Below are 239750 nucleotides of genomic sequence, written 5' to 3'. Positions count from 1 at the left end.
TGTCATTTACAATACCAATAGCTCACACTTTCCTAATGCGAGACCTATTGCATTGCAAATGCTTGTTTCGATTGGAACCTTCAAAACATTTGTAGTCGGAATCTTAAACAAGCATGGGCGGCTTATCTCGTGGACAACAGATGGCACCAGAGGACGCTCTGTGGCTTGTATTTGCCTGAAATGAAAACATGTTTATGGGACAATCAGCAAATATTTGTTTTTGCACAAAATTGGCTGTATTCCAAATGCTGCTTTTTTAGTGCGATAAGTGCAGCTCATAGGACCACATTTGATAGGTAGGGAATGATAGAAAGACAGAGTAAAAGAGTGTCTGGGCACATGTATCCATGTCACTGCCTCAAACACTGTTGGAACATCGCAGTATTTACAAGTCAAAGGAACTGTGAAATTGAAAGAGAGAGATAACAAGCATTTACAATGCAATGGTTTCACCTTTGGAAAAGTTAGAGCTATTGGCATTGTAAATGACAAAATTTATATTTATGTGTTGGTTTTGAAAACAGATAAATAAATGGCATTTTCATTTACATTGCCATTAGCCTCTGCAGTCACTCTGCAGTCCCTAGCACTCCATAGCACTCCCTAGTCACTCTGCACTCCCTAGTCACGCTGCACTCCCTAGCACTCCCTAGCCCTCCCTAGTCACTCTGCACTCCCTATCCCTCTGCACTCCCTAGCCCTAGCACTCCCTAGTCACTCTGCACTCCCTAGCACTCCCTAGTCACTCTGCACTCCCTAGCAATCCCTAGTCACTCTGCACTCCCTAGTCACTCTGCACTCCCTCGCACTCCCTCGCACTCCCTAGCACACCCACGAAGGCGATATATGCCCAGCCCTGGTGTGTCACGCCTACGAGGACGATATATGCCCAGCCCTGGTGTGACACACCCACGAGGACGATGTTTGCCCAGCCCTGGTGTGTCACACTCACGAGGACGATATTTGCCCAGCCCTGGTGTGTCACACCCACGCGGACGATATTTGCCCAGCCCTAGTGTGTCACACACAGGAGGACGTTATATGCTAAGCCCTGGTGCGTCACGCCTACGAGGACGATATATGCCCAGCCCTGGTGTGTCACGCCTACGAGGACGATATATGTCCAGCCCTGGTGTGTCACACCCATGAGGACGATATATATCCAAGCCCTGGTGTGTCACGCCTACGAGGACGATATATGTCCAGCCCTGGTGTGTCACGCCCGCGAGGACGATATTTGCCCAGCCCTGGTGTGTCACACCCAAGCGGATGATATATGTCCAGCCCTAGTCTCTCCCACTAGGACGATATATGCCCAGCGCTGGTGTGTCACACCCACGAGGGCGATATATGCCCAGCCCTGGTGTGTCACACCCACGAGGGCGATATATGTCCAGCCCTGGCGCGTCACGCCCATTAGGACGATATTTGCCCAGCCCTAGTGCGTCACCCCCAGGAGCACGTTATGTCCACCCCTCACAGTGTTCACACCCTGGAGGGGACGGGTCGGCCCCTTTAGCAGATTTCCGATGGTGATGGATTGAAACTGAAACCGCCCCGAGGCAGGCGGGGGCGCCCCGTCTTTATTTGCATTATCTCCAGGGATGCGGCGGATGTGCAGACGGCCCGAGTCCTGCTTTCTGAAAAGAAATGGTTAGTAAACGAGTGCTCACTTCCATTTGCCTATTTTCGTTTGGAAGGATACTTTCCAAAAGCTCCAGCTACGGCAAATAATCTGCAACTCCAAAACATAACGATATTTGGAAATATATAGAAAAATGACATGAGTAATATGTTGTTGGTAAAATTAAATTCATGTGTTAAACCTGCAGGTGCCTGGGTCCCTATGACAGCCAAGTCATTCGAGCTGCTATTAGCAGAGCACGTTTTTACGCTAGCTGGCTATGTGGAGTTATTTATTGTACTGTAATTGCATCAGTAGAGCGCGTTCTACCCTAACGAGGCGCTAAATAGTTTAGCTGCTCCGGAACACACGGTTAGTGGGTAATCCAGTGGTTTTAGTTAGGTTAGTTTTGTGCTTTCAAGGAAACCATTGTAATATCCACGTGTTACAAACACGTAAGCGATTTATCCCATCTGACTTCGCAAACCGATTTCATTTGTTATTTCTAGTGTTTTGCGATTGCAATGCCTCCTCGGAGGTAGTACGCGCTATATCAGTGCTATATAAATGACTCCATGTTCTGATGCGGTGGCGGAGAGGGGGGTCAAGGAGCGGGGAGGCGCATCCCAAGCCTTTGAACACCACCTCCCGCCTGGAAGTGGTTCTGATGCAAATGTGTAGATAACTTCACCACCTAGTTTATTGAATTACCAATCAGCACCTCAGTCACAAGCACCCACCCCAGACAGTCAACAGTGTGTACTGTGTATGCACAGATGCATTTGTGGATTGATTCGGCATCGCCCCCTCCTTTTCTGAAGGGTGGACTTCCAGACCACAAGCGTCAACTAGACTCGCAGGCTTGTATTAGGGCGCCCTTTAACATGGCGGGGAACCCCTTTCACACAGTCGGGTGTGTCCCTCCGCTTGGAAATGCACGAGGACTACAAACCCCAGAACACACTCTGCTGCCAAGTAGAAGCACGTGCCCAGGCTTCCAACCAGAAGGCAGCGATGCGTGTGGGGCACTGAAGTGGCCCCTTCTGGGGGGAAAATGGAGCCCCTTTGGAGACAGTGAGAGTGATGCAAGGGGGAAGAAAGGAAGTGACTACACTTACATGGCTCCCAGTGCAAAACAAACTTCCTCTAGTTGCTAGACAGCAAACCCCAGTAAGGATTTTGACATACACAGTAAGGATGTTTTACCAGGTTAATGGCTTGGAAACTTCTGGAGTACGATAACAATCGGAGGATTCAACAAAATGCAGAATGACGTAACCGAGATGGGGGATTAAAGCGCCTAAGGATTAGGAGCAGGACGAAAGTAGGTATGTTGTTGGCGCTGTTTAAAGGGCGCTATTCGATTAGTGGAAAGGACGGCGCATGGACCTCAGGCTCTGTTTAACAAGAAGCACGGGCACACGGACAGCGGGAGGGGGCGGGTTAACGGGCACACGGACAGCGGGAGGGGGGGGCGATTTAACAGGCACACGGACAGCGGGAGGGGGGCGGGAACGGGCACACAGACAGCGGAGGGGGGCCCAAACTGGATTAAAAAAATATTAAAAAATGCCGCTTACCTGCAAGGAAAGAAATCGCGCAGCCCACCGCATCCTGGCAACTTCAATCTCGCAGCCCACTCCTGCTGTCAGAACCAGCTCTTCTTTCTTTTTGCCGGCCAATGACACAGGAGCAGAATGACGCAGGCTCCCAATTCCTCCTCAGAACTCCCCAGCCACGCACAATATATAAATGCGTAGCCAGTAGAGCCCCAACGGGGAAAGGGGAATTGGACAGAGAAGAGAATGCACACAAGTCTTCTTCTTTTCTTCTTCTTCTTGTAAATACTTATTTTTTCTTCTGTACTACTGTTTTAAATGTGCTGAAAAATAAAATACATGTATATCACTCTTTTACTCTTTTTCTTTCTAGTTGTACTATTCTTCTGTTACCTTCTAAACTTAAAAAGTAGTAGGGGTTACGCACTCCACTAGTGATTAAATTGTAAGATTGTGGCGTGCACTGGAGATATCACTCCCTGACAGGAGTGTAGAAATCAATGCAAGGTCCGTGATACCCAGTGTGGGTGTCAGCTCCCCAGGCACAACCTTAAGAAACGAGCAAAGGCTTCAGTTTTCTATTCTGTAAGTGATGTTCTGAAGGGAGAAAAGATAAAATTAGAATCAGTGAAAGAACACCCAATAATACCTATTCATTACATTATAGTGTATAAGATAAAGAGTAGAAGAATACTGAAGTATAAGAAGAGAAAGTAAAGGCACACAACTACTGAGTAAGTTTAGAAGGTGCAAGGTCCGTGATACCCAGTGTGGGTGTCAGCTCCCCAGGCACAACCTTAAGAAACTTAACAGTTTTGTAATGGGAATGATTTGGATCAATGAATTTAATTGACGCCATGAATGGATAAAACATGTGATGAACAACATGAAATAAATTTTTGTGATAATGAAAGATATCACTAAATGAACTAAACCTATTGGATTATTTTTCAAAACGCTTTGCTCGTTTCTTAAGGTTGTGCCTGGGGAGCTGACACCCACACTGGGTATCACGGACCTTGCACCTTCTAAACTTACTCAGTAGTTGTGTGCCTTTACTTTCTCTTCTTATACTTCAGTATTCTTCTACTCTTTATCTTATACACTATAATGTAATGAATAGGTATTATTGGGTGTTCTTTCACTGATTCTAATTTTATCTTTTCTCCCTTCAGAACATCACTTACAGAATAGAAAACTGAAGCCTTGGTAAGTATTTCTTATCTTCTTCACCTGAAAACCTTCTTATTAACTACAGTTACTTCACTGTCGTCTATATGCTATTCCAGGAGCAGAACGCTATTAACACTACAGTTGAACTCACTGCCGTGTATATTTTCTATGGGAGACTCTAACACCTCTTCAGCTAGAGAATACCTTGTACACTATACTCATGTATCTAAAGTCTCTACTATCGTGCTAGACCTTGGGTAACTATTCTTGATAACTCAACGTAACCTCTCAGAAAACTTTCAATACGAAGATATTCAGAATATTTTTGGGTTACTTGTTCTGTCTCTGTATTTTCTGGGCGGCCTTCTGTGACACTGCGCACTCGCTATAGAAATGGCTCGGAATCCGAGCATGCGCAGTTCTGAAATTCAAGGTAAACTTTTCATCAATTATAAAAGGAACATTCTTACTGGGTTGTCTAGGAATTCACGAACTCAGGTACTTTCTCCTCGATACTCGCGACGCGTTGCTTCTTGTCCCTAAACTAACGCGATGCCAAGATACACCTCTTGCTCCGCTCACAGCTCAGGTGAAGTGCGAAGTTTACCGCGCGCTTCGCCTGCATCACTCAAGGCTGCCGCTTTGACTAGAGCGCTGACCTGTTTGTTCTTACGGGGTTCCTTGCCGCCATGTTGGATGCAATCCTGTACCCCAGGCTGTTCACACAGCCTGGACAACGCAGCAATCACCATTGCTTTCTGATAAGGCTGGAGATTCTTTTTGATTAAAAACCTTTTAGTGGTGGACCTGACAGTACCCCCTCTCAAAGGTCTTCCTTCCTTCTGGATTTTGTTTGGAAATCTTTTGTGAAATTCTGCTATTAATCGAGGAGCATTTACTTCAGATTCTGGCTCCCAAGATCTCTCTTCTGGACTATAACCTTTCCAGTCTAACAGATAATATAGCTTTCCTTTCTGCAATTTAGAATCTAGAATCTGTTGAACCTCAAATTCTTCTCCTTTCTGAGTTTGAATTGGTTTTGGGGTCTTACTTAATCTGACTTCAGGCTCTACCTTTTTTATTAAAGAAACATGAAAGACTGGGTGTATTCGTAACTTCTTGGGTAATCCTAACTGGTAATTTAGTGTACTTAATTTCTTCTCAATTGGATAAGGTCCAATAAATCGTGGTTGGAATTTTCTAACCCCTTTTAGTCTGAGATTTCTTGTACTTAACCAAACCTTGTCTCCCTCTACAAATTCTGGCTCTTTTCTCCTTTTCCTATCTGCGAAGTGTCAATAGTTGGCCTTTGCTACCGTTAAATTTTGGATGGCTCTACTATGAACTTGTGTCAAGTGTTCTACTAAATCTGAAACTGCTGGAACTTCTACTTCTTGGAAATTTAAAGAATGTTGCGGGTGTCTGCCTGCATTCAAGAAGAACGGTGTGTAACCGGTTGAAACATTTATAGTATTATTGTGTGCAAACTCTGCTGCCCAAAGATAATCTGGCCAATCTCCTTCCTGCTCTAATAGACACATTCTTAAATACTGTTCTAGTTCTTGATTGGTGCGCTCTGTTTGACCATCAGACTCGGGATGGAAACTTGTTGAGTACCTGTTCTCGATGTTCAAACGCTTAGTGAACGCCTTCCAAAAATGAGACAGAAACTGAGAGCCCCTGTCTGACACTAGAACTTTAGGTATGCCATGTGCACGAACTACATGCTGACTGAAAGCTTCTGCTAACACTTTGGCAGTCGGCACTCCTTTTAAAGGTACAAAATGTGCCATCTTAGTAAAAGCGTCCACACAAACTACAATGGTATCATAACCATGACTAGAGGGCAAATCTTTCACTAGATCTAAGGTTACTGTGTGCCAAGGGAAAGGAGGGGTGGGTAATGGGTGTAATAAACCTTGCGGACGTTTCCTTTCTGATTTTCCTCTTGCACAAGTCTCACATGTTGCTACATACTGGTGTATGTCCCTGATCATGTTTGGCCACCAGAACCGTCTGCGCACCAATTCCTTAGTCTTGTTGATGCCTTTGTGCCCTGCCAAAATACTATCATGACATTCCTTTAAAGCTTTTAATTGCATCTCTGAAGTGGGCAAATATAATGCTCCATTGTGATAAGGTAGGCCTTCTCGAATTTCTCTCCTGGAATCTTCTTTTAACCAACTCATCATTTCTTCACAACTCAAGATATCCGATTTCTCTCGAGTCTCTACAGTTTCTCGTAATACAGCATTGATCACTTTCTCTGCTGGTATGATTGCCTGTTCTAGAATCTCTTCCTTAACTCCGTCTGTCTCTAATCTGGACAAGGCATCAGCTTTTCCATTCTGAGCTCCAGGTCGATAAGTGATGACAAAGTCATATTCTGAGAAATACAAGGACCAGCGTAGCTGTCGAGGGGTCAAAGTTCTGGCTGATTTTAAAAATTTCAAATTTCGATGATCTGTATATACTGTTACTATGTGCTGAGCTCCCATTAAATAGTGTCTCCATTCCTTAAAGGCATCTTTGATGGCTAGCAGCTCTTTTTCCGTGATGGTATAATTTACTTCTGGGGGTGTTAATTTGCGAGAGCGGAAGGCCACCGGATGGAGTTGACCCGTAGTCTTGTGTCTCTGTGATAACACCCCTCCCAAGGCCAGATTTGATGCATCTGTTTCTACAAAGAATGGTTCCGCAGGATCTGGATGCAGTAAAATGGGTGCAGTGGTGAAATCCTTTTTTAACTGTGCAAATGCTGCCTCAGCTTCCTCATTCCACTGAAAAGGAACTCCCTTCTTCAATAAACGTGTTATTGGAATTAACTTCTTCGAGAAATTCTGAATAAATCTTCTATAAAAGTTGGCAAATCCTATGAAACTTTGGATTTCTTTTACTGATGTAGGAGATTTCCACTCAACCACAGCCTTTATCTTGTTTTCATCCATGGTGATACCTCCTGGAGCAAGTACAAATCCCAAAAACTCGACTGTGGTTACATCAAAAGCGCATTTTTCCAGTTTGACAAACAAACCATTTTCGCGAAGCCTTTGTAGTACTCTTTTGACATGTCCCTCATGTGTTTCTACTTCAGTGGAGTAAATCAATATATCATCGATATATACAATGGCCATCTGATCAATGCAATCCTTCACTACATCGTTTATGAAATGTTGGAATGCTGCTGGTGCATTACATAATCCATACGGCATCACTTGATATTCAAATAAGCCTTGCTTGGTTCTAAAAGCCGTTTTCCACTCATCTCCCTCTCTGATTCGGACCAGATGGTACGCTCCTCGCAAATCTAGTTTTGTATAAATTTTAGCTTCCTTCACCTGGTCCAACAGAGTGGAAATTAGAGGTAATGGATAACGGTTCTTGATTGTTATCCGGTTTATTGCTCTGTAGTCAATGCACATGCGCAATTCACCACTCTTTTTTGGAATAAAAAACAAGGGGGAAGAGACTGGAGACTGTGAAGGCCGAATAAACCCATTCTCTAGATATTCTGCCAGATACTTCTTCAGATGTTTGTCTTCCTGTTCGGTCAAAGCCTAAATTCTGCTGCAGGGAAGATTCTCTCCTGGTTCCAAGTCGATTTTACAATCATATTCCCTATGTGGAGGTAATTTCTTTGCTTCAACTTCATTAAAGACATCCTGGTATTCTTGATACTTTTCAGGCAAAATCACTGTATTTATAACACAGACTGAATTTTCATTTTCACTCAAATGATATGCTGGTGATTTATCGACTCTGTTCTTCCTTTCTTGGAGACAATTTTCCTTACAGTATTTTGAGTTCAGGGTTATCGTTCTCGCTACCCAATCTATGGTGGGGTTATGCTCTGTGAGCCAGGGTAACCCTAAAATCAATTGAAATTGAGGGGCATCAATTAAATTGAATTGCAAGATTTCGCGATGCCCCTCTGTAGTTTCTAATTGCACTGGTTCCGTATGACTCACGATGGGGCCCGATGACAGGTTGGTACCATCAACGGCCCTAACTGGTTCACTCTTTTCTTTCCGAATGGCTTGCAATCCAATTCTCTCTGCAAACCGTAAATCGCAGAAATTTCCCGTAGCTCCAGAGTCTATCATTACTGCAATCTGTTCCCATCGACTCTCACGATAACTCAAAGTTACAGATATCACCAAATGAGGGGCGGCTGATTGTAAGGTATTGGCCAAAGCATGATTCTTGGGAGCTGAATTTGTTTCTGCACCCACCAGTCCAACTCCATCTACTGGCGGCGCTGGGCGTTTTCCGCCGGCTGTGTCTTGGGCTTTTTGGGGCAGTCCCGAACAAAATGCCCCCTTCCTCCACAATAAAGACACAATTTATTATTTCGTCTTTTTTCCTTTTCTTCTTTCGTAAGAGGACCACGGATAGTTCCAATTTGCATGGGCTCAACTCCGCGATTGGCATCTGATTCCTTATGTGATTCATATCTGACTCTATCAAAGCGCGGTACAATAGGTCGATAATCTCGCTTTTTCTCACCCCTTCTCTCACTCTGGCGGAAATCTATCTCCAACACTAGATCCACCAAAGCGGAGATTTCAGTTGGGCGATTTGGGACTTGTGCTAAAGCGTCTTTTAGTTCATCTTTTAGCCCCCGGTAAAACACTGCGGCTCGTTTGTTTTCAGGCCATTCCGTCTCTAACACCAACTTGTTAAATTGTGCCAAGTATGCCACTACCTCTCTATTACCTTGTCGGATCTCCAAAAGTTCGTTATCTGTAGCTTGAGACACCTTCCGACGATCAAAAATTTGCATTAATTCTTTCTTGAAGTCATCTAAATTAAATAGCACAGGGTCGTTTCTGGTGACCAAAGGCATTGACCAAGCTGCAGCATCCCCACTTAAGTAAGATAGGATAAATGCCACACGAGACTGCGCATCAGGAAATAATGCAGGTCTGCACATAAAGTGCAATGAACATTGTGTTAAAAAGATTTGAGCCTTCTGTGGGTCCCCACTAAAACGTTCTGGAGGTGCTAAGGGAATTACTGGGGATAAAGAATGTATCACTTGTGTGTTTACTTTAGACTGAGATGAAGCTGAATCCCCAAAAGAACCCAAAACTGGAGAAGACATCTTAAATCCTTCACCCGAAACTAGGGTCCCTATTTTTTGTGCTAATTCTGTGGTGTCCTTCTTAAGTTCTCTATTTTCTTCTCTAACTGTAATTAATTCTCTTTGTATTTCATCTAGAATGTTTCCCAACCTCTTAACATCCAAACCTTCCGCCATTCTGCTCAGGTGCCAATACTTCGTGGGCACTTCACTCTGTCAGAACCAGCTCTTCTTTCTTTTTGCTGGCCAATGACACAGGAGCAGAATGACGCAGGCTCCCAATTCCTCCTCAGAACTCCCCAGCCACGCACAATATATAAATGCGTAGCCAGTAGAGCCCCAACGGGGAAAGGGGAATTGGACAGAGAAGAGAATGCACACAAGTCTTCTTCTTTTCTTCTTCTTCTTGTAAATACTTATTTTTTCTTCTGTACTACTGTTTTAAATGTGCTGAAAAATAAAATACATGTATATCACTCTTTTACTCTTTTTCTTTCTAGTTGTACTATTCTTCTGTTACCTTCTAAACTTAAAAAGTAGTAGGGGTTACGCACTCCACTAGTGATTAAATTGTAAGATTGTGGCGTGCACTGGAGATATCACTCCCTGACAGGAGTGTAGAAATCAATGCAAGGTCCGTGATACCCAGTGTGGGTGTCAGCTCCCCAGGCACAACCTTAAGAAACGAGCAAAGCGTTTTGAAAAATAATCCAATAGGTTTAGTTCATTTAGTGATATCTTTCATTATCACAAAAATTTATTTCATGTTGTTCATCACATGTTTTATCCATTCATGGCGTCAATTAAATTCATTGATCCAAATCATTTCAATTACAAAACTGTTCAATCCATTTTTAGCATAACCCAATGCATTTCGGCTGCATTACATGTATATCACTCTTTTACTCTTTTTCTTTCTAGTTGTACTATTCTTCTGTTACCTTCTAAACTTACTCAGTAGTTGTGTGCCTTTACTTTCTCTTCTTATACTTCAGTATTCTTCTACTCTTTATCTTATACACTATAATGTAATGAATAGGTATTATTGGGTGTTCTTTCACTAATTCTAATTTTATCTTTTCTCCCTTCAGAACATCACTTACAGAATAGAAAACTGAAGCCTTGGTAAGTATTTCTTATCTTCTTCACCTGAAAACCTTCTTATTAACTACAGTTACTTCACTGTCGTCTATATGCTATTCCAGGAGCAGAACGCTATTAACACTACAGTTGAACTCACTGCCGTGTATATTTTCTATGGGAGACTCTAACACCTCTTCAGCTAGAGAATACCTTGTACACTATACTCATGTATCTAAAGTCTCTACTATCGTGCTAGACCTTGGGTAACTATTCTTGATAACTCAACGTAACCTCTCAGAAAACTTTCAATACGAAGATATTCAGAATATTTTTGGGTTACTTGTTCTGTCTCTGTATTTTCTGGGCGGCCTTCTGTGACACTGCGCACTCGCTATAGAAATGGCTCGGAATCAGAGCATGCGCAGTTCTGAAATTCAAGGTAAACTTTTCATCAATTATAAAAGGAACATTCTTACTGGGTTGTCTAGGAATTCACGAACTCAGGTACTTTCTCCTCGATACTCGCGACGCGTTGCTTCTTGTCCCTAAACTAACGCGACGCCAAGATACACCTCTTGCTCCGCTCACAGCTCAGGTGAAGTGCGCAGTTTACCGCGCGCTTCGCCTGCATCACTCAAGGCTGCCGCTTTGACTAGAGCGCTGACCTGTTTGTTCTTACGGGGTTCCTTGCCGCCATGTTGGATGCAATCCTGTACCCCAGGCTGTTTACACAGCCTGGACAACGCAGCAATCACCATTGCTTTCTGATAAGGCTGGAGATTCTTTTTGATTAAAAACCTTTTAGTGGTGGACCTGACACCTGCAAAGGACACTTTGAAACTGACCAAAACAGGACGAGAAAAAAAAAAGATCCGCCCACCGCAGCATGACGTGAGCAGAAAGCCTAAAATTCTCGGGAACGCCCCCGAATCTGCTCCGCAATTGACGGACAGATCTCTGTTCCAATGGCTAGCCTCCATTTATGGAGCTAGCCAATGGAACAGAGGGCGGATTCCCAAGCCACATACTGTAGACATAAGATTTCGGCTGCGCCGAAAAGCTGTGCAGTGCGCAGCTTTCGGCCAGTCAAAACCTAAAAAGGATGCAAACATAATGCACAGATTAATTCGTGTTTACAGAAAACAAGACTTACAGTGTGCATGTGTGTGTCTAGAGAGAGCTGAACATGCACCGTAGACAGGCAAACAGTGCATGACATTTGACCTAAGTCTTTGCACGCACAGCAAATGTGACGAGATAAGAACAAGATTTACCGGCCTGTTTACAGAGGAGTTCGAATGGAGTGAAAACTGGGTGGATCGTGTGAATTGCTTTTCAACAAAGAAAAAAGTAATTTGTAAAACCGTTACTAGAATGGTGACCAGTGGATTGATATAGTACTTGGTCCCTGCTCTTGGGGAGGGCTAAACACTGGAAGAGGCATGGCAAATGAGTGCCATGGATAAATGGTGAGAAAGAATAGGAGAGCGATGATGGAGCAAGCAAATGGGAAGCCTATGGGTGGGCTAAAGCCCACAAAATATATACAGCATGTCCTTAAAAGTCTAGTTCCCTTCATAAGAAGAAATTGCATTATCAATGCTTGTTCAAGCTTTCCAACAAATGTATACCTAAGTCTGCAAACATGGAGTGGCACACTAGTATAACTTTGTGGCATTCAACTATAGCAATATTTTTTCACATCCCTCACCCCCAGCTTTGGTATACTGCAGGGGTGGGGTGGGGCGGGCGAGAGAGAGAGATACTGAGTGTGCACCTCTATTCACAAGCAATATGGGTGCTTCCATTCACTTGATTAAAACAGTACAGAGAAGGGCATTTAGAACAAGGTTAAGTCCAGAAGGACAGAAAACGGGGCTGGTTTTCCGGACAAATACCAAGCAAATGAGCTCTATTTAGGTCCAATGAATACACATTTGTATTATGTGGCTATCCTGAAACTCTGGCCTGGATCTGGCCATTCTAACTTTATCTTGGACGCCCCTCTTTTAGAAGTTTATATTGATTATAGGTGACGCCACGGGTGTAGGGTATTAAGATATGCTAGAAGGCAGAAAAACTAGGAGGCAATAGTTAGAACAATCTTTATTACTACGTGCAGGAGGTGTGGATAAGAATGTCTGTAGCATAGGGGTGTCCAGAGGGCCAATGTATTGCAGATTTTCAGGATTTTCACTGGAGATTCTTTTTGATTAAAAACCTTTTAGTGGTGGACCTGACAGTACCCCCTCTCAAAGGTCTTCCTTCCTTCTGGATTTTGTTTGGAAATCTTTTGTGAAATTCTGCTATTAATCGAGGAGCATTTACTTCAGATTCTGGCTCCCAAGATCTCTCTTCTGGACTATAACCTTTCCAGTCTAACAGATAATATAGCTTTCCTTTCTGCAATTTAGAATCTAGAATCTGTTGAACCTCAAATTCTTCTCCTTTCTGAGTTTGAATTGGTTTTGGGGTCTTACTTAATCTGACTTCAGGCTCTACCTTTTTTATTAAAGAAACATGAAAGACTGGGTGTATTCGTAACTTCTTGGGTAATCCTAACTGGTAATTTAGTGTACTTAATTTCTTCTCAATTGGATAAGGTCCAATAAATCGTGGTTGGAATTTTCTAACCCCTTTTAGTCTGAGATTTCTTGTACTTAACCAAACCTTGTCTCCCTCTACAAATTCTGGCTCTTTTCTCCTTTTCCTATCTGCGAAGTGTTTATAGTTGGCCTTTGCTACCGTTAAATTTTGGATGGCTCTACTATGAACTTGTGTCAAGTGTTCTACTAAATCTGAAACTGCTGGAACTTCTACTTCTTGGAAATTTAAAGAATGTTGCGGGTGTCTGCCTGCATTCAAGAAGAACGGTGTGTAACCGGTTGAAACATTTATAGTATTATTGTGTGCAAACTCTGCTGCCCAAAGATAATCTGGCCAATCTCCTTCCTGCTCTAATAGACACATTCTTAAATACTGTTCTAGTTCTTGATTGGTGCGCTCTGTTTGACCATCAGACTCGGGATGGAAACTTGTTGAGTACCTGTTCTCGATGTTCAAACGCTTAGTGAACGCCTTCCAAAAATGAGACAGAAACTGAGAGCCCCTGTCTGACACTAGAACTTTAGGTATGCCATGTGCACGAACTACATGCTGACTGAAAGCTTCTGCTAACACTTTGGCAGTCGGCACTCCTTTTAAAGGTACAAAATGTGCCATCTTAGTAAAAGCGTCCACACAAACTACAATGGTATCATAACCATGACTAGAGGGCAAATCTTTCACTAGATCTAAGGTTACTGTGTGCCAAGGGAAAGGAGGGGTGGGTAATGGGTGTAATAAACCTTGCGGACGTTTCCTTTCTGATTTTCCTCTTGCACAAGTCTCACATGTTGCTACATACTGGTGTATGTCCCTGATCATGTTTGGCCACCAGAACCGTCTGCGCACCAATTCCTTAGTCTTGTTGATGCCTTTGTGCCCTGCCAAAATACTATCATGACATTCCTTTAAAGCTTTTAATTGCATCTCTGAAGTGGGCAAATATAATGCTCCGTTGTGATAAGGTAGGCCTTCTCGAATTTCTCTCCTGGAATCTTCTTTTAACCAACTCATCATTTCTTCACAACTCAAGATATCCGATTTCTCTCGAGTCTCTACAGTTTCTCGTAATACAGCATTGATCACTTTCTCTGCTGGTATGATTGCCTGTTCTAGAATCTCTTCCTTAACTCCGTCTGTCTCTAATCTGGACAAGGCATCAGCTTTTCCATTCTGAGCTCCAGGTCGATAAGTGATGACAAAGTCATATTCTGAGAAATACAAGGACCAGCGTAGCTGTCGAGGGGTCAAAGTTCTGGCTGATTTTAAAAATTTCAAATTTCGATGATCTGTATATACTGTTACTATGTGCTGAGCTCCCATTAAATAGTGTCTCCATTCCTTAAAGGCATCTTTGATGGCTAGCAGCTCTTTTTCCGTGATGGTATAATTTACTTCTGGGGGTGTTAATTTGCGAGAGCGGAAGGCCACCGGATGGAGTTGACCCGTAGTCTTGTGTCTCTGTGATAACACCCCTCCCAAGGCCAGATTTGATGCATCTGTTTCTACAAAGAATGGTTCCGCAGGATCTGGATGCAGTAAAATGGGTGCAGTGGTGAAATCCTTTTTTAACTGTGCAAATGCTGCCTCAGCTTCCTCATTCCACTGAAAAGGAACTCCCTTCTTCAATAAACGTGTTATTGGAATTAACTTCTTCGAGAAATTCTGAATAAATCTTCTATAAAAGTTGGCAAATCCTATGAAACTTTGGATTTCTTTTACTGATGTAGGAGATTTCCACTCAACCACAGCCTTTATCTTGTTTTCATCCATGGTGATACCTCCTGGAGCAAGTACAAATCCCAAAAACTCGACTGTGGTTACATCAAAAGCGCATTTTTCCAGTTTGACAAACAAACCATTTTCGCGAAGCCTTTGTAGTACTCTTTTGACATGTCCCTCATGTGTTTCTACTTCAGTGGAGTAAATCAATATATCATCGATATATACAATGGCCATCTGATCAATGCAATCCTTCAGTACATCGTTTATGAAATGTTGGAATGCTGCTGGTGCATTACATAATCCATACGGCATCACTTGATATTCAAATAAACCTTGCTTGGTTCTAAAAGCCGTTTTCCACTCATCTCCCTCTCTGATTCGGACCAGATGGTACGCTCCTCGCAAATCTAGTTTTGTATAAATTTTAGCTTCCTTCACCTGGTCCAACAGAGTGGAAATTAGAGGTAATGGATAACGGTTCTTGATTGTTATCCGGTTTATTGCTCTGTAGTCAATGCACATGCGCAATTCACCACTCTTTTTTGGAATAAAAAACAAGGGGGAAGAGACTGGAGACTGTGAAGGCCGAATAAACCCATTCTCTAGATATTCTGCCAGATACTTCTTCAGATGTTTGTCTTCCTGTTCGGTCAAAGCCTAAATTCTGCTGCAGGGAAGATTCTCTCCTGGTTCCAAGTCGATTTTACAATCATATTCCCTATGTGGAGGTAATTTCTTTGCTTCAACTTCATTAAAGACATCCTGGTATTCTTGATACTTTTCAGGCAAAATCACTGTATTTATAACACAGACTGAATTTTCATTTTCACTCAAATGATATGCTGGTGATTTATCGACTCTGTTCTTCCTTTCTTGGAGACAATTTTCCTTACAGTATTTTGAGTTCAGGGTTATCGTTCTCGCTACCCAATCTATGGTGGGGTTATGCTCTGTGAGCCAGGGTAACCCTAAAATCAATTGAAATTGAGGGGCATCAATTAAATTGAATTGCAAGATTTCGCGATGCCCCTCTGTAGTTTCTAATTGCACTGGTTCCGTATGACTCACGATGGGGCCCGATGACAGGTTGGTACCATCAACGGCCCTAACTGGTTCACTCTTTTCTTTCCGAATGGCTTGCAATCCAATTCTCTCTGCAAACCGTAAATCGCAGAAATTTCCCGTAGCTCCAGAGTCTATCATTACTGCAATCTGTTCCCATCGACTCTCACGATAACTCAAAGTTACAGATATCACCAAATGAGGGGCGGCTGATTGTAAGGTATTGGCCAAAGCATGATTCTTGGGAGCTGAATTTGTTTCTGCACCCACCAGTCCAACTCCATCTACTGGCGGCGCTGGGCGTTTTCCGCCGGCTGTGTCTTGGGCTTTTTGGGGCAGTCCCGAACAAAATGCCCGCTTCCTCCACAATAAAGACACAATTTATTATTTCGTCTTTTTTCCTTTTCTTCTTTCGTAAGAGGACCACGGATAGTTCCAATTTGCATGGGCTCAACTCCGCGATTGGCATCTGATTCCTTATGTGATTCATATCTGACTCTATCAAAGCGCGGTACAATAGGTCGATAATCTCGCTTTTTCTCACCCCTTCTCTCACTCTGGCGGAAATCTATCTCCAACACTAGATCCACCAAAGCGGAGATTTCAGTTGGGCGATTTGGGACTTGTGCTAAAGCGTCTTTTAGTTCATCTTTTAGCCCCCGGTAAAACACTGCGGCTCGTTTGTTTTCAGGCCATTCCGTCTCTAACACCAACTTGTTAAATTGTGCCAAGTATGCCACTACCTCTCTATTACCTTGTCGGATCTCCAAAAGTTCGTTATCTGTAGCTTGAGACACCTTCCGACGATCAAAAATTTGCATTAATTCTTTCTTGAAGTCATCTAAATTAAATAGCACAGGGTCGTTTCTGGTGACCAAAGGCATTGACCAAGCTGCAGCATCCCCACTTAAGTAAGATAGGATAAATGCCACACGAGACTGCGCATCAGGAAATAATGCAGGTCTGCACATAAAGTGCAATGAACATTGTGTTAAAAAGATTTGAGCCTTCTGTGGGTCCCCACTAAAACGTTCTGGAGGTGCTAAGGGAATTACTGGGGATAAAGAATGTATCACTTGTGTGTTTACTTTAGACTGAGATGAAGCTGAATCCCCAAAAGAACCCAAAACTGGAGAAGACATCTTAAATCCTTCACCCGAAACTAGGGTCCCTATTTTTTGTGCTAATTCTGTGGTGTCCTTCTTAAGTTCTCTATTTTCTTCTCTAACTGTAATTAATTCTCTTTGTATTTCATCTAGAATGTTTCCCAACCTCTTAACATCCAAACCTTCCGCCATTCTGCTCAGGTGCCAATACTTCGTGGGCACTTCACTCTGTCAGAACCAGCTCTTCTTTCTTTTTGCTGGCCAATGACACAGGAGCAGAATGACGCAGGCTCCCAATTCCTCCTCAGAACTCCCCAGCCACGCACAATATATAAATGCGTAGCCAGTAGAGCCCCAACGGGGAAAGGGGAATTGGACAGAGAAGAGAATGCACACAAGTCTTCTTCTTTTCTTCTTCTTCTTGTAAATACTTATTTTTTCTTCTGTACTACTGTTTTAAATGTGCTGAAAAATAAAATACATGTATATCACTCTTTTACTCTTTTTCTTTCTAGTTGTACTATTCTTCTGTTACCTTCTAAACTTAAAAAGTAGTAGGGGTTACGCACTCCACTAGTGATTAAATTGTAAGATTGTGGCGTGCACTGGAGATATCACTCCCTGACAGGAGTGTAGAAATCAATGCAAGGTCCGTGATACCCAGTGTGGGTGTCAGCTCCCCAGGCACAACCTTAAGAAACGAGCAAAGCGTTTTGAAAAATAATCCAATAGGTTTAGTTCATTTAGTGATATCTTTCATTATCACAAAAATTTATTTCATGTTGTTCATCACATGTTTTATCCATTCATGGCGTCAATTAAATTCATTGATCCAAATCATTTCAATTACAAAACTGTTCAATCCATTTTTAGCATAACCCAATGCATTTCGGATGCATTACATGTATATCACTCTTTTACTCTTTTTCTTTCTAGTTGTACTATTCTTCTGTTACCTTCTAAACTTACTCAGTAGTTGTGTGCCTTTACTTTCTCTTCTTATACTTCAGTATTCTTCTACTCTTTATCTTATACACTATAATGTAATGAATAGGTATTATTGGGTGTTCTTTCACTAATTCTAATTTTATCTTTTCTCCCTTCAGAACATCACTTACAGAATAGAAAACTGAAGCCTTGGTAAGTATTTCTTATCTTCTTCACCTGAAAACCTTCTTATTAACTACAGTTACTTCACTGTCGTCTATATGCTATTCCAGGAGCAGAACGCTATTAACACTACAGTTGAACTCACTGCCGTGTATATTTTCTATGGGAGACTCTAACACCTCTTCAGCTAGAGAATACCTTGTACACTATACTCATGTATCTAAAGTCTCTACTATCGTGCTAGACCTTGGGTAACTATTCTTGATAACTCAACGTAACCTCTCAGAAAACTTTCAATACGAAGATATTCAGAATATTTTTGGGTTACTTGTTCTGTCTCTGTATTTTCTGGGCGGCCTTCTGTGACACTGCGCACTCGCTATAGAAATGGCTCGGAATCAGAGCATGCGCAGTTCTGAAATTCAAGGTAAACTTTTCATCAATTATAAAAGGAACATTCTTACTGGGTTGTCTAGGAATTCACGAACTCAGGTACTTTCTCCTCGATACTCGCGACGCGTTGCTTCTTGTCCCTAAACTAACGCGACGCCAAGATACACCTCTTGCTCCGCTCACAGCTCAGGTGAAGTGCGCAGTTTACCGCGCGCTTCGCCTGCATCACTCAAGGCTGCCGCTTTGACTAGAGCGCTGACCTGTTTGTTCTTACGGGGTTCCTTGCCGCCATGTTGGATGCAATCCTGTACCCCAGGCTGTTTACACAGCCTGGACAACGCAGCAATCACCATTGCTTTCTGATAAGGCTGGAGATTCTTTTTGATTAAAAACCTTTTAGTGGTGGACCTGACACCTGCAAAGGACACTTTGAAACTGACCAAAACAGGACGAGAAAAAAAAAAGATCCGCCCACCGCAGCATGACGTGAGCAGAAAGCCTAAAATTCTCGGGAACGCCCCCGAATCTGCTCCGCAATTGACGGACAGATCTCTGTTCCAATGGCCAGCCTCCATTTATGGAGCTAGCCAATGGAACAGAGGGCGGATTCCCAAGCCACATACTGTAGACATAAGATTTCGGCTGCGCCGAAAAGCTGTGCAGTGCGCAGCTTTCGGCCAGTCAAAACCTAAAAAGGATGCAAACATAATGCACAGATTAATTCGTGTTTACAGAAAACAAGACTTACAGTGTGCATGTGTGTGTCTAGAGAGAGCTGAACATGCACCGTAGACAGGCAAACAGTGCATGACATTTGACCTAAGTCTTTGCACGCACAGCAAATGTGACGAGATAAGAACAAGATTTACCGGCCTGTTTACAGAGGAGTTCGAATGGAGTGAAAACTGGGTGGATCGTGTGAATTGCTTTTCAACAAAGAAAAAAGTAATTTGTAAAACCGTTACTAGAATGGTGACCAGTGGATTGATATAGTACTTGGTCCCTGCTCTTGGGGAGGGCTAAACACTGGAAGAGGCATGGCAAATGAGTGCCATGGACAAATGGTGAGAAAGAATAGGAGAGCGATGATGGAGCAAGCAAATGGGAAGCCTATGGGTGGGCTAAAGCCCACAAAATATATACAGCATGTCCTTAAAAGTCTAGTTCCCTTCATAAGAAGAAATTGCATTATCAATGCTTGTTCAAGCTTTCCAACAAATGTATACCTAAGTCTGCAAACATGGAGTGGCACACTAGTATAACTTTGTGGCATTCAACTATAGCAATATTTTTTCACATCCCTCACCCCCAGCTTTGGTATACTGCAGGGGTGGGGTGGGGCGGGCGAGAGAGAGAGATACTGAGTGTGCACCTCTATTCACAAGCAATATGGGTGCTTCCATTCACTTGATTAAAACAGTACAGAGAAGGGCATTTAGAACAAGGTTAAGTCCAGAAGGACAGAAAACGGGGCTGGTTTTCCGGACAAATACCAAGCAAATGAGCTCTATTTAGGTCCAATGAATACACATTTGTATTATGTGGCTATCCTGAAACTCTGGCCTGGATCTGGCCATTCTAACTTTATCTTGGACGCCCCTCTTTTAGAAGTTTATATTGATTATAGGTGACGCCACGGGTGTAGGGTATTAAGATATGCTAGAAGGCAGAAAAACTAGGAGGCAATAGTTAGAACAATCTTTATTACTACGTGCAGGAGGTGTGGATAAGAATGTCTGTAGCATAGGGGTGTCCAGAGGGCCAATGTATTGCAGATTTTCAGGATTTTCATATCAGCTAAATGTACTCTTTTGCATAGGTATCGACGATCCTGAAAAGTTCACAAAGATCAAGCCAAAAAAACGACTCACACACTGGCCACTCACACCAGCCCTCTGTAGGCTAGTCCGACCCTGCTTCGGGAATGTAGCCTGTACCTCCACTGATCCGCTGTGTGCCTCTAGCTATCTTCCTTGTGTTTCCAACTATCTCTCTAGCTTCTGTGATCTTGTCTGCTTTCCTTGAACATTCAGTGGTCACATGAACTCTTCTGAACCACTTTCCCTGATTTATTTCAAAGGTTTTATATAGCGGTACTGGACCCAAGAGTATCAGAGCGCTGTACAAGGATGGTGAACATAATGAGATAAAATTAACAATTAAGCGAAAAAGAGTTACAGTATGATAATGCATTCAACAGTGCTAAGGGGGCAAAGAAACAGAGAGATAACATTAAGTGGAAAGTGAATATTAAAAGTTAGGAGAGAGAGGGGGGTGAAGAGAGGGGGAGTGAGAAAATGAAGGGATTGTGAGGGGGTGGAAAGAGGAGCGGACAAGGGAAGAGAGAGGAGTGGACATGTTCAGAGTCAGTAACATTAGATACCCCAGTATTTGTTGAGAAGAAGTACTTTGAGTTCCTTTTTGAAGAGAGGGTAAGAGGGGTTGCAGCGAAGATCCTTAGGGAGAGAGTTCCAAATTGTAGGAGCATTACCAGAGAACGCACAAGATTGGGTCTTTTGACATTTGAGTCTGGGTGGGATCAAGACAAGGGAGTTTGTGCTCCTCAGGGACTTGGAGCAACCTGCTTTGTGTAGTTTTGTTGTAAGGTAAGAAGGGGTGTTTTGGTGAAGAGCTTTGTGAGTGATGCAGGCAATCTTGTAGGTGGATCTTCCTTCTATTGGGAGCCAATTGAAATTTTTGAGGACAGGGGAGATGTGATCAAATTTTTTACAATCAGAGATGAGTCTTGCAGCTAGATTGAGGACAGATTTCATCGGTGCAAGATGGATTTTAGGGGTGCCAGCCAAAGTGGCGTTGCCATAGTCAATCCTGGAAAGGACAAGCGATTGGACAACAAGTTTGAAATCGTCTGCTGGAATAAATGGTTTAAGTTTCTTGAGGTGGAGAAGGGTGAAAAGCGCACTTTTGGATGCATTTTTAATGTGGGGGATGAGATTTAGATTCTGGTCGATACTGATGCCTAGAGATTTGACAGAATTAGAGGTGGAGAGTGGGCAGTTAAGAGCTTCGATGTCCTTTATCCAGAGTTGAATGGGAAGGGAGTTGTTTTTGGGGGAGAAAAGGATGATTTCAGTTTTATTTGGGTTCAGTTTGAGATGGTTCCGATGGAACCAGGTTTGAATTCTGGTCAAGGTCTCATTGAGGTGGAGAATGTCTTGGTGGGATTTGATCTTGTAATATAATTGGGTGTCATCAGCATAGAGGTGGTAATTGATATTAGCTTGTTTGAGGATGAGGGTGAATGGTTCCATGAACAGATTGAATAGGGTTGGGGAGAAGATGGATCCTTGAGGGACGCCGAGTGAGACAGGTTGAGGTTTAGAGAGAAAGTGGCTGAGCTTGATTTGCTGTGATCTGTTTTGAAGGAATGAGGAGAACCGTTTGAATGCATTGCCATCTAATCCGGACCGGTCTTTGAGAGTGTTGAGAAGGGTGGGGTGGTGGACGGTATCAAATGCAGCTGAGAGGTCGAGGAGGATTAGTAATGAGGATTCGCCTTTGTCTAAGGAGCGATGAATGTCGTCAGTGATATTTAGCACAGCAGTTTCTGTACTGCATCCCTTTCTAAAGCCGGATTGAAAAACATCAAGGAGGTTGAAGGAGGCGATATGTTTCTCTAATTACAATAGGACACATTTTTCGAGGGCTTTAGAGAGAAATGGAAGGTTAGAGATGGGGCGAAGGTTGTTAAGGTCATTGGGGTCAGCAGTGGTGTTTTTGAGAATGGGTGAGATTTTTTTTTTTTATATATTTTTATTAATTATAACACAAGAGAAGAAATGTACATATCGGGTGTCATTGGAGGAACATATTGTAGTGGCGGACGGGCAAATGATTTGAGGAAATACACAACAATTATAGGCATCTAAAAGTCAACAATACCAGCTTAGAGCTGGGGCAAAGCAATACGGTACAAAGAACCTTAAGCAAACATCATCGGAACCCGCCCACCCAGAAGACAGGATATGAAAATCTAACATTCGACACCCAGATATGAGGAATTAAGCGGCTCAGGATAGTATGCCACATCTCTTGTGAAGAAGGGAAAAGGGAAAAAGAAAGGCCATAGAACATAATAAAGGAAAAATAACCCCCCCCCCTCATCCCCCCACCCTGCACCCCTGCAGATGGCTACGACCTAACCCCACTAGCAGCGTGCCTGTCGCCCACTAAACTAAACCCCAAGGAAGGGAAAAGATGGAGGAGGAAATGTCATAAAATACAATACGAGCTCCCAGACTCCCCTCCCCCCGCCAAAAGCAGACAGCCCCTACCGTAGTACAAAGCGAATTAAAGTAGACTAATAAGCAAACAGATAGGGGAGTCACAAAAAAGGAGAAGACCTTTCCTCCCAACCCCCGGCACAACAGAGGCAGCCAACCCCTTATCAAACATAGCCATTGTACCAAACCCAGACAATCAGACTTCCGTCTGGCCCCTACGCCCAGAGACACCACCCAGCAGAGCCAAAAGATAGTCACTGTACCGAACTCAGACAGTCAAAGTCAGCCCTGGCCCTTACGATCCATCGCACAAACTCCATCCGGTAGGACCGACATAGTAGCAAAAGAGTCAAAACTTTATCAAAAAGGAAGACCGATACTGCCTGAAAGGGTCAAAAATGTGAAGCCTCGAAGCCTCCCAGATACTCGAAAGTCAGTCAAGAAAGTATGAAAGGAAGCCTCCAGAAGCGAAGGAAAAAATAAGTCCTGGTCGGGCGATGACTCTGCCGATCGTGCTGGTCAAGGGCTCCAGCAACGTACCGCTGCACTCGTGCATAGACAAATGGCACCAGGTCTCGATTATGTTCGGGGTTCTCCTCTCGAGGTAGATCAAGCTTCGCGGGGGTCACCGTCAGTGTTCCCTCTTGCGCGCGTGCGCGGCCGCCCACCTTAGTGACCCCCAGCGCGCAGTTTCCCTATTGAAGCGCGCACACATCACGGGAGGGGTGTTCGCGACGCCACTTTTAAAAGGCAAGTGGCGCGAAAAATGCAAATTTCCTGATTTCGGGGACAAGTTCCATAGCAAGTGGCTCTTGCTACAATTGTTCCTTAATGGGAAGCGGCTGCAGGCTGTTTATGGGCCTTTGTGGAAATATGTGTTAATTGCAGCACCACCGTCATGTGCTGCAATTAACATAAATATTTTCACACTGGCCACTCAGTCACAATCAGCCCCCAGCTGCGCTCTAACAAAAGACAGCACCAAGGTAAAAACTGTAATTGGCAGGGCTGGCTGGGGCTATAGGTGTCGCAAGCATTCAGTTGTCTCCCGACGAGGGCCCTGGCACTTTTTTTTGTGCAAAATAAGCACTGCTTGCTCAATTGAGCGCTCTTTTATAGTGGACTGGGGCATTTCTTACCTTGATCGGACGGAGTACGTACTGGTTTGACCATTCATGTTGGCATGCTTTTACTCTATTCAAAATGGATGGGCGAGTCACAATCAGCCCCCAGCCGTGCTCGAACAAAAGGCCGCACCAAGGTAAAAACGTTCATTTGCTCCGTGATAGACGTACGATATATATTCATAGATGTTATGAAAAGTAGTCTATTTGTAATAATCAGAGGCAGTTTCAGTCAAAACCTAACAAAAGAAGCAGACTCCTTTTTGTTTCTCACACAGTGAGGATCACCAGCCGGACTCGAGTTTTTCACCAGAACTGCTGCTCAAACAGCGTGAAGAGAGAAAAACATTAGGAACAGATGTGTTGTGTAAAGTTGTGTAAGTGTTTGAAGTTCGTAATAGCTACTTAGTAGATCAATCATCCACATACATTTTCAATCAGCAGCTCTCGCCACCATGACCCCACAATTTATTACCTGCACCGAAATTTAGAACATGTCTGCAGCTTCATGGCGCTACTGGCAATCCTCAATGGCATAAAAGTGTATCGAACAGGGTTTATGCTGAATGGGAAAATAATTCCTCCAGTACAAATTAAAGGTGTGTCCCCCACTTCCTGAAAACAAGTTGACGTGGTTACTAGCTAACAGCGAGAAGGCGGCCAACTTTTTTTGGGAGAGAACACATGGCATCATCGAACAAGAGATCAGAACGCCCAAGGACTCATAATTTCTATCGAAGATATTTTTGAATCATTTCCCTTTAAAAAAAAGCTCTACACCTCACCGTCAGTGGAAACCATGCCTTGTCACTATCAGACCCAAATTAAATCGTTGCAAGAAAGGGGGAAATGCTTTGAAACCCTGAAGCAAGAGGCACCAGGGAAGCTAGCAATGCTGGGAAATAAAACAATACACAGTGCAGTCCTGTTTACAGTGGCAAGATAAGGGCACGGACCGTGATTGAGTTCAACACACAGCAAGCCATTAGCCCACACGTGCCTCACTCTCTCTCTCGTAAAATATTCAAAATGATGTTGTTTTTTTTTAATTAACTAACCCAAAATAACTAAACTGCAGGATGATGCATACAATACACAGGTGGATCTCGTGAACAAAGTTTACTAAGACTTTGTTGCGCTGTCCATTTGAATGCAGTGATAAGGACAGACCCAGCATAATATCAGTCGGGTGGTACACTATGTGATGCACATATTTTTAGCCTAATTGCTTTTAAGCCACGCCCTTAATTGCATTGGTTACGCCCCTTTTAGAGACCCCGTCGTTTTTTCATCCGACTCAAAGCCCCAGTCTACACGCATGGTCAGGTTTTTGGCGCACATAGCCTTCGCTGCAGCGCCCAGAGACCTTACTCTGCCACCCAGAGAGGAAAATAATTAGAGGGAACATTGGTCACCGTATGTTGCAGGTCTGACACAGGGCTGGAGTCCGGTCTCAAACACACAGTCTCGATGCTTACGGCCAATTTGTAGAAGATAGCCTCCATTTGCAAGTGTAGAGCCCCGATGGCGGCCATGACGGTCCCCAGTGATGGTCCACACATCGTCCGATCCATCGCTGCTTGCACGATAACAGAGCAGGTCCTTAACCCCGGAGCCCGGCTACTCCGGGGAAACAAACAGGAACAGGATGGACGGAAGTGACGGGCGACTTGTAGGCTTGGCGCTCTTTACACTGTTGCCGCGAGCGGGGGCCCCACCCGCGGACCCCGATGGACGCAACAGGGTCCCCGGGACCTGGCCCCACCCACCGCAGCAAACACGTTCCGTCGCCGTCTGTCCAGTATTCGCCGGGACCAGAAACCACCACCAGGATCGAAGAATAAATTTCACTCCGATGAGACCGGACTCCGCCAGGCACCCGCGGCCGATGTTGTTCAACTGAAACCCGGCTGGGTCAGTACTCGAGGCCCCGGCTTACACACTGGAGTAGGCCCAAATATGAAAGACGGTGTAACTTCGTCAATCAGAGCGAGAAAAACTCCGGGATTTCCCCCCTGGGCTCAGCAACGATTCAGACACCCGGGAGTCGGGCGGAGGTCAGGATTAATTGCAGGATAGGTCCGCCATCGGCGGAGGTCGATGGAGCCAGGAGCTTATGCAGCCATCTTGGTTGCTGGCGTAGCTCCTCCCCCTCGAGAATGGGTGAGATTTGACCAAGCTGAAGGGAGGTGGGGACACAGCCAGTGGAAAGAGAGGAGTTGATGATTTTGGTCCATATAGGGGCAATGATAAAATGTAAGTTCTTGAACCAAAAGGGCGGGAAGAGGATCTTTGGAGTGGGAGGAGGGCTTTAGTTTGACAATGATATTAGTGATCGTAGATTCAGATACTGGACTAAAATCACTCCATGAGGCATTGTTTTTAGCAGGGGGGCTTATTTACAGAAAGGTATCTTGTTGGGGGAGAGCAGGGAGGGGATGAGAGGGATCGAGAGGTGTGGAAAAAGTGGACGGAGGAGAGTTAGGAGTGTTGGGGAGGGTGTATAGGATGGGGGTAGGTTGTAGTGAGAGTGGGAGGGAAGAGAAGGATAGTTCGATCTTGTTGATTTTGTTCGTGAAGAAACTGGAAACTTTTTCGCATCTGTCAATAGAGGCTAATATTTTAGGAGGGCCAGTGGAGGTTTGTTTTTTAGCAATGTTAAAGAGTTCTCTAGGGCGTTTTCTGGCTTGATCAATTTGTGATCGTAGAAAGGAGGCTTTCTCATTAAAGATATGTTTTTTGTACTGGGCTCTAGCAGTTCTAAGGTGAGCCATATTGTCAACGGTTGGATGATTCCTCCAAACCCGTTCAGAATGTCTAAGGGTCCGTCTTTCGTTATTAAGTTCAGAATTGAACCAAGACGTAGGAGCGTTGCTTTTTTGTTGTTTGAGTTTGATTGGAGCAATTTGGTTGAGGGCTTCAAGAAGTTCCCCTGTGATTCAGACACGTTTTAAGGCATGGGCAAAGTGAGCCCTGGCCCAGGGCCCCAGCCTTTCAGGGGGGACCCCTGATAGAGCCAGGTCTGTTCTACAAAGAGTCTTGCCCTGATTACCTTGAATAATTTTTAAACAGATTGTTGTAACTAGCATTTTTCTATCATTTATTTTGAATGTGTGAGAGTCTATTACAGACATTTTGCCGACAAAATGTGTTTATGTTTCAAGCAAAATCGATAAAACAAGTTTCTTTTAGATCAGTACAGGACCTCACATATGAGAAATGGAAGGGTGTGACAGAGATTATTTGCAATAATATTAGTGAACTGCTGCTGTGTTACAATATTTAAAATACACATCACTATCCCTGAATATCAGCAATATACACATTTAGAATTTGACCAAAGAGGGCATGAAAGAGCTGAAACTGGATCATAAAATCAAAGTGGCCCACAAAATACATCTGGCCCAGGGCCCCCAAAATCCTTAGAACGTCCCTGCTGTGATTTCTACTGTTTCCCTCTGGGCTCCCACGCCTTCCCTCCCTCTGCCTCTATCAATCAACCCTGTGCTTCGGGATGATCTCCTCCTTTTCCCCTGTACCTTCAAGGATGCCCCCCTCCCACGGTGGTCTCGTTTGGTTCTCCCTCGCGCCCCTGCGATCTCTCCTGGTCTCCCGCGCATCCAGCGATTTCGCCTGGATTTCCCGTCATCCTCTTGATTTCTCCCGTACCTTCAGTGAGCGCCATTGTTATTCCCCCGTGTCACCTATGACCTGTTAACAGTGTGCCTCCAGTGACCTCTCCTGTACTTACCCTGTGCTGTGCCCCAGATATCCCCTACTCCCCCGTATGCCTAGGGTTGTGGTTGCCGTTTGCCCTGTGTCTTTCTCTAGTGGTCGCGCCCACACTTCCCTCTTGCCCCTAGTGGTCGCGCCCACACTTCCCTTGTGCCTCCGGCTGTTTCCAATGCGCTCCTAGTCGTCCCCTCTCTCCTGTATCCATTCACTTCCTATGCGCCTGTATGATGATAACCCCTCTCTGCCCATTGCCTGCCTTGTGCGGCGGCTCAAGATGCCTCCATAAAAGCATCCTTTGTGCAGCTGTTCCGTCACCTGGATCCGCAGGGTGATTAGGGCCCGGCTGCGGCTCCCACTGAGCACGGCGCTGACAAGCGAGCACACAGCACTGTTATCTGTCCCCTCCTCTCCCTCCAGATAAGACCCCCCACCCTGGGCAGGCCTGCCTGCAAAAAAAAAAAAAAAACACTTTCCCAGCCCAAATGCTGTGAGCCCTTTCATGTCCACAGCCTCGGAGGGGGAGGGGCAGGTCATGTCAGGCTGGTCAGTTTGCAGGCAAATTGGCCAGGGGAGGAAGGAGCCATGGGGGAGGGGGCGAGCAAGGAAGGGAGGGGTAATCCATTTCTGCCTTGACAGGTAGCCTCTGGGCCCTGATTGGACGGGTCCTGGCCCCCACCCAGAGATACCCCAAACCCCTGGAATGTGAGATTATTCCCAGGACCGCCGTCACGTGCCTTTGACCGACAGGGAAAGAGGGGCAGGGCACAAGGCGTTGGACACCCAGGATATGAGGATGCCCCCAATGTCCATTGTCCATGGGGGTCTGCGTGCCAAGGCGTCTAGCAGGGGCTCCTGAGCTGAAGAGGGCAAAGAAGCCCCAAGGGGGGCAACATGGCCGAAGGTGACTGCTCATGGGACCAGCATGGGGGGGTTAGGGGCATCCATTAGGAGAGAAGGCAGCTTGACAGCAGGCTATTTTTTTTGTGGGGGGGGCATCCATTAGGAGAGAAGGCAGCATGACAGCAGGCTATTTTTTTGAGGGGGGTAAGATGGGGGAGACGGCATTCCCAATAGGTCTGGGTGCTTTCATGTATTGCAGTTGGTTGATGGGGGTACGCATGTACGTCATCTGCGAAAGGAGGTTTGGAGAGTATGTAAAGATCAGATGCATCGTGTGCATCCACCAGGGAGGGGGTCCTGCCTCGTTGGGGGCCTTCTCTATCTGAAAGGCACTGTTTGCAATCTTGATTATTTGGGGTGTCAACTACTTCTGGGTGTGGCGAGGCCCGAGGAGTGATTTTGGGATGTCCGGGGCTCTAGTGGCTGCTTTATGGGGGGGAAGGAGGGGGGGGGGGGTCTGCTTGGTCCAGGAAGGGGCGGGAGGAGGAAGCAGGGGCAGGGGCCTGTCATTGTATTGCTGAATTTGGGATCCTTTCAGAGTCGGGCCCTCCCCCCTCCATTGTGCCGGTGGAGATGTGATCAGGACTGGCCTGAGGTTTGCAGTGGTGCGGGGTGGGGCGCTGGGAGAGCCCGTAGGCTGTGGAGGGGGAGAGCTGGGAAAGGCCCGGGCTGCAGAGGGCCAGGATGGGCTCGGTCTCCAACCAGCGCACAGGTGAGGGGTCTCCGGCTTCTTCGGGGTACATGGGTGGGACACTCTATTTAGGGGTTGGGGGGCTGGTATTTATCCAGTGGGAGGGCATGTCGGTTATTGTAGTGAGGATTGAGCTTAAGTCCTAAATGTATGCCCATACGTCCTGGGAAAGGGTGCGAGCTTCCTGTCCCGGGCACTGCCTGAGCATTTCCTACAAGGACTGGGATGGGCACGGAGTGACTCGAACACGGTGAAGTCCAGCTGTCTCTTTGCGTGTTCCCGGTGGGTGGGGATATACACAGTACATGGGGAGTCCTAATCACAGGGTCTTCTCATAATTGCTTGGGGGGTGGGGGGGGGGGTAAAAACAGCTTGAAGTGAAAAGGGGTCAGTGTGGCCATGTGGACATCATGTGAATGTTCGTGAATGTTCCCAGGAGTGGGTGCCTGTCCAAGGGAATTAGTGTGTCCTGGGTCGGACCAACTCTTGATAAGAGGGGGGGGGGGCGCTCAGATACTGAAAAGTAAGGAAGCAGTCGTGGATTCGGGCGGGCCCGCACGAGTCCAGAGGCGCATCTCTATGGAACCTGGGCTCAAAGGGGGTGCACAGGCGAGATGTGGGGGGTCTGTAGAGTGCTGTATGATAAGATGCATGGATAGCTCCAGAGCGAATGCTGGTGGTAGTTCTGGGGTGTGTAGGCGCCATTCGTCTAAGATTATCCCAGGGCTAATTGGCCGTGTCTAGGCCGGCCACTGTGCTCCTGGGTGGGCCCGGTGTGTTGGCTACTGACTCGTGGGCATAGAACTCCGGGCTGCAGTTACCCACCCCTTCTTTAAAACTAGTGCCAGCACCGGTGGCTAGACGGGTTCTACCCCCTCCTGTTGGTGTCTTTGACGAGGCAGCACGTGTATACTTACCGGTGTAGTGAGACCTGCTTTTGCCCAGCACACGCGTGCATTCTGGGATTTATAGTCTCGGGTCTTTCTACCGCGGCGGCACACCTGACGGCAATGACGAGTGAAAAGGAAGCCCAGGCCTGGAACCGGTGGGACACCCGGAGGTCTGGGTTCTGTCTAAGGACAGTGTGGCTGCAGCAGAGTAGGGCACGGGGGTCCCAGGCCGGAGGGTCCTCACACATGGAGCTCGGACTCACTAATGCCCAAGGTATGCGTCCCTGGGGTGGGCTCAGGGGTTGTAGCTTGCTGCGCTCTGGCGCATGGGTTTCTCATCCTGTAGGAGAGGAGGGCGCAATAATTAGATGGGGTCTCTTTAAGAGAGTGAGTTAGGACAGATTAGCGTTGGGAAAAATCAGAATGAGCTATTGGATCAGTTTAAGCGTGGGAATTGGCGGGCACCTATTTTTTTGACTAGTGTTCTGACCGCTAGATAGAAGTGTATTTTTAACATGAGGCGGGGTGACCAGGAGTCCCGGATTTGCAGGGACATTCCCGGGTTTTCACCAGCTGCTCCGGCAGATTTAGTGATATTTGACTCGTGCCCGGTTTTTATGGGGGTCGACTGAAAACAGTGAGGTACTTTTTTTTCAAGGTGTTCTAAAGCTGTGCTAGTTAGCAGCTGTTATAAGTAAGCAATTTAATTAACAGGATGTTCGTTTCAAAAATTACATTTTTTTGTGCTTCTTCTGTGTCCTCTGTTCCTATGTTGATTAGACTGTCATTCTGCACCACCCCGATGTTGTGAAATTGTAGTCCTTTTTTTTCTATTTTCGCAAAATGTCCCGGTTTTGGGTTCTTAAGATCCGGTCAGCCTAACAAGAAGGGCATTTGCTGCCGTTTGCAGTAGATTACTGGAGTCCCACGACCATTTCCTTGAGTGATTGGGGGTACTGTTGGCTTTAACAAGAAGGGGGTACATATCCAGTTTTGACGTACCTCGCTCGAGTCTGGACTGGCAAGGGCCTAGAACCTTGTGGAGGGTAGGTAGCTGAGAACAATAGGTAGGTTAATGTAATGGCCTTCTAGACAACCGAACGATGGCTTGATGTAGCTTCTGGGGATTGTACTTTCACTTTTAACACTGTACAGGTGGGCTCAAAAACTCAGAAGTACAAATGCTGACGGCGTCACGTGACCCGAGGCAGCGATGGGCGTGCTAGGCTTGGAGTGCAGAGGCCATGCGATGCCAGCACACTCCGGTGGATGGCGAAGAGCTGCATAGCACAGTTTATACTTCTCACTTGTCACATTGCTGTACCTCTCTATTTATCGCACCCGATCGTTAATATCACCGCGCTAGGCAACAAGGGGCCTCTGATATTACTCCAGACGCCCAGCCTCCGTAACACAAGCGTTGAGAGAGAGATACAGCTCTCAACATTTTTTAATACATTTATTTTGTGGATAATCGGGCAAGGCGCAGGAGACCGAGTATTTGCCACGCGTCACACAGTGTGACGTGCAGGGAATCCAAGATCCGACCACAGTATTCCTAGTTTTGTTCAGCAGTTCAACAATACGACCAAGTGTCTCCCACACCAGGATTTCACCTCTCTCGGCGCCGGAGGGCTCTCTTAACCTCTGTAGATTGAGACGTCTCTGGCATGTAGATTGGGCTGTCTTCTGACAAACAGCTGGGGGGATTTTTCCATAGCCCATGGATAGCAGATCTGTTTCACTCAGATAGTGGGGGCCAGGCTCCATTCTTAACCTGTAGATTTGGGGTTTATTTTGAGTCATGTGATAAGCACCGCATCCCCTACATTTACCCCCTGTTGAGTGTTCACAGATCAGACCTGATAAACTGGCCACTAATTAACAGACCGTGTGGATTTTGATTAACTAAACACCTAAAACCTGCATGTAACTCCCCATTGTGACACCAGAAACAGTAACCTATAGACAAGTCTCTTTGCCATGTAGCTGATGGTCTCTGCTTAGCCTGCATATAGCCAGTCATATCGAGGGGTGCTCTCGTATTCTTAACCTGTAGACTCGCATCACCCTAAAAATGTGAACCCTTCAGCAAACCTATGGCTAGAGCTCTTCACTCACCCTGTAGATTTTCATTTATTTACTAGAGGGTTGTATTTTGCGGACCACATTAAGTCGAATGAAGAGAATCCATTACCAGTGTGTGAGTGTGTGTGTGTGTGTGTGTGTATATATGTGTGTGTATGTATGTATATGTGTGTGTGTGTGTGTGTGTGTATATATATTTTCTATCAAGCACGTTATTGGATACACGTTATATCACTTGTACCAATACTACATGTCATAGAGAAGCAGGTTGATACAGTAGAGCTGCAAGACAACTATAAACACACCTGCGATGCTCTAAGTGGATATTTATTCCTCATTTGTAAAACGGGATGTAATCCAGGGTACAGTTATGTAGGTTGTTCCTGGATTACAGTTGCGAGTCGGAGTAGTGGCGGGGAGCTAGGTATTGATTCAACGTTGCAGTAGACATTATGTTATTCTTCTCTTGACCATGATGAATAAAGGCACCTTTGAGAGCCGGGCAATGTTCTTCCAAATCTTCTGTACTGCCCCTGAAATGGGCTTTTGAAGAGTTTTTACTGCTTGTGTTGTGGAATTTAAAGCACCTGTCCTCCTTTGTTTCAGGAATTTGATTTTCCCTAGGACATGTAGTTGTTGAGCAAATAACTTGGCGTGCTATCAAGTACCATCTGGTATGTTACACATGCCCAGGGCCATTGGAATTATGCAACTGTGCGGCCACTTCGTTTTTGCATAATTTTAGTTTTGTCACATAAACTATCATCTACTGCATGATCTGCAGATATCAACAAAAAAATCTCTTCTCGCTCAAATGGTTCAAAAGTTACTAAAAACGCAGCAACACTTCTTGCAGCACAGTGGAAGGTCCTTTGTAAAGGTTGACTGGTCACCTTTCTGTTGCTTATTGCTTTATCAGGGTGTAAAACTGGTACTAAGTAGGTGCAAGCAATGCCCAGATATTGTTTATCACAAAATGTGCCATATAACCCCGCATAATTTGCTTTTTTTTACTACATAATTTACTGAAGCCGGACACGTAATATGGCCCTCCCCTACTGCATGATTCTAGTGGCCCTGCACATGTCATCCTAGCTGTGCAATGTGTTTATCAGTGGAGAGCTAGTTTAAAGATGTCAGGATTGGCAAGATGTGTTTAGTTTTCTTTGCGGTCAATTGTAGGAACTAGGGGATAGTGATTTTTCTCATGATTTTTTTCATGTAGAGAAACTGGAAGTAGAACTTGCTTCCTCTGATTCCACATGCAAAAAGAACAGTGGTTCTGTAGGGTAAAACAACAATATTTCCTTTTATCACAATTTTAATTTCTAAGACAAGTTATTTACTGCAAAAAGCATTCCAGGGGAACACACAACAAGGATTCAGAAACCACAATTGAATCAGGCTTGCATGTTTTATGCAAATTTCAAACATTTTGTTTCACATATACATGATAATTATGCAACTAAAGGCTGCCAACGGTGTGAATATCAAAGTGAATTCTGACCAAGTGACATTGCGTGAGCAGTGGCAAGGTGATTGCGTAATATATAAAAGGTGGTTAAAATGTGTACACGTTTGTGAGAGGCCAGGGTAAACAGCAATACAATGGCCCTGTCGCTCCAATTGCTTTCAATGTTTTGCAAGCTGGGCCTTGAACTGGACCAGGAGATCGTCGATGTTTCAACCATATATAAGCGATATTAAAGCATCATGCGGGTCTTCATCAGGACTATAGAGTTGGGGAGTGGCAGCCTAACAATAACCGGAGCAATGAAGGGTAAAGGTCAAGTCAGGGTAAGATGGCCCATCTGGTCACAATCGGGCCAGTTGTTATGCTGAGCCAAATACGGTAGAAGGTCTTCACGGATGCCTTATTCGAAAGTGGAATGAATCCGGGATACCTTTTTTTATTCCACTTTCGAATAAGGCATCCATTTTTTTTTTTTTTTTTTTAAATATATTTTTATTGCAGGAATCAGCAAACTGTTACATATATGACCATCACCAAAATTCCACTGAAATCAACTAACCGCATCCCGCTCACCCCCCGCAGCACATTTTCATACATAATCATTCAGCCCACAGTCCAAAGGCTGGGCGATAAAATCCAGCGGGAGCTCAGCAGGAGCGCAAGGCTGGTCCGGATGATCCACTGTCCGTCATCTGCTTTTCTAAACAAGCCCCAAAATCCAAAAGAAAGTCCCACCCATAAAACACTACAATACAAAAAAAAGGAAAAATTCCCTCCCCAACCCACCCCCGCCATCAGTGTATGGTAGCAGCCGCAAAGGGATTCGTGAGAGACCCAAGATGAGCGTATCAGAAACAGAAAACGCACTCGCCTATCGGGACTCAGGGCGCGCTGCAATCTCACCATCAGAGTCGCCAGGGGCGCAATAGTCTCTGAGGGCCTGTACTAGCGTCTCCCATTCTAGCGCTGCCTCCTGTGCTTTTTCGTTACGCTGTCTCCCAGCCAGTTGGTATCTCAACGTGCTTTCTCCCGCCGCCCACTTCAAGAGTTCGCTATGCCACCTGTTCCCAGTCGGACCAGCACGTGCCTTCCAGTTCCTGGTCACCTCTCGTTTGGCCAATAAAAGCCCTAAATCAATAAATTTACTGGAAATTTTGTTTTTGGGGGTATGTGGAAACCAATGCAAGAGACCCACCGCCGCATCGACCGACAGTGGTCTCCCCGTCACCTCCGTCAGGGTCCTCTCCACTTCCACCCAGTAGGAGGACAAACCCGGGCAGGCCCACAACATATGTAGGAGGTCCGCCTCCGGCGCCGGGCATCTGGGGCAGGTTGCTGAGCCCGTGGCGAAGTACTGTTGGATTTTCGCCGGGGTCAGATATGCCCGATGGAGTATGTAATAGTGGACCAACTGAAAACGGGCGTGGCGCGTCCCCTTCCAGGCCCGTCGTACGAGCTGAGACCAGGTCGCTTCCGGGATTTCCTTGCCTATGTCTGCCTCCCACCGGGCCTTCAGGGTCGTAAGGGGGGTCAGCCCTTCATTGATCAACCTACCGTAGAGGCAGGTGACCGCCTTCACCGTGCCCGCAGACATCATGACGTATTGGCACACCGGAGACGTAGGAGGTTCCTCCCGTCCGCCTTTCCAATGTGCCTGGATCGCACGGACCAGGGCCAAGTGCAACAGGAAGTCACCGTGGGGAATCCCGAAGCGGTCAATGAGCTCCTGAAAGGGCAAAAGTACCCCAGCCTCATAAAGATCCCCCACCAACTGCAACCCCGCGCCTTCCCAGTCCGCCAAACGCGACCAATCGCCGCCATGGGGCAAGGCCGTCAACATCCCCAACGGTATTTCAGGCGCATACGGTATCCGCAATTGTCCCCGGGCGTGAGCCCGGTTCCAACATAGGCGAAGGGTCTTTTCCTCCAACGTCAGATCCTGCAAGGCCAAGCGTTGGCGTAGAGCTATGAAGGATAGGACATGCCTGGCTATCCCTATACCCCTCCTGTCCTCCGGGCCACGGAATTCCCTGGCAATCTCCTGGGTGAGGGTCTGGAGCTGCGCCGCCAGATAGTATTTCTCAAGATCCGGCACCGCGAGTCCCCCCTCGGCTTTCGGCCTCATCAGGGTCTTAAGGGCCACTCTACGGCGGCCCGAGCCCCAGAGGAAGCCGACTATCATCGACCGGAGGAGCCTAAAGGTGGCTGGCGGGATCCAAACCGGTAGCGCCCGGAAATAGTACAGCAGCCGAGGAAGGGCCACCATTTTGAGGAGAGCGACCCGCCCCGCCAACGAGAGCGGTAGCGTAGCCCAGAAGTCCATATTCCCCCGTAAAGCTCGACTGCATCTGGTAATGTTTCCGTCTAGGAGGTCAGATGGATCATGATAGATGTACACTCCCAGGTACCTGAAGCAGTCAGGTTCCCTTCTAAGCTCTCTATTGAGGACCGGACTAGGGGTGCCTCTGCGAACCGGGAAAAGGCATGTCTTGGCCCAATTCACTCGTAGGCCCGAGACCACCCCAAACGCCGTGAGCGCCGTCTCAGCTCCATGTAAGGCCCCGACTGGGTCCTCAAGGAAGAGCAACAGGTCGTCGGCATATAACGAAACGTGGTGCGGGCCCGAAGGTGTCCAGAACCCACTGTAATGCGCCCCCGAACGGAGTAGCAATGCGAGGGGCTCCACCGCTAGCGCGAAGAGAAGTGGGGATAACGAACAGCCCTGTCTCGTACCCCTTTCTACTGGGTACTCCGAGGAGATTAACGGACCCGCCCGAACCCTGGCCGATGCGGAGGTATATAAAACCGCGGTCCACCTGATGAAGCCCTCGCCGAGACCGAATCGCCGCAACACAGCGTGTAGGTAGTCCCATTCCAGGCTATCAAACGCCTTCTCTAAGTCCACCGATAGGACCACCGGGCACGGGGCATCCACCAGCGGGTCCCCCAGCAAGCGGAACAACCTACGGATGTTCATTGTTGTGTTGCGCTTGGGGATGAACCCAGCCTGGTCCTCATGCACCAGGGAGGTCATATGGCCCAGCAGTCTCGAGGCCAAGATGCTGCTCAGAATCTTATAATCGACCGTCAGCATCGATAAAGGACGGTAGGACGCCGGATCGGTCGAGTCCCGCCCCGGCTTGAGGAGGGGAACCACCAGGGCCTCGCGCATCGAGCCAGGCAGTCGGCCAAGCCTCTTCGCCTCTCTATAAACAGTCACCAGTCTTGGAGCCAAAAGGTCGGCATAGGCCGCGTAAAATTCCACAGGAAGACCATCCAGGCCTGGGGTCTTATTCCGCGCCATCTTCTTAATGGCGCTGCGGACCTCCCCTAGTTCAATATCGGACCCCAGGGCTTTCGCCACGTCGGGCTCCACTACTGGGAGCTCCAGGGGCCTCAGATAGTCCTCGAGAAGGTCAGGGTCTTTGGCAGCACGACTGCGATACAACTGGTCATAGTAGTGCCGGTAGCAGCCTAAAATCTCCGGTTGAGTGTGCACCATGGTCCCATTCGCCATGCGCATGGACGTCGTCAGTGAGGTCTGGCGCGTAGGGCTAGCCAGCCATGCCAGCAATGCGCTCGACCTATCCCCTTCTGCAAGGGACCGAACCGCATAGGCCTTGTAGTCGAAGCAGCGCAGCCGCTCAACCTCCGCCGCCACCGCCTCCCTTGCCTCCGCCGTGCGTCCCTGGAGTTCAGGGTGCCCGGGGCGGCGGAGTTCCAACTCACGGAGCCTCCGATCAGCCACGTCCAAGTCCTCAAGGATAACCCGCCTCACCCCTACCTTCTTGGAGATGCAATAACCCCTTACCACCACCTTAAAAGCGTCCCATTCCAGTGCCCTCGAGCTCGCAGAGCCCCCATTGGACGCGAAATACTCCTCGATCTTATCACCTAAGTCCGCTCTGAATACAGTGTCCTCGAGGGTCTCGGGGCGTAACTTCCAGGTGGGCACCGCCGGCGCCCCTGGAAACCAGCGAAGGGCCAGCAGGAGGGGATTATGGTCCGAAACGGTCCTAGTCAAGTATTCGGAACGGACGGCCGCTGAAACCAGTTCAGTCGAGCCAAGAAACCCGTCCAGCCGAACGTGCAACTCGTGAAGACCCGAAAAATAGGAGTAATCTCTAGCCTCAGGGTGTTGCGCTCTCCAAATATCCGTCAGACCCCACCGTGCCTGCCAGTCCCTACGGCCCTTGGCCACACGGCGGACCGGAGAATCAGGAAGGGGCGGGTGTGAACGATCGGTCTCCACATCCACTACCGAATTGAAGTCCCCACCGAGCAGGAGGGGCCCCGTGAAAAAGTGGGCCAGCGAGCCCGATAACCTAGAAAGGAAGGCAATCTGGTCGATGTTAGGTGCGTAAACACAGCAAACGTTCAGGGCCCTCCCCCCCAGAGTACCCGAGATGGCCACGTAGCGCCCCTCTGGATCTACCACTGAGTTTGTGACCTGGAAGGGAACCCCAGCCCGAATCCAGATTAGCGCCCCCCTGGCATACGCTGAGTACGACGTATGAAAGACCTGCCCCCTCCATCTGCGCTGTAGCGCCGCCCCTTCCGCCTTGGTCAAATGGGTCTCCTGCAGCAGCGCCATTTGTATTCCCCTACGCACTAAATAAGCGTGGACTTTGTGCCGCCTAGACATGGTATGAAGCCCCCGCACGTTCCAAGTAATACACTTCACATTAGCAACGTCAGCCATTGTCCCATACTGTTCGAGCAAAGTCTCCCCATCTGGGTCTCAACAAAAAGCATACAACAATCCCCCCAGCACTGATGGCGGTCATTTCCCCCAACCAGAACTCAACAACTCTTACATTAACCAAACCCCTGCCCACCCTCCCCAGAACAGGACCCAAATAATTCCATCTAGTTCCCATCCAAACCAAGCCCTCAGAAAACCCTTCGTCCCAAACTAATCCTACGGTCGCCACCGTAGGAAGGCCTTAAGGGCCGGGTGCGGGCTGGGCGGTGGCAGTGGGCCCCCGACGCCCTGGCTACCAGGACTAATGCAAGCCCCAAACAGCAACGGAAACCCTCGGGGCAAAGGCAAGGCACCCCACCCCCCGCTTCTTCGAGGATCATGCTGAACCATCGGCTCCCGCCACCCCCGCTACGGGCCCTCACCCAAAAGGATGCAGCTCACCCCGTCAACCTTGTCCATCAAGAAGGTCCTCAGCCGATTTTGGCGTGACCTCCGGTGTGCCGGTGCTATCTGCCACCGAGTCCTCCGAGTCCGTCGATGCCCCCTCGCCACCAGGGTTCTCCTCTTCCGCGATGGTATCATCTCGTGAACCAGACAACGCAGACAGCACCTCCAGTACCCCCTTCCGCTCCGTCGATGTCTCCGCAGTAGAAGGGCCGCCCGACCGGCCCCGTCGACCCCGCACCCTCGTGGATCGCCGTCGCCGTCCTGGCTCCGCCGTTGGCTGAGATGCGGAGGCAAAGCCATCTTTCCCAGCTCTATAAAGTTCAAGCCAATTACAGGCATCTTCCGGGGTATCAAAAAATTGAGACTTGTCATCGACAATGACGCGGAGCCGTGCAGGAAATAAGAGCGAGTATTGGATGCCCTCGCTCCGAAGCTCGCGCTTGACCGCCAAGAATGAAAACCGCCTGCGTTGGGTTTCATAAGTGTAGTCCGGGAAGATGTTCACCTGGCTGTTCTCCACCTTGAAGGGGCCATTATGTCTAGCGGCATTGAGAATGAGGTCCCTGTCGCGAAAATGGAGGAGGCGCGCCACCACCGGACGCGGCGCACGGCCTTGTTGCGGTGGCCTCGCTGGGACTCTATGAGCTCGTTCAAGGGTGTAGAAAGAGGATAGGCCCTCCGGGGCCACCGTGTCTCGGAGCCAGGCCTCCAAGTAGGCCACCATGTCGCCATCCTCGATCTTCTCCGGCAGGCCCACCACACGGATGTTGTTGCGCCTGTTACGGCCTTCCGCATCCTCCGCTCGCTGCTCCAGGGCAGAAATCCGGGTCAGGGCATCTTTCATTGCCGCGGCCAAGGTGCGCTGCGCCGGCTCCAAGGTCTTCACCGAGCCCTCCACTTCTTTGACCCTGTCCGACAGCTTGCCATGATCCGCCCTGAGGAGGCCCAGGCTCGTCGCCACCTGGGCAATGTCCTGCTGGAGGGCCGAGCGTGTGGTCGCAATCGCCTCCAGGACGCGATCAAACTGTTGCTGCAGCGGCGCGCCACCAGATCTCCCCGGGTTTCCATGGCCTTCCTTGTCCGTGGTCTCCGAGTCAGAGGCCGCCGGGGTGGCCCCCTTGGCCCCTCTCGGCTTCCCCATGCCGCTGGAAGTGCACAGTGTGGACTCAGAGGAGGGCGCCACCCAGTGCGGGCGCCGACTATAACTCCCCCGAATGCAGGCCCTCGGGGTGAGGGCCGGTGTTCCTCCTCTCCAGGGCCAGGCGGGTCTCCTCAGTTTCGGCTCGCGCCACCCCCGTGTCGTCTGAGGGCGCCGAGGAGGAGGCGGAGACACTCGGCGCCAGGCCGGGTAGGCCCGTCCGGCTGACGAGGATCTGGAACGAGGGCCACCCACACCACCAGAGACTTTTTGACGCCAGGGGGTTGTGCTTCCCATGGGATCGGGTCAAACGGGGGATGCAGCCAAGCGCCGCGTCGGGGGTCGGCACCCCCGTCAGGCCCTCCAGGCGTCCGTGTGCCGGGGTCCACTATGGTAGGGGCCTCCGACCGCCCGGGCGCAGTTACCAATATCAGAGTCTCAGCAGTGCAAAGTCCAGCTCCTCACTCTCCAGGAAAACACAAGAGCGGAGGGCACGCCATGACCAACGACGTTCTCTCAGGCTAATGGTCCCGTCTAAGGGGACCAAGGGGTCCGGGCGCCATATTGGGTCGCTCTCCGCGGGACCACAAACTTCAAGTTTCGGGCGGATCACCACCCGTCCAGGCTGTGCCAGGCGTCCCAGCAGGGTCCAGTTGGGCTGAACAACGATTTGCGGGGGCTAGGGTGCCCCGCGGCCTCCGATTAACAGGATAATCCCGGGCTCAGTCCCGGAGCTGAGCTCTCAGGCGACCACCGCCATCGGCGCCCAAGCCACGCCCCCTTCGAATAAGGCATCCATGAAGACCTACTACCGTATTTGGCTCAACATGACAACTGCCCCGATTGTAACCAGATGGGCCGTCTTACCCTGACTTGAGCTTTACGCTTCATTGCTCCGGTTATTGTTAGGATGCCACTCCCCAACTCCAGTCCTGATGAAGACCCGACTGATGCTTTATTATCGCACATATAGGGTTGAAACGTCGACTATCTCCTGGGCCAATTCAAGGCCCTGCTTGCAAAACATTGAAAGCAATTAGAGCGACAGGGCCATTGTATTGGTGTTTACCCTGGCCTCTCACAAACATGTACATATTTTAACCACCTTGTATATATTACGCACTCACCTTGCCACTGCTCACACAATGTCACTTGATCACAATTTACTTTGATTTTCACACCGTTGGCAGCCTTTTATTGCATAATTATCTTGTATATATGTGAAACAAAGTTGAAATGCGCATAAAACATGCAAACCTGATTCAATTGTGGTTTCTGAATCCTTGTTGTGTGTTCCCTTTGAATGCTTTTTGCAGTAAATAACTTGTTTTTGAAACTAAAATTGTGATAAAAGGAAATATTGTGGTTATACCCGACAGAGCCACTGTACTTTTTGCATAACTATACCCAGGTTGTGAGGGACACCGGGTCACCCCATTGTCGATCAAATATCCTCTGATTCCACAGCCAACCAATTGCCAACTTGTGGCCTCATCTTACCCTATTTCACCACTGCACACTTCACCTCCAACTAAGCACCTGGTCATGTCTCCTTGGGACTTCTCCTATACCTTGTCTTCTAGGCACTTATCCAACTTCCCAATTAGACCACATCTCCATATTAACTGCTAGAAATACCACCTAACCCCAAAGCAACCATCAGACCACATATCCATACTTACCACAATCTTGGTAATAACTACTCCACACTCGTTCAACATAATCATTAGGCACAACGCCCAGTGTAATTTTATTGGACTGCATCTCCACAGTAACTAGTAAAGCACATTGCCAAGTTAACTACAATGTCCATATGAACTGCTAGACACATCACCTCCAAGTAACCACAAGACACATCAACTTAACTACTAAATGTGGCACCCCAAAGTTAATCACTCTACACTTCTCCATACTAACCGCCAGACACATCACTCAAAAGCAACTATTATCCTCAACATAGCCACCACAATACACCATCATCCTCCGCATCTCCAATGTAACATTTAGGCAAACGCTCAAACTGACCATCATGTCGCCTCTCATTCCACACCAGTAAAGAGATTGTTACTTGAAGTTGGTTGTGTAGCCTCATCCCTGCTGACCCCATCTTTCCTCAGCAGGAGGCTGCTTAAAGTCCCTCGATGAGCCAGAAGACGGACCAGAGCCCGAGGGTGAAGATGGGGAGCCCCTGTCGCGGGGCTCGGGCGTCTGCAAGTGGTTTAATGTCCGTATGGGATTTGGTTTCCTGGCAATGACCAGCAGCGATGGGGCCGGTCTTGACCCCCCAGTGGATGTCTTCGTGCACCAGGTAGGATTACTAGTCAATGGTTCTAAGGGAATCCGGCTTATGCATACTCAATGAGTTGATGGTGCAACTTTGTATCCAGTGTGCCAGGTTCTCTGCACTTCTCGACAAGGATATGTAGTCTTTGAATAAATCTTCTTTAGAGACGTTCATCTTAATACCAACTATACAGTTAGTTCAGTCTCAAAACCAAATACTTCCATTGTAACTTTGAATTGTATTTTTTCCCCACTTCATTGTTGTGGGATCACCTAAATCATGGAGTGACAAACATGATCTATTCAAGTCTTTATTACACAACACCCCATCCAAAGCATGAGTCCCCTTTGCAGTGCCCCCTGTTCCTTAAGCTCAAAGCATCACATTCTAGAACCTTGCATTTGGGATGGTTCCATGTTGGCGGGAAAGGAAGGGGGTCAAGGGAAGACACCACACATCAAGATACCACACCCCTTCCCATCCTACTGAAATAATGAAGACATTTATTAAAAGCAAGGGTACACATGAAAATATTTCGATAACAATAGTTGTCATAGAAGGTAAAAATTCGTCAAAAAGAAACTCAATCCCTCATCGGGGATAAACAACCAATGGGTCTGTTGGCTATTTGTTGACACAATCTTTTAGATAACTAGGTGGAGAAATTGTGCTAGTACTTGTTCTGTGTGTAACGCTTCCCAAGACATACTCGTCCTCCCAAACCTTTGTGTGTCTATCAACACTTCTGCACATGGTTTTGTCATTGTTAACCCTATTTTGTTTGCAGCGCAGGTAGTTCATTCATTATTATTCCTTCCCGTTTGTAGTATTAACTCTGTCTCCAGGATTGCACAGTGTCTATATCTACCCACCCTTTCTGCTACTTTATCCAAACTGGAACTAACTTTGAATTGGGTATTCTTCCTCTTAACAGTTCAGAGGGAGTCCTGTCTGTTGTTTGATTCAGAGTTAAAGGGTAGGCTAACAACCTATGGAACACTTCTTCTTTCCAGTTTAGGCTGTTGGTTCTAGCTAACTGTATCCCTTTTTCTAAAGTTTTATCAAACCTTTCCACAAACCAATTTGTTTTGGGGTGATATAGGGCCCCAAGGCAATGCCATGTACCGTTACTCTCCAGGTACTCTTGCATGTCTCCAGAACAGAATTGCACCCCATTATCTGAGAGAAGAGAGATTGGCAATCCTTCTCTTCTAAATACCTCTTCAAGGAACTCAATTTTGTTCTTGGAGTTATGTTCATGGTGTTTGTTACAATTGTTGTCCTTTGGACTTTCCGTCAGCGGCTCGAACAGCTTGTTGGGGTGTTGAAAGGTTAAATCCCATTCTCCTCGCCAGTGTGAGATAACGTAAATCATGGAGAAACAAATGTGATCCATTCCAGTTTTTATTACACAACATCTCATCCACAGCATGAGCCCACTTCACAACGCCTACTATTCCCTCAACTCAAAGCCTCACAGTCTAGAACCTTGCAATTGGAAGTGTTCCAAGTTGTGGAAAAGGAAGGGGTCAAGGGAAGATACCACAAATCAAGATATCGCAATTGTCTTTTATCTTTTGTCTATTTTTTAAAGAGAACCACTCAGATCAGGTTCAGAAAGCTGTCCAGAGCCCCTTTCTGTGATGTGGAAAGGTTGAGCAATTGGTAACACTAATTGCCATTTGTGCAAAGAAGGGTTCCTTCTATATTTTACTTGGCCTGAGGGTGCCGGCTGACTATTGCATTTTTCCTCAAGTCCACAGGATTTGTGAAAAGGGCTAGAAAATAGCACCGGGATAAAGGACTGCTTTCCTGTGGAGAACAGTAACCAGCCCCCTGTGCATCTCTAGGGTCCTTTTTACACCTCTCGGGTTTACTGTCAGTGCAGCAGCAGCCTTGCACATATTGATTGGTAATTTGATAGGTTCCCACGATAGTCTAACCACAGTGCACTAGCAGCAAAGAGAAATCATAATTAAACAGACAACAGGCTGCCTATGTCGCCCCTTGGTTAGTGTTCCAAAAAGGCGAGCTTGAGGAGGAGGCTCGGCCACTTTCTCAGTCTTTGTCCAGTGTGCGCAGCACATGGTAGCAGGAGAGCAGTAATCCTCATGTGGCTCGTGCACCGCTCACAGTTGGAGGGGCGAGATCCTCTGCGTTAGCTCCTCCGCTGTTGGCACAATAAATCGCATTCCCACTCTCTTTATTAGCAAAGAAGGCCACTTTATTAAGACCGGTATGAAGCATAACTTCATAAATACAAATAATGTAAATATCTCAAACTGACTAATACATAAACAGTCTAAACGTTCCCCCAACCCTTAACTTTCCCAATTTGCTCAACATTCGATCTGCTCTAGTGTTGGTCAAAGCCACATCATTTACTCTTCATCTCCCCATTAAAAAAAAAGGAAAACCAAAGAGTTTTCCTGCCCCAACAAACTGCTGCTATATCCTTGAACTTCATAATGTGTTGCTAGAACACCAGAGTTTCTCATTCCATAATTTTGAAAACAATTCCAGAGTTTCCAACAAATAGTAAGCTTGCCCCATTTGTGATAAATGAACCCCCGTCGGAATGAAACAGATGTCCATCGCTTTCAGTTAAATATCCATGAGCCAATACTATGATACCCATGTTGGAACGAAAAACTCTCATTGCCCTATTCAACTTTCTTCTTGCCTTGTCTATTGCCGCATGACTCCTCGCTCCACACCACTGCTTTTGTGATATAAATTTCGTCCATATTAAGCATATACCTCCTCAATTTGTTTTTTTTATAACCGATAAGGCAACCTTTCATTTGCTTTATCAATGTTAAACCAGATAATTGGACTAAATCATTGTCACCTAGAAGAATTATTAACATAGTTGGGCGTCCTCTTATCCAGCAGAGTTCAGCTAAAATATGCAGCCGACTCACCCAGCACATCTCACTTTTTCCATTCCATACCATCTCATGTTTGGTACTTGGGAGTCCAAGAGAGCGGCCATACATTTGCTGTTCTGCATACAATGCTGCCCATTTTATGAAGTAATATTCCACTATTCAGACAATGGACAATTAACATAACCAAAATTAAAAGAAAAAGGAATTAGCATAATTGAATGCAATAAATGAATATTTTCTTACGTATCTCTCGTAACATTTTGATTTCCATTTCCTAATCCTTATCTCTGGCCAAGACTAACCAAGTGTTGCAGCCTCCGTTGCCGTCCCAATACGAAAATGTGTTGCGTAATGCCTAGGATCTTTTCTTAATTGATTTAATGCTATTCTTAATATACCTAATTTGTTTGCATTAGTAAATCTTTTACCATCTGCATGCATGAAAATTTCATTTTGCCCACTTCCTAATCTGTTTTGAAAATGTTGCCATTCCTATAGTGGGCAGCAACCATCAATCCCACTCTTGCTTAAGCATATCCATTTACCTCTTCCCAATTGATCTGTTTTAGATGCTGTTAAACAAATCCATAATCTATTGTGTTTCAAAACTATCTACTCACTTTATATGCATACCTGCCCTCTCAAACCTATTAACTCGGACTCTAATGGCGCTCTAGAAAAACCACAACAGGCATAACCTAAATAATACATTTTAAAACTCATCATAACAACAAAGTTAACTGTAATAACTGCTGCAACAGGTCAAAAGTCACGGGTTCTCAATTGTTTGCTCTGTTATTCCTTAATCAACCCTTTTTAAACCTTTCCTATTAAGTTGTAAACATTTCAGCATAGAGGATCTTAATAAACGCAATATTCTCAAATCTCTCACTTTTTGCTTGTTTACCAAAACTACTACCGCCATATTGTCCACATTAAACAAAACTGGCCTATTTCTGAATTCTTCATGAAAGGCGTATAAAGCCAGAACTAAAGGGAATAATTCTAAAAAGGCTATACTGTGCCCATGTGTCAACCATGGGCACAGTATAACCTTTTTGTGCTCTTCGTGCACCAACGACCATACCATTATATACAAAAACCTCTGAAACCTGCAGCATCCGATTAAATCTGCCATATCACGCCTTCATCACAAAATACAACAAAACACCATTGAAATCATCAAGAAACTTGAACCAAATACCCAGACTCGCCCTAATAGCCATGGAAATGTCTTATCCTGTGGTGGGGTGCATAAGCTCCAGACATAGACCTGTACGTCTTCAAAATGCCCTTCCCGTTCTGACTACTCGGCATGAAAAATTGAGTCTACTAATTTGTCCCTTCCTGAGCTGTGCTTTTTTTTTCCCTTTTTTTTTTTTTTTCCCCCTCGATTACTGAAAACAAAAATTACCTTATTCCTTGAACATTTGCAACAGGAAGCCTAGCTATCATTTCTGTAGTATCTATTTCAATGCCTAGAAATGTCAACCTTGTACTTCTGTAATGGGTTCACCCACTTGCCTGTTTTCTTTTCACCAACAAACATAAACTCATCAAAATAATGGCAAACAAGTTTGTGACCACTAATGTCCATGAACACGCATTGTAAGACAGTGCAGAATGTCTCAAATAAAGCACACGAGATTGAACATCCCGTTGGAAGGACTTTGTCTACATAAAAGGCTTACCTAAACTGCATGCTAAGCAATTTAAAATCAGCAGGCTGTATCCATAAGAGCCGAAAGGCTGATTGTATGTCACTCTTAGCAAGTTCTGCTGCTCTTCCTGCTGTTCTTACCAATTTCGAAGCATCATCCACTGATAAGCAAGACACGCTAGAATCTGTTTGAAAAATGAAATCCTTCACAGATTGTCCCTCTGGGCATTGCGTTGTTTTTTTTTTTATTTTATTTTTTATACACTACACCTAAAGGGAAACTTACATTTTCAAATGGCCACTCTATAAAAGTACCTGCAATCTGCATGCCTTTAACTCCGAATGTAGCTTTTGTTGTACTATATTTTGGCAACTCCTTTTGCCGATTTGAGATTGTCTGCCCATCCTTTGCCGATTTGAGATTGTCTGCCCATCTTTTCTGCCTTGCCCCTTGGTAATCGATTCTATAGCCATGCTTTTGAAACCCCAAAATAATTTGAATGCTGCTTCACTATCTGGATAATCCCTTAGCCTGGTTGATAATACCTCAAGTCTAATTGTGGTATGAGCCTTTTGTGTGTGTTGAAATTCCTGTCCTCTGCCCCTCTGCATTATCTTTGTCTCCAAATTTTGGTGCTGCAAAACATTGAGTGACTGGATGTCTCCCCCCACCCCGCCAGTGTGTGAGCATTTGTGATTGTAGCAGCAAAATTGCCTGTTGCAGAATCCTTTATTAAAATTCCAACATGATGCTGCATAAGATATCTGCTTCTTTCTATACCACCCCACCCCAACTTGGGCAGAACAATACTGAAAGAACCAATACGTTACTGGTAAGCCACTTGTGGCTGGAGGCTGCGTGGATGACATCCATTGGAGCCATATTTCAGAGTTGACGTCTCCCCATGGCTCATCATTCTTTAGACTGACCCTGGCCCTGAACTCTTCATCGTAGCGCAACCAAACATATCCCCCAAAATGCTTTTGTGCTTTCAGTATAATGTACATATATTTTAAAATTGCTACTGCTCTATCCTGATGTCTCGCACAAAATATACTTGCATACATTAAAAATACTGATGTCCAATTTTCTATTGTGTATGGGACCTTTGACCTTTTAGCTAACTCCCACTCCTCTTCCTTGAATCATTTTATTGCTTGTATGCCCCTGTGTGACAATTGGAATATATCTATGAACTCATGCTTCCAAGTGCTACTATTTTTATTTTTTCTAAGTGAGAACTTTAAGGCATTGCAATACCCATATATAGCAACCTTTTATGTATATGCGTATAAGCTTCTTCTCCATCTTTCTTGTTATCATGCTTAGTTATTTTTCACTTTCTCACTTTGTATCTGTTTATTGCACATTATATTTTTGGGATCCTTCTCTTTTACTTTTCCTTGATGGTTATTAAGAACATTATCGTCCACTTGTGTGTCTGTACCACAATCCTTAACCAGCTTACCCACCCTCCACTCCACTTGATCTTTTTGTATCTGTAGTACCATTATCTGTGCTCCCCCAACACTGACCACCATGATGCCCTACATGTTGTCAGTTGTGATGACCAACTTTGAGTTTCTTCAGCTTCTCATGTCTGTTGATTCCAATTCCTTCCCTCTTGTATAATTGCTTGGTCCGCTCCAGACTTTTGCAATATACTAAAAACAATTTTCCCCCAATAATCCCCTTATTTGCAATCCTACCTTTCTTGCGTTCCTCACATTCCCATTCTCTCAACTCCCCCTCCTCCTTACTGTTGCTTCATAATCCAAATTCTCATCATAATCATTTTGATAGCCCAGGTACGAGTGGTTGTGGTTTTCACCATCCCCAACTCCTCCATCATACAACCTCGATTGCGATGCTGACTTCTGTTTCAACGGCTCCGTTGATGAAGGACAATCCACTAGTGACCTTCTCTTTTCTTCTGACCAACATGTTGGAGCAACTTCATACTCTGTTGGTGTCTATCCTGTTCTGCTGTCTGCTTCTGCTCGTCTTACTGTAGTCCTATTCTTTAGGCCAAATTAGCCTGAATGTGCTGCAGTGCCAAGCTCTCTACCTGCATTATCTTTATTATTCCTTGTAAATTTCATATCTGTATCCTCCACCCATACCCATTGTCCTGTCTTCCCTCTGTTGTCTTCCTCTACCACTTCAGAATATGTCTGTTTTCTCTACATATATCTCCTTAAACCCTCTGGAAGTAACTCCTCTTTCCTTGCTCATTTGCTCTGTTTTTCCCTCAACTTCTAAATTCCAGAAATTCGGCCCCAGATCAAAAACATTGTGTCTAATTTGTGTTTTTTTGACAATTTGTCTCTTGATGCCTGGACAGTATTTTTTATTTCCAAGCTCTTCAAAATTACATGATGTGTGCAGAACATTTTCCATAACTCCTGGAAACTGTCTGAGTCCAGCATGCTTACTTTATCCTCCAACATGCTATAGAGATTCCTCTCACAAGAAATCTCTCCTGCCAATTTGGGGGGTTGTCCACTTACCTTCTCAAATAATTCCTCCGCCCACCTCTCAAATTAGTTTCCACAGACTCTACAAACTGCCTACTTTTTACCTCTGGCTCCCAGCTGCAACTCGCACTATATAAGCGGGCATTTCTCCACACTCTCTGCTGCTGCCTGATATAGTCACATCAGCTGGCCCATGGGATAAAATACCCGCCTCCTCCAAAGTTAGTGCATTGGATTCATATAGCGCCACTCCCCCTGACCTCTTCCACATTCCTGGACGCCCATCATAACCAGCCCCTCGCTCTGGGCTCCTCCCTTACTCCATGACAATCCTCCCACGACCCGCCTCTTTCTCGTTAGTGGGTCAGCGCGATGTCACTGCTCCGTACTCCCCACCATGAAAACTTTGTTTTTCTCTGCAAGTTACCATAAAACCTCAGACTGCTACCCACTGCTTTATTTTTATTTTATTTTTTTACTTTTTACCTCTCACTCCGCTCTAACATTTTTTATTAACTTCCAACAAACATGCTGCCACTACACCACCAGTCACCCTCCTCTTAGGACATTCTACACCCACCCATGCCTCCCCTGGTACGTCTGGTTTTAATGGATCCTCCCTCACTGCTTCACATAACCTTTATTGCCTTACATATTTCTTCATTAATGTATTTCTTCATCAACCTCCATCACCTATATATATATAGAGGTGATTTATAAACGTAAAGTTCACGAAAACCTTACCTGACTGAAGCTATTCCTGTCACTCAAAGTCCCTAAGCACTCTTGGTACTGCTTCAACAAGTGCCTTTCCGCACAAAAACCTAACTATATAACCTACCGCTGCGCCCCGCCAACACTATCTTCACCACCTATCCTGTCCCGTGGCCCGTTCTATTGTGCGAATTCACCCTGGGGGAGACCGGCTAATGCTTTGGACCCCGCATTGCACTACCAATGTTGGGAGTGGGAGGGCCTTGATTTCTACTCTCTACTCATTAAGCGAGCGTACATATCTCCTGCAATCTGTAATGCTGCATATGTAACTAAGGTTTGTCAGCGTAGCAGGTAGAATGCATCTGCGTAGCAAGAGTATACCCATGTGACAGCCATTTTAAGCCTCTCATCTGTCCAGCCCCTACCATGGAAATTAGATGTAGTTATCAGCAACTTAATAGGTTCTTTTTAAATGCTTGCAGGTTAGGGGATAAAGACCGATAGAAAATGAAATCTACACCAAAAGTACCACCTGGGAGGGCTGTGCATCAATGTCATTTTGTGCTTGTGTTCTCTAATATTGCAGACATTAGCAAATCTCAAAATTGGTTATATCGAGAGCAGGTCTATTAAGGGGGAAGCACTGAATTTATTGATTGTGTGATGCAATAAGGCTGTATTACTCCACATAATCTGAACATAGCTCCCAAAATAAATAGAAGGCAACACACGCCAGAGCCTGTCATGACTCTTTCGTATTTGTTTCCCACTACTGTTTGTTTTGGGGTCGTGGTTTCCATCACACTGGCCTACTGTCAAAGCCAGTGACGTAATTCATGTAGTTTTGCTACTCTAGCTACACAGGAGCATATGCTGAGGCTTGCCAATTTTCTGATTATCACACAAAAAGGATTGGGGGCCGGGAGCAATTTAGAAAGAAAGGAGGTCCAGTACCCGTGCTCCCACAAGATAACGTGTATACACTGGGGGGTAACAGTTCCTCAGAACTCAAAGAAGTAATAACCAAATTATGGTTTGTAAGACTTATGACAGGTTGGGTCTCTGATCGTGATGGGGGGAATTCCTCTGATTGGATATCGTGCCTTCACACACCCTTGCGAGTGTCATGCTTCATCATTTGGCGTTGCTCCTCATGGGGGTGGCGCTGCCGTACCTGAAAGGCCTTTGCGAGAGTGCTCTTTAGCGGAGATCTTTTAAGGAGACGCCGCAGTTGTGCATGTGGGTGTGTGGGCCTAGGGAAGGTGAGTGGGTGTTTTAAAATTACCAAACGGTACCCAGAACCTGTGTTTATTCAGGGGTCCATATGGTAAATTAAAAGGGTGTGGATCCTGGAGCTCCTCTTAAAAACTGGGTGACTTTTAGCCGCCCTTCCCCTCCCCCCTCACCATCACCCCACCCCTGGTGCTTTACAGGCACGTAAGCAAATCAGTGGCATGACTTCAGTGGATGTTTTACTGTTCCACAGACAGAGGAGTCTGCCCACACGGTCCTACTAAATACTGTCCAAATCAGTGACCTCTTACGCCCAAGCTCCCACTCGCAGGGTCCTACTGAACCGTGCAAGTCCGTGAGATTAGCAGTGACGTCGTGCAAACATGTGGTGTAATAACTGAATACTTACATGAGTCTGGCGGTTTTTGCCCTCACTGTCTTATTGACATATTGTACAGATCAGTAACGTGTTATGGGCATGCTTAAGACTTATTTAAGCGTTCCTGCCTGAGACTGCCTTTTGGAACATGTCCCGCTCAGTGACGTCATCAATGTCCTGTGTGAAAAAAATGCTTTCCGATTATTGCTTCCTGTTCGAAAGAGGTACAAAATGCATCTCTTCATTCATACACATTTCGGCTACAAGGGATCAACCGAGTACACCACATGTACCTATGTTTTAAAATTAAACTACTTTTTTCCCGCCCAAAAATACTCTACTCCCGAAGTCATTTTAGTCCCTAGTAGTGGGTGCTCAGCAGACTTGAGATGTTTTGGACGAGTCTTTAAAATACGGGAATACTAGAGGGCGCAGGTGTGCATTGGTTGAGCGGTATATCTGAACTCTGGGATAACAGGGCTGGGCGTGGGGCAGAGTTGTGTGGGTTCTGGGCCTGGTATGGCGCACGCTGATCTGGATCTGGATTGAGCTTCAATGTAGGTAATAATAATAATAATAATAATCATCCACATCTCTAGGCGCTGGGGGCCGTCGGGAAGATTAAGCAAGCTATTGCCCAGAGTCACATGGTGCTAGGCTAACCTGCCGCCGGAGCCGGGGATCGAACCGTGATCCCCAGATTCCAGCGTCAATCGCCCTGGCCACGGCGCCACACCTCTCCCCAAGGTCTGTCGGTCAGATTGTTGGGGTGTGTCAAAAAGCCACTCTGCTTCAGCCTCCCTCGCGTCCTTCTGAGCATGTTTGGCTTGATTTGGTAGAGAGCAGCGCCCTGGACGTAGACACTGCGGGCCTAGGTAGAAGTGTATTGCGTGGGCTTTGCACGCCCACGTACTGTGCGTGGTCTGACGTCAAGACATCTCCGTGCGTGATGCAGGTCTTCAGAGGTGTAATGGCAGAGCTGTGGTCAATTGAGGACTTTGCGCGTCCACGTAATGTGCGTGGTCTGACGTCAAGACAACTCCGTGCGTGATGCAGGTCTCCAAAGAGGTGTCCTGGCAGAGCTGTGGTCACTTGAGGCCTTCGCCAACCCCTTATTCTTTCTTCTGCCCTTGCTCCCCACCCCCCATGCGGATGTCTGGGGTCAGATCAATGACGGCCCGTAACCTGCAGGAACTGGACACAGGCAGATTGATGGACACATCTGCCCGGGCGCCTTGGTGGGGGAGGATCACACGAGGCGGGGGCAGGTCCACGACAATGGCCCAAACCATCTGCTTCGGGGGCAGTCCCCTCTATTTACATATGTGACTGAGAGCTGCAGGAAGCGGTTACAGCCCAGGACACTGGCCCTTCAGCCCCTAATGTCTTTATGACAGGAACCTGGAGTGAATAAGGCCCGACGGGGGGGGTCAACCACCCCCACCGCAGCGCCTTTATCCGCTCACAGGGCATTAACATCTCCATGGCAGAGCCAGCCCCTGACAGCCTATGGCCCAGGCCGGCATCTGCGCCAGGAATGCTGGCCTCGGGGGCTGGGAAGCCCCTCCCGAGGAAGAGACTGTGACCCGAGGACGCAGCCATTGAGGAACGAGCACCAGGCACGTGGCGCATGAAAGGAGGGACGCCAAATCCAGCACGGGGCACCCCAAGCGGCACTATAGCCAGACTCATAAAATAGAGGAGAGGCGGCACATTTGAATACATTAATGATACGCTTCTGAAAATCGCCCAGCTGCTTCTAAGAGTACCCCGGCGCTATTAAATTTGGACACATGAAGTGAGAGTTACACCCCTGCACATGAGACCCTAAGAAATGGCGCCTTGGAAGTAGCGTGATCACCTTAGCTTGGAGACCAATTCTTGGTAATGAAGGTAAACATTCATGACAAAAAAAAATCAAAGGGGTCAGTCAATAAGAAAGAAGTACTACGTACATGGACAGCCAGCACAAGTTCAGGTCCAAATTAGTTTGTTCCTTGGTTTGCACAAGACCTAGCAGTTTTGATCAGCCATTGATATGTAATTAGGCTTATGTAAAGACTGAAAAAACGGTAACATGCACGCTAAGCAAAATTTGACAGCTTACGTAAGGACTAACATTTAAAGGATTCTGACCCTTGCGAGGAATGATGGCACCAGAAGCAGTGCTCAGCGGTTGAGCATGGACTTCAATAGCACTACTATTTTTATTAGTTTTACTTTAAAAATTGTATTTTTTTTATCATCCCTAGACTCCTGCATTACTTATGACCCGGGGGAGATGAATAGAAATCTGAGCATACATTCTTTAAATTATCCCGGATCTGGAGTTCTGGTTTTAGGAGTTCAACTTCACACCGATCACCTTGAAATATTTACCTCAACCATTCAATCCTGCACCTGGTCAAAGCCAAGGATAGCAGTGCTTCATTTGTAAAATATGAAATGCAGGTGCTCAAATGTTTGTTGGAGGCTACATCTACTTTTCTCCGGTTCCACCCATTCCCTCCACTGGCTCCACCCACTTACTCTATTAGCTCCACCCACATTCTCAACTGTCACTGTTAAAAGTCAGATGTAATACCCGATCTGACTAAAAAAGTACGAGTGATCCTACACAAATCACCATCGCTTCCCTGGCCTTGGGCTCATATTAGCCCTGAATACGAGTTGGCTGGTGTTTTCCGAGGGGTTGGGATTCCGAGATGGTTAATATTTCCAACACTGGTAATTACTGGGTGCAATATGCAAAGTTGAAATGGGGTGCTTTTTCCCTTACTTGGATTTTGGTGCAGACATCAAAAGGCGCATGATTTTCACCAAAACTCCGAATGGGTATAATTTATCGCAGGGGTGAATTCTAAACCTACAGTGTGGGATTTTATGGAGAGGGCTATATAGTACCTTCTCCTCCAACCAACTCAAAGTCATAGCTTTAAAAATTTATGTGCTGTTCAAAAACATAAATTAACCCATGACGCACCACCTGCTTTAAAAACAAACCCCACTGTTTACCATGATTATCGGAGTAATATGGACGTTGATGGGTACATCCATTAAAGAATGAACAATCTAACACAATAAAATATTTCAACTGACAGTTTTCATTCACTTTGCTCAAATACTAATGCCGCCTCAAATACTAATACCTCCACAAAACATGCACAACGACTTCTACGAAACTAAGGGAATAAAGACCGGAATTGCGAGGTCTCATAGAATATAACGCCAAGGATTCATATATTAAAAATAAATACTATTTAAGTTGATGGGGGAAAAAAAAACAATTACTAGGTTGTGTGAGTGAGCCTTAAAACATGAAAGTACTTCTCTTTGACTGGACCCATCAATATGGAAAAAAAATGTGCCACCATAATTCATTGCATAAAATGACCTGCAAAGCCGAAATTCATCTTTTTTTTTTTTTAAACCGAGGGCGTGCTACGTTATGACAAGTGTGCTCCCTTGTGGTATCGTCATTAAGCAATGAATGGTCCATAACATTTATAGCAGACGTGATGGCTGTGTGCCACACAGAACAATGGGTTCACGCGCCTGCAGCAGAAATCTGTGTGCGACGTTCATGACGCACTTTCTATTCCGTGCTCAGATATCCACCCATACTGGGATAATATGAGTACCAACCCTCTTAATTGTAGAAGCAGCTATTACTTAAGCACATGTTTATCCAGAATCTTCATATCCGAGAGGGGCAAATAAAAAGAGAATGAGTTTGATTGGTTTAAGGTTTATCGAGCTCTCCCAGTCACTGACAATCTTGGCATTTTTTTTTCTGTAATAGTGGAGAAATCCTTTTTGGGCTGAACTTTCTGTAGGTCATTTAAAAAGAACACTTCTAGTCAATGGCCGGTTTTTAGTGTGACTAAAGAACTTACCCTCACATTAGTGCAATAATTTGTGTTTGAATCTGGATGTTTTCAATGAAAGGAAATGGTCAAAACGAAAATACTTTTATATATTTTTTGTAAAGAAACATTATCATAGACACTGTTTTATTCAAAATACACTGCTTGACATTCTCTTTTTGCTTTCATTGGAAACCATTGTATTTTAATTCCTCACTAACATTCGAGGGCTACATAAATCATACTGTTCTAAGATGTAGGAATACATGTTGTGAATTACCAATCTTGTACATCCCAAAGTGCTCAAGAAACTGTAGGTACATTGTATATGCCCTATTTTTGCTTTTTTATCATGTTTGATTGAATAGTCATTTATGTGTAACTTGAAATGAATAACATTGATTTTCGATCAAACCTTTTCCATCAGTTTGTTTTTCGATCAATAGTCACCAAAATAATTAATATGCTGCTTTCATATGACCACAAACAATCGTTCTATCAAGTAGATAGAAGCGTGTTTAATATTGGTAAATATGCATCTTCTTTCATGTGCAGTTTCAGTTTATTAGAAAAACATAATCTTAACCCAATATTTTTTCTATGACCTTTGCCAAACAAAATAAAACTTTATCTGTAAGCTGGCGCTCACCATTGTACACACATAATGTGTAATGTAATGCTATTTTATTAATGGTTTTCAAGAATTAATGGGCAGTTGCATTTTAACATGTTTGAACCTTTTTATGTATTTATAAATATGCTAAATCAATGCATTAAGTGATCCACAACTCAAATGCGCATTTGCAATATTAATGACTGAATGGCAATGAAGAGCCCAGCCACAGTCGGCACGGGGACGTGGCTTGGGGCAGCCGATGATGAATTGCACACCACAATCTGCTCTCTTCAGTTACAAGAGAAGTTATTTCTTATGACCTTATTATTCAACATAACTGAGGACGCGTTGATTCCAGGCAGTCAGTCACATGAAGCAACTCAGAGAAATGAAACTGCACTGCAGGCATCTTGTCCAAACCCCTGTGTTTTTACAGGAGTTTGTTCATGGTCTGTGTTTTCTCTGAACAGTCTGATGGATTCCGAGGGTGGACTGTGGAGTCACGCACCCAAACAAAAATATGCGTTTGTTGGTTTGGCATGGGCCACCACGCCACAGCACTGTCACCCAAGGATGGCATATTCATTACCATGGTGATGGTGGCATGGCAACTGCGCTTACTCTGCTAGTAGTTACTTTAACTAATTTAACTTCTTCCGTACTGCTTAACTACTGTGTTACAGTAACTGTCAAGTAAAACGTAACTTACCGCTTCGGTCTGTTCGGCTGGCTCGGGACACACACTGACTGCATACTGCCATAGGCTGCTGTGCAGTTAACTGATTGGGCCTGCCAGGGACAGGCCTCCCCCACCTGGTGCTGTTACTGGTGGCCAGTACTAGTAGTACTCACTGGCTGTGGCGGGCGCCTACTCCTCAACCGCAACAGCATCGTCCGGCCGGGCCGGTCGCGCCTGCTTGCTGCCTGGCTCTGAGACTTTTACTTAGTGAAGTTTTTAAACCACTGAACGGCGGGCACTCGCTGATCCACGAACTGCACGATGACTCGGTGGTGGTGGGGTGCAGTCTCGCGGGTATGCTGGCGTGTGTCTGTGCGTGCCATGCTTCTGGTGTAGTAGTATCCTCGGTGCAGAAAGCATCGACCAGAAGCAGCTGATATATCTACTTCTCTGGTGTATTTTTACACCATCTTCCCTCTCAGCACCCTCTATGACCTCCTATGTATCCTGTCCCCATCTTTCTTTAGTCCATCCAGTGGTTGCTGGCTCTGCTGACTGTGGCAAATGTAATGCAGCGAATGCGCGCACAATGAATATGAACAAACTGTGCCTGCTGCCGTGCCCAGCCCCAACCCAGCAGATTTGATTGTAGAATGTCGTTACAGAACCAAAATCCAGCCCGGGTCGGTGGGCAACATCAAACTAAGGGCCGCAGCCACCACATGCCATCAACATATCAGTCAAATCAATTTATCATAATCACATACTGCCTTAGGCTGCTGCGCAGCTTTATTTTAAGTTAACTGATTGGGCCTCACAGGCCCTGCCTCACCTGGTGCTGTTACTGGCCACTAGTACTTACTGGCAGCGCCTACTCCTCAATGTCAAATTCGCCAATGCTGTCGTCGTCTGGCCGGGCCAGTAGGGCTTGCTGGCTCTCAAACTTTCACTTTGTGTGAACCGAACTGTTCTTGAACTGCGGAACTACCCACAATGACTCTGTGGTGGGGTACGGTCGTGTGCGGCTATGCTGGGGCGTGGCAATGCAGCGAATGCGCGTGCAATGAATCTGAAAAAATCTGCGCCTGCTGCCGCGCACAGCTCCAACCCCTGCAGAAGACCAAATCTAGCCCAATTTGGTGTCCCGCCCACTGGGCGGGCAAGGCGGCAACACTGAACTAAGCCCGGGCCACAGTGCCACTGCATCAACAGCATCTTTAGATTGAGAAGAAGAACTTGAAGAATCCGATTCAAACGGGTTCAACACAGTAACTGTAACACTCTGTGCCACTGCGAAGTCCCGTAATTTCGTACTGAGGTAAATTAAATTACGTGCAACAACGCGTGTAAACCCTGTAGTGTCCTGCTGGACATGTTCTAGTCTTTCAGGTTCTGTAACCTACACTATACACCCACCCGCCACCGGCGTCACGAGTCAGGTGACCCGGTCAATAAAGCGGGCCGAGCGCACATGCTCGAGGCCTATTAGCTAACCACGATCACTGTGTCCGTGTGTCATTTCAATCAGCATAATGAGGGCCTAGCGCCCGTCATTACATTGGCGACTAGGACGGAGCTGTTCCCAGCGTGCCACAGTTGTTGAATCCGTGGGGAAAAGTGGAGAGAAGTGCAGGGCAACGTCGCGCCCCCCCCCTCCATCCCCCACAGGATTGGCGCCAGACGCCGAGAGCCCGCGGGGCGTGTGACGAGCCCCGGGCCTGGACGAAGATGAGGGGGTGACCGGGAGCCCACCCCGCACCTCTCAAGCCAGAGTGCGGACCGACCAGAGCCCACCTGCGCCGACTGCAACTGAGCGCCATGTGGAGGCGTGACCGGAGGTGACTGGGAGCCTACCCCGCACCGTATGAGCCTACTGAGAAGTGCCCGGGAGAAAGCGGACCGACCGGAGCCCACCCGCGTCGGCCGCAATTGAGCCCTCACCGCGTGGAGACAGACGCGGTGCCCACCTGCGTGGCAGGAGAGGCCACCGGCTGAAGTTGACAAGGCCGAGTGCCCACCTCGACCCCGCGGTACCGACCGGTGAGTGAGTCCCAGCAACTGAGCGCCGCACGCACTGGGGGCGCACAAGAGGCCCAGCGGGTGCTCACCCTGCTTGCGTGGCCAACGACAAGGACACTGCTTAAGTGAGACAAGGCCAGCGGAGCCCACCCGCGGCCTGCCATCAGCGACTCCTGCCCCGCCGCGCAGCGCGTGACTGAGGCTCTTGCTGAGACGGGGTGAGTGAGCCCGCAGCATGTGGAGAGCTGCTGGGCGCTGTCTACAGAAAGAATGCAGAGCAGGTGCCCACCCCGCATCGGATGAGCCCGACCGAGCAACTGGGGAGCCATGGAGCTGCTGAACGCTGCTGGGAGCCAGTGCGAACCTCCCCCCTACCCGCGGCGTGTCACGAGTGAGTCGGTGAAGGTGGGGCGGAGGAGAGAGAAAGAACCCCGGTGGGGAAACTGCCCCAGCGCCAGGAAGGGTCACTCACCTGCTCGGTGAGGAAAGCGGCCATCTCTGCCCCTGAGAACAACGCCAACACTCCCCCCACCGCCGTGCAGAGGGTACGGTGAGGCCGCAGCGGTGGGGAGAAAGACAATGAAGGCGGCACCCGGCCGCCGCCACCGGAATTGAAAGAGGGGGAGGGCAGAAATCAGAACCGCCAACAGTGCACAGCCTCATGTGTAAGTGCACTAAGCGGAGCCTACCCGCATTAACAATAAACAGTGCCTGCCCCCTGCATCTAGTACACACGAGCAGTACCCGGCAGCTGACAGGCAGACCACAGCGGATACACGAAGGGAACTAACTTTGCCCCCCTCCTTACCGGGCAGCCGTGGGTGAGGCTCCTGCCCTGAGAGATCAAGCCCCAGGCAGAACCGGCAGAGAGTAGCAAAAGCAGGCCAGGAAAAGCAGCACTGCCACCTAGTGGTTCTGGTGCAGCAGTGTGGCTCAAGACAATGAGCAACGGAATGATATGCCTGCAGTAGTGAAATGCTGAGAGTGCTTAGAGACCGTTCTAGGCGGCCATTGCTCATGGGGAAAAGTCAGGAAAAGGAAGCTGACGTGAGGAATAGGAGGTGCAGTGTACAAGATACGCAAGTGCCAGAGCAGGGTACTCTGAGGCGCAAGACTGGCGCAGGGATGCCGTACAGCATCGTAGGACACCGCAGTGACGTCTGCCCAGATAGGGACTGCAGTAAGAGACGACACAGTGCAGCAACCTGCCTTTCGTCACGTCCAAGAAAAACAAGCCTACAACAAGCCAAGGAACTACCAGTTGCCACACAGCAACACAAGAAGCACAAAGAACATGCCAGGAAACGGCGCAAGACACGCGCCAGGAGTGCAGGAACTCCACCCAAAAACATTCAAGGGAACGCGCAGCAAGTGCGCCCAAAGAGAGCAATCTGAAAGCGCAGCCTTCAGCGGGCAAAAGGGAGCGACCAGGAAAAGGTCAACTGAGCGGTGACGCAACCCTCCTGAAGCACTACACAGACACCAAAGCCTGTACCCCCACACGGGAACGCCAGCGAAAGTCACAGGAGCGGTGGCGTAACCCTCCGGACCCAGTGAAGCATCAGAAGAGGCGGACAAAAGTGCGGCAATGCACAAGCATCGCGAGGAGAAGCCGGCCACCCAGCCTGGTCGCAAGGAGAAGAAAGCCGGCCACCCAGCCTGGTCGCAAGGAGAAGAAAGCCGACCACCCAGTCTGGTCGCAAGGAAGGCAAAGCCGACCACCCAGTCTGGTCGCAAAGGAGAGGAAGCCAACCACCCAGTCTGGTCGCAAGGAAGATAAAGCCAGATGATCGCCCAGGAAGAAAAGAAGGATCCGACCAGAACGAGGGTCGCTTACGATGAGAGACCTGGCAGGAGGTCTGATCAGAGGGAAGTAGAAGTCCGTGGAGCGGATGTCCGGAAGAGGACCCACAAGAGATCCACGAGGAGGACCAGAAGAAGACGGACGCGACACCCGTCAAGAACCAGAAGTAAAACAGTCAAAGGAAGGTCGCGGCGACCGGTCCAGTCACAAAGTGGAAAGAAGACAGTGTCAAGGACAAGACCAGAAGGAAACGGACGGAGTGCATGCCGCTCGGAGAAGCCTGGTCAGGAGGACAAGGGCAGCAAGATGACCGGACCACGTCGCGAGGAAGAAAAGAAAATAAGAAAGGAATCAAAGGGTATAGTGCCGCCAGAATCAACAACATCCAGGAAGATGGAAAACGAGTGGCACAAGGCCTCGAAGTAGAAAGGAGAAATGAGTCAAGTGGCATAACGCCATCGGCAACGACAACGTCCAGGAAGATGGAGAGGTGTGGCAGGTTAACCCACACACCAGAAGAAGAGGTGACACGCGCCACAACATCGAGCACAGTGACATACATGTCCAGGAGAATCTCGGTGGCACGAGGAGAAGAACAGGCATCTACTTACAAATCTTCTGACAACCGGCTGCAGGAATGAACAGGCTGGACCATTGACAACACCCACCTTTGGGAATGAGCAGAAGTGTGGATGGGGAGAGGGCCCAGATCTCCTGGCAGAAGGAGAACTGACCACTCCACACCAGCCCGTGGATATCCAAGGGGCAAAGGCCTCAGGGACACCGGTGGCAGAGGGTCCCGACAAGAGAGATGGATCCATCGCCGTCTACCATGCATGTCCCGGGAAGAAGAGGAACTTGTGTGCAAAGACAGGAGTCAAACAACCACCCTCCAGGTGGAGCTACGGACTTTGTGGTGACACTCTCATCGTCTCCTCCATTCACACTCAGACTGTGGAGTTGGAGCAACGCTGCGGAGAACACCCGACCCAGTGGAAACCTGATGAAGAGGGCCTCCGGAATATCTTGTGGCAGAAAAATACCCACGAGAGGGGCGTCCTAGTAAGAGGGATGTCTTTTAGCTACTCCCTCCTTTGCAAAGAGAAGCCACACTGCCTACACTAAAGAAACCAGGACTGAATGGTAGAAAACAACATCCATCAAATATACCATCTTGTCATCTGTTTGTCGCCACCACAAGAGCGAAGCTGAGAGTCCAGAAGGGCACATCCACGGAGCACCAGGACGTCGTGCCCATGTGAACTAGTAGTTCCAGCTGCAAATTTCTACCGTCGTCATCCGTCAAGCAGCTGAAGGGACATTTGTAAAATTGTGACAACAGTATATTGTGTGTTTATTTCCTCCCGCAGGTTCGGCTTTGTTCCTTTAATTTTTATTAAAGTTTGGGAGAAATTTAGTGTCCTGCTGGACACGTTCTAGTCTTTCAGGATTTGTAACCTACACTATACACCCACCCACCACCGGCGTCATGAGTCAGGTGACCCGGTCAATAAAGGGGGATGAGCGCATGTGCTCGAGGCCCATTAGCTAAACACTATCACTGTGTCCGTGTGTCATTTCAATCAGCATAATGAGGGCCTAGCGCCCGTCATTACAGACCTGGCCCGGATAATTAAGTGCCGGTGCTAAGCACCGGCACGAATTAAGCACTGAAGGATAGAAAGCCACGGTCAGAAAAGCTGGCTCTGTTTGCATCACACATTCCAGCTCTCTTGTGGTGCATCGGCTCCTGCAGGATTCTAAGCCTCTTCACAACACTCCTGCCTAAAAGGTTCAAGTAGGGCACACTAGGTGAAGTCTATTGATCAAAAGACTCAATCCAGGATATGAAATTATATGAATTGCGTGGCTACCTGGCGTTTAGCCTGCTTCTGAGCCTTTGTAGTTTTTGGCGGATAAAGGAGTTGAGAAACAGGTGGATGTGATTTGCCAAGGGTCACACAAAGTGTGGGAGAGTAGATTCAAGTACAGGTCTGACATTTCTATGATCAAATGACTGTTCTCATCCTCTTGTTACGTCAGACACAACACCCTAAATTCTACTGCAGTGAGAAAGAAAGTCAAGCAAACAGGCTTCAGGAAGGTAGGCGGGACAACACCTGTCACATCAACCATTTTTATGGAAATATTTTCCACAAAAAAAAGTAGAATTATTCCCCTCCCCCCCCCCCCCCCCCCCCCTGCTTTAAGCCGCCTATTCCTGGTTGCTCTTCTAGACAGACCGATCCTGCATCTGTTCACAATAGGAGAGTAGGTGAATAAAGGCTAGGCTAACACTGACTGAATTCAAATATGTGGGCTGATACTCTCAGTCAAACAGCATTTATAAACCGCAACACTGTCACCCTTCGGGGTATCTGGGCACATGGAATCTATTGAAGAGCCAGGACTTGAGTCTCTTACTGAAGTCTGGCAGGCGAGGGGGGCTGTAGAGACCTGGGGGGCAAGGTAGTTCCAGGTCTTGGCAGCATTGTAGGAGAAGGAGCGGCCACCGCTGCAGCGGATGCAGGGAGTGAGTGCAAGTTCGAGTGAAGCAGAGCGCAGGTGTCTAGCGGGTTGGTGTAAGTTCAGTCGATGGCTGAGGTAGGCATGTCCTGCGTCATGGAGGGCTCTGTAGGCATGCACGAGGATCTTGAACTGGCATCTTTTCTGGATGGGGAGCTAGTGGAGGTCTCTCAGGTGGTGGGGGGAGAAGGGGGGGTCTACAAGTTCATTTGGGGAGGTCCAGGATGAGTCTGGCTGCAGCGTTCTGTATGGTCTGGAGTCTTGTGAGGAGCTGGGTGGAGATGCTGACGTAGAGGGTGTTGCTGTAGTTGAGGCTGCTGGGTGATGAGGGCACATAATGCACTAAGGTATTCTACCATTATCAAGGATTGGGGAGGGTTGGAATCCGTGCACCATACAGCGTTGCCAACCCGACTTGCTTTTGTTTCTGATATGACCCAACTTGTCTCCCTGTTTATGAGCCCTGTAGTATTTTAGAACAGCAAGTACATCTCCTGATGCAACACAATGCACCTAGCAAGGGAAAAGAGAGTTCAGGTAAGAAATAGGTAAAGAAAGGGAAATCGAGGCAGAGACAAAAAGAGACGTGAAGGGAAAGGGACATAAAGAAAAGGACGCAAGAAAGCAGAGAACGAGAGTGAAAGTAACTCTAGAACTGTACGCATGATGGGTGCCAGTTTATGTGCACTTGAATAGGTTGGTGTTGGGTGAGGTGTAAAGTCAATGATAAAGAGTGTAGGCAGCGCCACTTGAATTATGCAATTTTTCAGCCACAGAGTTTTTTGCATGATTATGGATTTGCTTCTTTTGCCACATCATGCATCATCTGCTGCATAATCTGCAGATTTGAACTAAAACAGTTGTTTCTAGCTCAAAACAGAGCAAAAGTTATTTACAAAAAAAGCGACACCACGTATTCACATGCAGGTAAAGACCATTTGATATGTTTTGGTCACCTTTCTGTTGCTTAGTGCTTCATTTGGGTGTCAAACTGGAACTATTGAGCTGAAACCTTTGCCCAGATAGTGTTAACACGTGGAGGAAAAAAGAAGTAAAATAGTAAGGTAATACTATTACGAATTGGGCTGCATTATGCCACATAATTCAGTCAACCTTGCTACTCCACCCCTGTGGCACAATTCCAGTGACCCTGGGTACAGTCTTCATTGCGAAAAGTCATGCCAGATTGCATAGGTTTAATCTGTTTATCATGAAACGTTATCACAAAGCCAGTAGGCCTGACCTACTTATTGTGAAAAGCATGTGTTAAAGACAATAGGCTTTTAGTGATGGATTGTTATTACAAGTGCTAATCGTGTAGGCAGGTATTTTCACACATGGAAATTTCACAGATTTCCGTAGTAGGCAAGGGTGCTTAGAGTGTTGCAGAACCACCGGAACAAACTATGGGGATAGAAGAGATGCAGTGCACCGCTCCTTGTTAGGCTCTTACGAGAGCTAGTATATTGATTTAGCAGCTGTAATTTTGTATACGTTTGACATTTTATAGCTGTATGCCTGCGGGTTGACTTTAAGAAAGATTATTCTCAGTACAGTAGGTGTGAGTTGGTTATGGCAACAAGCCATTGAAGACAGCTGTAGGCTTGGTTGACGTGCAGGGGAATGTTCTGCCAGATGCAATAGGTCAGGTTCATCATGACCTGTTATTACAAAGGCAGTAGGTCAGATTTCCTTTATTTTGACAAGCATATGGTAAAGCCAATAGGCCCCTAACTGTAGATTGTTATCATATTATGTTACAGACTGAAGCAAAGTTTTGATTACATGTAATCCCACACATTAACATATTAGGCAAGGGTTTTGGTGTTGGTCACCCTTTCTGAAAACCCTGTATGTAGAATGTCACTGTGGTGACTCTTGTTAAGCCCTATTAAGTAGAGTTGTATATTCATTTGGCAACAGTAATTTTGTATCCATTTGTAATTTTATAAATGCATGTCTGATGGCTGCCAGCTTTTGCACATTTCGGTAGGCCTGTGTGGTGTGTGTGTGTGTGTGTGTGTATATGTGCATATATGTATATATGTGTGTGTGTGTGTGTATGTATGTGTATATATATATATATATATATATATATATATATATATATATATATATTCTAATTTATTTTATACGTTTTATATAGCGCAGTTTTATATAGCGCTAGCTAGACCCGGGGGTATCCGATATAGTACCAAGGCATTGGTAATTGTCAGAGGCCTTATCAGTTCACTAGGAAAATGTGTGTCATTTCTGGGGTGTGACCTGCTAATAATGAAAAGGTATGAGAAAGCAAGTTGGCCTTACTTATTGCGAAAAACACTTGTTAAATACAATAGGTCTTTAAGGGTAATGGTTATTATACGGTGCTAAAGTTTATAGGCTGGTATTTTGTTACATGCAATCTCACAGATTACCGAAGTATGCAATGGTTTTTGTGTTGGTACCCCACCTGAACAAACCTCGGGCATAGACAATCGGCACTATGGTAATCCTTATTAGGCTCTAATAGTTAGGATTGTGTATTATTTTAAAAACGTTATTTTGTACATATTTGTAATTTTAGCATTGTGTGCCTGATGGTAGCCTTGCGGGAAAGGCTAAGCTCAGTACAGGAGGCCTCAGCTGGTTATGAAGACAAGGCGATGATAACAGAGGACTGATAGGTTCACTAAGAAAATAATATTTCTGATGCCACAGGTCTGATCTGTTTAGTTATCATCAAAAGTTTTTATAAACAAATTAATCCTGACATATTGATTGTGAAAGGTATAGGTTTTAAAATCAACAAGCCTTTAAGGGGGATTGTTATTTTTTTTCTTTATTAAAGTGTACAGATGGGTATTGTAATGCATGAAATGTCACACATTACCTCTGTAGGGAAGCACTTTGGGATTGGTTGCTGCCTCTGACAAAAAGCAGGGGTAGAAAATGTGTGCTGTAATAATTCTTGCTAGAATCTCTTCTTAGGTTTATGCCAGATCTTGCACTCGAAAGATAAATTCATACTCCAATATATTTCCATAGGGAAACATAGAGGGCCTTTTGTTCAGCTCTTTTCTGCCACTGGTTGGTCTGTATGTCAGTTGCACTCTGCTTCCATCCATGACTGCTTGCTTACTTCCTGGAGTAATAGTTCGGCCCACATCTATCATTCGCTCTCTTCCCCTGTGAATGACCACATGTACATCCACCTGGAAATGAATGCACTTTAGAGTCTGGGCTAATTGGCCAGTCCATTAGTTTTCAATGCTCTCCTTTTATACTTCTACTTTGATTTCTTTGCTTCTCTTTTCCGTCTATGCCTGCAGAATGCTTGAGAAATCTCTTGTTAAAAAAAAAAACTTAAAAAGGACTTAAAGCCCATCCATCACTTACAATTGGTTGGCATTCAATTCACTCTGATTTCCTTGCTTCTTATTGGGCAGCGGAACAGGTTCCACTGTCTTCCTGTGTTTTTTGACTGAGCTGTAAAGCATTGACCAATTACTGCTTTTATCCCTGTCCTTCCACTGGGTGTGGTGCCTTTGGGAGAACTTTTTTTTTTAAATACTTGTCGCACTTTGTAAGAGTGCATGTGTTCAGTCTGTCACTCCTTCTCCAAGTATGTGCGTGTGCCTCCCCTTCACCAACTTCCTCCCTCTGTTATTTTACTTGCTCACTTCGGACTCTCACCACCCCGCACGTTACTTAACCCCTCCCACCGCTGTCTGTTGCTTTCCTGTGCCCAGAACCTTATTGGCCAGTTCCTCAGACGGGTAAATAGAAAATCTCTTTTTCAGTAAACCCTTCATAATAAAGCATGCAACCTGTGAGGCACAGCATATTATAATTGGAAGAAGCACAAGCAACCAAACATAATCTATATGGAGACCGTAGCTGTGCGCAATATAAATTCAATAAAATAAATATTGCTGCAGTATTGAATTACATTGGGGAGAGGATGTGCCTTTGCTGCCTTAGGAAACGGGAACCAGGTTTGAGTCCGTGTCGGTTGAACATCCTTTGATTCTGGGCAAATCACGAAATCTTCCAGAGCCTGCCAAACAAACATGAACTGCTACTCCAATACCTTCGGGTGGAGTGTGCAATATATAAAACTTCAACAAAAAAGGGGGTGGGGGATGAAGCAAAAAACATGCATAATCTGTTTAAGCTCGATTCTGTTCTCAGAATCCATGACCTGCGGTCAGCTTAAATAAACTGTACCCAAGCTGCTCTGCTCGACAGCCTGTGCTCCCTTCGCCATGCTCGGATGGCTTCACTATCAAGTGCGCATAATGCACTCATTCATAGCCCTTCATCGAAACCAATCCCGATGCTGCTTTCATACTGTTTGTATAAGTGAACAGTATGACAGCCGCCCCCGGATGGGTTGGAGCGGGCAGAGACAATGCTCACAAGACACATCGCTAGTTACAAGAGCTGAAGTGCGCATTTCGGTTGGTTGTGGTTTAAGAAACTGCCAAACTGACGTGCACACTTCATCTCAGTGACAGGCAGGTTGGCCGCTAATCATCATGGCTGGGGAGCAGCCCACTTTCCCACCCCGGGTAAAGTTATGTACAGACCAGACAGAGAACAACACTACTTGACCTGTATGTGACAGCTCACTCACACATAGCAGGTCAACAGCCCTGGCACTCTTTAGACAAGCTGCCCCTTATAAAATGTTTCCATCTCAGCAGCAGTTGCAGAGAATGTCGTCTTAAACACAATTTGTGTGTTCTTTAGCAGCTGTTGACGCAAAGGTTGTATTTGCCTGTCTCTTCTAATAGTTCTCATCTGTTGTGAACAATTAGAGTTGTCTTAAATTATATGCCGCAGGGTCAAGACTGATTTGCACGTGGCTGGGTCCAAACTGGAATGACATGGTGAGCAAAAAAAAAGATTGATTTAGGCCCAGATCTCTGTACTGGGGTGAATGTATGACATTGTTCTGCATTCTGTCCATCAATTGTTCTTTTTGCATTTGTCACCCACAGTGGGATGAGAATGCCCAGACGGGAATCCCGTGCTCTCCATGCCAATGGAGTCGAGCTATCCAGGCTGATAAGGGCTGAAAGCTCGAAACCGGTCCATCAATTGTTCTTTTTATACATTATATTCCTCCTTGATGGTGAGATCATGTGGCGTAACCGCCAGCGTCACCAATTTAGCAACTGGGGAACCAGGTGCAAGTCTCTGCATTGGCTGGACATCCTGTGATTCTGGGCTAATCAATTTATGCTCCTGTGCCTACCAAACCATTTGGGAATGCAAGTACAGATCGGTTGCAGGCAAGTTGTAGTCCGATTGAAGTTCCTTGAAGGGGATGAGGCAACGGAGGTCGAAGAGGTACCCCAATCGTTTACAGCCCCGTCACTCCATCGGGAGGCAGCGCCGTTATTCACCCCCAGTTAAAAAGCCGGGTTCATGAAAAGCAGCGTCATGGGAGATGGAAATGTGGTCAAGTTTTCCTTACGGGAGAACTTGTCCCAAGCACGCAGTGTGGGGCTTGTAACCGGGGAGGAGTACAGGCCCCAAGCCCGATCCGGTCTTGGCAGCCATGCGTCACGCCAAATGTGGTGACCAGATACCGACTGGTCCACGAAGACCCAATATTTCTCCGTCAAAAGACGGTACAACTCCACCCAAAAACGTAATTTCGAAGCCTAGAAATATTGTGAAAGATTAGGGAAGGCTAGGCCACCATATTTCTTAGGACGTTAAAGCTGAGTTTTCTGCAGACGCGGTGTGGTTAAGCCCCAGACAAATCCCTCAATTGCTAATGCATCTGCGCCAGTGCGTGTGAGGTGGGGTTCCAGTGGCAGCGTTTGGAACAAAAACAGTGCCTGTGCAAGCACGTTCATTTTAACCGCAGCCAGTCTCCCAAACCAAGTCAGAGGAAGACGGCGCCAACAAGTCATATCCTCACGAATCCGTTTCAAAAGGATCGAGTAATTCCACTCTGCCATCTGAGCCAAGCTTCCGTGGAGGACCAGCCCAAAGTAGGTAATGCCTTCCGTCACCCACTCAAATGTAAAGCGATTGCGGAGTGCCCTCCGCGTCTGCTGTGAGATTGAGTATTTGTGATTTCATCTTATTGATTTTAAAGCCGGAGAACTGACTAAACAGCTGGAGGTCGTCCACGATAGCCGGCAGAGACGTCAGCGGGTGTGCCACCGAAAACCTGAGGTAGTCTGCGTATAAGCTAATAAGGTGGTGGTCGAGGCTGAAGGGAATGCCTCGTGCAAGAGGGTGGTCGTGGAGTCATTGGGCCAATGGCTTCATTTAGAGGGCGAAAAGTAGGGGCGAGAGGTGACAGCCCTGTCTCGTAGCGCGCCCAACGCTAAACTGGTCAGAGCGGACTCCATTGACCCGTACTGCCGCCTGGGGCGCACTATAGATACTCAATACCCAGCTCCGGAACCGCGGACCCAGACCAAAAAGCTCTAATGTTGCGAAGAGGTATGGCCAATGCACACAATGAAATGCCTTCTCCACGTCAATTGCCAACAGAAGGGCTTCTTCTTTAGATCAGTGCACTTTATCAATCAGGTGACATATACACTTGGTGTTGTCCCCAAAGTGCCGCCCCAGGATGAAACCGTATTGATCTGGGTCCACAAGACCCAGCATATGCGGGTTAAGTCTGTGCACCAAGATGCTGGCATCGATGTTTAAGAGTGAGATTAGACGATAGGAACTACAAATTTCTGGATCTTTGCGCAGCTTGAGGATAACCGAGATAGATGCTTGCAACATGGATGAGGTGAGGGACCCGGTTTCTGCGAATGCGTTAAACGGGTAAGTAATGGGGCGAGTTTGACGTAATAAGTTTTATTAAAAAAAAAGGGCCCTGAAGCCGTCGGGCCCTGGGGCCTTCTGCAACTTCAGACGCGCAATTGCAGAAATTACTTCTTCTATGCGGATGGGCGAGTCCAAGGCAGCGGACTCTCCCGCCGGGTGAGGTGTCACCGCAGCACCACCGAGGTAGAGAGAAAGATCAGGGCATAAGGAAGGATCCGCGGTGTAGAGAGAGCTGTTAAAAGATCGAAATGTCGAGATGATATAGGCGGAACCAGAGATAGATCGGCCACTACTGTCGCGGAGCGTCTTCACAGCATGGGCTTCCTGCTGGCTACGAAGACAATGGGCTAGCATACGGCCACCTTTGTTGGAGCCCACAAAATATTTGTACTTTAAATGGATCACCGCGTGTTCTGCTCGGTCTAGGCGACGGAGCTGGAGTCTTTCTCTCTCTAATTGCCGCCAGACCCGGGGGGGGGGAGGATGGAGAGAAGGGGTCACTCCTGTGCGCTTGCATATGGCCTCGAGTTCCTGTACTGATACCTCTAGCAATGCACGTTTCGTTTGTCTAGTTTTATTCTCGAAGGCTGCCTTCGCTATAAGAGCCCCTCGCACCACCTGTTTAAGCGCCTCCCAAACCGCGGAAAGCAGCGTATCTTTTTGATCATTAATCACTATATAGTCCAGGATGGTTCATTTAATGGCTGCTACTACGTCGGGAGTTCGAAGCAATGCATCTCGCAAGTGCCAACTTGGCGTAGCGGATGTTTTATTTTAAAACCAATCCTGTTTTGTGAATTATTATTAGATAAACATTGCCTTTGACACCCCATTTAAAAAACCGTAACGGTTGTCTACAATCTTAACTTTACCATTCTGAACTGAAGTATTTTTCAATGTCTAACAAAATGCCACCTCTTCTGGCAATATTTAAAAAAAACGTGGAGACACACATTTACTAGATGCGGTGGTGTTTGATATAACACGTGGGTGACTCTCTCACTGAAAAAAAACAAAGGTTAAAGTAAGATAGTAAGCTGTGATAAAGTTTTTGTTTTATTTAAAAAAAAAAAACACAACCTAAAAAAAGACTTTATAAATTCACTGGGGAAAAAACCATAGGATGTTCTAGTTGGGTAAATTTGTCGGTGACTTTAACGTTGTGAACATAAAAAAAAAGAACACAAACTCACCAGTTATAATTAGCAGAGCTAACTATAACTTGCGCACCCCCATGCACTGCTTATGACCTTACATATTACGTCACTCATAACCTGTTCTGTGACATTACTGATGATATTTCAAATGACATCACTGAGGAGATAATTCAATGAGTGTGTTATTTGTATTACAGTTGACATAGGTACAAAAGTAATATGGTCGCTACCTGTCACTAATTTTGTACAGCCTGTGTCCAGCTGATGGGTGTGTTTACAAAACGCATGTGCTCCTAATGCATCATAGGTGTGTAGAGGTATTGAACTTGTTATAAATGTATGCATTGAAGAGTAACCCTGTGTGCAGGTGACAGTTGACCACTTGTGTCCAGCATGTTCCACACACGTTATTAGGCTCTGCAGAAAGTTTGCAACAGGGCAAAGATTCTACATAAAACATAAGTATTGTAAGCAGCCTTGAATCATTAGACCGAATCATCCCCCACCTGACAATTTCTATGTAGCATTGAAGACTGTGTGCACCACAAATTAAGCTATGTACATGTGCTTATTTTCTGTAAAGTGTTTGCCACAGTATGAAGATTGCAGGTACTATCATTTTGAGCACCTCCAGGCGTTGCTTACTTGAATCAAATAGTATATATAAGTGTTGCATAGAGTGTACACTGTTCTTAGTAGATACTTTTTCATACTCTAGTGTATTTCTCATGAGTTTTACTGTCTTCGCACAGTGTGATACAGGGTAAACTCTCTCCGTAGAGTGTATACTGTTTACAGTACCCACCTCTTTACTCATACCAACTTCATTTCTCAAAGTAGGTTTGGTGACTGTCAGGGGTTTGATACAGATTAAAGCTGTCTGTAGTAGGGCATTCATTTTGGAAAAGACATTCAGGTTTTTTTTCTGGAACTTGGCTTTTCCTAAACAATTGTATACAGATTGAACGCAGTATGCAAAGATTGCTTCCCATATATCTGTGGTTGATTGTTTCTGCATTGTTACCAAAGTATTGTATGAGCTCAAGGGGGAACATCAAACCTAATGTGATCCTATTAGTATGCTCAGAAGTTCTTGTTACACACATTAAACATTATATAGCAGATTTGAATCCGTGGTCTTAGCAAAGCTCAGGCTATTGGACTCCAGTGAGAATCCCCGATAAACATACTAATGAAATGCACAAATGATCAGCTAGAGGACGGGAGACAATAAAACAGTTATAACTAGTGCTTGTACATCAAGGCTGTTAAGATCCTGTAGAATTGTGTACATTTTATATATGTAATATGTAAGCAGGTGCTTATTTACAAAAAACTCAATAAACAGATGTTTAAATAAAAAATCTGTGGTTGATTGTTGGTGTGAACTACGCTACCCGTGAAATGTATGGTATAGGGTCGATGTGGCACATACCCAATGCTTTCTACGCCTAAGGGAGTTGTTTCTGTGATTACATTAATGATGCCTCATATTCTTCTGAGCTTTTTTTGTACTTGCTTTCAGAGCTCTGCTATACCAGTTTATAAAGCAATGTGTACCAAAAAAGCATGGATGATGCCATTAGTGATGTCATAAATGAGGTCATAGAACATATCATGAGTGGTGTAATATGTTAGGTCATAACCAGTGTATGGCGGGGCGCAAGTTATAGTTAGCTCTGCAAACGATAACTGGTGAATTTCAGTTCAGAACATTAATGCTGTTACTGACAAATTCACCTAACTATAATGTTACATTAAACTTTTGTGTTTTTTAAATGAATATTTATGCTTGCTAAGACCTGTTGGCTTTGCTAATGCTTGTGTGTGCATCTGCCCCAAACAGTATGTAGAAAATATTAAACATTTTTAACATACATTTGATCCGAACAATAGAGTCTGCCTCCTTAATTCTCTCCATATTAACCAGTGTTACTCGCCTGTGAGATTTATTTGCTGGTTGTGTCCTACTTTGAGAGGATCCAATTGATGTGACCTCTACAAACCCATACAATCCCAGCTAGAACCAATTCTTTAAATTTTTTGCTGCTTCGTGTCACTGATCATGTGTGGGTTTTTTTCTTCATAATTTTGCAATTCATCACTTGTTTATGATTTCATTATTACATTGTGCTGTGCATTATGATTTTTTCTGCGAATACTATACATTTCAATTAATACCTGGTTGAGGTAATGGAAAAATAGCAATGCTGCATAGGCACCGTACGCAAACAGAAATTTACAACATATTCCTCTGTATATAAGCATTTATTTTCACTATAGATATGTACCTATCTTTGTGTATTGCTTTGTATAAACATGTAGAATAATTATGATGTTGAAAATAAAAATCTACATGTACTACATGTACTTACTTCCATTGTGCATCTACGTGCCTTCCATGTAATTGGGTGTTACTTTTCTCCTGAAAAAGTATATCCAATGCACTACCCTATTTCTCATCCTGTACCTCTATCAATATCTTTCAGCTACAAATACTTACCTCCTTTATGCATCTGTATATTTTCAATGTACTTATGGATCTATAATATATCTTTTAGTCCAACCTTCTGACTCATCTCAAACTTCTTTCTACTACTCTTTCCAATGCACTACCCTATCTCTCACCATATACATCTATCAATATATCCACTACATCCACTCATTTATCCCAAACCCCATACCACTACTATGATCCTCAAAATAACCCTTTCTAGACTCTCTACTACTCTACCCCTCCTTGCATCATCTGACACCTTTTATTATACCGATCCCTCAAAACAAACCTTTCTAAACTCTTCCTTCTAACTCTTCCCCTCAAAAAACCCTTGCTTTGACCTAAAAAAAAATGATTTCACTCTTCTGTCCTTCCACTATCCTTTTCAATCATAATAACATACTAACATGTTCACTTCCCAAATTCCATATTCCACTATACTAATTCACCACTAATCCTTTATGGCTTCCAGAGTACCGTGCTACTCGCCAATAAAGCATTTCAACACCCCATCAGGGTAACCAGCGCTATATAAATGCAAACCTTTTTCCCCTTTCTACCCCTCCCCAACCCTTCTCAATCCAAATAACTGACTAACATATCCACCACTCAAATTACTTTCATGTTTTGCCATACTAATTCAACAGTAATCCTTATGGGATCCAGAGTAGCGTGCTACTCGCCAAAAAAGCACTTCAACACCCACCAGGGGTAACAGGTGCTACATGAATGCAAACCTTTCTTACCTTTTATCCCTTCGCTATCCTTCTCACTCCAAATAATTGACTAATATCCACCACTTAAATTACTTTCATATTTCACCATACTAATTCAGCACTAATCCTTTATGGGTTTCCGGAGTAGTGTGCTTCAACACCCTATCAGGGGTAAAAAGCGCTATATAAATACAAACTTTTTTCCCTCCTCTATCCTTCTGCTATCCTTCCGATTCCAAATAACTAACTAACCTATCCACCACTTAAAGTTTACTTGCATGTTTCACTATACTAGTTCCACACTAATCCTCTATGGGTCCTGGAGTAGCGTGTTAGTCGCCAAAAAGCGATTTACCGCCTTATCAGGGGTAATAAGCGCTGTATAAATGCAATTACAATATGAGCACAATTTTTATTTGTAAGTAGGAAGCTTACTATTTTTTATTTATATGGGCTCTCAGCAGGCCTATCCAAAACATCATTAACTGTCAAACCTTTTTAGTAAAAAGCAATCTTATCTATAACTTCTATGTGAAAATATCAAACTGCAATACCATATCCTAATCCTCGTTACACAATTGGAATGTTGAGAGCTCCATTGAAGTCAATGGAACTACAGAGATCCATAATCACTGGTAAAGGCCCTCTGCAGTAAAGCTGCAGATGGATTTCAATTGTGGAGTGGCTCGCACATGGTTCACACTCCTAACTCCAGGAACAGGCATGGTGACATTACCACTCAAAGCCCGACATTTCACACAACCGTAGATGGTGTTCGCTCAAGACTGGTGACTAAGAGTACCGCAACCATAAATCTGTATCACATGTCTCTGGCAGCCCATACAGACAAAAGATGTGAACTAAAAGATTGTCTAATTCTGCCACTGTATGTAACTTACTGAGTGATATTAAGTAACCTATCTTGTTGAAATAGTCCACTACTACCAGCACTGGGGTGCATCCGTGCACCTATCTTGGTGGAAGAGTCTGATCCTGCCAGCACTGGGGTGCCTCCATTTACTTATCTTGGTGAACAAGTTTACTAATACCAGCACTGGGGAGTCTCCCTTTACCTATATTGGTAAACAAGTCTACTATTACCAGCACTGGGGTGCATCCATGCATTATCTTGGTTGAAGAGTCTACTACTGCCAGCACTGGGGTGCATCCATACACCTATCTTGGTTGAGTCTCATACTACCAGCACCGGGGTGCCTCCATTTACCTATCTTGGTGAACAGGTCTACTACTACCAGCACTGGGGTGCATCCATGCACCTATCTTGGTGGAAGAGTCTACTACAACTTGCACTGGGATGCCTCCATTGGCCTATCTTGGTGGAAGAGTCTTCTAGTACCAGCACTGGGGTGATCCATGTACCTATCTTGGTGGAAGAGTCTACTACTACCAGTGCTGAGTCCATCTATGCCCCTATCTTTGTGAACGAGCCCACTACTACCAGCACTGGGGTGCATCCATTTCAGGATGGAAGTTCCACCAAGAAATCCATTGATTTCATGGTTCATTTAAGAGGAGTGGTTGTTAATGGCTCCTGCAGCCCTGTTACTGGGGAGTGTGAGGCTTTAGCATGTGCACAAGCATCATTGAACATATTCATTGACCGATTGTTCTGAATGAGGTCACCAAAGAGTCTAATGCGGATCTCTTGCATTTTCCTCTGTCGAGCCCAAGCACCCTTTCATACCCTGTTGTTGGATTGCTGCATTGGGAATGAACAGTGCTTCTTTCAGAAATAACTGGTTTGCATAGCCCTGTGCTCTGGATCTTTCTGAATCTATTGCTTGGTATCCATATATAGTCATGCCCGTTTAGCTGTTTTAATAATAAAAAAAAGTGGCCAGTTCATTGGAATCTTTTATGCTATCTGAAAGGATATTTGGAGGAGAAATTGAACTTTAATATATAGTGAGAGCATCTGCCTTGTAATGTATATTAGTTGAACCCAGAGAAAAATGTCGATCTAGATTACCTCGCAGTGGCACATTTCATGGAGGGAGGGGAATGCAGCTGGTTTTTATGACCCATATGTAGAAATATTCTGTGATGTGCCCCTCTTAGGTCCTCTTCAGTAGCCCGCAGGTTGCTGCCTTTCATCATCTAATTCTAGTGGATTGTTTTCTTCTGGGAATAAGGCAGCATAATGTAAGGCTTGAGATTGGACACCAGTTGAGACCACACTGATCCAATGGCAAATGAAGATGCATCGGTTTCCACGACAAACACTAACATTACATTACGCTGTCCCTAAATGGATGCTGTTGTAAATGTGGTCTTTCAATTTAGGAAAGTCTATGCCGGATCATTTTTCAGTGACATGGGGCCTTTTTTGATCAGTTTTATGACGAATTGACTTATTGTCAAAGTCTTGAATATATTGCCTGAATATGGCAAATCTAACAAACCTTGGTATCTCTTTTACGGGGCATGGGGAGGCAATTTTTAGGACTGCCATTACCTCATAAGCATCCATACGAATGCGTTCTCCAGACATCTCAAACCCTAACAAGCATTGGCAAGCATTGGCAAAGCCAATAGGTCTCGGCAAACCGAGAGCTATTGGCAACGTCAATGTCTTCTAGCCATGTGTTATGGAGTGGAGTGGATGTATGTAGTGTGTAGTTGAAATATGTGTAGTGTAAATATATTGCATGGCACGGAGTGGAATTATGTGGAGTGTAATTAAGTTGTATGGTGTGGATTTACCTAGAGTGCATTGTGTGGGTTGGCATGGAGTGGAGTGCAATTATGTGTCATGATGACTTGTATTGTGTGGATTCCAAGTATTTGATATGGAGTGGGATTTTGTGGGTTGGTGTGTAATTGTGTGGTGTGAATTGGAATTGTGTGGAGTTTAATTTTGTGCTGTGGTGTTAAGTGGAATTATGTTGGATGGAATTATATGGCATGGTGTTCAGTGTATTTATGTGGCGTTGAATTCTGTGGAGTGGTATTGTGCAGAGTGGAATTATGTTGAGTGGTGTGGAATTGTGTGGCGCTGAATTGTGCGGTGTTGTGTGGAATTAAGTGGTGTGAAGTTGAATTATGTGGCATGGTGTGCAGCTGAATTTTATGGAGTGTAATTATGTGGCATGAAGTAGAATGTTGTGGCGAATTGTGTAGAGTGGAACTGTGAGATAATGAAATGTGTTGTTTTTAGTGGAAATAGGAGTCCCTAAGCAGTGCCCTAAAATGACCAATGCATATGTTTAGCAGTACTTGGTTGTTGTGCTCAGGGATGGCTAAAGTCAGGAAGAGGCATGACGCATGCATGCCATGGTCCAATGAGGAGAAGGAATAACGGAGAGATGTGGGAGTCAGAAAATGGCTAACTATGGGTGGGCTGAAGCTCACAACAGTAGATACAGCATGTCTTGGTCCAAGACAGCGCATGCACGCAATCTACAGCCGATACCTAAAAATGATATGCTGGGTGCTTCAGAGACCTTTTCTGCCTTTGCATACAAACAAAGCATGTTTTCAAAGATGTAAGGGCACCTCTTGAATATGACTGTTCAAGTGTATTATGGAAATAAGCATATCGTGGAGCTACACCACCTTGTAGACATCTAGGAAATCAGGAAAACGTGCTGAGAACAGGATGGTGATAACCTGGAATTCAACAGCTGCGCCTGCATACTTTGGGAACTGGCATGCATGTGTTTATTATTTTTACCCAGTAAGCACTACACCGCCACAGCGCCAACTCTTAGTGGGGTCCAGCAGTACTTGGGGATGCTGTTTGACAAGGGGCGGCACGAGTGCTATCTGGTTTGTTCCATAAGATGGTAACCTTGCTCCATCCTAATAAGGTGATAGCCAGGGTAGTTTAATCATATATTTGATGGGTGTGTAAAAATATAGTCCCAACAAACTTTTACAAGGCCTGTGGGTGGATTTCCTACGGTAGAGGGTTTTTTCCAAGATTATTCATGTCCCCCTCCTGTAAAAACCTGATTCATCATTTGTTAATTTTTAGGTGCTGCCTAGTGACGCAGTGCATGCGCTGCTCGCTTGCGAGATCTATTGTCATCGGTTTTGCCTCCGAAGCGTGGTGGAAGCTCTACCCATGCTTTGCATTGGCACGCTTTTGATTGGAAGGGAGGCATGTTTGTTCCCTCCCTGTCTCCTGTTTGCCATGCCTGCCCGGACAGCAGATGTGCACGCGCAAGGCGTGTCTGTAGTACTATGTGTGAGGCACAATGCGTGCATTGCATGCTTTCACTTTCTTTCCTGTGGTATTGTCTCATACCCAGTCTCGCGCCCCTTGCTTTCCTCCATTTCCTTCTCGCTCATGTGGCACCTTAAGACACAGATTATTTGTGCTGCTGCTGAAGAAACACTTACATACAATCCCCTCTTTCAGATGCGGAGCCCGTTCGCCCCTCGCTCACTCCTTCCCTCCCCTTGTCAGGCCCCTCCTCCCTCTATTGTGTGCCGGTGCTGGTCAGAGCCCGGCGCGTGCTATAGATGGAGCGCAGTGAGCTGCACACGCAGGCAAGAGCCCCAGGCCGCTCCAGGGAGTCTGAGATGGAGATCTGCTGGTCCTGAGGCTGTGCTATAACTGCACCTATGGTAACGACGCCCTGCCTTGGCTTTCACGGACTCCCGCTGCTGCAGCGATACTTTTGTTGTTGGCCATTTTCACTAACAGTTTGAACGGCAAACTCCGGGAGGCTAGGCTCCTGTTTGTTTTAAAGGGATTCTAGAAAACAAGGCTGATGGAGAGGTTTAAGCATTGTTTTGCAATATTATTATTAGCCCTGGAAGCTGTAGGAAGCAGCGGCGAGGGGGGCAGGGTTTCTCATTTAGCCCCTATATTCCACTATATGCTGAAGGCGATTGTTAGAAATGGTTGTCTCTAGTTTGCAAGGGCTTGCACCTTTGTCCAAATAGGGACCCTTCTTTCTAGTCAGGAGAAGAGTTGCACTCCTAAAATAACCCCTGCTCACCCCCTTGGTAGCTTGGCACGAGCAGTCAGGCTTATCTTAGAGGCAGTGTGTTAAGCATTTGCGCATAAACTACAGTAATAGTGTCAGCACTACAAAAGGACACCACACCAGTTTAGAAAAATAGGCAATATTTTTATATACAAGACCAAAAACTATAAGAATCCACAATACAGTACTTACAAATTTACAGTTATCAAAATACGCTTTAAAACAGTTCCTTGATGTCAAAGGCTCCGTCCCTGGCTATCACGTGTGAACAAACCAATCCAAACATTTCAGGCTGGTCGCGGACCAGCTACAGTGTCGGGTAGACCCGCAAACAGTACCTGTTACAGATGCAGGGCGCCGAGGCCCTTGAAGGTCGAGCTCCTTTCTGTTGGGATCAGGAGCGCTGGCGTAGGCAGGCGTTGAGTGTTGCGGTGCAGCAGTGCAGCGTGCGGTGCCCTCAGGTCGCAGTGTGAGGAGCGACTCGGTGGCGGCATCAAATGGCGTAGTCGTTGAGACCAGGGTCGCGGTGTGAGGTGAAGGCGGTGCTAGTCACCGTGCTGGCAGGTCACGGTGCAAGCAGTGGCGTTACTGAAGCGCTGTCGTCGGCTGATGAACGGGAGTCGATGGTGCCGGGGTCAGTAGGCCAAGGCTGCGGTGCGGGATGAGGGCGGTGCACCGCGTAAATTTACGAGCTGTGCCCTCGAACCAAGGTGCAAGCAGCAGTGTCTATTTCGGCATGGAGCGGCAGGATCGGGGAGGCCAAGGCATCTCCATGAAGCGAGGCGGTGCGGAGTACGGTGCTCAAAGGTCGCTGTGCGAGCAACTGCTCTGTGGCGGCATCAGCAGGCGTCCTCTGTGAGACCAGGGTCGCTGTGCGGCGTTGCGGCGGAGCTGTCTGCGATGCCCAGGCTTCAGTGTGAAGCAAGGCGGTGCGGACTGCGGTGCCCACAGGTCGTGGTGCGAGCAGCGACTCAGTGGCGACATCAGCATGCGTCGTTGGTGAGACCAGGGTCGCGGTGCCCTCTGTGGTGCCTTCAGGACATGGAGTCAGCAGCGGCATCATAGACATCATCGAGTTGCTTTTCTTCTGTCGCAGCACAAAACACACTATTCCCAGTGCTGAGGACAGAAGAGCTTGAAGTCTTTGCTGTTCCTGAGACTTCTTGAACAGGGGGCAAGCTCTACCTCAAGCCCTTGGAGAAACTCACAAAAGTAGATTGCAGAAAGTTCAGTTCAGTCCAGTCCTTTCACTGCCCAAGACAGAAGCAGCCATTGCAGGTCAACACAGCAAAGTGGTAGTCCCTCCTCACAGCTTCTCCAGCTCTTTTTCTTGGCAGTCTTCTTGATCCAAAAGAGTTCTAAAGTTCAGGGGTCTGGGCCCCGGCATTTGTATAAAAAAATCCTTTGATCCTCTAGGCAGAGGGTGTCTGTGCCCAGCCAGAACCAGTTCTGCTATCTCTGGTGTGATTTCCTGGCGGGGGGTGGAGACTGCATTGTCAGAGGCAGACCAGGCCCTTTGAGGTGCAAGGAAATCTCCTCCCTCTTCCCCCCATCGCAGCCCAGGTCTATTCAGCCCTTTCCTGACCTACATAGACTATCGGGAGCCACCCTTGCTTACCAGCCATCTGGCGTCCAAAACCCAGACAGGCAATCCACATTCCAGCAGAGGTACACGGGATGACTGAGCAAGAAAATGCCTACTTCTTAAAAGTGGTATTCTCAAACACAGAATGTAAAAAACACCTTTACGAAAAGATGCATCGTTGGATTCTGAGTTCAGGCATACAAAATTTTATTTTCCCACCTAGTTCCCAGGGCCAGTAAGGTTTATAAGATGTTCTAAACAAACTTCCCATTCTGTCCTATGTGGAACAGGTAGCCTTGCAATAGTGAAGAACGAAATGGGCTGTAATTCACTATCATGACATGCCACACACACCAGGGCATGTCCTACCTTTCACATACACTTCACCCTGCCCACAGGGGTACTTTGGGCCTACCTTAGAGGTGCCTGACATGTAAGAAAAGGGAAGGTTAGGGACTGACCAGTGTGCGTGCAGGCCCACGCGTAGCACTTCATTCCCAGACCCACTCCGTGCACTTTACTCCCAGCCCACTCCGTGCACTTTACTAGGGGCTGACAAGAAAACCAAACAGCCAATCATGGAAACACCAATCCATAACATACTTTACCACAGGAGCACTTGCACTTTACCACTGATAAGCAGTGCAAAAAGTGTGCAGAAACACTACGCCAGCAAAGACAGAGTCAAAACCTGGAGGGCAGAAAGCAAAAACTCAGGGGAAACACGCCAAAAGATGCCATGCATAACAGCAATCGCATGAAAAGAATGACCAGGTTGCATGGCTTGGAGAATATCTGCTGACCTAGTCAGTTGGGTCCTGCAAGTTTGAAAATAATTGTGTGATTGATGCTAGCGCTTGCAAGTGTGCGCTTAAGACTGGGAATATGCACAGCATCCTGTTCGTACTGTCAGCCTCTCGCTCTTTTAATTGAGGCAGCTGCGCGTCTGGTGTCAGAGTCAATTTTGTAGATTATTTCTTTTTAGTGTATTTTTCATAATAGGTTTTTCAAGGGGACACCTTTATAATCAGTGTAAAACACTGCGGTGTTGTCGTTCGGATAGTGATGCACAGATAGGTGCCACGACGCAAGGACAGGAGCCCCCGGAACTGTGCACTATTCATATCTGGCGCATATGGTGGTGTGAAGTGGCAGATTTCCGACAAAACCCCAGATGTCCAGTGCATCCCCTCTATGTTGCATGACCCTAGGAAACCCAGGTCTTTGGCTGTGGTCTCACCGTACTGTGGTGCAGCTTTGGAAGCGCTAGTGACACTGTACGGGTTTCAAGCCGCTGTCGGAAGTGTCCCTGGTTGGCGGGAGGATGCTGACTAGGAAACCTGTCCAGGAGTGGCTTTCTGCAATTTCCTTGCTTCCATGTGAAATACATTCACTACACTCCAAACAAAACCATTAAGCAAGATTTAATTACAACCCCAATAACTCTAACTAATGCAAGACCTGTTGCATTGCAAATGCTTATTTACATTCTCGCTCTGTCAACGCGTTGACTGAACCAAACGAAAACCAAACTCAGATGCACTTGATAAATGTCATGTTCCTGAATGCCTTCACCTAATTATTTGGAGTACAGCTTTTTTCAGTGCCATGAGAATAAGGTCTATAACCCTACCCTCCCCACCCCCACCCCCACCCCCACTCCTACCCCTACCCCTACCCACCTCCAGGTTCATAAGTGTAAAGCCCAGGCAATCCCAGTTAATGAGGTCTTGATAGTACTAGAGTGTAAAGGGAGACCTATGAAACATTCATGACTCGGTTACTCGAGAGAGAGAGAGATCTAGTCATGATAGTCTACACATACCCTTATTCCAACATAGAATCTCCTAAAAGGAGCCATTTTCTCCTGCCCAGTTTGGCTGGAAGAAATGCATCCCTTGACACCAAGCTGTCTCTAGAAAGTCTACCCAGGATGGAAGCCCTTGAAAACGCTCTAAGCCCAGGTCACTCAAGACATTTGAGATTTAGCAAAGTTATATTTGCATTGAGCGCTGGAGCGTGGTTCTGTAAATCAAAATGGCGCTCCAACCACAGGACCCCTGTAATTAGCTCTTTGAAAATGAACTTTCCCGGAGAACTGATCATCGCTTTTCTGAGAGTGTGCCTGAGTGGTGCTGGTCTCCCCTCCCAGGTAGACCCAGCAAGACGAGGATATATCCGCGATGAGCGACACCGGCCTCCGACTACGACCAACTTGGCTGCGCTCTTGCTGGAAGTGAAACCTCTGCAGAGGACTGTCGAACTGCCCAGTTATTACAGCATGTTCAGGTGAGTAACATGAGGAGTGGCTGCCTGCCTTACATACCAAGGCACTAACAATTTCTCATCGCAGACCCCCCTGCCTGTGTATCCTCTTACTCCCCATACCTCCTGACATCAAAGGATGCTTCCATACGTAGGTCTTCTCTTCCCAAAGGTGGTGGGGCAGAGGGCGACTTGTGTGCGATGCTTGCTAGGGTTGTGATTTTGGGAACCGTGTGGGGAAGAGAGTTTTAGGGCACCCTTTAAAGAGTTATTATACTGTAAGCATATAGCAAAATGTATCTCTTTTTAGGTCGAGCTTAGAGCAGCGCATGCGCTGCTTGCTCGACTTTTAGTAAGGGGCTTTTCAAAGTGCTACCCACAAGCTTTTCCTGGCCTAAAGCTTGTGTGCATTTGTGTGTGAACACGCGCAGCCGCCATCTGCCTTTCTTATCTCATTAAGCCTTGTTCTAATGGCTCCTCTGCTCGCACTCCCCCCTCCCTTCTACCCCTCCCTCCTCGTCCGCTTTATTTAGGCTCCTCTGCTTGCACTATGCCCACCCTTCTCCCCCCGCCCTTCTCGTCACCTCTGCTTGTTTTTCTTTCAGCACGGGTCTGTATTTGCCCCTCAAAGCAAAGACTCGTCTACTGAGAGCAGCAGGCACCAACGACTACCGATTACAAATGATGGTCAGCCATTGCCCGAGCTGTGAACTCCCACTACCGGTCTTTTAAACGTCCCGTTTTTTCCTTAAAGCATACAAACTGTGCTGTAAATGCCCCCTCCCTTTCAAAAGGGCCTCTGTTCTAACTAGAGGATCTCCCCCGTCGGTTTCGTCTCCCCCCTACTCAGAGGGGAGCTTACAAATACAGCTATAAGCTAACTAGATGCTCTCCCCCGTCTGGAACACCGGCTCTTTCAGTCTCCATTTTCCCAGGTGCAAATGTCCCCTCCCTGCTCTTTCACGTATTTCCACAATGATCTCCCTCATCACTTTGGTGCGCTTTCATTCAGTCCTATGCTCAGTGTCTTGTCTGCTCAGTTTTAGTGTACGTACTTTCTCGCTAAGCCATTCCAGATGCTGCTCTGTATCATTACTAAGTGCTATTTCATGGTCCCCCATCTGCTCTTTATTTGAAGACGTTGTTCGCTTTTAATTAATGTCAGTCTTCTGCTTGCTCTCTTACTTTCACATGCAAAGTATTTCCTTCAGTGCCAGGGACTAGTTTGGTAATGTGTGCTATGTGAAATAATACTTTTGCTTTCAGCCAATGTTATTTTTAAATTGCGGACGACCTGCAAACCCCCCCCCCACCCCCCACGCCAGTCCATCCAAAAACATTCTATGAAAACCTTAATGGTTACAAAATGGGCACTAACAGTAAACAAGCATTGACATAGCCAATAGGTCTTTCTTTTGGAACCTTATAAGAATTTAGGTATGCAGCACAATATCCTTGGTGCAACAACATCAACTGTTGCATGGCTAAACACTTATAAGGTCCCCACGGCGAGACCTATTGGCTATCCCAATGCTTGTTAAAAGCAAGCCTCTGGTTCGGCATTGACAGTTAGTTGTGATTCTCTGCGTCACACCTTGCCCGGCTCTAACCATTCCACTGCTTCCCACGGAGCTGGCCCTTAGCTGGGCAACCACAGCTGCCACTGGACAGTCAAGGACACTGCACCGCCCTATCTCCCCACTGCAGACGTGGTTGTATGCACAGAATCCTGGACCAGTCCAAAGAACAGGATCTTAAAGAAGAAACCTGGTATCTGTGTATTTGACTTGTGTTACTGTTAGCTCAGCAGTGAACACCTGGCATTTATAGCTTGGTAGAATGACATGGGTCCCACATATGTGGCTCTGTTTAGGTTTTCTGTTGTCACTGGACACTGAAGTGGTTCGGTTTGTCGTGTTTGGGCTCAGTTTGTTGACTTCATATGCAGAGATGGGGTTCAGGGCGTTGTCTGTGGTCTCAGTTTGTGTCTTCTATTGTGTCCAATGACACAGAGGGGCTCAGTTTGGGACCTCGTGTCTTCTATGGTGACCTGATGTCCCAGGTTTTCCCGGATAGTGCCGGTCTTCTGAAGAGAGTCCTGGCGTCGAGACGCTTTTCTTAATTTTGAATAGATGTCCCAGTTTTTGCGGCAAATGTCATCTCATCCCAGAAAGGAGAAGTGAGAGGTATGCTCGCGGCCACAAATGTCTGAAATAACTTTTGTAATTGTATTTTTTGTTTCAAGCGCAGTAGGTCAGTTCCAGGCGGGGTGTTGAAGGTGGAGGTCCTGCCATATGTAATGTTAATAAATCCTTCTAAATCTGTAGAGATGCGCTCATTTAGAAGGCTATGATGTTGACATCTGACCTCCTCCATAGCTGCATGAAAGAACAAGATAACATTACCTAAGTTACTTGAGACTTTACATGCGCCGAGCATACCCTCAATTCTCTTTTTCAGCTTTGCAAGAGGAGTACGTATGTATGTATATATGTGTGTGTATAAATAATGGGTGTGTATGTGTGTGTATATATATATATATATATATATATATATATCTATGCCAAAACTGAGACAGACCAGATTTATAACTTGATAATTATCAGCGTTTAGTCCTACTTATGTGACTGCCTGTGTCGGTGTGTACTTATCAAAATCAGGTCACCCTGGCGTGGTTAGCAGCCGAGCAAGGCGGCCGCTTGAAGAGAGAGCTCCCTGAGGCATATCGGCCTTCTCCATAATCCGACGCATTTATCCGTCACACCGCCCGCCTGAAGCGGCGGAACCAGCACCGAGGCCCAAGCGGTGGCGCTGGGTCCGGCTCCGGAGTGCATCGGAGGTCGGATTCCGCAGTTACAGACGCCGGAGTCCCTGGGCCTATATCGGCGTGAAAGCACCGGCCTGGCGTGCTTGCTCCCCCCGCCTGGGGTGCGCTCTGACCGGCCTGACCTCACGCCCAGCGGCCGCTCCCCTGGAGGTCCGCATACATAAGTAGGGATTGCCTTCCCGGGGAACCCGATGTGACGGGACTACACAGGCGCAACCACCGGGGGCAATGAGACGGAGCTGCGACTTCCTGAAGGGGCTGCACTGATGCGATTGCATTAATACAAACTGCGCCGGAGTGGGATGCCATATTGAATGCGCACCAACATTACAGTGGGCGCCTGGAGACGGAGCCGGGGAGCCTGGGCAGACTAGGACCCCCCTCGCTGGGTCGGCGCACACTGAGGACAGTAGGTGAGCCTGTCAATAGCGAGCGACCTGCACGCATCAACAGCAGCGCGAGTGACACCATCAGAGGCTCATGCCTAGCCCGAGAGCGATATAGCGACTGGCGATCTGGTCGGGCCCTGGCTGCCTCCCATCACCCTCCTGGGACACAGTAGTGGCGCATCGCTGACACGGGGTACATACTCCGGTGCGGAGGGGTTGGTAAGGAGCCTGTCAACGCGGGACCCTCCATCTGGACAACTGTGCAACGATCAGACGGCATCCCCCCCCCGCATTCAACCGACCTGTGGGCCCAGCCGGCGCCAAAACATTCGCTGGCACAGATACCTGCTGCAAGACTACTGCTGCAAAACATCAGCCTCATACACGTGTACCCACTCGCAGACAAGGCGTCGACGTCCCCTAGACGGATTTGGGCATAGCCCCTTGACCCGGGCGTCGGATACCCAGTGGTGCGCCCTGAAGTGGGTTACGCCTCCACCCATGGCGGGCAAAGGAAACAGGAGCACCTCGACGCAAGCCAAACTGGATAAGTTTGCCTATAGCCAGCATGGGAACTCCCACAATACTGGAAGGAGCTCTGCAGGCTCTCCTCCTGACTCGGACGGCACCAAGAAGGTGACACTGGAGGACATTATGAAGACGCTATCAGAGGTAAAGATGACAGTGGGATCCATCTCGTCCGAGGTTACGCTGCTACGTGCGGACTTCCAGAAAATGACCGAAAGAGTTGCTCAAGTTGAAGTGGTGACAAAGTCTTTGATAGAAGACACTTCGGAACTGCAGGTGGCAATGGAACGGATGGAAAAAGTCACCAAGGTACTGCAGGACAAGTTGGACGACCAAGAAGGGCGTTCCCGAAGAAACAACATACGCATTCTTGGCCTGCCGGAGACGGAGGGGAAGAGAGCAATGGACCTGTACGTCGAGGACCTCATAAAGAACAAACTGCAACCTAAGGGCCTATCTCACTTCTTCTCGGTCGAAAGGGCTCACAGGGTTCCTGGGGGGACGCCCAAACCTGGGGCTGCGCCACGACCGGTGTTGGCAAGACTTTTTAATTTCAGGGACAGAGATGCGATCTTACAAGCAGCGAGGGTTTCACCCCCTGTCAAGCTACAAAACGCAACGTTGGCCTTCTTTCCGGACTTCACAGCAGACGTGGCTAGACGCCGGAAATCCTTTACTGACGTCAAAAAAGTGCTCCGAGACCAGGGCCTGCCGTACTCGATGTTATTCCCCGCTAAACTGAGGATTGTGGCAGACGGAAAGACCTGTTTTTTTGACAAGCCGGAAGTGGCACAAGACTGGATTGATGGCTGGAGACAGGTAGAGACACATCGACGCCCACACAGGGACCGGGCGGACCATCGTAACAACGGAAATGCGGACATGCCGACCTGCCCTCCTACGAACCAAGATGGCGCTACGGAGTTGGACTCTGATTTGGAACGGGACCCGCTTGGCTCTGGACAGCCGGCCCAGTTGGAGAGGCGGATTGTCTAGGAGTCTGAGCGGAACCGACGTGAAGGACCCTGGGGCTGGTGAAGCTGAGTAGGGTGGGCAATAGCCGGTGCCTGTAGGGGACTCACCAACCCCACGAGCAAGTAAGGTGGTTAGGAATGGGGTAAAGCACTCTGCCAAGTTGGGGACACGGGTAGGGTTATGGACCATGGGGCAGGGGAGCAGGGAGGGGGGATGGAGAGGGAGTTGTAATGTTTATGTTACTGTTCATAGTCATCACTTATGTTCTGAGAAGCGCACACACACCGTCTACCGGCCAATTCAGTTACACACCCTCACAATACCGTACCTGAGGGGGACTACGCAACAGGTCCCCTATGCACTGCTCACACGAACCGATGTCCCGACGACTGAACACCTCACCGGACGAGGTCCCCCCTAGCACAACCATGATACCCCCCCCCTGCGCATGCTTACTTGGAACGTCAGAGGCCTAGGGGATAAAATTAAGAGGGGGCTAGTACTACAAGCTATTAAACGACAGGGGCCGGACCTTGTGCTGCTCCAAGAAACACATCTGGCGGGGACGACGTGTAAAGCGCTAGATAGACGAGGATATGTAATGGCAGCACATGCAGCGTTCACGACGGGCTCCAGGGGCACTGGCATCCTTATGAAAAAAACATCGCCCTTTCTGTTGGGCAGCTGCAAGACAGATGATCAGGGTCGCTTTGCCGCAATACATGGCAAGTGGGAGGGGAGACCTCTTAATGTTGTCTCTGTGTACGTTCCCCCAGCACTCCACTCTACAGCACTGCCGGCACTTGGTAATTTCCTCCTGGACCTCCCGGAGGGTGACACAATCATAGGGGGTGACTTCAACGCGATAATTGATCCCGCGCTAGACACTTTTCCCGTAAGAGAGCGCCCCAAGGGGAGTTCCACGCTTCCGGCCTTTCTGGAAGCAATGGGAATTCTAGACATATGGCGGCAACTGCATCCGGAAGTGGCCCAGTACACATACTACTCCGCTACACATAATAGCCTTTCACGCATAGACTATTTCTTGTTTGTGGGGAGAGGCATGGGCTCAATAGATAAGATGGAAATCCTGCCTAGAGGCATATCTGACCATTCGCCAGTTTCCCTGTCACTCACTACCAGAGAGAAGAAGTGCGCTAGAATATATCCTGTCTACCCTAACTATCTGAAACTCCCCAAGATTAAGAAACAACTCAAATTAGTGACCACGCAATATTTTCAGGAAAACACTGGATCGGTCGCTTCGCCCTCAGTCCTGTGGGAAGCGTACAAAACGGTCCTCCGAGGTGCCGCGATAGCAACTATATCGGGGCACAAGAAGGAATCCCGTCAAGCGCTTACTGAGCTAGAACTGGCACTCCATGATGCTAACACTGAGCACATGTCTAACCCCACTCCAGGCACCTTACATTTGCTACAATTACGACAGCAACAATACCAGGCACACCTTAAGACAACAGAGCAGGGCTACATAGCGGGTACAGCACATAGGGTGTATGACGTGGGTGACAAGGCAGGGAAAATGCTGGCGTGGCTGGATAGGAGAGGAGGGAGCGCTAGAGGCATACAGAGGCTGTACACACAGGACGGGCAACTACAGACACATCCTGAACACATTGTACGCACCCTGGCACACCACTTCCAAAAGATATACACCCCGGAGCGTGTCATCACGGCACGAGCGGCAGCGACCTCACTAGACAATCTTACCATTCCCAAACTTCCGCAAGAAGCACAGCTAGAGCTAGATCTTGACCTGTCGGAAGATGAAATTCAATTGGCCATACAGGCATTGCAGTCTGGCAAGGCACTAGGTCCCAACGGATTACCTGTGGAATGGTACAAAGCAGTGGCCACGGAACTAAGTGGACCACTGCTTAACATGTACACGGACAGCCTGCACAGGGGGGTACTACCGCTCGACCAGCGCACGGCCACAATAGTGGCCATACCAAAACCAAACAAGCCACCAACCGACTGCACCTCATACCGCCCGATATCCTTGCTTAATGTGGAAGCCAAAATTCTGGCGAAACTACTGGCCAACCGTCTGACGCAGCATCTGCATACTCTAATACACCCTGATCAGTCGGGCTTTATGCCCCATAGGAGCACAGCATTGAATCTCAGGAGGGTCCATGGGGTGTTGGCGCGTGCACACCTTCTTTCTGAACAGGCTGTGATCCTCTCCCTTGATGCCAGAATGGCGTTCGATTTAGTGGAATGGGAATATCTGTTTGCAGTGCTTACACGCATGGGCTTCGGCCCGAAATATACAGCATGGGTGCGGCTACTGTACGCGTCACCGGTGGCGCAGGTAGCGGCCAATGGCCACATTTCACCAAAATTCCTATTGGGACGTGGAACGAGACAGGGGTGTCCATTGTCGCCTCTGCTCTTTGCCCTGGTACTAGAACCATTGGCAATCCTGATTAGGACTACGCCGCTGATTCGTGGCATCACATGGGAGACTGGCTGGGAGGATAGAGTCTCCCTATATGCGGATGATATGCTCATATACATGGTTGACCCGAGCAATGGGATCCCTGCCCTGTTACATCTCTGCAATACACATGGGGAACTGTCAGGTTATACCATAAACTGGTCCAAATCGGTGGTCTAAGTCCTCAGGGGCCCGGGACCGCAGTTGCAGGGGGACTGCCCCCTGACATTGGCTACTACCTCCTTTAAATACTTAGGTATTGTTATCACCAATAATGCCACTGACTTCTTTGAAAAAAACCTGCAGCCACCACTGGATCGCTTGCGGGCGGATGTCAGGCACTGGGCAACCCTGCCGCTGACCCTTCTTGGACGGGCTGCCTTATATAAAATGATGGCCCTCCCCAGATTCCTCTATGTGTTAGAAAATACCCCGTATATAGTGACTCCGCGATATTTCCAGCGTATAGCAGCTTTGGTTACCAGCCTACTGTGGAACAACGGCCCGGCGCGAATAGCGCATGATAAATTGGTTAAAAGTTGGTACGAGGGTGGAATTGCTCTGCCGAACGTTCAGCTCTATTACTGGGCGGCCCAACTTAAAATTATCAATCAATGGATCCACGCCCCACGGGAGGACCCGGCCTACAAGGCGGACTGGTCTCAGCTGGGTACAGACGGCATGCTTTCCGTCTTATACAACACGTCACAGGTTAAGAACCTGATAGGTCCGACACACCATACGGCTACCCTGTGGCACATGGCGCATGCGAAACTGGGTTGGAAAGGGAAACTCACCAAAATGACACCGCTGTGGGACACAAAATCATTAGGAACCCTCAGAACATGCAAGGGTTTCACTCAATGGGACCGCATAGGGATCTCCACGGTTGGGGACATGTGGGACAAGGGCACAGTGATCACATTCTCACAACTCCGACAACAATACAATCTCCACCCCAATGAGACATTCAGATACATGCAGATACGTCACGCCCTGCTGCGAGCAATACCGGCCGACGCTGAAGTACCTGAGTCCTCACCTTTAGAGGATAGACTACTGACGGACTTCATGTCACAAAGTGCCACTTCTCTCACATACAAAAAGCTGGTCAATAATCTAGAAGACCCCACACTGAAACTTAAGGAGAAATGGGTAGAAGAGATAGGGCAGATAGATGAGTCAGAATGGAATGAAGCGCTTGCGTCACCGAAAGAAGTAGGCATTTCGGCGAAATTCAGATTGGTACAACTCAAAATCCTGCACCGCATTTATTACACTAGGACGCTTCTCCACAGGATTCATAGAGCACCACACCCCTTCTGTCTTCGAGGCTGTGGGGAAGAGGGGACGTTCTTTCATACACTGTGGGACTGCCCAAAGGTACAGGAGTTCTGGCGGCACATAATGCGCACCGTCTCCCAGGCCCTTAAGATCTCTATTGTACCCGAACCCCGTAAATGCTTGTTGAACATCTGGGACCCTAACGACCTAGGCAGGTATGGCCTGCTCTGGGCTACACTGGCTATGACAGTGGCCAAACGAGACATTGCGCAGAAATGGGGTGCTATGGAAATGCCTACACTGACTAGATGGACCAAAAACATGGACATGCTTATGGTAACGGAGAGGGCGGTGTATGTGCTCAGGGCCTGCCCCCGTAAATGGAACAGGGTATGGATGCCGTGGAACATCTATAGAGGGGACATCTGTGAACCATTGCCAGAAGATGAGGACATAGATTCAGAGGGGGAGGACGATTGAAGCGGTGAGGGCTTGATGGCTGGATTGCCTGTACCGAAACATACGGTATTCCTAGGGTACGGTTGCAAACAACATAACTACTAGCAATGTGACAGAGAAATGGTTCGGGAAGTGTGCATAACGATGGGACTGTGATGACAAGAGTTGGGTTTTCTGTTCTCTTTTGTTTAATGTTTATTAAGATGAGTACCGCTTATGGCTTGAGGGCTATATAGGGAAGTCTGGTGGAGAGTGAGGCACTAGCGCTGGCCTCAGGACAATGTACACAGATCCATTGATGTCGATCATCCGTGTGTTTTCTGGGCCTGTGCGGAATGTATTTAACTGTGCAAACTAATGCTACTGCTCTACAAATACATGCCTGTCCGACCTACTTGAATACAGCTTATGCAAGATAATGTATGTATGACATATGCCTTCATGTTAATAAAGATATTAAAAAAAAAAAAAAAATCAGGTCACCCTGTATGGTGCCCATTGGCATATTTGTGGCTCAGTTCGTTGTGTCCACTGGCGCAGATGCGGCTCTGTTTGTTGTGTCCATGGGAACCCCTGGGACTCAGTTTGTCTCTTCTGGTGTTTTCGTGAGCACAGATGTGATTCAGTTAGTTATGTTTGTGGGCACAGATGCCACTCAGTTTGTTGTGTCCATGGGCACAGATGTGGCTCAGTTTGTTGTGTCCGTGGGTCACTGAGTCCATTGGCACATATGTGGTCACATTGAAGAGTTGGGTGTTGGCAGTGGCGAGGTTCCGCCGGTTGCCGCCCCGCGACGGCAGGTAAGCGCCCAAGGAGGACCCCCCTATCTGGTGGCATGATAAATCTAACTCTAGTGCCGCGCCAACCTTACCCCAGGCTACAACGCTATGATACATGTACCCCTGGATATGACTTTACCCCGATCTGAAGGTGGGCGAGGGGAGCAGGACGTCCACGGCCACACAGAAGGGCCGTGGGGCGCTGGGATTGTTTTGGGTGGCAAGTAGAGGAGGAAGTGTTTCAATTATGCGGTTGTAAATGTCCGACCTCCTCGGATTTCCAGTTGCAAGTCTGTGCCGCCCGCCCTTCCTCCCCCACCTTCGCTCTGGAATTGCAGGAATGTCGCAGTATCCTGGGAGTGTAAAGACTGACTGTTATTTTAGGGCTGCTGGAGGGGGCCGTCCCATCCGTAATTCCACCCGGGAAGCAAGCCCTGCCATACCTTTTCTGTACTAGAAGCGGCAAGGGCGGGCCAAATAATGAAGCAGGGGTTCCTAATGTATTATGCGGCAGGAACAGGCGAATAACGTGATTCCGTTTGAAGCAGTATTACTCCTCTTACCTTCTTTACGTTACCACTGTATGAGCAAAGGTTACGCCTCAAATTCAACACCTAAATGCAGCCATCAACAACTGAAGGTGGCCTGCCACCGTGCTGCATCACGCGCAGTAGCAATTTTGGTCACTTTTGATCTGTTTGAATCAGAAACAACATGTTTTGGTTAACATCTGCAAGTTATGCTGATTATATTGGATTATGTAGTAAGTGCGGCAAATCCATTGTGATGCAGAAAATAAAGTGAACTGCATGATTGCACTGCCCTGCATACAGTGTAATGTAAGCAGATGTGCTGTGCCTGATCTTGAGTGCCTCAAGTGTGTTGAACTTCATTTACATATTATAGACTCTGTTTATGCTGCTCGCACCACTAACTGGATGTTGTCTGTTCTTAAAAATAAAGTCAAGTGCAACAACAAGGTTATGGATGGAATGCTTAAATGAATCTCCGCCACTGCCAATCACTCGGGCCGCATCCCAGTTCATGTTTTTTCCCCATCGCACCACTTTGTTTTGGACCGTGCCATATGCAAATTTGTCTTGACCCTGCCCTACTAGAACCAGATTATCCCGAACTGCCAGGCCAGGTCCTCCCTTAACTGGAACACGAGAAACCTAGGACCTGTTTTACCCTGAGTAGGGGTTATTAGCCATGTATAGTGGAGAGGAGTGGTGCAGCTGCCAGGGCGGCTGACTTCGGAGCACAGGGCTCACGGTTCGATCTCCGGCTTTGGCGGCAGCTCAGCACCATGTAACTCTGGGTAATAGCTCACTTAATTTCCCCAACAGTCCCCAGCGCCTTGAGACCCGTAAGGGTGAGTAGTTTGCGCGCTTTGCAAATACGGATTTACATTTTTTTACAGCTTGGTTCCAACGGCACAATAAGCAATGCACCTACATCTGAGCAACTTAGGATCTTGAGTTGCTTGTATTTCGGTTCAGAGAGGACCTGCCCATTGGAGCAGGCTCAAGACTGATTTGCACATGGCTGAGTATAATCTGAGGTGGCCTGGTGGCCAAAAGAATGATGGGTTTGACTGCTACTCCGAGAAATTGTCAGTGGTTAGACTTATGTATAAGAAAACAAGGATAACCACATAAATTTAGAAAACCTGGGGACATTGAATAGGTTTATGTAAACAATGGTTCACAGGGAAATCCATCTCAGAGTTTTGTCCAGCCAGGAGACACAAAAATGCATACACAAACTTTGTATAAGCAATAAAATTACATAGGGTCAAATACAAATATTTTCATATCAAAACACTTTTATTGTAACATTTTTTTAAAGATGCTTGCAATATTAAAAGTGGCCACATGATGGCATCAGAACATGCATTATATCTGATAGTTGTTCACTGTGAGTTACGACTTCTTAAACTTGAGTTTCACAGACCTTGAAAGCATCCATTCATCCTGTGAGTTTAAGCCATTCTGGACTGAGTTAAATTTGAAAATCCATTTACACTCCAAATGATTAAGTAGCAGTTTGATATTGCCACCTCTTGTTTGTGGGAACATGACATTAATCACTTGCCATGTAAAGTCATTCTCGTTATGCCCTTTTTAGGTCTCGCCTAGGCAGCACACATGCGCTGACCTAGGAGATGACCTTTAGAAACTGGTCTGATCCTTTTCAAGCACATTCGTGCTTGTGCTGGCATCCACCTTGCGGGAACGAGCAGCGGCACGCGTGCTAATTGAAAAGATATGGCTTGTGCACCGCTGCTCGCTGTCGTGGATGCCAGCACAACCACAAGCATTAATATGCCAGTGACTTTATACCGATGCTTGCAATATTAAGTGGCCACATGGTGGCATCAGAACAAGCATTATATCTGATAGTTCACTGTAAGTTACAACCTTTTAAACTTGAGTTTCACAGACTGTGGCAGCATCTCTGGCACCATCTTCAGTTGTTCTAGTGATTGTTTTGTTACCGAAACAGCAAATCTGTAACAGCTGTGGGACCTTTTGGGGTGGGTAAGAGATCATACCCAACTCTTAATCCTCTCTGATTCTTAACATAGGGCCGTAAATCAGACTAAAAGTAATTTGCCATCAATGTTACCATGTGTTCCATGTCACCAGAGACCACAAAGTCCTGTCCCTGACTTACCTTTATCATGCTAATGAATTATGATATTGGTTCTTCTGAAAAACAACATTGAGTGAAAAAGCCATGGACTGGCATGTTTGTTGTCTTGACGTGGAGAGCAAGTGGTGTCCGCCCGTGTAAGACGTCTCCCACTCAGCTGCTAGTCACAACTGTTCAGTAACCAATATATGTTCACTACCCAGAGGAATACACAGCACAAATGCCCTTCCGTCTTTACATATGTCTACAGGTCGGACTCTCTTGTAGTACTGAAAGTCCCCTTTTATTCTGAGTGGCTGTAGCAGTATGGGGTTGTATCCAGTGTAATAATTTCAAGATGGCTCCTGGGCGAGCGGAGCTTTTCTTAATAATGCTCAGGGGTGCCACTCAATAGAATTTTGAAATCTTCCGGTTTATGCTATCAGCCCTCAGCAACGTTGGTCACGTGATATCAATCGCTTTACTCCAGTTTGCTATGTATTGAGTCCGTGGGAGACAGTGGAGAACTGTAAAATGCAAAGAACACTGACGAATAAGCCTGACCAGGCTAGCTCAGCTGGTTGAGCACTTGCCATGGAGGTGTCTAATCACTGCTTTAAATTCCACAGAGCTGACTTAGGCTACAAAAACTCGACAGTCCGCTCCATTTCCACTCATGCTAGAATGTACAAAAAGGAAAAAATAAGAGTAACTACGGTTTGTGTTTTTGCACACCCCTTAGTCCCATTATTACAAAACACAGTTCATTTATTTAAAAGCAGATAAGATGCAACATATAGAATCATAGATGGGCATATGGGAATGTTTTTCATCTGGGGGTTCTGAGTGGCATCACGTAGACCGAGAGAGCAACGCTTGAGTGGTCTCTGATGTCACCCATACCCACAAAGGTGCAAAAGACCCAGCTTCCCGTGAATTTATAGTGGGCTTAAAGTCCTCCCATTGATTACCATTGGTTGGCTTTCACTGTCATTTGCTGACTTCTTATTCAATGGCTAGTATTGTCCATTCCCTGGAGCTTTCCCTCTTTACTTGCTCCACTCTGCTCTAATCTACTCCACTTCACTCTACACCACGCCACTCTACTGTACTCTACCCGACTCTATGCCAGTCCACTCTATGCCTCTCTATGCCACTCCACTCAACTCTATGCTGCTCTACTCTACACCAGTCCCTGACACTCCATTCCATGCCACTCTATGCCATTCTAAACTCTATACATTGCATAAATAAATAAACTACAACACATTTTTTGTATTAATGTTGGTTTTAGTATAATACTTCAGTTGTATATAATGTTTTTCGGTTAGTTATAAGGTGACAGAAATAGTTATAACACTTTTATTATTATTTATTTATTTATTTTTATTGGTATTTACAGGTTACACGTTACATCTACTGACAGACATGTAATTGCACTTCTTGGTTATATTCTCGTCGTTGACTATAAACAGAAAGAACATGTAACAAACATATAACCGAAAGCATCTGGTGGTAGTGGTTGGTATAGACAGAAACTAGTAGGTCTGTTAGGTGGGTAAGCAGAGCTTTGACCTCGTTGTTATCCATTGTTTGGTACGGAGACCCTTGTGTCTATGGTGGTTTGAAGGTGTGCATGTGGTTGTCCAGTTTAGACCACATCGCTCTGCATTGATGTCTACCTGGCGTGTTTCTGAGGGTGGTCGTGTCTGCCCCTCTTAGGAAGATCACCCAGTTGAGCCAGCTTTTGAAGTTGGCCTTGGAGGTGTCCTTCCAGTTTGTCAGAATTGTTTTTGTTTCCTGTGATATCTGCGCTGTCACTATAGTGGCGAATAATTCCTTAAGGGTGCAGTTTAGTGTTTTGTTGATGAAATCTAGCACCTGTTTCCAGAATTTTTTGACTTTAGAGCAGCTGAAGATGAGGTGTTCTAGGTCTCCTTTCCCTGATCCGCAATTCCATTAGACCAACTGATGCCAGGCGTGCCGGCGTCCAGTAGGCTCGGTGTAGTATCCAGAATTTGGTTTGTGCGAGTACTGGAGATATCATGTTCTTGGATGGGGACTCCCAGAGGTTTTGTATTTCCTGTTCGGACAGTTTGGTCTCAGTTAGGCTTTCCCAGTAGGCCTTTTTCTTATCGTTGAGCTTAGACATGGCCTGGTTGGAGTATTTTGTACAGCAGTGAGACATGGTGGCCTGTCTTGTTTATGTTCTCCATGAGCTGGAAGATCGAGGGGGTTTGTCTGTGTAGCTTTGATTTAGTTAGGGCTGTTTTTATGGCTAGGAAGTTGTAGAGTTCCATGTCGGGTAGGTTGTGCTCTCTTTGCAGGTTGTTGAAAGTGTGTGGCGTTCCTTCGTGTTCTAGTTGTATTGGGAAATGTATCCCATTCGTCTTCCATGTGCCCATGTCTAAGGATTTGCCTCTGTATTTGATCTTGTTGTTCTCCCATAGCTTCTCCCACTTTGAGTTTTTGATGCTGACCTCTAGGTTGCGGTCTATCTTCAGTAGTGCTTGTTTCGTGAACTTTAGGATCGGGTTGTTGTTGAGTGATTTTTTTGTTAGCCGTGAGTAGTGTGAGTTGGGTGGTGTTGTTTAGCATTGCTTTCTCTATGGCTAGCCACGTTGGCGTGTACTTTTGTCCAGGTATTAACCAATGTATTCCTTGTCTGGCTATGAATGCTAGTTGGAAAGTTTTCGGGTCCGCTAGGTTGAGTCTGCCTAGTTTTTCCCCAGTCTCCGCTTGCGGGGTCCTATCCTCGCCTTCTTGCCCTGCCATATGAATTTGTTGATCATTAGGTCTAGTCTTTTGTGGACGTCTTCAGTCATGGGCAGGGAGAGCATGTTCGCTAGGTAATTGATTATGGGCGTTATCATCATTTTGATGGTGTCTATGCGGCCCCACCATGTGATGAACTTGGGTGACCATGAGTCTAGTAGGTCTTTTACCTTTTTTAGCATGCTTGACTCGTTCAGTTCTAGAGTGCCCCATAGGCTTCTTTTGAAGTGGATACCCAGGTATTTGATGGCCTTTGGCTGCCACTCTAGACCTATGTTCCCTATATCCTCTCTGGTTGTGTACACATTTAGTGGCATGCAGTCCGATTTGTCCTTGTTGGGTTTATAGCCTGAGTGGTTGGCGTATGTTTCTATTGTGTTCATGAGTGCTGGTAAGGATTCGGATGGATTGTTTGTCAGAATTAGGAGGTTGTCTGCGTAGGCTGCAATTTTGGCTGTTGTGTTATTTATTGTTATTCCTGTGATGTTTATTTGCCAGGGTGTCTGTGATCAGAGGTTCTAGTGCTAGCAAGAATAGTAGTGGCGATAGTGGGCACCCCTGTCTCGTGCCTCTTTCGAGTATGAATGGGGCAGATGAGCCCCCATTTATGGCGATTTTTGCGGTTGTTTTTTTATATAGTGCAATGACTTTCTTCGTGTATTCCCTCCCTACGTTGTATTCTTGCATGCATTTTTTGAGGAAGTGCCAGGAGACACTGTCAAACGCTTTTTCGGTGTCTAGCGTGATTGCGACGGCTGGGTTGATTGAGTTAGAGCAGTGTTCGATCACCTGGCGTAGTCTGGAGTCTGGTGTTGTCGTGTGACATGCGGGTTTTCATGTACCCTACTTGAGTTTCCGATCAGCTGGGGTAGTATTTTGTTAAGTCTGGTGGCAAGTACTTTTGCATAAAGCTTGCAGTCAAGGTTGATTAGCAAAATTGGGTGGTAAGTTTTGGGCCATTGTGGATCTTTGCCTTCTTTCGGGATGACTATATCGGCTTGTGACATTGTTTCTGTTACTGTGCCTTCTTTTGCGCAGTGATTGAACGCTTTAGTCAGGACTGGGCTTAGGAGTTCTTTGACATTTTTGTAGAAGGGTGCTGTGTAGCCATCTGGTCCCGGTGCTTTGTTGTCTTTTAGTGCATTGATGGCGTTTGCTATTTCGAATTCCTTGAAGTCTTGACCTAGTTGTCTCGCTTCCTCGTCTAGTAGGTTGAGTCTTTTTAGGTAGTCTGTAGTGCCTGTCTCATCTATTTTGTCGTCCTTTGTGTAGAGTTCCTCGTAGAAATCTCTGAAGGTTTGTAGTATTTCTGAGTGGCTTGTGTGTGTTTTGTTCTGCTTCGCTGTGACACTTGCTATGGAGTGCTGTCTTTGTTTGCGTTTGAGGTATGACGCCAGTATTTTCCCCGCCTTGTTGGCCTCGCACAGATTGATTTCTTTGTACTTCCTGATCCACATACCTGCTCTCTCGCTGAGGATTCTATTATACTCATATTTCTTGCTTGCGAGCGTTAGGTGGAGGTCTGAGTTTGTGGTGTCTTTTATGTGTTTTGCTTCTAGTACTTTGATGTCTCTTTCTAGTTTTTTCAGCTGTGAATTAGCTTCTTTGTCTCTTCTGGCTTTAATTTCGATCAGGTTCCCTCTTATGGTCGCTTTCAGGGCCTCCCACAGGCATTTCGGATTCATTTCCTCTGTCGTTTTCTGCTATGTAGTTTTTGATTGCGCTCTCTATTATATCTCTGTCCTCTTTCTTTGCTAGCGTTATGTTATTGAACCACCATTTGCGGGTAGTCTGGTCGTTATGTCTCTGACATGTGTAGGCTAATGCAGGAGTGGTCTGAGACCAGTCTAGCTGCTATGTCTGTGTGTTCCGTCAGGTGTGTGTGTGTGATTTAGAGATGGGGATGTAGTCGATTCTGCTGTAGGTGTTGTGCGGGGTGGAGTAAAAGGTATAGTCTCTAGTGTCTGGGTGCTGTAGTCCCCATGGGTCTTGTAACTGAAGTCTGTTGCAGATGTTTTTCAGGATATTGTGGGTGGCAGGTGGTCTTGTCTTGGAGTGTGTCTGTCTGTCTAGTGTGTGATCTAGGACTAGATTGAAGTCACCTGCGACGATGTTTAGGCTGTTTGTGTGGTATTTTTCTAGTTTCCTGGTTACCCCCTCCCAGAATACTGTGTCCTCTGTGTTCGGTGCATAAATATTTGTTACCGCTATTGTTTCTTCTCCTCTTTTAAATCTTGTGTGCAGAAGTCTGCCTTCGTCGTCGTGTTCTACTCTCTCGATTTGTTATTTTTGACATAGAGATCACTATCCAGCGCGCTTTGATCTTGTCCGCCTCTTCCGCTGATAGTTTGGTTTCTTGTAGGAGGATGATGTCTCCTTTTGTCTTTGCTAAGTAGTCTAAGATCTTCTTTCTGTTAACAGGATGATTCAGCCCTTTTACATTCAGTGATATGACCTTGAGTTCGGATTGTAGTGTCGCTTTACTGTTCATTGCGATGTTGTGATGGTCGCTGTACTAACAATTTCTGAGTGCATGGAAAGTATTTGCTGTGCTTGATCTTGTTGGATGGCAAGTGGTCATTGTCTGCTTTGTTTGGTCTTGATTTCTGTCTAAGGTTACGCATAGGGTGTAAATATGACTTACATAACTGACGGGACATTTCTAACTGACAATACAAAACGAATAAACATAACATAACTGACATTTTCCCCTCCCTTCCCTTGTCTTTCCCTCCCCCCTTCCTATTTCTTTGTCGTACTGGAAGCGTGCGACAGCAATGTCCTCTGCCCCCGCCTTCCCGGGACTTTGTTTAGTTTGGTTGTTGTTCTTGTTGAGAGAAAAAAGACTCTCGTGCTCTCTCCCTCCTTTCTTTTGTTAATAATAGGTGGCGGTACAGGCATTCCCCTTGAACTTATCAGTTATATACACTTTAAAGGATATGTTTGTCTTTCTTTACGCTTTTTTTTCGCTTCGCGTACTGTTCTGGATCCTGCTCGCCAATCACATCTTGTTCGGTTCGGTGTAGCGATCAGTTCTGTTTTGAGGGCACGTTGCTTCCGTTGAGGTAGATACGTACGTTGGTGTTCTCAGTGCTCAGTGTTCTAGATCCGTTTTTTTGAGTGAGGTAGATATGTTTGCTAGATCGTGATCATTGTAGATTCGACTTTCTTTAAGTGAGGTAGATAGATCGGTTGGTATGTCGGTTGCTCATTTTGTACTTCTGATCATTGTTGAGAGCTTTTGCATGAGCCTTTTATGAGGTAGGTATGTTGACTGGTGAGTTCGATGTTAGGTTTCCTATGCAGGCCCGTTTCTAGGTGCTGTGCCGCCCTAGGCGAGAATTGAAAAATGCCACCCCCCCTCCCTTTTTCTACCATCACTCTCTCCCCCGTCATCCAGGCTAGAAGAATAAATGCATTAGATATAAAATAACTTGTATTAACCTTCCCAGTGTGTTCTTGTGGTTTGAGAGTCTGCCATTTATTGCAGTATTATCCTTCTAACTGTGTTGGGTACTCGTTTGTAACATGCACACGTCACTTTTCTCTTCTAACACACTGTTTTCTACCTCTTACATTTTGTTTGTTTTCGATACTTGCACAAGTGCCACCATTGCCTATGTAACGTTTGGTGTTTGAGTGTCCTCCATATATTGCAGTATTATACCTCTATGTTTACTTTGTATGCTTTTGTAACCTGCACACATGTCACTTTTTCCTCCTGTAATGCACCGTTTGCTACCTATTGTATTTTGCTGGCTCACGATTGTCACTTTTGCCTCATTTAATGTAACGTTTGCTTTTGTAATTTGTTCACTTGTAATGTTCTCATGTATCAGTTCTGTTCCTATTGTGAAGCGCTCTGACACCTTCGGGTAAAGTCCGCCCTATATAAAAACGCATAAATAACAAGGTAAGGGGTCCCCTGCTCTTAAGTTCTGCACTGTGCACACAATTTTATGATGCATACATCTAGATCATGAAAGAAATATACAATATTATATGGTATTTCCTGGTAACATAGTATAGTCCCATACAATATCGTATAGTTGATGGCATGTCCCCCCCCCCTCAACTTCCCACAGCCTCTCTTCCCACCTTGGCACTGTTGCTGCCTAGGACGAGCAAAGATCGATGATGTGCCTGTCAGTACTAGTAAAGCAAGCCTCCCTCTCTCTCAGAAGTGCAGTATACCTGTCCATTGCCCGTAGACCAGATTCAGCAGGGCAGACTACAGTGACAGTGTTTTTGCGCCACTCTCCAGCTGACCGTGACTGAGGACGGGCTTGGTCCGGAGTCAGGCCGCAGCGCAGCAGAGATAACAGATAAATAATTATGAATGAATGATTCACACAGGCCTGGATTCACCTCACCGGCCGTCACCCGCCCGCCTCCGCCTCATTTACACAACATGCATTAGGCGGCAGGCCTGACTCAGTGTCAGTGATGATGAACATTATTACACCTTTCAATTACAATACATATGATGATTCATTTAAAAATATTCGATTTTGCAGCATGCAATGAAATGCATCCGAATTGGATGGATCGATCCGAAATATATTTTTATATTTATTTTCGCAGGCAGCCAGGCCCAGCGGCCTTCTGACTGACTGACTCACGGGCGGTGCGTGCACTGATTGACTGCTGCTAGTGTAGTAGTGCTCACTGTAGACAGTCACTCACGACCTGCTGCTTTCCTTGCTGCCTGCGTACCGTCGTACGACACGACCAGTCGACCACCACACGGCCAGCCAGGCCTGAGCAGATGAGATGGACCACGGGCGGCTATGCTGTTTTTGGCTCGTGCCTGCCTCGTGTGAGTCGTGGTGCTGGGGTGGGTCGGGTCGGGAGAGGGCGGGCGGCCGGCGGGAGACGGAGTCAGGACGGAGACCCAGGAAAAGACTCCCTGTGTGGTGGCACTGGCTGGCAGGTGGCAGCTGCAGACCAGTGCAGTTACTAATTAAATTATGGGCATTGCAAAGGGGCGCCAGGCCAGGCCCAGCCAGTGCCGACACGACACACACAGACCGTCCCCCGTGCTGCACGCGCCGAGAGAGATGGTGGCACTGGTGCGCCGTGCGTCACCGCCGTCACTGGCCTGCCCTCCCTGGCAGAAGCCCTGGTCGTGGATTGGCCAAGAATGTTCCCCAGGGCCGTCATTGGTAGCGCTATCCCAGCGCTACAAGATTGACGGCCCTGGGGACCCATTATTGGGTCCCACAGTCAGACCCGCACCCCGCTCTTCTTCTACACACACACACACACGTGACGTGACGCCATAATAATCTAGGGTGTGCTGTGTGCACGCACGCGCACCGTTCGGCAACACAACAAGCATCAGCAAATGCAATTCAATTGCAAACATCAGCAGGCCACAGGCCAGGTCAGGTGCTCGTCCGTGCGCATCCTTCAATCAATTGCACAGTGCACTGAGTCCAGACTAAAATGCCGCCCCCATCATTTTGCCGCCCTAGGCAGCCGCCTAGTCCTGCCTAATGGCAGAAACGGCCCTGGTCCTTTGTTTTCTGTTACATTGTACTGCGATGCTCTTCTTTTCGATTATGTGGTCGTTAGTTCCATTTCTTGCGGTTCGGCTACTCTCAGGTATCGTGACAGTTCTGTTGGGTCATCAAATATTAGTGTTTTGCCATTGTTTGTTATTCTGAATCTTGCTGGTCCAACGAAGGAGTAGGTGATGTTTTTCTTTCTTAGATTTTCCCTTTGTGCAAGGAAGCCTTTTCTGATGTCCACTGTGTTTTTGTAGTAGTCCTGCGTTAGGATGATCTTATTACCCCGCCAAACCAAGTTTGTGTTCTTTCTCGCTACTCCGAAGATGGCCTCTGTGTGGTGCGATCGCAGGGGCTTACATATTATCGGTCTTGGTGTTTGTCTGTTGCTCTGTCTTTGCGCAGGAATTCTGTATGCCGTGTCCAGCTCAAAGGGGTTGTCAAACTTTAGGTGATGAGGTCCTGCAGCATAGCCACGCAGGTGCCCACTTTGTCTTCTTCTCCTTCTGGTATTCCAAGGATCCTTATGTTCCCTTTCCTCTGCCGGTCTTCGAAGTCGGCCGCTTGTTTTTGTAGGTCTGTTGTTGCTTTGGCTATCTGTCCCATTGTCCTGCTCGCTAATTGGGACTTGTCTTCGATGTCACTCACTCTGTTCGACTGTGGATAGTCTGTTGTTAGCCGTGTGGATGTCTGCTCTACATGCCGCGTGCTCTAGCTGAATGGCATCAGTGGTCTTTTTGGTTGATTTTGCTAGGTCGTGGACTTCGGACAGATTTTTTAGGATACTTTCTAGTGTGGCGCTGATGTCCGCTTTCTGCTTGAAGGGTGATTCTGGGGTGGTCTCTGCTTTTGGCTTCTTTTGTTGTTGGGTCGCTTTTCCGTCACTCCCTGCCATGTTGCACAGCCCTCTTTTGGTCTGCACGATCACAAACCTTTTTTCGTTGCCGAGTGTGGTCTTAGGCGCTGGTCCCTTGTCTTGCTCACCTACTACCGTTGCTCTTGTTGTATTTGTACTCGTTGTGGGTGCTCGCTCTTTGGTTGATCTTGGGTCTTTATCCGTTTTGTCAGCAGTTTTAGTGCTCAACCTCCTGCACCGCGGTCTTTTGGCTGGCTTGCTGGCCCAATTTTACTCGCAGGTTTCCTTGGACCTGAACCTCCTATCGTGGTAGCAGGGATCGCCGGGTCTCGGTTTGCCTTCTCTTTCCTTGTTTGTGCTCCGTTGCTGCGTGTTATTTTCCACCAGTTGCTTCGCACTTAGGAGCTGGCTTTTGTGATCGTTCTTAAGATGGCCGCCCACTGCAGAGGCGTTTTTGCATTTATTTTTTTTTGTTGTTTTTTTTGGGACCTATCACGATGGACGACCCATAGCGCCCTCACAGACTTTTGCCTCCTTTGCTTTTGAGGTGGTCAACCTGCAGCGTACGTCTCGTTTTTCTTTTTTGTTATTTTGTCCGCTTTGTCTGCCGTTTGGGCGCTCGAGTCCTGTATGTTACCTCTTTTTTTCTATTTCGCTGGTGCTGGCTTGGTCGTGATCTCTTGGCACTTGCGGGAGGCTCCTGTTATGTTCGCTGGTTGCTTGTGCCTTCGTCTCTCCCCATATGGCCGCCTCGATGTTTGTTCCTCTGTCTCACTCAAGATGGCCGCCGTCTGGTTTGCAGGTTTTATGCACGCCCTCTTTGTGGGAGAGATCGGTCTGAACGAGGCTGCTGGTCTTCTGTCTGTGGCGCAGTGCCGGTCTGTTTGTCAGCGGGAGGCTCCCGTTATGTTCACTGGTTGCTTGTGCCTTCGTCTCTCCCCCTATGACTGCCTCAATGTTTGTACCTCTGCCCCACTCAAGTTGGCTGCCATCCTCTCTGTGGGAGGGTTCGGGCAAGGGATCGAGCGGAACGAGGTAGCTGGGCTGTCTAGGAGGTCCGGGGCAGTGCTGAAACGGGTATTGTTCTGTTTAATGTGTTGTTTCTCCCCACGTATCCCTTGTTTGTAGCGCGTTTTCTGTGTTGTCTCTGATTTCTAACATGGCCGCCCCCTGTGCACTTCACGTTCGCTTTCGTTACTTGTGCTCGTGAGTCTGCTGGCGATAGCTTTGACACTCTGATTAGGTCAAGTGGAGGACCAGCGGGGGCTGTTCTTGATTGCAGGGAAGTGCGCGGCACTAACCTTGTGTTTTGCTCGCTGTCCCACCGCAGGATTGGTCTTTAACGTCCCCTCACTGCCTCCGTTAGCACTTCACGACCGCCATCTTTCTTGTTTCAGTTCCCTTCGCTCCGTTATTTTCTTTTGGATATAGCTGCTTCCTGGGTGGTCCGTTCTGTGTGCACTCTTTACCGCGCTGTGCCTGGCGGGTTTCGGCAGCGGTTTCTCTGTTTTGGTGTCCTCAGTGGTTACGGCTTTGCACTGATTTTTCTGGCTTGGTTCCGGGGTGCTGAGGAGCTCCGGACTTACTCGCCTCCTCTCCTTGCCGTCCAAGCCACGCCCCCCACACTTTTTTTATTATAACTTATAAATTGTCAACATGCTGCACAACATTCACAATGCTCTACAACACATATTAAAAACGTTAGCAAAGTCAATAGCTAAACACTTATAACGCCCCAAAGGCAAGACCTACTGGCTACGCCAATGCTTGTTCTATGAAGTGTTCGACTAGTGGCGCAGTTGTGACTTTGCAGCAAATTCTGCTTTTGTGTTGAAAAATGCATGACTTAACCTTTTCGGTAGTTTGCCCAGTGTATATTAGATTGCATATACACCGAATACAATGCACAGCTTTGGCGGTATTGCAATTGAAGAAAAAAGTTAGGGGCTGGCGGACATTCTCATGGTCAAATGTTTTGATGTTTGCTGTTTGATTGCACACAAGACAGGTACTACATTTATGATGGCTCTAAATAGGGGGTCGGCCTATGAGTGGATGGATTGTATTGTCTTTTGGTGCGGCCTTATGGGCTCTTAACAAATGATCTTTGATATTATGTCTCCTCCTGAAAGCGAAAAGTAGTGCATCAGTGGGAAAACTAGTGGCGGATAGAATGTTTCAATGTTTTTTTTAAATACTTTTGGATACTTTGTTGGTGATTGGGCAGAAGGTCGTGACACATGATTCTGTTTAATGGATTTTTGTTCTTAGTTTCAAGAAGTAGCTCTGTGTGTGTGTGTTCCATGCACGTTTCAGAGAACGTTTGATACGCCTCCTATGGTAATCTCTTTCCATATGTTTGGTAGAAAAGATCTCTGCCTCTCTAAAGAAGTCTTCCTTCAATTTGCAGTTCCAGTGAATACGTAGGAACTGTCCGCAGGGGAGGCCATCTCTTCGAGTTCTTGGGTGTGGCAGCTGGAATACTGTAATCAAGTGTTCCTTACAGTAGGTTTTCTGAATAATTAAGTTTACAGTTGGTTGTCACTTGTTTTCACTGTGACATCAAGGTAGTCCATTTCCGTATTGCAGTCGTGTTGTGTTCATGTCAAATCTGGATGGCATTGATTAAGCCTTTCACAGAAAAGTATCATTTCAGTATCAGAGCCTGACCAGGTCATAAAGACCTAATCAATATATCTTTTCCAAATGCGTATCTTCTGCATGAAGGGGTTTGTCATATTAAGAATGTATTTGGTTTTAATGTTGTCCACAAACAGTATAGCAAAGTCGGAATCAAAAACTGCTCCCATGTCAAGCCTTTTTTTTTTTTTTGTTAGCGGTAACATCCCTTTCCAAACAAAAAGTAGTTTCAGGTTAAGGCAATTTCCAGTAGAGGGATTATAAGGTCTGTGGGGACTGCAGTGGGCATTGTTGTGGAATTTAGATGGTCTCTTACGACCTATATACCTCCGTCTTGGGGTATATCGGTTTACAATGACTGTATGTCTAGAGTAACCAAGAACTTAGTTTCAGGAATGAAGGTTTCCATCTTAATGATATTGATGAAGTGGATAGTATCTTTGACATAAATTGCTGCCGTAGGAACTATGCCTTCTATAAAAAAAAAAGGTAAATGTACCGTCAGTGGATCTAAAATTGAACCGCTACCTGGTTAGACATGTAGCAAGCATCCTTCCACCACCTTTTGTGAAAATGAAAGTTAGCCTTGCCCAACCCTAACTACCTTTAAGAATGAAAGGCTAGATGAAACCAATAGATTTTGCAGAGGCAAAACATTTTGGCTTTGCCAATGCTTGTTTCTGTTACAAGCGATTTTGCAAGTGCTTCACAGGCGAAACCTTAAAATGGGGGGTATTTTTGAGGCATTGAGAATAGTGACACTTGCACACCATGATGCAAAAAATGCATTCTAAATAGCGGTTCTAATTTTAGTTGGTGAACATTTTATGATTAAAAAATCTATCTTTTTCAAAACTTGGCATACGTCCGCTAACAGGGGCCTTTCATATTTGTTGGGAAAATGTCATTTCAGAAAGCTTTTTCTGAGGGTCACTGTGTTTACAAAAGATTGTACATAAGAAGTATCCCGGATTTCAGGTACACGTCTCTAATGATTGGCTCTGAGGTGCTACTGGTTTTGCACAAACATGAGAATCTGTTTTTTAAGTTGTTTATGCACTATTGCGCTGCATAATATTTGATGACGGGCATTTACACAAAGAGAACAGAGGCGGCAAATGCACAGCACATGTGAAGGCAGGATTGTAGCATTCATGGTGTTTTCATATGCACAAACAGTGGCGTCTCCTCAGCGAAGGAGCATCGCCCCACAAAACAACATGAAAAATAAAATAACTATTATCATTTGATTTTTCCTATTTGTCAGTGGCTTTCGGGGCGTGGCTGGCCAGAGCAGGTGGAGAAGTGATTTACACTCCCTAAGTGCGCATGACTGCTTGGCAGTCCCTTTTGGGCCTTCCAAACAGTCCTGCGCACTTTACACCTGTGCAGTCTGGTGAGGAACATGCAAAGCTTCCCATTCCCTGTCTGATCACCAAATCACGACACCGAGACCAATCGCAACGCTGCATTGCAGCATTGTGATTGGCTCTGGGGAGCTTGGGAGCCAGGTGCTTCCTGCTGCTGGCCGGGACTGCAGAAATAAGGAAGGTAAAAGAGGAGAGGCGGTGGCATGCCATTACAGGAGGGGGGTCTTTAAAAAAAAAAAAAATTGTCTGGCCCCCCCCCCCCCCTTCCCCCTCCGCCCCCACCCGCCTCGCCACCCAGTTCTGGTAGCAGCCGCTACTATGCACAATAGAGCACACAATAAAAGTGTTGAGATGTAAACATGCATGTTTACTACTGTCCAACTGAATAAAAAAATGCCAAATTGTGGGAACCACAAGGGATAAGATATTGTTTACATGAGAATTTCTACCTCTAAAGACCAAGCCAATGAGGAGCAGTGAACGTTCCCAGCCCAATACTGCAGGGATGTGCAAGACCTGTCCATGCCAAAGCACTGGACTCTTTGCACCCGCTGCTCACAGGCAACACAGGATGACAGGGAATCGAAGACACCGCGGGCTCCTCAGCAGTTTAACCCTCTGGTATCAGAACAACTTTACCCGCAGCTTGCTGATACACCCTACTCCCATCCAGTGGGGTCAACGTTGTTGGCAGTGGATAGTGTACACAGGCGTCACGCAAGGGTGGGTGGTGAAAGGAAACCCTCCATATAAGATAAAAGGTAGGTCAGTGGCTGGAATCCAAGCAGACAGCAGGAGGAGTGTGGGGTCAAAACAGACAGGGGTTTGTTAGAAAAAAAAGAAAGAGGAGTTTGCAATGGAAGGAGACTGGTCCCCAGAAGAAGTACTTGATCCAGGTTCCATCGCTGGACCAAGACTCAAAGCCCAGGAGGAACACTGAGGCATGAAGGAGGCTTTGACGAATATAACATGCTACAACGCTTGCTTTTACATCTTGTTCCATAACAATGTGGTTGTTACAACGACCACGTTGAGAACACAATACTTTTGCAGCGCAAGTAAGTAGATCGACTAGCACTAGATGGCACTGCAATATTATGAATAGCAAAATGTACTATTCCAACTCCACCCTGCGCAACAGTATGGAAGGTGTTGGACTAGTAAATCATACTATTCCTTAGGTTGGAGCGCCATCTGTAGCAAGTCGATCTAATGACTTGTGATGTAATGGCATCGCATTGTAATGCTAACGCGATGTAACTACCGCATTGTAAAGGTTGTTTCCCGGCTCTGAACAATAGTGAGCATGGAAACGAGCATGACGTGGGAACCATGTGGGAACTAGCCATAGGTATTGCGGATTCCCAATTAGGGGCCTGCATAAGAATACGTGCAGCACAATTTTGTACAGTGTGCGGTTTTTTGATAGTTGACCACGGAGATCCTAGATATAGGGCATTGGTGTAATCAACCCAAGAAAGAATCGATGCAAAACCAACAGTCTCCTGGCATTGAAAGGCATCAGGGGAAGGATTTTCCTGATCATCATCAAAATCCCATAACTACCTGCCACCTTCCGTGCCTGCTCCTTGAAGATTAGATTGTGGTCCAGCCATACACCAAGGCTCTTGATCTGTTCTTTAGAAGGGGGGCTTTGGACCGAGACAACTGTCCCAGAATGAGCGAACCTTCAGGGGGAGACTTTACCCAAGAACATCAGCTCTGTTTTAGCCCCATTAAGTTTCAGGTAAAAGCCTTCCATCCAGGCTGACACCCTTTCAAGACAGCCCGCTAGATCAGATTCAGCTTTGTCCAGTTGGTTGAAGGAGACAATCCGCTGAGTTTCATCAGCATAGGTGATAATCTGAATGCCAAAGGGTTGGACAACCTCAGCCAAGGGGCTCATGTAAACATTAAAAAGAGTGGGGCTCAAGGAGGAACCCTGAGGAACCCCACATCTAAGTGGCATACTCTCAGAGATAAACTGCATAGGGCGCTTCATACGTCACGTACAACTAGAAAAGAGAGATTTGGACCCTTCTGTCTTGGTTAGAAGGCATTCACTGTGCAACAAATGAATGCATGGGTACCCTGTGTTGTTCCCTCAAATGTAATTGATACTCTGGTGGGCAAAATTAAGTGTTGCTGGCAGATTTATAAACTTTTTGGGGAATTTTCTTCATATAAACTATTTGTGTCTCAGAGCTCCCTCTACTGTTCTGTTAGTCCTCGTGGTCATCTTTAAGAAATAAAGTGCTACTAAAATCAACCCACCATCGTGCAACTCAGATTATAAAGCCTCGGAATTCTGGACATCGATTCACAAAAATGTTAGGGGGAGCGGAAGTAACCTCACACACACACTTTGACCCTTGATGATATCACAGGAAAGTGACATTACATACGTGGGCCTGGAGGAAGAGCTGTAAGAGGTCACATGACCTTTGGCCCTTGATACCATCATAGGAAGTGAGATCACTGAAGATGAAAAACATTGCAAAATTGAACAATAGGTTGAAGATTAGTAAAATAACCAAAACAGTGTGAAAGCTGGTATCAGGGATCAGAGTTATCATGGACACCCATCTTTCACTGAATGCCAAGTCACTCTGATTCATCCTGGATAACAACCTCCCCCTCAAGGAACATATTGCCAAAAACAGACAGCCTGGTGCCAGCTCTTGCTTCTAAAGATACTGAAGCTGTTTCTTCCAGAAAGCTACTTCATAATTGCTGTTCAAGCCCTTGTTCTCTTGCATACGGATGTTGGGAACACCCACCTCCATGGTCTGCAGACTCCACCGTGGCACCCATTAAGGGCATCTTACATGCTGCAGCATGCTCGTCTTGGGCTTAAAGAAATATGATCATATGACCCACATCTTCATGGAACTCCTCTGGCTCCCATTGCCAGCCCACATCAGCTTATAAAGCTTCATCATTTACAAAGCCATCTCGACCAACATACCCACTTATCTTCAGTGGTGGCAAATCACATTGGGGGGGTGCAAAGAAAATGCACGTAAGTACACAAAATACTCAAATGCACAGAACACAAACAACATAACAAATACACAATAATATACACATAAAACATCACTTACCTTTCACTGCCACTTGATGATCTGCAGTATGTCCTTGTTGCTCTGCAATACATTCTCCGAGTGCGAAGCCCACAGCCAACTCTCTCATCCATTCAAGATGCTGTTGTAAAGCATCTTGATTGGCTGGAGCGTGCTGGCTCCATGCTCCAAAAGGCACTGTATGCCTGTGCCTGCTCTCCAAACCAATTGTCCAAGACAGCCAGGTTGGAGAGGTTTGAATTGTGCTTGTCACTTTGGCTGTGGCTAGGTAGCCGGCCAAACCAGCATGGGCAATGCAAACCTATGCGGTCACTCCTCACTGGTGCCTATCATTGACAGCAGTGATGCACTGACCCCGCCCTGTCCTCGCACTCTGTTTACTGGCAGAAAGTGTAAAAACTAAAATGGTCATAATCTCATTTTGTTAACATTTCATTTCTGACGCTTTCTGCCCACCACACACAGGAACCGCTGCTGCTTGTCTTGAAGACAAGTTTACCTTGTCTAGTGATTCTCGCCACTCTTGCATCAAGGACACTATCAGTCTGATGACTAAGAAGTGTGAGAAAATACAAAGTCTCCTCGGCATGGCAGGACACTTGAAACCGGTCCCAACCTGGGGACCGTTTGTGTTGATCGTGTGCGCGGAGTAGAAGCGTCTCAACCCAAAAAAGTGAGTCCTGAAGAACAGCCAGTATGTATTTCAATCAATAAATGACAGGTTGTCTTTTATTTTTACTTATTATTCATTTCAGCAATTGATGTTGATTGGCTGATGATGTAAGTTGGTCCCAATGAATTCCTAGACATGTGCTTCCTAGAGTCCATTAGGCAGAAACATGTTGGTGACTTTAATGGGTTGAATTAATACACATTTGTTTATTTACCCTCTACCTTCTGTAGAGGACTAAAGGTATAACGTTTTTCTTTTCTTTTTTTCCCTTTTCCATATATCTTCCCTCTTTCTCCCCACCTACTAATGGGTTCCTCTTACTATCAGTTATTTAAAACATGCCTGTATTGTAATCGTGTATGTGCTATGTTCTGTTCAAAGAATACGGTGGACTAGGATGCGTAGCTTTGCAAGGAACAATGCTGTTGCTGTGAAAGAAAGGTAGATTACACCAGAGTAATTTAAATTAAGTGTTAAATTTAAATGTGAGGGTGTAGTCTGCAATCCACAAATCCAATAGCAACCACCTGCTTATACTCATAGTAATAAATAGTGAATAATCAAACATACCATCACTGTTTGCCCTTCCATTAACGGTGGTGTGGCCAAGCTATGGAAACTAGCATGCAGAACCAACCTGCCTTGCAGGAGTGTCTGACTTCTACCCTTTGGAGGTGTAACTGTTCCATCACTCCTCATCTCTTGGTTGGTATTTGAGTGTCTAGGAAGGCTAGCCGTCAAAGTGCCTGCACAAATGGCTCCGAAAATTGAGTTTGTCACAAAAGGGGCCATACAAGAGTTTACATGAGGATGGAGAGAGAGCACTGGACATCAAACCCAGAAGGAAGGGGGAAGTCATCCAGCAGAGCTAGGTGTTGCAAAGTGCAAGCCAGGGGTGCCAGTTGTGCCCCAAGTTGACGGCCATGCATGGAATGGGGAACTGCCACGCGGGGTGGATTTACTTTATTTTTTCTTCTTGGCCATAAAACCATGCTTTACTGCATACATTTACTGCCTCCTCTAGGAAGTGGTAAATGGAAGTGAAAGAGGTGAGGTTTGTTTATTTATTTATTTGTTGTTGAAGTGGGTGGAGCCACTTTATGCTTCCCCTGGTAAGAAAAAAAGTCATTAGACTTGCAGCTGGAGTCTCATGCAATTTGTTTTTTTCAGCTGGAAAAATCTGGTCGGGTTCTTCCGAAACCTAGCCATTGATAATAAGCAAGCATGCGTTAATTTAATTCCGCCTGGCTTGTAATCAGTCCCATAATAGTTCAGGCCTAGTCATGCTGGGCAGTCCTTTTTACACGCAACAAAAAGGCCAGAAAGAGAAGTTTGTGTCTCTGTCCAAAATCATGCAGGCTGTGGAGACGGTGTATAGGATTTATTCACATTCACAACCATGTATATGTGTATAATTTGAAAAATATAACCAGAAACCCTTTTGACTTACAAGGTAGCAAGATAAATGGCTTATTCCTTTGGTGAAGTAGTAACTCTATCTTTGTATACAAGGTATTCACCTCGCATGAAGGAAATTCCTCACTCTTGTGGTTCTGAGGGTCTAGGTGCCAGTATCTTCCCTGTCGTACTTCCCACCCTGTTCGCCTGTCGTGAGAAATGGAGTGGTATATGGCTGGTGTCACAAAGACCTCCTGCAACCCTCCTTGGTGCAGCTGCTATGGTGCAGCTGCTTGGTTCCGCAGTTCTGGCTTGAAGTGGGAAAGACTTAGCTCAACTCCTCCCTGGGTGGACCTGGGGCAACACCAGATTGGGTAGAGGAAGGTCTGCTTTCCCTCTGCAATGGACTGGCCATCAATGTGTATTAATTACTCGCCTGGAAACAATAGGCCCTCTTATCCCATGATGTCTCCACAATGGACTATCTGAAGTATATATAGTAAGCATAAAGGGCACACTGTCCACTATCGATCTACTTTTGAAAACGTACTACTGATTCAACACTGTACCATATAGCCCTGAAGAAGCTGATGGCACATACTTTCAAGGATGAAACACGTTTTCTAGAGGATCCATGAAGAAATGTAGGAGAAAATAAAACCACGAAAGCACGGACACAAGACTCGGTGCTGTTTATTTCATTGTTTGAGTGCTCTGAGGCGTCCTTTACAATAGTACTCATTTGCTTTTGGATCTCTGTTCTTCATCTCACCCTTGGTCTGGTGAGTGGCACCACATCATGGTTATTTTTCCCTCTTTTGAAATAGAACAGTGGTTTGGATAAATTGGGGTCCTTTGTTCAATGTACCAATGTTTTAAATATATTGTTGCATCTTAGTAGTGTCGAAAGTTTGGTGGCACAGGTCATCATGGGTTCTGATCCTTTTGGGACCCATCTAGTAATGCTTCCCTATTATTGTTTCTGCCTTGTTTTCACACCATGTTTACCAATGTATCTGAATAACCTTGTGCCCCTGGCCAAGGAGGACGGCGAAACATATACATAGGACTCACTAGAGTTAAAAAACCGAACATGAAGGTAGTGCACTGGGTTATTGTGGGCAAATGCTCAACATCTTAGTCCTCATTTATGGTTGATGCCCAGAAATGAAAACATTTACTAAGTCAGTACTTCTGGACCCAACCATTAGATGGCGGAATAATGTACACTGTGAAACCGCTGTTACAGATAAGTAAATAGTTTCTTTTCTGTAGCACAATCTCAAACCTTTCTAGGTTTGACAGTGCAGTAGAAGGCTTTAAATAACAAACATCTAGTCCTATTTAGTTATGGAGCACTGTATTAACCACTTGGAAGCTCATCATATTCTGCTGCTGCGCTGGGATTTACAAAAACCCATTATTCATGACGAGCTGGGCTCGTCATGAGCGTGCTGGGAGGCTACTGCATGACGAGCCCAGCTCGTCATGAGCGTCGAAGGGGTTAAGCATTGCAATAGTAGGAAATTATTGAGGGATTAATCACTGTACGTACAGGTCATAGAAGAGATTTGAGACAGTCTCTAAATTGGTTTTGGAATTTTATTGTGTTGTGTTCTTAAAATAAAAATTCTTAGTACTGCTTGAACATAGCACACACTTCTCTGGAGATTGCCTGCTGCTTGAACCATAGCTGCTTGGGGCTGAGGCAAGATCCTCTCTGAACTGTATTTTGACCTGGCTGGGGTGATATATTATGTTGGTGGGGGCAACACCCTCACACATTATTAACTCTAGACACTGGTGGAGGGACAAGAAAAGTCCTGAAATGCATTTGACATTTTTTTTATATGAATCATTACAATTGTTTTGAAACACTTTTTAAACCAAAAAGCCTTAAGATATCAAATGTTACTGGATTGTAATATTTACTAATACTCATTTATTCGTCTCACCTAAGGCGTGCCACGTGTTTTTGGTTAAAATACGCCAACTTTTGACACAGTCTGCCTCTGCTGTGTGTAGCCTACACTGCTGCGGAGCATGTTCTACCCTTCATGTGTATGGCGGGTGGCTCGTTTGGCACCGACCTCCGTCTCCGGGGTAATTTTTATTTTATAGAGCGTTTTATTAAGCACAATCTTGACCAGTAGGCATCAGAGTTGGGGGTTTGGGGGGGGTGTAATTGAAAGTAGTGACAGAAACTAAACTGCTGTAAAGGAAGTACTGTTTACTTTCTACGCTTACCACTCTTTATCCCACCAGCCACCCAGTAGCAAATAGGAGGCTGGAGAAGTGGTGGTGGATGGGAGAAAAGGCCATCTCTCTGATGTGATTGGTAGACAAAAGTTGTCTACTGCTTTTTATGTTGTTGAATTGACATCCATGTTGCACTTCTGTCTGTGCTGTACCTATCTGCTGTGAGGAAAGCTTGCATGGCTACTTTCCCTGCTGTGCATATACAGCATGTGTAAATGATGCCTTGCTTACTGCTGCTCATGCCATGCTGCTCTTTTGTTGGTAAAGCTGACATCCACTCCATCTCTTTCAGAGTAAGTTGCACATGGATGGCTTCCGCAGCCTGAAGGAAGGCGAGCAGGTGGAGTTCACCTTCAAGAAATCTTCCAAAGGTTTGGAGTCTCTGCGTGTGACGGGACCAGGGGGAGCGACCTGCATCGGAAGCGAGAGAAGGCCTAAGGGCAAGAGCGTGCAGAAGAGAAGATCCAAGGGAGACAGGTGAGGACAAAAAGAAGGGTTTGCAAGGAGTAGACAGACCTCTGAGGTGCAGACACCTGCAAGGGGTGCTGTCAGGGCAAGACCGCTGCAGAGTCTGGGGAGCTCTCTACTTGCATCGGAAGCGAGAGAAGGTCTAGGGGCTTGAGCCATCAGAAGAGAAGAACCAAGGGAGACCGGTGAGGACAAGAAAGCCAAGGTTGCAGGGAGTAGAACTGTGAGGTGCAGACACCTGCAGGGGGTGCTGTCCGGGCAAGACCCCTGCAGAGTCTGGGGAGCTCTCTACTGGCATCGGAAGCGAGAGAGGCCTAAGGGATAAGAGCGTGCAGAAGAGAAGATCCAAGGGAGACAGGTGAGGACAAGGAAGCAAGAGTTGCAGGGAGTAGAACTGTGAGGTGCAGACACTTGCAAGGGGTGATGTCAGGACAAGACCCCTGCAGAGTCTGGGGAGCTCTCTACCTGCTTCGAGGGTAAGAGCCAGCAGAAGAGGAGATCCAAGGGAGACAGGAGAGAATAAAGATAAATGGTTTCAGGGAGTAGAACTCTGAGATGCAAACACGTGCAATGGGTGCAGTTAGGACAAGATTCCTACAGAGTTTGGGGAGCTCTCTGCCTGCATCGGAAGCTATCTGTTTTGACATGAAAAATGATTTTGGGGTTCTCATCTCTGTGTTGTGGTCTCTGACAACACTGGATTTGCTCTAGTGATGGGGACGTGGGAAGTGAATACCTCATCTGTGCGATGCCAGTTCTGCTGCCAGCAAACGAAGAATCCTCTCCATGTAGCTCCCCTGGTGCAAATAGGTACTGCAACTCGTCTGATTTTTACGGCTGGTATTTTTTTTTCCCCAACAGAAGTGCCAACTCTAGCTGAGCATTCTTGGAATCTTTTGAGAAAGAAACTGCTTGGTTTGTGGTTCAAAGTTGCAATAACATAAATATCTCCCAAAAATGTTGAAGCCAGAGAACTGCGTACTTTAGGTGGGTTTAGCTTTGTGACCTACATTTCTTCTGTATCCGCAAACTGTGCATTATTCTGCCATCTTGTGGCTGGGTTCAGAACTGCATCTTCTTTTGGACCACTCGATGTATCCAATCGCTGCCTACGCCCAGGATGTCAGACAGACGCCCAAGATGCATGGTGTCCACATTTCCGTTTTTTTCGTGTTGTTTTGCTGTTTGCTTTGGAAACAAGCAGTGGCGGCTCCTCTGCTGTGGCAGAGCAGCCAGGGGCAGATCCTCCACTAGTGCGAAGGAGCGTCGCCTCCCTGCCGTGCGAGAAGCAGAAAAATAAAATGGTAATAACTTTCCGTTATTACCATTTTATGTTTGGTTGCGGGCGGTTGAACGGGGCTGCCCCGAGAGGAGGGGAGGAGTAGTGTGCCTGCCCACTCCAGAGTGTGCAAAGACTGTTTGGTTTGGACGGCCCCAGGGGGCCGACAGGTCATGCGCACTCTGCCTTTTCTCCATGTAGGCTGCAGCAGTCTCCTACATGGAGGAACTGGGCTCCATTAGCCCCTGGCTGGTAGGACTCCCGACCAATCGCAACGCTGCTTGAGCAGCATTGCGATTGGCTTAGGAGGGGAATGGAGCCTGGCTGCCTGCTTCTACTTCCTGGTACTGGAGAGGAGGAGAACATAGAAGACCCGGGACTGTACATTTAATTATCTATTATCTTTTCTTTTAATTAAATTAACGCCCCCGCAAGTTGTGCCGGCCGTGACTGAGAGCAGCGTACCACCCCCTCCACCCTCGATAATAAACAGATTTATTGTCTTTTTATTTTGTTTCCTGGCCGAGTCTTGGGGCGGGGCCATGGGGGTGACAGGTACTTACAAGGAGTGGTATGCTCTGCTATCAGTGCGCATATCGGTTTCATTAAATAGCACAACACCTTATGACTTGCTATTTCAACGTGATGCTATTAATAGACTAAGTGCTGTATTTATTTTGATATGTTTTATTGTTGTATGTCCAGTTTTGTAATGCTTTTTATTAATCAAACAATAAAATATATAATTCTAAGTTTAGTGGTACATTTGAGAGACCAGACCCATCTAGAAACCAATGAACAGGGGCGGATTCCAACCGGCTCCACAACAAATATAGTCCCTTTCAGTCAGTACCACAGAGGGAGCAAGCAAAGCATGGCAGTCTCAACTATACCAGAAACAGCCCTTCTGAGAGAGAGGGTAAGGCCACCCCAACAAAGATGGCCACAGCCAAGAAGTGATTCTGGGAAAGAACGCCCTGTAACACCTGTAGGGGCAGATTAAGTGGGTTCTCCAGGATTAGAGAAAGATAACCTCTGATAAATGGAAAGCATAATACAATATGGATACTGTATTTAACTACAGATTATATTACTGAATGTAAAGCCACAGTGAGAGCTTAAAAAGAACAATAATTAAAAGTTCTACATCCGGAGATAAAAAGCTATTGAAAAAGGAAACCTTGGAGGAAGCTCAAAGAAAAGAACACAACCAAGGAATCTACTCTGGATGTGCACTGTACAACATTTTGAGTTTCATTTAATAGGTTATACTGCAGTTCAGTACATAGCTTTATTAATGTGTGGGTGAGAGTATCGGTGAAATCCTCATTAAAAGGTAGAGGGGTTTCAGTCTGTTGCTGTCTGGGCTAAAGGACCTCAATACGCACAGGTCAGGGCCTTCAGCAGCTAATCTAATTACTGTCACAAAGGACATGCTTTCTTCTGTTGCTGGACCAGGGTGGCATCAAACCAGTATCGGGTGTGGTATCCAATCCACAGGCATCCTGTAGGTCTATGTACCAGTTGTCATCATCATAGGGTGGGGTAAGCTCGTCCCCAACACCCCCACCATCATCTCCATAGGGTTGAGTCTGGTCAGAGTATGAACCAAAAAGTTGATGGAATGTCTGGGTGTAAATGTAGTGGTGGTGGTATGGTGTAGGATTTGGGTATTAAATATTGGCTGTACCATATCTGGATCTGGGTGCAGTCAAGATTAAGATACATTTGACTCAGTCAGACACACTGCTAGGTTGTGGATAGTCATCCTGCAGTGTCTGTGCTGGCATTAACGTTCAAGGGACTGGCGCAGAGCTCCGCTCCAGACCCAACGTCTGCATGTATGGGTAACCTGAAGGCTGTTTGAGGGCACAGACAGCACAGAGGATGGATCTGTTAGCAGTAACCCAACTGGAGGCCCCTGCAGATCCCTGGGCCCCAGATGCGCAAAAGAGGGAGTCAGAAGTGTGCTGAAGATGCTGGCTCTCAAAAGGTATCGACCTGTTGTGATGTCATTAATGGACCTATAAACTCTGGGTTCATTGAGATCAAAGATGGAATGAGCTCCTCGTTGAAACTGGAGCGAGACCTAAAAACACTGTGAATCCCTCGCTCCATCTTTGGATGAAGAGTGGCGGAAAGGGACCAGGTCCAACTTGGACTTCTTGTGTTTGTTTATGAACGTTCCTGAAGATTTCGCTGCAAAGAAGATCTGCTGCGAGAATTACTTCGGGAGCAGGACCTGCATGGAGTCTGGTGGTATTATGCAATATAGACATTCGGTTCACTTTCTCGGATAGATTTCGTATTTTTCTAGGTACTGTCATCACAGTCCTTGTAGTCAAAGCACCAAGCCCAAATACCAGAGGCGCACCTCGTGGGGGATCTGTCACAGACATCTGTTTGTGACAGTCCCAATAATGTTTAAACCCTGTAGTCTTAGGGGTGACCTGTTCCCTTAGACACCGATAGAATTTTAAAAGAGTAATTCTCTTCAAGAGAGGAAGGAAAAGCGGAATGGAGCCAGTGGCGGCCACTATTAACAAAGGCTGGTGGGGCGGGTGGGGGACTGCGTGGGAGGGGGGCGTTGAAGGGAATGCTGATTTAAAAAAAAAATTTAAAAACGCACCTGACGCCGATCATGGGGTCAGTGGGGTGTCTCCCACCCAGCTGCTGTCGCTCCTCCACGATTGCGGATGAGCTGGCAGTGAATGGAGCTCTAAACATGCATCTGAAGGTGGGGAAAAGAAATTACATCAGCACAGAGTTGCACAGCAAACCCTATCGGCACACAGGAACAGTGCTTTCTGAGTTTCTGGATCCAGTCTGGAGCCTGGGAATGTTCACAAGCTTAGAATCTGTGGTTAGAAGTATCCATCAGAAAAAAATGCTAGTTGGGATTCAGTCTTGATTTGTAATCACATACACCCCCAATCTTTTAGTTCTTACTATTTCTGAGAAAAAAATTAACACCAAATTTATCTCCAGAGAAGCCAGGATTAATAAAAATGGTGTCTTCTTGTTCCATAGTTTCAACTTGCGCGTTACGCAACAACTGGGAGGTAGGGGATTCCGATGGTGAGAGTCTGTGACTACTCTCACCAAAGATTTGCCACAGTATTGTGGCCCTGCCCAGATTTTTTATATAGAGTTCAGAGAGCATATTTTGGCAAAGTGGTAAGTCCAAGATTAAAAATTGTCTCCTAGTGCCATAGCTGAAACTTTCATACTGTACAATGGTTGATTGTATCTGCCAACCTTCAGTGAATTGTACGCCTTTTTGGGGGGATCTTTGTAATGATTTATTTTAATACTCAGTACCTTAACTGATCCTGTTTCTAAAAACACCTGAAAATTACAGGTGAAAGTTGGATTTTTTTTTATTGGGCTGAAGATTCTATTTCCTTCTAATTAATTAATCAACTGACTTCCTTTTTACAACTAACTCGCCAAAGATGGCAATATCAAGTAGACAAGTCTTACTCTAGGGCGAGAGATGCCAACTCAGATAACGGGTAACACAGTACTGACAAACCTTTTTAAACCTATATCCTTTCTAAATACTTGGGGCTTATTTTAGAGGGAGCAGTATGTACAACTCCAATGCACAGTCCACGCTATTTGGGAGGTTCATTCCCACTTAGTCCTTTACCACTTACACTCCTTTACCACTTACACTCCTTTTACCACCCACCCTCCCAACCCCTCTCCCTTTTGATACCCACTCCAGCATCAGTGCGATCCTCGATCACACCACAGACAATACTTCTATGCCCATGGTATAATCTTTGCGAGTACCCATGCTGTAAACTGTGCATGTATGTGGCCAAAGCGGAAGCTTTGCAGCAGGTAAACTAAACGACCATCATGATGTGCACAAAAATGCTTCTATATTTGCAGGTATGGTATCTGTAGCAGTCTAGTCACCCACCTTGGATAGCCCACCTCAGAAGCACTATCACACGTTGTATCACTCTCTGGCCAGGCGTGGCCAGAGAGCATAAATAAAGGGGCCAAGGTCGCTCGGGGCTTCCGGACGAGCAGACCAGCATTGGGTGTCTGTCATTTGTATTTCAGTAATGGGCCCATGAGAGTGTGTGATATTGGGTGTCCCCAAATCACTGTAGGCTGCGAGAACCCCTACACTGGCGACGAGGGTGGGATGGGAAGCTCCCGACACCCACGCCCAAGGAGTGATACATACCTGAGCCGACGGGCAGCGCTGAATCCGTGCAAGCCCAGTTGCAAGGATGTCTGTGGACAGAGGGTGCCGTCATCGGCAGAAAACACCAAGGTGAGCGGGACACGAGCCCAGCCGCAGAAAACGCTACATCTGCGCACCGACAGCCCGCAGCACTGCCGGAAGTCCCCGCACTCCTGCCAACCACCACGCGCATGCGCAGAGACGGGAGAGAAGACGCCGATGGCCCGAACCGCGTGAGAAAAGAGACGCAAAGCTGCCGCAGGAGAGGCACGAACCAGGGGGTTTGGCGGGGGAAATCAGGCACAGCGCCAGCAGCCTAGAATGCGGGAGTGAGGCCAGAGCCCCCTACCCTCCCCCCCCCCCGAAACCCAACCAACAAACACTGGCAAAGGCAACACCAGGTTGTGCCACAAAGGAACAGGCAACAGTGCTAAGGAGAGTCTGCCTAAGGCCAGGTCACATGGGGACAAGGAACACATCCCTAAGAAAGAAAAGGAAAAATAAATCCACAGAAGGGGAACACAAATGGATAAATCAAAGGAAGCAGACGCTGGCCAATACAACGGAGCACGACACAAAGGTGCAAGTGAGACAGGCACGTGATAACACTATCGTGAGGCAGACAAGGGAGGGCGCACTATCGTGAGGCAGACCAGGGAGGGCGCACTATGTCAAACCCTGTAGCGCAAGCAGCTCAGCAGCAAGCAGCACCACCTGCGCCTCCACAGCCCGTGCACACCCAAATCACCGCACTTCCACCGTTCAGTGAACTGATTGACCCGGCGAATGCGTCACCGAGGTGGAAAGTGTGGGTCAGCCGCCTCGACAATTACTTCGTGGCCACGAGGGAAACCGACGGAGCTGTTAAAAGATCACTGTTACTGCACTTTGCAGGTGACGAAATATACAAGCTGTTTACGCACCTGCCGAACACCAGCGCAGCCACTGATTATGACGCCGCGGTCTGGGCGTTGATGCCCACTTTGACCCTCAGCTCAACCCTCACTACGAGCGGTTCAAATTCAGACAAGCCAGGCAAAGAGAAGGAGAATCAATGGACACTTTTCATGCGCGCCTCAGAACTCGCCAGTACCTGCACTGAGGACGACCAAAAAAAAGAGGTGACGGCACAACTCATCAAAGGCTGCCGCAACAAGATGTTATGGACACTCATACTTCGGCAGCCCCGCATAACTCTAGAAGAAATGCTAATCCTTGCTCGCTCATGCCAACTCTCAGACATCAGAGCTACCGCAATGGAAGCTGCGCTCAATCAACAAACTGATCAATCAGTGACTGTCAAGACAGAGCAAGCTGACGCAATACGCACACCATCTCGTGGTGGGCGAGGAAGGTGCCCCACCCGAACACCGCGACGGTCACAGTGTGGCTACTGTGGGAAAGAAGAACACCCTCCAGAAAGCTGTCCAGCGAAGGGAAAGATGTGCTCTAAGTGTGGCATCCCCAACCACTTTGCGAGTGTATGTCGTGGAGGCTCACGGGGCAGAAATAACCCAGGGAGCAAGACACTGACAGGAGCGGTAAGGCACCTAGCACTAGAAGAACCGACAACGTCGTGGTCAACGAAAACCTCATCTCGCCACGCCCAACGCCTAGATGACTCATCCAGAGAAGACGATGAAGAGTGCTATTTCGTGTCGTTTGCAGGCAACCTCAAAAAGAGACGGCGTCCACAACCAAAATGCAACATTGAAATTGATGGATCCCCAGTAACAGGCCTGATTGACACCGGGGCGACTGTTAACATAATGGGGTTGCAACACTATAAGCAGCTGAACTCGAAGCCCGCGCTGACCCCTTCCAAGATAAGAATCCTCACGTATGGAAGCCAGACACCACTTCCGTTGAAAGGGAAGATGAAGGTCCAAGTGAAGTCCGAGACCCAAGAGGTTACAATAACATTCCATGTTGTCGACAGAGAAACCGATATACTTGTTGGAAGTCACACAGCTGAAGACCTCACCCTGATTGCGTTTGCAAACGCGGTGAAGCTCCTCCACACCGACGACATTCTAGACATGTTCCCACAACTATTCAAGGGCTAGGGAAGATCAAGAGATCACCAGTAAAACTGCACATAGATCAAGCAGTTGAACCCGTGGCGCTAAGACACCGCCGGATCCCATTCCACCTCCGGCCGCTGGTAGAGCAAGAACTACTGAAACTGGAGCAACAAGGAGTAATTGAAAAGGTAAAAGGGCCAACTCCGTGCGTATCCCCCATGGTAATCGCAGAGAAGCCGAGGCAGCCAGGGAAGATTGTAATCTGCATCGACATGAGCATGGTCATAAAACGCGAAAGACACTTAACGCCAACGGTCAACGACATCCTAGCCGACCTCAATGGCTTGCTTAATCTCCACAATGGCACCAAAAGCGCTGGGATGCCTGGCTTCACCTTGGGGGTGCCCAGGACTGGACATTTCACAGGGAAAAAGCCAGGAAGGGTTCCTATGCGGTATACGGACAGCGCCGGGACACCTCCGGTGGAGGTAGCTGTGCACTTTCCAAATGCCGGCATTATTATTTATTAATGGCTCGCAATGGTTTTCGAAATTAGATCTTAATGCTGGATACCACCAGTTGACGCTAGCGGAGGAGAGCAGGTATATTACCACATTTTCAACCCACCTCAGACTCCGTCGGTACAAAAGATTAAACTTTGGGATATCATCAGCAGCAGAGATTTGTCAAAACACGGTGAGAGAGGTTCTGTCAGACCTCCAAGGCATCCTAAACGTGAGTGACAATATCCTTATTCACTCCAAAACCCTTGAGGAACACCATCGACGGCTCCGTGCCACGCTCCAACGACTAGTAGAACATGGGGTGACTCTTCACAAGGAGAAGTGCTCCCGCTCCAACAAATACTTCTGAAGTAAGGAGTTTTCTAGGGATGGCGACCTATTGCGGGAGATTCATCCCAAACCTAGCAACTATTGCAGAACCTCTACGGAATCTGGAGGAAGACCAAGCCTTCAAACAAGTAAAGTTCGCTCTGCTCGACAGCATGACCATGGCCTACTTTGATACCAAGCTCACCACAGAGTTGCTGGTGGATGCCAGCCCGGTAGGCCTTGGAGCTCTGCTGACCCAAGAGACTGAACCAGGAACGTGGGTCCCGTTAGCGTTTGCGAGCAAATCGCTAACTGCTACAGAAGCCCGTTACTCAAAAATAGAGCGGGAAGCACTAGCGATCAAGTGGGCATGCAACCACTTTCACTTATGTCAGCGGACACCCTTTTCGGGTAATAACAGATCATCAACCCCTTGTTCCATTGTTCAAAGGAATGGCGCCTCATCCACCTCCCAGGATTGAGAGGTGGGCCATTCAATTACAACATTATCAGATGGAACTGATATATCGGCCCGGCGCAAAGAACCCAGCAGATTTTCTGTCTCGCCATCCAGCGCCGACGATAGACAAAGCCGGCGATCATGAGACAAAAACGGAGGAGTTCGTCAACATGGTTACCCAGTGGTCGTGCCCGCGGGCCCTCTCGATAGAAGAGATAAAGGAGCACATGAGAAAAGACACAGTCCTCCAACGAGTGGTTGACGCTCTTAAGGATGGCTCATGGGATGGGTTCCTTAGAAACTCCCAAGGATGGAATGAACTCGACCGGACCCGCCACTGCGGGGTAGACGAATTGATATACCGCAGAACTTGCAAGAACGAGCAACGACCCTTGCACATGAGGGGCATCAAGGCATCGGGAGGATGAAATCAAGAATGAGAGAGAAGGTGTGGTTTCCAGACTTGGAAGACAGCGTGGACACTGTTGTGCGCAACTGCAAAGCCTGTCAACTCACGAGCAACGCCAAAGTCTCAGCACTCGTGATCACCGAAGATCCCGCCCCATCACCATGGTCATGGTTGAGCCTTGATTTTGGGAGCTTTCCTGATGTGAGAGTCACAGCTGTTCTTATTGACAGTTACACCAAATATCCAATTGTTGAAATTCTGCCGTCCACAGCATTCGCCAATCTGCAACCTGTCCTGGAGAAGTCGTTTGCCCTGTTTGGCCTGCCACATGTCATCAAGACCGACAATGGTACTCCATTCCAAGGCAGTGAATTCAAGGACTGGCTGACATGCCTAGGAGTCAAGCACCACCGGATTACCCCTCCGTGGCCTCAAGCAAATGGTGAGGTCGAGCAGTTTATGCGCACCACCAACAAAATATTGCGCATAGCGATAGCCGAAAACACGGATACTGAAGTCGCTCTGCAACAGTTCCTGAGAGAGTACCGCAGCACTCCTCGTTGCACAACGTAACGTTCTTCGTGGTCGCTCATGCCAACAGGAACTCGACGAGACTGGTTGCCCGTGGTCGACAGCTGGATGCCGGCGCCTTATGACCCGGCGAATGCCCAAGCCAAGAGGAAAAAAACCAATGACAAGGCAAGTCATCGACGGAGAGCAAAGATCCGTGTGATGAGGCCTGGGTGCTGCGTATTTCTACGGAATCGGTGGAGCTGAGGAAAATTCCTAACTCCCTATGAACCTGGACTGTGGACAGTCAAGTCAGCCAACGGAACGGCGGCCACAGTAGAGCGAGAGGGCAAAACAATAACAAGGAATATTTCATGGTTCAAGGAAGTACCACCCCCAGTCAAAACATCTCAGAGAGGAGATCTGTCAAGAACCACGAGGAGCAACCAAAAGTAGCTGACAGCGACTCTAATGAAGAGTCACCTTAAAATCTGACAGTCATTATCTTAAGAAACTCCTAGCATCAACGACGCCTGAGTGGTCCCCAGCAAGAACAAGGGACCAAACGTCATCCTTATAATCTCAGGAGGAATCACCAACCAAGCAAGAGACTAGCTGAATTTGTATGCTGAAAGACTTGTTTTCTATTGACTGTTTAATAAACCAAGTTGGGATGGGATGTAGCGGTCTAGTCGCCCACCTTGGATAGCCCACCCCCGGAAGTACTTTCACACGTATCACTCTCTGGCCAGGCGTGGCCAGAGAGCATAAATAAAGGGGCCGAGGTCGCTCGGGGCTTCCGGCCGAGCAGACCAGCATTGGGTGTCTGTCATTTGTATTTCAGTAATAGGCCCATGAGAGTGTGTGTGGTATTGGGTGTCCCCAAATCACTGTAGGCTGCGAGAACCCCTACAGTATCGACATCTTGCAAGCCTGTTGATCCTGACCACTTCCTTTATTGGGCTCTACATTGCTATGTGAGCATCAATAAAGGTTTGTGTGTTCAGTGGACTCCCTGTCGCAGCCTCATGTCTAGATCACAACAGACGGGTGTCTCTGAAAGACTGCATCGCTTTTTTCTGGCACTGGTATCGTTGTCGGTCGATCATGGGCTCAGCTCAACGTGACGGGAAAGGGGCAAGAAAAAAAATTATTTCGTTCATGTGAGCTGCTGATAAATTACGTGTTTTAGGTGGCGATGCATTATGTTTTTTACGGCGTTGGATTCTCCCCTTAAATCATTTACTTGTAGATAGAAAATGCCACTAGTATTTGTGATCTCTGTAATGGAGAAGTGCAAGATTTGCAGCATGTTTTGTTTGTATGCCCTAATTCGACATTAGTTGAGGCCAAAAATCGGTACGTTAAATTAATCCAAACTGGATGCAAAAGTACTTAAGTACAGGGTTTGATTTCGCTTCTTAAATCACCACCTGACGAATTTGTGTAATTTATTTAAATGTTTAAAAACTTTAAAAAAAATTCTATTGAAATGATTATTATATTAATGTTTAATAAATGCATTTTTAAAATTTGTCAATGAATTCGACTTTGAGGTGGCGATGTGCGTTGTACTGCAGAGTGCCGCATTTATAGATTCTGATATTTGTATTCTGCTGCCACCTCGTGGCGTGCTAGGGAACAGTGACTAAAAGTATCAAAAGGGTTTCTTATCTACAGCGGGACTTTCAAACCCTCTTGGATTTCTCATGTATGCAGTATCCCGTAATCCTTTTAGCATGGATTAATACAATTTCTCAGGTTTTTGTTCACTTTTGCGGTAGCGCCTTGCAGAGTCATCTCTTCGTGTTAGTTGATGTTCCTTCCTATTGCTACAATTTTTTTTTTTACGCCTACCCCTTCGATTCCGGTTAACTGCGCCTAACTCGAAAATTGTTCATCACGTACTTAGAAACGGTCTTCCTGGTCCTGCCAAGTGTCACGCATCATGCGTTAGCCCAACCCATTTGAAGGCTAGTCCCTGCATTGCCGCATTAAAAATATTATCACACATATAGCACCTCTCGCACTCTGCTGTCAAGGCTGGAGGACTGCAGTATTATAATTAGTACTCTGAGCAAAGCCAGGGTCAACGCCAGCCCGCACTGCTTGCTGCTGGGGGCTGGCTCAGCTGCAGAGAAACATTCACCCTCAGCATTTTGGATCGTGTGAGGTGCGCACGTCAGGCGAGTGGCTGCATTGATTCGCCCCAGGGCTTTAAGTGGGCCGGGTCTCACCGGTGCTGAGCACCGTCAGCTTTTAAAAGGGGGCCTCGAAACTGCTCTCTATCGGGCGCTGTTTGGGCCCTGGCACGCGCAGTCTGTTTTTTTCTGGACTGCAGTGACAGCAGGTACATTGATGTGCGCATGCTCACTTCTCACTAGTGGAGAAGTTACGGCATGACATCATGCCAGGTGAGCGTTGTATGGCAAGGGAAATCCTGTAAAGTCATTTTCTCTCAGGATTTCCCTTCTCTTTTTGAAACTCTGGAGCAGCAACATTGTCGTGGTGTCATCGGGGCTTTAAGTGGAAGCTTTTTCAATATTATATACAAGCCATAGTTGCTGCCTATTTATCTTATACACCTAACAACCATTGACAAAGCCAATAGTCCTGACTTCTTGTAGGTATGAGGTTAGTTGTTGTATCATCTATCTGGATGCAATGATAGGAACAGCAAGATACAAGTCGGGCAGCACACCATGCTAAGCACAGATTTTTAGCTTGCGTGTTTTAAGCCAGGCCCTTAATTACATTGGCCACGTACCTTTGAGAGACCCCCCAGTTTTTTCATCCCACTTAAAGGCCTGATTCGCCCGATGGCCGCGCAGTCGAGATAGGGCACTTAAAGGCGGTGGGGTTGAAGCCAGTTATTTGCAGTTTGGTAGCAGCAAGTAAGTCCTGCCACTGTAGTGCTCGCACCGTTTGTGTTGTGCACTGTGGTGTCAGGAAAATATACAACTTCCTTGATTGTGCCGCCGCCAGTTCGATTTAGTGACTGCAACTATACCTCTTGAGAATGCGGGCAACATGAAGCTGTGGTGTCAGTAAAATATACACCTTCCTTGATTGTGCCGCCGCCCCTTCGATTTAGTGCCTGCAACTATAGCTCTTGAGAATGCGGGCAGCACGAATCCGACCTTACCGGACCGTACAGTGATGATGGCGCTCGCTCTGTGATTTAAAGAAGGGTCAATGTATTTACCTCCTATGACACACTCCCTTTTTAAATCAGAATTTCCTGCTCGCCTGGCCTCCAAGAGTTCATTGCCGCGCCTGTGACGAGTTAGATAATTACAGGAGGAGGCCGGTGTTCAGCTTGTCACCTCCTGACCTTGACACTTCCTGCCTTTTTAGCCCCTGTCATGGGGATCCATGAAAGTTGTGTCACACACAGCGTGAGTCTGAGAGCAGGTGCTGCGTGTATTTAAAAGGCGCAACAACCACAGCTCTCGAGACAGCGGTGCCATTTAGCAGATTATTTCACCGTCATAACTATGGGAAATGTATCCCGATTGCCTGCAGCTATCTGCAGCCAAGGAGTGTAACAGACTCCGAGAGCCTGCGGGACCCATGGCCAGCAGTCTTTATATCTTCAGCTGCGGCACTGTGACTCGTTAAACTTGGAAAGAGTAAAAAATAAAAGCTGCTGATATTTTAAATGTTCATGCTAAGGTCAGAGTTTTATTAGATAGCTGCCAAGGTTTCAGATTTTTTAATTTTATAATTTTCATTTTCATTTTCATAATTTTAGTATAATTTTTTTATATTTGTTTCCCTCCTCTTCATTACCCGATTTTGCTTGCAAATAAGTGTCACTCATGTTTGTTGAAATGTCACTCATAATTACACTACAATTTTTAAAATGTCACACATAGCAATCTGAAACCTTGGCAGCTATTACTAGACAGGATAGTAATGAGAACCAATCCCAACTTCTGCCCAAGTTGTATCAAATTTTCATGTCATGTTTTCATGTGAACCAATCAATATGCCTTCCGGGGCATTTTCCAGCGCTCCAAATGGCAAGCACAGCGTGCTGTAAACATTCTGGACTTCAGGAGGTCTGTGATGCATTACATTCATGAAAGAAAACTGATGAGGAAGACCAACCAATTAGTTATCTCATTTGCACCAGCGACTAAGCTAACGGAATGAAAACAACTTTTGAACCTATATATAAAGCAGGGCTGAAATGCACTCCAGATAACCATTTTGATCACCATCATGTCCATATGTCGGGCTAGCAAATTTTAAATCACTCTGAACACAAGAGCCATATGAAGAAATACACAAGGACAGAGTAGCCATGAAGACAAACCCACTGTTTCTTCCAGAAGTCATCTTTCACTTCCATGTCAATTTTGTCTTATAATTGTCTGCATTTACCCAACAACTAAAAATGCGGGTAGAAAGGGCCCCAAATGCAGTAGACATAAGGAAAGCAATCAATTATTACTTGTAGGAAACAAAAGGAATCAAGAAGGGGAGTAGATTAGTTTTTTCCTTTACAACTGCAAATAAAGGCTTGCCACTAACTAAAGCGGCCATTGCAAGATAGATAGTGCACACAATCCACCCATGCTACAAGACTGCTAGAATAGCACTGGTAAAAAACCCAGAGCACACTCCAAATGTAAAAAAAAAAAGGAGCAACACTAACATTCTTGGCTAATGTTTCCATTAACATCCTCTGTATGGTGGCTGCAGGGTCATCGTACATAGTTTCACAAAACACTATTCTAAGTATATTCTGTCCAACAAGGAGGCACAAGTGCGACAGCAGGTACTTAAACATATGTACGTGAATACACACTACTCTCAACCAAGCCTTCCAAGGAGTGGGAATCCTGCTACAAAATCAATACCCTGGATGTGAATCCAGAAAAGATTCACACTGCAAAACAAAGTTGTTACTTACCTCTGGGAATAGTTTTGCAGCTTAAAGAATTTTCTGGATTCACATACGAGCCTCCAACCTTCTCAATAAATGAGGTGATCTGGAATTATGGGTTAGAGACAGCATGTACAAAGAAGCAGGAAACTCAATCAAGCATTTACAATTCAGAGAGAAGAAGAAATGACTAGACATGTGAGATGGGGAAATAAGGCACAGAGAAGACCGAAGGCATAGAAACATATATGGAGGATGTAGAGTAATGGATATAGAGATGCCAAATGAAAAAAAAAAATCAAAGAACTATATCGAAAGCATGTGATAGGAAGAAACAATTACTGAGTAAAACAAGCTACTTCAAATTAGCAGCACTGAACTCTCTCTGTTTGCATTGTCCCCCGTGCCGACATTTTGGAGTCAGGCGTACTGTGCCAACTCTGATTGAATGCTGGCCTACATCTTCTGATGTTTTAGGTCTTTAATAGTAGGATTATGAATTCTTCTGTGGTTCAATGTATAATCAACAAAAAAGAAAAAATGCAGCATATTCTGGATGGAAGTTTAGTCACATGGGCAGGTTTCAGGAAGGGAGTCATGATATACATTACTGAGATAGGAAACCAGGAAATGAGCTATACTGAACCTGAACCTTGTCAGGTAATACCTTTGCATATGGTTTAACCTTTTTGATGCGTCAGACGGCCAGGGGCAGTCTGATATGCGCACACGTCTGATTCAGCCACACCCCGGCGGAATGTCTGCCGTGGCAAATTGGTTATGGGGAACAAAAGGTAAGGTTCAATGCATTCAGTAGTTTCTAGGGGGAGGTATTCTGCCACTCTCTTCTTGCCCACCTGTGCACGTTCTCTTTGCTCTTTAAGTGTAGCTAAAAGATTGTGCTTTAACTGATGTTGGTGATGACGGTAATAAGTTGCGATTGTGAAAGCAGTCTGCTGTCCCTAAAAATTCGATCTATTTCTGTATATATCTTAGCCATGGAACTTTGTGTGTGGTCAAGATGCAGACCGTCATGGATTATTTCTAAATTAAATGCGGGTTCGCTTGAATAATCTTAGATTCATTTGACTCCTAGGCTAACCCGGGGAATACAGCCATGCAGCGAGGGTTCCACTGAGTGGCTCACTTGGCCAAGGTTTGTCGTTCGCTCGGGCACTCCATAGACTAGCCACCTCTGAAACTTCCACAGCCACAAATATGAAGCCCTCACAAACTGGACCTGGACTCAGTGGATCTGGTTTCAGACCGCTGTAAAAACCACACGGATAGCAGCCGAGGAGCAGAGTGCATTACAGCTAAAATGCCTAGAATTAGCGTTTGTGTCCTTGGATCACGTGACAATGTTTCTCTTCCGTCCCAGGCCAATCCAAAGAAAACTTACACTCCTCACTTGAAGGATTTGGAACAAGCTGTCGCCACGCAATGGAATTGGAAAGTGAAAGTACGTTTTCCATAGCAAAACTGTGGGCTGCCATGAGGCAATCGGGAAAGTTGAGCTTGCGCTCCAGGTGTGTCATGGCTGCCGGGGTCTTATTTGTATAGTGCTTTACACTGCCATAAGAACGCTGACAGTGCTAAGGGGAACAAGCCAAATGGGTAACCATGACTTAGACAGGGAGAAGAGAGACCCATGAAGGGAAAGAAGGCGGAGTCTTCTTGTGGCTGGAGTGGTCTTTGCCAGTACTACAATATCCCACTAGACAGAGCAATAGTGGCTTGTGGGCACCTGGCCTTTGGTGTGTGCGGGCTGGCAGGATGTGAGGGCAACATAATGGGAGGGGTTAAAGGAGTCTGGGAGGAAAGGAGGTTGAAGGCAGGATGAAGGGGTGACTGGTGACAGTGTGAGAGGAATTTGTGCCCGACATCGTGGTAGACTATGAGTGACTGTCCCAGGCCAATACCACGAAAACTTATGTTCCTCACTTTGAACATTTGGAACAAGCTGTCGCCACGCAATGGAATTGGAAAGTGAAAGCGCGCCATTGTGCCTGCTGCACCCTTCCTCCTTAAGGGACGGCCCATCCGGACTGGATCTTTTGCTTCACAGCTTGTTTAGATAACGCACCACTTTAGGAAAGAAATTGCTTCACAACAGCAGTGATGCAAACGATCCAGTCTGGACGGCCGACCCAAAAGGAACAAGCATTGGAAATGCAATAGGTCTCGCATTAGGAAAGTTAGAGCTATTGGTATTGTAAATGACACTTTTTTTTATTTATGTGTTGGTTTTGAAAGTAGCAAAATTAATAGCTTTGTCAGTTACAATGTCAATAGTTTTAACTTTTGCAAATGTGACACCTATAGCATTTGTAATGCAATGTGTGTTGTATTTACGTGACTTAGATGTCTTGATATTACAAATAACAATGGCTTTTAATTTTGTAAATAATTAATACTTAAAAGTTATTGTAATTTATAATGGCAATAGCTTAAACGTTTGTAAATAACTTTTGTGAAGATTATGTTCAGTGTATTTTATTGTGACGAAAATCCAAGAACATTGCATTTGCACCTACACACACACAGAGCCACACACACACACACACACATATAGATGTGGTAGTGGTGCATCTGGGGGATATGGTGGTGGTGGATGTGATGGTGGATGTGGTGGTGGTGGTGATGGTGGATGTGGTGGTGATGGTGGTGGATGAGGGGGTGGATGTGGTGGTGGATGTGGTGGTTGTGGATGTGGTGGTTGTGGATGTGGTGGTTCTGGATGTGGTGAAAGTGGTAGTGGATGTGGTGGTGGATGTGGTTGTGGATGTGGTGGTGGATGTGGTGGTGGATGTGGTGGTGGATGTGGTGGTGGTGGATGCGGTGGTGGTGGATGCGGTGGTGGTGGATGCGGTGGTGGTGGATGCGGTGGTGGTGGATGCGGTGGTGGTGGATGTGGTGGTGGTGGATGCGGTGGTGGATGCGGTGGTGGTGGATGTGTTGGTGGATGTGGTGGTGGATGTGGTGGTGGATGTGGTGGTGGATGCGGTGGTGGTGGATGCGGTGGTGGTGGTGGATGCGGTGGTGGTGGTGGATGTGGTGGTGGTGGTGGATGTGGCGGTGGTGGATGTGGTGGTGGTGGTGGATGTGGTGGTGGTGGTGGATGTGGCGGTGGATGTGGTGGTGGATGTGGAGGTGATGGTGGATGTGGTGGTGGATGTGGAGGTGATGGTGGATGTGGTGGTGGATGTGGAGGTGATGGTGGATGTGGTGGTGGATGTGGAGGTGATGGTGGATGTGGTGGTGGATGTGGAGGTGATGGTGGATGTGGTGGTGGATGTGGTGGTGGATGTGGTGGATGTGGTGATGGTGGATGCGGTGGTGGTGGTGGTAGTGGTGGATGGGGTGGTGGTGGTGGATGTGGTGGTGGATGTGGCGGTTGTGGTGGTGGTGGTGGATGTGGTGGTGGATGTGGATGTGATGGTGGATGTGGTGGTGGATGTGGAGGTGATGGTGGATGTGGTGGTGGAGGTGATGGTGGATGTGGTGGTGGATGTGGTGGTGGATGTGGTGGTGATGGTGGATGTGGTGGTGATGGTGGATGTGGTGGTGGATGTGGTGGTGGTGGATGCGGTGGTGGTGGTGGATGCAGTGGTGGTGGTAGTGGTGGATGGGGTGGTGGTGGATGCGGTGGTGGTGGTAGTGGTGGATGGGGTGGTGGTTGTAGTGGATGTGATGGTGGATGTAGTGGTGGGGGGTGTGGTGGTGGTGGATGTGGTGGTGGTGGATGTGGTGGTGGTGGATGTGGTAGATGTGGTGGTGGTGGATGTGGTGGTGGATGTGGCGGTGGATGTCATGGTGGATGTGGAGGTGATGGTGGATGTGGTGGTGGATGTGGTGGTGGTGGTGAATGTGGTGGATGTGGTGGTGATGGTGGATGTGGCGGTGGTGGTGGTGGATGTGGCGGTGGATGTCATGGTGGATGTGGAGGTGATGGTGGATGTGGTGGTGGATGTGGTGGTGGATGTGGTGGTGGTGGTGGATGTGATGGTGGATGTGGTGGTGATGGTGGATGTGGTGGTGGATGCGGTGGATGTGGTGATGGTGGATGCGGTGGTGGTGGTGATGGTGGATGCGGTGGTGGTGGTGATGGTGGATGCGGTGGTGGTGGTGATGGTGGATGCGGTGGTGGTGGTGATGGTGGATGCGGTGGTGGTGGTAGTGGTGGATGGGGTGGTGGTTGTAGTGGATGTGGTGGTGGATGTAGTGGTGGTGGGTGTGGTGGTGGTGGAAATGCAATAGGTCTTGCATTAGAAAAGTTGGAGCTATTGGTCTTGTAAATGACAAATATTTTATTTATTTGTTGGTTTTTAAAATAGCTAAATTGATAGCTTTGTCATTTACAATGCCAATAGTTATAACTTTCGCGAATGTGACACCTATAGCATTTGGAATGCAACATGTTTTGTATGTACGTGACTTAGATGGCAGCTCTGGTTGTTAGGCCACATCTCTAGAGAGCAGGAGAGTGCAACAGGGGAGAGAAGCACAGCAATGCAATAGGTCTCGCATTAGGAAAGTTTGAGCTATTGGTATTGTAAAGGACACATTTTTTATTTATTTGCTTGTTTTGAAAATAGCTAAATTAATAGGTTTGTTATTTACAATGCCAATAGTTTTATCTTTCGCAAATGTGCCACCTATTGTAACACAATATGTGTTGTAGCACTGAGTGGGGTGAGGGGTGTGAGGGTGAGGGGGTGTGAGGGTGAGGGGGTGTGAGGGTGAGGGGGTGTGAGGGTGAGAGGGTGTGAGAGTGAGGGGGTGTGAGGGTGAGGGTGTGTGAGGGTGAGGGAGGGTGAGGGTGTGTGAGGGTGAGTGAGGGTGTGTGAGTGGGTGAGGGTTAGGGGGTGTGAGGGTGTGAGGGTGACTGAGGGTGAGGGGATGAGGGTAAGGGTGTGTGAGGGTTATGGGGTGTGAGGGTGAGGGTGACTGAGGGTGACTGAGGGTGAGGGGATGAGGGTAAGGGTGTGTGAGGGTGAGGGGGGTGATGGTGAGAGGGTACGAGGGTGAGGGTGGGTGAGGGTGTGTGAGGGTGAGGGTGTGAGGCTGAGTGAGGGTGAGAGGGTTGTGAGGGGGTGTGAGGCTGTGCAAGGGCGGGGGGGCCTGTCTCGGCAGCTGTGGAGCCGGAGTGGCAGCCGGGATCGCAGCGCAGGTGAGGGGTGAACGGGCGCCGTCAGCCACCACGGAGGGACCTATGTGGGTTAATATTTATGGAACGAGTGCACTTCATCTGAACTTGAGGTGTGTTTTTGTGCACAGTAAGCACCGATTAGGGGACCTCAAAAAAGAGGTAGGGTTGGTGTTTATATACTGCGTTCTTGGTATGCGAAACATTGGTAAAACCCAGCTGTCTGCCTCTAATCCTACCGGCGTGTGACGAGCGGCTACTCGCTCGATTTGTATGTGGACACACGTATTGGACAGCAAGACCTTCCGTGTACATCGGGCATTAAGATGTTAGCCGCGGCCCGCGGGGCATACAAGGAACCCGCACACCGCCTGGGACACCCTTTGTAAAAAATATATTTATATATTATTTTTTTTTTTACATACACAGCTCAAGTAAGGATTCGACATGGGTGTACAGAGTACGTAGACTTATCCCTCTTCTCTTGGTCTCCCTTTCCACTTATCCTCGCCGGTAACCCCGCAATCTAGCATTGGGGTTATGGAAAACCTGCAACCGCAGCTGGCCGAGTTTAAGGGAGGGGGGGACGAGGAAGGTCATGTGCAGTCCGACCCCTCTAATTGGTGTGGACAGGCCTGGCACTGGCTGCTCAAGTCTGTGCTCGGATTCTTTCTATTTTGATTACATACTGCGTTGATCAATTTTTTAAATATTACACGTGGTTGCCTCTTCAGTATCTCCTAAAATATTGTATACTTTAATGATAGGGGAACACTGCATTTTGCAAAGTATGTGCGGTCACTGTCAATCTCGTGACTGCTGCTCGGAACTTGCAGACGTCTATTAAAGAATCCTTCATTTATAACAGCGGCTGTCACTTTTGTGTCGGTAGTTTAAGTTAATATGGTACGCCCTGTAGAACGATGGGCTGGGGTTTGTGCACATGCAATTACAATGAGAAACAAGACGGAGGGAAGGCAGAGAAGGGGGGGGGGAGAAATGCGACACGGCTCAAGTCTGTGCTCGGATTCTTTCTATTTTGATTACATACTGCGTTGATCAATTTTTAAAATATTACAAGTGGTTGCCTCTTCAGTATCTCCTAAAATATTGTATACTTTAATGATAGGGGAACACTGCATTTTGCGAAGTATGTGCGGTCACTGTCAATCTCGTGACTGCTGCTCGGAACTTGCAGACGTCTATTAAAGAATCCTTCATTTATAACAGCGGCTGTCACTTTTGTGTCGGTAGTTTAAGTTAATATGGTACGCCCTGTAGAACGATGGGCTGGGGTTTGTGCACATGCAATTACAATGAGAAACAAGACGGAGGGAAGGCAGAGAAGGGGGGGGGAGGAGAAATGCGACACGGCGGGCAGGGGAGGGGGTGGAGCGGGGAGAGCGGCATGAGGGTGTGAAGCAGCCGGGGCCTTTGAAGTGAAGCTAAGCTTCACTTCAAAGGTGTGGGAGGAGTGCGGCTGAGGGAACAGACGGCGATTTGGTGATGTGCACGCGCATTTTAGGTCAATGCGCTTGCGCATTGACCTAAAAGCCACGGGCACAGCAGCAAATCGCCACAGTTAGGTAAGCTTTGTTTAAAGCCCTATAGTCTCGCTTCTCTCAATGCGCATGCGCATTGATAGGTCACGAGACCTAAAAAGGGCGGTAATAAAGAAGCCTCATTTTTAGGTCTCGCTGGCGTTGCAGCGCGAAGCGCTGCCGCCAACGAGACTTATAGCCGCCTTCATCCCTGTCAAGGGAGTAACAGCTGTGAACGAGCCCGATACAGACTTGGGCACGAGCCGACCCAGGTCTGTGAATGCGCTTCAAGGTTGAGCAGCTTGTGCACGTTTGTTGGACGTCAGGCACCGCAAGCGCAGCCAGACCAATTATCCCAGCATGAAACTCTACTTCCCGAGGCCCACAAGACCAATTATCCCAGCAGGAGTCTCCACTTCCTCAGGCACCGCAACAATTATCACAGCATGAGACACACTTATCACAGCATGTCAACAGGTGCCTCAGGCTGCTGGAGCACTCAACTATAATTAATGCACAGTTGAGTGCTCTAGCAGCGTGGGGCGCCTCTCTGCATGCTGTGATTATTATCACTTTGGGGCCTCATGCTGTGATAATTAGGGCGGCATGCTCTATTTGCAGCACTGAACATTTTCAAAGAAGGCAAAGCAGTGACATTCATTGGAGACACTCACCCTCATGCCCTCACCCCCCTCACTCGCCCTCACCCCCTCACACCCCCTGACCCCTCACACACCTCCTCACCCTCACACCCCCTCACTCACACACCCTCACCCTCACACACCCTCCCCCACCCTCTCACCCTCACACACCCTCTCACCCTCACACCCCCTCTCACCCTCACACCCCCTCACACCCTCACACCCCCTCACCACCTCACACCTTCACACCCCCTCACCCTCACTCACCCCCTCACCCTCACACACCCTCACCCTGCCTCACCCTCACACCCCTCACACCCCCCACCCTCACACCCCTCACCCTCACACCCCTCACACCCCCTCACCCTCACACACAAACAAAACAAAGCATAGGATAGCAAAACACAGCATAGCAAAACACAACAAAGCATAGCATAACAAAACACAACAAAACACCATAGCATAACAAAACAAAGCATAGCAAAACAAAGCATATCATAGTAAAACAACAAAACATAGCATAACATAACACAACAAAACAAAACATAGCAGAACAAAACATAGCATAACAAAACATAGCATAACAAATCATAGCATAACAAAACATAGCATAACAAAACATAGCATAACACAGCAAAACATAGAATAGCATAACAAAACAAACCATAGCATAACATAGAATAGCATAACAAAACAAACCATAGCATAACATAACAAAGAATAGCAAAACAAAACCTAGCATAGTAAAACAAAAAAAAACATAGCATAGCATAACATAACACAACAAAACAGCAGAACAAAACAGCAGAACATAACAAAACATAGCAAAACAAAGCATAGGATAGCAAAACAAAACATAGCATAGCAAAACATAGCATGTCATAGTAAAACAACAAAACATAGCATAACATAGCAGAACAAACCATAGCAGAACAAACCATAGCAGAACAAACCATAGCAGAACAAACCATAGCAGAACAAACCATAGCAGAACAAACCATAGCATAACAAACCATAGCATAACAAATCATAGCATAACAAATCATAGCATAACAAAACATAGCATAATAAAACATAGCATAACAAAACAGCAGAACATAACAAAACATAGCATAACACAGCAAAACATAGAATAGCATAACAAAACAAACCATAGCATAACATAGAATAGCATAACAAAACAAAACATAGCATAACATAGAATAGCATAACAAAACAAAACATAGCATAACATAACAAAGAATAGCAAAACAAAACATAGCATAGTAAAACAAAACAAACCATAGCATAGCATAACATAACACAACAAAACAGCAGAACAAAACAGCAGAACATAACGAAACATAGCAAAACAAAGCATAGGATAGCAAAACAAAACATAGCATAGCAAAACATAGCATATCATAGTAAAACAACAAAACATAGCATAACAAAACACAGCAAAGCATAACAAAGCAAAGCATAGGATAGCAAAACACAGCAAAGCATAGGATAGCAAAACACAGCAAAGCATAGGATAGCAAAGCAAAGCATAGGATAGCAAAACACAGCATATAGCGCATAGCGCATAACATAGCGCATAGTGCAGAACATAGCGCATAACATAGCGCATAGCGCAGAACATGGAGCATAACATAGCACATAGCGCATAACATAGCGCATAACATAGCGCATAGCGCATAACATAGCGCATAGCATAGCGCATAACATAGCGCATAGCATAGCGCATAGCATAGCGCATAGCATAGCGCATAGCATAGCGCATAACATAGCGCATAACATAGCACATAGCGCATAACATAGCGCATAGCATAGCGCATAACATAGCGCATAACATAGCGCATAACATAGCACATAGCGCATAGCATAGCGCATAACATAGCGCATAGCGCATAACATAGCGCATAGCGCATAACATAGCGCATAGCACATAGCATAGCGCATAACATAGCGCATAGCATAGCGCATAACATAGCGCATAGCGCATAACATAGCGCATAACATAGCGCATAACATAGCGCATAGCGCATAACATAGCGCATAACATAGCGCATAACATAGCGCATAACATAGCGCATAACATAGCGCAGCGCCTAGCGCATAACATAGCACATAACATAGCGCATAACATAGCGCATAACCTAGCGCATAACATAGCGCATAACATAGCGCATAACATAGCGCATAACATAGCGCATAACATAGCGCATAACATAGCGCATAGCGCATAACATAGCGCATAGCGCATAACATAGCGCATAACATAGCGCATAACATAGCGCATAACGCATAACATAGCGCATAACATAGCGTATAACATAGCGCATAACATAGCGCATAACATAGCGCATAACATAGCGCATAACATAGCGCATAACATAGCGCATAACATAGCGCATAGCGCATAACATAGCGCATAGCGCATAACATAGCGCATAGCGCATAACATAGCGCATAACATAGCGCATAACATAGCGCATAACATAGCGCATAACATAGCGCATAACATAGCGCATAACATAGCGCATAGCATAGCGCATAACATAGCGCATAGCGCATAACATAGCGCATAACATAGCGCATAGCATAGCGCATAGCATAGCGCATAGCATAGCGCATAGCGCATAACATAGCGCATAGCGCATAACATAGCGCATAACATAGCGCATAGCGCATAACATAGCGCATAACCTAGCGCATAACATAGCGCATAACATAGCACATAACATAGCACATAACATAGCGCATAACATAGCGCATAGCGCATAACCTAGCGCATAACATAGCGCATAGCGCATAACCTAGCGCATAACATAGCGCATAACATAGCGCATAACATAGCGCATAACATAGCGCATAACATAGCGCATAACATAGCGCATAACATAGCGCATAACATAGCGCATAGCGCATAACCTAGCGCATAACCTAGCGCATAACATAGCGCATAACATAGCGCATAACATAGCGCATAACATAGCGCATAACATAGCGCATAACATAGCGCATAACATAGCGCATAACATAGCGCATAACATAGCGCATAACATAGCGCATAGCATAGCGCATAACATAGCGCATAACGCATAACATAGCGCATAACATAGCGCATAACATAGCGCATAACATAGCGCATAACATAGCGCATAACATAGCACATAGCGCATAACATAGCACATAGCGCATAACATAGCGCATAGCATAGCGCATAGCATAGCGCATAGCATAGCGCATAGCATAGCGCATAACATAGCGCATAGCGCATAACATAGCGCATAACATAGCGCATAGCATAGCGCATAACATAGCGCATAGCGCATTACATAGCGCATAACATAGCGCATTACATAGCGCATAGTGCATTACATAGCGCATAACATAGCGCATAACATAGCGCATAACATAGCGCAGCGCATAGCGCATAACCTAGCGCATAACCTAGCGCATAACCTAGCGCATAACCTAGCGCATAACCTAGCGCATAACCTAGCGCATAACCTAGCGCATAACCTAGCGCATAACATAGCGCATAACATAGCGCATAACATAGCGCATAACATAGCGCATAGCGCATAACATAACGCATAGCGCATAACATAACGCATAACGCATAACATAGCGCATAACATAGCGCATGACATAGCGCAGCGCATAGCGCATAACCTAGCGCATAACCTAGCGCATAACATAGCGCATAACATAGCGCATAACATAGCGCATAGCGCATAACATAACGCATAGCGCATAACATAACGCATAACGCATAACATAGCGCATAACATAGCGCATGACATAGCGCATAGCATAGCGCATAGCATAGCGCATAACATAGCGCATAGCATAGCGCATAGCGCATAACCTAGCGCATAACCTAGCGCATAACATAGCGCATAACATAGCGCATGACATAGCGCATGACATAGCGCATGACATAGCGCATGACATAGCGCATGACATAGCGCATGACATAGCGCATGACATAGCGCATGACATAGCGCATGACATAGCGCATGACATAGCGCATGACAAAGCGCATGACATAGCGCATGACATAGCGCATGACATAGCGCATGACATAGCGCATAGCATAGCGCATAGCATAGCGCATAACATAGCGCATAATATAGCGCATAGCGCATAATATAGCGCATGACATAGCGCATGACATAGCGCATGACATAGCGCATGACATAGCGCATGACATAGCGCATGACATAGCGCATGACATAGCGCATGACATAGCGCATGACATAGCGCATGACATAGCGCATGACATAGCGCATGACATAGCGCATGACATAGCGCATGACATAGCGCATAGCATAGCGCAGCGCATAACCTAGCGCATAACCTAGCGCATAACATAGCGCATAACATAGCGCATGACATAGCGCATGATCTAGCGCATAACATGGCGCATAACAGCGCATAACATAGCGCATAACATAGCGCATAGCATAGCGCATAACATATCGCATAGCGCATAACATAGCGCATAGCATAGCGCATAACATAGCGCATAACATAGCGCATAGCATAGCGCATAACATAGCGCATAGCGCATAATATAGCGCATAGCGCATAATATAGCGCATAGCATAGCGCATAGCGCCTAACATAGCGCAGCGCATAGCGCATAACCTAGCGCATGACATAGCGCATGACATAGCGCATGACATAGCGCATGACATAGCGCATGACATAGCGCATGACATAGCGCATGACATAGCGCATGACATAGCGCATGACATAGCGCATGACATAGCGCATGACATAGCGCATGACATAGCGCATGACATAGCGCATAGCGCATAACATAGCGCATAGCGCATAACATAGCGCATAGCGCATAACATAGCGCATAGCGCATAACATAGCGCATAGCGCATAACATAGCGCAGCGCATAGCGCATGACATAGCGCATGACATAGCGCATGACATAGCGCATGACATAGCGCATGACATAGCGCATGACATAGCGCATGACATAGCGCATGACATAGCGCATAGCATAGCGCATAGCATAGCGCATAACATAGCGCAGCGCATAACCTGGCGCATGACATAGCGCATGACATAGCGCATGACATAGCGCATGACATAGCGCATGACATAGCGCATGATCTAGCGCATGATCTAGCGCATGATCTAGCGCATGATCTAGCGCATAACATGGCGCATAACAGCGCATAACATAGCGCATAACATAGCGCATAGCATAGCGCATAACATAGCGCATAGCATAGCGCATAACATATCGCATAGCGCATAACATAGCGCATAGCATAGCGCATAACATAGCGCATAACATAGCGCATAACATAGCGCATAGCGCATAACATAGCGCAGCGCATAACCTAGCGCATGACATAGCGCATGACATAGCGCATGACATAGCGCATAACATAGCGCATGACATAGCGCATGACATAGCGCATAGCATAGCGCAGCGCATAACCTAGCGCATAACCTAGCGCATAACCTAGCGCATGACATAGCGCATGACATAGCGCATGACATAGCGCATGACATAGCGCATGACATAGCGCATGACATAGCGCATGATCTAGCGCATGACATAGCGCATAACAGCGCATAACATAGCGCATAACATATCGCATAGCGCATAACATAGCGCATAGCATAGCGCATAACATAGCGCATAGCATAGCGCATAGCATAGCGCATAACATAGCGCATAGCGCATAATATAGCGCATAGCGCATAATATAGCGCATAGCATAGCGCATAGCGCCTAACATAGCGCAGCGCATAGCGCATAACCTAGCGCATGACATAGCGCATGACATAGCGCATAACATAGCGCATAGCATAGCGCATAGCATAGCGCATAACATAGCGCATAGCGCATAATATAGCGCATAGCGCATAATATAGCGCATAGCATAGCGCATAGCGCCTAACATAGCGCAGCGCATAGCGCATAACCTAGCGCATGACATAGCGCATGACATAGCGCATGACATAGCGCATGACATAGCGCATGACCTAGCGCATGATCTAGCGCATAACAGCGCATAACATAGCGCATAACATAGCGCATAACATAGCGCATAGCATAGCGCATAACATATCGCATAGCGCATAACATAGCGCATAGCATAGCGCATAACATAGCGCATAGCATAGCGCATAACATAGCGCATAGCGCATAATATAGCGCATAGCATAGCGCATAGCGCCTAACATAGCGCATAACCTAGCGCATAACCTAGCGCATAACATAGCGCATAACATAGCGCATAACATAGCGCATAGCATAACAAAACAAAGCATATCATAGTAAAACAACAAAACATAGCATAACATAACACAACAAAACAAAACATAGCAGAACAAAACATAGCAGAACAAAACATAGCAGAACAAAACATAGCAGAACAAAACATAGCATAACAAAACATAGCATAACAAAACATAGCATAACAAAACATAGCATAACAAAACATAGCATAACAAAACATAGCATAACAAAACATAGCATAACACAGCAAAACATAGAATAGCATAACATAACAAAGAATAGCAAAACATAGCATAGTAAAACATAACACAACAAAACAGCAGAACAAAACAGCAGAACATAACAAAACATAGCAAAACAAAGCATAGGATAGCAAAACAAAACATAGCATAGCAAAACAAAACATGTCATAGTAAAACAACAAAACAAAACATAGCATAACATAACACAACAAACCATAGCATAACAAACCATAGCATAACAAAACATAGCATAACAAAACAGCATAACAAAACATAGCATAACAAAACATAGCATAACAAAACATAGCATAACAAAACATAGCATAACAAAACATAGCATAACAAAACAGCAGAACATAACAAAACATAGCATAACACAGCAAAACATAGAATAGCATAACAAAACAAAACATAGCATAACATAACAAAGAATAGCAAAACAAAACATAGCATAGTAAAACAAAACAAACCATAGCATAGCATAACATAACACAACAAAACAGCATAACAAAACAGCAGAACATAACAAAACATAGCAAAACAAAGCATAGGATAGCATAGCAAAACATAGCATAACATAACTTAAAACAACACATAGCATAGCAAAACATAGAATAGTATAGCATAGCAAAACATAGAATAGCATAACAAAACAAAACATAGCATAGCATAACATAACACAACAAAACAGCAGAACAAAACAGCAAAACAAAGCATAGGATAGCAAAACAAAACATAGCATAGCAAAACATAGCATATCATAGTAAAACAACAAAACATAGCATAACAAAACACAGCAAAGCATAACACAGCAAAGCATAGGATAGCAAAACACAGCAAAGCATAGGATAGCAAAACACAGCAAAGCATAGGATAGCAAAACACAGCAAAGCATAGGATAGCAAAACACAGCAAAGCATAGGATAGCAAAACACAGCATATAGCGCATAACATAGCGCATAACATAGCGCATAGTGCAGAACATAGCGCATAACATAGCGCATAACATAGCGCATAACATAGCGCATAGCATAGCGCATAGCATAGCGCATAGCATAGCGCATAGCATAGCGCATAACATAGCGAATAACATAGCGCATAACCTAGCGCATAGCGCATAACATAGCGCATAGCATAGCGCATAACATAGCGCATAGCGCATAACATAGCGCATAGCATAGCGCATAGCATAGCGCATAGCATAGCGCATAACATAGCGCATAGCGCATAACATAGCGCATAACATAGCACATAGCGCATAGCGCATAACATAGCGCATAACATAGCGCATAACATAGCGCATAACATAGCGCATAACATAGCGCATAACATAGCGCAGCGCATAGCGCATAACCTAGCGCATAACCTAGCGCATAACCTAGCGCATAACATAGCGCATAACATAGCGCATAACATAGCGCATAACATAGCGCATAACATAGCGCATAACATAGCGCATAGCGCATAACATAGCGCATAGCGCATAACATAGCGCATAGCGCATAACATAGCGCATAACATAGCGCATAACATAGCGCATAGCATAGCGCATAACATAGGGCATAACATAGCGCATAGCGCATAACATAGCGCATAACATAGCGCATAACATAGCGCATAACATAGCGCATAACATAGCGCATAACATAGCGCATAGCATAGCGCATAACATAGCGCATAGCATAGCGCATAACATAGCGCATAACATAGCGCATAACATAGCGCATAACATAGCGCATAACATAGCGCATAACCTAGCGCATAACCTAGCGCATAACCTAGCGCATAACCTAGCGCATGACCTAGCGCATGACCTAGCGCATGACCTAGCGCATGACCTAGCGCATGACCTAGCGCATGACCTAGCGCATGACCTAGCGCATGACCTAGCGCATGACCTAGCGCATAACATAGCGCATGACATAGCGCATAACATAGCGCATGACATAGCGCATAACATAGCGCATGACATAGCGCATGACATAGCGCATAACATAGCGCATAACCTAGCGCATAACATAGCGCATAGCGCATAACATAGCGCATAGCGCATAACATAGCGCATAGCGCATAACATGGCGCATAACAGCGCATAACATAGCGCAGCGCATAACCTAGCGCATGACATAGCGCATGACATAGCGCATGACATAGCGCATAACATAGCGCATAACATAGCGCATAGCGCATAACATAGCGCATAGCGCATAATATAGCGCATAGCATAGCGCATAACATAGCGCATAACATAGCGCATAGCATAGCGCATAACATAGCGCATAACATAGCGCATAACATAGCGCAGCGCATAGCGCATAACCTAGCGCATAACCTAGCGCATAACATAGCGCATAACATAGCGCATAACATAGCGCATAACATAGCGCATAACCTAGCGCATAACATAGCGCATAACCTAGCGCATAGCGCATAACATAGCGCATAACATAGCGCATAACATAGCGCATAGCGCATAATATAGCGCATAATATAGCGCATAGCATAGCGCATAGCATAGCGCATAACATAGCGCATAACATAGCGCATAACATAGCGCATAACATAGCGCATAACATAGCGCATAACATAGCGCATAACATAGCGCAGCGCATAGCGCATAACCTAGCGCATAACCTAGCGCATAACCTAGCGCATAACATAGCGCATAACCTAGCGCATAACCTAGCGCATAGCATAGCGCATAGCATAGCGCATAGCATAGCGCATAGCATAGCGCATAACATAGCGCATAACCTAGCGCATAACCTAGCGCATAACCTAGCGCATAACCTAGCGCATAACCTAGCGCATAACCTAGCGCATAACCTAGCGCATAACCTAGCGCATAGCATAGCGCATAACATAGCGCATAACATAGCGCATAACATAGCGCATAACATAGCGCATAACATAGCGCATAACATAGCGCATAACATAGCGCATAGCGCATAACATAGCGCATAACATAGCGCATAACATAGCGCATAGCGCATAACATAGCGCATAGCGCATAACATAGCGCATAGCGCATAACATAGCGCATAACATAGCGCATAGCGCATAACAGCGCGTAACATAGCGCATAACATAGCGCATAGCGCATAACATAGCGCATAACATAGCGCAGCGCATAGCGCATAACATAGCGCGCATAACATAGCGCGCATAACATAGCGCGCATAACATAGCGCGCATAACATAGCGCGCATAACATAGCGCATGACAGCGCATAACATAGCGCATAACATAGCGCATAACATAGCGCATAACATAGCGCAACATAGCGCATAACATAGCGCATAACATAGCGCATAACATAGCGCATAACCGTGCATAACATAGCGCATAACCGTGCATAACATAGCGCATAACATAACGCATAGCATAGCGCATAGCATAGCGCATAGCATAGCGCATAACATAGCGCATAGCATAGCGCATAGCATAGCGCATAGCATAGCGCATAGCATAGCGCATAACATAGCGCATAGCGCATAACATAGCGCATAACATAGCGCAACATAGCGCATAACATAGCGCATAACATAGCGCAACACATAGCGCATAGCATAGCGCATAACATAGTGCATAGCGCATAACATGGCGCATAACGCATAGCGCATAACATGGCGCATAGCGCATAACATGGCGCATAACGCATAGCGCATAACATGGCGCATAACATAGCGCATAGCGCATAACATGGCGCATAACCTAGCGCATAACCTAGCGCATAACCTAGCGCATAACCTAGCGCATAGCGCAAAACATAGCGCATAGCATAGCGCATAACATAGTGCATAACATAGCGCATAGCGCATAACATAGCGCATAGCGCATAACATAGCGCATAACATAGCGCATAACATAGCGCATAGCGCATAACATAGCGCATAGCGCATAACATAGCGCATAGCGCATAACATAGCGCATAACATAGCGCATAGCGCATAACATAGCGCATAGCGCATAACATAGCGCATAGCGCATAACATAGCGCATAACAGCGCATAACATAGCGCATAACATAGCGCATAGCGCATAACATAGCGCATAGCGCATAACATAGCGCATAACATAGCGCAGCACATAGCGCATAGCGCATAACATAGCGCGCATAACATAGCGCATGACAGCGCATAACATAGCGCATAACATAGCGCATAACATAGCGCAACATAGCGCATAACATAGCGCATAACATAGCGCATAACCGTGCATAACATAGCGCATAACATAACGCATAGCATAGCGCATAGCATAGCGCATAGCATAGCGCATAGCGCATAACATAGCGCAACATAGCGCATAACATAGCGCATAACATAGCGCATAACATAGCGCAACACATAGCGCATAGCATAGCGCATAACATAGTGCATAGCGCATAACATGGCGCATAACGCATAGCGCATAACATGGCGCATAACATAGCGCATAACATGGCGCATAACATAGCGCATAGCGCATAACATGGCGCATAACATAACGCATAGCGCATAACATGGCGCATAACATAGCGCATAACAACGCATAGCGCATAACAGCGCATAGCGCATAGCGCATAACATAGCGCATAGCGCATAACATAGCGCATAACATAGCGCATAACATAGCGCATAACATAGCGCATAACATAGCGCAGCGCATAGCACATAACATAGCGCATAACATAGCGCATGACATAGCGCATAACATAGCGCAGCGTATAGCACATAATATAGCGCATAGCATAGCGCATAACATAGCGCACAACATAGCGCATAACATATCGCACAACATAGCGCATAGCACATAACATAGCGCATAACATAGCGCATAACATAGCGCATAACATAGCGCATAACATAGCGCATAACATAAAGCATAGCGCATAACATAGCGCATAACATAACGCATAGCGCATAACATAGCGCATAACAACGCATAGCGCATAACATAGTGCATAACAACGCATAGCGCATAACATAGCACATAGCGCATAACATAGCGCATAACATAGCGCATAACAAAGCGCATAACATAGCGCATAACATAGCGCATCCATAGCGCATAACATAGCGCATAACCTAACCTAACCAAGCATAGCGCATAACCTAACCTAACTAAGCATAGCGCATAACCTAACCTAACCAAGCATGGAGCATAACCTAACCTAACCAAGCATGGAGCATAACCTAACCAAGCATAGAGCATAGCCTAACCAAGCATAGAGCATAGCCTAACCAAGCATAGAGCATAGCCTAACCAAGCATAGAGCATAGCCTAACCAAGCATAGAGCATAGCCTAACCAAGCATAGAGCATAGCCTAACCAAGCATATAGCATAGCCTAACCAAGCATAGCATAGCCTAACCAAGCATAGAGCATAGCCTAACCAAGCATAGAGCATAGCCTAACCAAGCATAGAGCATAGCCTAACCAAGCATAGAGCATAGCCTAACCAAGCATATAGCATAGCCTAACCAAGCATAGCATAGCCTAACCAAGCATAGCATAGCTTTTTTTTTTTTTTTTTTTTTTTTTTTTGGTCCTCATCTCACCTGACAAGCCTCTGCGGGTCTTATGAAGCCGCCTTCGTTACTGGTCGCCCCTACGGCTTACCGCACTCGCTTGGGTCATCCGACCAGTCCCATTGTTTTGTATGGGACCCTGGTGTAATCATAAGACCAATGATGTTACAATAATCTTAAGTCCTTGCCCCAGCTCACCAAGGGGTGCCAGATATTCAAGATTTTATCTTCCGCTCCATCGTACTCTAGTCGCGCCATAGCAAATGCAGCTTTGAGCCATTCCTCCCTTTGCGGGGGTAGGGCATCCTTCCACCTCTTACACACTTCCCTTCTTGCCAGCAGTATCAAATTCAGTAATAGGCCCCTATCTTTCTGCGAAAGGTTCTGGCTGGGTTGACCATCGTCTCCAAAAAATACCAGTTGTATATTGATCTCAATGTTGGTATTAAATATGCCCAGTAAGTTGTCCCCTACCTCAGCCCAGTATCTTGTGAGTGCTGAGCACTCATAGAAAATATGTAAGTCATTTGCTAAGGGTTCTGCGCATCTAGGGCATTTAGGAACGGGAAAAGGAGCAAACTTTGCAATTTTTGCCGGGGTGTAGTAGAGTCTATTAATAACAAAAAAGTGATTTTTCTTTAGGCAGGCAGGTTTAACTGATCTGTACAGGGTCTTCAGTGAGGGTTCATACAAAAGGTCTGCTGATGGTCCAAGTGGGGATCCTGTCCACACTGCTACAGAAGCGGGGGTCTTATGGTCTTCGGCATCTAGCAGACTGTTATACCAAATAGATATTTCCTTATTCAGTGGGCTTGTCTCTTGCAACAAGTCTTCAATCTCCCAGTTTCCGCTTATCTCCCGCTTTTCCGCCTCATACCATGATGTTAACTGTATGTATTTAAATCTTGAGAGCCCGGTGCCAATCTTAGCTCTCAGATAATCCCAGGGGAGTATCCCCCCACTGTCCAACAACTCAGACCAGATTTTGACACTGGCCCTCTTTATCGGCAGTGCCAAGCCATCCTGCAAGCAGCCCGGGGTCCCTGGGCCGTCCCATATAGGGGCATAATCAGAATAGTATCCAATGCCCCATCCATGCCTGAGCCTACACCAAGTCTCCAAAGCTGTCCTTAGAACCTTCAGACGTACCCTCTTGAAGAACCTAGGGGATCCAAATTTATACAAAAATGCTTCTCCGTTACCTCCCCCTTCTACCCGCACCATTTCACCTAATAGCCTCCCCCAAGCTGATTCCCCTGGCTTAACTAACAGCATTCGTATGCTTTTAAACTGGAACGCATCTGCATATAGTCTTACGTCTGGAAGCGCCAGCCCTCCTTTTTTTAATCTACGTCTAAGTTTTTTCCACGCTAGTCGAACCCCTTTATTGCCCCAAATGAAACTGTTGATCTTACTCTGTACTTTACTCAGGCTTTTACTTGAAAATGTCAAAGGAATTGAAGAAAAGAGGTATGACAGTTTAGGAAGGATGACCATCTTTACTAAGTTGGTTTTTCCATATATAGTCAGAGGTAGATTTTTCCATCTGCTGAATAAGCTGTCAATTTCCTTTACCACCCTTTTTAAATTTAACTCAGGGATCTTTTCAATTTCCTTCACTACATAGATCCCCAAGTATCTCATCTCTTCACTTTCTGTCCCTGTCCACTCCAAATTCCAACACATCACCTCCGTCTTGGTTCTATTTACAAGAAACCCAGAAATTGCTCCAAACTCGCGCATACGCTCTTCCACCCTTATAATAGCTGTATCCGGGTCGCTTGTATACAGAACCAGATCGTCAGCGTACAGAGCTATTTTTGAGCTATAATGTTCTGATCTGAATGGATAGATTGACTCATCCAATCTAATCATCTGTGCCAACGGCTCCATATATAAATTAAACAAAAGGGGTGAAATCGGACACCCTTGCCTCGTTCCTCTCTGAATTTTAAAACTCGCGGTGAGGAACCCGTTCAAGAGTATTCGGGCAGAAGCACCCTGATAACAATTCTGCAGGGTCTGAATAAAAATAGGACCAAAACCCATAGCCCTCAGGACCTCCCATAGGTATGCCCAGCAGACCCTATCGAACGCCTTGGCCGCATCTACTGCGATAACGGCCAAGGGTTCTGTCTTCTTGATAGCCAAATCAATGTTGCCTATAAGAAGCTGTGTTTGTTCCTGTATATGTCTACCTGCGACAAACCCTTTCTGATCTGGATGTATTAACCCAGGTATCAGTTTGGCCAATCTCCCTGCTAAGATGCCCATAAAGATCTTATAATCAGCGTTCAGCAGGGAGATTGGGCGGTAAGAGTCTGCCTTTTTTGGGTCCTTACCTGGTTTCAATATCAGAACTATTATTGCTTCTTTCCAAGTATTAGGGACCTTTCCATCCAGACCATAAATTGAGTTAAAGGTGTTTTCCAAGGGTTTGGCGAGCTCCTCTTTAAGATGTTTATATATTTCACTCGGGAGCGCGTCTGATCCTGCAGCCTTTTTATTCTTAGATTTATTTATCTGAGCTATGATCTCATCTGATGTAAAGGGAGCATCTAAGTTGTTTTTACCTTCTTCTGTGAGAACTGGAAGTTGTTTGTTTCTGATAAATGACTGAATCACACCTGATCGGGGAGTCAGATCTTCCCTATACAGATCTGAGAACATGGAGAGAAGACATGTCTGTATGTCATCTATCTTATTTGAGATTTCCCCGCCGGCGTTTATTTTAAGTTCTTTTATGTCATTCCTTGTCCGGTCGGCTCTAGCTTTCCATGCTAATAAAGCACCGGCCCTCTCTCCATACTCATAATTCTGCATCTTACCAATTTCCCACTGTGCTCTACATTTAGCTTCTAGTTTCCCTCTATATTCTGATCTTGCCTCTTCTAACTTTCCCAAGATTTGAGTAAGTTGTTCCTGATCCCCATTACTAGCCCCATCCCTGTCTCTCTCCAGGCCACCTATCCTCTCTTCGATACCCTTTAATACCCTGGCTTCGATCTTGTTCTTATAACAGATGACTCCATGGAGTTTCCCTCTGAGCCAGGCTTTATAGGCGTCCCAGACAACATCTGGGGTTGTTGAGTCGGAGTTCAACACAAAAAACTCAGAGGTTGAGGCCTGTACAGCGGTAATCACATCAGGGTCCTGCAGCTTGGTCCTATTAAGGGTCCACCTTAATGCCCGTCGCAGAGTTTCCTTGAACTGATACACAATACGTAAAGGTGCATGATCGGATAAATGACCCGGAAGGACTAAAATCTCTTCTATGCTAGCTAGTGAGCCTCTATCAAGGAAGATATAATCAATCCTGGAGGAATGACGATACTTTTTGCTAAAAAAAGTAAAGCCCTTCTCATTTCCTTTTATTTCCCTCCATAGATCTACTAGATCCATATCGTGGATCATGTTAACTAACGCCCTACGTACCTTCACTGCACCTTTATAATGACTTACATTAGATCTATCTTTAAGAGGGTCAATCAAAACATTAAAATCCCCCCCTATCACATATGGTGGTGGCTCCAACATCAATCTTGATTGCAATTTATAGATATAGTCGGGGTCGTCTGAGTTCGGGCCGTAGAAAGAGGCACAGACCATATCGCGATTTTCAAATGCTAAAGTAGCGATCAACCATCTACCGGAACAATCTGACTGTACTTTTTTAATATTACAGGGTGTCCCTTTTTTAATTAGTATGGCTACCCCTCTATTTTGGGCTGTTTGTGTTGATGCACCAAAGCTCTTAACCCAAGTGATTTTTGAAAAAGTTGCTATGCTCTCTTCATGGCTCAAGTGTGTCTCCTGTAGCAAGCATATTTGTGCAGTTGACAATTCTAAATGCTTGAATATAAGCCTCTGCCTCCGAGGGCATCTTAAGCCATTAACGTTCCACGAGATAAAAGTTGCCCCACTACTCCTTGAGGTCACAGTAGCCATCCTCCTCGTTTCCTACCCATGAGTGTTGACCCTTTTTTTGAGGCTAGACTTAACACATTACTTAAAAGGTTTAGATGAGGTTGATTTTTTTTTTCCATTTTTTCCCACTGCTCCCCCACCACGTGCACCCTCCCTACCAACCCCCCCCTCCCCTAACCCCGTGACCTCTCTGCCCTCTCTGCCCATGAGGAACCCTCCCTGCTAATAGGCGAAGGCCTATTTAGCCATCTTCCCCCTCCATGAAGCAACTATAAGATCACAATTATTGTTTATAAAAAAAAAATCCCTACCTATTACACATTATTTTAGTAAAAGACCCAATTAATCTATCTAAGTCTTTATCGCTCCCTACCCCTATTTTTGGTCTCTAATCTTAGCTATGAGGGCATCCGCTTCTTCCCCAGACTTAATCAGGTGCATATGGTTATTCCACATAACTCTCAACTGTGCCGGAAACTTCAGCTGTGCCTTGGCTCCTAAACTGTTTAACACCTCTAGTCTTTTCCCCAACTCCCATTGCCTTGCAGCAGTGATATGTGAAATATCAGATCTTATATAAAATGTAAAGGGGTTAGAGCTATTGAAGTGGATGGGACCTACTTTCAATGCATTGGAGAGAATCTGTTCTTTTATAGAGTATGTCAAAAAGTTAACCAAGATTTTTCTGGGTTTCTGCTTTGTAGGATTTCTCTTATAGGGGTCACGGTGAACTCTCTGTATATCCCGCAGCAAGTCCACCTCTGCCATATCTTTCAACACTGTCCCCCTCAGCAGAGCGATAACAAACCCCTTGATATCTGCCCCCTCCATAGATTCTGGCACATTAAGGATTCTCAAATTATTCCGACGTGAATAATTTTCCAAACGTTCAATATCTTCCTTTAGTTCTTTATTCTGTGCGTAAAGCTTTGTAACCTCTGCCTCAGTAGATCTCACTGACTCCTTTATCTTAGGAAGTTCCAGCTCCATTACTTCTGTCCTAAGAGTGACTTCATCCACCCTCTTTGTCAACTCCTCACATGAAGCCTTTATTGCTGCTTGGTTGGCCTCCGAGACAAGCATAGCATAGCTTAACAAAACACAACAAAACATAGCATAACATAACAAAACATAGCATAGCTTAACAAAACACAGCATAACAAAACAAAACAAAACATAGCATAGCCTAGCAAAGCATAGCATACCAAACACAACAAAACATAGCATAGCATAACAAAACATAGCAAAACAAAGCATAACACACACACCAAACACACACAACCACGCACACACAACCACACACAACTATCTAACTATCTATCGCCCTCACTCTATCTGTCTATCTATCTATCGCCCTCACTCTATCTATTGCCCTCACTCTATCTATCGCCCTCACTCTATCTATCGGCCTCACTCTATCTATCTAATCGCCTTCACTCTAATCGCCTTCACTCTTATCGCCCTCACTCTATCTATCGCCCTCACTCTATCTATCGCCCTCACTCTATCTATCGCCCTCACTCTATCTATCGCCCTCACTCTATCTATCGCCCTCACTCTATCTATCGCCCTCACTCTATCTATCGCCCTCACTCTATCTATCGCCCTCACTCTATCTATCGCCCTCACTCTATCTATCGCCCTCACTCTATCTATCTATCGCCCTCACTCTATCTATCTATCGCCCTCACTCTATCTATCTAATCGCCCTCACTCTATCTATCTAATCGCCCTCACTCTATCTATCTAATCGCCCTCACTCTATCTATCTAATCGCCCTCACTCTAGCAATCTATCGCCCTCACTCTATCTATCGCCCTCCCTCTATCAATCTATCGCCCTCACTCTATCTATCGCCCTCCCTCACTCTATCTATCGCCCTCACTCTATCTTGCTATTGCCCTCATTCTATCTATCTTGCTATTGCCCTCACTCTATCTATCTTGCTATTGCCCTCACTCTATCCATCTCCCTCTATCTATCTATCTATCTATCTATCGATCTATCTAACACCCTCACTCTATCTAACACCCTCACTCTATCTAACACCCTCACTCTATCTAACACCCTCACTCTATCTAACACCCTCACTCTATCTATTGCCCTCACTCTATCTATCGCCCTCACGCTATCTATCTATCTATCTATCTAACACCCTCACTCTATCTAACACCCTCACTCTATCTAACACCCTCACTCTATCTATTGCCCTCACTCTATCTATCGCCCTCACGCTATCTATCTATCTATCTAACACCCTCACTCTATCTATCACCCTCACTCTATCTAACACCCTCACTCTATCTAACACCCTCACTCTATCTAACACCCTCACTCTATCTAACACCCTCACTCTATCTAACACCCTCACTCTATCTATTGCCCTCACTCTATCTATCGCCCTCCCGCTATCTATCTATCTATCTATCGCCCTCATTCTATCTATTTATTTAGATACTGATCGCCATCACTCTATCGATCTGTCTAGCTATCTATCGCCCTCACTCCTATCTATCGCCCTCCCTCTATCTATCTATCGCCCTCACTCTATCTATCTATCCCACTCACTCTATCTATCGCATCACCACAGTCGCCACCACAACATCACTCAGCGCCACCACAGCATCAATCTGTGTAACCATTCAACAACAACTGGGTCAAATATGATCTCTCAATGTTTCAAGCTTTATTACAAATGTCACAAAAAGAGGTTAGTATTTCACTTCTGTTCTTGGATTTTCGTCACAATAAAATACACTGAACATATTCTTCACAAAAGTTATTTACAAAAGTTTAAGCTATTGCTATTATAAATTACAATAACTTTTATTTAAGTATTAATTATTTAAAAAATTCAAAGCCATTGTTATTTGTAATATCAATACATCTAAGTCACGTGAATACAACACATATTGCATTACAAATGCTATAGGTGTCAAAAGTTATAACTATTGGCATTGTAAATGACAAAGCTATTATTTTTGCTATTTTCAAAACCAACACATATATAAAAAATGTGTCATTTACAATACCAATAGCTCAAACTTTCCTAATGCGAGACCTTATGCATTGCAAATGCTTGTTAATGGGAGGCCACCATTTACCATAACCGATAACACCATCCATTGAAAATGAGGGGCAGGGCTTCAAGCCCCCTTCTGAAATGTCCTCTCTCACAATGTCTCACAGCGCGAGCAGCGCATGCGCGCTGCAGTGCTAGGCGAGACCTAAAAACTATAGAACTCACCAAGGCGAAAGAAGAATCTGAAGATGGTAACCACATATAGGGGCTTCCAGGGCATACCTCTGACATCACAGGAGTATGGGCTTGCCATCAAATGATTAACAAGGGGGGTCAGATGGACTAGGAAGACCACTACATGGGCGGATAATGTGCATCATGCAAATCTAGAGAAGATTCAAGCTGCAAAACTATAAACCAGTAAGAAATCCATTCCTCATCTTGGAATACTTTTGGAAAATACACTTTAAAGCACTTTGCATAGCATAGTTATTTTCCAAACAATTTGCATATGGCCATGTCAGAACTGGGGGTGGCAGAGTGAGCTAAAGAATGATGATGGATTAAACCCAGATCTGTGACTGGGGGTGAGTGTTTGCAATGTTCAGCACTCCGTCCATCATCTCCTTGTGTTTGCTATTTTCCAAACAAGTCCAAGGAAACTATGTTCCCTTTTCTCTTGAACTTGCTATTGTTCCCTTTTTTTGGGTATGGGGTAATAAAACAAAGTCCTTTTCTTATAGGCTCAAGCTGCAAACCATTTCTTACATAGAAGAATCCTTTCCTTACATGTAACTAAATTACAGTGCATATTAGGAGGGCATCAAGAATGGGTCAATTGTGCCAGAACATTGCCTCATAGGGCCAGAAGCTGAAAGAGGACTTGGTAACTATTGTAGCGTGCACAGATTATCACCTGTCTTGTAAACTGAAATACCAATATTTAGTTTGTGATGAGAATTAACCTTTGGTCTCTTTGTCATCTTCTTCTCTAGGTGTTATAACTGTGGTGGACTCGACCATCATGCCAAGGAATGCAAGCTCCCACCGCAACCCAAGAAGTGCCATTTTTGCCAAAGCCTCAATCACATGGTGGTAAATTGCCCAAGCAAAGCCCAGCTCATGCCTGGCTCTCCGCAAACTCCCACTTCACCGCCAAAGGAGGAAGATCTACATAGGGAGAGGCTCGTGGACCACACCGTGACGGGTGAATAACGCCAGAAGAGAAGTGTTTTTGAGGGCATGAGAAGATGGCTGCTCCTTCCCAGCCTAAGTGACTCTGGGGAATTCCTCCTTAATTCTGTTTAAAAAAAAAATCTCAGGTTCGCTCTGTGTCGCACTACTCCCATGCCTACAATGTCTCTTGCCACTGCCTTTTACACTTCATTCCAGAACCTTACAAACTCCACTGTCGCCACTTACCCAGGTTACGTTCTCAGAAGCAGCTAATCTAAGCTGGCAGCTGTGCTTCTCACATTGGAAATAACCATGAGCAATGGAGGGGCTCTAGGCGGCCGAGCTATCAGCTGCTAGTTTAGCTGTGCAGTACCTGAAGCTAGAACGACAGAGGACATCCAAGGAGAGCTGGCCTTTGCTAGTCATGCCCAGTAGCTGTGGAAATGTAAAGTTAACTTGTTGCCAGGGCTAGTGATGCAAGGTTTGTGCCTTTGGCAAAAATAGATACTTTGAATCAGGCAATGTTCTGAGATGTTGGTGAAGGATTTGTGTGAAAAGTTCCCTTCCTGTGCTCTTTCGAAATCGACATTCAATTTGTCCTTGCAGCTTCTGTTTCTTTGTATGATTTATCTTTCAAAACAGATTTCCCAGGCTGGGGTGGCCCTTGCCTTTTTCAGGGGCTAATTTTCTTAGGGAATTTTACATAGTTCTGGGAATGGGCTGTGGCCTTTACCACCGAGAAATATCATTGCAAGTACGAATCTTTGATAATTTGCCAGCCTCTGCTAATAGTGTTGTAATCGGGGGGGGGGGCTAATACAAGTTAAGAGGAGTAGCAGATGTCTGTTTTGATATCATTGGGGTCTGATCTGGTGAAGGCGGCAGCAACAGCAAGGACACCAAGATAGGTGCCCTACTCTTCCAATATTTAACCACAAAGGAGGGAGGGTAGCGCTTAATGATGGGACTGAAGATCCGGAACTGCTGCTTCCGACATCTGAAAGCAAGTCGGCGCAAGGGAAGCAAGTACTGAAATCCATAAACTGTATTCCAGGCCTCACCTATGTTATCCTTGTCTAAGAAAATATATGTCCTCATCCCCACACCCTTGCACTTTCTGTGTTCGTGATAAGACACTGGAAGATTCCCGCATGGTCCCCGAGCCCCTATTATCTATGTGCGCAGACCTAATGCTGTGACGTGGGTCTGCCCCATCCTGTGAAACCTCATAGGAAAGTCCTGCACATTGCTTTTTTTTAAATTGCTTTTATTTAATTTAAAACAGATTTTTATATTTTATTGTAGGTCTTGCCCTGTTCTGGTTCATTTTGCATCAATCATTGCTGCTGCCGCCTCCTTTGCTATTGGTGAAGGCTATTCCCTCCTGGGGACTTGTGTGGAGAAGGCAGGACGCTGAATTCCTCTAAGAGAGCCAGGCTTTCCCCATGTGTCTCTGGCACCTCCTGTGGACTCCAAGAGACCTTTTGTTGGCCCATGGATCCCTGTAACTGCCACAGGATTCCTCTCGGGCACTCACTGTGGCCACAGCTTCTTCCCATGAAGATTCTGAGGACTTTGTTGGAGTTCAAACACAACTCATGTGTTCCTAGAAAGCTGTGAGGACTTTCCTTTAAATGCCAATGTGTTCTCCCTCATATCCTTTGAAGACAATCAAAGGTCACGCTTTGAGTAACTAAATGTGGCCCTTACCAACAGTATCCAAAGTTGTTCCTCAGAGAGCACTGGTGTGTCCTTAAATCACGTTGAAAATCATTTGAAGGGCAGCTACATCCTTACTAACATTATCTGAGATGTTTACTGAAAGTGCTCATGTACAGCTCGATTTTCTTCTTGCGCAACAAATTTCCTGTGAGTCTGTGTGCTGCTTCCTTGCCACTTCCATCCGAGCTTTCCCCACAAGCTCCAAACTGTCCCTGACTACCTTTCTAAGGTTATTTGAGCCACCACGCCTCCCTGAGGCTGCTACTTGTGGCCATAATCTCTTTGCGCACAAGAACACTACAACAGACTCTCTCGTCTTACCTAATCTATCTCCAGGCCTAGGTGTGCCCCCCGTTTGGTTACTAACATTGTTTTAGGGCCCATATCGGGACATTCTAACTAACATTATCCAAAGCATTCCCTCTAGGGGTCAATGCGTGACCCCTTTACCTCGCCCTGCTTCTTCTAATTTATTTGTTGATTTTTTTTTTTCCTTACAAAAGGCCGGAAATGTTTATGCTGAGAGTGCAGGTGTGGTAATTTCTGACTATCTTAAGTTATTTCTACTAAGGGCCCATGTATTGCGGATATAGCTGTACTTGTTTTAACTTTTTACCAAGGCTTCATCTGAGGCTTCTCAACCCAGGGTCTCTAACTATCCTTAATGTTTTCCCTCACAGGGCCCAAGTGTGGCTTCTGTATTATGAATATTTGTTGAAATCTTTGCCCAGGTGCGGCCCCCTGAACCATTGGACTTCTCCGGCCCTCTTAACTTATTTGATGTTCTGTAGCCCTTTCAGTCCTGTTTCTAGTGGAAGGGCCATCCTGCTAATGCCAGAACACACAAAGCGTACTGAAGGCCTGCATTTTATTTTGTATATTTTTAAGTATAAATATTACATCTTTTATTTTTGTATATTTTAATCAAAGGGACATCTATCCCGCAATGTATTCTCAGGTTATTGGATGATCTCAGGGAGCAGTGTTTTGACCGCAACCCCTTAGGAGGTTTGCCCGGCCGCTGCCTAGCACTGGATGCACATGCAGAATTTAGGGATGCAGGCTGTTTTGTTGTTGGCTGGATGAGTGATTTTATGTATGGCTGGTTTGAGGGACTTTGCGTTTTACGTGTGTGTGTGTGAGAGAGAAGAGAGGGTACTTATACATATTCCTTTAGGTTGCCTAGGGTACTTTGAAGGCATCAGCAGAGTCCCAGTACGTTTTTCTGAGGCAAGACACACACATCCCTTTGCTTTCATGTAGCCATGGATTAGATGGGTACATGGCTCACTGGTCTGGTACAAAATCCCCTTACACTCTGATCCTCGCACAGCTGTGCACCAAGATCACCTTGCTCCGCGGTCGCAATGATCACTCCATAGGCACACAGGATCCTCCCTCTGCTCAACTTGATACTTACAGGAGGTCTAGACAAGTTTTGCAACACATGCTACTATTTTTAATCCTGCAATCTGATTACTTTAGAAGTAGAATATAGGTAACTGTCAATGTTGATTTGAAGTACGTGCCTGTAACCTGACCACTTATGACATGGATCAGAACCCTGCTACACCCCTTACTGCATGCAATTGTTGGGTCTTCCCACAGTGTGTAGCTTGAAAAACATTTCGGCCAAGGAGACTCCGACTGCAAAGCTGGTGCATTATTTATTAGGATAGCTATGGCCCTAGTGTGGCTGTCTACTATGATGATTCAAACTGAACAGATCATTCCAGAAGGTTTTGCACCAAGTGAAATCTGAAATTGAGTTCCATGTAAGTAGGACTGCCAACTACAAAATGACCTAAGTCCTGCCCCAAAGAAAGCTCAGCATCCCACTTAAAGCAACAGAACTCTTGCTCTCCATCTACAGCACTTGTCTAGCACCGTCCGCCCCAAAAGGGCAACCTTTTCTTGACACAATCACCGCCTGAATTGTCCACACTTAAAGATCTCGACCTGTGGAAACCTAGAGGCCATATACAATGTTGACTGGGGTCCCTCGTGCCAAAAAGTTCAGTTGAAGCCCACAGTCACTAGGCCCCCACTCCATGACTCCCACCTCTTCACATTCACAAGGCCAACTATTAGTATCCGCTGGTCCGCCTTTACTGATTCTGCGTACCGGAATTGAAGAGGTTTTCTGCAGCTTGATGTGCGGTGACTGCTTAGTGAAACCATGAACAGAAGTGAGTGGCTAGACATGGGTAGTCTCCCTCTGTACTGTGACTTGCTGTTTCCTTCTCAATCTTACATCTAGGTAGGTGCATCGTCATCCATAAGTAGATGTGAAGACCCCTTCCCTCCAAGTGTTATAATTTGTGTACCCCCCAGGGACTGCTTGACTGCTTAGTTGTGGTATGTATGGGCTGTCTCAAGTGACTGTGGCAGAGCATGAAGCCAAGAGGAGAATTTGAGGTAAAGCAGAACCAGGCTCAAGAGGTACTTTAAAGATGTCCAAGACCCTGTGACCAGAGAGCGCCGATGGGTCAGAGTGTTTCTGTAGCGGCACCAGTGCTTAGTGGGACACCTTTGTAGTGCCTATTTTTTTTCCTACCACCCCTTCACAGCGCCTTCTCTATTGATATCAAGTCACCAGATTTCAAACATTAGAAGCTCCTCCTCTTTTTGTGCTCTGTCATCAGCACAGGATTGGTCTTTGTATGGCTTCGAAAGGGCAACAAACGCTCCATAAATTACTCTGCAATCTGTACAAATCTACCTCATTGGGGGTGGGGATGGGTCATGTGCTCTCAAGCACTGGGTGTCCTACAGTCCCAAACTGCCCTCTCGTCGCCATAAAGAACTGAACTGGCCCGCTTAGTTTAATGTCTGTCGAGAGAATGGGTGAGTGTTGAATTTTTCTGAATGCGCAGCTGGCAGCTACAGTTCTAACAGTATGTCTTGTATTCCTAGCTTTGTTGACCTCCGACTCAAGTGTTTACAGATTTGTAAATGAATTTGCCAAAAACACAAAACATTTTTTGTATTATTTAAAGAAAAAAATTGCACTGGAGAGATCAGCCCTTAAATGTGGACTCGCGTGGCTTATTCCTTCTGGTTATGCTGTATGTCGTGGTAGAGCATCTATTGATTTTTATTTTTTCTTCTTGTTTTTGCTGGCAAACGAACAATACAGTGCACAGATGTTAGCCAGGCCACACCGATAATTATTTTTGTGGTTGTCGAAAGCAAAACCAATTCGAAGTTATATCACTATTACAGATGTGATCAGATCAGTGGAGACTATGTCCCAACAATACAGATCTGCCTCTACCAATACAAAGTCTAGGTCTCGTAACCAGTACCGATCAGCTAGAACCAATAGAGACCAAATCCTATTGTTATAGGCTTGGCTCTAGCTATGCAAGTCTAGTTTCCTTCAATGTATCATCTAGGTTCAGTCACCAGTATTGATCAGGTCCTACTGACAGACCAGGCCGAAGTCACTATGATGCACACAACACTTGGGCTAGCTGCAGACTAACAAGTTCCCACTGGTAATTAAACCCCCCAACACTTCAACTAATTGTTCTAAAGTGACCACTGACTTAGCCGTAACACCAGGAAAGAAAACACATTCTTGTGATAATTGTATGTAGTTGTGCTAATTTTTTAGAACCAGGGAACCAGTACTACGACAATCGTAAGGAGCATCTCGCGAACTCAACAATCATTTCCTGCTTCTGGTCCAGGGGTGTGGTGAGACCAATAACGTTACATTAAACGTGGCAGAAAGTGGTATCAAAGTTGAGAGTCCAGGGGTGGGCTCTGCAGAATTGGGGTGCAAAACACTCTTCATCTGCATCTCAGGGAAGCTGACCTCTGACCTCGCTGCTCAGGACATGGTGAATTCCGTCTTTGTTTTGAGGACAGTCAAACGAGAAACCTGGCTAAGGATCATGAGATCCCCAAACGGTGCAAAATTCAAAGAATAAAACAGCAAAAAGAATGTAGTATGGAGACTAAAGAATGTATTGTGTTTATTGCTAAAAACCAAAGTTTGTGTCCAATGCTTGAACGTTTTGTGATGGAGGGAGGAAGAGTATTCCTTTGTACCTTTTTGTTTACTTTTGTATATGTGCAAATTCTGCTGGTCCTTAGGTCATGGCTGTTACAGCAACATCAATGTGCCACCTTCAGCCTGCAGGATGGAAGCAGCAGGTGTAGATCTTTGCCTGTTTTCTAACCAGGACTATAAAACTTGAATTGTTTCTTTTGTCTTTGAAAATAAAGATTATTGGTACCTCTATTGCTGTTTCACCTTCTATATTTAATATTCAGTGGCTGAGTCTTCTCATCCCCACATTCTGTTCCTAAACACCTGTATTTTCTTGTCTAGGTTCACATGCTGTGCATTAGTCCACCAAATAGCGGTTTGGTCCTGATGTGCTGGATTACAAAGCATTTTCTACTTCTAGTGTTGGGCCTGGACCCTACAAATTGTTTTTCTCGAGGAAGTTATATGATCAGCAGCTTTTCTCCTCCCCCTCGAGGTATTGCGCATGTTCAACTGCTCCTTTGTTATAACATTGTTTTCTGCCATCGGGCTCAGACGGACTGCATCTGAGCTCTGCAGCATTCGACCCCCAAGCGTCCTGAAATCACAAAAGAATGCGACTAGAGATCCAGTAGACCACATCAATGGGTTCTAGGAGCAAGTGACCGCTTACCTGGTGTCTAATACACATACGTCTGTCAAGAATGACCGTCTCTGGGTGATGGAGATAAAAAAGAACATCTTCCGACTGTGCCCTCAGTGCAGGGCTGAATGATATACACAAGGTGTGTAATTTGTGCCTATCCCCGAAGCACTAAGAAGATGAGTGGACAGCTTGCACATTGTTTAAAAACAAGAAAACGCTTCGGACCTGTAGTGATCGACGCCTGGCTCACACTATGGAACTGGCGGCTGAGGTGGAGTTCTCGCCTGACAGTAATGTGGAAAACAGAGCAGCTGCTCTGATATGGGTAGTGGTTGTCGCCAGCTCCCTCTGTGTTGCTTCTGATTCATCCTCTGGGGAAGAACATGCACAAGTGCAGGATGAGGGGCCCACATCGTGGAGACTGATCCCTGGATCTAGGTCTAGGACCAAGCCGACACCATGTATTGTGAGAATTGTCGACTATGTAAAGAAGATCAAACACTCACCACCACCCCCGCCATGCCATGGTGTGCCACAGCCCTCGGGCTCAGGCCAACACAGTGAGCACGCCTCATGGCTGAGAAGGGATGAGAATGTACTCCATCCCAATCGGGCTATAAGGCCTCAGCATGGGGCCGGCTTAGGCACCACACCGACACCTAAGCACAATACTGCACTGTGACCAGGGGGCGGAAGGGGTTCCCTCTTCATCAACACCCCCTCGATGTCTGTTCCCCTCTTTATCTCCACTGCAGCAACCAGAGGGCTGGAAAGGAGGGTCTCCTTTCCCTTCGACCGCCCAACGCGAGGAGGAGGGGGACTGTTTCTTTAACTGGACGAAGTTTGAGCCCGAACACGCCCCCTGGTCAGCTGATTCTCCGGAAGTAAAAGCCGGCTTTCCCGAGAGAGAGGTGTGTTCATCACCTGGAGAAGACGAGGAGGTGCGGAGAGGAGAAGGAGGCATGCAGTATAGAAGACGAACAAGCGGGGAACAGCAAGAGACGGAAGGAGAAGCCACCGAAAAGACGAGGCCAGCGAGTGCGGAGCCAGGAGGCCAACGACAAGGCGCTTCGCCCAGCCGCACTTCAAGGGAAGTGTGGCTCAGCCAGGTACGTGATCGTATCGTGGGCTGGGCGGGTAGAAGAGGTTTTGCAGCGTGAATCTTTCTGGATTCACTATGCTGTGCATTATTCCGCGGTCTTGTGGTTGGGTCCGGATTCGTAGTCTTTTCTTTGTTTTTTTTTTTTTTCTCTTTGCCCAGGTGGGCGTCGGCGTCACACCCCCTTTGGGTGTATTTCCGGTGACGTCGGCATGCTTCCTGCGGAAGCTCCCACTCTTGGGCGCCATCTTCAGATTCTTTTTTTCCGCGGTCGGGTCTGGATCGTTCCCGTTTGGGCTCCAGACATTTTTGGAGAAAGAAGAAAGAAAATACAGAAAAGACGAGGAGAAGTCATCTGAAGACTCCAGGGGACTTCACCGACGAAAGACAAGCAAAGATAAGGCGTTTTCCATCCAGATCTTCGACGACCGTCGACGAACACGCGACCAGAGAGGCCCTGGACGCTCGAGGATGGACAACACGCCGTTCAAGTTCTGCCGTAACTGCCACCACAAGTACGCGCAGAAGGACCAGCACCCGGTATGCAACCTTTGCCTACCGGTGGACCACGAAAGCGGAGACTGCAACGCCTGTTCCGCCTTCACCCCGAAGACCCTTCGTGTGAGAGAGAGGCAGAGGGTAGCACACGCCGCCCTGCAGGGGAAGGCCCCGACCCCGTCGCTCTACGAGCTGGGGATGTCCTCCGAGGAAGAAGACAACGCTGCCGCCGAAGACGACAGCTACACGGTCGTAGAGACCGATTACACGAAGACTTCTGACAAGGTAGGAGACTCTTCGGCCCCCAAGAACCCGAGAGACTCTGAGTCTCGAAAAATCGAGGGCAAGACCCCGAAAGCGCCGACGCCAAAAAAGGCGGCGTCCGCGACTACTCCCAGGCCCAGCGGATCCTCAGAGAAGGAGTCCCCGGCGCCGAGAGCTGCTGATCAGCAGAAGACGTCGAAAATCGTCCCCGAAAAGGATCGATCGACGAGGGAGAAAGACCCGAAACTGTCGACGACGACCAGAGACCCGATATCCGGTTCGACGTCGAAAACTTCGACTCCGAGAGGCACGGCGACGAGCCATCCGTCGAAGAGAGCGGCGGAACCATCCGACGCGGAACACGCGGCCGAGATGGAAAAGAAAAGAAGGCGCCTCGAGGCAGAAATGGAGAACTTCATGCAGCGGAAAAAAGATTTCGACGCAAGGATGAAGGCCTTCACGATCCCTCACAAGACCAAGCCACCAGTGCTGGAGGCGGTCGAGGAGGAAGAAGAAGAGGTCGCCGAAGTCACCGAGCAAGACCAGGACGTCGAGGTGTTCGACGACCAGGAGGAGTACGAGAATCCCCACGAGAGCTACAGCTATGGGGAGGAAGATGAGGGCAGGACAGACACAGAGTCGGCGCCCTATGACCTTCAGGAGGTAGATTACATCGATGTCGACACCGACAGCCCGGAGGAGGTGGTCGACACCTACCCCTCGAGGCCCTCGCCGCCGGACGACATCGGGGCCTACAACGCGGTGATACAATCTGCCGCAGCAGCTTTCAAGCTCAAGCTCGACGAAGAGAAGCAGAAAGCAGACTTCCTTCTGGAAACATTGCTCCCAACACAAACGAGGAGCCAGTTCCTCCCGATGCTCGAGAGCGTCTTGGCTCAGGGGAAGGAAGCTTTCAGGGAGCCCGCAACATGCAAGGCAGTAACTCCCAGAACTGAGAAGAAGTACAAGCATGCCGCAAAGGACCCGGCCTACATTCAGGGCACGGTCTCCGCAGACTCCATTATCACGGCCACAGCAAGGAGGAGGGCTAACGTACCCACTACCTCGGGCCCGCCACCGGATAAAGAGAGCAAAAGGATGGATCTGGTGGGCAGAAGGATCGAACGGAATGCCGCGACCCACTGGCGCATGGCTAATTCCAACGCCCTGGTAAACAGACACATGTACCAAATCATGGAGGGACTGGGGCAGTTGGTGAAGGACTTGCCCCAGGATGCCAAGCAGAAAGCCGAAAAGCTAATTGAAGAGGGGAAGAATGCTGCAAATTCTTGCCTTAAGACGGCCCTGGATGGGGCAGACACCGCCAGCAGGCTCATGATGATGGGCGTCACGGAAAGGAGACACGCCTGGCTCAGGATATCCGGTTTCAAACCGGAGGTGCAACACAGCATCCTGAACACACCATTCAACGGCAGTACGCTTTTCGGACAAACAGTTGATGAGCAACTCAGCCAACTTCAGAAGGATAACGAAACAGCAAGATCCATGGGAGCATTGCAGTTCAGAGGGAACAAGAGGGGCACCCCGTCACGGAGGCCCGGCGGAAGAGGCGGAAACCAGCCAGGTACATCACACCAGGCTTTCCAGCAAACGCACCAGGCAGACTCGCAGGGTCAGCAGGGCCATCAGAAACAGCCCTGGCAGTACCAACAAAGAGGCCAGTCCTTTCGAGGGAGAAATGGACGGGGACAAAATAGAAGAGGGGGCCAGCAGCCCACCTCCAAGTGACTTCAAAAAAATCCGTGTGCCCACCCACAAAAAAGATCCCAGGGGGCAGCACGTACAGATGGGTCAAGACAAACTAGACACCTACGACCACAGGACACCAGTGGGAGGAAGATTAAGATTCCACCTCCAGGAGTGGAGAGGAATCACATCAGACAAATGGATCCTCAACATTATCCAATTCGGATACTGCATAGAGTTGGAGGCGAGGCCAACAAACAGAAAACCAAGAAGAAAGCCGCTAGCAAGCAAGCAGCTGCAGTGCCTTCAGGAAGAAGCAAAAGAACTCCTGCAGAAGCAGGCCATAGAAAGGGTACCCTTCAAGGAAAGAAACACAGGAGTATACTCAACATACTTCCTGGTACCAAAAGTAGACGAGACAATGAGGCCCATTCTCGATTTACGGTTCGTGAACAAATTCATAAGAACGCAAAAATTCAAAATGACCTCCCTGCAAGAGGTGCTCCCACAGTTGCAGACCGGGGACTTCATGGTCACTATAGACCTCAAAGACGCATACCTGCACATCCCAATGAACAGGAAGCACAAGCACATGCTCAGGTTCACCGTCGGAGAAAGCCACGACCAGTTCACGACACTGGCCTTCGGTCTAAAATCGGCACCAAGAGTTTTCACAAAGTGCCTCGCAGCAGTCGCAGCGCACCTAAGAAGGCAGGGAATACATGTATACCCTTACCTGGACGACTGGCTGGTGAAAGCAAACTCATACCAGAAATGCAAGCTGCACGCACATACAGTGACCAGCACGCTCATAAACCTGGGGTTCTCCATCCATTGGAAGAAATCATCAATGGAGCCGGAACAAGTGAAGATCTTCCTGGGAGCACAGATCAACACCTTACAGGGCAAGGTGTTCCCCAGCGAGAAGAGGGCGAGGGCGCTGGTGAAGGAAACTCGCCTCTACCGGAAGGGACAAGCTCGGACAGTGAGGACGGCGAGCAAGATCATGGGGATGATGGCATCATGCATCCACCTGGTACCGAATGTACGACTCCACATGAGACCCATTCAAGAATGGCTACAGGAGCAATGGTCACAAGCTACAGGCAGTTGGGAGGATCTAGTGGTTGTAACGCACGCAGTGCAGAAGGAGATGACATGGTGGACCATGGAGAACATAGCAAGGGGAAAGCCTCTAACGCCCCCAACGCCAACAGTGACCATCACCACAGACGCATCCCTGAAGGGATGGGGCGCTCACATGGAGGAGCTCAAGGTGAGGGGACTGTGGACACCGACGGATGCCACAAAGCACATCAATTACTTAGAATTGAAGACAATCTTCCTTGCACTGAAGGCCTTTCAAACAAGACTGTACAAGCACAGGGTATTGATACAAACAGACAACACCACTGCGATGTTCTACATCAACAAGCAGGGGGGCACACAGTCCGCACCGCTTTCAACGCTGGCGCAGGAGATATGGAGATGGGCCATCCCTCTCAAGATAGACCTGCTAGCCATACACCTACCAGGGAAGGACAACATACAAGCCGATTGGCTCAGCAGGCAGACATCGGCATCCCACGAGTGGGAGCTCAATGCTCAGGAGACAAGATACCTGTTCGACAGGTGGGGGACACCATCGGTGGACCTGTTTGCCACACGCCAGAATGCAAAATGCCAAAACTTCGCATCCAGGCAGCCCGAGGAGGGGACACTGGGGAATGCCCTATGGATAGATTGGTCAAGGACATTTGCCTACGCCTTTCCCCCGATACCACTGATGCACAGAGTACTGAGCAAGTGCAGAGCGAGCAACATGACACTGATACTGGTCGCACCGCAGTGGGCGAGGCAGACCTGGTACTCGCAGATCATGGAGATGACACAGTGTGCACCCCACAGATTCAGCAGGAGGAAAGATCTACTGTCCATGCAGAACGGAGAGGTACTGCATCCAGAGCCAGAGAGCATGAGCCTAGTAGCGTGGCTCCTGAGGACATAGAGTTCGCACATTTGAGACTACCAGAAAGCACCCTGAGGGTACTTCGGGAGGCACGAAGGCCCAGCACTCGAAAGTGCTACGTTGCGAAATGGAAAAGATTCACAATATGGTGCAGACAGGAAAGACTCCACAATAAGATGAAGAGGGACTCCACAGTGCTAAGGTACCTGACGCACTTACTGGAGAAGAACCTTAGCTCATCCTCGTTAAGAGTTCACTTGGCAGCGATAGTAGCCTACACAAGGGGAGAAACGTGCAGGAGCTTCTTCACATCACAGGTGGTGAAGAGATTCCTAGAAGGAGCGAAAAGGATCGCACCACCCAAGCGGGTGCCGCCACCTGCATGGAACTTGAACACAGTCCTAACGGAACTCATGAAAGAGCCCTTTGAACCACTTCACAAGGCCTCCCTAAAGATGCTAACTATGAAAACAGCCTTCCTGGTTGCGATAACGTCCTTACGCAGAGTAAGCGAGCTTCAAGCGCTGACGCTACAAGAACCATACATACAAATACACAACGATAGAGTTGTGATGAGGACTGACCCACACTTCATGCCGAAGGTGGTATCCAATTTTCACATGAACCAGTCTATACAGATACCGAGTTTTTTCCAAAAACCCACAACCAGCGCAGAGAGAGCTCTGCACACCCTGGACGCCAGAAGGGCAGTCATGCACTACATTGAAAGGACAAAGGGGCACAGGAAAACGAAACAGTTTTTTGTGTCCTTCGCAAACAGCTTCATGGGCAAAGCAGTAACCAAAAGGACCATTGCACGATGGATCGCACAAACAATCCAACTCTGCCACAAACGGGCAGGACAGGAACTGGCTGAGGGGACACGTGCCCACTCCACCAGGAAGAAGGGCGCTACAATAGCCTTCCTGGCTAACACACCCATAGAGGACATATGCCTGGCGGCAACATGGGCTTCGGTGCACACGTTCACGAAGCACTACTGTGTGGACATACAAATGAACAAGGAAGCTCAAGTGGGACAGAAGGTGCTACAGCACATATTCAACACCCAACGCTCATCTTCCACCCAGCCGCCACAGAGATGAGAAACCGCTACAAAATCTATGCACAGCATAGTGAATCCAGAAAGATTCACGCTGCAAAACGAATAGTTTTCTTACCTGTCGGTGTAGTTTTGCAGCTTGAAGATCTTTCTGGATTCACTAGCGAACCCACCCACCTCCGCCAGAAAGATGAGGCTGGAGAGAGAAGAGGTGGTTAACTAAAGAATAGACTTTGAAAATACAAAGCGGTAAATACAAACTAAGAAGAACATTGCCATTACTTCGGAAACGAAAGAAACACGGAAAAAAAGAACCCGAAGATGGCGCCCAAGAGTGGGAGCTTCCGCAGGAAGCATGCCGACGTCACCGGAAATACACCCAAAGGGGGTGTGACGCCGACGCCCACCTGGGCAAAGAGAAAAAAAAAAAAAACAAAGAAAAGACTACGAATCCGGACCCAACCACAAGACCGCGGAATAATGCACAGCATAGTGAATCCAGAAAGATCTTCAAGCTGCAAAACTACACCGACAGGTAAGAAAACTATTCGTTTTAAACCTCCTTAGAGCACCCCAAGCTGTCATCCCTACACTGTTCCCCATTTCCTTTCTAGCACCATCGACACGCCGTATTGCCCTTTTCACGTGTGTCTCCTCACTCCCTCTTCCCTATCACGCTGAGTGAATCAGAGCCCTTTACTCAGAGCCTTTCTTTTCTTTTAATGTGAGCTGAGACCGGCCCTCAAGACGGAAGCAAGGGCGATTACATCTCCCAGAAGTCCACGGGAGGGAGGAAAACCAGGCCTGGACCAGAGGAAAGAGAGGAGTTCCCCAGCACGTCGAGACAGCGAACCACCCCTCCCCTACTATAGGAATGTGCCCAGGCGAAGACGTTTGTTAAAAACAATAAAGCCTGCGTTACCACAACCCAAAGCTTACGTGTCTTCGTCCATCCCGCCACATGCACCAACTGAGCCATGGGCACACAGATCGGCACCAAAGGATGCCAAGCAGGCTGTGACCCTGGAAAAAAAATCATGGGATCTGAAAAAATGCTCTGGCGAATCGGAATTGAAACAGTCCTCTGTTCTGAGGACTGAAAAACAATACGGACACTCTTCTGGCTCATCTCTGGGGTTCCAAAAACACACACAGTTTCTGAGTACACACCACCAGCTCCAAAAAAAATAGACCCCAACACAAACAGCTGGTGAAGACCAAGGCAGTTTTGAAAGACTGCAACAATTTACGAAGGAAAAAGGTAAGGAAAATGCCAAGAGACAAGCTCAGGAGCAATCCTTGCAACAGCCTCCACCAAAAATAGTGCCACAAGGCCACAAGCCCAATGACTTTTAGCCCCCCAGAGTCCCCACAAACACACTTCCCTTCTCTACAGGAGAAGGAAGAGGGGAGATACAAAACACAGATTCCCAAGAACACAGGACACCCACTATACCCCTGACCCATGGGATGATTATGATGTGGTCCTCCCTTAACCAGACATGGAGCTGCCAGTACCTACTAATGCATCCCCACCAGATGAGACATTCTGACACCGAACACCAGCAGCAGCCACCTGAAGTGCATCCTGCTCAACACCCGCTCCGTCCACAGACACGCCGTAGAACTCTGGAACCTCCTCGACACCACAGCCCCCGACGTTGCCTTCCTCACCGAGACCTGGATGAACGCCTCCTCAGCGCCCGACATCGCCATCGCCATCGCCATCCCAGAGGGCTACAAGATCACCTGGAGGGACCGCACCGCCAACCAGACGGGAGGAGGCATCGCCATCATCCACAGAAACACCATCCGCATCACGACCAACACCGACGACACCCTAACCACCGCCGAACACCTGCACTTCCAGATCCACACCAACCCGAAGACCACCCTCAGAGGCACCCTGATCTACCGACCCCCGGGTCCACGCACACGATTCAGCGAGGACATCGCCGACTTCATCAGCCCGCACGCCCTCCCCTCCGCCGACTACATCCTCCTGGGGGACCTCAACTTCCACTTGGAGAACAACAACGACCGGAACACCATCAGCCTGGTCGACAACCTCGCCAACCTCGGACTCAAGCAACTGGTGACCACCCCCACCCACCTCGCCGGACACACACTCGACGCCGTCTTCTCATCCAGCAAAGACATCACCTTCAGCCACGCAACAGGACTCCACTGGACAGACCACAGCTGCGTCCACTTCACCTTCAAAAGATCAACGATCCACCACCACCAGCAACAGGTTGCCCGAAGAAGCTGGAACAAGATCACAGCCGACCAGCTCACCGCTTCCCTGAGCCAGCACCCTCCCGCCAGCTCAGCGAACCCCAGCCAGGCCGCCGACAACCTCACGAAGTGGATCAACAACTGCGCGGACGAACTCGCCCCTCTGAGAACGCCACCCAGCAGACCCTGCAGCAGAAAAACACCATGGTTCACCGACGAACTCAAGAGCTCCAAGAAGAACTGTCGAGCCCTCGAGAAAGTCTGGAGAAGGGAGCCAACCACGGACAACATGACCACCCTCAAGATCGCCACCCGTAAACACCACCAACTGATCCGCGCCACCAAGAAAAATACATTTAAGGACCGGCTGGACAACAACGCACACAACTCCAAGGAACTCTTCAACATCGTGAAAGAGCTCTCCAACCCCAACGCCGGAAACAAGGACATCACCCCGTCGCAAGTCCTCTGCAACTCCCTCGCCTCCTACTTCCACAACAAGATCGCGGACATACACAACAGCTTCAGCAACCAACCAACGCAAGCCACAACCACAACAACGCCACCCACCACCACCCTCCGCACCTGGACTCCGATCAGCACCGAAGACACCATCCAAACAATGAACTCCATCCATTCCGGATCTCCGACTGACCCCTGCCCTCACCACGTCTTCAACAAGGCCGACGCTGTCATCGCACCCCACCTGCGGGACATCATCAACACTTCCTTCGACATCGCCACCTTCCCTGAGAGCTGGAAGCACGCCGAACTCAGCGCTCTACTAAAGAAACCCACAGCAGACCCCACCGACCTCAAGAACTACCGTCCCATCTCGCTCCTCCCGTTCCCGGCCAAAGTCATCGAGAAGACCGTCAACAAACAGCTGGCCGCCTTCCTCGAGACAAATGGATCCCTCGACCCCTCACAGTCTGGCTTCCGAGCGAACCACAGCACCGAGACCGCCCTCATCGCCGCCACCGATGACATACGAACTCTGATGGACAACGGAGAAACAGCGGCCCTCATCCTCCTGGACCTCTCCGCGGCCTTCGACACTGTCTGCCACCGCACCCTAGTACAGCGCCTTGGCAACATCGGAATCCAGGACAAGGCACTGGAATGGATCACCTCCTTCCTCGACGGAAGAACACAGAGAGTCCGCCTACCACCGTACAAGTCAGAGGCCACCGAAGTCATCTGTGGCGTCCCTCAAGGATCCTCCCTGAGCCCCACCCTCTTCAACGTCTACATGAGCCCCCTCGCGGCCATCGCACGCCAACACAACCTCAACATAATCTCCTACGCCGACGACACCCAGCTGATCCTCTCCCTGACCAACGACCCCGCCACCGCCAGAGCCAACCTGCACGAAGGGATGAGAGATGTAGCCGAATGGATGACGACCAGCCGCCTGAAACTGAACACGGACAAGACGGAGGTCCTCATCCTGGGCTCCTCGCCCTCCGCCTGGGACGACTCCTGGTGGCCCCCCGCCTTGGGCACCGCACCCAAACCGACGGACAACGCACGCAACCTGGGCTTCATCCTGGACTCCTCCCTCTCCATGACCAGACAAGTAAACGCCGTCTCCTCGTCTTGCTTCAACATCCTGCGCATGCTACGGAAGATCTTCCGGTGGATCCCCACCGAGACGAGGAAGACGGTCACCCAGGCCCTCGTCACCAGCCGACTGGACTACGGCAACGCCCTCTACGCCGGAACCACCGCCAAGCTCCAGAAGAGACTCCAGCGGATCCAGAACGCCTCGGCCAGACTCATCCTCGACATCCCCCGACGCAGCCACATCTCCGGACACCTGAGAGATCTGCATTGGCTCCCGGTCAACAAGAGAATCACCTTCCGTCTCCTCACCCACGCGCACAAAGCCATACACGACCAAGGCCCGAGCTACCTCAACAACCGGATCAACTTCTACACTCCCAAGCGCCTCCTCAGATCAACCAGCCACGCCCTCGCCGCCGTCCCCCGCATCCGAAGAGCGACGACAGGAGGAAGGTCCTTCTCCTACCTGGCGGCCAAGACCTGGAACTCACTCCCGACCGACCTACGCCTGACCCAAGACCACCTCTCCTTCAGGAGGAAGCTCAAGACCTGGCTGTTCGAGCAGTAACGGCACCCCCCCCCCCCAACCCAGCGCCTTGAGACCCTACGGGTGAGTAGTGCGCTCTACAAATGACCTGATTGATTGATTGATTGAGTATCCAAAGAGCAGTAGAGTACCACAAACTCACCATGCACACTACAGAGGAGCCAAATGACTTCCTAGTGGAAACATTTTCATGAACAGAGCACACAATTCAATATCTGCCATTGAATGGATCCGTCCTCAATGTATCCAAAGACCCAGTCAAATCCAGTGTCCTAACTCCTCCAACGAAAACAAATATATATACTTATATAGGCAATCTCCAACTTACTCTATTTACATACAGGGACATCCCCCAGCAGATTCCCTTGTCACCACAGTCACGAAGAGACTGGAGCACAAGATACTGGAGAGTCGCCTGCTCCAGACAAAGAGGCTAAATAATTGATGCAGCAGGTAAAGAATAGCAAGTGATCATCACAACCGATGCAACACTCATGGGGTAGGGTACTCATATAAAAGACATTACGGTTTAGAGACCCTGGACCTCACAACAACAGACGATGCTCATCAACATGCTGGAGCCTCGAGCCATCTACATGGCTCTCAAAACATTACTAACCAACATTACAGGGAAAACTGTCCTTCTATGAACAGACAATATGTTTGCAACGCATTACATCCTGAAACGGGGCAGGAGAACTCTATTGCAGACCTGCTCAGCAAGACACAACAAGAAGTTCACAAGTGGGAAATACACATTGCATTACTGTAAGAATAATTCCAACGGTAGGAAACCCCTGCAATAGACCTGTTCGCCACCGCCGAAAACTCAAAATGCAAAGCTTTGCATCCAGTACCCACACCCATTATCCAAAGGGAACGTTCTTTGGATGAACTGGTTGGAGATATTTGCTTACGTTTTTCCTCCTCTCTCACTCATTCCGTATGTGGTCAAGAAACTCACAGACTTCAATTACCCTAATACTGATTGCGCCCACATGGGCTCGACCGCCATGGTACACAGCACTGCTAGAGCTATCTCTAGTACCTCAGGAGAAGCTATCCAAACATTCTCAGTCACAGAGGAGGCAGAGAGAGACATCCCAATGCCTGACAGTCAATCTTGCTCCTGAGGTGATATAGTTTGGATACTTAAATCTACCTCCAGAATGCGTGACTATTCAAAGGGAGGGACAAAGACCAACCACAAGAAAGCTCTTACTATGCAGCAAAGTGGAAACATTTCGTCCACTACTGTGTCTCCTTAAACATCAACCCTTCTTCACCAACAGAACAACTAGTATGTTACTTATTACACTTACAAAAGGCACATTTGGCATACACCTCAATAAGCTTACATTAAGTAGCCAATGAGGTATACCTACAAAATAGGAAGCACCAATCACTTCTCTGTATTTCTGTCATCAAAGCCTCCGTGGAAGGATTAAAATGAGTCCCTCTACCACATAATATCCCAAGTACCCGTGTGGAATTCAAACATTGTCCTAACACGACATATGGGGCCATCATTTGAACCACCACATACCTGTCAAATACAATTTTTAACATGGATGGTGGCCTTCCTTGTAGCAATAACACCTCCAAGGGTTAGTGAAATACATGCGCACACTTTGGAAGACCCATTTTTGCAGCGTGAATCTTTCTGGATTCACTATGCTATGCATTATTCCGCGGTCTTGTGGTTGGGTCCGGAATCGTAGTCTTTTCTTTGTTTTTGTTTTTTTGTGTAGCCCAGGTGGGCGTCGGCGTCGCACCTCCTTGGGTGTATTTCCGGTGACGCCGGCATGCTTCCTGCGGAAGCTCCCACACTTGGGCGCCATCTTCAGATTCTTTTTTCCGCGGTCGGGTCTGGATCGTTCCCGTTTGGGCTCCAGACATTTTTGGAGAAAGAAGAAGAAGAATACAGAAATTGGAAGGAAAACATCTCAGAAGACTCCAGGAGACTTCATCAATCAAGGGCCATCGAAGAAGAAGGAGAAATCTTCGAGAACTTCGACGCCCATTGACGAACGCATGACCAGGGGGCCCCTGAGCGCTCAGATGGACAACACGCCGTTCAAGTTCTGCCGTAACTGCCGCCACAAGTACGCGCAGAAGGACCAGCACCCGGTTTGCAACCTTTGCCTACCGGTAGATCACGAAAGCAAGGACTGCAAAGCCTGCTCCGCCTTCACCCCGAAGACCCTTTGTGTGAGAGAGAGACAGAGGGTAGCGCACGCCACCCTGCAGGGAAAATCCCTGACTCCATCCCTTTACGAGCTGGGGATGTCTTCCGAGGAAGAAGACAACGCTGCCGCCGAAGATGTCAGCTACACGGTCGTAGAGACCGATTACACCAAGACTTCTGATAAGGTAGGAGACTCTACGGCCCCTAAGAGCACAAGAGACCCTGAGTCTCGAAAGAACGAGGGCAAGGCCTCGAAAGCGCCGGCGCCAAAATCTTCGGCGCCCGCGGCTACACCCAGGCCCAGCGGATCCTCTGAGAAGGAGTCCCCGGCGCCGAGAGCTGTTGAACAGCAAAAGCCGTCGAAAATCGTACCCGAAAAGGATCGGTCGAGGGAGAAGGACCCTAAAGCACCAACGCCGAAACACGGTTCGACGTCGAAAACTTCGGCGCCAAAGACCAGCTCGGCACCGAGCCAACCACCGAAAAGGGCGGCCGAACCATCCGACGCGAAACACGCAGCCGAGATGGAGAAAAAGAAAAGGCGCCTCGAGGCCGAAATGGAAAATATCTTGCAGCGGAAGAAGGAATTCGACGCCAAGATGAAGGCCTTCACGATTCCCCACAAGACAAAGCCACAGGTGGTGGAGGTTGTCGAGGAGGAAGACGATGACGCCTATGAACAGGCACCGGACGTCGAGGAGATCGACGACCAGGAAAACGAAGAGAGCCCCTACTATAGTTACGACTATGAGGAAGAGGACAACAGGACGGACGCCGGGTCGGCTCCCTCCGACTCACTGGAGGTGGATTATCTGGAGGTCGACGCCCTAAGCCCAGAGGAGGCGGTCGACTCATATCCCTCGAGGCCCTAGCCGCTGGACGACATAGGAGCCTACAACTCGGTGATAAAAACTGCCGCAGCAGTATTCAGGCTCAAGCTCGACGAAGAGAAGCAGAAAGCAGAATTCCTTCTGGAGACATTGCTCCCCACTCAAACAAAGAGCCAGTACCTGCCCATGCTCGAGGGTGTCTTGGCCCAGGGAAGGCTGTCACTCCCAGAACGGAGAAAAAATACAAACATTCCTCAAAAGACCCACCCTACATTCAGGGCACGGTCTCAGCAGACTCCATCATCACAGCCACAGCAAGAAAGAGGGCTAATGTGCCCACTACTTCTGGGCCGCCCCCAGATAAGGAGAGCAAGAGGATGGACCTGGTGGGCAGAAGGATTGAACGGAATGCCGCAACACAATGGCGCATGGCAAATTCCAACGCCCTGATCAACAGGCACATGTACCAGATCATGGAGGAACTGGGTCAGTTGGTGAAAGACCTGCCCCAGGAGGCCAAGCAGAAGGCCGAAAGACTGGTGGAGGAGGGGAAGAACGCGGCAAATTCTTGCCTCAAGACGGCCCTGGATGGGGCAGACACCTCCAGCAGGCTCATGATGAGGGGCATCACGGAGAGGAGACACGCCTGGCTCAGGGTTTCAGGCTTTAAACCAGAAGTGCAACACAGCATCCTGAACACACCGTTCAACGGCGAAACACTTTGGAACAACAGTTGATGAGAAGCTCAGTCAACTGAAAAAGGATAACGAAACTGCGAGATCCATGGGAGCATTGCAGTTCAGAGGTAGCAAAAGGGGTGCCCCGTCACGGAGGCCCGGAGGCAGAGGTGGAAACCAGCCGGGTACATCACACCCAGGTTTTCCAACAAACGCACCAGACAGACTCACAAGCACAGCAGGGTCAGCATAAGCAGTCCTGGCAATACCAGCCAAGAGGCCAGTTCTTTCGAGGGAGAGGAAATGGATGTGGACAGAATAAAAGAGGGGGTCAGCAGCCCGCCTCTAAGTGACTTCGCAAAACCCTGTGTGCCCACCCACAGGAAAGATCCCAGGGGGCAACACGTACGGAGGGATCAGGTGTTACACAAACTAGACACCTACGACCACATGACACCAGTGGGAGGAAGATTACGATTTTACCTTCAGGAATGGAGAGAAATCACATCAGACAAGTGGATTCTCAACATCATCCAATTCGGATACTGCATAGAGTTGGAGGGGATGCCAACAAGCAGAAAACCAAAAAGAAGACCACTAGCAAACAAACAGCTAGAGCGCCTTCAGGAAGAAGCAAAGGAGCTCCTGCAGAAGCAGGCCATAGAACCGGTCCCCTTCAGGGAAAGGAACAAGGGGGTATATTCTACGTACTTCCTGGTAACAAAAGTAGACGAAACAATGAGACCCATTCTAGACCTAAGGTTCCTGAACAAATTCATAAGAACGCAAAAGTTCAAAATGACCTCCCTACAAGAGGTGCTCCCACAGTTGCAAATCGGGGATTTCATGGTCATGATAGACCTCAAAGACGCCTACCTGCACATCCCAATGAACAGAAAGCACAAGCATATGCTCAGGTTCACCATCGGAGAAAACCACTACCAGTTCATAACACTAGCCTTCGGACTAAAGTCAGCACCAAGGGTCTTCACAAAGTGCCTCGCAGCAGTCGCAGCGCACCTACGGAGGCAAGGAATACACGTATAGCCTTACCTGGACGGCTGGCTAGTGAAAGCAAAGTCATACCAGAAATGCAAGCGGGTCGCACAAACAGTGACGACCACACTCATAAACCTGGGGTTCTCCATCCATTGGAAGAAATCATCAATGGAGCCGGAACAAGTGAAAATCTTCCTGGGAGCACAGATCAACACCTTACAGGGCAAGGTGGTCCCCAGCGAGAAGAGGGCGAGAGCGCTGGTGAAGGAAACTCGCCTCTACCAGAAGGGGCAAGCTCGGACAGTGAGGACTGCGAGCAAGATCATGGGCATGATGGCATCATGCATCCACCTAGTACCAAATGTACGACTCCACATGAGACCCATTCAAGAATGGCTACAGGAGCAATGGTCACAAGCTACAGGCAGTTGGGAGGATCTAGTGGTTGTAACGCACTCAGTGCAGAAGGAAATGACATGGTGGAACATGGAGAACATAACAAAGGGAAAGCCTCTAACGCCCCCAACACCAACAGTGACCATCACCACAGACGCATCCCTGAAGGGATGGGGCGCTCACATGGAGGAACTCAAAGTGAGAGGACTGTGGACACCAGCATATGCGACAAAGCACATCAATTACCTGGAATTGAAGACAATCTTCCTTGCACTGAAAGCTTTCCAGACGAGACTGTACAAGCACAAGGTATTGCTACAAACAGACAACACCACAGCGATGTTCTACATCAAGCAGGGTGGGACACAGTCAACCATGCTTTCGACGCTAGCGCAGGAGATATGGAGATGGGCCATCCCACTCAAAATAGACCTGCTAGCCATACACCTACCAGGGAAGGACAACATACAAGCAGACTGGCTCAGCAGACAGACTTCGCCATCCCACGAGTGGGAGATCAATGCTCAAGAGACAAGGTGGCTGTTCGACAGTGGGGAACACCATCAGTGGACCTGTTTGCCACACGCCAGAATGCAAAATGCCAAAACTTCGCATCCAGACAGCCCGAGGAGGGATCCCTGGGGAATGCCCTATGGATAGATTGGTCCAGGACATTTGCTTACGCTTTTCCCCCGATACCACTGATGCACAGAGTGCTGAGCAAATGCAGAGCGAGCAACATGACCCTGATACTGGTCGCGCCACAGTGGGCCAGACAGACATGGTACTCTCAGATCATTGAGATGACACAGTGTGCACCCCACAGATTCGGCAGAAGGAAAGACCTGCTCTCCATGCAGAACGGAGAGGTGCTGCACCCAGAGCCAGAGAGCCTGAGCCTGGTGGCATGGCTCCTGAGGACATAGAGTTTGCACATTTGAAGCTGCCAGAAAGCACCCTGAGGGTCCTTCGGGAGGCACGAAAACCCAGCACTCGGAAGTGCTATGTTGCGAAGTGGAAAAGATTCACAATGTGGTGCAGAAAAGAAAAACTTCACAATAAAATGAAGAAGGACTCCACAGTGCTAAAGTACCTCACGCACCTGCTGGAGAAGAACCTTAGTTCATCCTCGCTGAGAGTTCACTTGGCAGCGATAGTCGCCTACACAAGAGGAGAAACGTGCAGGAGTTTCTTCACATCACAGGTGGTGAAAAGATTCCTGGAAGGAGCGAAAAGGATTGCACCACAAAAGCGGGTGCCGCCACCTGCATGGAACTTGAACATCGTCCTAACGGAACTCATGAAAGAGCCCTTTGAACCACTTCACAAGGCCTCCATAAAGATGCTAACTATGAAAACAGCTTTCTTGGTTGCAATAACGTCCTTACGCAGAGTAAGCGAACTTCAGGCACTAACACTACAAGAACCCTACAAACAAATACACAATGATAGGGTTGTGATGAGAACTGACCCACACTTCATGCCGAAGGTGGTGTCCAAATTCCACATGAACCAGTCTATACAGATACCGAGTTTTTTCCAAAAACCAACCACTAGCGCAGAGCGAGCTCTGCACACCCTGGACGCCAGAAGGACAGTCATGCACTACATTGAGAGAACGAAGGGACACAGGAAAACAAAACAGTTCTTTGTGTCATTCGCCAACAGTTTCATGGGGAAAGCAGTAACCAAAGAGACTATTGCACGATGGATCGCACAACCAATTCAGCTCTGCCACAAGCGAGCAGGACAAGAACTAGCAGAAGGGACACGTGCCCACTCCACTAGGAAAAATGGTGCGACAATAGCTTTCCTGGCTAACACACCCATACAAGACATATGCCTGGCGGCAACATGGGCTTCGGTGTACACGTTCACGAAGCACTACTGTGTGGATATACAGATGAACAAGGAAGCACAAGTCGGACAGAAGGTGCTCCAACACATATTCAATAACCAACGCTCATCTTCAACCCAGCCGCCACAGAAATGAGAAACCGCTACAAAATCTATGCACAGCATAGTGAATCCAGAAAGATTCACGCTGCAAAACTAATAGTTTTCTTACCTGTCGGTATAGTTTTGCAGCTTGAAGATCTTTCTGGATTCACTAGCGAACCCACCCACCTCCGCCAGAAAGATGAGGCTGGAGAGAGAAAAGGTGGTTATAAACAGAGACAAATATAAGAGAAAAAAAAAAACTTTAAAGGTTAAAAGCGGTAAATCACTTAATGGAACATTGCCATTACTTCGGAAACAGAACAAACACGGAAAAAAGAATCCGAAGATGGCGCCCAAGAGTGGGAGCTTCCGCAGGAAGCATACCGACGTCACCGGAAATACACCCAAGGAGGTGTGATGCCGACGCCCACCTGGGCTACAAAAAAACAAAGAAAAGACTACGATTCCGGACCCAACCACAAGACCGCGGAATAATGCACAGCATAGTGAATCCAGAAAGATCTTCAAGCTGCAAAACTATACCGACAGGTAAGAAAACTATTTGATTTGCAAGTGTTTCCAGACCATGTGCGTTTAAGCACAAATCCAAAGTACTTACCTAAAGTTGGATCTCCTTTCCATTTAAATCAAACTTTAGTTTTGCAGCATGAATCTTTCTGGATTCACTATGCTGTGCATTATTCCGCGGTCTTGTGGTTGGGTCCGGATTCGTAGTCTTTACTTTTTTTTTTTTTTCGTAGCCCATGTGGGCGTCGACGTCCCACCTCTTGGGGTATTTCCGGTGACATCGGCACGCTTCCGGCGGAAGCACCCACTATCGGGCGCCATCTTCAGATTCTTTTTTCCGCGGTTGGGTCTGGATCGTTCCCGAAAGGGCTCCAGACATTTTTGGAGAAAGAAGAAAAACACGCACCTTTTGCAAGAAAAGAGATTGAGAAGACTACAGGAGACTACAGCATCAAAAAGGACGATGAAGGAGAAGAAGAACTTCAAGAACTTCGACGTCCATCGGAGAATGCAAGCTCAGGGGCCCCTATGAACGCGTGAGATGGACAACACTCCTTTCAAATTCTGCCGTAACTGCCACCACAAGTACGCGCAGAAGGACCAGCACCCGGTCTGCAACCTTTGCCTACCGGGCGACCACGAGAGCGAGGACTACAACGCCTGCTCTGCCTTCACGCCGAAGACTCTTCGAGTGAGAGAGAGACAGAGGATAGCCAACGCCACCATGCAGGGCAAGGGACAGCCACGTCCCTTCGAGACCTGGGGCTATCATCAGACGAGGAGGACAACGCCGCCGCCGAACACGACGGCTACACGGTCGTAGAGACCAATATTACGAAGACTCCAAAGAAGGTAGGAGACTCTACGGCCCCTAAGGCACCGAGAGACCCAGAGTCTCGAAAAATGGAGGGCAAAACCTCGAAAGCGCCGACGCCGAAAACTTTGGCGTCCGCGGCTACACCAAGGCACAGCGGATCCTCTGAGAAGAACTCCCAGGCGCCGAGAGCTGGAGAACAGCAGAAGACGTCGAAAATCGCCCCCGAAAAGGAGCGTTCGACGCCGAGGGGAAAAGGACCTGAAGGGTGCTTCGGCGCCAACGAAGGACCCGAGAGCCAGCTCGGCACCGAAACCTTCGACAGCGAAAGTCGGCTCGGCGCAGAAAAGAGCGGCCGATCCATTAGACGCAGACCACGGGGCCGAAATGGAGAAAAAGAAAACGGCTCGAGGCCGAGATGGAAAGCATCCTGCAGCGGAAAAAAGATTTCGACGCCAGGATGAAGGAATACACAATCCAGACGAAACATAGGCTACAGGTGGTCGAGGAAACGGAAGAGGAGGACTACGACGTCGAAGGACATTCGGCGGGCGTCGAGACCTTCGACGACCAAGAAGAGGAGGAGGCCTCCTACTACGAGGATGAAGGAGACGACGACCGCAGGACACTCCTCGGGTCTGCATCCTCGGAGACTCAGGAAATAGATTGGCAGGACGTCAACACCAAGAGCCCAGAGGAAGCCGTCGACACGTATCCTTCGAGGCCCTCGCCGCCAGATGACATCGGAGTCTACAACACAGTCATCAGGAATGCAGCTGCAGTTTTCAAAGTAAAACTCGACGAAGAGAAGCAGAAAGCAGACTTCCTTCTCGAGACACTGCTCCCTACACAAAGAAGGAGCCAGTTCCTGCCCATGCTCGACAGTGTCATGGCACAGGGAAGACAGGCTTTCAAAGAACCAGCTACATGCAAAGCCATCACTCCCAGGACGGAGAAAAATTATAAACATTCCTCCAAGGACCCACCCTACATTCAGGGATCGGTCTCAGCAGACTCCATAATCGCAGCCACGGCAAGAAAGAGGGCCAATGTGCCTACTACTTCTGGGCCACCTCCAGACAAAGAAAGCAAGAGGATGGACCTGGTGGGGAGAAGAATTGAACGGAATGCCGCAAAGCACTGGCGCACGGCGAATTCCAATGCACTGCTCAACAGGCACCAATACCAGATCCTGGAAGAGCTGGGCTAGTTAATAAAGAACATGCCACAGGAATTCAAGCAAAGAGCTGAAAACCGTGTCGAAGAGGGGAAGAATGTAGCCAATTCTTGCCTCAAGACTGCCCTGGAAGGAGCAGACACCTCCAGCAGGCTCATGATGATGGGCATCACGGAAAGAAGACCAGCCTGGCTCAGAATTTCAGGCTTCAAGCCAGAAGTGCAGCGCAGCACAGCATCCTCAACACACCGTTGAATGGTGAAACGTTGTTCGGGGCCCCAGTTGACGAGAAACTCAGCCAACTGAAGAAGGATAACGAGACTGCAAGATCCATGGGGGCATTGCAGTTCAGAGGTACTAAAAGGGGCACCCCGTCACGAAGACCTAACGGGAGGGGAGGAAACCAGTCAGGAACATCACACCAGGCGTTCCAACAAGCCCATCAAGCAGATACCCAGACTCAGCAGGGGCAGCAAAAACTGTCCTGGCAGTACCAACCAAGAGGCCAGTCCTTTCGCGGGAGAGGGAATGGACGTGGACAGAATACGAAGGGGGGACAGCAACCCGCCTCTAAGTGACTCAATAAAACTCCATGTGCCCACCCGAGCAAAAACTCCCACGGTGGAGCACAAACACATCGGACAGGAGTTATGCGAATTAAACACTTCCGTACATGTAAAACCAGTGGGAGGAAGACTGAAACACTTCTTCAGGGAGTGGAAGAGTATAACATCAGACAAATGGGTACTCAACATCATACAGTACGGGTACTGCATAGAGATGGAAGGAAAGCCAACGGACAGAAAACCAAAAAGAAGGCCACTAGCAAGGAAAGACCTAGAGCTCCTTCGGGAGGAAGCAAAGGAGCTCCTGCAAAAACAAGCCATAGAACCAGTACCTTACAGGAAAAGAAACAAGGGTGTGTACTCCACATACTTCCTGGTACCAACGGTGGACGAAACTATGAGACCCATCCTGGACCTAAGATTCTTAAACAAGTTCGTAAGAACGCAAAAGTTCAAGATGACCTCCCTACAAGAGGTACTTCCTCAATTGCAAGGCGGGGACTTCATGGTCACCATAGACCTAAAAGATGCCTATCTGCACATCCCAATGAACAGGGGCCACAAGCACCTCCTCAGATTCATCATCGGAGAAGACCACTACCAGTTCACAACCCTGGCGTTCGGACTCAAATCGGCACCAAGGGTTTTCACAAAGTGCCTCGCAACAGTCGCAGCACAACTACGAAGGGAAGGGATACACGTGTACCCTTACCTGTTCGACTGGCTGATCAAAGCAAGCTCATACAAAACGTGCAAGCAGCACGCACAGAGAGTGACCAGCACACTGATGAACTTAGGATTCTCCATCCACTGGGGAAAATCCTCCTTGGAACCAGAACAAATAAAAATCTTCCTGGGGGCACAGATTGACACCTTACAGAGCAAGGTGTTCCCCAGCGAGAAGAGAACGATATCGCTCATGAGGGAGACGCAGCTCTACCAGAAGGGGCAAGCTCAGACAGTGAGGACAGCGAGCAAGATCATGAGCATAATGGCATCATGCATACACCTAATGCCAAACGTACGGCTCCACACGAGACCTTTACAGGAATGGCTACAGGGGCAATGGTCACAAGCTACATGTCGTTGGGAGGATCTAGTGGTTATAACGCACGCAGTGCAGAGAGAGATGGCATGGTGAAACATGGGGAACATAACAAGGGGGAAGCCTCTGACGCCACCAATGCCAACAGTGACCATTACCACAGACGCGTCCCAGAAGGGATGGGGCGCTCACATGGAGGAACTCAAAGTAAGAGGCCTGTGGACACCAGCAGATGCGGTCAAACACATCAATTACCTGGAGTTGAAGACAGTTTTCCTAGCCATAAAGGCCTTCGAAACAAAACTGTACAACCAGAGAGTGTTGATCCAGACAGACAACACAACAGCAATGTTTTACATCAACAAGCAGGGGGGGGACACAATCAGCCCCGCTTTCTAAACTAGCACAGGAGATATGGAGATGGGCCATCCCACTCAAGATAGACCTGCTAGCCATATATCTGCCAGGAAAGGACAATGTAGAAGCAGACTGGCTCCACAGACAGACATCGGCATCCCACGAGTGGGAACTCAATGCACAAGAGACGAGAAGGCTCTTCGACAGGTGGGGGACACAGTCGGTAGGCCTATTTGCAACATTGCAGAATGCAAAATGCCAACACTTCGCATCCAGGCAGCCCGGGGAGGGCTCCCTGGGGAATGCCCTATGGATAGACTGGTCCAGGACATTTGCTTACGCTTTTCCCCCGATACCGCTGATGCACAAGGTACTCAGCAAGTGCAAAGCGAGTAACATGACCCTGAACCTGGTCGCACCGCAGTGTGCCAGGCAGACATGGTACTCGCAGAGTGCACCCCACAAGTTCGGGAGAAGAAAATACCTACTCTCCATGCAAAACGGAGAAGTGCTGCACCCGGAGCCAGAGAGCCTGAGCCTCGTAGTATGGCTCCTGAGGACATAGAGTTTGCGCATTTGAAACTGCCAGAAAGCACCCTAAGGGTACTTCGGGAGGCAGGAAGACCCAGCACACGGAAGTGCTACGTAGTGAAATGGAAGAGATTTTATTTTTATTTTTAAAGAACCTTTATTGTTATAGCACGGAGATACAAACATGGGCCTACAACCAGTCCGGCCGGCCGCTATTCAAATCGATTAAAAAGTAATGTAGTATAAAAACATACAGCGGTCCGGAGTTCAAAAGCTGAGTAGCATCCAGGATATATCAAATAATTAAAGTACCATGCGATAATAAGGATCTAAGACGGTTCATTTTGTAATAACGAAAAATAAAATGAAAATCAATGTCGCATAATCACACACCCCCAAAATACAGCTAACTAAAGTAAAAGATTTTACGCCAGTGATGTACATAGATGAAAAAGACGGGCGGGCATATGAGTCAGGATAGATGCAATAAACACCAAGCAATCATGGCGAACTAGCCCCACCCCTCAAGGCGAAACACAATATGGGAGACATGGAAGACGACATCGAAAAAGGAAAAGGGCAAAGGGCCATAGAAACAAAGATAGAACAAAATAACAAACCCATCCCCCAACCCTGCACCCCTGCAAAAGGCTACGGCCTACCCCCCCAGCAGCGTGCCTGTCGCCCTAAATAAGAGACCCGAAATACAGAGAAGAAAAAGAGAAAAAGAAGAGAAAAAATACAGGAGAAGGGCCCTCGATCTGGTCATCCGGCCCCTCCCACCTCCGCGTGCAAAAATCATATAAACAGTAATGGTAAAAGAAGTACAGGTAGCAGCAATCCCGTGTAACGCAATCAATGACATCCCCGCTAAGCGACCCTCAAATCACCATCAACCAGCCATGAGTCCCTTCGTGTTCCAATCAAAGTCACCCCTGGCCTCGTTTGTCAATAGTACCAACGTTGAACCATCCCGCAAACGGGATACAAAGTAGCACAAAGGGTCCGATCACACCGGGAGGATCAGGCAGTGTCGCCGCTCCATAGGACCCCAGCCACCGAGATTTCGCCGATGATGCATGGCGGAAGTCTGATTGGAACAATGTCAACACCGCCAACAGTCTCGAGTCCGAACACAGTCCCGCCAGACACGGAAAGGGAAACACACGATGCGGGAAGCGCCAAAACCCCGACGGGGCCGCCCAAGCCGTGTATCGATGCTGTTCCTCCACTTGCCGATCAGAGAAAGGCCCCGGTGAGACAATCACATGCGCCACAGGTGCATCCACAGTAAGCTCATGAACCAAATCTATCCACGTCTCTAAGAAAGTAGACTCATCCGGGGAATACGTCGATGAAGCAGAGGCAGACACATCGGCGCCTCCTTGAGAGCGATCCGTGCCGTTACAAGATGGCGGGACAACAATGGCGGCCATCATTTGTCCCAAATCTCGGGCCTCCCGGATCAGGGCTGTCCGCAGGGTTGTTAGTGCAGCCAGTATATGTTTGGGCGTGGGCGGTTTCTCACAAAGCGAGACCCCGGGATTCTCTTGTGCACCGGTTTCTCTGCCCGGGTGAGGGGTGCACGGGAAAGTATCATCCGCCATTTCAGCCGTCACGTTCTCTTCCCCCTCCACCGCACCTCAGGAGCGGGTCCGACCCCCGGGATCAGCAGGATTCACAGCCGGATCTCAATAGTCAGGGCAGGCAGCAGATAGGAGAGTCACCGAAAGGCTAAACAAGCTCCCTGCTGCCCGGGAGTCACCCACCGGTTCCCAGGGAGGGCTGTTAACATAACCGGGTATCACACCGAAGGGGAACCGGGCATCATGGACTCTCTCCGTCCCAGCTATTTCTCACCTCCCGCAGGGCAACCCACTATTGGGAGTGGGTTGGTATCACCTCTTCCGGCTCGCAGATCTCAGGTTCTCTCCGACCGGCTTCCCATCGCAACCAGAGGCCGCTGGTGTTGCAATCACGGCCGGACACTCCCCTCACTCGAGATCCCAGCCTCAGCACCTCGAAGGCCGCCAAAGAGACGGAGACAGTTCTTCGGGTCTACTGCGCGGTGGAGCCTCAAAAGCAGATGGTAAGTGAATGCTTCCCTTCACCTACTTAAATTAGCAAACACTGCTCAGGTTTATCGCCAGGATATATGTGCGGGGCGGGAGGGCTCACGGAGCCAAGCGGTTATGCAGCCATCCCGATCGCCATCTTGGCTCCTCCCCGAAATGGAAGAGATTTACACTGTGGTGCAGGGGGGAAAAGCTACACAATAAGATTAAAAAGGACTCGACAGTGCTAAAGTACCTCACGCACCTGCTCGACAAAAATCTGAGCTCATCCTCACTGAGGGTTCACTTGGCAGCGATAGTTGCTTACACGAGAGGAGAAACATGCAAGAGTTTCTTCACATCACAGGTCATTAAGAGATTCCTGGAGGGAGCAAAGAGGAACGCACCGCCAAAGAGGGTGCCACTACCTGCATGGAACCTTAACCTAGTCCTAACGGAACTCATGAAGGAACCTTTCGAACCAATTCACAAGGCCTCCCTAGAAATGGTGACCATGAAAACAGCTTTCCTGGTAGAAATCACTTCACTGCGCAGGCAGGCACTAACGCTACAGGAACCCTACATACAGATATACAGCGATAGGGTGGTGATGAGAACGGACCCACACTTCATGCCAAAGGTGGTGTCAAGGTTCCACTTGAACCAGACTATACAGATACCGAGTTTCTTCCAAAAACCGGCAACAAGAGCTGAAAGGGCACTGCACACTCTGGACGCCAGAAGGGCAGTCATGCACTACATTGAGATAACGAAGGAACACAGGAAAACAACGCAGTTTTGTGTCCTTCGCTAACGAATGGGCATCACGGAAAGAAGACCAGCCTGGCTCAGAATTTCAGGCTTCAAGCCAGAAGTGCAGCGCAGCACAGCATCCTCAACACACCGTTGAATGGTGAAACGTTGTTCGGGGCCCCAGTTGACGAGAAACTCAGCCAACTGAAGAAGGATAACGAGACTGCAAGATCCATGGGGGCATTGCAGTTCAGAGGTACTAAAAGGGGCACCCCGTCACGAAGACCTAACGGGAGGTGAGGAAACCAGTCAGGAACATCACACCAGGCGTTCCAACAAGCCCATCAAGCAGATACCCAGACTCAGCAGGGGCAGCAAAAACTGTCCTGGCAGTACCAACCAAGAGGCCAGTCCTTTCGCGGGAGAGGGAATGGACGTGGACAGAATACGAAGGGGGGACAGCAACCCGCCTCTAAGTGACTCAATAAAACTCCATGTGCCCACCCGAGCAAAAACTCCCACGGTGGAGCACAAACACATCGGACAGGAGTTATGCGAATTAAACACTTCCGTACATGTAAAACCAGTGGGAGGAAGACTGAAACACTTCTTCAGGGAGTGGAAGAGTATAACATCAGACAAATGGGTACTCAACATCATACAGTACGGGTACTGCATAGAGATGGAAGGAAAGCCAACGGACAGAAAACCAAAAAGAAGGCCACTAGCAAGGAAAGACCTAGAGCTCCTTCGGGAGGAAGCAAAGGAGCTCCTGCAAAAACAAGCCATAGAACCAGTACCTTACAGGAAAAGAAACAAGGGTGTGTACTCCACATACTTCCTGGTACCAAAGGTGGACGAAACTATGAGACCCATCCTGGACCTAAGATTCTTAAACAAGTTCGTAAGAACGCAAAAGTTCAAGATGACCTCCCTACAAGAGGTACTTCCTCAATTGCAAGGCGGGGACTTCATGGTCACCATAGACCTAAAAGATGCCTATCTGCACATCCCAATGAACAGGGGCCACAAGCACCTCCTCAGATTCATCATCGGAGAAGACCACTACCAGTTCACAACCCTGGCGTTCGGACTCAAATCGGCACCAAGGGTTTTCACAAAGTGCCTCGCAACAGTCGCAGCACAACTACGAAGGGAAGGGATACACGTGTACCCTTACCTGTTCGACTGGCTGATCAAAGCAAGCTCATACAAAACGTGCAAGCAGCACGCACAGAGAGTGACCAGCACACTGATGAACTTAGGATTCTCCATCCACTGGGGAAAATCCTCCTTGGAACCAGAACAAATAAAAATCTTCCTGGGGGCACAGATTGACACCTTACAGAGCAAGGTGTTCCCCAGCGAGAAGAGAACGATATCGCTCATGAGGGAGACGCAGCTCTACCAGAAGGGGCAAGCTCAGACAGTGAGGACAGCGAGCAAGATCATGGGCATAATGGCATCATGCATACACCTAATGCCAAACGTACGGCTCCACATGAGACCTTTACAGGAATGGCTACAGGGGCAATGGTCACAAGCTACATGTCGTTGGGAGGATCTAGTGGTTATAACGCACGCAGTGCAGAGAGAGATGGCATGGTGAAACATGGGGAACATAACAAGGGGGAAGCCTCTGACGCCACCAATGCCAACAGTGACCATTACCACAGACGCGTCCCAGAAGGGATGGGGCGCTCACATGGAGGAACTCAAAGTAAGAGGCCTGTGGACACCAGCAGATGCGGTCAAACACATCAATTACCTGGAGTTGAAGACAGTTTTCCTAGCCATAAAGGCCTTCGAAACAAAACTGTACAACCAGAGAGTGTTGATCCAGACAGACAACACAACAGCAATGTTTTACATCAACAAGCAGGGGGGGGACACAATCAGCCCCGCTTTCTAAACTAGCACAGGAGATATGGAGATGGGCCATCCCACTCAAGATAGACCTGCTAGCCATATATCTGCCAGGAAAGGACAATGTAGAAGCAGACTGGCTCCACAGACAGACATCGGCATCCCACGAGTGGGAACTCAATGCACAAGAGACGAGAAGGCTCTTCGACAGGTGGGGGACACAGTCGGTAGGCCTATTTGCAACATTGCAGAATGCAAAATGCCAACACTTCGCATCCAGGCAGCCCGGGGAGGGCTCCCTGGGGAATGCCCTATGGATAGACTGGTCCAGGACATTTGCTTACGCTTTTCCCCCGATACCGCTGATGCACAAGGTACTCAGCAAGTGCAAAGCGAGTAACATGACCCTGAACCTGGTCGCACCGCAGTGTGCCAGGCAGACATGGTACTCGCAGAGTGCACCCCACAAGTTCGGGAGAAGAAAATACCTACTCTCCATGCAAAACGGAGAAGTGCTGCACCCGGAGCCAGAGAGCCTGAGCCTCGTAGTATGGCTCCTGAGGACATAGAGTTTGCGCATTTGAAACTGCCAGAAAGCACCCTAAGGGTACTTCGGGAGGCAGGAAGACCCAGCACACGGAAGTGCTACGTAGTGAAATGGAAGAGATTTTATTTTTATTTTTAAAGAACCTTTATTGTTATAGCACGGAGATACAAACATGGGCCTACAACCAGTCCGGCCGGCCGCTATTCAAATCGATTAAAAAGTAATGTAGTATAAAAACATACAGCGGTCCGGAGTTCAAAAGCTGAGTAGCATCCAGGATATATCAAATAATTAAAGTACCATGCGATAATAAGGATCTAAGACGGTTCATTTTGTAATAACGAAAAATAAAATGAAAATCAATGTCGCATAATCACACACCCCCCAAATACAGCTAACTAAAGTAAAAGATTTTACGCCAGTGATGTACATAGATGAAAAAGACGGGGGGGCATATGAGTCAGGATAGATGCAATAAACACCAAGCAATCATGGCGAACTAGCCCCACCCCTCAAGGCGAAACACAATATGGGAGACATGGAAGACGACTTCGAAAAAGGAAAAGGGCAAAGGGCCATAGAAACAAAGATAGAACAAAATAACAAACCCATCCCCCAACCCTGCACCCCTGCAAAAGGCTACGGCCTACCCCCCCAGCAGCGTGCCTGTCGCCCTAAATAAGAGACCCGAAATACAGAGAAGAAAAAGAGAAAAAGAAGAGAAAAAATACAGGAGAAGGGCCCTCGATCTGGTCATCCGGCCCCTCCCACCTCCGCGTGCAAAAATCATATAAACAGTAATGGTAAAAGAAGTACAGGTAGCAGCAATCCCGTGTAACGCAATCAATGACATCCCCGCTAAGCGACCCTCAAATCACCATCAACCAGCCATGAGTCCCTTCGTGTTCCAATCAAAGTCACCCCTGGCCTCGTTTGTCAATAGTACCAACGTTGAACCATCCCGCAAACGGGATACAAAGTAGCACAAAGGGTCCGATCACACCGGGAGGATCAGGCAGTGTCGCCGCTCCATAGGACCCCAGCCACCGAGATTTCGCCGATGATGCATGGCGGAAGTCTGATTGGAACAATGTCAACACCGCCAACAGTCTCGAGTCCGAACACAGTCCCGCCAGACACGGAAAGGGAAACACACGATGCGGGAAGCGCCAAAACCCCGACGGGGCCGCCCAAGCCGTGTATCGATGCTGTTCCTCCACTTGCCGATCAGAGAAAGGCCCCGGTGAGACAATCACATGCGCCACAGGTGCATCCACAGTAAGCTCATGAACCAAATCTATCCACGTCTCTAAGAAAGTAGACTCATCCGGGGAATACGTCGATGAAGCAGAGGCAGACACATCGGCGCCTCCTTGAGAGCGATCCGTGCCGTTACAAGATGGCGGGACAACAATGGCGGCCATCATTTGTCCCAAATCTCGGGCCTCCCGGATCAGGGCTGTCCGCAGGGTTGTTAGTGCAGCCAGTATATGTTTGGGCGTGGGCGGTTTCTCACAAAGCGAGACCCCGGGATTCTCTTGTGCACCGGTTTCTCTGCCCGGGTGAGGGGTGCACGGGAAAGTATCATCCGCCATTTCAGCCGTCACGTTCTCTTCCCCCTCCACCGCACCTCAGGAGCGGGTCCGACCCCCGGGATCAGCAGGATTCACAGCCGGATCTCAATAGTCAGGGCAGGCAGCAGATAGGAGAGTCACCGAAAGGCTAAACAAGCTCCCTGCTGCCCGGGAGTCACCCACCGGTTCCCAGGGAGGGCTGTTAACATAACCGGGTATCACACCGAAGGGGAACCGGGCATCATGGACTCTCTCCGTCCCAGCTATTTCTCACCTCCCGCAGGGCAACCCACTATTGGGAGTGGGTTGGTATCACCTCTTCCGGCTCGCAGATCTCAGGTTCTCTCCGACCGGCTTCCCATCGCAACCAGAGGCCGCTGGTGTTGCAATCACGGCCGGACACTCCCCTCACTCGAGATCCCAGCCTCAGCACCTCGAAGGCCGCCAAAGAGACGGAGACAGTTCTTCGGGTCTACTGCGCGGTGGAGCCTCAAAAGCAGATGGTAAGTGAATGCTTCCCTTCACCTACTTAAATTAGCAAACACTGCTCAGGTTTATCGCCAGGATATATGTGCGGGGCGGGAGGGCTCACGGAGCCAAGCGGTTATGCAGCCATCCCGATCGCCATCTTGGCTCCTCCCCGAAATGGAAGAGATTTACACTGTGGTGCAGGGGGGAAAAGCTACACAATAAGATTAAAAAGGACTCGACAGTGCTAAAGTACCTCACGCACCTGCTCGACAAAAATCTGAGCTCATCCTCACTGAGGGTTCACTTGGCAGCGATAGTTGCTTACACGAGAGGAGAAACATGCAAGAGTTTCTTCACATCACAGGTCGTTAAGAGATTCCTGGAGGGAGCAAAGAGGAACGCACCGCCAAAGAGGGTGCCACCACCTGCATGGAACCTTAACCTAGTCCTAACGGAACTCATGAAGGAACCTTTCGAACCAATTCACAAGGCCTCCCTAGAAATGGTGACCATGAAAACAGCTTTCCTGGTAGAAATCACTTCACTGCGCAGGCAGGCACTAACGCTACAGGAACCCTACATACAGATATACAGCGATAGGGTGGTGATGAGAACGGACCCACACTTCATGCCAAAGGTGGCGTCAAGGTTCCACTTGAACCAGACTATACAGATACCGAGTTTCTTCCAAAAACCGGCAACAAGAGCTGAAAGGGCACTGCACACTCTGGACGCCAGAAGGGCAGTCATGCACTACATTGAGATAACGAAGGAACACAGGAAAACAACGCAGTTTTGTGTCCTTCGCTAACAGTTTCGTGGGGAAATTAGTAACTAAAGGAACAATTGCGCGATGGATCGCCCAAACAATACAGTTCTGCCACAAGCGGGCAGGGCAGGAACTAGCAGAGGGGACACGTGCCCACTCTACCAGGAAAAAGGTAGGAGCTACAATAGCTTTCCTAGCTAACACACCAATTCAGGCCATATGCCTGGCGGCAACATGGACTTCAGTGCACACGTTCACGAAGCACTACTGTGTGGATATACAGATGAACAAGGAAGCACAAGTCGGACAAAGGGTGCTTCAACACATATTCAATAACCAACGCTCATCTTCCTCCCAGCCGCCACAAACATGAGAAACCGCTACAAAGTCTATGCACAGCATAGTGAATCCAGAAAGATTCACGCTGCAAAACAAATAGTTTCTTACCTGTCGGTGTAGTTTTGCAGCTTGATGATCTTTCTAGATTCACTAGCGAACCCACCCACCTCCGCCAGAAAGATGAGGCTGGAGAGAAAAGGTGGTTGAAACAAAGACAATACTTGAAAAGGGAAGCCTTAAAGGTTAAAGCGGTGAAAAAACTTTAGTTGAACATTGCCATAACTTCGGTTACAAAACGAACGAGAGAAAAAAGAATCCGAAGATGGCGCCCAAGAGTGGGTGCTTCCGCAGGAAGCGTGCCGACGTCACCGGAAATACACCAAGAGGCGGGACGTCGACGCCCACCTGGGCTACGAAAAAAAAGAAAGAAAGAAAAGACTACGAATCCGGACCCAACCACAAGACCACGGAATAATGCACAGCATAGTGAATCCAGAAAGATCATCAAGCTGCAAAACTACACCGACCGGTAAGAAACTATTCGTTACCAGCTTTTGTTCTAAAACCAGCGTCTGTCGCAGATTGTGCATTACATACACTGGATGTTAAACGAGCACTTCTGTACTACTTGGAGCATACAAAACCCTTCAGGAAAGCACAACAACTATATGTTTAGTTTACAAATCCACATAAAGGAAAGGCTATTTCATAAGCAAGAATAGCTAGATGGATTGTCAAATGTATTTGTTACCTAAAGCAAAACGAACATTAACAACTATGTCAGGCTCAATCAACCAGGAACAAAGGGGCAACCACAACCTTTTTGGGAAATATCCATCTTACGAACATTTGCAAAGCAGCAACATGAATGAAATCACATACATTTACAAAACATTGTTGTGTGGATGTTCAAGCAAGATTACAAACTCTAGCTGTACAGTCGTTCAGACATTATTTCAAACAAACGCACCATTTCATGTCTAAAGCCACCGCAAGAGGGTTACTGCTTTAAAGTCTAAGAATAGCATGTGTATCTGCAACAAACACATGTTATGAATGGAGTATGTTACTTACCCTGTAAGCATCTATTCAAAGCATGTAGTGCTGCAGATACACATGCACCCTCTTGTTTTAGATGGTGATAAGAATACACACAAATACAGCAATAGCAAATGCTAACTTCGCAGACTATATCCTTACTCCGTATATGGCAAGGGGAAAAAACATCTTACAAAGGAGCCATTGAACCTGTGCAATACCTCGAGGGGGAGGAGAAACCATGCACAACGCCGATTTATGAAACTTATTTGAGAAAAGCAAGGAGTCTGGGACCAACACTAGATGGCAGGAGTATGCATAGCTTGGGAATCTGCAGCACTACACACTACGAATAGATGCTTACAGGGTAAGTAACATACTCCATACCCCTTACCAGTGGCAGTGCATCCATTTGGGTGCTGAGGCGTTGCCCCCCAAGCCGCAAATGCCCGCAGCTCCCTCGGCGTCTCTGAACTTAAGTAAACTCTCAGTTTATTTAAATTCAGAGACGCGAGGGAGAACTAACAATCCTGTCAGTCAGCATGACGTTGAACCGCCCACCCCCTTCAGAGTATGAAGGGGGTGGGCGGTCCAGCGTCATGTTGACTGCATTGTCAGACCGTCACCAGGGGCATGCAGCAGCACAAGTGTGCATGACTGGAGACAGTCTGCAAATTTTTTTGCCATGCCCAGTCATGCGCACTAGTGTCGGCTGCTGCTGCGCATTAGGAGAGCGAGGGTTGAGCAAAGGCTCGATCCTCGGTCTCCTAATGGGCAGGCGGGCGTTGAGCAGCCCTGCTCTAAGCCAATCCTGGCGCTGCTGGAGCAGCATTCGTATTGGTTGAGAGTGATTGCCAGTGCCACTTGCCAGCTACTCTAGTGGCGCGGTAACCTTGAAGGCGCCAACGCGGGAGTTGGAGAAGAGGCAGTGTGGACGGCGGACCCGGTCAGTTTTGTTTATTTTAATCTCATTTACTGATGTAGTAGTAAGGTTCAAAGGGCCCCTCGGCCCTCTGTGTACCGGTGCCACTGCACCGGCTGCTGTATCAATTGTATCTACGCCCATACAATGTGATGAACATTTTTTGGCAGTGAATACCATGTTGCATTAGAGAATAGACAACTGAATGGATCCAAACAAAGCACGTGCACAAAAGCCGATGCTGCAAAAATGCACAGCTGCTCGTGAAAACGTGGGGTAGTCCTGTCACGATTCGAACCTGGTAGGCCCGTTTCACCCTCCCGGTAATAACAGCACCCTTTGTTAAGCACCTACCTCGCTTCTTGGAATGTACTTTTATCACACGAAATGCTGCTTATTGTCCCATTACAATTTCCTCACACGAAAAACTACTTCTTGTCCCCTTACAAAGGGCATAGGACGCCACGGAGGCTAAGTCCTCACTCAGCAATCAGTCGATTAAAGAAGTCATTGCTAAAGATGTGTAGTTCACCGGGGTTCAGTCGAGGTGCATAGTTTCTCTGACTACAGTGAAACAAAATACGTCCGTGGCTGCTAAATTATTAATTCCCATTTGTCATTCAGAGCTAACAACGTTTCCCTGTAGCTAAAATGAGTAAATAAAGCTATTTGAACATTTTCTTTTGGGGCAAGCATCTTCAGGGATAAGCGGTATTTTGTCTGCAACTTCGGGCTGCGTAAACACTTCGGGTCACCGAGCTCAGGTGCTGGGTCAGCAGCATCTGTTGTTTACATCCGTGGTTCCCAAACTGTGCGATGTGGCTCACTGGGGAGCTGTCAAACTTAGCCAGGGGAGCCGCGCATCATGCACTTTAATGCATTTAATGTTGAAGGGTCTTTTGGCTTCAGTTAAAATTAGACTTAAATGCATGATGTCGATGATTTGTAAGTGACATGCCTAAACCTGTAAACGTAGTGCTTAGTTGATGGCATGTCTACGGAGATTTCCTCCATGTTTAACTGGATCCCCACGTTCCAACTCCCATAGTAAGTGAAAGATACCGGATTTATTTTGTTAGACTTGTAAATTGTTTCATTTTTTCCAAATACACTTTACACCAGTGCAAGTTATCAGGAAAGTACAGTTGTCCTGTCTATTAAACACACTAAGTATTATTAAGTGTCGACATTTGTACTTGAAGCATAGGTACTTCCAGTACACATTCCTTTCAGTACGCACACATTTCCAGACAGGCCTACTACCATATACGGCATAATTCCAACATTTGGAAGCAAGAAAGAGGGACGTTGAAAAAACCATTTTAGGGAGGAGTCAGCAAAAATAAAGCTGTTTGTGGTTTAAAAAATCGTGTTACCCTGCTGAGACAGGTGTGTTTGCACGTATGACATGGGTAGAAATGGAAGTGCATGCAAATAGCCTTCAAGCACACAAACACTTTGGCAATGGGGCCTACATGCATAGGGGTGCTATCTAGCACTGTAAGTGGGATAAAGTTTGAAAGGGTACTCTAGAAAAGGCATCGGCAGAGAAGTGTAACTAGGAATATTTTATTAGAGTTTCTGCTTTATTAATACAAAACACCCTGCGTATATGATTATAATACATTCATCAGCTTCATCCCAATTATTTTCAGGGAGAAAAATGCAAGTACTCCCAAGGACGGGCTTACATCCCCCACACCCTCCAAAAACAGTAACCGTGGGGAGCCACGGGCGATGGCCAATGGGTCAAGGGAGCCACGGGTCGAAAAAGTTAGGAAACCATTGGTTTACATTGTTGTGAGCAGTGTGAGTTTCAGGGCTCCCTATGCCTAGTGCAACTGAGAACGGAATGTAAAATCCCCCTGGCAACTTGCAGAAAAGTTCAGGCGGCGGGGGATTTCACAGGGCAACTTTAACAATGAAATTTAGTTTCTGCAAAATAGAACAGACAAAATACCGATGACGCAAAACTTATTATCACAATAACCACTTTGAAACACCGGTTTATACCAAATCACCAGCTTATATGAATTCTTGTTGACGTTTACTGGCACATACAGATAAAATACAGACAACACAAATTTTATTCTCAAATATACTGTACCTTCTTCGCTGCTTTTAAATTTAGCTTGAACTTTCATTAACATCATCAGCAGACACAGACTTTCATTAAGCCCTGAAGAAGTCCCATGAGGGATGAAACGCGTTGGCAAGCTATTGCGTGGTGCTTTTTAAAAAAGAATAAAGTGTTTTTCAATAAAAAGATGATACTGGCTACAATCAAGAAATACTACCATCTGTTATTTTAATCTGGGAAGCTATTTATCAATACACTGTTCTATTGTTTAAATATGATGCACTAGGATATCTATATATAAGAGTACTTGTTTTTCTCTGGTGCAGGGTCAACCTTTTGTCTTGGATAGTGGTGGTTTTCGAACACTCTTTTGGGATGTATGCGGGCCACATACTAGACTTGATGCACCGAGGTACAGTGAAGATTTAACAGGCCTTTACAAGTAGTGACGTTTGATGCTGGACCTTTAAAGCTTTGACCCCTTTCTTTCTTTGTAAGTTATGCCCCTGGCTGAACTACAAATGTGTTGGTGCTTAGTTATGTATTAAGTATCAATGTTCATTTTTCAAAAAGCTATCAGACCTGCAAAGACTTAAATGATCAGTGTTTTTAGGTCTCGCTTGTCAATGTGCTTCGAGAATATAGGGGCTTATCCAGAGTTTATCCATCGGGCGATTCCATGCAGTGCCCGTGAAAAGCAAGCTCAATGCGCAAGCGCATTTACATAAAATGCGCGTGCACATGAAAGCCAGCCATCTGCCACCAGCAGCTTCACCGCCCCCTGCTGCATCAAAGGCTTTTCGGCCGTGTCGCATTTCTCCTCCCCCCCCCTCCCCACAGCAATGCCAAGAGCTTTCACTTTCACGGCCGCCAGGCCGTGTCTCTCGTTTCTCCTCCCCCCCCCCCCCCTTCCCCCTCCCCACTTGCTCATCAAAGGCTGCTCACTCTCCTTCTCCCCCGCCCCCCACCCCATCCGACTTGTTTTTCTTTCATTTCACGGCCGATTTTGCGTCACACTCGCGTTTTTTTTTCTCGTTTTTTAAAAATTATTATTTCGCGGCCGATTTTCGTTTCACGGCCGCCAATGCTTGTTCTGTTAGCTCCTTGTTCGCCACTGACTGCTACCTTCTCCTGCCCATCTCCAGTTCCCTTGTATGTGCCTCCTTCCCCACATCCTCGTATTACTTCCTTCCACCCTTTTGTCCTTTCACTGTGTGCACTTTGCACCCCATGCACCTAGTTTTTTAAAGTTATTCGTTAGTGGCTTATTTTTCAAAACTTCTCCCCAAAATACCACCAATTTTATTTTTGGCTAAAAATGGTATTGGTAAGTTCTGTATATTTTCATCCGTAAGAAGCTATTTTGGCAGTGCCTGCAGACCCCTTGCGCCTCCCACCACAGCCTGCCCAAGCGCCATCGGCAGTGCCTGCAGACCCCTCCTGTCTCCCACCACAGCCTGCCCCAGCGCCATCGGCAATGCCTACAGACGCCGCCCGCCTCCCACCACAGCCTGCCCCAGCGCCATCGGCAGTGCCTGCAGACCCCTCCCGCCTCCCACCACAGCATGCCCAAGCACAGCATGAGTTACATACACACGGATGTGGAATGTTCTTAACTAAACTGCAACTAACAATCGTTTTTCAGTTTGTTTTAATAAAATTATTTTTGTACCTTACAAGTTTTAACATAACTGTTTCCATGAGTTTATTGTTGCACACTCGTTTAAGCATTGCGTTATTTGCCCAGTATTGTTAAGTGCGTATTACAAACTACAGTCGGTCGCTTTGAACTTGGAGAGCGCCTCGGAGGTTACGGGATTGGGGGTGTTTTGTTTGGGTGGAATCACTAGCGCGCTAATGCTGCTAGAGTTAAAACGTGGGCGCTGAAACTGCATACAAGCATCACGTTCTCAAGACGAATGGAAACGGAAGTGTGCGGCCGATCCCTGCACCCAGCCCATGTGTTTGAACCACAGCACGGTGTAAGATGCAACACCCATTCTTTTACTCGTTATAGCAAGTACGTAGCTGAATTTAAACAGACTCGTTGTTTTGTTAGATGAATACATCTAAGTCACATACATACAAAACATGTTGCATTACAAATGCTATAGGTGTCACATTTGAAAAAGTTTAAAGTATTGGCATTGTAAATGACAAAGCTATTAATTTGGCTATTTTCAAGACCGACACATTAAAAAAAAATTGTCATTTACAAAACCAATAGCTCCAACTTTTCTAATGCGAGACCTATTGCATTTCCAATGATTGTTTTTTAGGTCTCGTGACCTTAAATGCGCGCAAGCGCATTGAGGAACGAGAATTCAAGTGCTCAAAATGCTCATGAAACCACCAGCTTTTTGCTGGCGTTTTCATGCAGTTCATGTGAACCACGTGTTCAAACATGAACGCGCATCAGCGTCCCTCCATTTGCCGCACAGCACATCAAAGGGCTTCGCCCAGCGTGCGCTCTGCGGCTTCTCGGCTTCTCCTCCCCTAACTTCCTTGCATTTCTCCTCCCCCTCCCCAGCCAGCTTCCCCCAGGCCGTGTTCCCTCATCCCTCGCACCCCCTCCTCCTTCAGCTTATCACATTCTTCAAACTAAAAATGCGTCCCCGCTTGTAGCATGCAACGGCCTAAAGTGATTGCATTAACCAAACTAGTTTTCCTACCCAATTTTTTTCCCCGACAGATAAAGGTAAGTTGCATTTATATTTTCCATTTAAGGTATGTGCGTTGTATTGTGTATGTCTGTACGTAAACATCTACCAAAATCCCCCAGGATCAGAGTTCACTTACTTTTATTTATGCACTTTGACTGCTGCCCAGATCAGTGATGAGTGCTTGGCAAAGAATAAATAGTAATAATAAAATACATTTTCATGCAGATTTTAATAATGCTAATCAGTAAGTGGCCACATCAAAGGCTCTGTGCCACTTTCACCCACACAGCAACACTTACAGACACGCAACGCCACTCACACCCAGGCAAGCCCGCTATCATCCACGCAACACCACACTCACCCACGCAACGCCACTCACCCAAACAACACCACTCACACACGCAACGCAACTCATCCACGCAACCCCACTCATCCACGCAACCCCACTCATCCACGCAACCCCACTCATCCACGCAACCCCACTCATCCACGCAACCCCACTCATCCACGCAACCCCACTCATCCACGCAACGCCACTCATCCACGCAACGCCACTCACACACGCAACGCCACTCACACACGCAACGCCACTCACACACGCAACGCCACTCACACACGCAACCCCACTCACACACGCAACGCCACTCACACACGCAACGCCACTCACACACGCAACGCCACTCACACACGCAACGCCACTCACACACGCAACGCCACTCACACACGCACCACTCACACATGCAACGCCACTCACTCACTCACACACGCAACGCAACTCACACACACGCAGTGCCACTTTCACCCACACTGTGCAGTGCACAATAGGTCTCGCAGTAGGAAAGTTGGAGCTATTGGTTTTGTAAATGACAAAGCCCTTTATGTTTTTAAAATGAAAACAAAAATAAAAGGCATTGTTATTTGCAATTGTAATAGCTCCAACTTTCCTACTGCGAGACCTATTGGCAACGCCAGTGCTTGATAGATGAGCGTCAGCTTTTTTCTTAGTCTTCAATAAATTCGAAATAAATCAACGTGTGAAATACACTCAGGTTATTTACACTTTGTGTGCGAGCTAGTCATACGCACCAGCTTTAGCTTTACAATAAATTGTGCAAACAAATTCAGTGTCCATATAAAAGCCAAGAGGAACAGGCATTGGCATGACCAATAGGTCTCGCATTTGGGACCTTATAAGTATTTAGTTATGCAGCACAATATCCCTGGTGCAACAACATCAACTGTTGCGTTGCTAAACACTTATAAGGTCCCAGACACGAGACCTATTGGCTATGCTAATGCTTGTTCATGTTACTTACCAAGTAAAATGCATCTGCATTTAATTGTAGTGTATGGCCTGCCTACTGTGTCAAGCGAACGGCTGGATCTGGGAGACAGGAGGGCTTTCTGGGCACTTTCCTCACCTCCATCTGCGAGGACAGTAGACACTTCAAACTCTTTTTGTTGGCTCTCTCAGCAAAAAGGAGACTGTTTAACCCCAGCTCCCTAGCCTACCGAGAGCCCAAGTACTTGCATGCACTGTTGATATATGATCCCTCGATGCTGAGTGCATGTCTAGGTCTTGTCTACCAGACAGTGCAAGCTGTCTAGTTGCAAGAGACCAATTATGAACTGACTGTGGGCTTACAGCCAGCCCATTGCTTATATTGTCACTCATTTGCTTGATTCTTATGATGCTTGGCCTTCCTTTTTAGAGCGCATCTATCTGGTATGCGAAAGACATCTTGGGGAGTTTAAGAAAGTTAACCCTGGAATGAATTCTGCCCATGGTTTGCATTGGCTTTGTAACTCAGATTTTCTTGATTCCCATTTGCTGGCTTAGGCTCTCCAGGTAGACTTCATGCCTCCCAGTGCCAAAACCTTATTTACCAGTATCCTTCCAGGAGCTCCATTTCTCTAAAAAGGCCTGTAAATCTTGATCTTATGACATTTGCTGTGCATTCGAAGACCGAGGTCAAATGTTAAGTTGTGTCTTCTAAAGAGCTTGGTGTTTACTTTGCTTTCGGTTGACTACAAAGTGAGAGCATTTATAGGAAAGAGGAATGCAGATTTCTCTCCCCATGGAGTAACCTACAAATTAACATACATGTGCTTCTCTAACAAGAACTACTCTCCATCATTACTCATTTAAGAGCCCTGACACGCCCCTCCATCGCCTGTCTTTAGCCTTTGCACCCTCTCTTCCAGGGGAGTGCTTTCTATTCATGCAGCAGGTGTAGTGCCACAAGGACACTGAGGAATCAGGGATCTATTGAACACAGACAATTGCTTCATTTTATATGTTAAACAGGAGCCAAGAAGAGCCTATTTCCTTCCTGCCACTGGAGGCATCGTACAATGTCGACCCCACTGCACACTTCCACATATTGTGTACTTGGTTCCGTTGTTAACTACAAAGTATGCTGCCAGCGCTTTAGTGACACCTCCACTACCTGCCATGATTCTTCACTGCCCAGCCACCCTTAACATACACCCGCTTCATCCCTTGTCCAGCACTAAACTTGCTAGACTATAGCTTCCATTTGGGCAGCAGGTGCAGTTCACAGTACCCTACCTACACAAGCACATTCAACCAAGATTATTGCTCCCTTTCTATATAGCCCTCTCCCTTCCCTAGCCTTTACCACCGCATTTCCTGGGTCTTCGCTTTTGTTAGTGCAGCAGGTGCAGTGGCTTTAGGACAGTAGTCTCTCTCCCGAGTGATTTTCATCACGATCTGCACAAGTACTGCTTTTTAGCGCCCTGCTACGTGTAAACAACAGAAACCCACTCGTCCTACTATAAGGACCCCCATGCACCTCACCTTTTTTCTTTTCCACTTTAAAGCTAAACCGCCCCACTTCGTTGTTTTTACCCCATTTGCTGCCACTGCCTCTACTTACATTGTCTCATCCCTCTGAGGCTGCCTGTCTCCCAGGAATTCACTTTCAGCATGTGTGGAATTCTCCCAGGGCCGGACTGGGAACGCAAACTGGCCCTGGCAATGTAGACGGGCCAGACGCCGAGTGGGGGGAGGGGTGGGGTGCACATTCGAAAACACTGCAGCTGCTGTTTGTTACTGGGGCCCAGTAACAACAAGCATTTGCAATACAATAGGTCTCGCATTTGCAAGAGTTTGAGCTATTGGCAATGTAAATAACAAAGCCTTTTATTGATCGGTTTTGAAAAACAACACATAAATAAAAAGCATTGTCATTTGCAATGCCAATAGCTCAAACTCAGGAAAATGTGAGACCTATTGCTTTGCAAATGCTTGTCTCTTTTTTGCTCTGGAACAAAGTCTGTTGAGGAAAAATAAGAGCCGATCCTCAAAAATGGGGGCTGGTGGATCTCACCCTCGACCACCAGTTCAGATGACTCACTGGTTCAGAGCAAGCTGATTCTCATCCATTATAAAGTACTATAGAGGAGCATGTGTAATGGGATGGCAGGGCAGTGTCTGGTGTGTGTATGTGTGCATGTGTGAGGGAAGGTTACATTGCCACTGCCTGTGCTGTAGCTGGTGTGCATTTGTGTGTGTGGGCACTGGCTATGCAGAACCTGTAGGTTGCGAAGGAAACTCACACTGTCACAGGCTGCCTAAGCAGGACCCTGGGTGTACATACATGTGTGAAGGCAGCTTACAGTGACACTGTCTGTGCTGAGCCTGTACTGTATAAAAGAGAAATGCGCACTGGCACTGCACATGCTGCCAGGTGAGTGTACATGTGTGTGACGCTTGCATTGTTGCTGCGTGAGTTATACCTCTTCTCTACTGGACGGGCGTTTGCCCTATCACTGCATGTTTCCCTGGTGTGTGTATGTGGTGTGTTGCAGCCTGAGTGAAATAAATTTAGCGGTGGGAGTCTCAGCCCAGTTCTCACGAGTGCACCTCAAGTGATGGGGTTTAGTGGATATGTAACCTGTAGGATTAAGAAGACCTGTGTTGTTATCCTGGCTGTCCTCACTTTACCAGATTGTGGGATCCTACGCATGACTTGCTCTTATGTACTTTTCAAGAAAAGGGCAGGATCTAAGCAGGCCCAACGTTTGAAAATAAGCAAGATGAAAATTATACAAGATGCAATTTAGTTCCTTGCCGCATACTTTGGAAGCAGAAGACTGGCGCTGACAAATGTAACTTAATTTCCTTTTCTGTGCATCAGTTCACAAAGTGGGATACTCGAGAACATTAATTAATTCAAGAAGTTTACGCTGCATGTTACATAGGGACTTCATGGGTGTTCCGTACACAGGCTCTGTAAGAAAGAAAGCAAGCCAGTTTGTCTCGGTGACCTGGAATGTGCACTCATCGACTTGCAGGGCGTGCTCCATACAGGGGTATGCCTCAGCTGAAGAAAGTCCCCACTGGTGAATTCCTCATGCATTATAATAACCTGCAGATAAATTCCTCATGTGGTAACCATGCTTAGACTGAATTCGTAAAATACGCTTTTGGTAATTGTCCAAAGGAAGATGCACACAACTTTAAAAGGAGCATCAGTTTGCAACACTTTTTAAAAAGCGCTTCATATCATCATTTTATTCAGTTTGAAATGAGCCATGGGGGACCAGATGAAAGTCATTTATGGGGCTGCAGAAAACCTCACCGAAAATCCCTGACAAAATGGTCAATTAAGCTGAGCAAGTAAACATGTTTTAAAGGAGAATACATGTATACTCAGTAGCAGCCTGCAGTTTAAAAGACTATATTCCACAAAGTGCAACAACCCCCTCGTTCCAGTAAATTAAATCTTACTTTTTTCCTCAGAAATTCGTTTCATATAAAACAATTCAATTAATGCAGTGTTGCTATATTGTATTGTTCTGCTGTGCAGGTGCCATTAACCAAATTACAGTGCGAATGGCGTACAAAGATTCTGTCTGTAGTAGTGCCTGTGGGGGCTGTGGGCACAGATCATACTAGCCGAGTGTGGACTGTCAGAGACCCGGAGCACAGGGGAGTAACACAGGCCCCCGCAGCCCACGAGGTGCGGGGGGCCCCTAGCTCCAAGGGGGCCCCTCGGCACTGAACTCTGGCTGGGAGAGCTCCTGATTGAGCCCGGAGGGAGCCCCCCTAAGTACCGTGCAGGGAGGCCCCCTCACTTTTCGTTACGCCAGTGCCACCGGAGCAGTGGGGGTCATGGAGGAGCAGGGGCGCTATTACAGGATCAAATAACACGGTGTTGGGAGAGGAAATACGAATGGGACGAGGATGGGCAGGGAGGACGCAACAGACTGTCTGGAAGCTGCAGGCAGAGAGCTCTGTGTCTGAACCGAGCTCTTCACAAAACAAGTTGCCCCTGCGCTGAGAGAAATAAACTTGAAATGTGGAAAATGTACGTTAATGACCTGTAATGTTGGGGAAGAGTTAGTGACCAGCGCGGTGACTGTGAGATGGGAGCTGCGCTGAGAGGAAAAAATGCTTGAAATGGGAAAAAATTATTGTTACTGACCAGCGCGGCGGCAGTGCGCTGAGTGAATGAATGCCTGAAATGTGAAACGAGCATTGGCAAGGTCAGAAAGTTAAGAGGGCGCCTGCTGAAATATTAAGCCTGGAGCCCATGTTGTTGCTAATGTTGAAAGCTAGCTCGCGACCGGGGGCGGGACAGCACGGCACCCATAGAAATAGAATAATAAATTAATAAAGCAGCAGCGTGTTTATTTTTGCATCGTGCTTTAAACTGAAAGCGCGATGCAAAAAATGAACATGCTGCTCCCTCAGCAGGAAAACACAGAGTCTGCCGGGATCCCCCTTTCCTCCCTGTGACCCCACGCTCCGTGCCTGCTTCACAGCTGTGGTGAAGAATGTTCTTAACTGATTGTTAAATAAGCAAGCAGATAAGAAAAGTCTTCACGACAGCCTCAAAGCAGGCTATCGTGTCCGGAGGGGCAGTCTGAAAAGTGGACAGGGTGTCAACAAAAACCCTCTATTCCAATGGGAAGCCAGCGTTTACCATAAAAGCTGACGCTACCCAATGGAAAAGAGGGGCGGGGCTTAGAGTCCCTTTTACAAATCTTGTATTTACAATATCTCTCGCAGAGGCGGAGCAGCGCTTTGAGCTGCCACGCCCAGGCGAGACCTAAAAACGGCCCCACAGAGGTCTAAAACCAGCCCCCGGGGAAATGGCCAGTGCTCGTTACCGCCAGCCCAGCCCTGAATTCTGTTCTATAGCAATTACACTCCATCCTTCATGCCCTTCCTTCCTGTTCTAAAATACGAACTATGCTTCTTTAAGCCCTTTCCTTTACTTACAAACCCACCCAAGCAAGGTATGTTCTTGCCTCCACCCAAACATGCCACCAAGTCTTTCTTTTCTGACCCTATACAAATAGACTTACCAGGCCGTAACTTTATGATGAGCAGCAGGTGCAGTGCCACCATACCCCAAAAATAAAACCAACACAGATGAATGCTTTATTTCACTTTTCTCTCAGAAACACAGCTGCCCATTTCCTGACTTGTACTGCAGCCAATGACACGCTGGCCGTGACGCTGCACTTTAAAAAAAATTAACTATGTAGTTGCTGCTGGTATTCTCACCTGACAACTATGAGGACATATCCTTTGGAAACAACAACTCCCATTAATGATCTTCTATGGTGCATCTCCCTTTCCTGCCTTTGCATCTGCACTTCCACTAGAGTACTTTCCATTCATGCAGCAAGTGCAGTGGCACCAGGACACGACGGCTTGAGGGACCAATTGACCACAAGTTAATGCTTCATTTTACATTTTTAAAGCACCCAAGTCTATTTGCTTGCTGGCATTGAGGCCATCACACACTGTCTACCCCACTGCTCACTTCCACACATTTTGTACTTGGCTCCGTTGTTAACTACAAAGTGCCCTCTTTCATGGTTGTGCTATAATAACACCACAAGCAGCTGTCCTCTCCCGTCCATAGCCAGTGCAGCTACATTTCCTGGCCGATAGCTTCCTTTTGTTAAGCAAGTGCAGTGGCACCTTGCCCCAGACAAACCTATTAACCACACACTTCAGTATCTTTTTATCCATCTACATATTCCTCTCCCATCCCTAGTTTTTACTCTCCATTTCCAAGGAAATATCCTCCATTGATGCAGCAATTGCAGCGGTGCCACACCACCTTTCTCTCTCACGTTGTGCGTTTTCAACTCAAGCCACAGCTTGGGGTGCTTTTTTCCCCCTGTATTATTTGAAAACAACCACAATCCACAACTGTTGTCCATCTGGAAGGCCACACCCTCTCCAACTTTCTGTTCCACTTGAAACCTTCCCAACCTCCCCTAACGTTCTTTTTGCCCATTAGCTGTTTCCACATTCAATTACATTTTAACAACATTTACATGCTGCTTATGCTCCTTGCTTAATTCTGTTCTATACCGATAACACGCCATCCTTTGTGCCCTTCCAGTCCATTTGAGAATACAAGCTTTGGAAGGTGTGGCTTCGAGTCCATGCAAGATGGCTGCTCTTTTCTGAGCTACGCACAGCCCGCCGTTTTGCTGCCCGACTCCCCCGGCCCTCACCATTTTTAGGTCTTGACTATTCTATCCCACAGGGATAGATAGGCGAGAATTATAGTAAGCGCTTCAAAAACTCGACCAAACTTGCGGATCATGCACAGTTCATGTGAGCTATGCGCATGCACAAACCAGCCACGTCACGCCACCATTTGTCTGTGCCTCGCATCAGACTTCAAAGGATCCGCTCCCCTGCCCCCGCATCAGACTTCAAAGGAATGCGCTCCCGCTCCGCTCCGCCGCCTCCCGCCACAGCAATGTTAAGAGCTTGTTGTTGTTTGTTCACCCCCATGGATCACCATGATTACTTGTGGCATACAAACTTCTCCCATTATAAGCTCTGCATGCAAGTGTTCGTGTTTCCTTTCCCTTAATCAGCGCAGCCAGCGCCTCTTCACAGCCGCCCGCTTCATCTTTCACACCAGACCACTTAAATTTTTTATCGTATTTCCTGATTAGTGCCCACATAGGTACATGCGACAGCGCGCTAGTCCTTCCATCTTAAACTTGGTTTTCCTTGCATTACCACCGAAATAAACACAGAGACAGAGGAATTTCTATTTGCGAGAGCTGACTCTGCTCTGATGCTCCACGGCGTGCTGCCACTCTGCACCACACATTAACTGTGGCCACTGCACGGTGTAGGCAACAAGAGGCAGAACCACTCCTCCTATAAACGTAGCACGTCTGTGCTGCTTCTTCAACCATGGCCTGGGCTTTAATCAATATGCAAGCATTCCCATAATGTACGAAGTCACCTTTATTTAGTTTCAGCTACAGCCCCCTCCCCCCTACCCCCAATAACAGATTTGCTTTCGGCGTGAGGCGAAGTTTGGGTTTTGTTTTAGTCTAGCTTCCCCGCATTTGTAAGCCCGCATTATTCTTCACGCCTCACACGGCTGCACGCCTCACACTGCTGCACGCCACACACTGCTGCATGCCTCACACTGCGGCACGCCACACACTGCTGCACGCCACACACTGCTGCACGCCACACACTGCTGCACGCCTAACACTGCTGCATGCCTCACACTACTGCACACTGCATGCCTAACACTGCTGCATGCCACACACTGCTGCACACCACACACTGCTGCACGCCACACACTGTTGCACGGCGCACACTACTGCACGCTGCACCTCACACACTGCTGCACGCCACACACTGCTGCACGCCACACACTGCTGCACGCCACACACTGCTGCACGCCACACACTGCTGCACGCCACACACTACTGCACGCCACACATTGCTGCACACCACACACTGCTGCACGCCACACACTGTTGCACAGCGCACACTACTGCACGCTGCACCCCACACACTGCTGCACGCCACACACTGCTGCACGCCACACACTACTGCACACCACACACTGCTGCACGCCACACACCACTGCATGCCACACATTGCTGCACGCCACACATTGCTGCACGCCACACACTGCTGCACGCCACACACTGCTGCACGCCACACACTGCTGCACGCCACACACTGCTGCACGCTGCATGCCACACACTGCTGCACGCCTAACACTGCTGCACACCACACACTGCTGCACGCCACACTGCAGCACGCAACACACTGCTGCACGCTGCACGCCACTCACTGCTGCACGCCTCACACTGCTGCACGCCACACACTGCTGCATGCCACACACTGCTGCACGCCTCACACTGCTGCACACCTCAAACTGCTGCACGCCTCACACTGCTGCACGCCTCACACTGCTGCACGCCTCACACTGATGCATGCCTCACACTGCTGCACGCCTCACACTGCTGCATTACTCACACTGCTGCACGCCTCACACTGCTGCACACCTCACACTGCTGCACGCCTCACACTGCTGCATTACTCACACTGCTGCATTACTCACACTGCTGCATTACTCACACTGCTGCATGCTGCACACTGCCGCCCGCCTCACACTGCTGCACACTGCTACATTACCCACACTGCTGAACGCCACACACTGCTTCTCGCCACACACTGCTGCACGCCACACACTGCTGCACGCCACACACTGCTGCACGCCTCACACTGCTGCACGCCTCACACTGCTGCATGCCACACACTGCTGCACGCCACACACTGCTGCACGCTGCATGCCACACACTGCTAATAATATTAATAGAGTTTATAAAGTGCCAGGTTACACTTAAATCAGTGCGTGCCCGCGCTGCAGATACAGACCATAAAAGAGCTTCAACAACGGTCAGGCTGGAGGCAGAAGTGGGGGCCAACCAGACATCGGGCCTACTACTTGGGAAATAGGTGAGTCTTTATTTTCTAACGGAACCTCACCTCAGATGGTTCCCTACGGAGCTCAATAAGAAGTGTGTTCCATTGTTTACTGGCTAAATATCTAAATGAGTGGCCCGCCTCACATTGCTGCACGCCTCACACTGCTGCACGCCTCACACTGCTGCACGCCTCACACTGCTGCACGCCTCACACTACTGCACGCTGCACGCCACACACTGCTGCACGCCACACGCCACACACTGCTGCACGCCACACACTGCTGCACGCCTCACACTGCTGCACGCTTCACACTGCTGCACGCTTCACACTGCTGCACGCTTCACACTGCTGCATGCTTCACACTGCTGCATGTTGCACACTGCTGCCCACCTCACACTGCTGCACGCCTCACACTGCAGCACACTGCTGCACGCCTCACACTACTGCCCACCTCACACTGCTGCCCGCCTCACACTGCTGCCCACCTCACATTGCTGCACACCTCACACTGCTGCACGCCTCACACTGCTGCATGCCTCACACTGCTGCACGCCTCACACCGCTGCACGCCTCACGCTGCTGCACGCCTCACGCTGCTGCCGCCACACGCTGCTGCCCACCTCACACTGCTGCCCACCTGTCATGTTTGCGGTGCCCTGCCGCTTCGTAATAGCCTCTAGACACGAGCAGCAGCCCATATCCTCACTTCCGGTTTTGCAGCCAAGCAGCGGTCTAGTTGTTGGTCCTTCCTCTGCAACAGAGCACTTCCGGGGGACACGCTTAAACTCTGCGTTTCCCGCCGGCTCGTTGCTTCGGATTCTTGCTGGAATCCTGGTGCCTGCTGTTGACTGCTTTCACGGAGCAACTACGGTGGACGCCACTCCCGCGCTGAAGCGCTGTAGAGTTTCCTGTTTGTTACCGACTGTTTCAGGTATTCCCTAAGCGCAGGGGCGCTTTTCTGTTGTGACACACTAGCGCAGGAGCGCTATTCTGGGTTCACAATTCCGCGCTGGAGCGCTTTGTTTTTTGTAACGTAACAAGCACACGCAGGAGCGTTGTTCTTGTGGGCTATTCTTTTCCACGCTGGAGCGCATTGCTTTTGGGGGCATTAACACTTGCGCTAGAGCGCCTATTTTTCTGTTCAATTAAACCGCGCTGGAGCGCTTGTTTTTTGTTCATATAATTCACGCAGGGGCGTGATTATTTTGCATGACAGTATCACACAGGAGCGCTGTTCTGGGAGCATAGAGCAACGCGTTGTCGTGACATAACCTTCCTGTATTTACACTGCGCAGGAGCGCTTGCCTTCGTTTACCTGCTGGAGCATCTATACTTTATGGGCTGCGAGCTATTCACAAGCCATGGTGAGTGGTTTCTCATTTGGCTTTCACCTGCGAGAGTTTAGAGGTATACATAGGAAGAAGGAGGGGTCTGGGTTTTTCCTGCTAACTAGGTCTCTCTTGTCTTCCCTTGTCTTTCCTTAGTTGAGATCCCGGTCTTGAGAGAACCACTACCTCTAGTCTCCATCCATCTTCTTTTTTCTCCTTTCCTTGGGTTCACCTAATCCCTGCCGGGTACATCCTTCCGTACGGGGTCAGGTGGGTACAGGGGCGGTAGCTCTTGTCGTCTCTGCGGAATCTCCTCGCAAGCAAAGGTAAGCCTTGTGGGGAACCTGACAGAATCCGAAGCCCATGTTATACATTCCACCCAGATGACATGAGCGATCCAGGGATTACACTACAGGACATAGCAGCCATGCTGACTAGCATACAGGCAGAAAACCTCAGCCTATGCCATGATATGACGGCCTTACAGGGTCAAATGGCGGCAGGGGTAGCCAGTCGCTGGGGACCCTCCCCGAGTTCCAGAGTCAGGCAAGAAGGGTTATTACGGCCACCCACATTCACGTTTGGGGGGTCCTCCTCTGCATCCAACCAGGACACAGCAATACAAATGGGGGTGGGGTCGCACACTACTCACTATACCTGGCAGATATTGGCAGCCATCGGCAACCCCAGTACACGGCCTATCCCTGCTGATGAGGGGTAATACCCCGAAACACGTGTCCAGGGATGGCGAAGACAGCGAAGATAGCAGAAGATCGAAAGATGATGCATCGCGAACACTTTACTACATTGACCAGAGTTCTTAGGGGCGACACCGCCGGTGTGTGAGTAGTGTGCGACCCCACCCCCATTTGTAACTTTAAAGCTCCCTTGAGCAGCGGGCTGACAAGCCTGGGATCCCGCACCTACGCGCCTGAGTGGTACTATACCTGGCAGATATTGGCAGCCATCGGCAACCCCAGTACACGGCCTATCCCTGCTGATGAGGGGTAATACCCCGAAACACGTGTCCAGGGATGGCGAAGACAGCGAAGATAGCAGAAGATCGAAAGATGATGCATCGCGAACACTTTACTACATTGACCAGAGTCCTTAGGGGCGACACCGCTGGTGTGTGAGTAGTGTGCGACCCCACCCCCATTTGTAACTTTAAAGCTCCCTTGAGCAGCGGGCTGACGAGCCTGGGATCCCGCACCTACGCGCCTGAGTGGTACTATACTTGGCAGATATTGGCAGCCATCGGCAACCCCAGTACACGGCCTATCCCTGCTGATGAGGGGTAATACCCCGAAACACGTGTCCAGGGATGGTGAAAACAGCGAAGATAGCAGAAGATCGAAAGATGATGCATCGCGAACACTTTACTACATTGACCAGAGTCCTTAGGGGCGACACCGCCGGTGTGTGAGTAGTGTGCGACCCCACCCCCATTTGTAACTTTAAAGCTCCCTTGAGCAGCGGGCTGACGAGCCTGGGATCCCGCACCTACGCGCCTGAGTGGTACTATACCTGGCAGATATTGGCAGCCATCGGCAACCCCCGTACACGGCCTATCCCTGCTGATGAGGGGTAATACCCCGAAACACGTGTCCAGGGATGGCGAAGACAGCGAAGATAGCAGAAGATCGAAAGATGATGCATCGCGAACACTTTACTACATTGACCAGAGTCCTTAGGGGCGACACCGCCGGTGTGTGAGTAGTGTGCGACCCCACCCCCATTTGTAACTTTAAAGCTCCCTTGAGCAGCGGGCTGACGAACCTGGGATCCCGCACCTACGCGCCTGAGTGGTACTATACCTGGCAGATATTGGCAGCCATCGGCAACCCCAGTACACGGCCTATCCCTGCTGATGAGGGGTAATACCCCGAAACACGTGTCCAGGGATGGCGAAGACAGCGAAGATAGCAGAAGATCGAAAGATGATGCATCGCGAACACTTTGCTACATTGACCAGAGTCCTTAGGGGCGACACCGCCGGTGTGTGAGTAGTGTGCGACCCCACCCCCATTTGTAACTTTAAAGCTCCCTTGAGCAGCGGGCTGACGAGCCTGGGATCCCGCACCTACGCGCCTGAGTGGTACTATACCTGGCAGATATTGGCAGCCATCGGCAACCCCAGTACACGGCCTATCCCTGCTGATGAGGGGTAATACCCCGAAACACGTGTCCAGGGATGGTGAAGACAGCGAAGATAGCAGAAGATCGAAAGATGATGCATCGCGAACACTTTACTACATTGACCAGAGTCCTTAGGGGCGACACCGCCGGTGTGTGAGTAGTGTGCGACCCCACCCCCATTTGTAACTTTAAAGCTCCCTTGAGCAGCGGGCTGACGAGCCTGGGATCCCGCACCTACGCGCCTGAGTGGTACCATACCTGGCAGATATTGGCAGCCATCGGCAACCCCAGTACACGGCCTATCCCTGCTGATGAGGGGTAATACCCCGAAACACGTGTCCAGGGATGGCGAAGACAGCGAAGATAGCAGAAGATCGAAAGATGATGCATCGCGAACACTTTACTACATTGACCAGAGTCCTTAGGGGCGACACCGCCGGTGTGTGAGTAGTGTGCGACCCCACCCCCATTTGTAACTTTAAAGCTCCCTTGAGCAGCGGGCTGACGAGCCTGGGATCCCGCACCTACGCGCCAGAGTGGTACTATACCTGGCAGATATTGGCAGCCATCGGCAACCCCAGTACACGGCCTATCCCTGCTGATGAGGGGTAATACCCCGAAACACGTGTCCAGGGATGGCGAAGACAGCGAAGATAGCAGAAGATCGAAAGATGATGCATCGCGAACACTTTACTACATTGACCAGAGTCCTTAGGGGCGACACCGCCGGTGTGTGAGTAGTGTGCGACCCCACCCCCATTTGTAACTTTAAAGCTCCCTTGAGCAGCGGGCTGACGAGCCTGGGATCCCGCACCTACGCGCCTGAGTGGTACTATACCTGGCAGATATTGGCAGCCATCGGCAACCCCAGTACACGGCCTATCCCTGCTGATGAGGGGTAATACCCCGAAACACGTGTCCAGGGATGGCGAAGACAGCGAAGATAGCAGAAGATCGAAAGATGATGCATCGCGAACACTTTACTACATTGACCAGAGTCCTTAGGGGCGACACCGCCGGTGTGTGAGTAGTGTGCGACCCCACCCCCATTTGTAACTTTAAAGCTCCCTTGAGCAGCGGGTTGACGAGCCTGGGATCCCGCACCTACGCGCCTGAGTGGTATTATACCTGGCAGATATTGGCAGCCATCGGCAACCCCAGTACACGGCCTATCCCTGCTGATGAGGGGTAATACCCCGAAACACGTGTCCAGGGATGGCGAAGACAGCGAAGATAGCAGAAGATCGAAAGATGATGCATCGCGAACAGTTTACTACATTGACCAGAGTCCTTAGGGGAGACACCGCCGGTGTGTGAGTAGTGTGCGACCCCACCCCCATTTGTAACTTTAAAGTTCCCTTGAGCAGCGGGCTGACGAGCCTGGGATCCCGCACCTACGCGCCTGAGTGGTACTATACCTGGCAGATATTGGCAGCCATCGGCAACCCCAGTACACGGCCTATCCCTGCTGATGAGGGGTAATACCCCGAAACACGTGTCCAGGGATGGCGAAGACAGCGAAGATAGCAGTAGATCGAAAGATGATGCATCGCGAACACTTTACTACATTGACCAGAGTCCTTAGGGGCGACACCGCCGGTGTGTGAGTAGTGTGCGACCCCACCCCCATTTGTAACTTTAAAGCTCCCTTGAGCAGCGGGCTGACGAGCCTGGGATCCCGCACCTACGCGCCTGAGTGGTACTATACCTGGCAGATATTGGCAGCCATCGGCAACCCCAGTACAAGGCCTATCCCTGCTGATGAGGGGTAATACCCCGAAACACGTGTCCAGGGATGGCGAAGACAGCGAAGATAGCAGAAGATCGAAAGATGATGCATCGCGAACACTTTACTACATTGACCAGAGTCCTTAGGGGCGACACCGCCGGTGTGTGAGTAGTGTGCGACCCCACCCCCATTTGTAACAGCAATACAAGTAGTCACCCCACACCCTGTGCAGCTCGTACCTCCTGAACGCTTTTATGGCGACAGTACGAAATACAGTATATTCTTTCACCAGTGCCATCTGCACTTTATGGCTAGAGCATCTGCCTTTCCCGACGATGCGTCCAAAATCGCATTTATACTCTCCTACATGGGTGGAGACGCCATCCAATGGTCCATATCATTGGTGGATAACGATGACCCTATGTTGTACAGCCTACCTGTTTTCAAGGAAACTATGCGGCGAATGTTCGCCCGTCATACGTTTGTTCAGGCAGCGGACAACGAACTACTCAACCTCAAGCAGGGCAACAACGATCTGCTCCACTACATCACTACGTTCAGTAGACTCGTCATCGAGGCGCACTGGCCTGAGTCCAAAAAGGTGTCGGTTTTCTATCGCGGCTTACGCGGCGAACTGAAAGACTTGATATCACAGATGCCTGATCCCCCCAAAGAAATAGGCCCATTGATAGACCTAGTAGTCAAGATGAACTACAGGATACAAGAAAGAAGAACCGAAAGAGGGAAAGGGAGTCACAACCGCTTTTTGTCATTCGAGCACAAAGGCACAGACAAAAGCAGAGCCGAACCAGCCACTGCTAGCGATGCCCCGGAACCTATGCAGATAGGAGGGGTACGCGGTCCCCTCACCAGCATGGAAAGAGAGAAGAGAAGGAAACAGAACCAATGCCTGTATTGTGGCAAAAGCGGACACTTCATCAGGGAATGTCCGGTGAAGCCCGCACGCACACGAGGAAGAAGGCCGTTTGTGTTACCCATTAACAAAGGAGACAAGACGGGAAACGAGATAACCCAGTAGACAAAGGGGTCCGTCTGCTGGGTTTGTCATCCTGTAAAACGGTGATCCCTGCGGTTTTGGATGGCAGTCGTAACATGGGTGTGGAGGTAACGTTACGGTATCAGACAGGCAAGGAATGGCTGGTAATCGCTCTACTAGATTCCGGGGCAACCGGTATCTTCATCGACACCCAGTATTCGCATACGTTGGGGATGACCACGATACCCAAAGACATACCAGAAACCGTAAAGGCTGTGGACGGAACCGACCTTACATCAGGCCTCATCAGATACCAGACGGAAGAGATGGTGATGTCCTTCACGAATCACCATACCGAGACCATCGGCTTCGATGTGATTGATGCTCCACAGTTTAAAGTTATACTGGGCCTACCATGGTTGGTGAACCATAACCCTTGGATCGATTGGGTGACTAGAGTCATAACCCTGGACTCGGACCACTGCAACACAACTTGTTACACAGAGGAGACTTCCTTTGGCGTTTGTACCATACAAGCATGCTTGTTACCCCTACAAGGTATGGGGCGGTCGCCCAAGCAGATGTACCAGAGGCCTATCTGGACCTGGCAGACGTATTCGACAAGAAAGGGGCTAACATCCTGCCACCTCATCGGTCTTTTGACTGCAGGATAGACTTGATTCCTGGTTCCACGCTTCCATGCAGTCGAATATATTCCCTCACTAAGAAGGAGAACGACCATCTACGCTCATACCTGGATGAGTAATTGAACAACGGGTTCATACTCCACTCCCGGTCTCCGGTGTCCTCCCCTCTTTTCTTCGTGGCTAAGAAGGAGGGGGATCTGAGGACCTGTATAGACTTTAGAGCTATGACCGCCATTACGGTGAAGAACCGTTACCCTTTGCCATTGATCTCCAATCTCCTAGATCAAGTGAAGACCGCCTCCGTCTACACGAAACTGGACCTACGGGGGGCTAACCATCTAGTCAGAGTCCGAAGGGGCGACGAATGGAAGACGGCCTTCCGGACCAAATTCGGTCTCTACGAGTACCAAGCCATGCCCTTCGGACTCTGCAACGCCCCAGCTGTGTTTCAGTTCTTCATGGACGAGGTGTTGAGAGACTACGTCGACATCTTCTGTATCGTCTATATAGACGATATCCTGATCTATTCTCTCAACCTCAAGGACCACATTCAGCACGTGCGCTCCGTCCTCCAGCATTTGGGAAAACATTGTCTGTACGTGAAGTTGAAGAAAAGCGTGTTTCACGTCACCACGGTCGAGTTCCTGGGCCATATCATCACTCCGACTGGCATACAAATGGACAACAAGAAAGTGGAGACCATTCTGTTCTGGCCTACTCTGACCTCCGTAAAAGGCGTCCAGAGGTTCCTGGGGTTTTCCAATTACTACCGCAAGTTCATCACAGGTTTCTCTGGGATGGCAGCGCCCATTACCCGCCTTCTACGTAAAAACGTACCCTTCTGTTGGGATACCAGAGCAGAAGAAGCATTCAGGGAACTCAAGAGACGATTCACTACAGCCCCCGTGCTAGCGCAGCCCGATGCGGAGCGACCGTTTATAGTGGAGGCCGATACCTCGCAGGACGCGTTGGGGGGCGTGTTGTCACAGAGAGACGCCGACTCAGGACTCCTGCACCCGGTGGCCTTCTATTCGAAGAAACTCCAACCCGCTGAACGTAACTACACGGTATCGGATCGAGAACTGTTGGCAATTAAAATGGCATTCGAAGAGTGGAGGCACTACCTAAAAGACGCCAAACACCCTGTGACCATATATACAGACCACAGGAATCTCCAGTTCCTACGCTCAGCACGAGCCCTCACAGCCAGACAACTTCGTTGGACTTTGTTCTTCAACGAATACGACTTCACGTTCACGTTTCGTCCGGGTAAAGAAAACGCAAAAGCAGATGCTTTGTCACGACTAGAAGAACCCGAAGACGTACCACTCACATCCGAGCCCATTCCGATCATACCGGAACATCACTTCCAAGGGGGGGGTGGTTACTTCGGAGTTCCTAACCCTGTTGCAAAAGAACGTCAGCCACATTGACCCGGTCGTTTTGGTAAAGGGACACCACGGTGTGACACGTGAGAACGGGTTCCTGTTCAGAGAAGACAAGTACTATCTGCCACCAGTGGCGGCTGGTGACATTTGAACCTGGTGGGGCGGAAAATGATTCCCGCACTGTAGCTCGCGAGCGCGGTGCGCGTGCCCGAACACCCCCGGCCAACCCCCCGCCCCCCCCCCCCCCCCCCCGAGAAAACTGTGAAAATCGAGTGGACAAATGGTGCATTTGCAAGCAATTTTGAGAAGGAAGGAAGGTTAATAAAGAAATTGTGAAAGTGCAGTTATGACAGTAATAAAGAGATGTCATACAACATAGGTAGCTACTTGCTTATCAATATGTGGCTTCATAACAGACTTTGAGATACAATGCATTTCTGACTACCTCACAGAGGTTTTTTATTTAAAAACAAGTAAACAGATCGCAAACTTCAATCAACTTTCAATAAATTCATTATCAGGCCTTTATAAACTGCAGTGTGTGAAATGCAGTATGCTAAGTGCAAATAATGCATAGTACATTCTTATGAATGCCACCTTCAAGAATAGCAGCATGCATACACAACATATACCAGGATTGTATGTCTAAGAAACATGACCAGATAATGCACTGGTCATAATGTCCCCTCCTCTCCACATAGAAGTGAGTTTCCCCACCTTGAACCAGCAGCCAGGTAAAAGGAATAAGAAGCCAAACTCCAGTTACAAAGCATGAGATGTTGCAAGTGTATTCAAGTTTTACATCTGACGAAAAATTTGACCTTCCATCCCCTCAAAACAGGGCCAGTAACTCATACCTAACACTTTGCACACATAACAGTGGGAGAGGGGATTTTGGCCCTATAAACCGACAAGATATGCCCAAAATGACGTCTCCCATACATTTTGTAAAACCTGCACAAGGCATTGGCCTGAGAGAGGGTCCTCCTCAAACAGCACTTCATATGATTAATGTCCCTAACGTTCTTGGAGAAGACCTTCCCAAAATAAAGATATAAGCTTTATCACCTCGTGCATTCATGTGCTGTTTTTAAATGAGGATCAAGTCGCCTCACCTTTGCAGACTGAAAGCCTATGATGGTTAACTTCTATTTCATTGCTCTACTGTAACGTTTTAGTATTCATTCCACCAAATGTCCCCGCTTCTCGCCTTCTCCTCTAAATGAAAGGAACATTGCTCAGGGGTTCCACGTCTCCGATGGTTTGTGCTTATTTAAAAGGACAGGCAGGTAAAATCACTATTGTTGAAATGCAGTCCTCACAAGATGGCAGCTATTGTAATCAGACTTTTAAAAGCTCGAAATATCGCGTGGTATACAAGGTGTACAATCTTGCCACACACATTTTGCCTGCTCTGCCCACCATTTTATCCCCATGCGAGGAGGGTCACGGACCCTGCAATAATCACCAGGTTTGAAAATGGGCTACCGAGGTATAGCAGCGGGGTAATGAGTCACGGAGTTGGAAGCACGTAGAGTGATTGGGCACATGTAGATGTGAATGTGGTTTAAAACAGGTGCGAATGCGAATGGCTGTGATGCTGCATGATGGTCAATAATGCAAAGAAATGGAGACGATGAGGTAATGTTGCCGGTAGCGATTTCAATGAGGCCATTCATTTTACAGAACTGATAGATGAGGTAGATGGGAGCTCGGCATACAGATTGGAGGCATACGGGGAGAGATGAGAGTGCATGATGGAATGGTACGAAATATGGACACGCTGCTGTTGGTGCCGAAGCACAAGGCGGCTTGTGCACGTGAGATGGTGAATGTTCATTTTCCTAATGAATGGTGGAGGCAGGGAGCGGCAGGGCGGAGTGACAAGTCCAAGAGCAAGAGGAGTACAAGCAACGACACCGTCACCTATCTAAACAAGTCTTGTATGTGGGGGATGGGTAAAACGTAACGGGTCGGGTGGTGGGAGTTTGAAAAACAATGCAAAAGGGCGGTAATCGCCATTGTGATCACCATCACGGCTCACCTCATCACCTCAGTAGTTCTCGTCGATGTCCCCAGTTGCAGTAAGGTAACGGTCGTAGTCAGCTCCACGACGAGGCGGAGGCGGGTTTCAGAAGAGTTACCACCAGACCACGGCACCACCATCAGGACACGGAACACGACGTTTGAAGCGGGCAGCCAGCACTCACTGTGTGTGGCAATGGCTGCGGGTGCGGGGTCCGGGGTGAGAGTGACTAAGGAAGTGACGTCACTTGACCCACGTCATGCCAGACGTCATCAGGCAGGCAGGTCGGACTGACTTACTCCAGCTCAGGATTGGCTGGAGCAGCAAATTCCCCGCCCCATTAGGAGGCCGGGGGCTGCGGCATGAGGCAACCCCCGGTTTCCCAAGGGGGAGGGCTAGTGCGCATGATCCAGCTGGGCAGGAAAATGGCCTGTCCTAGGCGCACTTGCGCCGCGCGTCTGCACAGCCCCCCCCTGTTCCCGATGGTGTCTGGTCCGGCCCGGTGATCGGCCGGCCAGAAACTACATGCTCAATTTGTGCTGAGCACAGAGTGTGGCGGTCCCGGGATGGCGGCAGTGCGCATTGGGAGGGCAACGCCCTAACGCCCCAATGGACGCACCGCCGCTGTCTGCCACTAAAGACTCACCAACAACAAGCGTTGTTCACGTATCATGATCATGTTCTCTCCAACCACCCGGGTTGCCACAAAACCTTGGATTTGCTTCAGAGGGATTTCTGGTGGCCTACCATGGAGGCTGACACAAATAACCACGTAGCTCGTTGTGCGGTTTGTCTCCTAGGCAAAAACAAGTCGGAACCACCCACAGGATTGCTACATCCTATACCGATTCCGCCGTATCCATGGCACACCGTATCCATGGACTTTGTAGTGGAGCTTCCGATTACCAAAACCGGCCTCACAACTGTCCTCGCGGTTGTGGGTCACCTCTCCAAGATGGCTCATTTCGTTCCCTTGAAGAAGCTGCCCACAGCAACCGAGTTGGCTGTGGTCTTCATGCACAACGTTGTCCGCCTCCACGGCATCCCTTCGGTGGTGATAATAGACCGTGGTACGCAATTTGTGTCCCGTTTCTGGAGAGAGGTGTGCAGAATTCTGGAAATGGACGTACGTCTTTCCTCCGCATACCACCCCAGACGGATGGACAAGCCGAAAGAACCAACCACACCATGGAACAATACCTCCGTTGCTTACTGATCATGGTGGAGAAAGAATGGGCCGAGGTGCTATGGTTGGCAGAATATGCTTACAACAACAACAAACACACTGCCATCGGGATGTCTCCCTTCTTTTGCCTCCAGGGACGACATCCTCGTACCACCGCATGGGAAGAGCCACGAAACAGCCCATTGCCCACAGTGCGGGCTTATCATGGGACCCTGCGCGAGCTCTGGCAACAAGCCCGGTTCGAGTTGGCCAAAGCCAAGGAATCCTACAAAGAACATGCCGATGCACACAGGCTAAAGGAACCCGAATACCGGAAAGGGCACAGAGTGTGGCTCTCCATTCGGCACCTCAATGTGCATGGTCCCAAAAAGTTGCTACCCCGCTTTGTGGTTCCTTATGCTATCGAGAGAGTACTCAACCCTGTGTCCATGAGACTTTCCCTGCCTCCGCATATGAAAATACAGCCTGTCTTCCATGTCTCTCTTCTGCGTGCTGTTTATCCTGATTGCACGGTTGCCACTCCTCCTTCTCCGGTGCCAATGGATGACCATCTAGAGTACGAGGTCAGGGCCATTCTGAGTTCTCGCCGCACCAGGGGTAAACTGTTTTACCTGGTTGACTGGAAGGGGTATGGTCCTGATGAGTGTTCCTGGGAGCCATTGTCTCACGTACGCCACACTCCCGATATGGTGCGTGCCTTCCATCTGGGACACCCACTCAGTCCTCGTCCTGCCTCCCTTATCTGATCGTGGGTGCGGGGGGAGGGTCTGTTTTGGTAGGGGGTACTGACATGTTTGCGTCGCCGTGCCGCTTCGTAGTAGCCTCTAGACACGAGCAGCAGCCCATATCCTCACTTTCAGTTTTGCAGCCAAGCAGCGGTCTAGTTGTTGGTCCTTCCTCTGCAACGGAGCACTTCCGGGGGACACGCTTAAACTCTGCGTTTCCCGCCGGCTCGTTGCTGCGGATTCTTGCCGGAATCCTGGTGCCTGCTGTTGACTGCATTCACGGAGCAACTACGGTGGACGCCACTCCCGCGCTGAAGCGCTGTAGAGTTTCCTGTTTGTTACCGACTGTTTCAGGTATTCCCTAAGCCCAGGGTCGCTTTTCTGTTGTGACACACTAGCGCAGGAGCGCTATTCTAGGTTCACAATTCCACGCTGGAGCGATTTGTTTTTTGTAACGTAACAAGCACACGCAGGAGCGTTGTTCTTGTGGGCTATTCTTTTCAACGCTGGAGTGCATTGCTTTTGGGGGCATTAACACTTGCGCTGGAGCGTCTATTTTTCTGTTCAATTAAACCGTGCAGGAGCGCTTGTTTTTTGTTCATATAATTCACGCAGGGGCGTGATTATTTTGCATGACAGTATCACACAGGAGCACTGTTCTGGGAGCATAGAGCAACGCGTTGTCGTGACATAACCTTCCTGTATTTACACTGCGCAGGAGCGCTTGCCTTCGTTTACCTGCTGGAGCATCTATACTTTATGGGCTGCGAGGCATTCACAAGCCATGGTGAGTGGTTTCTCATTTGGCTTTCACCTGCGAGTGTTTAGAGATATACATAGGAAGAAGGAGGGGTCTGGGTTTTTCCTGCTAACTAGGTCTCTCTTGTCTTCCCTTGTCTTTCCTTAGTTGAGATCCCGGTCTTGCCAGAACCGCTACCTCCAGTCTCCATCCATCTTCTTTTTGCTCCTTTCCTTGGGTTCACCTAATCCCTGCCGGGTACATCCTTCCGTACGGGGTCAGGTGGGTACAGGGGTGGTAGCTCTTGTCGTCTCTGCGGAATCTCCCCGCAAGCAAAGGTAAGCCTTGTGGGGAACCTGACACCGCCTCACACTGCTGCACGCCTCACACTGCTGCCCGCCTCACATTGCTGCACGCCTCACGCTGCTGCACGCCTCACGCTGCTGCACGCCTCACGCTGCTGCACGCCTCACGCTGCTGCACGCCACACACTGCTGCACACCTCACACTGCTGTACGCCTCACACTGCTGCATTACTCATTCTGCTGCATGCTGCACACTGCCGCCCACCTCACACTGCAGCCCGCCTCACACTGCTGCCCGCCTCACACTGCTGCACGCCTCACACTGCTGCACACCTCACACTGCTGCACGCCTCACACTGCTGTACGCCTCACACTGATGCACACCTCACACTGCTGCACGCCTCACGCTGCTGCACGCCTCACGCTGCTGCACGCCTCACGCTGCTGCCCGCCTCAAACTGCTGCCCGCTTCACACTGCTGCCCGCCTCACACTGCTGCCCGCCTCACACTGCTGCCCGCCTCACGCTGCTGCCCGCCTCACGCTGCTGCCCGCCTCATGCTGCTGCCTGCCTCACGCTGCTGCACGCCTCACGCTGCTGCACGCCACACACTGCTGCATGCCACACACTGCTGCACGCCACACACTGCTGCGCGCCTCACACTGCTGCACGCCTCATGCTGCTGCATGCCTCACACTGCTGCACACCTCACACTGCTGCATTACTCATTCTGCTGCATGCTGCACACTGCCGCCTGCCTCACACTGCCGCCCGCCTCACACTGCTACCCGCCTCACACTGCTGCCCGCCTCACACTGCTGCCCGCCTCACACTGCTGCCCGCCTCACACTGCTGCCTGCCTCACACTGCCGCACCTCTCACACTGCCGCATGCCTCACACTGCCGCACGCCACGAACTGCTGCACGCCACAAACTGCTGCACGCCACAAACTGCTGCACGCCACAAACTGCTGCACGCCACACACTGCTGCACGCCACACACCGCTGCACACCACACACCACCACCACATCACTCTGGGACACCACCACATCACTCTGGGACACCACCACATCACTCTGGGACACCACCACATCACTCAGGGGCATCACTCAGGGACACCACCACATCACTCAGGGGCACCACCACATCACTCAGGGGCATCACTCAGGGACACCACCACATCACCCAGGGGCACCACCACATCACTCACGGAACACCACCACATCACTCACGGAACACCACCACATCACTCACGGAACACCACCACATCACTCACGGAACACCACCACATCACTCAAGGAACACCACCACATCAATCACGGAACACCACCACATCACTCTGGGGCATCACTCAGGGGCACCACCACATCACTCTGGGACACCACCACATCACTCTGGGACACCACCACATCACTCTGGGACACCACCACAGCACTCTGGGACACCACCACATCACTCATCCCAACCACAACAGCATCAGTCAGCACCACAACAGCATCACTCGGCACCACAACAGCACTGTCCTTGCTTGCTACCAACAAGCATTGCCATAGCCAATAGGACTCGCATTAGGAAAGTGTAAGCTATTGGCTTTGTGAATAACAATGCTATTAATTTATATATTTTCAAAGCCAACACATATTTAAAAAAATTGTCATTTACAATACCAATAGCTCACACTTTCCTAATGCAAGACCTATTGCATTGCAAATGCTTGTTAAATAAGCCTGCTGTAAGGACCCGTACCCCATTATGAAGGAGCGCCTTATTTGAGAGTTTTGACGCTCCAGGACCCCAAGAAGTGTGCTTCCCCAATGAGCCAAGTGAACCCACTGCACCTGCTAAGATGGCGACATCGGCTACTCGATCAGCAACCAGACCGGAGTGTGTGTGAGCCATCCGCATACCCAATCCTACTGAGTATTCAGCAAGCAATACAGACCTCACCTTTTCAGCAACATTGTTGGACCAACATGCTATTTCCACCCGGTGAGCCTTATTTTCCGCCTTAGCAGTGCTATTCCTGCCCACTGATCTACACATGCGACCCTTGTGGCACTGCCGGGAAAGCAACCTCCACGGCCTATGCTGATAGGCCCTGATGCACCCGTCTCTCTGACAGAGACTAGGGCCTTGAGGGTACAACCACCATAATTATGCCTGTATTATTCCTCACCGACAGTGCAACCCCCATTGCCTGGGCTGATAGGCCATGAAGTGCCCGTCTCTACTATCAAGACCTATATGGCACTATTCACCCACAATAGACTTTTAATAAAGCCATCAAGCAGCCTGATAGACAGACTGTAAAAAGCCAAAACCCAGCTAATGAAGCCATTAAGCTGGTTAATAAGCAGGCTGTGGTCCCCACCTGGTTTTATCTGGCTCATCTAGACTCATTTGTTTGCCTGGCTCTGTCTATACGCTATGCCTCCTGACCACTATAGCCCTCCCTGTGCCTGGCTGCCAATCTGCCCACCCCTCCATCTGTTCATCGCCTCTGGCACCGCAAGGCTGCTTTGGCTGCCATTCCATCAGTTATTCTGTGGCTCCTACACAAGAGCACTGTGTATCCACACACCAACAGCTGGAAAGCGCCAGCAACTGCAAGCAGGACATTCAAGGTGATCTTCTTCTTCCAAGCCTACAACGACCTAAAGCAACTATCACACATGATTCAGAATACAGCACCTACCACAGTGTCTACTTCTCTGCCAAACCGCTAAAGCTGGGTGTTACAGCAATAGAGTTTGCCACTCTACCTTGCTACAGATACATCGCAGTGTTTGCACAGAAACTGGACCAGACCAGCTACGGAGGGCTTGTGTTCCACTAATATCTCCACTGGTTAACTCTCCATGACCCAGCAGGCCAACTGCAAGCCTACTGACTCTCTGCCTCTCTCTCCTGGCCCTCTCCTCCACGAGAACCCACCGGACTCCTACAGGCGTGGCGGACCAGAGAGACCACAAGTCGACCAAAAACAAGGATCCTAAACTGGGGCTGACACATGAAGCTCTGAATCCTGACTCCTCCATCAAGGACAAGCATGAGAGTCAATCCACACTGGAAATGATTCTCAAAAAACTGAACAACGTACACAAAATTTGCCAAAGCACAAAGACCAACACTGATATACTGCAAACTGAAGTCGATGCGATCAGAAGAGACCTCAAGAAACGAAATCTGAGAGTAACGAACGCTGAAAACCAAATAAGCATGACGAAGGATTGCCTGGTGGCACAGTCCAAACACCTACTTAAGAATGACAAATCCCTTGCTACTCTCAAATGCGAACTAACTGAGTTGGAAGACTGCAATAGGATGGGCAACCTCAGGATCTCCAGTCTACCAGAGGGAACAAAAAAGACAGCTCCCTCAAGTCATTGATTCGAAGGGCCCTGAGTGTTAACTTCAGCAAAGACTTTGAAATTAAACAGGCGCATAGGGCGCCCTTCTACAAACCAAAAACATATCCAGTCCACAGACTCTAAATTTTTTACCCTTGTGCTACCAACACACAGAACTCATCTTATTCCACATGAAGAAAACCAGATTGCTCTCCTGGCAAGGGGCAAAAATCAACATCTCCCATGACTATGCCAGAGACACAGCCATCAAAAGGAGGGGATTCCTAGCCCTCAAAAGTGCGCTAATAGACAGAGCCATACAGCACTTCTTTATTGGCCCAGCCCAATTCAAAATAAATCATCCTGGCGAGACTCATGTGTTCTCTGAGCCGAACGATCTTCTTAGACAACACTACAGAGACTCATATGGAGGCCCCCACAAGTGGTTCTGGATGATTTTATTTATTTATTTACGTGTTATATAGGGCGAACTTGACCCAAGAGGTTATCAGAGCGCTTTACATTTAGGATCGTTGAGTTACAAGTTACATCAGATACAACAGCATAGTAAGGTACAGTACACATAAACAATGTTTCAATAATTCGTAGGGGAGGAAGGAGTAATAGCAGGGAGACGAGGAGGAACAATGCCCAATGTCCGGCTGGGTAGGTGACGGTCAAGGGGCAAACCAGGGCCAATCTCCTCATTAGCTGTCAAGCAGCTCCACCGGTCATCAGCCATGTTGCTCAGGTCTCAGAATTCAGGAAAAAAAGTTTTTCGTTTATTTGATTTGAGAAGGTAATATAGCGCTATCTAGACCCGGAGGTATCAGAGCGCATAACCAGGGGAACGTTGCATTAGAAGGTATATCAAAAGGATTATAAAGCGCTGGCTAGACCGGTAGGGATCAGAGCGCTAGAACACAGGAACATTGCGTTACAAATTACATCAGTTACAATAACGTAGTAAGGTACAGTAAACAAACAACGAGGTTGAGAGAATTTATGATGATGGCCACACCAACTACATCCAGCTCAGTGCCTTGCTATCCTTTGTAGCATGTCACAATGTTTTACGTTGTTTTACATTAATCTACAAAAATTTGAATAATGCCTTGTATGCCTTTTATGTATGTAGTGTGACATACCTCCACAAATTTCACTAACTCCACTATTGGCGTCTACTTCTTATAACGCATTAAATGTTTCCAATGTTTTGCTTTTCAGAACTAAAACATTACCACAGGGTTTAAGCATTGCTACAAACCCACTGGGCAATGCACGCTGCTCACTCCACTCTACTTAAGCCAGTATCCCTCAAACCTGTCACCTACAGTAACGACACAACCTCGATTTGCTCCTGGCCTCATCCCACACCTTCTACAACTCATCCCAATACCCCATCACTCCATCCTGCATTCTATTGTCACAGTCCAACTCACCGAATGCATTCGCAGGGGACCCAGCACATGATATAACACCGGGACTGATAAATGGCCCATCACGAACAACCACAAAACCCCGATACTAAACTTTTCAAACTTCACCATTGGGTGACCCTCCATAGTGAGTCTCAAGGGGCTGTTACATACCCCAAACCTGATGCCTCAACTATGCAACACTTGGACCCCTTTGTCCCCTCTCATTCTTACCCCCTGTCAGGCACCTCAATAAGTACCACATCCTTGCACTCTACTCCCTATGACGCCCCTCCTTAAGGCAACGGTGCCCTACTATAGAAAATCATATTGTGAGTCATATTGTCTCAGCTCACGAGACACTCCTAGGCAATATAAAACCCTCAGTTATCAACAACCCTTAGAGACTCTCAATACTTCACAACACCCCCTTATAAACTGTAGGGCTCTATACATTCATGTACCTCTCTGCTAGTACACGTTATTACACATACTAGTTCTCATTCTAGTACACATGCCACTGTGTAATAAGCTACTTGTGTGTGATAAGTTAGTCGCACCAAGTTACTTGTGATAAGCCACTTGTACCAAGTTATCTTACGATCTATGCAGTCTAAGTGAATATTTCTTACCAGTGAGAGGCTCAGTGTAGGCTAGTCAGCCTGTACCATATTATCTTAAAATATATGTAGTCAACTTACTCTGAGTAACCTATGTGCTCTAAGCGAGTATGCATTGCCCAACAGGGCCTCAATGTTTATACCTTATCAATCAGTAAGAGTTGCGGCGGGCCTGTGCCCTGCCACCTTTTCTTGTTCTTACTGGTTGTATCTTGCAAGTGTCATCCACTGCCCCATACTGTGCACCTCGTCTTTGAGACCTTTCTCCACTTTGGAGAATGACTGCTCCACCCACCACACTAACCCTAACATTAACTATTTCCTTCCACCTTGACGCTATCCCGTGTCATGTGATCCTCATGTTTCCTCACTGATCGTGTCACAACCTATGGCCCTTCATAACACCACATACACTATGCACTCACTGAAGCCCTGTGGGTGATCCTACCACCACCATGCTTAAAGTGATTTTCCAGAGTGCCAAAGGACTTAATCACCTTGTAAAGCGAAGAAAATATTCTGACTACTATCACTCTCCTAAGGGTGATTTGGTAATCGTACAGGAAACCAAAACTGGTAACAAAGAAGCCTTCTCCTTCCGCAGAGGATGAGTATCAGATACTGCCAGCCCCCACAATTACTTAAAAAAACAAATTGTCCTCACATTGATCTCTTAATCCTCTGGCCTCTCAATCATCTCAGCAGAACCAGACCAAGATGGCAAATGGTTAATCACATGACTACAAACATCCACTACAGAAATCTATGAGGTGAACATATATGCCCCTATCACTGATGCTCCTAAGTTTAGGTATAACCTCTCTGCCAAACGTGCACTCCTTCCCTCAGATGCACAGATTGTCCTCGGTGGCGACTTTAACCTCCCAATGGTCCCACTCCTGGACAGACAATTTGCTTTCAAACACAGAACCCCTAGATCCCATAAGACTCCTTGGGCTTTGTGCTCGGCTCACAAACTAGCAGATGTCTGAAGACTCCATAATTAGCAGTGATTTTACCTTTTTTTCGCCCTAACACAACACCTTCTCCAGAATTGACTGCTCCAAGTTGACTCCTCTCTCCTCCAATATGCCACCTCTGCTCCCATAGAACTGATCACTACATTGGATTATGCAGCCGTTTCAATACACCTCTGGATCCTCCGCCCCCCCCTCCACACCACCGCAACGAAGGCCTGAGACGTATGAACTTAGAGATTCTGGAAGACTCAAACATGACCAAGGAACTCTATGACGAATTAACATAATTCATACAGAAATACAAAAACTCTGTATATTCCCTAGTTACCCTTTGGGACTCCCTAAAATGCTACTGTAGAGGCCAAATAGTAAGCCGGATGTCCCAAAAAAACACACTTATTAAATGATATCTGAACCACTTGATTTCAGAAATCAAAGCTAAACTGGTTTTCCTGCAAACCAACGATCCAGCCACCCCGCCAGTCCTGAAAGGCCTCAAATACAAATTTAACTCCATATTCAGCAAACATGCAAACCTGTGGGTCTGTGCCCAAAAAGGTAAAAAAGCTATTCTACTTTAATAAAGAAGGGAAATCCCTGGAGGACTACCTGCAGTTTAAAGTAACTCCACCCATATCCAAACAATCAAAAAAGGAGCACAATGTGCTACAGACTACGTCTGATGTTATTCTTAAAGTATTCCAACAATTTTAAACTAACATATACACACACCCACAGTTAACACCCCCACTTGACATCTGTTCAAAATTCTAAGATTCACTAACAATAAAACAAATCTCCAACTCCCAGCGAACATCTCTGTCCAACCCAATCATAAAGGAAGAGATTAACCACGCCATCAGAAGTATCCCCTCTAGTAAGGCCCCGGGACCGGAAGGCTTCCCGATTTAATTTATCAAAACCTCACACACTCACGTACAGACACACTAGAAAAGACTCTTTCTTCCTTCTCTGCCTCTAGCTCAGAATCAGGGTCTGCATCTGAAGCCATCATCATGGTTACCCTAAAGGAGGGTAAGGACCACTCCAACCCAAAACATTTCAGACCTATATCCCTCATTAACATGGAAGCTAAAATCTAAGCTAAAATCCATGCGAACCACCTCAATCCCCTGATTCCCAAACTTGGCCACCCAACACAATCTGGCTTCATTAACGGCCGCCTAGGAAGCGACAACACCCGCTTTTTCCCCGGTATCATTGAGACAGTCTCCAACCCGTTTACTATTGCCCATGACGAGGAGAAGACTTTCGATAAAGTCTCATGGCCATTCCTAGAAGCTGTTCTCTCAAGACACGCCCTAGAGGAGGAGTTTATTTGGATGACTTTGGCTCTATACTCCACTCCCTCAGCCAGAATCAGGATTAATGGAGCTCTGTCCCAACCCTTTATGCTAAAACAAGGAACCCAACAAGGCTGTCCCGTCACCACTCCTGTTTCTACTTCGAATTGACCCTTTACTCCTAATGTTAAATAAATCACCGGACATCCCAGGCATATCTTTTAACAACACACCGTATAAAACAGCCGCAAACACCGACGACATCCTGACCTTCACAGAATCCCCTTACCTTGAAATTATGCAAATCCTATCCATTATCGATCAGTTCTCCCACTGCTCTAGATACTCCCTAAACAGGGACAAAACAGAGATCCTTCCGTTGAATATCCACTACCACCCGTCAATAGTTGGCTCCTTTAATTTCCAATGAAAGTCTAATATCAAGATATAGTTTTGCAAGAATCTCGCTGAATCTGTCTCCATCAATAAAAACAAAACCCTAGATACAATCAAGGATTTACTCTCAGAGTGATCACTGAAACATATATCCTGGTGGGGTCGATTTGAAACCATCAAGATGATGGTCTCACCTCTGATCAACTTTCTGTCTAGCATGTTTCCTAGCCGCCTCTCCTCTGACTTCTTTCTCAAGATCGATAGGGTTGTTTCTAACTTCCTATGGCAGTGGTTCCCAAACTTTTTTGACCCGTGGCTCCCTTGACCGAGTTGGCGGTTGGCCGTGGCTCCCCACCATTTTTTGCCAGTGGGTCAGGCAGCGCACTGTACTAGGCACGGATTTTTGGCTTGACTGTTTTAGGCCACGCCCTTTGAGAGCCCCCCCGGGGTTTTTCTTCCCACTTGGGGCCTTGCATTTGCACCAGGCGGCCGGGCGGCGAAGGCGGGGTCCGTGCGGCATCGGAGAGCCGGCCGGAGTCTAGTCATTCACACACATTTTACATGGAGGGAAGACACATCCTGCGCTGCGCCGCGGCGCCCCTGGCTTCTCATCACGGCACACCGGGGCGCCGCGGCCCACACTTTGGGAACCACTGCCATAGCTCAAAGAGTGGAATTTAAGTCACCATGTATTGCCCATAGAGCTCTACAAGGCCAGGGCCTGCCAATCCTACATCAATGTGTGCCCCCTACACCCAAAATAAACCATTTCAGCCTCTGAATCTTTCTCTTGCTACCACTCTGGCTATTAAAAGAGCTAGAAGGGGTGGTTCTTCTTTTAGCTTTAATATGGCTAAACTTTGGAATTTTCTTCCTCTGGTCATCTAATTGACAGACAATGATCTACGCTTGCATAAAGGAATTAAGATCTGACTCTTCAAATAAGTCAGTTTAAATGGCTTTCCCCGTTCTGTTGGGATATTTCCTCTAACCCAGGGCTAGAATGCCTTCAGGTTGCCATGTACTCTAAATGTCATAAAAACAGAAATAGAACTAGAATAATCAAACAAGATTAAACCCAAAGTGATTAATGACCGTGAAATAATACTCAACCTTCACCTCCTGAGAATTATCCTTGACCTGGGAGTACTCCTTCTGAAGGAGAATGCCTGCTGGAATAAGAATCTCAAACTTGAGACTCCTGCTTCCTAGGGTTGTATTATATATACGGCACACTTTTTCTGTTTGTGCCATGTTGCACCTTTCAAAAAGTGTGCTGAGTACAAACAGGAAACGTGCACTGTATTAGTTAAATACATTCTTCCGATTATTTTCTTTTAGCTTCCCACTTTCCTCTTAAATATTTGCAGGTATGGTTGGCAGCTACACTTTGCTTTTAAAGCGCCGTCCATTCGTGACTCCAAGCCCCCTTCCTCTGCCACACTTTGACCCCCAATCTATGGGTTCCCAGAAGTAAAATTGATTTTCAATTCCAGTACTGTTCAGGCCGATTCCCTGACTTGTTATGCGCTCGGCCTTCGATAGCTGCAGAACCTGGCCTGGGCGTCAGACATACTACGGAAGCCCGAGGAGGGGAGAAATGTCCAGGCCCCGATGGATCCGTCGAGGGTGTAATTTAAGTTGAGGGGGGAAAAACACCATCCCTCGGAACGCACTAGTGCTTAATTTGTGCACCTGCATTTCATTGGTTGGTTACATTTGCACTTATGGCTGTCCAACACATGGTGATACTGTTTTTTTTGTGGTTTTTTTTTTACAATTCAGTTTAACAATTATAAATTTATAAGTTTGCTTTTTTAAATTTTTTTATTTTATTCTAGTGCGTCCAGGCCATTCTCACTGTTTTGGGTGGCCTAGAATTGCTCAATTTTTCACATTTACAGGGGTGTGATGCCAAAATGGCATGTCTAGCTGATAGTACAAGCTGCAACGACCTTCTGAGAAATAGCTTGAACTCTGGCAGTTATTTATTTGGAAATTGGGCACTGCATGCATCTCGTACTGCAACGGCACGCAAATGTGGAGTTATTGTTGTTCTCGGCGCCGAGCAGCATTTTGAAAAGAAGTTTGGTTAGACCTAAATTCCCACACTTAAGCCTTCAACATTCTGAAGGGCAGAAGTCTGTCAGTTGAGAAAGTGGATAGGCAAGATAAGATTTTGTGTGGTGGTCTGCTCAATTTCCCACTAACAACTTTTCTGCATCGCAGGCCTGTAAGGCATGTCAAGATCAAGTCTTCTCGTTAAGGATTTGGGACATGTTAAGAGTAGTGTGCTAAAGAACGAGTTGAACGTGTGTGCCATTCCCATGGTCAGTGTTCATATCCTGCTCTAAAGGTGCCGGTGGAAATAGAACTAGTGAGTAGTCACTTTATCAATTAGGAATTCAGTATGTTCTCAACCTTTAGCCTAAGGCCGCTGTCTCTTTAGGTAGTGCCTTGTAGTTCCAGTTCATCTAGGAACTTGTGAAGGAGAAATGTATGGACACCACCACACCCAGCTAAATATGCTCTGGGTTTCAGCAGGCCTAGGTTAATGATGAAAATGTAATTACCTCGCAGTACTGTTCAGGCCGATTCCCTGACTTGTTATGCGGTCGGCCTTCGATAGCTGCAGAACCTGGCCTGGGCATCAGACATACTAGGGAAGCCCGAGGAGGGGAGAAATGTCCAGGCTCCGATGGATCCCTCGAGGATGTGCGGAGGGTCACACGGCGCTGCCGAGGCCTCTACCAGGCGGCCGGGCGGCGAAGGGGGGGTCCGTGCGGCAACGGAGAGCCGGCCGGAGTCTGGTCATTCACACACTTTTTACATGGTGGGAAGACACATCCTGCGCTGCGCCGCGGCGCCTTTGGCTTCTCATCACGGCGCACCGGGGCGCCGCGGCGCACACTTTGGGAACCACAGTCCTATGGGATAACAACAAACATAGAATTAGTCTTAAAAAGGTGAGAACACCCGCGAAAGTAGGCGGTTGCAACTTCCTTGACTGGTCTACATATCAAACTGCCAAAGGTTCATGGTGGTTTGAAACCGACCCTTTAAAAAAATAAGGTACGGCTCGATGTGGAATCCTACATCTGCCACCTTTTTTCTCTCTCATCCACACTGTTGGTGATGAACTACCCTTAATGCCAGTCCCGTACAATTTTTAAAGACACCCTAACTACCATTCTTTCTATAGACATAGTCCTGACAACCAATATTCACAATTCAACTCTTACATCATTGTGGTACAAACATACACTACACATTCCCAACTCCCCAACAACCAGTCCTATTTGGGCTACTAAGAGGATCCTAACGATATCAGACCTCTACACTAACTCCAAATAGCTTTCATTTGCCTCTCTACAGCACAAGCACGACCTCTCCAACATGGATTTCTATGACTTCTTGAAATTAAAGCCAATATATCCTAGCTTGGTCCCACCCATAATTCACCCCTAATACAGAACCTCTGTCTGACCCTTTGGAATGATCATGCTGTGTATAAATTCTACAGAATGCTTATGACTGCTAAAACCTCACGTCACACACCCGTTGCACAGAAATTGGCTTCCTACCTCTCTGCTAGAGACCTTACTCTCCCAAGCGAGGACGCCTGGATGAAAATTGGATCACACTTAATTCAACATAAATTGACTCTCTCATTGATCCAGACCAAATTCTTCACAACACATTTCATGTATTGGACCCAGGCAAAACTATTCTGCCTCAAGCTCAAAGACGCAAACACGTGCTGGGAATGTGACTCGTCCCCCGGCGATGAAGAACAGATGTTCTTTTCTTGCCCCAATCTGCGCACATATTTTGGCGAGATATCTCCCTCCAATTACAAAAAATATTCAAGACACCCATCTCACTCTTGTTCCCATTTATTCTACTAGGCCCACACTTTGCACCCCCCCCCCCACACCCCAGTCGATCTCTCTAACACAGATCTTACCCTCCTTGACCTTTTGCTCACCATTGCTATCAAAGTAATGCTGATCAATTGGAAATCTAATAATAATGTATCATAACACACCTGGTGGGCCTGGTTCACCTACCTAAGAAGCACACTCACACACATAACTCAATTTAGTAATTTGGGAGACACTTGATCACTTTAATTTTAACTTATCACCATAATAAGAAATCCTCAAAATGTCATTCCCTCAGGGACACAATTTTTTTTTAACCATCGACACTATGCATCATAGAACACCCTTCTTACCGAATCACATGACACTTATTCTCCTACCCGGTCTCTCCCCTCTCCTTCCGCATTCTTAGTTCTTGTACTAGATCACACCTACAATGATGTGTACGATACTCATATGTTACTGTCACCCGCTGCCCCCCCAGAGACTTACCATATCCTCTGGTACATTTTTTCTCATATCTCTTCCTCACACCAATGCTGTAGCCTCAATCCACTATCCCGTGTAGCAATTTCTACCAAACAGGCTGATAATCATAAAAACTAGTGAGGTACGTGTCTTGACATGACAATGATTCTTGCTAATTTCTTTTCCTCTCCCTCCTATTTTTCTTCTCTGTATAGTTTTTGTGTTACTAAGAATTATTTTGAACTAAAAAAAAATACAAGCTTTGCTTTTTCACACACAGTGTCCTCTTCATACAAAACTAACTACTAAGATACACTGTTCTTTTCCGTCCCTACCAAAACACTACTACAACCACTGGACTGTAAGTTCATCATCACGTTCAGCATGTGCAGTACCACCGTATTCTAAAAATAAAATACTTTAAAAACAAATATTAGCAAAGCAAACAGCTCAGGGCTCACACTATAGGACTGAGACCAAATGGCTTTACCAATGCTTGTTGTGTTTGTCCACCCTCTAGAGCATGACCTCTTTTTAGGTCTCGGACCTAAAGGCTGCGCTTGCGCAGTCTGGGGTCATAGATTTAATGTCTCTTAGTGTGCTGTTTGACCCGCCTCCCTGCCCCGTCTCTCCTCCATTGGCTGGCTTCCTAAACGGAGGCCAGCCATTGGAGGAGAGATGCATCACTCCAATTTAGCCCCGTCTTTTTCGGATTCGGGGGCGTAAGTTTTGCTGTTCTTTAGCTCGTAACGTCGTCTGTCACTCAGCACAGCAAAACACGCCCCCGAATCCGAAAAATTTCGGAAGCTTATGGCCACCATTTTTCTGCTCAGTAAGATGAGGTAGGTCGCATGCTCCCGCTGTTCGTAGCTCCCGCCCCCTCCCGCTGTTCGTGGCTCCTACTGTCCCCCCTCCCGCCCTCTCCCGCTGTTCGTGGCTCCTACTGTCCCCCCTCCCGCCTCCTCCCGCTGTTCGTGGCTCCCGCTGTCCTCCCTCCCGCTGTTTGTGGGTCCTGCTGTCCCCCCTCCCGCCCCCTCCTGCTGTCCGTGGCTCCCGCTGTCCTCCCTCCTGCCCCCTCCCGCTGTTCGTGGCTGTCCGTGTCCTCTGTAGCTCTGGCTGCCTCGTGAGTTGCACTGTGGGGGCGGCGGCAGAAGCTGAAGGGGGAGGCTGAGACCCACACGAAGCACTCCAGGCCGGGGCTCAGGGACGGAAGCAAACATGGACCACTACGACACCCAGACCAACGACTACATGCACCCGGAGGACGACCGGGACCTCCTGCTGGACCCCGCCTGGGAGAAGCAGCAGCGGAAGGTGAGCTCAGGTGGGGGCTGCGGTGTGTGGGGCCGGGGAGTGCACTCACAGCTGGCCTCGCAGACCT

The 239750-nt window shown here is 47.5% G+C and overlaps 1 protein-coding gene across 5 annotated transcripts; it reads left to right on the top strand.

Annotated features, from left to right (window-relative positions):
- The first annotated feature begins 28405 nt into the window (after positions 1-28405).
- LIN28A (lin-28 RNA binding posttranscriptional regulator A) lies at positions 28406-164511 on the top strand. 5 transcript variants are annotated; one of them, XM_078682650.1, is made up of 4 exons: positions 28406-28526; positions 42079-42266; positions 116279-116463; positions 158364-164511. In XM_078682650.1, exons 1-4 carry the CDS (start codon positions 28517-28519, stop codon positions 158581-158583), a joined length of 603 nt encoding a protein of 200 aa, XP_078538776.1. In that variant the 5' UTR covers positions 28406-28516; the 3' UTR covers positions 158584-164511. The 5 variants fall into 5 exon arrangements, with proteins under 5 accessions (XP_078538776.1, XP_078538775.1, XP_078538773.1 ...); XM_078682649.1 differs by lacking the exon at positions 28406-28526 and adding an exon at positions 29065-29237; XM_078682647.1 differs by lacking the exon at positions 28406-28526 and adding an exon at positions 29065-29237 and having other exon boundaries at positions 42076-42266.
- The last annotated feature ends 75239 nt before the right edge of the window (positions 164512-239750 follow it).

This window comes from Lissotriton helveticus, chromosome 3_1 (genome assembly GCF_964261635.1).
Source record: "Lissotriton helveticus chromosome 3_1, aLisHel1.1, whole genome shotgun sequence".
Lineage (NCBI taxonomy): Eukaryota > Metazoa > Chordata > Amphibia > Caudata > Salamandridae > Lissotriton > Lissotriton helveticus.
This window is presented reverse-complemented; position numbering and strand designations above follow the sequence as displayed.

Excerpts from the sequence above, each read along its gene's own strand:
- LIN28A (XM_078682647.1), top strand. The coding sequence starts at position 29,210 with ATGGGCTCGGTCTCCAACCAGCGCACAG. Across the intron at positions 29,238-42,075 it reads GGTCTCCAACCAGCGCACAG|CAGGAGGCTGCTTAAAGTCC; the intron begins GTGAGGGGTCTC and ends ATCTTTCCTCAG. Across the intron at positions 42,267-116,278 it reads TGGATGTCTTCGTGCACCAG|AGTAAGTTGCACATGGATGG; the intron begins GTAGGATTACTA and ends CATCTCTTTCAG.